Source organism: Scleropages formosus, chromosome 8 (genome assembly GCF_900964775.1).
Source record: "Scleropages formosus chromosome 8, fSclFor1.1, whole genome shotgun sequence".
In the NCBI taxonomy this organism is placed as follows: domain Eukaryota; kingdom Metazoa; phylum Chordata; class Actinopteri; order Osteoglossiformes; family Osteoglossidae; genus Scleropages; species Scleropages formosus.
Genome location: NC_041813.1, coordinates 15,368,011 through 15,651,119, shown reverse-complemented (window position 1 = coordinate 15,651,119; position 283,109 = coordinate 15,368,011). Strand labels below are relative to the sequence as shown.

Below are 283,109 nucleotides of genomic sequence, written 5' to 3'. Positions count from 1 at the left end.
ATGTTTTTATGCATAGAAAGGTAGACAATATACTAAGACAAACATCTGACAAACTGACATTAGACTAGATACCCACCATGCCTAACTATTACGACTTACGTCAAAATCTGAGTTAAAGACAGACTGAGGGCACGGAACTCATTCGTAATTCGGGGACTGCCTGTACCTTGTTCCAGGGTGCTGGAGCAGGAGATGAGATTCTAACCTGCGACTTTGGATCTAAAGGCAGTAGTTAACCACACCGTTCTTTTGTGTACGTTAATCAGGGCCGTGCAGATGGTTGTAGAGAATTATGACAACTGATCCACCACTCATGTCCGTGAACTGCACGATCTAGTTCATCGGTCACCGAAACGTCCACGTGGGGCAGAAACACTACGAAATTTAAAACACTGGGATACTAAGTAATGACGAGCAGAAAGAGTGAGGGTAATTTCAAAATAGCGCTTTCAATATGCTAGAGATAAGCTTTAAAATTGAACACGAAAATGAAACTAAATACTTTATGAATGGAATGAAACATGCGCCGTACCACAGATCGTATGCGCAGCAGGGCGGGATCGAAGCGTCGCTCACGTTCAGACGTAAACCAAAGGGGCGTGGCTCACCAGGACAGCCGTCCGGGGGTGGAACGTGATTCATGGACTTCTGCCGAAGGGGCGTGGCTGAATTCCTCACAGCAGTGCGCAGGGCGAGTGCGTACGGGAAGGAAATGGAAAGAAGTGTCCATTTAATGTAGATCTCTGGTAGATTTTGTAAGGCGTCGAGAGGGATCATATTAGAACACTGCCTACGCTGCACGGTAACATTCCGTTTTTACTTTTTAATAAGGTATGCGTGAATATGAGCTCTGGTTTCGGACCGTTTAGTCAGTCAGACCCCTACTACTAGTCAAGGCTATCTACTTCCTCGGACGCAGAAATATATCTGTGCACGCTTTTTTATATGTTTAAGAAATGTGAGATAAAAGAAACTGTGAGCTTCTACTGGAAGTGTCTGTTGCGGCTGTGTCGATATCATTGCATTGGTGGAGAGTCACGGCGGAGCTCCGGAGCCCGGAAGGCCTGCCTGGACTTTTACCGTACCGTTTACGCTCTGATTATTAAGCACTCTGTCACTATAAAAGTATCATATGGTTTTAAAGATTTTACTGTCAACTTGGTGTGTTACCACACCGTTGGTTTTACCTGTTTACAGTATGAGGAAATGAGTATTTAAAAAAAAAAAACACTTACAGTGCCAAGTGCTAAACGTGTGCTGCCCCGAACTGAACGGTAGGGGAAACGTTCGAAAATGAACGCTGTCGGTCCCATACAGGAGAAAAATGTCAACTAAAAACACCCTTAGAGAGGTGAAACGTTACTTTAACGACGTGTTTACAAAAGTTAATGAAGCGTCACGTGACGCGGCACCCGTTTCCTCGAGCGCGAACACGTCGCTGTTACAGTAAACGGTGACGTCACCCTGAGGTAGTCGTGCAGGGAGCCCCTTTCCCCCCGTGGCTCTGTTTTGCTGTCATTTCTACGTGCCTCACTCGTTATATTAATGCAGGAACGTGACACGCATTACGAGGTTGATGAGCATTGGTGGATGAGCCTCTTAACTTAACCTTGTGACCAGATTGATTGTTACCGACGACGACGATGGTGGCGGCAATGAATGAAATCGCTGTACATTTACATTTATTTTATTTAGCAGACGCTTTTCTCCAAAGCAACTTCCAATCAATGGCTACTATTGTAGTGTCATCAGCCTACACACCTTATTCACCAAGGTGATTTACACTGCTAGATACACTACTTACAATGGGTCACTCATCCATACATCAGTGGAACACACTCTGTCTCTCTGTCACTCATGCACTATGGGTGAACCTGAACAGCATGTCTTTGGACTGTGTTGGAGGAAACCGGAGCACCCATGGAGAGAACATGCAAACTCCACACAGACTGAGCGGGGATCAAACCCACATCCTCTCGCACCACCCAGGCACTGTGAGACAGCAGCGCTACTTGCTGTTCCACCATAAACAAAGTAGTTATTTTCAAGGATTGAAATTCTCAGCAGGATCTCAGCATATGTTGACATTGTGCACACATGTGGCAGGAGTAGGTGTCTGTGGATTCACCGATCTGACATGATTCTATCATTTTTATTGCTAATGCCCATCCCAGTGCAAACAACCTCAGGAATTTATTTTTGGCCTCATCAGTTAACGCTGTCATGTAGTTGGACACATACTAAAAATGAGTAGCCACACAGAAGGAAAAGAATTTGTGACATAGCTAAATGCAAGCATAGAAATGGGAAAATTAAGTGGCCGCAGATGAGATCACGCTCTGGGGTTGTGATTTTTGTCAGTTGACAGGAGATTTTGTTTTAACTCACTCATACGGGTTGGTGAGAGCACTTAAATGGGTGTGTTTCTCTTTTCTTGGTACCACAGGTGTGACGGTGTGGCTGTAGAGATGTTCAAATCCAGGAAGACCCGCAAGGGTTTGGTGCAGATGGGCACATGTGACCCACCCCAAGGCCCAGGGGTGCACATCTTCCTTCTCTGGAGCAAAGAAGGCGAGCACTATCTGTCCCACACTGAGGAGGGACAAGTGACAGCTGAGGAGCTGTTAATCGAAATAGCCCAGCATATCGGTGAGTAGCTGTGTATGTGCATGCGTGTGTTGTCATGTCACCGTGTTTGTCTAATCTGCCTTCCCCTCCCCCAGGTGTCACTCCTTTGTGCCACAGTCTGTTTGCCCTGTATGACCCTTCTTCGAAGTGCTGGTACAGTCCAAACCACACCTTCACCACAGAGAAGCAGATTGGCCTGGTTCTCCATTACCGCATGAGGTGTGTGTTTGCATGTGTGGGATTTACGAAAGAGCTTGATTTGGGTGCGTTTTTGTCACTGGTGCTATTTTTCTGCTTTTGCAGGTTCTACTTTCGCAACTGGCACGGAATCAGCGAACAGGAAGGCCCCGTGTTCCGCTGTTCTCTACGCACGGCCGAAAACAAGGCGCTACATCAGAGGGAGAAGATCACGGGCACACCTCTTTTGGAGCAGCCCTGCCTTGAATACCTGTTTGCTCAGGTGAGTGCTACACACAGGTACCCCTATGTGATGCTTTTATGATCATATTTTACAAAGCATTTGTGTCCTTCTAGGCAGAAAATGTGCTTACATGTATCTAGTGCATTTAAAGACCACTCTCCATATATTCGTGCTTGCGTGCTTCAGGCCAAATTTGACTTTGTCAATGATGTGGCGTCGCTGGACGAAGTCCAGGAGGAGCAGGAGCTTAGTCGCTTCAAGAGTGAATGTTTGGGCATGGCGGTGCTGCACCTGTGCCAGCAGGCCTTACAGTCAGGCTGCACACTGCAGGATATGGCCAAGAAGACCAGGCAAGATGACTCTGTCCACCTGCATTTCAGCATTTTTTGTAGCCTTGCTAAAAATGCTGCTAAGAGCTAACTTGGATCTTGTGTCTGTGTGTGTGTGTGTGTGTGTGTGTGTGTGCTCGCTCCTTCCAGATACTTGCAGTGCATCCCACGCTCCTTCGCTATGCAGATTCAGCGTGACAACTTCCTGACCAAGGTGCGCATCCGCCGTGTCTTCTCGCAGTTTGTGCGCAGCTTCCAGCTACACACGGTTGGCACGGGCCGCCTCACCCAGCAGGACATCATGTACAAGTATGTGGCTACCCTGGAGCACCTGGCACCCCACTTTGGTACCGAGTCTTTCACCATCAGCCGCCTCACCATCTCACCTGATGGAAGTAGCAGCAGTGGCTCCGTTGGCATGAGTCCTGAATGGAGCAAAGGTTCGGAGGTCACCCATGAGGTCATGGTGTCCGGAACAGAGGGAATCAAGTGGAGGAAGGTCCAGGTGAAAAAGGATATGGTTTGGTTTTTCCTTTTTTTGCATCTACTTTTTTGACTTGTATAGAAAAAATGAGATGGTTTGGTTTGTCGTGTGTGAGAATATACGGTTAAAACCACCGTGTTTACTCCACCTCTCTGTATATTGTAAAGGTGCAGGAGAGCAGTTTCTGTGGGAATGACTACCAAGGCAGAACAAAGAGAGAAAAATCTCTCATAACTCAGCAGGCTGACAAACCCCCCACTACCTGGAACATATTTTGCGACTTCCCAGAAATCTCCCACATTGTCATCACTGGATCCACTGTGTGTGTGAACCGACAGGACAACTCCTTCATGGTGAGACAGCTGACTTGTTGGCCACTTCCTCTATCGCCACCTTCCTTTTCTCTATTTGTGCTTCAAACTGTGTTGATCAGCTGTTTTTATTTTCAGTACTGGGTTTACATCGAACTGCAGCCCCATTTTACTGCTGTAGTCCAAAAGTAAAACAGTCTGTTTGCATGTCCAGGATGTTTGTCTCGGCTCGTCTCTGGAAGCGCAATCCTTTGTCTCCCTCCTGGATGGGTACTTTCGTCTCACCGCAGATGCCCACCACTACCTGTGTCACGAGGTGGCCCCGCCCCGGGTGGTGCTGAGCTCAGCAAATGGCCTGCATGGCCCTATGCAGTATGTATTGTGCAGAGATCATAGTGCATTCATTCACCACACTCATACTAAACAGTAAATCCTAAACCCCTGCATATGTTTTAAACACACACACACACACACACACACACACACACACAAACAAACCATACACGCTGGCAGTTATTTTGTTGTCGTCATCTATGTTACACAGTAAAAGTGTATATATTGCTGCACTTGAGTCTCGAAGCTTGAATTCTTTTCCAGTTCCCTTTGACAGAAATAAACTCTCAAGCAAGTTCCTGTTACTGTAATATAAGTATTTGGCTGCCTTTTTGTTTTGTGGTTGCAAATGCATTTGAGTGTATTTCAAAAGCTCTTCTTAAGTTTCTTTTATCTGAGCATAAGTACTTGTATTATAGACATCTACAGATTATCAGATGAAAGTACTTAATTGCTGTGCTCACTTAGTCTGGATATACAAACACATTTTCATGACACTATGTCACCTTTAGGGAGGAGTTTGCTTTGCAGAAGCTGCGGAAGGAGGCGGGGGAGGAGGGTTTGTTTCTGGTGCGCTGGAGTGTTCTGGACTTCCACCGCATTATACTGACTGTTCTCAGCAAGGCACAGGTACCTACGGGTGTGCACCTGAGGGGGGTTGTGGTCAGGGCCTGGGTTTTGAAGATATGGGGGTTGGAGCAGTTATTGCTTATGAGCCTTAATTACACAGCCAGGTGAAAGGGATTCACAGTCAAAATTCAGATTTATGTTTGTTTGTGTGCATGCATTGTCCCCCAGAATGGAACACCCCCAACCCACAGGCAGTTCCGAATCCACCAAAAGGGACCCACCTTTGTTCTGGAGGGCTGGGATCGGGAGTTTAACTCAGTCAGACAGCTGACTGACAGCCTGAAGACGTGCGTGCTCAGGTCGGGGAATTGCAACTTCGTAATCAGGAAATGCTGCCTGCCCCGGACAGGAGGTGAGCATGTTCACCTATCTGTCCTTTGTAGCTATGCTTTTCTCTCTATAACCAAATGTCTATGGGCAAGACTGTATTTACATGCTATAGCTTGTGGCCAAGGCTATATTCAACACTTCTATAGTCTCTGTGTGTGTGTGTGTGTGTGTGACTGAGGACTGTTTGTTTGCATGTGTGTATTTCTGTCTGTATTTGTGGGGGCTGTTTGTACCTATATCTGTGTGTTCCTTTGGTATCCCCAGACCTGTCAAATCTCATTGTGATAAGGCAGCGGGGAGAATCCCAAGCACCGACCTACTCCCTGAACCTCAGCCAGCTGCGCTTCCACCAGATAAGAGACAAAGAGATCACGCAGGCAGGTCCTACCTGATTTAACCTGGCTCCTCCCCTCTCACCTGCTCCACACACCCCCTTCCTCTTTGTGGGTGTTAAACTGGGTACTACACACACTGTTAGTCTTGTATTCCTTGTGGCTGTAGTAATGTTTTGCCCTTGGCCTTCAGGAACAGCACCTGGGCCGGGGCACTAGAACCAACATTTACTCAGGGTGGCTGCGAGTACGGGGTAACTCTGAGGACGAAGAGGATGATAGCTACGGTGGCTGGAATGGCAACGAGGGCCGCTCCCATGACAAAGGGATCCGCGTGGTGCTGAAGATCCTGGACCAGAGCCACAGGGACATTGCTCTGGTGCGTGGGCCAAGAGACACGTGGGATCCACACCAGGATACATTTTCAGCATCTGATGGATCGCTTCCCCTTTTTCTTAGGCTTTTTTTGAAACAGCAAGCCTCATGAGTCAGGTATCCCACAGCCACCTGGTCTTCGTCCATGGCGTGTCTGTCAAAGGGTCAGAAAGTAAGTGCCCTATTCTTTGGAGCTCTGTCAAATCTCGTGTGTTTAGAACTTGGTACTGAGCACATGGTGTTTGGACGTGTTTGTGCAGTTGTGTGACAGGGAGGATCGGCGCTCCAGAACAGACACCATCCAAAACCAGTTGCAATCAACTTTTTTTTATTGGCTTAGGGACGCATAGGATGTGCATGTCTGCCAGTTGTTAAGCTGACTAGGATGCAACATTTTATTTTTTGCTAGACATTATGGTGGAAGAGTTTGTGGAGTTTGGACCACTGGACGTTTTCCTGCGACGGGAGAGGGGGGTGGTCACACCACAGTGGAAGTTCACTGTCGCCAAACAGCTAGCCAGCGCCCTAAGCTACCTGGTAAGTGTTTTCCAGGTCTGAAGATGCTATCAGCATTTATAGTAATTGCTAAAGCACACTGCAACAGACATTTGAAAATAAAGAACACAAAAAGCTAAGATGTGGCTAAGGGGTTTATATCCCAGGAAAGGAATTGCTGGATATTTCATATTCTTCATTTTTACTGGTATAATTGGTCATTTGATGGCTAACTGAAGTCTTGTCTGATGCAACATTTCGTTTCATTGCAATGGAAGCACTAATATTCTGAGAAAGTCATTATTCCAGCCAACACAAATACTGCTTAAATTATTTACTGCTGTTCTTATGAATGTAAATGTAGGGGGGGAGTGCCAAACTGCAGTCAGCTACTCGCTGTCTTTTCTGCTGTTCGCCTGTTGAAACCCACTTTTGTGATGCACTGAAAAGCATCTTCTGTGTTCCTTGCAGGAGAGCAAGCATTTGGTGCATGGGAACGTGTGCTGCAAGAACATCCTTGTGGCACGGAAGGGTCTAGAAGAGGGCACCTTTCCCTTTGTTAAACTGAGTGACCCAGGCATCGCCTTCAGTGCACTGTCCAGGGAAGGTCAGTAGTCATCTGCTAAGCAAGGCATTAATCCAAATGTACAATTTACCTTGATGTGTTAAACAACTTCCAGATTTACTGGAAGCTTAATGTGGCCATGTGATTTAACACATGAGCATCTGGTTCACCTTGCCGCAGAGCGAGTGGAGCGAATCCCCTGGATTGCCCCGGAGTGTGTGCCGAATGGGGCCCGTCCAGGCAGCACGGCTGATCAGTGGGGCTTTGGGATCACGCTGCTGGAGATCTGCAACGACGGTGATCTGCCCATGAGTGAGATCACGCTGGCTGAGGTTTGCATGCCGGGAACACCACCGTGTCCCACTCCTGTGGCATCATCCCTGACCTTTTTCAGAATTTCTTTTTTTTTTTTCTTTTTTCCTCATCAACAGAAGGAAAGATTTTATGAGACACAGAGCCACCTGCCAGAACCATCCTCCCAGGAGCTGGCCAGTTTCATCAGGATGTGTCTGAACTACGACCCTACAGAAAGGCCGTCGTTCCGCACGATCCTGCGAGAGCTGACAGAGCTGCAGTTCAAAAGTGAGTCAGCAGTGAAAAACATGGTAGTGTGGTTGTACCGTGATTCTGCTCTGAAAAAACTTGCTATAACATTATACCCTGTCCCTGTTCAGACCCAGACATCTCTTCCAAGTGCGACACCCATCCAGGGACTGATCCCACCGTCTTCCTGAAGCGCTACCTGAGGAAGATACGGGACCTGGGAGAGGTGGGTCTCTCCTCTTTTACAAAGAGGTTTTGTACTCTGCTCACTCTGCCTGAATCTTGCATTCAGTCTCTCTGACTAAACCTGTATTTTGCACCTCATATCCCAGGGTCATTTTGGGAAGGTGATGCTGTACGTGTATGATCCAGCAAATGATGGCACGGGCGAGTATGTGGCAGTAAAGGCACTGAAGCAGGAAGGTGGTGGCCAGAGACATGATGGCTGGAGGAAGGAGATTGACATCTTGAAGTCACTATACCACAGCAACATTGTCAAATACAAGGGCTGTTGCTCAGAGCTCGGTGAGATGAGGCTCTGGTATTTCAGTGTTGGTCACCCAATCAGTCTGTCAGTCATCTATGGAGAAATACAAGAATGTGAATCTCAGTCCAGGATCTGCAGGGGTTTTGTCCATGATGAGATTATGCCTTTGTGGTGTTTGTTGTTTTTACAGGTGGGCAGGTGGTGCAACTGATCATGGAGTACCTACCGCTGGGCAGCCTGCGGGATTATCTACCAAAACACAGATTTGGTGTGGCACAGAGCCTTCTGTTCGCGCAGCAAATTTGCCAGGTGAGTTTCAGTGAAGTGTGGGGGCCACTAGTGTGCTCAGGAGTAATGTGGGGTGGTAGGAACACCTGAGGGACACTTTGGGGTTGTAGGTAAGCTCTTGTGGGTCCAGCTGATCTCTAAATGATTTCTCCCTATGTGTTGCAGGGGATGGAGTACTTACACTCCAAGCGGTACATTCACCGGGACTTGGCAGCACGTAATGTCCTTGTGGAGAATGAGAACGTGGTGAAGATTGGAGACTTTGGGCTCAGCAAGTACCTCCCAGAGGGAGAAATTTACTATCGTGTCCGTGAGGACGGGGATAGCCCAGTGTTCTGGTGAGTTCCAGTGGTGATAGAATAGACCTTCCCATTGTTTACATGGTAAGCGTTGATGGGAAGTGAACACACCCCTGTGTTGCAGGTATGCCATTGAGTGCCTGAAGGAGAGCAAGTTCTCCTTTTCCTCAGACATTTGGTCCTTCGGTGTGACACTGTATGAGCTGCTGACTCACTGTGATCACCGCCAAAGCCCTCCCACGGTGCGTATTTACCCTTCATGCCATCCTGCTGCTGAGGCTGTAACCTCATCCAATTTCTCTCTTGAAGTACATAACTACATTTCCTGTGCTTATGAACCAGTGTAGAATGGCCAATACCATAGTATTTTGGAAATCATCCATCATTAGTAGGTCATTTTTGTTTTTGATAACTTAACTCATATTTTAAAATGTGATCTGTTACAGGTACAGAAGTTACTATAGAACCTGACGCAAGAGAGCAAATGTGGCTTATTGCTTGGGAAGGCTACAAAGACCAATTCACTGCCATTTGTCTTTCTTCTGCAGAAGTTCTTTGAGATGATGGGTGCTGTTCATGGTCAGATGACGGTTATGAAGCTGATTGAGCTGCTGGAGAGGCGCCGGCGGTTGCCCTGCCCACGCGACTGTCCTCCAGAGGTACCAGCCTTCAGCTCACGCACTTTCACTTTGTGTAGCATATGGATTTGTACAAACCCTGAACAACATTCTCCACTGTTTTCACTCACAGGTGTACAAAGAGATGGGGCAGTGCTGGGACGTGGACCCCACCAAAAGACCGACCTTCCAGTCCCTCATCAGCACTCTGGGTGAGATCCGCAAGACTTACCAGCAGCAGCCTATGATCCGGCTGGCCCAAATCAACCAGTGCTGATTGAGCATCCAGCTTCACTGCTAGCATGGTTGCCTTTCCAACCTACTTTACCCTGTGGCAGCAGCAGCTTGGCTCTGATCAACTACTGTAACCAAAGTCCTGTGTCTGCTGGCTCAAACCATGATGCCTTTAGCCTGTGCAACACCATGGTATGTGTTTTGCCTTGACCTTGAGGACTGCTCCTGCACCCATTCATGTTGATGGGTTCCAAGAAACTTTGACAAATGTCTGTGCAGCGTGTCATAAGGCAGTCTGGAACTGTGTTGTCCTGTAATCCACATTCTTTGAAGAGGAACTCAAAATACAGCATTTCCTACATTTAATGTGAATGAGGTAAAAAGACTTGCACATAGTGCTCATAATCAGTCACTTTTATTGTGGCTGAATAGCTGAAAAGCTAAGGACTGAACTCCAGGAGCTCATGTTGGATATCTGGGAAATGGAGTACTTGTACAGTAATCAAGTTTCTGAATTGCCTAATATGCCTCCCTCTTACCTTTATGAGCCAATGCAGTGACTCTTTTGTGCTCTCTGAGTGCTATGTCCTATTGAGATTTGAGCTATTGTTGCTTTGCATTATTACAGTAATATCAAATTGTGATGCTAAAGGTAATTTCTTGGTTTCAATAACTGTACACAAATATATTATAAATTTCAAATTCTAATATAAACTTACACTAAGTGCTGCATTATCCATGTATTATAGCCTACATAAAGATATCTAATAAAATTATTGGACAAAATGAAAAGAAATTTCATCCTGTCTTTGCCAAAGCAACAGATACGTTTGTTGTGTTAAGTTAAAGTGGTTTCTTAAATCCTTGCTTAAACCAGTATCCAAAATGTTGCATTAAATTGAAAAATGTCAGGAAGTGCGCATACAATATCGGCTGTCTTCTTGTGAATTACGAAATTGATTATCCTTATGAAAAAGCAGATCATGTGAGGGAACCAGGTGATCTTATTCACTAGAAATGAAGGTATGTTAGTATATGGTACTTTTAATGTACTGCACAGTATATTTCAGTAACATACTTGACCAGGTTAAAATAGTCCCAGTGGACCTGTTTAGGATAAAGCAAAAAAAAAATCACTCAAGTATAATTACTGCTTTTGATAAGGATTTAATGGAACTATGTTACAGAGAGCATGACAGTCATATATTAAGGTCACATGTGCAATTGAAATTGAGGCCACAGGTATTAATTGCATATTAGTGTTTTACCTTCTGGAAATTTTGTGTAGGGCCATTATTACAATCAATTACAGGTTCACTTTTCATGGTTGTATTATTAAAAATGCAAAACTCTTATGCTCATGAGTCATTCAGTTCACCAGATAGGACTGTAATAGCACCCAATGTGTCAGGGTCCCAGTGGTGGCTCGTATTACACAACCGGCCGGTGTCCACATCCTTTGCTGCTGCAGCCAAGTTCAACCCTAATAGATAATTCTAACAAAAGGCTGCATTTCAGGCGGTAAATTCATACACAGCAAGGCGCTCGCGCAGCAGTTCGAGCACGTAGTTTACGCTCGTCTCGTTTCAAATGTGTCACGTGGTACATGGACCCCGCCTTCGTTCGAAAACGCTCGTCTGCCCGCTCGTCCAATGAGGAACCGAGTTGGTCCCACGTGCGTATTGTTTAAACTGCCTTAAGCCTGTGGGTTTAGTGGTCGGGTCGAGATCTTCCCAACGCAACGATGGCGGCAGCTGTGTCCGTTAGTGCAGCAGCTGGAGGAGACAGGCACTGCGCCGCCCGGCCACTATACGATGCTGGACAAGAGGACTGGGGCCAGGCTGAAGTTCAAGAGCCAGAGAAAGACGTGGGTTTGGAAGAGCCATCGATCTCCGTTGATCAGCGGCGGGTGGATGAGGAGCTGCCAGCGCTGAGCGCGGAGGAGATCGCGTGTCGTCTGGAGCGCACGCGTCGTGAGTTTTACAACCGCAGGAAGATCCTCATTAAGAACCTGCCCGCAGACGTGAGCAACCAGGTGCGGTCCAGTCTGCTTGCTCACTGTGAAGCACTTCACTCAGTTTTGGAACTGGAAGTTCGTGGGCTGGTTGTAGCGGTTAGTTGGTCATGAATGCTAAATTGTGGGTTGTGAAGTAAGTTCCAAGTCGGTCATCTACCTGCCGGTGGCCGTTGCTGAGTAGCACGCAGTTTGAGTTTACAGCGCTCTTTCTGGTCTTATTTTTATGACACCAAACTCCAGACCAGTTCATCTGTAATTGAAGCTGCTTTGATTATAAACCAGTTCCGCCAGTCCTCGTCCATTACCCGTCCCGTGTGTCGCCGCTAACAGCGCTGCGGTCCTCTTTTCTTTGCAATGCTGGAAAGAGCCGGTTCGGTCTAACACACACACGCTCGCTGTCCAGAACTTTCACTAATGTTTACACAGGGAATGGGTAAGATATTTTTTTTTTTAAATCACTGCTACCGAGTTATTCGGCCGGCCCTTTCTAACAAATCCCATTGACGGCCTAGAATTTTGACCGTTAGCCGATGTGCGTGGGGTCCGGCTGCTGCGCGCGTGAGGCTCGACGGGGGGTGATGTTCCACCAGGCGCGTGCGTGGCGCGGCAACAATGGCGGAGGGCTGCAGATAGGCCTGCTGGGACTTCCACAAGGGAGGGGTGCTTTACAGCTGGAAGTGGCAGAAAGTACCTTTTTGGTTTGTCAAAGTGTTGGACAGGACCTGTGTGTGTCCATTAGCCGTTGTGGCTGCTCCCTGAATGGGGTACTAATCTATCTGGAAAAATAAATATTCTGTAATGGATAACAAATATCCTTACTGTCACTTTAGTCGTTGTGATCAGGAGGGTGTGGGTGTGAATGACTGAATTTACCAAGTAAAAGTGAAATGTAGATGTCTATCAAAATTATGAAGTAGCTCTGCAGGTTACAAGTTGTAGCCTATTCATTTGTGAATGTCAGAATTATGGTTTAATCTGTTTTAAAGGTAACAGATTTTTGAGGTGAAAACTTGTTTGGCAGAATTGCTTTTGTGATGGTGAACAGTAGTGTTTTTTTTTCTGGAAAACTAAAAACAGTCAGCAGTTCTACAGGTGGGATGCAGTGGAGCTTTTCTGGGCTTCTGGTTGTGGTGTTTAATTGAATGGCAACACTAGGGTCACCTGACTCCCTCTCCCAGTCATTACAATGACTTTCACAATCTCTGTTGGCAGGAGGTACATGAGCTGTTGAGTGACTATGACCTCAAGTATTGCTTTGTGGACAAGTATAAAGGAACAGGTAAGTGAGGTGTTGGGGGGGTAGTCTATAATTCATCCATTATCAATAAATTGTCCAGTTCATGGTTGCTATGGACCAGAGTCTATCCTGGAAGCACAGTGTATGTAGGATAATATGCCCTGGATGGGATGCTAAGTCTTTGGTAGGGTAGACCCATGCATGCATCAATCAGAGATAGTTTAATCACCTATTTACCTGAAACATAAGTCTTTGGACTATGGGAAGGAACCAGAGCATCCTGTAGAAACCCCCATGAAAATGAGGAGAACATAACTTGAGTGAACTGGATTCAATCCCATATCTGAGCTTGCAGGCCAAGAACTGAGTCACTCTTAGCCTGGAGTACTTGTATGGAATATCCCCCCTTTTGTTTAGTTCTCCCCACTCGTACTTCCGAAAGGTGATGACATGTACACCTAGTTTTTCACAATGGGGTCTTTCACCATCCATGCATCTGTGTGTGCATAAAAAGTTTGAGTGGTATGAGTGCTGTTTCTGATACATATTTGTGGTATCCCTCACAAGCCTTTGTGACGCTGCTGAATGGTGAGCAGGCACAGTCTGCCATCAAGAAGTTCCACCGGCATGTTCTGCGTGAGCGGGAGATCTCGGTGCAGCTGCAGCCCACCGATGCCCTGTTGTGCATCGCCAACCTGCCGCAGGCCTTCTCACAGCAGCAGTTTGAAGAGCTTGTGCGTCCCTTTGGCAACCTGGAGCGCTGCTTCCTTGTGCACAGTGAACGCACAGGCCACTCGAAGGGCTATGGCTTCGCAGAATACATGAAGAAGGACTCGGCGGCACGTGCCAAGTCGGAACTGCTAGGCAAGCAGCTGGGTTCACGCATGCTCTACGTCCACTGGACTGAGGCAGGCTCGCTGACATACCCAATGCTGCACTCGCGCTGCCTCTGCATTGATCGGCTGCCCCGGGGGCTGTTGAATGTCCAGGACTTGCAGCAGATCCTTTCTGACACCTATGCACCCATTTTTTGCCAGGTAGGCCCTGCCCCCATCTCCAGTGTCCCATATTTACACTAAAGTGATTGTTACATGTCAGTGAATGTATTAAAGTCTAGTGCTGTGTGTGTTAGGACTACTAATGTCTGTCAGTTATCAGTTCCTCTAGCATCCCAGAAGTCTATCCCAAGAACATAGGGCACGAGGCTGGTACCTCCTAAATGGGGATGATACTCTGTTGCAGGTCTCTCTCTCTCTCTCTCTCTCTCTCTCTCTCTCTCTCTCTCTCTCTCTCTCTCTCTCTCTCTCTCTCGGCAGTTTCAAATCACCATTTCTCTTGAAACCCACATCTTTGGACTGTGGGAGGAAACCCAACCGAACACAGGGACAACAAACTCCATGCAGACTGAGCTGGATTTAAATCCATAGTCCAGGCACATTGAGACACTGATGGTAGTTGCTGTGCCAGTCTTGCCTGAAGAATGTGACAGTCCAGTGATAAGTAGTCAATGTGAGACGGCCAGTATTATGCTGCTAGATATGAGATGTTTGGTTATTCTGCAGCCATTCTCATAAAATGCAAACCTATGAGCTTCTGCATTTAGGTCTTGAACCTCTATGCTATTTACTGCCTTTTTATCATATAGAGTAAATGTTCCCTGATGGCACCACAGCAGAGCATTGGGGAGTGCTGGGTGCAAGTGGTTGCTCTTTTTCAACCACAAATAAATTTTCAGAATTCCAGAAGCATTGCATCACCTGACTGAACCTGGGATTGGTTGAGTGACCCATAACTTGATGCATTGCATAGCCCATCCCCAGAATGCAACTTTTTCTAGCTTGCTGTATTAAGGCAATGTTTTGTGGCGGATCTCTTAGTGTTTCTTTAGCCTGATTTTGTTTTGCTGTGAATGACTGCTGAATTTTATTGGTGAAATTACAAGATGGGCTAAATTAAATGATCAGTCACATGACATCAGGTGGTGTAAATTGACATGTTGAAATTTGGCAATGTGAGGTTTTTTTTTGGGGCTGACTTGGGCCTGATGTTTGTAGTAGGATTGCAGGCATATGCCAGTCTCCACACTGCTGTATACACCTGCCCTTTTGAATGTAATGGCCAACAGAAGTTGCAACTTGTTTCTGTGGAAAATCCGGGTCATTCCGAAAGGCCCTTTGAGGGTCAGCAGTGCCGCTGCAGCTCATTCACATCCATTGTCCTTTGCAAGCATTGTAGGCACCTGCATGGCTGTGAAAGGGTTCTGGCCCCAGCAGCTAGCCCTCCCCTTTGCCCTGTTTTCCTGTACCAGCACTGTTTCTATAGCAATAAGCGCCCAGCTTCCCCCCCCCCAGCCCCCACTGTTCCATCCCCTCCAGTCAGCAGGCCACAGACCCTGAGGGCCTTTCTGGAACAGGAGAGTTGACTCCTTTTTGTCACATTCAACATTTCACACGTTCACTCAGGCTCATTTAATGCACTGTTGCACAAGCGAGCACACATGCACATGGTGTAGTGTCCTATGTGTCAAAGCCAATTGATATGTCCTCATGGTCACCTGATGGGGAAAACTTATTGAAACTAGGTGTCATAGACATTTCTGCAGCATGGTTTCTATAATGCTGTTTAATACAAGTATTGTCTTCAGCATTATATCCTAGTGTTGGTGTATTTAATGTAGCTTAAGTGGAGCAGCTTCAGCTCATCCAACACATTACTTAACCTTGTCTGTGGACCGTTTGTAGAGTCCAAAATCTGGGCTTGCTATGAAAATGTATTTTAACACTAAATATTGCAGTCTTGCCAAACCATATGAAGGTAAGGCCTTCCTGAAAAACTTCGTAAGGTGAATTATCATAACTTGGAAGTACCGTTTGTATCAATGGCAACTTTTGTGTGTTCCTGGGTCTCAAAGATGGCACCCATTTATAATATTAAAATGGACCCAATTACTTCAGTAAATATTAGTGATGATTCTTTCCCTTCATTACTCATGACTATCTGCACTCATTCAGCTCTTTAATAGCAGTTTCATAACATAGTTATCAAAGCATGGCTTTTCTCCACATGCTCCTGTTTGTCTCCCACAGTCAAGGCATGGGTTTCAGGTGAATTAGTGATTCTGAATTGCCTGTAGTGTGCATGTTTTTGGACATTGCTACACCGTATACACTGAATGATTGAACATTTACTGTAATCTAGCTAGTATCTAGTATCACCACCTTGGATAAAGGTGTTACCACTTGTGTTTAGGTATGTTGCTTTGGAGAAAAATCTGCTAAATAAACAAATGTAAATGTCTTCTGCTCAACTGTTGGGAGGCATGGAAAATTTTATGTTGTCCTCAGACATGAAATGCCTCAAGACAAAGGGGTATTAAAGGGGAATTTTAAACTAATTTGTATATCTTACAGTATAATTATACTGTTGCTATATATAGTTGTCGGTGGTCTAGAACTTCTGCTCTGTCCTGACATCTGAAGCAGGGCTTCAGAATATAATGCATAAAGAAGCATCCATGTTTGATTATACATTCTGTTTGGGGCATGTGTAAAGTACTTTCCAAAGTCTTTAATATGATGGTAATTACGAGATCAGGTATTTAAAATCTGTGTGTGCAAAAAAAAGAGGTGTACCTTGGAAATGTACAAAATGAGGAACTTTGAACTGCACTAAAGTCAAAATGTGAGCTGAGGTGACAGGATCTCTCCAGCTGGCCCAGGGGCAGGATGGAAGCTTCCGGCGCTTTGCCGTGCTGGAGTTTGCCACACCAGAGATGGCTGAAGATGTGCAGAGAATAGCGGATGGCCGGGCTCTGGGCGGAACACACATCCGGGTGTCGTTCTGTGCACCAGGTCCACCTGGCAGGAGCATGCTGGCAGCCCTCATTGCTGCCCAGACCATGGTACAGTCACTGTATCCCCAAAACAAGTTTTGTGGTATTGCAGAGGAAATTGTCCTCTTTAAAATCCCCTTAATCTTTTTTTTATTTTATTTCATTCCCTGCTCTTGATCTAGGCCTTGAACCGAGGTAAAGGCCTTTTACCAGATCCTACAGCCCTGCAGATCCTGTCGGGCCTCAACAACCCAGCTGCCCTGAAGATGCTGTTGGCTCCACTGACACAGGGCAGGCAGTGTTATGATTGGTTTAATGTGTGCCATGCCATAGCTGCCAGTGTATGCTTTAAGCATAACACTCCCTCACAAGTGCCCCCTGCACACTGGTCACCTGGTTATGTCTGCTTTTTTGCTCTTGCTCAGATGAGTTTTCACAGCTTGTGACCCAGTTCTGTCTCTACAGGACTCCTTGGTCCCACACCTGCAGTGCCGCTGCTGGCCAATCCTGCGCTGTCTGCTGCCTTGCTTCAGGTGTTGCTTCAGAGTCAGGCCCATATCCAGCAGGTACCACCGGTAGGTCCTCACCTTCAAGCTTTTTTCCTGGTTCTTTCTGCTCTTCTACCACCTCATGCCTCCCCTCTCCTCTGTCAGCATGCTCTGTTGTGGAACCCACTCCTGTGGGCCCAGGGCCTCCACAGTAGAGAGAATCAGCAGTCCACCGTTGTGAGTGGATTCTGTGTGGACAGTTTGGTGTGGTGTGATTTATGGTGTGTTTGGGGGCGGGGGGGGGATTTGCTTAAATGTCGTCATGTGCTGTAAGGTAAGTGATTGGCCCTCCAGACTGCTCCAGTGTCACTTGAGAGCAGAACTTGTTGTGGCAACAGTCCTCACCAAAGGTTAAAGCACTCAAGGTTGCCATGTTGTTTTACTAGCCACCATTGTCCCCGAAGGGTTCCCATCCTAAAATGTAACTAAGCACTCGCATTGTGTTTAGCAGATAAGGGAGAAATGGCTGGCTGACCTTCACAACAGTTGGCATGGTCTCATTGTGTAGTTACAGCCTCAAATGATACTTTGCTCTCTGACTACACAAGCTGCTCAACACTATAGTCATGAATAAAAATTAAGATTTTGCAGGCAATTGGTTACAGTGGTGTCTTTAAATACTATTTTAAACAGGATGCACAAAGCAGGCTGCCGGTGTTTTCATGCCGCTGCTGTGCTATTGTGGATGGTGTGACTTTTTTGCTCTAGCTACCAGCTAATCCTCAAAAGAAGCTTAGGGGCAGCATAGCTCAGTAGGGTCCTTCCTGGTGGAGGGACAATGGTGGTAATGGGGTGATTGCCTGTTGTGGGTACAAGTGATTAAATGTGCCAACCATAATTATGTTGCAGCAACAAGCTCAATCTGATGCCTGTTTGCTTGAGTGTGTGTGTGTTGGAGCTCTTGCAAGCTCTTTAGGCAAAGCTTCTATCCTTAGACATAAGGTGCTCTTTAGGCTGTAGTGTTTCTGCAGTTTGTTGTATACTGGAGCAGATGGTATTGGAACACTTGCTGCTTATTGTGGTCTGATAATGGGCTGATTTTAACTTCTGTGCTTTGTCAAACATTATTCTTTTGGGATGTTTGACTTACTGTCCAGGATGCAATGCTGGCTGAACTAAATTCTTTGCTAATTTTCTTGTGATCCTTTCACCTGAGTGAATGTCCTTCAGCTTTTATGTAACTTTTACAGCCGTTCCAGTGTTTTGTGCCCCAGTCTCCCTTTGCCTAATTTCTCCCACAGCCAGGAATGCTGGGGGAGAACCCATTAGCAGGGACACAGTCCCTTCAACCAGGATTAAATCTGCTGGGTGACCTAACTCCAGGTGAGTGCTTGCCCATCTTGTTTGTCTTGCAGTATGTGTTGTATGGTATTGGCATGACTCTCCTCTGCTTCCAGGGGGAACTGTGCTGTCATCTCACTGCCTCCCATCAGAACCTCCAGGGCCCATTAAGCCTCCTGTTCCCAGTCGCTCCCTCATGAGGGATCTAGAGTCTCCTGTGGCACCCTGCAGCCTCCCTCCCATACCTTCTCCTGCTCTGCAGGGCATCCCCACACCCCTCCTGGGCAGTGTGTTTTCTGGGGAGGGAGCTGCTGCACCTCGGGTCAGTCACGTCTTCCTTTTGGTCATATTTACAGATGCATTCAGTTCTCTTATTCATCTGCTCTTGCCTCCTGCCCTTCAGGGGTCTCTCCTAGGTGAGCCTCCCAAGGAGCTGACTATTCCTCACAACCCATTCTTGAACATGCAGAATCTGTTCCCATCATCAGGTGAGTACCAGAGTTTTCCCTCACATCCTGCCCATGCCAGTCTGAGCTCTGGTCATGACTGTCTTCTATCCTGCAGGCACAAGCTGCAGGCCACATCCTTACAGGAAGAAAATGCCGTCCGGGAGCTTGTCACAGATGCGTGGCAGTGGGACTGTGAGCTCTAGCTATAGCCTTCGTTACCAGGATTCCTACCCAGAAGTAGATTATTCAGGTGTCCACCAGGTGGGTTCCAATCCATCCTTTTCTTAAACTGCTGGATCCCTCCATGTGTACCTCACTAGCCTTTTCATCCTAGGACCCCTTGGGGCCCTTGTATGAGCCCCTACAGTGTGTAGACCCAGTAGCCCTACCAGGGTTTGGACAGCAGGTAGGCCCACCTGTTGACCATTGAGCCCCAGCATGAATGACCCTTCCACCCGTTTGCTGATTTACCATGGTGTTGCTGCAGCTCCTGCCACATCCTGGCCACAGAGCCTGCCCACTGTACTCCTACCCACCCAGCCCACCTCATGCCAACTACTACAGCCCCACCTCCGTTTCACCTCCTGCCACACAGCTGAACAAGGTGTGTCTGTGTGACTGGTTGTCTTCTACACACAATGAAGTGTTGTGGTTTATAGTAGTCTGAAACTCTTCCCTACCAGGCTGTGGGCATGCCCCCCACTGCTCAGACCAGCAGCAGCACTCTGTTCTCAACATCTCCTCAGAGTGTGGTGAAGGTAACAACTTTTCCTGTAACTTGCATGTGGTTTCTGGCAGGTCTTCCTCCTTGCCTTATTTCCTGTTTTTATGCCCAGCAGACCCCCATTGGGAGCCAGAAACGTCTCTTCTCCCGCCTCATCCCATCACCTGAACCCAGCCCTGAGGGGAGTTATGTGGGCCAGCACTCACAGGGCCTGGGGGGACACTATGCTGACTCATACCTGAAGCGCAAGCGCATCTTCTAACAAGGGTGTTGGTCCTGTGTCCAGGCAGTCAGTAACCAGTGCTGACTGCCATACCTCCATGTGCTTCTGCCACAAGCATCAGTTTGAGCCCAGTAACCTTTATGGGTACCCTGGACCTCATCTCATCGGCATCCAGCCTGCTGCTCTTCCCCTGGGCTGACATGCACCAGTCAGTGGAAGGATTTTGTTTCACCTATGGATGTACTTTTTGTGGGTTTTTCTTTTTATTTTTTTAAGTTAGTTTTAGTAAAATTGTCTTAAAAGCAGGGATTACTTTGTGTTGAAAGTGAAAACCATAGTTAATACAATTCTTTGGTTTTTTTGCCAGTTTTTTCCATGGTGAGCCAAACCCTGTGTTTTAGTTTGACTGTAAATAGGTATTTTTAATTTTTGCAGGCTGTCTTGTAAGTGGTTAAGTTTTTAGTTGGATGTGTCAGCTTGTTTTGTCTGAACCATCAGGGGTTAGACACTGGTTGCAGTTTCCTGGTGGTGTAAGACTGCATTATTACCTTTTTTATGCATCAGTATTGGTTGCCAACCTGCACTTCATCACATTTGTTTGAAATACTACCATCTGCCACTCTACCCCACCCCACCCCCCACTAAATCTTAATTTCCCACCCTAATCCATACTTCTGTTGCACTTACAGGGTCAGTATCACTTAAGTTGAAATCAGTCCTGCTTTCTCACAATGTCTGAGTCTATTTGGTTCTCCTTATGCAGGACTGCAGACAGTTGGCTGTTCCGTGCCATTTTGACCTCGGTAATAACACAGCTGCTTTCCTGAGTTCATGAGTCAGTGTGGAGGATGCTTGGGCTTTAGGGGGCTGCTGTACATTTTTGCGTTGCTTTTTTTGATGGCTGAATGTTGTCCTGTGTGCTTTGCTGCCCACTACACATTGCCTTCCCCCTGGAGGCCCCTTGAGTTTGCACTGCTTTGGTCCCCACTTGGCTCATGAAGTTTCTGTTGCCAGCCAGTAGAGGGAGCAATTTCTCTGATCTAGAGGGGTTCTGGGTGGAATTGTGCAGAAGGTAGGGTGGGTCAAATCACCCTGGCCAGACAAGCCCACTACCCAGCTGTGTTCCTTTTTACCTGGTTAAAATCACTGCGTTCATAATTTGTCACCTGCATCATTGTCAGGCAATTCCAGTTCTCAGGTCATGGGATTTTATGCTTTTTCTCTGCTTCTAATTGCTCTGAGGTTATCTCCCACCCTGCTGGGTGTGTCAAGTTTACATGATTTTATGGGTAATGCAGCAGCCCTTGGACTAGAATGGGCCAACCTTTTCCCAGTGTGCAGCAGGTTCCTGTGTTGAGGTGGAGGACCAGTCCCAGGTTTGTGCGTACCTGTTCTGCTGATGTACGTTTCTGGTTGTAAAAAAAACCCATTACCTCGGACTTTTACTGCTGGCAGTGACTATGGGACCTCCGAGTTTTAAATCTGTAAACAAGTGTTTCTATTACTTCTGCCCTGACTGTTGGACTCTATTTCATCTAATCTTACTTTGTTTGCTGAGTACCTACGAAGCTTATTCAGTTTCTTCCCAGAGCCTGAAACCTTTGTTTTTCCTTGTAATGAGTTCTGGTTCTGCTCTGCTGTAATGACATTTAAAGGCGTGTATGTGGACTTCATAGCTTTGTGTGAATGATTTCAACTGTAAAGTGACAATCCCTCTTAGTGTCATGTCCTGGATGGGAGCAGCGGTCGGTCAGTTTAACTTGGCTGCAAAACTGTCTGAAGCAATTTGCTAAAATGGCCATTTTGTGGAATTTTTTTTTTCCCCACCCCCTCCCAAAAATCAGTAAATGTCCTTTAAATTCACATGAGTTGAGTGAGCTTCCTTTTCTGCATAGAAGTATTTGGGTGTATCTCAGTGGACATGCACATACTTGTACTGATTTCACCAGTTTTGTCTGCCCAGCACTGAAAGCAAGGTTGTGCTGGACCCTGGATTACCTCACAAAGTACTGTACTCTGTTCTTGACAAATGCTCAAAAGTGGCATACTTTTCATTAAATTACTCAATCTGGTATCCAAAATTGAGTGAGTAAAGCAGATGTACCTACACTGGATACATTGAGTATTGAATTTCTTGTTAGTCTTTGTTTGGAAAGACTGCATGAGCCATTAAACACACCAAGGATAGTCTTTGAAGCCTGTTTGTGCTTAGAGACTATTTAAAGTGCTATGGGGGAAGCAGTGTGATGTGCTTAAGTCACTGTGACAGCACAGGGTGCTGTTTCGCAGGCGGCTGTGTTCCCAGCTCATAGGGCCCCCAGACTGACTCGTCCAACTGCTGTGCAGGTCTACTGAAGTCAGACTCTTGGAACCAGCTAGTGGTGAGCTGCACCTGGAAAAGCAATCTTTGTTTCCTAAACATCATTTGGCTCAACCCATTTAAAAACTTGTTCACATAACATCTTAACTGTGAAGGGAAGTCTAATTATCAAACCTCTGGTCAATGTTCAGTGTCAAAAACACTATTTTCCCCTTTGGATGCCTTTAATGTACATGACTTTTTTTGCTGTGAAAAGATCAAGCACCTGATGATAGGGTCTAAACTCTAAGGGTACACTCATGGTCATAATCCTCTACTTCTAGTGTAATGGACCAGTGCTTGGATCAAGTGTGCAAATGGCATTTCACATATGGAATTACATTGTCATTTTACAGATGCTTTTCTCTAAGAGCAATTTAGTGTTGGGTTTAAAAATGAAGTTATTTACAATAATAAACCCATTTACACAGCTAAATGACTTTCATTGTATCAGTTCAGCACAGCAGCAGGTAGGATTTGAAACTTTTGATCTCATTGGGTTGGATGGCACTAACACTACGTACCAATTGCTGCCCTCGGTATGTCACTGTTAAAGGCAGATGCTGATTTAAAGGACATCTGCAACTCAAAGCATTTTTATAATCCTGCCCAAATTACTTTAAGGGTATGAATAAATTGCATCCAACACATCATTCCATAAATAACGTACAACTCCACCTCCCTCCAGGTAAAGTGCATTACGGAACCAAAGGGGCTCCTATATTTGACACATTTTTAAATGAGTTTTCAGTGCCTGAAAAATCCCTGGAATGTGATTTAAGGTGAGGCAGGGCAGCAGAAGGGTTGATTCAATGAAGTCCTTGAACAATCGATACTACAGTCCACTCAAATCCCCCGATAAAGAAACGCTTTTTCTGCTTGTCAAGTTATGGATTGCTTGTGTGATGTATGGCAGATGTTGTGCTTGGCTGTATTCTTCACTGGGACCTCTGCAGCTTTATTGTGTACCAGCAACTGCTGTGTGTCTGTGCTGAATGGTATCTTCATGCCAGCAACGATGCGTACCCTTGTAAAGTGAGGATCGTACACTGTCCGTGCGAGGGAGGGGTTGCGGAGAAAACGGATGGACAGGACTCCGCTCCTCTCTTTCCTTTCTGCTGTAGCTCTGAGAGGATCCTTACTCCCCTTGCAATCTAGTTAAAAATCCATTAAAGGTTTCATTTTTTTCCCCCTTGTTCCTGAGACAGTCTTACTCAGAATTCCATCTTGGGCTTGCATTTCATTAGGGTAGCAGATCTGAACCTTTTAGCAGTAGGGATACACTTACACTTTGTACAACCGCTTGTCCAGAGCGGGGTCAAGGTGAATTGGAGCCTAAGCTGGCAACACAGAGCGTAAGGCTGGAGTGGGAGGGGGCTAGGATACGAGTCTGCCGCAAGGCACCCCAATCAGGACTCGAACCCCAGGCCCTGGTGCAACCTGCTGTAGCAGCAGGGGAGGAGTTAAGTATTCTTTAAAAATAAAGGTTAGCAAAGCTGGGTCAGTACTGTCAAACGCTGTATGCAAACACTGTTCACACTTCTGTATATTTGACTAGTTTCTTAAAAGTAGCTGCTTCCCCACAACCTGTTCACTTAAATAGTGCCCTAGAGGAGGCAGTAGGTGGCATGCTGCTTACAGTTGTTGCCTTCCTGGGTTTCATCAGTGTTTGCCATAATTAGCTGCAGTAATAAGTACCCAGCTCTATAAATTTGTAGTAATTGTAAAGTAGCTGAGTGTAAAATCATAACTGTAAGTGGCCACCAAGCTACCTTGAACAAAGGAGATGGGTAACTAATGTACCCTCACTGCTTGAGCTCTTTCCCACATATTGTCAAGCAGTATACCTCGAGCTGCTTGTACAACTTGGACTGTAAAATGCTGTGTTTGCACATGTTGCCATAGTGAGTACATCACACCTCAAACTGAACCTGCCAGTAACTCTCTACATCCCCCAAAGCATTTAACATCATTGCGCAGAGAATCGGTCAGAGACCGTGTCTAGAGTGAGAACAGGAAAGCAGTGGGCACAGCCCCCAGCCTGGCACTGATGTAAACCTTTTCCTGCACATCTACTTTAGGTAGACCTTAAAATAAGATGAGCTTTCTGGCCAGGAAGTACACTTAATACATTATACCCCCCTATGTGAAAATTCTTTTCTTCCAGCAGAGGTGCTTGCTGACATTTCATTCTTCTTCCCAAGGGGATGGGAGGGTGGGATTGGGTTCCATTTGGGAATTGGTTCAGCAGCAGGTTTCAGCCTGCTTCAGTGTGTATTTCAAACCACAATGTCACTGCAGTTCCAGTGGAGACCGGTGTCTGACACCACCACACACCCACACAGGCTGCGTAGAAGATGGAAAAAGGTGATCCTTTTTTTTCGACTGTCAGGGTCTCTTGTGAAACAAAGGAACGTGTTGATTGTTCCTTATGGTTGAGGAGTATGGGGAATTCTGCAGTAATCCTGTTTCTTGTCAATCTCTCATGTGTGATAACTGGGGGATGTGAGGCTTGTTGCCCCGACTCCCTTGCTGTCCTTATCTTGGACCTGTCAACACACTCCTACCTGCACCCCAAGCATGGCTGTCACACTTTTGTGGATGGTTTCAGACTGAGCCCACCAGTTCCCCAGGTAACAGCTAGGAATTCCTTTCTTTTATAGAGAGGAAAGAAAAAAAAAAAAAAAACCTAGTATGACTTGAACCAGCCTGGCTTGTCCAAAGAGGGGTTGTGCCAAATGCAGGGAGTGCAATCTGGCACTGCAATGGTCACTTGCATTGAAGAAATCTAATAAGTTTTTACAAAGCAGTTCTATGTCAGTTAACGCTACCCTTCCCTCAGAATGAGGTGCTTGTCTTATTTTCAGTTTGGAAGGGGAGTGCTAGCCTCATGCCTGCCTTTACCATTTTCCAGGGGCTATTCTATGAGTGACCATTTACAGGGGGTCCTCTTGCTTCACCATGGCCAGTACACAGCCACCATGTACACCTTACTGCAAGGAGACAGACAAGCATGTGTACAGTATACACAGAATATATATTAATACTTCTGTTTAAAAAAAAAGGTGAGAAAAGCTATGCTGATAGTATAGTATCCTCTAGAGGGTAGCCCAAAATAAACCAAACGAATCTGACAGTGGAAAAATACTGTAATGACTCGCCTTACTGGTAGTTAGGTGGGGAGATGTTTTGTGTAAATAGTTGCATTATGGGTAACTTGTAAATGGCGTGTGTAACCACTGGGGGCACTTAGGGGAAAAATTATGGGTGACTGTGCCGACGAATATGTTAGAGAGAGTTTTGGGGGGCGCTAAACAGGCTGCGAAGGCTGGCTTTACGTGCAGGTCCTAGAGAAAAGGGGGTCCTTGAACCGAGAGTATTATTTCCCCGGTGCCGGTGTTCAAATAAATTGTTTGTAATAAGCGCTATCTCTGCGTCTTTTTTCACCCCATCCAAACCCAGGGCGGTGCGCGCCGCAATATTAAATGTATTTATTATTAATCCCGAAAAAAAAGAGATTGAAACTTGAATCCTAACTTTCGGAACAAAATTATTTTTAAAAACACAGCCAACTTCGAAAGGTAAGTCGAGGTGCGTGCCACCAATAAGCTGTCGCATGACATTTAAAAAGGTGTGCTAGGAATGTCAGAGCGGCAAGACCGGGCGATGGTAGGGTCCGAAAAAAAACTCGAGAACAAAAAAAAAAACAAACGGGGTGGATGGGACGGTCGGGGGCGAAGTGCGGTGAAGTACCGCACCAGCGACGCGGTTTATCTACTAGTAGCAGGGACTGTTGAAATTGCTGAGGGAAGATGTGAGAACTGGGCTCGCGTGGAAACAAGGAGACAGAGCAGTGAACAGCCCGGGAATAGACTGTAGGGATGGAAACGTTACAGTCTGGTCGCCGCGTTCATTCTCACTCTGGTTTACTGTGCTCGCAACGCGCGATACTCGTCTGACCACTCGTCACGTTTCGCTCCGGTAAAAACGGACGGTCAGTCCGTTAAACCGGCCCTTTTAGCAGGTTCTCTAACATTAACTGTTGTTTTTCAGCCGCCCTCACCTGCCACGGAGTGATGATAAATATAAAATAAAGATAATAAACTGAACCCTCATTTCAGAAATACAGACATATGAAGCAGAAAAGGCAATGAAAAAATATGAAATTATGTGGGCTTCAATCCATAGTGGAGGAGGAGGCTGTGCGTGCGTGCGAGCAGTGTGTGTGTGAGAGAGAGAGTGTGTGTGTGTGTGTGTGTGTGTGTGTGTGTGTGTGTGTGTGTGTGTGTGTGTATATGTGTGTGTACGCGCTCGGGAGGCAGGCAGAGAGAGAGCGCGCGCGCGATAGTGCGGGGCGCGAGCGCCGGGAGATGAGGGGGGCGCGATGGTGATGTGCGAAGAGCACAGAGGAGCTTCCCACGAGCCGCAGACACGGGGACGGAGTGGAGCGCGAGCGGGAGAGCGCCCGACACCCCGCGAGAACCGCGCGCTGCTGTCAGTGCGCCGCAGGACGGAGTAACGGCGGAAGCGGAGAGGGCGGGCGTGGGATTTTTCCAGTTTTCACACACACAGCCATAACGGAGCCCCGGAGCCGGGAGTCATCGCAGCGCCGATATATTCCAACACATAACTTCATAAATCCATCAGCGTCGCCTTCCGCGGGCCTCGCATTCCGCTCTTTCTTGCTTCTTATAGATTATCCAGTTCACCCCCGATCGCGATCGGATACTTTTTTTTACTTCATGGATGCGGTCGAGAGAGGAGCGACGGCGCGCGCGCTCTGACGGACACAGGTGCAGGCGCGAGCGGCACTGACGCCTCGCGGCGTCGTGCGGGCGCCCCACCGTTCTGCAATAAGCGACATATTTAACTAAATAAACTACTACCACTATTATTATTTATTTATTTATTTATTACAGAAATAATACAGGAAAAAAGCAATAACGTACGCCGCAAGCGAGCGATCCCGCTGCGCCATGGGCGATGAGGCCACCGAGTTCTGGAGAGGAGGCACGCGCGCTCGTGTCCGGTTGCCAGCCTCGCGGACGCAGTGAGGGTTCCACAGCCCGTCGGGTGCGCACGCGCCTGCGACCGCTCTCGCCGGTTCCAAATAAAGAGAAAACTTTTGACGGGATTTTGAGCGGATAGCAATACAGGAGCCACACTCCCGCGCGCCTGATAGCACTGTGATTCTCCTTTTTTACCCCCAACGATGGAAAGAGAAATGTATTTTTCTGAAGCACAACGACTACCGTCCAAATGAGGTACTTTTGAGAAGTGCGCGTTCACACGAGTCAGGTACCCGGCGACCCCGTACCCGTTTGCACTATGATGGAGACGCCCCCGTGCTCGCGGAAGAGCCTGTCGCTGTCGCTGCCGGTCCCGCGCGAGGGACAAGCCACTTTGAAGCCCCCGCAGCACCTATGGCGGCAACCGCGCACCCCCATCAAGATCCAGCACCGCGGCTACTCGGACACGGACCGCCACCACCACCCGCACATGGAGCGCGCCAACGCCGTGGACACGAGCGATCGGCCGGGCCTCAAGAAGACCCGCATGTCATGGCCCTCCTCTTTCCAGGGCACGAGCAGCGCGTCCGTCGGCAACTGCGTGGGCAACAAACGGTAAGGTGTCACGATGACACCCGGACCGACGTGACGATGATGATGATGATGATGATGAGCACATGTCAAGTGTTTTGTTTCTGGAACGGGCAGTGGATTGGTGGGTGGGTGCTCCTTTCGGTACTATTGAACATCTATAAAAGTCACCTCCACCCACACACACCTGCTGCTGTTCAGGGAGATGAACGGGAAAAGTCGCTTTCTCTACTGTGTTGCGCAGCGCTCGCAGCATCCCGCACCTGATGAGGTGGGTACCACGCCAGAGCACGTGGGGGGGAGGAGCTGCAGTTTCCCAGGGAAGGTGTGGTACAGCTGTATCAGGACGAGCCAGCAGTGATCAAGTAGGTCGGCACGGAGTGGGCACCTGCCTTCGGACCTGCAAGTTGCTGGGTCCAGTTCCACCTACTGTTACAGTACTCTGGAGCTATGTACTTACCCTAAAATTGCTTAATTAAAAACAAAAACTACCCAGCTGTATAAATGGGCATGCTGTAGTTGTTGGCCTAGCACTGTTAGTTGCTTTGGGAAAAAGTTTGAGCTAAATGAATGAATAAATTCCTTTTTCTGGGAGGTGTAATTGCAGGATGTGCTATTTAAGTTCTACGAAAACACTCCAGGATAAACTCGAAGAGAAGTAGCTTTGAGGCGGAACTTACTTTAACAGTGAAGATCAGTCAAAAGGCCTGCAAAAAATCCAATTGTTTAAGTAACAACAATAATAATAATAGCTGAATATCTGCCCTCTATGGTGGGTGCAGTGGCGCAGTGGGTTTGACCAGGTCCTGCTCTCTGCTGGATCTGGGGTTCAAGTCCTGCTTGGGGTGCCTTGTGACAGACTGGTGTCCCCACCTGGGTGTGTCCCCTTACACCCTGTGTTTCCAGATTAGGCTCTGGCTCCCCGTGACTCCGCAGAGGACAAGCGGTTTCAGAAAATGTGTGTGTGTGTGTGTATCTGCCACAGTGATTTGGCTTCCACTTTTACACCACACTATGCCTTGTCAGCTGCTGGTAGTTCAGCTAAGTGCTGCATTTTAGGGTACAACAGCATCTCCTGAAACAAGGTCAACTGGAGTAATTTAAAGAGATCCACACTTCAATTGCCTGAGAATGACATCCACATGACCAGTGCCACTGAATCCCCCGTTCAGCACCGAGCTCCCTAAGGGCTTCCAGCGGGGTATTCCCATGGTGTGAATTTGATATGGACACCATTTCTATGCAGTAAAGGAACACGGTAAAGTCAGGAACATCAGTTCTCACACCCAGCATCATTTTTAAAGTTTTAATTATAAAAGTGGTGTAAAGTTTTCAATTGATGGCTTGTGTGCATTAGGGTTAGCAAGTGGTAAAATGTTTAGAGACTTCACCTTGCAACAGGAGGATCTAGGTTTGAATCCCTGTTCCTACTGTAATACCCTAAATTGTTACAGTAAAAATTCACAAGATATAGACACTCCTCTATTTACATAAATTGGACTTACATAAATCCGAGTTACACACACACACACACACACACTAGGAATAGTCGATATTTGGAGTTTTATACAGCCACTGGAGTGATGTACATCGATTCATATGGCGGGACACGTCTGCACCAAATGCACACACTGTATTTTTTATGAGATGTACATCACTTCGGAGAAAAGCGTCTGCTGAATGAATACATGTAAACGTAAGGAAACCAAGAACCATCTCGCAAGGGTACAGCAATCGATTTGGAGATGAAATTGAAAATAATAAGGAAGTATGCAGATGGACAAAGATGATCCTCTTTAGCACGGGAACCAGGTTTAGCCATATCGACTAATACTATAGGTAAGGATGCTGCACGTATAAGGAGCACGTGAAAGGAACAGCCAACATGAAAACAACAATAATAATGAAGAAACGTCAAGATGCAATAACCGATGTGGAAAAATTATTAATGTTGTTATGTTGAATGGTGTTGTAGGGTATAAATGTTCATGATCGTGCTCGGATTAATCCTTTACAGAGCCACTCCTGCAATGTAACGTAAATGTTTATATGTATCTCAAAAAAACTACTAGGAAGGTGGTTAGAAATCGGCGATATTCTCTGGTAAAGTTTTATGCAGCTACTTGTGTGATGAATGTTGGTGCATATGGTGAAGGAAGCTAACTTTACTTAATCACACATCTGCAACTATGTCACTCTTTCTCCTAATGTAATGCAGAAATTGTATTCTCTATGAGATATACGTCGTTTTGGAGAAAAGCATCTGCTAAATTAATAAATGTAAATGTAAATGAGGAGGGAGAATCTGACATACGTCAATTTTGACTTACGTAAGAGGTTGAAGAACGGTCTATTTGCGCAAGTCGAGGGGTGTCTGTATGCACGTCATTGTGCATCACTGTACCTCAGAATACAAACCTAACATTGTAAGATGCCTGAAAGAAATTGTAAGTTATACGAATAAATAATAATGCATTTACTGCAGAGCTGTTGTACGGATGCATTGCTAAGTATGTGTATTTATACTTTTTTTTTTAATTAAAAAATGTATTGGCAGTTTTCTGTAAAAGGGGGGCGTGGTGGCACAGTGGCGCAGTGGGTTGGCCCTTGTCCTGCTCTCTGGTGGGTCTGGGGATTGAGTCCCACTTGGGGTGCCTTTTGATGGACTGGCATCCTGTCCTGGGTGTGTCCCCTCCCCCTCCAGCCTTACACCCTGTGTTGCTGGGTTAGGCTCTGGCTCCCTGTGACCCTGTATGGGACGAGCGGTTCGGATGGTGTGTGTGTGTGTGTGTGTGTGTGAGAGAGTTTCTTGTAAACTATAATTGACTGGCTAGAAAGAGCATAAAGTGACTTGTTAGTTCATTTGAATGTGAAAAACAGCACGGTGACCAAGTGGCTACTCAGATAAGATGTGGGAAGCACTGCCCTGGCCTCCTGGTGCTCCAAGCAGCCAGAAACAATGCCATTTACCCCCCATGCAGGTATTCCCTTCCATGCTCCTCTCTTGCCTGCTAAGATATAATAAAGAAGCACCGGGACCACTGCTGCCACTACGGCAGACAGGCCCTGAACGCGGAACGCCCGCCAGATCCGCCCAGGCTGCCGCTCATAGGCACGGCTCCTGCTGCGCTCGCAAGGCCGACCTCCCAGCAGGCAACGGCTGCATAGCTTTCCAAGTCTGTTTTGTTTTTCCTTCTTTGTGCTTTACTGTAGACCCAAGCTGCCTTGGCATGTTTCTGTCATGGCACCACCATGGAAAGCATGTGGAACGCGGAGGAAGGTGGATGGCAGCTGAGAGGACGCCATTATAGCAGGCACCGCACACTGTGTCCGTGGAGCTAAAATTAAATGGTGTTTGGTGCGCTCTGTACACCATTCTTGTGATTTTTCCCATGTCTTCTGGATACCCAGTTTAGCCAGTGGAAGTAATTGGATGGGGCCAAGAACACCACTCTGCCACGTATGCACAGAGATGGGCGTATGTCAAGGAGTACAATAGGATGGAAAGCTGAAGTGTGACATTGTTTCCCTTGAAGACAGACCAGGGCCCGTTGTGTGCAACATGTGATAGAAGTCATGTTCTTGGAGCAAGATGGACGGTTTGCTGGGGGGGTCACATAGACGAAAGGTGGGACTAGGAGTGGGGGTTCAGCGTGACAGAGTGGAGCTGCATTTGTGTGACCTGGTACCCGGAACCCTGAATCAGCATGAGCTGGCAAGCTGGAAGTGGAGTGAGTGGTGGTGTTTCTCCATGCCATCCATTAGCTCTCATTGTCATGCCCCGCATGTTGGAACCACTGCTTCATCACTGTATCTCACGGGAAACTGCTACTTCAAGCACGGTCTTGGCTTGTGACATGGAACACATGTTACACATACCATGATGGACTCTCGGAGAAGACAGGAAAACTGCATGGTTTGGATGTCATCACGGGGGACACCTCTTCTGTGTTTATTTACGTGACGCACTGACACACCAAGCTGTTCTTCTGGTATGACCGTGTGTGCACACATGTGCTTGGTGTGACACGTGCTCACGCACCAAGCTGTTCCTTTCCTCTATGTGTTTGAGGCTTGCTCTCGTGCCTCTGTGCCCCAGCATGTGTTTCGGTTTCACATGCACTGATACACGTTGCTTAGTTCAGATATTCGTGGATTCCGTGTGTCTATTTTTTAATGTGTTTTAAATATGTGTCATTTTATCTGAGGTATGTCGGTGTTCTGCGTTTTTTCTTTTTGTTCCTTTGTGAGAAGTGCTGAGAAACTATTATCATATTTCAGTTTGCGCATAGTGTGTGCATGGCACACACACTGTGTGTGAGCGAGAGTGCTTTTTGCATGTGTGCGTGACGTGTGCAGCACATGCGTGTGCATGCTCTCGGGATGTCCTCCACAGAGGCAAATTAATCTCTGCTATTAGGGCGCAGCTTTGAGGAGAGGTGGATAGCGATTAGGATGGCTCTGCATGGCATCTCACTTCCTGTGGGGCAGGGTCTGCCGCCCAGACGGTCCATGCTCTGCTCTCCTGGGCTGAGGGCCAACCCCGGGGCTTTGTGTCCTCAGGTGTCCCCGGGAATCGCTTGTACCCAGTCCAGGGCTTAGTGCTGGTGGCCTCCAGGCTCCAGCCTGCTGTGCCCCTGTGCCATGGACCCTGCTGCCACGGCAGACGCAAAGACAAATCCCGAGAGTCACAGTAGTAGAAGGCCCCAGGGACTGTCCCCATGGAAATGTCCTCCTGACCCCCTCTGCCATGAAGACATCTGACATCCAGTTAACATGTCATCACTGAACAGATGTATTTCATCCAAACTGATACACTTCTGCACAGTGATGTGAGACTGCAGATGGCCAGCTGCCTTCCCACAAGGGTCTTGAACCGGGAACCTTCTTATGTAAAGTGCATATATTTACCTGCATGCTCCTCCAGGGGTGCAGAGCTTCTGGATGTCCTCACTGAGTTTTTGTGTATCAGTTGCATGTGCATGACCTCTCATGTATGTGCGTGACTGTTTGCACTGATGACAGATGTGTATATGTGTTTGTAAGTGAATCTACAATCAGTCATGGCATTTGCACGTTATCCAGTGTTTATACATTTTATAAACCTGTCCATGCCATCAGACGCAAAGCATATGCATGCGATCCACAGGGCGGGTGTGAGAGCAATGCTAAATGGAGCACCGGATGATAATAAGGATTGTTTCAGAACGTGGGGGGGTGTGGTCTTCTGCTTCAGCACAAGTGTTTATTTAGTCTGCTCCCATTGATCAGCGTTCCAGCCCGCGCAAGCTCTGACAGCAGAATAATGGGAGCTGTAACCCTAGTTTCTCCACCCCCCCTGGGGGGTTTCATCCTGCTTCATTAATAGCAGTGTGAATCAAGTAGTTCTTCTGGAATTCACACTGGCATACGAAACCACAGAGGATCCCTGCTGTCCCTGGCATGGTTGTCACCGTGAGCTTGCCTGATTTCCCTGGCAGAGAAAGGCTTTCACTCCTGTGACCTTTCAGTTCTCCCCCTCCTGAAGTCTGGAACCATGACGGTTTGCTCCCTTTGTCTTAATTGATAATAACCACCTTTCTGGTCACTCTGTCTGTTTCATTCACTGAAATACAACATGGTGGGGAACATCGGGTATTCACCAACAAGGAGAATCTGGGAAGAGGAGCTGTGTACACCTATTGGATGACACCCATCACATCCAGCAAAGCCAGGCTAAGCAGAGAGGCCCACGTGTCTAACTGACCGTGTGACCGTGTTTAACTCTCCCCTGTGTCACTGGGCCAGTCAGCCAGTCTGCTGTGTGCCCCACTGATTTCATGGGAATACGCCACTGCAAACTAAAAAAGCACTCTTGAACTCAATGGGCAGCCTGAGGGTTATCTGTTGCTATAGTTACTGGTTTTGTGGGTGTGTAAATTCAATACGTATTTCCCAATAAAGGCAAACGATATACACATTTAGACTAATACACTGAAAAAATGCAATAATGGGTTTTGGTGAGAATTGCTGGTTTTTCATTTATTTTGCCAGTAACACTTCCTCGCCGAGATCATTCCTACGACTGTTAGCTCTTTTGAGCAATTTTTCTTCTTTTTGCTTGCTCACTGTGTTATGCGTTTAATACTCATTGCTACAAGGACAGGGTTTGCTTGCTTCTGCCACGACATGATGACAGTGGCGTGAGGCCCAGCCCCAGAGCTGCACAGAGTCAAACTGTAACGAGTATGGTGACTGAGATGAAAAGTTTGAGCTCGCGTCCAGCTGGGCTCAAATTAGATATGACGACAGAATAATCCGAACAGCTGAGCCAGCAAGTCTCTCGGGTTTGTGACCTTGTGGTTTGGCTCGAGGAACAGTTGTCGATTCAGTCAATTGATTCACTAAGTTCAGGTAGCAACAACATAAAACTGATTTTGAAGGAAATTCTTAATCATCAGCATTAAATAAACAGTAATGAAGGAGAGACCAATGCTAAAAAGGCACATTTTGTGAAGAGAAAAAGTTGAAATACAGTAGGAAGTCTGAGTGATGAGATTGAGGACATGCCCAGTGCCCCCGAGGGGGATGATGAATGTGGCATGATCCTGCCCATCCCCAAGTGAACTCAACCCATTCTCCAGCCATGCCCTCACCTCTTTCAAACACTAAGCTGCTCCCTCTGTGTCACTGTGCTCCCATTGAGATCCTTCTATCCATGTCAAGGCTGTATGAATCTGGCTTGTTGAGGCTAAAAACCTGCTGGTTGTAGAGCCTCTTCTTTTGGGAAAGCTGCAGGCAAATTGTCATTTTTCAGCCACCTTTTAATTGGAACTTTAAGTCAGGCATATTTGGTTTTCTAGCACAAAACGCCATTCCCTTTCAGTTCATCTACTGCCAAATTACAGGATCCTCACTGATCTTATTTTTAGCCCAGAGTGTGCACAGCACACTATGTGCCAGTCTTTACCCCTGCTAAGGACAGACACATTTTGGATGGATCTCTCAGTGCTCTTCCTCATTGGTCGCCAATTTTGCCTGACCCTTGACCTCTCTCCTTGCTGCTTGTGCCGCCCGCTTTTCGGGCTGAGGAAGGTCCAATCTGCCTTGCCGCTGCCAGCTGGATTCCTGCCAGACTCATTAAATGCATGATTAAATACACCTGGGACCAATTAGCTTGGCGGTTACTCGCAAACTATAGAAACATGCACAACGCATACCCCTTAGCCACACGGCTTTTGTCGTGCTAAACGAACAGTAAATTAAGACACGCTATTAGTTTAGTAGGTGCTGAGGACATGTGTGCGCACACACACATATTCTAGCCCTGTTAATGCCAGGTGGGTACAAGAGATGTGCATTTTCTTTTGACAGGCAAAAGGATGAAATCAATAAAAGTGATTCGCTACTCTGCTCCTGTCTGTCTGCCTTTGCAGTGCTCTGTTTTCCGGCCAACGCCGAGTTATGCCTTGCCAGTGTCGCCTCCACTTATCTCAGGTGCCGCTCAAATGGCTCTGTTCTTGGCGTCGGCTGTCTTTACCACTACCCTGCTCTCGCTCGATGCTGCGTTAACCAGTATCCTCGCCTTTTATCTTCCATTACTCATATCTTCAGACCCATATTTCAGTCACCATGATTAGCAGCACATCTCTAACATCTCTCTGTTCTTTCCCCTCTCTGTTGGAGTCGTGCTGTGCCCAGAAGTGGGATTAACCTTTGGACAACCACTAACATTGTCGATGCTAATCTTGTAGACGAGGCAGGTAGCTGTTGATTGTTGAGTGCAGAAAAATAGACCCTCTCGCAGTTGGATTCCATTAAAAATCTGATTGATGGTATCTGGGATAATAGCTAAGTGAAGCAAAACAAAATGATTTCCTCAGACTTCCTGACTCTGGCATCTGGAAGCTGGCTGTGGGAGCACCAAGGGCTAGAGGCCGAGGGGATGAGGCAGGGCTGGAAACTCAAATGTAAAGCTGTGCAGAGAGCAGCGCTTGGTGATGGATTCCAGACTGTGCCCTCTCTGCCTGGAATTGGTCCATTCTGCCCGTTGGTGTGCCAAGGGATTGCCTTCATGGAAGAATGACATACCCAACCAGAAGTAATAGTGCCCTAAAGAAATTTCTGTATTTTCCTTCTTTTTTTTTTTTTTGCAGGCTATGAATCAAGCCGACCCCATTGAGCTTGGCCCATTATCTGTTGATCGAACACTCGATCTAGACACTATGTCAACAGATTTGAACAGCTAATAGATTTGGTGACGTGGTACAGGGGTTCATGCTTACCCATGACCAGCCATTGTTTTTATTAGCACACATCTAAGGACCAGAGAGAGACTTTGACCCCACTGTGATTGTTTGCCGTCTGATCTCCTGGTTTCCTTTGATGAGAAGTGATCTGATAGGAACAGATTAGCACTCATCTGCTATCGTGAGGAATGTTTGTTTTCCAGGGTCGCAGATGAAGCTTCTGATTTGACGTTGCCCATTTCCACTTTCGAGTTATTCACATTTTTTGGGTTCTTGTTGCCTAGGTTTTTTGTTAATTTTATTGGCTTAAAGGTTTGGCCGCCATGTTGGTTCTAGGTTCAAGTGGACTATCTCCAGACAAAAGCGGTTCACTTGAAATGTCACCGTTGTACTGTCGGTTGGTTCTCTCTTCCTGTAGCAAATAGTGTGCCAGTAATAAACCTGTGGAAGAAGGACGTGTGTGTCTGAGAACAGAAGCTGGAGTGTATGTGGCTGGAAGGGGAGCAGAGTACAGCAGGACTGGATGTAGCTGAATTATGACCACGAAGAAAGCCTAATAAGTGTAAATGTCTGCAACTGCTTTAATTTTATAATCGTTATTATTACAGGCATAATGCCTCACCAGAACTGACTTCTGGAAAACCTAATCCCTCCCAGGAGCAAGAGTTGTCAAACACTTTTTTTGCCTGATAGAAACGATAATATTTTGACCATTTAGCTTTACGGCTCATGTCTCAAATGAATCTTCAGGCTGAAAAAACAAACATTTTAATGTTCCAAATTCCAAGAGAGTTGAATTCACTCCCAAGAATCTGAGTGTTTATTTGTCTGAGGGAGTTCCTTGAATTTTCTGGGAGAGACGGATATGTTGAAGACAGCTCTGCACTTTAGGCCTGCTGCATGTGTTATGCCTTTGGAGGTTGCTCGCCGAATGGCGATGGACTCCAGGATTGCAGTGGGGCAATGCAAACTGTCCTCACTTTCCGCTTAATTGCAACTGCAGTATTTCTCATAAAGACCCACGGAAAGCGATCTCTTGCATCTCCCCATCTCTCCGCACATTCACATTCAAATTCGAGTTCACAAAAGGATGTATTTCAGTGCAGTGAATTGCTTCTCTATGCATCCCGCTGATGTTCACAGATGATTGCCTGCTGGAGACAGAATAAAATAAAAATAAAAATAAATAGGGACAATTGGCACAGAACAAAGCCAGTGTAAAATGCCGGTTGTCAGCTCAACTGCAGAACGCCAGTGCAGGTAGACTGTGTAACAACACACAAACAACTCTCTTGCAGTGTTACCTCCAACAAAAGTCTGAGCACTTATCAGACCTGCTCCATCGCTAAATGATTAGTGCCTAATTATTAGCAATCCTCATCTGTACGCAATCTGAGACACTCCCACAAGTGTTAATCCATCCTTTTACCACTCACTGGCCTGCTCCCGATAACCCTCTCTTCGTTTTCCAGTGTCCCCAAAGGGCACTGAGTGAATCATATCGAGAAGACAGCCAGGCCCTGACAGAACAGTGGAGGACTGTCACTTCTTTTGATTGGACAATGGCAGGCTGCTGCTTCCCTCGACGTGATAATTACCGGCTGTCGCAGCTCCTGATTGGACGGAGACAGATTGATGGGGACCGGTGAAGGACCCTGTCTGCTTGCACCTTTTGTGTTTGTTAAGGGGCTCAGCCCGGTCTAGTTTGGTCTCGGTCAGAGAACTTGTGTGAATTAGGCTGGAAACCGCAGGCTCTGAGTCATGACAATTATGTAAGCAGCAGACGAATAGCTTTTATTTAGGGGGGAAATATGGAATCAGAAATGTTACTGGGAATTGGCAAGCACAGTGCATGCTATGTCTGACAGAGATTTAGATGTGCCATAAAAAAGAAGGAATATAGTGTCAGAGAGAGAAATGCTGTTTGCATTGCATCTTTTTGTGGTTTGTGTCGTGTCTCAGTTGGTTGGTATTTCTCACACTGAAGCAGGGCTTCCAAGCATCGAACATCCAGCAATTACACTGCTTGTTTCTTCATCCCAAGAGTATTGTTAAGGAGTGTACAAAATCGTTTTTTTATTACAGAACTAATTATCTATTATATATTTCACAACTTGGGACCAGTGAAGCAGCACTGTCCTGAGGTGTGTGTAAAGTGTGTAGATCACAGAGTATTCGTCTATGTGATTTTGACTAATCAGGTACACTGTGCTGTGACATCTGTTATTCTTATTCTTATTCTTATTCTTATTATTATTATTATTGAAAGAGGCTGAAAAACTCTGCATGTATAAGGAGGTGGAAATGGAGCTCGGTATAATATGAATGACAAGACCAGGGCGATACCAGTAGTGGTGAGAGCATTAGGAACTCTCAAGAAGGGCTTCTATAACAACTTTGAGAAGCTCCCAGGCCAACCAAATGCAACCACAGTCCAGCAGATTGCACTAATGGGAACCGCATATGTCCTGAGCTAAGTGCTTGGTCTCTTGAATTTCTTTGGTCTCTTGTGGAGATCTGAATTCATCAAGAACCAGCTGAAATATTTTACTGAGAGAAATAATAAGATAAGATACTTTATTGTCATTGTATGCAATACCGTCATGCTGGAATAATGGAAGGTGAGTAGGACCAAATCTTGGGTTTCGTTTATTAACAAACAAAGCCAAGGAGCAAAATGAAGAGTAGTAGTCGGGGACAGGCGTGGGTCGGGCAATGAGCGTTGAGGGTTTCTTGGGGCAGACAAGGGACGTAAATGACGAGATGAAGTGAAGGTCGGTAGCCAAGAGATCAGGAACTTTGAAAGGACAGGAATTGTTGGACACACAGGAGTAGCGGTGGCTCGATTAAGGTTCTGCAAGCAGGCGTGGCATCCCGGTCCTTTTATCCTGTCCCGCCTTCATGAGAGGCAGGTGTGGGCAAGGTGTGCGTGACCGTTACAATGAAATTTTGTGTGGCAACCCTCAGAAGAACAACAGCAAAAAGAACACTTGAGACAAACAAACAAACAAATAAATAAATAAATATTAGATTGAACTTTGGAGTCATCAGTCCCTACCATCTATTGGCGGTGGACGTGGGGGAGTAATGGAGGTGGCATTGGTCAAGGAGGGTGTGATGGAGGCCAAAGCTCATTGAAGAAAGCTGTTCCTCAGTCTGTTGGTGTGAGATTTTATTGTCCCGAACCGTTTGTCAGACAGCAGTGGTTCAAACAGGGAGTGACCGGGGTGTGTGGTGTCCTTGATGATCTTGCCAGCCTTCTTCCTCAGTGGGCTATTATAGATTGTGTGCAAGTTGGGGAGCGTCATCCTGACAATGCAATGGGGTGCCTTCACCACACAATTCAGATCCTTTCTCTCGGCAGCTGTACAGCTGGCATATCACACAACTGCGCAGTTAGTCAGGATGCTATCAATGGCGGTCCTGTAAAAGTTTAATAGAAGTTTCTCTGGGAGCTGGGCCTGTTTCAGTTTTCTGAGGAATAAGTCTTTGTTGGGCCTTTTTGACTAGGTGTGAGGTGTTGCAGATCCATGTCAGCTGTTTTGATGCATAAACTCCAAGGAACTTTAGGCTTTCCACGCTTTTAACTGCTTCTCCATGTATGTGGAGGAGGGAAGTGGTCTATCTCCTTTGTTCTCCTAAAGTCCAGAACCTTCAGATGTTCCACCTGAAGCCTGTAGGCCGTCTACTCATTGTCTGAAATAAGCCTAACTATCGTGGTGTCGTCCGCAAATTTAATTATGGAGTTGTAGGTGTGGAAGGGGTTGCAGTCATGGGTGAAGAGTGTGAAGAGCATGGGGCTCAGCACACAGCCCTGTGGGGTTCCTGTGTTTAGGATGAGGGTGAAGGAGGTGTGGCTACCAATTCTGACTTGTGGTCGGTTTGTGACCCATGAATACAGAGAAGAACCTAGGCCCAAGTTGTCCAGTTTGCTTACCAGTTTGTGAGAGATGACAGTGTTAAATGAAGAGCTCAAGTCTATAAATAGCATCCTCACATAACTATTTGGTTCCTCTAAGTATGTCAGAGCTGTGTGGAGAGCTGTTGTGATGACATCCTCTGTGGAGCAGTTTGCCCAGTAGGCAACTGGTGCTTATCCAGATCAGGTGGGATGGTGGTTCTGATGTGGAAAGTTTATATATCCTAGAACTGTTTTAGCATATTCCTCAAGGTCTGTTCCCTCTGCAAACAAATCCCAGTTTGTGTTTTCAAAGCAGTCTTGCAGCACTGAGTAGAGTACAGTAGCTTCCTCAGACCACACTTGTACTGTCCTGATAACTGGTTTTGTTCTGCAGATCTGTGGTCTGTAAGCTGGGGTCAGAGTTAGGGAAACATAATCTGATTGTCCTAAATGTGGAGATGGGGTTGCTTTAAATGCACCGGGTCCAGGGCGTTATTCTTCCTTGTTGGGAAATTCACATTTTTGTGAGATTTGGGCATGAATAATTTGAGATCTGTGTGACTGAAGTCAGGGGAGTGCGGTGGCGCAGTAGGTTGGACCACAGTCCTGCTCTCCGGTGGGTCTGGGGTTCGAGTCCCGCTTGGGGTGCCTTGCGACGGACTGGCGTCCCGTCCTGGGTGTGTCCCCTCCCCTTCTGGCCTTACGCCCTGTGTTACCGGGTAGGCTCCGGTTCCCCGTGACCCCATATGGGACAAGCGGTTCTGAAAATGTGTGTGTGTGACTGAAGTCCCCTGCTACAATGATCACACTGTCCTGGTGTGCTGTCAGCTGTTTGTAGCTTTTCCAATGCTAATTTAGCCTTAGCTTGTGGGGGGAGTGTATACTGCCATAGTTATTATTGTCGTGAATTCCCTCGGGAGAAAGAGCAATCTGCACCTGATCGTTAGGAGCTCCAAGTCTGGGCAACAGTGGTTATCCACCATGACCGCGGCTGTGCACCAACTGTTGTTCACATAGTTGTGCAGTCCTCCTCTGCTCTTCTTGGAGTCCCTCGTACGATCTGCTCTGTAAATGGAGCAGCCGTGCTGGCTTGATAGCAGCGTCTGGGATGTTTTGATCCAGACAGGTCTCTGTGATGATCGACGCACAGAGGGATCTAGTTCTCACTCTGATCTTGTCCATCTTATAGACCTGGAGTTGGTGAGGAACAGGCTTAGGAGTGCTGGTCTTTACAGGTTAGCCTTCAGCCGAGCATGTAGCCTGGCTTGTGTCCCCCGCTTCTGTTTCCTCTCCCTCCACCGCCTGCACTGCTTCTCTGGTGGGATGGGAATTCTGGGGTGCGTAGGATCTCTGAGGGGATGAAAGTTGTGTCATATCTGAAAGCTGTGTGGTGGTCTCTGATGAAGAGTAACTGAGATCGATTATAGGCGTTAAAAGCTACTGCTTTACTGAGAGGGAGCCAAGCTGCTGTGCCTGCACGTGCCGCCATCATGATAATGATGATAATAATAATAATAATAAGAAGAAGAAGAAGAAGAAGAAGAAGAAGAAGAAGAATACCTCTCCCCCTTCAGCCTTGCTCCCTGTGCAACCTGCTTAGGACAAGTGGTTGTTGACGTTGGTTGGTTGGTTGGCTGGATGATGATGATGATAATAATAATAATAATTTTATACACGATTTAGCTAACTCTGTTCTCCAAGGTAACTTACAATCTTAGGTTTGTACCCTACTTAACTTATTTACCCATTTATACAGCTTTTTACTGTATCAATTCAGGGCAAGAAAGTATATGGCTCAAGGAGATTACAACAAGAGCAGGGATTCAGCCCCTGGCCCTTTGAGTGCAAGATGATGGCTGTAACCACTTCACTACCTGGTGCCTCAATAGTTATTCTGGCCAGTTCTCGGGAAAGGGTCTTTACCAGTTCAGCCAAACAGGTCATTTTGCGCCTTTCTGAACAATCTTGCGAGTTAATTGGCGTATCAATACTGTGGGTTTCTCAACTATTCTGCCTTTGTTCAGTGAAGTGCCTATGTTTTTACTGTGTTCTCTATGGATGCCAGCAAAATGCACCCAAGAATCTGTTTTCAAATGCTGAAGGCATAAGCTGAGCTATTATGGCCTACCACATTATTGTTTGCCAGCCTGCGGTCTCGTTAGCACGTAATCGACTTTTCCTGACAGTGGTTTTGCGTAGTTGCTTGGAGAGAAATGTAATTTACATAGAATAAAGGGAGTGGAAGCCACTTAATTTAGGAGGAAAAGGTTTATAACCTCAGTGGGGGTTACCATCCGGTCCATCAAGATTTTTCCTTCAGGAAATCTCAAGAGCTGACCATCTTCAAAACCATGTGACAGACTTCACATTTGCCAAGAACAATGGTGCCATGAGCTGCTACAATACGATACAGAGTTCTGAAAGTGTTATGGTAATTTTTATCCCCTAAACTGTTAAAACATGCAAGCATCTCAGTGGACAAAATGAAACAATGGATTTTTAATTATATTATTTATCATGCCAAAATAATGAAACAAGTGCAGAGTTCGCAGTCGTACAATTACAGCTAATTATGAAACTCCTCAATTAAACTAATAAATGCTGCAGTGCCACATTGAGTGGCCTGCTCATAATTGTCCGATTTTGCTACCGTCATTAGTTATTTTTAACATCCACCTTTTATTGGTATAACTTGGTAGGTACCCTTCAGACTGTTTATTGGACACATTTCTACTGAAAATGCCACAGACATATATATGGGTTCTGACCAGCTGCGAAAAAATCAAAATTTTTCATTAATTTACATTTACATTTATTCATTTAGCAGACGCTTTTGTCCAAAGCGATGTACACCTCAGCAAAAGTACAGTTTATGCATTCGATGAAATAATTTTAACCAGAAAAAGTATATGTTTATACCGGATTTGTGTAACTTTCTATACATTGTCAGTTTAAGCATTTTCATTATTTAACACATGTTGAGAAATGTATTTTTTGACCATCCCTAGTTAATCTCAATGGCAGGCTGTCAATCAGTTTATAAAGACTGCTGTCACAGGGCTCTCACAATAATTTACTTTGTGACATGTTTCTGTCACCTTCATGTCCAAAAGCTCTCTGTTCCAGAGACTAGAAACAGTACAAAAGTACAGCACAGAAATACCAACATGATGATAAGTGCCGGTCTTGTGCCCCTTTGACTGGTGGCCTCTGGTCTCACTGTACCGGCCCTTTACAAATCTGAGTTGTTAATATTTAGTTGATTTAGTCAGAATTTTGCTTGTATTTTCAAAGAAACCCATCGCACTATGATAAACAGATGTCTCTGCTATATATTTGGTAGTCAGGGTGGCGTGGAACTTAAATATGTTTACTTAAAGTTCTGGTTTTAGTTCCTCTCCTCTGGTCTCAAGAGCGATGTAAGCCGTGGTGCTGGATAACACTGTAATAACCAGAATAATCCTTCTACGTCCACATATGACGGCGGGCTATTGGGGGTCTGATGGCTGCAGCAGTGGCTGATTCATCAATTTTCACATTGACCGGCATGCTCTCCCTTTTTCCTGCCTCTTCCCGCTCTGGCTTTGTGGCAGAGATGTTGATGCTCAGTGACAGGTGAAGGCACTTGTCATCATCTGTGGTTAAACCATGTCCGCCCTAATCAGGCTCGACAGGAGAGCCTGGCCTTTTGCGGAAGGAGACAGGTGCGCTGGGGACGAGAGGAAGGAACTGATAGGTCAGAGGAAGCACAGAGACAGGAATCTGAGAAGCAGGAGGGATCACAAAGAAGCACAGATAGGAAAGAGATGTGAAGAGGCATTGTTTCCTGAAAAACATTAAGGAAATCTCATATGGCAGGGATCTAATCAGGAGCAGTAAGTGACCGGGGGTTTTGATTGGTCTGCCGTCCTGTCATTCACTGGTCAAAGTGTTTGGGACCACTCAGGCATGCGCTCGTACCAGCTCTCTCCTCTTTGAGGGTGCTATAAATAAGCGGAGAAGATGCCTGAGGCGGGAAATGTAATGAGATTAAACCCAACGAGTCTCATCTCCTAGTCTGTACGGAGCAACAGCTCAGTCCCCCATGTGTGTCTGTGTAATAAAGAGATTGCGCTTATGCGCATTTAACACGTAATATTATTATTCAGCTGTTGAGATTATTGGTTTAGCAGACACCGTTGTACAAAGTGATTTCCAAAGCTTGCAACTTTACACCTTTATATGAGTAGGTATTTACTAAATTGCTCATTCTAGGGAATCACTGTGGCTCTCTTCTTTGGGATTTGAACCAAAGAGCTTTTAGTCCCTGGACACCTTCCTCAATTATTGTGCACGTTGCTGAGGATCTATGAGTTTGTAATTTTCAGCGTGTGTGATGAGGTATACCGGTTGGGGTGAGACAAGCCCACAGGCAGGTGTAAATACCGACAGGCGCATGGGGACTTATGTGTGGAGAGGAAAAATCACACCCTATATTCACCCTTTAATGTGTTACAACAGTCTAGCAATGCAGTTGTTCTTGTAGGGATAAAAAAAAAATGATTTCATCTATTAACCTTTTGTTTAATTTGGAGCAACACAGTGGCACAGGAAGTAGCACTGCTGTCTCACAGCACCTGGGTGGTGCAGGAGGACATGGATTTGATCCTTGCTCAATCTGTGTGGAGTTTGCATGTTCTCTCCATGTCTGCATGGGTTTCCTCCCGCAGTCCAAAGCCATGCTGTTCAGGTTCACCCATAGTGTGTGAGTGACACAGAGAGAGTGTGATCCACTGATGTTTGGATGAGTGACCCAGTATAAGTTTACATTTATTCATTTAGCTGATGCTTTTCTCCAAAGCATCTTACAGGGTTGAGGTTACAATTATTTACCCATTTATATAGCTGGAGCAATTTTAGGGTAAGTATCTTACTCAAGGGTACTACAGCTGGAGGTAAGGCTTAAACCTGCAATCTTTGGGTCCAAAGGCAGTAGCTCTAACCACTACACTGCCAGCTGTCCCAAGTAGCGTATCTAGCAGTGTAAGTCACCTTGGTGAATAAGTTGTGTGCGCTGATAACACTACATAGAATTCATTGGAAGTCGCTTTGGACAGAAGTGTCTGCTAAATAAATAAATGTAAATGTTTAACTCCAGCAACACCAACTGGTCATTGCTTCTTTTCTTGAAAAACAACTGTAATTTGCTTTTCTATGCTTTTTATATATACTATAGAACTTCAACATGCATTTATTTATTACACTGCTATGAAGATGTATATGAATGGCATCATTGTGTGTGAATGCTCATGGCATGTGAGCGTACAACCCTGAGGGCCATGCACAGCTGTACACCCCTATAACATCTTCAACCTGTAGCAGCAGAGAAATGAAAAGACGGCACAAAGCAGTGAGTGTAATGACATGGAGAAGAGAGAAATGTGGAGCAAGAAAGAGCAGCAATATGGGTGCGGAAGTCTGCGGAAAGGAGCCCAGCCAAGCGAGTGAGAGGACAGCAGGAAATGGCATCCCTCCCTCCTCTGGTTGGCACGGCAACTCCTACAGGGCACCGGCCATTATGTGCGTTGGATAATTTGACTAATTAGTGAGTGAATGGTACGAAGGCAGAATACATGTCTATGTATGTGTGTTTTTTCTAAAAAGTTATGCTGGTCATTTTCCTCTCAGTGCTTATTTTCAGTTTATTGGTATTTTTGGACTTAAAGCAGTGGGTCTCATTCATCTTGTTGGGCATCCTCTGAAGACCCCTTGATTCCCTTTATTCCACCATCAGCACTCTTAATCCAGATAAACAGGTGGTCATGTCCCGCCCTTAATCAGGGTGATGAGTTGTACTTGAGGTGGAGCACAGCCAATGCAGGGGATAGATGAGGGTCCCTAAGGAGAGGTTTGGGAATGGCTGACTTAAGGAGTTCTTTGATCTGTGTGATGCTTGACTGCGCCTGGCGCCTGAGATGTCACCTCCACGGTGTGCTGGAAGTCTGCCGATCACAAGCATGGTGACAATATCCGGTCTGAGTTCCAGATGAGCCTCTGGAGACTGCTTTGTGCAAGAAGGTGCGAGAAACTAAAATCATGCAAAAAAAAAAAAAAAAAAAAAGCTGAAGACAAGTGGCATTTTCATCGCAGGCACTGCCGAGAAGGCCAGTGCTGATTTTCATTAAAATTACAAAAGAAAAAATAATAACAAAATGAAAATTGCCCATGGAGCCAGTGGACAGATGAAACCAAAATTCCTAATTTAATTAAATTTAAAACCTAAAAGCCTGTGCATATTAATGTGCAACAATCATAATGGTGGTTTTCAAGGCAGCTTGGCAAAAGTCATTATTGTAAGGAATCAGTTGGAGGACAGAACAGATGCAGCAAGATATCGGAAGCACTCACAAAGTCATTTATTTTATTAATTGACTTTTAACTCTAGGCTGCCAAGCTGAGAAATGAGAGAACACTTCTGCAAAATGCCATTTTTTTCTCTGCTTCTGAGATAGAAGGGAGAAAGCAGGAGCTCCAAGATGGAGCCTAAATGTGCCTGGATGATGCGCACATCCAAAATTACGCCCGTCATCTCCCTTTGGACTGTAGCACACAAAAGACTTTTTTGTGTGGATATTTCAATTAGTTAATTGTAGCTTGCTGAAGTAGTGCACCTCATTTTCCTAGATTTAGCCAATGCCGCCTGTGCCAAAGTGACTCTGAATAACAATTTTCCGCAAAACTCTGATCTTCTTTAGCTGTGCTTTTTGTATTAAATGTTTCTGTTACTATCTTTCTTGGGGGTATTATTAAAATGACAGTAACCAAGCAAATCGTTTCATTTACAGCAGTGATTTTTAAAATATATTTCAGTAATGTTAAAGCATTTTTATTTATGATATTTCTGATTTTAGTATTCGTAAGCTGTAGGTGGGCTCTTTGTACCTCACTTCTGGGAGTTGCTTTGTCATGAAGACTGAGATTTTATTCATGCCAACAAAGTAATTCATTTGCTATTTATTTGTGGTCGGAAGACAAAACTAATGGAGAAAAATGCAAATGAAGAGAAAGAAGAACACGGAGACTGTGGTATTTGTCATTTGTTGTCCCGGAGATGTGTTTCGGTTTTACCATACAGCAGCACACTTGTATTTGCTCTGCTCGTTGGTACAATGTGAAATTGTATATTATGTAAGTCACCCAGGATTATGGCACCTGCTAAGCAAACAGCGTAATGTAAGAAATGCAGAGAAAGAGAACGAAAGATGAGAAGACAGGGAGATTGAGGAATGGGGTGTTGGCAGAGAATAAAGACACACCAGTGTGTAGAGGGAGATAGACGGGTGGCGGGGGGGGGCATATCGATGGAGAGATGGATGGCAAAGAGAAGTGTAGAGCGAAGGTAGCTCTTGATGACTCACTCCTGCTCAGCTGTGTGGATTAAAATAACCTAGCCCCAGCTACCCAGTCTGCGGAGATGGAGTCAGGTTCTCAACTCGGAGACAGGCTCATACTCTAAAAATACCCTCGCTGTGTGGGCTGCAGGGGAGAGTAGCAACCCCCACCACTCCCAGCCCTTCAGGGTACAGTCAGTGACAGGGTAGCACAGTGGGGTGGGGTACTGTGTTACAGAGGTACAGGATGAGGCAACGTTAGGCTGTGTGAGGATGTCAGGAAAGGTGGGAGCCAGTGTGGTGGCAGAAGGAACAATTACAGTGTGACAAAGTAACAGGGAAAGAGGCAGTTGCTGTATGGCAGTGTAACAGGGAGGGAAATGGACCGTTACTGTGTGACAGTATAACAGACAAGGGGACAGTTACTATGCAACAGTGTAAAAGGCAGGGAAAGGGACCGTAAGAATGTAACAGGGAAGGGACAGAGACACTTTGACAATGTAGCAGGGAAAGGGACAGTTACAGTGTCACAGTGTAACATGGAGGGGAAAGGACAAGTAACAGTGTTATAGTGTACCAGGGAGGGAAAGGGACAGTTATGGTATCACAGTGCAAGAGTGAGAGAAAAGGAAAGTTGAAGTGTCACAGGGAGGGGAAATGACAGTTACAGTGTCACAGTGTGACATAGAGTAAAAGTAACTGTTACAGTGTGACGGTGTAACAGAAACAGTTAGAAGGTGACAGTAAGGGGGCCGCGGTGGCGTGGCAGGTTCAGCTGGTGCCCGCTGTGTAGCGGATCTGGGGTTCGAGCCCTGCTTGGGGTGCCTAGGGACGGACTGGTGTCCCATCCTGGGTGTGTCCCCTTCGGGCTTGCGCCCTCTGTTGTTGGGTAAGGCTCCGGCTTGCTACGACCCCACTCAGGGCAAGTGGTTGTTGATGATGGATGGATGGATGTGACAGTATAACAGGGAGGAAAAGGAACAGTTACAGTGTGACTGTAACAGGGAAGGAGACATTTAAAGTGTTAGGGTGGCAGGGTCAGTTACAAGGAAAGAGACAGATAGACATTTATGGGGTGACAGTAGAGTCATGGTGCCAGAATGCTGAGACAGAATAGCAACTTGGTACCTACATACCTGGGTAGGACACTGTCTCCGTGACTTGGTAAGGAGGCAGGATGCAGCTGAAGTGTCAAAGTTAGCTGGCTAATGGTGTATAAATCATGGTTACATTATAAAAGTAACTGAGAGCTACAGTTACAATGTGACCTTGGTCAAGCCACAAACCTTACAGACTTTCCTGAATATGAAATTCACACATTGGTATTCCATAAATTAAGCTATATTCAAATAATTCACACTTCGTTAAAATTGAAGTTTTAATATTTAAACGGGCTAACGGATTATCAATATTCTCCCCCCCGGCTCGGCCTCCTAAGGTCTCATGTCCAGAGGCGCTGCTAACCTCCGACATAATACAGCTATGAAAGGGAGCTCTGCCTGGATTCGTTTTGCCGTGATTTGACAGTTTAAATGGTGGTTTCGGGCAGTGCTCCCTCTCCACTGGATAATCTGATGTAATAATGATAATCTGAGACTGTTATCTGAAGTGAACAGACTGTGAGAGCAAACCAGCCACGGAGGATAATGTCTCAGAGAGACGCGTTCTGGACTTTGCATCTATAGTTGCACTCTTTTGCTCATTTCCATATTTTATTATATTATTTATATTTACAGGAAGATTGGGCACACCCTGGGCCGTATTGGCTGTGTGTACAGATTGTCCTGAACTGGCATGCGTAGAAACAGAGTACGTCTAGAACCCTCCTCTGCACAAGCGCCGTTTTGTGCAGCATATGTCTCCACGAGGGGTGTCTTCATGAAACCCGTGCGCAGTCTGTCCACCGTCTATCCACATTGCCTCCGTGAGGGTGGTATTTACATGGGGTACATCTGACACGCGCCGCCGTCCACCCCGTGCCTGCATCCATGCGTGCAGATGCTGTCTTCATGTGGCCTGTCTGCGAGAGGCATCCACTGTGCCCGATGCGCCCTGTGCAGTTGCCAATAATCTGCGAGTCACTGGATTGATGCAAGACGTCCTGTTCGCATACAGCTCATTTGTGAGTGACAGATTCAACAGACCCTATGGCATCAGTAAATAGACTCTTAAATTTGCATTTGCATCAGAGATGGGGGGGTGGGTGGTGTCAACATAACAGTCTGCCAGGTGCTAAACGCCTGCGTGAGACGCAACCAGGGAGGAGGACAGGGAGGAAAGAGGCACTGCCGTAACTGTGGGTTTGAAAGGGTTTGAACGCTCTGAATGCTCCTTTAAATCGGAGCATACGAATGTATAGATCACGGGGCGAAAGGCACTGGCGACTCGACAGCTGTGCCTGAAGTGGCTCAGCCGTATTTATGGTCCAGGGGTAAATGCACCACGAGGTCAGCTGGAGATCGCTGTCGGTAGTTTAAATGCAAAGCCAACACATCCTCGTGGCATCCGTCGGTGTGACCTTCGGCCGCTGAGTGCTACGTGCCGGTTTGCACTTTCACAGAGTTCATATGGGTCTAAAACTAAACAAACCATGCTGCCAAAACTGCAGTGGGAGAACAAAATAGACGATGTGTCTGATCTCAGCAATGTTTCCCGCGGGCTTGGTGGACACACTGCTCAGCCGTCACGGTATGCACGGGTGCAGCTCTACAGACATGTACATGCCACAGGAGAGCTCTAACTGTGTGTGAGCAGCCTACAGAGAGATCAACAGTGTGTGTGGAGCCTACATAAAGATGTGTATGGGGCTTAAAGAGAGATAAGCAGTGTGTGTGGGCTCTACAGAGAAGTCAGCAGTGTGTGTGGAGCCTGCAAAACGATGACCAGTGAGCGGGGCTTACAGAGAGATCAGCAGTGTGTGTGGGCCCTATAGAGAGATCAGCAGTGTGTGTGGGCCCTACAGAGAGATCAGCAGTGCGTGTGGAGCCTGCAAAACGTTGACCAGTGTGTGGGGCTTACAGAGAGATCAGCAGTGTGTGTGGGCCCTACAGAGAGATCAGCAGTGTGTGTAGAGCCTACAGAGAGATCAGCAGTGCGTGGAAGTTTTAACAGTGCCTGCAGGCACCAGTGGCGTCTCATTAATGTTTTATCCCCTGATCTTGGTCCCTCTGAAGGAGCAGACTTCTCGAGGGGGTGTACTGCTCCAGGCACATCGCTCTGGCATTTTAACTGTGATGCCTTGGGGGGGGGGGGGGGGGGGGGGGGGAGGGGGGGGGGGGTGAGGAGGCGGGGGTGGGGAAAAAAAATGCGCTTCAGGGGGTTGTACAGATTGCTCTGGTGCTTGACCAGTCACGCACCAAACCCCCCCCCGCAGAACCTCTGGAAGTGTTCATTCCTCCAGTTTGAGAGCGAAAGCAGCTCTGTTTTCCACAGATAGTTTTTTATTTGTATTTTTTTTCTTCTTGTCTCCCTCCTGCGCCTGTGTATTTTTTGTCTCTAACAGAGAATGCCGCCCTGCATCAGCTTTGTGTGCATGCAGTCATAGCGTGTGGGTGGTCGGTGGTGGTGGTGGTGGTGGTGGTGGCGGTGGTGTGGGGGGGGCACTGGTCTACTAGTGTTGGCTGTGCTCAGTCATCAGGCCACTCCCTCCACACCTGCACATGCATCTTTGAATTGGTCAGAAAGACATTCCCTTGAGCCGAGATGAACCGCGCAGCCATGTTTGTACCCAGGGGTGATCTGCTCGACTGTCTCTTGGAAGGGGTCCATCACAGAGACGTTTGTGCTGGGGGACGCTGTGCCAGGACGCCTGGCATCGGGTGGGTGGTCTTTGAGGCACTCGGTCTCAGGACTGTTCTTTCCACTGTACTCCAGGGCCCACTATGATTCCGGGGGGGGGTCACCAGTTTTCACGTAGATGTTAATTAGTAATGGGTGTTAGATTAATTCCCCTAATTCTGGCACCATTTCACAGCTCCTTGTTCCCTTCACTCTCTCTTCCCGTTCTCTTTCACTCCCTCTGTTTGTCTTTCTCCCCCTGTGTGTGGACAAGGACGCTTCTTATTCATCTGCTTGTACTCATCTGAAAACAGGCGGTTGTGAAGTGTTTTTACTGTTTCTGTACCTGTAGCTGTGTGTGTGTGTGTGTGTGTGTGTGTGTGTGTGTGTTTCACATAAAGGAGCCCATCACTAAGAGGCAGTCATGTCCACCCTGTCAGTTAGGGAGGGATTTTTAACAGATCTCTGATTCTGAATTACTTAGTATAAATTATTTAATAAGTCATAAATAATAATAACCTCCAATCCTGTTACTGGGGGATTTAAACAGACGCTTCAGAGACTGCTTATCTCAACTGTGACTGTTGGAGCCAAAAGCTATTTAATAAATGTTTTAAAAACACATTGCAGGGGGTGTTAATGATAATTAAACCTGTTCATGTGTGCTTACGGTTAAAAGGGTGAATTTTCTTTTCATAAAAATTTAAAAAATAAGAAAAGCCCGTGTGATCATGAGGACTGGAGGAAGTGTGAGGACTATGGATTTTTGAGGCTCTAGCAGCTGTGAAACTATAGATTCGAGTGTCTGTAGAAGCTGTGGAGCGAAAGGAACTGTGAGGACTATAGATTTGTGAGGTTGTAGAAGGTGTGGAAATTGATTTGTAATTTGTGAGGCTGTAGAATCTGTTAGGGCTATGGATTTGAAGCTGTAGGGGCTGCGGGACCATACATAGATTTGTGAGGATACAGGAGCTGCGAAGCTGTAGTGACAGTTATGAGAACGACAGTGAGTTGTAATGACAGTAGTGTCCTAATGACCATACTGGCATTCACGATGGAGCTGGAAAACGTTTCTTATGTGCTGACTGTAAACCATTGACTAGAATTAATCATTGCAGAGATAGATAATGCTTACAGATTTCTACTGCTGTTAGAGTTGTAATGATTGCAGAGTTTCCAGATGATACAGTCACAGTTGGGTACATCAGAGATGGACAGGGGTGAAGACAGAGGCTTGGTGGAAAACTGAATCAGCTGCAGCTCACTGTTAGAAACATGGTGGGATAGCGATGGACGTCAGGACTCCGGTGACAGATGATGGAACGGAAATGGAGGTTGTGGGGAGGTATAAGTTTTCGTGTGTGCATCTGGGCGGTAGGTTTGAGTGCTCCAGCAACACTGGGGCTCTGTATAAGAAGGACCAGAGTTGCCTTTACTCTGTTGTGAAGCTCAGCTCTTTTGGAGTACACAGGTCACTGTGGCAGATGTTGTAGCTGGTGCAGTCTTGTCTCTTGCACTGACCGGTATGTTGGGGCAAAAGCATTACTACAGGTGATGCCAGCAGACTGAAAAATCTAGAGAGGAAGGTTGAAGGCTGCTTTGGTCCTGGGAGTTTGGGTTAGGGTTAGGATTCTCTGAAGGAAATGGCACAGAGAATGACCGTAATGAAACCTTTCTATCCCAGACAGAGACTCTCACTCTCTGCATGCCTTTCTAGGTAAAGAAATGAGCAAACTGAGTAACAAATTGCAGAGCTGTAATCACAGTACATCTATAATGATAGTATGTTTGTAAGGACTATAGAGGTGTAAAGGCCTTTGGGTCATTTTTAACACGTTGTTTTGGAAAGTTGTTTTTAAAGCTGATGATGAGTGTACATAATCCAAATCACATACATTGATAAATTCTCAGCAGGGCACGTGATGAAAAGCTCTTAGAAATTCTGTAACATGAGCACATACCTCCTGCTTGGAAATGTGTAGCTGCAGATGAGATGGAGGCTTTTCGAAATGACAACGTTGTCAACGTTTTGTCATCATGCTGTAATGGACATCTTCCCCTTGTGTTGCATCAACCGACTCAGGAAATCGCGGTCACGTCCATCGGCTCCAGGGAGACCACAGATCTGAAGTGACTGGAGGGAGGAGGGGTTATAATGAAAGTATTACTCAAAATAAGAATTTAAGCCCTGTGATAAATACATTAGAATAATTACAATATGCGGCAATTTCCAAGGATGCCTATTGTCTTCCTAAATTAATGTGACCAATTTAATAACTTGGGGAGTAAAATAACGTCTTCTCTGCGTCTTTGTTCACCTATAGTCAGGAAAATGACAGCTATTAATTACTGCAGGAATATATTGTCAATGGAGTCAGTCTTGGGAGGGGTTATTTAATCTGCAGGAAGACAGATGTTGCACTAATAGGAAGCAATCGTATTATTTAGGGGTTTTGCACCTCGGCAGAGCCTGACGAAAGCTGGATTTTGTGGATCTTGTTTTTTTAAAAATCAAATGTCAGGGCAATGTTTTCCCGAACAGAAGAATGGTCTCACACAGGGCTTGTTCTTTCATCAGAGCGTCACCCGCCGCTTCCCCTGCAGTGGGTGCTACTTTAGAGCCGGAAGCCACGCTGAGTGCATGCACCCCCCCCAAGCCCCGGGTAATCAATCAATCAGTCAGCCGACAAACCACTCTAATCAGGAAGTCGATCAGTGTCACGAATCAATAAATCATTGAATGAGCCAGGTAGTCAATAAATCAGTCAGCTGATAAATCAATCAGTGAGTCAATCCAAGGGAATGGGAGCCAGACAGTAGGTTGCTGCAGCTCCCATGAGGTGCACAGATCACGCAGAGGTGACCCATGAACCAGGAGGTGTCAGAATGCTATAAAACAGCAAAAGTGCCGGTTCAAGGTGCAAGTGATGCGCGCCTCTCCAACGGATCATCGGCAACACAATGCCAGGCTGTAGGCGGCCACCTCTTCGGCAAAAAGCTGGAGCACGGGCAGAGCAGCAGGGAGAGAAGGAGAGAGGGAGGGAGGTGAAGCCGTGTGGGCCCACGGTCCGCCATTGGGCTCTTGAGCGCCCGCAGTCTCTCCATCACTCCCTCTCCAGTCTGCGGTGACTCACAGACAGAGAAATAAATTACTGTGGTTGTGGCAGAAAAGGAGGAAAAGATGCAGAGAGACCACAGAGGAAGAGAGTGGGAGGAGAGGGATGGAAGGAGATGGTGACGGGGGGGGCCGAGTGTGTGTGTGGGGGGGGATGACAGGGATCTCTCTTCCCATTGGTTGCTGCAACACTGTTACAGCAGAAGCTGTGCTTTGTGCTCCATACGATTGCATATGGCGCAGCGTAAAAAAAAAAATGAGAAATGATCAGAATAAATAGGAAAGGGGCTGATGTTCTACATGTGCACGCATACACATGCAGCATGCCCCTTAATGTTAATGCTGGGCGTGTGGCGGTTGGAGTGCAATGGAACACATCGCCACCCCCCCCCAGTTTTAAAATCCCGTTATGTTGCAGTGCTGGTGGGTACTTGGCCGAGGGCATGGGGGCATTACACCCATTTCCTCCGTCAGGCGTTCTCTAGGTTAGACTAGGTTTTTCCTTTCCAGCTGGGAATATGTCATCCTGAAGTCATTGCAAATGAAGGATCATTAATATTTAGAACAATCAAAATGGAAAGACCCTTCTCTGCTAACAGGGAGTTGTTTCACGCACAAATAAGACGTACTTTGCTTTCGTGAATTTCCTCGCTGTAATTCTGAGTTTCGCGGCCCCATGCTGGAGATCCACGGTGGCGGGCCTGCTCTTGGAGGTGTGGGTCAGACCCACAGCCGGCCCGGCTCGCCCGCACATGGCACAGGGACATGAAACGATGCCCGCCTTTCCGGACCTGCAGCCTATTCCTCCGCACTCACACCTGCGGCCAGCCTTTTGACCTCAACCCACAGCCACCCGCATAGCCCACCTGCAAAACCTCTTGCACCCCAGCACACTTGCCTACGTGCCTGTGAGGCATCCACGCCTGTGACTGATCCAGCCCATACGCACACCCACTCGGAGGGGCGCCTGTGCGGCGCAAGTGCGCGAATGAGTTGATATACAGGATGCTGCCTGTCATCGCTCTTTGTGTGTGTGTTTCTCTCTGTGTGTGTGTGTGTGTGTGTGTGTGCACTCGCTCACTGATCTCATTAAAGGAATCAAATTCCTATTGTGTAAAACACAGAGAGGTTTTTAATGAAGTGCAGCCGGTTGCGAGGCAGCATGCTGTCTTGTCTCTTCAGCATTGCATGTTCAGGAGTGGAGGTGAAGATGTCCATGGGGGACGACATCCCCCCCCGCCAGCACCCCACCACCCCAACCCAGCTTTCTCCCTTTTCCCCTTTCAAACTCGCACCTTACACCAGATTTCAGCTAAATGTCACCGTTTTCCCGGCAACTTGCTGCCGTCACTTTGATGTAAATGGAGTCTAAAATCAATGGCAATTTTGTTTACAGCGCCCTTTTAGCACAGGCCCTGCAGTTGTCCTTGTTGGGATTCACTCACACGGCACAGCACACACTGCTCTTCATCTGATACTTCTCCACCTGTTCCTGTCGTTTATCTGCAGACAGCATCTTTGGAGGGATCCTGCTGTTGCGCTGCAGAGAGAGCTACTTTAGCTTCTGTGGCTTTAGTGAAGTACCCAGGTAAAACCTTGATTATAAGATGCATAAGGTACAGTGAATGGAAGTGTTTCAGAATGCACAAATGCTATCATGCTGGGGCAGCAGGTGGCGTAGTGGTTACAGCCATTAAAGCTGGGAGTCAAAGCTGCTGGGTTCAGATCCCACCTCCTGATGTAATGCCCTTGATCAAGGTACTTACCCTGAACTGATACAGTAAAAATTTGCCAGCTGTATGTAAATATGCATATCACTACAAAATCTGTAAAATCCCAAGCATTGTATTGTAATTCGCTTTGGGGAAAAGCATCAGCTAAAATCATTAATAATGATATTTACTAAACTTTGAAATTATAGGTTCTGTTTGAGGATCACTCTGTTCCCCTGCCTTACTCTCTCGTCCTGTGTCCTTTTGCTCTGCCTCGGGTTGATGGGGTCGTTACGGAGGTGTCTATGGCCATATTGGCTGAATGTGGGTCACTGGGTGTCAGCAGGTGTTCAATTGCATTAGTGGGGGTTTCCTGGAGGTCACTGATGGTGAGCATGAGTCACTGGTGGGTGTCCTTTTAGGGGACCAGCTGGGGCAGCTTCGTTCGAATCTGGGGGTTCAGATGCAGGAGCTGCCGAAGGCACATCCATGACTCTTACTGTCTGTTTGCTGTAGTCTTACCATAGAAGCAGCTTTCTGAGGGTGGGCTGGGAGTTCTGACCCTCCAGTGGCATTGCAAGGTAATAGGTGCAGGACTGGGATGGATTCACTGTCACATCGGAACAGAGAAACTGGATGCTCTTAACCGCACTAATAACTTAAGAGTGTCATTAAGAGTGTATTTGGTGCACCATTAAAGCCACGAGTGCCCGACTGGGGATGTATGACTATGACTTCCGCAGGAGGAAGACATGCTAATTAATTATTTCAGCCTCCGATGTCCCACTAAACTTGCTGATTCCCTGACAGGCATGGAAGACAACAGAATCTCTCCCTCGCGTGGTGGTTGCATGTGTTGGAGCAAAATGTTTGACTTATCTGTGCGCTCCCCTCCCAACCGTGACGTGCATCACTGTGTCTTGTTTAGTTTTATTTAATCTCCGATACAGAAAAGACCTGCTTGTCCTGCCGCCTAAACTGTACGGAGCAATCCAGAAAGCGATGACCGAACTCCGGCTCAGTCAGATGGTGGGGGTACGCTCATCTTGGCAAGGCCATGATGTCAGCAGAACATTATGGTTTTGTTCTTTCCAAACTGGCCCCTGGCCCTACCCAGCAGTACAGAAAGCTGTGGTCCTTTTACTCATGTTCTCACATTAAAGGACCGGAGAGCAGCTTTGCTCTGAATTTCTTGGTGTTTATTGGAGCGAGAGAGTAGGAGACGAGAGAAAATAAACGTGTTAATACCCCCCACCTTCATGAGCATTTCCTCCACATCCCTTTTGGTTTCGTGCGGAAGCCGGGCTCCTGCAGCCATCTGGAGTAAGGGGTGACAAATGTGTTAGAGGCAGACATCTGGATACCACTGCGAGTCTGCACTACTTCCAGCTGTGGCCGGTAGCAGGAGGATCTGCTCCACTCTCCACAAATGGGCCTCGCGAGCCATTGCACCGTTTATAGATGGACCCCCAACAGTTACAGAGCCCCACCCCCACTTTCTGTGCTGTAGCTGGTTCATGTAGCGCCGATCTGAACCACTGTTAAGATGTCTTCTCATGGGCAGAAATGACACACACACACACACACACATTTTCAGAACCGCTTGTCCCCTACGGGGTCACGGGGAACCGGAGCCTACCCAGCAACACAGGGCGTAAGGCCAGAGGGGGAAGGGGACACACCCAGGACGGGACGCCAGTCCGCCGCAAGGCACCCCAAGCGGGACTTGAACCCCAGACCCACCGGAGAGCAGGACTGCGGTCCAACCCACTGCGCCACCGCACCCCCCGCAGAAATGACAATCAAATTCAAATACAGTATATGATGAAATCCCATCAAATTATTATCTATTCATTCATCTGATGCTTTTCTTGCAATGTGAGGTTTGTACACTAAGTTACTTACACTGATTTACAGATTTATGCAGCTGGGTAATTTTACTATATCATTTCAGGGTACCTTGAAGAAGTACTTTGAATAAGTACATTACAATAGGAGCGGGATTTGAACCCAGGTCCGTCTATCCCAAGGCACTGCCCTGCTGTTCTGAACTGAACTTCAAGCCGTCTCTTCAGCAAAGAAGCCGTGTACCGTAAACAGTCCATCAGTCTCAGTTGTTTCTGCAGCCTCATCCAGACTTTGCACTATGAATCCATATTTGGTGAGGTTCGGGCTTTGTATGTCTGACTTGGAGATGTTTCTCCAACTCCAGTTCAGCTCAGCATCACAAGGCACTCCATTCAGGATTTTTGTGTTTAGTGTTTGTAATCATTTACTGCAGTTTGACAGACTCCAAATGTTGATTACTGTAACTGGCGGTGTGTTCCAGATGCTGGTTCTGCTCGGCAGTAAAGAGAAATGTTATTCATTAATGTTACTCATGGTACTCTTGGTCTTGCTCAGTCGTTGGATGGTGTCATTTTTTTCTCTGTTTGTGGGGAAGTCATGATACAGAGATATCTCTAGTCACTCCTGAAACCCTTGGATAATGAGAGGTCCTTGGAACAATGTGATTTGCTCTTCCACATGTGGACTCCCAGTGGACTCGGCATTTGCTGGGTTCTCTGTTCCCATTCCGTATAACCTGTGTCACTTGTATCACATCATTACTGGCACACGAGTACAGTTTTGTCCAGCAGACATCCATCCATCCATTAATAATCAATAACTATTTGTCTGGTGCAGGGTTGCAGTGGTCCAGAATTTATCCAGGAAGCCCAGGATGTGTGGAGTGACACACTCTGGGTGGGAAGCCACTCCATTACAGATCATATAACACACTTTTTTCTAAGTTACAGTTTAATCAATTTATTAGGAGTACTCTGCTATTCAGGTTTAGTTCCTAACTCTGCACTCAAAGGACCCAGGTTCAAAATCCCAATCCAGCAGTAATATCCTTGAACAAAGTACTTAAACTAAAATGATACAGTGAAAAATTCTCAGATGTATAAATGGGAGGGCAGTATGGTGATGCAACACGTAGCACTTCTACCTCTCAGTGCCTGGGCTGCTCAGGCATAGGTTTGAATCAGGCTCAGTCTATGTGGGGCCGATATGTCCTCCGTGTGTGGGTTTCTTCCTGGTGCTCTGGTTACTTCTCACAGTCCAAAGACATGCAGCTCAGGGGAACTGGTCACAATAAATTACCTTTAGTGTGTGAATGGGAGTGTGACTGTGTGTGTGTGGCTACCCTGTGACTGACTGGCATCCCGTCCAGGGTATAACCTCTTCAGCCTTGCACCCAGTGCAAGAATAAGCTCTGGAACACCACGACCCTGATCAAGGGATTCCCATGCCATGCAGGATCTCACCTCCATCTCTGAAAACCGGACCTGACATTCGGGTTCTAGGACCGTGGGTTCACCGTTGAACTGTTCAGCAGTGAATGGTTGTCAAGCTGATTTGGATTATCTTCTTTTTTTTTTATTTTTATTTAACCAATTTTAGATTTTTTACTTTCACTCTTGCCGTTTTTCCTAAATGTTTCTATAACATGCTGTCATTTAGTCACAGATTTAGGTTGTTTTCACATGGTCTTTTCTTTTTCATTTGGGTCATGGGTCTTGGTTACGTACAGAATTATGTTTCCACTTGTTTTATGTATTTTTGGGCTGCTTGTGAATGGCTTTGGCTGTGCAAGGTTGATGAACGACTTCTCGTTTCAATAAAAACATTTTTGTACCAAAACAGTCCAAACTGTCCAGAAAACCTACTGTTGAGAGCTCTTTGGTTGGTACATATTCACAATGTGTGACCCCGCCACGAGCACCACCTCTAGCCCTTCCCTACCATACAGGCACATTTTCAGTCTTTCCTCCTGCTCATGACACAGGAGGGACTCTCCAGAAGAGGCCAATGATGAAGCATAATATGTAAAACAAATGTGAATGTTAATCTTTTAGTGTCTTAAATGTTCTGTCATGCTGTCTGTATATTAGTTGGTTTTACTGAGGTTATTGTTGTATTTTTGAATTCATAATTGGCATGACAGTTTTCAGGATATCAACTGGCGGGAGAGATGAATGGAGAAATTTTTACCTGTCAAGTTGGACAGTGTATGGAACCAGAAATCTTTGCTGAGCTAGTAATCCATTTTGATCCATGCAGAAAAAAAAAAAGTAAAACAAATGTGAAATTAACCGAAAGCTGTTCACTGAGCTTCCGCCTAGTGGCGATGACGGAGCAGATAATGAACGATAATCTAGATGGTGACGATGACAGCCCTGCCAAACAGCTCCATCACTCCCAGGCTCCTCTGCAGCATTCCAGAGGTTGCTTGCTGCCATACTGTAAAATAAATAAATAAAAATTACTTGTCCAGCCAGGGTCAGAACTCCAAAATAATAGAATTGTAAATTTGTGGAGCGGTCCATGTGCTCTTGTTCCTCAGGCCGGTTCTCTCTCACAAATAATAAAAATGATTTCTAGGCCTTGCTGGCACTTGGAGGTGATAAATAATAAATGTCTCACCAGCCTTGTAGTGTAAGAAAAAATAATAAAATAAATAAAACAGCACATTTCTGGCCTGCAAATGATAAAAAGCACAACCAATCGCTAATCTCCCCACTCCATGAACTGTCACAGTGTCAATTTCTGTCTTATGATCCTGAGCAGGGGTGGGGGCGGTGGCAAAGGGGGGAAAAAATGATTTGGGCATTGGCTGGGGGGATCCACAGTGATTTGAAACTGTGGTCTGCAGGTAGTCTAACTCCCTTGATCTCTCTCTCTCCCTGCTGGTCGCAGGTTCGACGTGGAGAATGGCCCCTCCTCAGGCCGCAGCCCCCTGGATTCGCAGGCGAGTCCAGGCCTGGTGCTGCATCCCTCTTTCCCCCAGAGTCAGCGCCGCGAGTCCTTCCTCTACCGCTCGGACTCCGACTACGACATGTCCCCCAAAACCATGTCCCGAAACTCCTCCGTTACCAGCGAGGGGTGAGTGGGTCCCCAGTGAACCCCATTCTTCATCACGGTAACAGCCCATGAACAGCATCCCCAGTCTATCCTCCTCACTCCCTTTTTCTGTCATACTGCCATGTCGCAGTCCAGCTGAGAGGCTCTCCACACCTGAGACATTTTGTTAGCAGTCAAAAAACTTTTTTAAATTAACATATTCAGAACTTGTCCTCAGTTAACTCCCCGCCACCACTCTGCCATAGATTAAATATGCTCCGTCTCTCCGCTCTCTCCTATTCTCTGCAGACACACGGAGGACCTCATCGTCACCCCGTTCGCACAGGTGAGCATGTTCTCCACAAGGTTAGTGTTTGGTTTCTGACATGCATCTTCTGTTCCTGCACTTCACGTTCCCTTGCGGCCTCCTAGGTGCTGGCCAGCCTGCGAACGGTGCGGAGCAACTTCACCATCCTGGCCAACGTCACCACGCCCACCAACAAGTCAGTATCTCAGCCCCCCCCTCACCCAGTCCCTCTGGGTGTGTGTCGCCCGCTACTCTGTTCCTCCTGTGTTAGTGTTTAATGTGTCCCCTTTGTCGTCAGTGCACGTGTGTTGCTTTCGTATGTTACCCCACTGTGTGGTGTGTGCGTGTGTATGCGCAGCATTGCGTCACGACTTAAGGGATTTTGACAATGTAAAAAGCACAAGCACAATCATGAATAGTTTCAGCCTCGAAAGTGGGGCTTTCCAAATCCAGAAACGGAGCGAGAAATAAAACAATTGGATGCTGGACTGACCTATACGAATGGTAAATTATTGTTAATAGCTCAATGTACAAACCTTTGAGATAAATGTCAGATAAATGATAGTAATAATAATAATAATGATCAATCATCAAATCAATACATAAAAAACATTCACAATATGCTACACGGGGAACCGGATGATCATAAAAACACACGCACACCGAAACCGCTTGTCCCAAGCGGGGTCACGGTAAGCCGGAGCCTAACCCAGCAACACAGGGCACAGGGCTGGAGGGGGCGGAGACACACCCAGGACAGGATGCCAGTCCATCGCAGGGCACCCCAAGTGGGACTCGAACCCTAGACCCACCAGAGAGCAGGCACGAGTCAAATCCACTGCGCCACCGCGCCCCTCACCTGTATCATAAAAACATGATGCATAAATTTGTATATCAGTGTCTTCCCTACCATCCACTGAGAACCTCAATATTGAAGCATTTCATCGTTGTGATTGCCAATTAATGATGAGATAACTACCCTGAGACTACAGAGAGCAGTAAACTACCCTGAGACTACAGAGAGCAGTAAAGCGGACACTGATCCAACTAATGGCTGGTTGGTGGAATTGACTCCTGGCCTGTCCTGGTGACTGTTTTCCGAGAGCCTTGCTGCACCTGCAGCTTTTGCCACCGGGGGGCGCATAGTGGCTACAGAGAAAAACATGGGGCAAGTTCACACACAGTTCAGTAAAACTGTATTACTGCCCCCTCCTGGTGGAGACACAACTGTATCTGGACAGTGAAGGGGCGGCAGGGGGCGTAGTGGTTAGAACCAGCACCTTTGACTCAGTGGATCCAGGATCAGATTGCACCTCCTGCTCTAGTCTCCTTGATCGAGGTACTTATCCTGAACTGTTACAGTAAAAATGACCAACCTCTCTAAATAAGTAAATCAGTGTAAGTAACTTTGCAGGAAAGTGTCAGATCTGAAAATTTAAGTCACTAACAATAAAACATGGAAATCTGACAGGCCCCGTGGTGAATTAGAACATACAACACTGGTTTCCTCTCAATGAGCGACACTCTGTGGTCCAGGCCCCAGGTGGGGGCCCTTTGCCCTCTGATACTGCCATTTTTTCCAGAGTGCTGGCAGATTGTGGGATGAAGCAAAAACACGATTGGTGACCTTACGATTTTTAAAACAATTTAGAGCTGAATGGAAAAAAATGGTCTTCTCACTAAAAGAGTTTCATTTGAATGGTTTGAGAGAACAATGTTAGTATGATGGAAGGACAATGAAAGATGGCTGTACCTGGCTGCCATGAAAGAATTTATGTTTGTGGATCAGGGCTTTTAATAATCGAGTCATGGTGTTAAAACGTAGTGGATTTGCCCCAAGTAGTAAAAACAGAAAGCTTTGCTGGACTTGTCTCAAGGAACATAGAAACAACAAACAAGCAAAAGTAACAGAAGTCCATCCATCCATTTTCTTGGACGCTTAGTCCTTCTAGGGTCACAGTGACAATAGGGAGAGCAGAGAGGCCCAGACGTCCCTGTCCCTCGCAGCTTTCTCAAGCTCAACCTGGGGAGGATCCCCAGCCACTCCTAGCCCAACTGGGAGATATAATCTCTCCAGCAGGTCCTAGCCTGACCTCAGGGTCAGTCTCAGTTGGCCATGCCTGGTATACCTCCAAAGGGAGGCACCCAGGGAGCATCCTTACTAGATGCCCAAACCACCTCAACTGGCTCCTCTCAGTGTGGAGGAATAGTGGCTCTACTCTGAGTTCCTCCCTGATGGCCGAACTCCTCACCCTGTCACTGAGAGTGAGTCCCACCACGGTAAATAGGGAGCTTTGCCTTATGGCTAAACTTCCCCTTCACCAATATAATCCAGTACAGCATCTACATTACTGCTCCTAGTCTGCAGCCAATCTCATGCTCCCTTCTCCCCTCATTTGTGAACAAGACCCCAAGATACTTAAACTCCTCTATCTGGGACAAATTCTCTCACCTTACCTGGAGGGGGCATGCCATCCTTTTCTGTTAGAGAACCATGGACTCAGACTTGGAGGTGCTGATCCTTATACCAAGTGCTTCACACTCGGTTGCAAACCATTCCAGTGCATGCTGGAGGCATCCGTGTGACGGTGCCAAAAGGACAACATCATCCGCGAAAATCAGAGACATCATCTTCCGACTCCCACATAGAATGCCCTCCTGACCTCGGCTGCGCCTTGATGTCCTGTCCATGAAAACCACAAACAGGAGTGAGGACAAGGCACAACCTTGGCGGAGTCCAACACCCGCATTGAACGGTCTTGACTTAATGTAGAGTATGTGGACACAACTCTAACTTCATGTGTACAGAGACCGAATGGCCCACAGTAGTGGCCCCGGTACCCCACACTCCCTAAGCACCTCCCACAGAATTTCCCGGGGAACACAGTCGTAGGCCTTTTCCAAGTCCACAAAGCACATGCAGACTGGATTAGCAAACTCCCATGCCCCCTCAATTATCTGTGAGAGGGTAAAAAGCTGGTCCGTTGTTCCAAAGCCTGGACAGAATCCACATTGTTTCTCTCCAATCTGAGGTTCAGCTATTGGCCGGAGCCTCCATTCCAGCACCCTGGCATAGACTTTCCCAGGGAGGCTGAGAAGTGTGATACCCCAGTAGTTGGCACACACTCTCCGGTCCCCTTTCTTAAAGATAGGGACCACCACCCCAGTTTGCCGATCCAAAGGCACTGTCTCTGAGATCCATGCAATATTGCAGAGGTGTGTCATCCATAACAGCCCCACAATGTCCAGGGACTTAAGCCAGGTAAATCTCATCCACCCCTGATGCTTTGCCACTGTGGAGCTTTCCAACTACCTCAGTGAGTTCCACCAGGCAAATGGACTCTGATACCCCAGAAACCTCTGGCCCTGACTCCTGTAAGGGAGGCGTATCTCTTGGGTTTAAGAGTTCCTCAATGTGCTCCTTCCGCCTCCCGACAATGTCCTCATTTGATTTCAGAGTTTCTCCATTTTTGCTGAGTACAGCTTGAGTGAAACTCCTCCGACTCCTCCAGAACCTTTTAAGGCCGACCGAAAGTCATTTTCCATGGCCCCTCCTAACTCCTCCCATGCTCTGGATTTTGCTTCTGCAACCGCAGCTGCTGCCGCCTTTTTTGCCTGCCGGTACCTGTCTGCTGAGTCAGGAGTCCCTAGAGCCAACCAGGGCCTAAAGGCCTCCTTCTTCAGCTTAATGGCTTCCCTCACCACCAGCGGGTTCCTGGGTTGCCACCATGACCGGCACCGACAAGCTTTTGGCCATAACTTCGCCTGGCTGCTTCCACAGTAGAGATTTTGAACAGGGTCCATTCAGACTCCATGTCCCCTATCTCCTCCGGGACATGGGAGAAGCTCTCCTGGAGGTGTGAGTTAAAATCATTCCGGACAGGGTCCTCTGACAGTCGTTCCCAGCACACCCTCACTACACGCTTGGGTCTACCGGGTCTGTCCGTCAGTTTTCCCCACCATCTGATCCAACGTACCACCAGATGGTGATCGGTTAACAGCTCAGCACCTATCTTCACCAGAGTGTCCAGAACATGTGGCCTCAAGTCAGATGAAACGACTACTCTTGCGGCAGAAACTAACAGAAGTGTCTTTAAATAATGCATTGATTGATTTATTAACAAGATCCTTTCCTGTAAGTGCATTCTTTACACTTACACTCCTTACTTAGGATTTATGCTCTTTTATACAGCTGCCAGATTGCTCGACCCTTTTGAGTATTGGGGGTAAAAAAAATCCCCCCAGGACTATTTCTACGGGGTTCAGTAAGAGCATGTGAACCCCTGTCATTAGGGATGCCTTCCAAGACATCAGCTGGGACCATACCCTCTGAGCCAAAGATTGCAGTTTGGCAAGTTTGAATCCTACCTTCAGCTGTAGTACCCTTCAGCAAGGTACTTACCCAAAAATTGCTCTGCTAAAATTTCCCTGCTGTATATACAGGTAAATAAGTGTAAGTATCTTGACAAGGTAAGTTGATATTTGTGTGGCTGGTAGTGGGGTGGTTAGTGGTACTGTCTTTAGATATGAAGGTTGTTAGTTCAAATCTCAGCTATGGATGTAGCAGCTTTGAGCAATGTACTTACCCTAAATTGCCATAGTAAAAATTACCCACCTGTATAGGTAGGTAAATAATTGTAAGTTCCCTTGGAGAAAAGTGTCATCTAAATGTAAGTCTAGTTCTAACAACCTGTTTTAAACACCAGGGAACTGGTAACAATTGTAATTGAAGGTGCTGGGTTGCTGTGTGAAGGACATGTGGTGTTAATCTATACTGCTCCGCAGTAATACCGATGACAGGTACGAGAAGCCACAGAGAAGAGGGACACTGAACATTGATTGCGCACTGGGCCAAGTGTGGCTTCTCTGCGCTCACATGTTCTGCACCTGCGTGCAGCCACCAGCAGAGGGAGACAAACAAATGGAAACAGATACACATTTCAACATATACTCTCTGGGTTTCTGGGTTTTAAACACACAAAATCAAACACTCATGGCAGAAGACCATATGGTGGCATGGCTCAACGACTGGCCCCCAAATCCCTCTGTTTGAAGAGCTTGTGACCAGAGCAGAACAACTGCAGGCAAAAGCCTGCTTTTGTGTGTGATGGTAGCCCACTCCTAAACACTGTGTGACACTGGCAAGCCCTGGTGCAACATACATACATACATACATACACACACAGTCTGAACTGCTCGTCCCATACAGGGTTGCAGGGAGCCAGAGCCTGACCCGGCAACACAGGGCATAAGGCTGGAGGGGGAGGGGACACACCCAGGACGGGACACTAGTCTGTCGAAGGCACCCCAAGCAGGACTCGAACCCTAGACCCACCGGAAAGCAGGACGAGGGCCAACCCACTGCGCCACCACACCCCCTTCCTGGAGCAATAGACACTGGTTTATAACGGTGTTTTTCTGCACATCACAAAAAGCCACAATTAAGTGTAAAACCAATATAGAAGTCAAAAAAGAGAAAACTGCAGTGTAGCTTTGTCTGATTTCCAGTTGTTGTTTATTTTGGATCAGCAGAGAGCCACTGGGGCTGTAGGTTTCATAGTTCCTGGTTTTTATGGAAAACTAAGAAGGCTGACATGCAGATGGAGGCGGGTGGCGGACTGCGAGTGGCGAACACATGTTCCCGCTGCCCTGCTGGGGGTGCTCTGCTCCAGCTCCTCAGGTGTAATTCTGCCTTTGTCCACAGGAGGTCACCGCTGGGAAGCACACCTACGGTTCCCAAGGCAACGCTTTCAGGTAGGCTCACTATCTTTACTGGGCACTCAGCTGAAGTGCCTGCTGGATCACACGTGGCACATTCTCTCACATGCTCTGTGGTCACCCCCCTCCCAATGACCAGTGCACTGCTTGTGACAATGACTGGTCTGCCCGTTGAGAAGGTGATCCAGCAGACCAAGTGGTCCTGACCTTCCCTTCCTCTTTCCTGTCGAGAGGCATCAGCTTGTCCCAAGTCTGTGTGTATATGTGTGCGAGAGGGTGAATATTTCTGAGAGTGTGTGCAAGTGATTCCCTCATCCCACTTCTACTCCACAAACACCAGCTGGCCATTGTGTGTATCTGTGCGTGTCCGGGGCTGTGTGTGACAGTGTGTGAGAGTGACCTCCTCCCATTCTTTTCCTCCCTCCCTAGAGGAGACCTACCAGCAGCTTGCGAGGGAGACACTGGAGGAGCTGGACTGGTGCCTAGACCAGCTGGAGACTATCCAGACACACCGCTCCGTCAGCGACATGGCCTCTACCAAGGTACTAGCTCCTGGACAGTTAACACACACACACACACCCTTCTCTCCTCACTTGACCACAGCACTGGACCCTTGAATCTACATGGTTCTGCAAAGTAACAACCTTCCCACAAACATCGATGTAAAAACACTCTTCAGCCACCATTCTATAAACCTGGACCATCCTCTGTAACCTTGATTATGTGTGTGTTAGAGAGTACTGCAGTGAGAGGGGGCGCTATGGATCTGGAATCCTAGTCCGGGCAGGAGGCTGGAGAGACAGACGGAGAGAGGAGGGAGACAGAGAAGGATGCCGCAGGGAGGGGGGAGGGGGAACGGGTCCTGATGCTGATGCCTTTCTCTGTAACCTTGGTTGCTATGGAACAGCAGCAAGCTCTGCCCTTCCCCGCAAGCCATTGGCTGTCTGCTGCCACCACAAGGCATGAGGTCCACACGATGACCAATGGCAGCAGAGCAGCCGTTCTTCAATGGCTTGCTCTCTTAAAGAGACAGTATCACTTTTATTTTGTTTTCCTCATAAAGGGGTCAGGGTGCGAGAGCAAGGGAGTGTGAGTGAGGTGTTCCTCAGGAGATGTGGCTGTACTTCACATACGAGATGATTTTTATGTGTGTGTTTTCTGTCGGTTTTGGGGAGTTGGGTTGTTGCCCCATTGTGAGACAGCAACGGGCAAAACAGGTGTACGCGCTGTCGCAGGAGCATGCGCACTCAGCATGTACACACACAGCCACAACCGTACACGAATAGACACACACACACACACACACACTCCCTCTCCGGCGCGCGCGCACACACGAGCGCATTGCCACACTGGCTGACTAGCTCTTCACCACGGATCTGGGAAACGGAAGAGGAACAGGAGACCCGTCTATAAGAGGGACAAACATTGCGGCTTGCAGGAGAAGGAAGGTGCTGGGACTGCAGCAGAAACGCGGTGGGAACACGGCGGTGACATGCTGCTGGGCACGATGGAGCGAAGGTGAAGGCCCAGCCCCTGGCTCTGTGCTGTGGGGGAGGGGGGAGACGGAGAGCGACTGTTTTTCTGAACTTAAGGTGTGCTGCTGTGCCACGGCCTGGCACTCGCCCCTCTCTCCTCGCACAGTGCCCTTCGGATCTTCTCACGCTGTTGGTCCTCCGCTCCTGCCTCCAGGGGGCGTTGTACCTGGGGGCAATCGCATCTTCCTTTTCGTCAGGATGCTCTGTGATGCCGCAGGCCATTGGCTCCGGTGGCGGTCCTGCTTCCCAGGATACGACGGGGGGCCCTGAATCGCGGCTCTTGGGCGCCGCACGGCACTCAAGGCCGTGATCGAGGCGCACAGAGCCTGTAGGGGGAGACTCTGAGGGCTGTTTTTTTGTCACCGGTTCTGCTGCCTCTTCACCCTCCCCCTCGGGGGAGCCGTCGTTCTGGAGTGCCCCGCCCCAGACCGCTGCGGCCTCCCGCCACAGACTCTGACCACACCCACATGTCGCTGGGGCCCCAGGACCACCCCACGACCCCTCCAGTACTGCTCCGCCTGCCTGTGCCAGTGCGCCGCCCCTCTGGGCACACGGAACATGGGTGTGGCCGAGGACCCTGCCCCCTCACCCTGCCCCTCCCCCATGCCAGAGGTGTTTTCGACCAGCTACAGCCCCCTGCGGTCGAGAGGCGGCTCTGATTTGGAGCTGGGCGCAGCGGCCGAAGGGGTCGGCAGTCCCCAGGACCGAATGTTGGACGGGAGAGGTTCGGCCTCCGAGGTGCGCAGGATGCCCCTCGTCGACTTGTTTTGTGAGACCTGCTCCAAGCCGTGGCTCATTGGCTGGTGGGATCAGGTAGGGCTGGGGGTGTGGCCAGGGGCGGGGCTTGGTGATGTGGTGTGGGGCTAAAGGTCCGTTTATGTGTTAGTGTGCGCTCTTTTTTGTCCGTTCTGTTGGCTACAGCTAGCCTGATTGCATCCAACAGAAACACCACATGGCAACGATGCATTAAACGTGTTTTCTCCTTGCTCTCACTTTTTTTTGGCTGCCCCTGCCAGGATATGTGTCCTTATTCACCCCCTCAGGCCCTAGACCAGGTGTATGAAGGCCTCAGGTATGTCCCTACACCCCCGGTAGCTGACAGGGACCTAGCCTTAGTGAGCAAGGTGTGATCCTGGTCGAGATGTCAGCTTGTTCGCACACTTATGTAAGATTTTCTGGCCGTGTGCTGCTGCCCTGGTTGCCCTGGTGCTGCTTTGTGTGTGAAGACACACACACTGTTGTCCTCGGTCTCCGTGTGTCCTCATGGGCAACGTCTTCCCAGACCTGGAACCTGCTAACATGCTTTCCAACCGTTTGCTCCTGGTCCACTTTGATGTTGACCGAAGCACATTTACTTGGACCGGAGGCTCCAGGGGTCACCCTTCTTCATCAGAACCGTCGAAACGCATCGACCAGCGGTCATGAGAGCCGCCTTGACCCACTTTGTGTCCGTCTGTCACGACTGCTTCCTGCAACATGTCAGCGAGCCTCTGGAACTTGTTGGAAATGTCCCAGACCTTTGGCATTCCGGTGCACCTTGAGCTTTGATGTGAAAGTCATGGAGATGTGAAAATGCAGTGAATATTCCGAGTGCGGTTAATTGTCCGTGCCTCATGACATTGTCTGAGAAACATTGGAGAATGAAATATGTCCTTTGCTGCTGTGTTACGGACACCTGCCCTCTCACTGGAGTGTCGGGAGGTGTTGGGTTCTAGAAATGCAAGGCCATCAGGACCGACGCGAAGCGGCCGAGGCATCCTGGCATGTGGACTGGTGGCCAGATGAAAACAAGGTCACACAACTTCCACCAGGGGCAGCGAATGGCTTTTCTCCCTCTCCTTTTTGTTCTTCTGTCTGTACACACCTGAGTTCACACCCCTTTTTGGTAGCCTCCTTATTTTATATGTATGAATTGTCCAAGTATGTTACAGCGTTTTTCTGCATTTTGGTTAGTAAAACTCGCTCGCTCACTCACTCGTCCTACTGCAGGGTCACGGTGGTCCGGAGTCTTTCCAGGAAGCACAGGCACTAGGGTGGCAGGATACATGGCAAATGTTACTCCAGCCAATCACAGGATTTAAATTAGAGCCTATGTAAATCAGGCAGGGTTATCATGAGCATGAGTAGCGTGTTAAGTGCTTAAAAGCTAACGTGGAGCACTGCTGTTGTGCCTTTGAGGAAGGGTCTCAACCTGAGAGGTTCCTGCAGCTTCAGAAGCATGAACTGTGAAAATTGTGGAGACGCTCGGTGCAGGAAGAGTCGGCTTTGCGGCGAACTCGCTTCGATGACACTGAGGCTGTGCCATGCTTCAGCCGCTTGCTCTGAACACTGCAGTTTCTGGTGCCCTTTGCCTGTGTCACGTTGCGTGTTTGTGATCTTGTGTTGCCAGACTGTGCTGACCAGGGGACCACAGTTGGCGGACTGGGCTTTCGCTGCAGCACTCCAGACACCATGACTCAGCACTTTTTCAGAAAAGATTGTCAGCACAGGCTCGTTGCGGTCAGACTTGAGTCGGCAGATTGTGTGCTGTGCACAGCAGTGATGGCCTAGTTCCCTGAAAACTGGCTGTGCTCATTAGTCTGTATGCAGTCACTGTGTTTGTACGTACTCACTGATCATTGTGTCTATACTGTCTGACTGTACCAGTGAGTCTGTACAGCCTGGCTGTGTTGTTGGGTCTGTGCACCTTGACTGTGTCACTGGATCCGTGCAATGACTGTGACGCTGGGATAGTACAGTCTGGCTGTGTTATTGAGTCTGTGCAGTCCGACTGTGTTGCTGTGTCCATGCTGTTTGACTGCGTGTATAAGCACAGTGCTGACATGATTCCCTCCGGTTCGACCCCTAATCTGGGCTAATGCAGTCAGTACAAATGCTGCGTAGTCACTCATTGCTAGAACATTCATGAGCAGCGCTCATTCATTCATCTCGCCATCTCCCCTTCGCCCGTGTCTTCATCTCCACATTTCTCCTCTTCCGCTCAATATTTCCTTGCAGCCTCTACACCTCCCGAGGTTGCCATGGAAACTGTCCCTGTAATCCAGTGCATGTTAATTGCAAGCAGGCCCAAAGCATACAGGCATGCAAACACATGTCTCAGCACTGCATCATGTGCACTGTGACTGTGTGCAATAAGTGTGAATAATAGCAGTGCAACAGCCCTGCTGCACACATAAATCTGGATACAATGTCCAGAATGTTACTACTAATACTATTCTTAATATTATTTATAATAATAATAATAATAATAATAATAATAATAAACACCTTTGTCCAAAGTGACTGAAAATGTTAGATGAAAACTAACATTTCACTGATGAATGGATGAGTGACCCATTGTAAGCAGTGTATCTATCTAGCAGTGTAAGTCACCTTGGAGAATTAGGTGTGTGGGCTGATAACACTCCGTAGAGTTCATAGGAAGTTGCTTTGAAGAAAAGCGTCTGCTAGATAAATAAATGTAAATGTAACTGTAAAATGGTACAGCTTTACAAAAGGGCCTGTATTTGCATCTCATTCTTCCTACTGAACCCTTTATCAAGGTCCTTGAATTCATACACTAATAAATACCCTGCTGTATAAACTGGTAAATGATCTTAATGTTCAAACCTTACATAATAGGTCACCTTGAAGAAAAGTCTGAGATTTATTATTATTATTATTATTCTTGTACACAGGAAGATGTATCTGTAGTTTTTAAACTAAGGTATGCTGTTTTAGCATGTGCTGCAGAGGGAGGGGGGCTGGCAGGCAGCGGAGCAGCTGGTCCTCATGAGGCCAGAGGGGAATCACTGACAGTCTCTCAAGTGAGTAGTCTAGGTCACCTCTGGTAGTTACAGCTCACTTCCTACTTACAGGGAAGCTTAAGCTGCTTAATGAGAACCATAGCTGCACTGATGTGTCGCTCTGAACATGGTCTGGTTCTGTATGGTTCTTTTGGTTATGGGGGTCACTGCTCTGGCACAGAGGGTACCAGTGGTGCCTCACAGCTCCTGGGCTGTGGGTTCAGACATGGATTTGATTTCAGCTCAGTCTGTGTGGAGTTTGCATGTTCTCACCATGGTCGAATGGGTTCTTTCCCACAGTCCACACATGTGTTTCAGGGTAAATTGCTGACTATACCCATGTATGTGTGTGATTGCCCTACAATAGGCTGTCACCCCATCCAGGGCGTACCCTTGGTTACCCGTATGTCTTGTACTGCTGGGATAGAATAGGACAACCACAACTGTGAATTGGACAAGAAATCAATGATAATAAGTAAATGTCATTATTATTAACTGCTACTAATCTAACAAATTTTGACCAAGGTGACTTACAGTGTTAGGTAAATAACTTTACATTTATTTAGCAGACACTTTTCTCCAAAGCGACTTCCAACAAATTCTACGTAGTGATATCAGCCCACACACCTTATTCACCATGGTGACTTACACTGCTAGATACACTACTTACAATGAGTCACTCATCCATACATCAGTGGAACACACTCTTTCTGTCACTCACACACTACAGGTGAACCTGAACAGCATGTCTTTGGATTGTGGGAGGAAACCAGAGCACCCAGAGGAAGCCCATGCAGACACAGGGAGAACATGCAAACTCTACAAATGTACATTTATAGAGTGAGGTATTCTTACTGTATTAATTCAGGGTACTTGATCAAGGGTACTACAGCAGGAGGGGGATTTGAACCCACACCTTTCACATTGCAAGTGGATTACTGATTATTTTATTCTGTTGTGTTATTATTATTCATTTATTTATCATACACTTTTCTGCCAGGTGACTTACTATATTAGACTTGCACATTACAATACTTACATGATTTAATCATTTATACAGCAGGGTAATTTTTACTGTATCAGTCCAGGATAAGTATTCATTAATATACCACAGCAGGAGGTGGGATTCAAACACAGATCCTTCAGATTGGAAGGTAATAGCTGTAACCGCTTGTCTACCTGCTGCTGCTCTTGCTACCTGAGTTATGCATACCCCACAACAGTTTACCAAGGAATATGGTAAACAAGAGGAACATAGTAGAGTACAGGTCTCCCTGTGTCCATTTTCATATGCAATTTCATAATCATGGAGGTCCTTTTCAGAGGTTCTTGTTCATAGTGGAAAGAAGGTAATGCAATTTTTAGTGATATTCAGAAGTATTTCACACACATGGAGCTTTTTCCCTTAACTGAGTGGATGGATTGTGAAACAGTCTTTACCGTGATTTGCTGTGATGTTCCTTTTTTGGTGCTGTGGCTCTGTCCAGCAATCTACCGGAACAGTGACAAAAATTATAGCAATAAAGGTCACCGAAAGGTCGCCCAGCACACAGCTGGGTCCTTTCTTTGAGCGGGATGGCATGTCATGTGGTGACAGAATGTGTGGACCTGCCACCTGTGGGCTGGAAGAAGAACTGCTACACCATGGAATGTAGACAGCTGTAGAGAAGCAGCAGCAGAACAAGGCCCAGTTTGAATGTAACCATTGTGCTTAAGTGATCAGAAATCAGAGTGTTTTAACAAATATGAATTATGAATGATCCATCATACGGTCCTCATGGCTCTTTTGTTCTCCCTGATGGACACTGATCCTGAGCCGGCAGCCTGCGGGTCATGCAATGTAGCCTCCGCTAAGGACAGAAAAACAGCATGTGCACCGAGCATTGGGATAACTCCCAGAATCCCCCGGGGGACTGCGATTGCACCCGGCGGCCTGCAGAGAGAATCAGCCGAAAAGCGATCAGCTGAGGCAGGGGTGCGAAAAAACAAGGACATGACGGGAACACACTCGCACACAGCAACACACTCCTAATTTGAAGCCAGCTTCACATTTTATCTATTATTATTATTATTGTTATTATTATTGTGAGAACTAAATGGCTCTCGTGTCTCTTCTCTACGTTGATGTCTCTGTCCTCCCTGTCCTTTTGGTGTGTGTCGGACCTGTCATTAATAATAATAATAATAATAATAATAATAATAATAATAATAATTCCTTTATGTGACATTTTTCCTCCAAGATGTCTTACGCTAAACTACTTGTACTCAAACTTAAGACTTTCAGTCTCATTAATAATAGCTAAGATGGCTACAACACCAAAGGATTTGTATTTGTATTCATATTACATTGAATATGCAGCAGTTTTAGTGATCCTTATCACAGACACTGCATATATATTCTCTATATTTAGTTTTGTATATATTTTAATTGCCCTTGTTATTCTCCATTTAAGTGCGTTTTTGTTGTTCTTCCTGGCTTTGGATACGGCGCGCTTGAGTGCAGGCTTGACCTTGAGAAAGGTCACAGATGCTCGGCTCCGTGCAGGTTCCTCTCGCAGACTGTCGTGCACCCAGCTGCCTCTCTCCCAGCATGCCTCAAGACTGACTTTGAGGATTCCGTTGCTAGGGAAACCTGTCTGTTACCATGGAGATTATTCTGTGCAGATGGATCGGTCAGTAGAACAGAGAACCCGAGGTCTTGTCTAAACTGTCTGGTGCAGCGTTTTTTTCAGTGTGTGTGTGTGTGTGTGTCTCTGTCTGTGTGTTTCCACTTATGACTTAAGTTCCAACTTTGTCCCCTCAGCACCGACAAACGGACGCTGCTAATGACACGTGGGAATGCACCGCGCAGAATGCAGACACATTAAACCCATACGGCGGAACAATTTCCATAATTAAATACAACAGGCAACACAATTACTGAAACACGGTAACACTCCGATTATCGCCCGTTCACACACCGTGCACCTGGCACAGGTACGCGCAGCTGGTCGCACAAACATGATGCTCGTGTTTCTTGTACACAAGATGCACACATTCGAGCGTTATTTAAATGCATTTATTGGACACACAGACAAACAAAAAGCCTACACATGTGCACGGGCTCTCCGATACGCAGAGCGCTACTTTTTTTACACACACACACACACACACACACACACACACACACAGAGTCTCAACAAACACTGATTTTTTTTGAAGCAAGTAACCCCCTTATTTGACGCTTTTTCTCTGCTCATATTTACTTTGCTCCACCCTAACCCAACCACTCCCGCTCTCCAACTCCTCCCCGCTAATACCCGAACCCTCTCCGCTCGTCAATTTCATCCATTTGTCGTCCTCCATCTCCCCACTCCTAAATCTCGCCCGCTCTCCAATCCGTCCCGACTCACACCTCAACCCCGCCCATCTCCTCTCTTCCCGGCCTTCAGTTTAAGAGGATGTTGAACCGAGAGCTCTCCCACCTGTCAGAGATGAGTCGCTCTGGGAACCAGGTGTCCGAGTATATCTCCAACACCTTCCTGGGTGAGTCTCACTGCGCCAATATTCCTCCACGGTGTCTCTCTGCTGCCAACTAGTGTCTACCTGGTCACTTCTAGTAAAAGAGCTCTCACATCTGCCCATTTCACACCTGTGTGACCTGCACTGGTGTCCATCTACCTCCACTGTTTTCCTCATGCAAACATGTGAAACGCATCTCTGCGTCCTTGCTCCTGTGCTCATTTGCACGCCCGCCCCGACGGCTGACGTTCCACTTCCTGTCCTCAGACAAGCAGAACGAGGTGGAGATCCCGTCACCCACGCAGAAGCAGCAGGACAAGCCCATGTGCCACATCAGTGGCGTGAGGAAACTTCAGCGCAGCTCTAGCGTGTCCAACTCGACGGCGCCCCGTTTTGGGGTACAGACGCAGCAGGAGGAGGCGCTGGCACAAGTACGGGGTGATCTGCTGTGCTCGTACCACACACACACACACACACACACACACAAATGTGAGACTCATTCGACAGCGGCACGCATGTTCCTCGGTTGGACCGCTGATTGTGTGGTGGTCGTCAGGAGAATGGAGTCGCGTGTGAGAAACATCACTCAGTTTGCACGCTGGTGTGTGCGCGTGTGTGTGTGAGTCCTGCAGGAGCTGGATGACTTGAATAAGTGGGGTCTGAACATCTTCCGCGTGGCCGAGTACTCCAACAACAGACCTCTCAGCTGCATAATGTACGCCATATTCCAGGTACGTCTGTGCGTGTACGCAGTAACAAATGTTTGTGTACCCGGCGAGTGTGTCTTTGACCTGGTGTCTGTGCACGTGCAGGAAAGGGACCTGCTGAAGACCTTTCGCATCCCGGTGGACACCTTCATGACCTACGTGATGACTCTGGAGGACCACTACCACGCCAACGTGGCATACCACAACAGCCTGCACGCCGCTGATGTCACGCAGTCCACGCATGTGCTGCTCTCCACACCGGCGCTCAACGTGAGCGTGTGTGCGAGAGACCGTACTGCTCGTGATACACATGCAGCGCTCATATCAGTTTGACTTCCCGCTGATTTTCAGCGTATAAAGGGCTGGTTGAAAGTATGCGAACCCCTTCTGTCCCGGTTTTACCACAAAATAGTTAGTTAATGACAAGCGGACTTCCTCATCAGATGCAATCGGTCTGAAATGACCAATTCCATACGTTGGTTTGTGGGGGCGCAGTGGGTTGGTCCAGGTCCTGCTCTTCAGTGGGTCTGGGGTTCGAGTCCCACTTGGGGTGCCTTGCGACGGGCTGGCGTCCCGTCCTGGGTGTGTCCCCTCCCCCTCCGGACTCACGCCCTGTGTGCCGGGTTAGGCCCCGGGTCCCCCGTGCCCCGTCTGGGGCGAGCAGGTTCGGGTGGACCTTGCTCAGGGTTGCTCCATCCATTCATCCATACGTTGGTTTAGAGGAAATCATGCATGTAGTAGAAAAATGGATGTAGTGCTGATGAAAAATAACTGAACCCCAAATTGCATTGTTTAAACCAACTAGCTACACACACACTGGCTGAAGCCACTTGTCCCAAGCAGGAGTCTAGGCCAGCAACACAGGGCAAAAGGCTGGAGGGGGTCAGGGACACACCCAGGACAGGATGCCTGGCACCCCAAGTGGGACTTGAACCCCAGACCCACCAGAGCAGGACCCAGCCAAACCTGCTGTGCCACTGCAACCCCCCCGAAGTAGCTATGCAGAATCAAATCTGTAAATCATAATCATTTATTCATTTTGTAAGTTTATTTTCAGATTTAGATTTGATAAGTTTATTTTAATATTTCCTACAAGAATAATGGCCATCCCTATTATTATTATTATTATTATTATTATTATTATTTTATTTTTTATATCCCTATAAGGTCCACATACTTTCAAGCAGCACTGTGCTGTCAGGAAGCAAGGCTCTGTGTACAGGAAGCACTGCTCTTTCTGATCATGTAATATTGTGTTGCAAGATGTGAGCCTCTATTCTATAGGAAGTTAGGGTTTTTTGTACAGGAAGTGAGTGTCTAATTTAAAGGAAGTGATGCTTTACTACAGGAAATTATGTTCTATTTTACAGTAAGTCAGACTTCTACAGGAAGTCAAGGCCTCACATGCGGGAAATGTTGCTCAGTTGTACAGGAGGGAAGGCTCTATTCTACAGGAAGTGAGGCTCTAACACAGAGGAAGTGAGACTTTATTGTACAGGAAGTGAATGTTTTATGTATAAGGTAATATAGCCACACTCTAGAGAGTGAAGCTTTGTACTCCATCCATCTGTCTCTCTCAGGAGGTCTTCACTGATCTGGAGATTCTTGCTGCTTTGTTTGCTGCTGCCATACATGATGTGGACCACCCTGGAGTCTCCAATCAGTTCCTCATCAACACCAGTGAGTCCCCACAGCAAGCTTGCTAACTTGACAAAGTTCTATGTAGTGTAATACTGACTTGAAACCTGATTCTGCTTGCTGACATGGTTCTCTGGTGCACGTGGTGACTGTTTCGTATATTGTTATTGCCTTGCATTTCACGTTTGCCACCGAACCACAACCAATTCCAGTATGCTATATATTGGCAATAAAGGGTTTTGAGTTCTGAATACTTTAGTATACTTTTATTTCATTTATTTTCCAGCTAAATAGTCATGACAACAGGCAATGATGTCTGGGTAACAGCACTGACACTGGAACTTTACCCTCCTACCACTGCATGTCACACAGGGCAGAGAGGAGAAATAGCAGCATTGTAATTATCCCCCCCCCCCCCACTGTCATCATCCCCGTCAGCGCTGTCGCCACTCGCTGACGAACACGGGAGGTGTTGTGTGTGCTGCTGGTCTGGTTCTCCTCCTCCACTCTTGTACTCCCTCTCAGACTCTGAGCTGGCGCTGATGTACAACGATGAGTCAGTCCTAGAGAACCACCACCTTGCTGTGGGCTTCAAGCTGCTTCACGAGGAGAACTGCGACATCTTCCAGAACCTCTCCAAGAGGCAACGACAGACCTTGCGCAAGATGGTCATCGACATGGTGAGGGCTCTGTTCATCATGTGGACCTTCCAATGGGAAGTGAGACGTCCATCAGGGGTTGCGGGGGCTGCCACTGAAACAGGGCATGAGGAATATGTACCAAGATAATCTGTTTACTTTTACAATAATGAACTTCTGTAGTATTTAACTAAGGTCAGTTGAATATAAAAAAAAACTTTGTTGTATGTTGGACGTTATCTCATGGATGGTTTTATTTGCAGTTCATCATTGAAAATGGTTGGGTGAATGAAGGGATAGACGGATTATGCCATGGAATGATGTTCTCCTGTATCTTTTCATGCATGTCTCACCATACTGTCTGTGTCTTGCTGTGCATTCCATCTATAGGTGTTGGCCACAGACATGTCCAAACACATGAGTCTGTTGGCTGATCTGAAGACCATGGTGGAGACGAAGAAGGTGACAAGTTCAGGAGTGCTGATGCTGGACCACTACACAGACCGCATACAGGTGAGGGTCTATACTGACTATTAAGCAGACCGTATGCATGTGATCGTGGTCATTTACACTGATCATATTTGGATGGTAATTACAGAAAAGAAACTGACCGTGGTGTGTGTGTGTGTGTGCCCCATAGGTGCTGAGGAACATGGTGCACTGTGCGGATCTTAGCAACCCCACCAAGCCACTGGACGTGTACCGTCAGTGGACTGAGCGCATCATGGAGGAGTTCTTTAGACAAGGGGACAAGGAGCGCGAGCGGGGAATGGAGATCAGTCCCATGTGCGACAAACACACTGCTTCTGTGGAGAAGAGCCAGGTACTTATATACATACAAACACACACGCTGTAATGCACAAACACTTTTATCTTCACACTTACATATTCACAGTTCCAGGTCATTCACACACCTACAGATACTTGCATATTTACACATGTTCACACTTCCACACACTCATTGCTGTTGTAGCTGTTCCTTACATTTATTCCCCTCTTGCTGCTGCAGGTGGGTTTCATTGACTACATCGTCCATCCCCTGTGGGAGACATGGGGAGATCTGGTGCACCCTGATGCCCAGGAAATTCTGGACACGCTGGAGGACAATCGGGACTGGTACCAGAGCACCATCCCCCAGAGTCCGTCACCTCCACCAGACATTAGCGACCAGCAGCTGGAATCCTGTCTGGACAAATTCCAGTTCCAGCTAACCCTAGATGAGCCGGGCCACAACCACCTGGGGGAGGACTGCTGTCCGGAGGAGGAAGTCATGGAAGAGGTCATGGAAGAGGAGGGAGAGGACGAGGCCAGCCGACCGCCCCAGTCTGAGCCCACAGGGACAGTGGTGGAGAACACGCATTCTGACGGCAGTCCTGAGGAAGAGGAGGTGTCTTCCTCGCCTGCCGATGACTCTTGAGGACTACGCCCCCACCCCCCACCCACAAATCCTGAATCCTGCTTCCGAGGACCAGGGGAACCAGGCAGTACCCCTAATTTTGGTCTGTGACCCCGCTCATTTAGAGAATGGAAAAAAAACAATAACAAAGACAGAAGAGAAAAAAAACACTATTTTTTTCAAAAAGGGAAAAACAATAATATTGTTAATATAATATAATAATATAGAAATGTTATTTACACAGAAACTGTAGGAATAATATTAATAACAGAAATGTTATTTACACAGAAACTGTAGAAATAATATTGCTAAGAGAAATTTTTTTACACTGAAACTGTAGACTTGGAAGGGGTCTTGAGCGCCTCCTGCAGGCATTATAAGGAAGAGCCGAAAATGAAGGTGTCGGAGGACCTTGTTCTTAAGGGTTACTGAAGACATTCTAGTGCACTGGAAATAATGGATACACATGCAGTACACACACACCCATCAAGCAATACTGATCTCACACGCACGCGTGCGCACACACACACACACACACACACGTGTTCCCTCACAAATAGAAATGTGTGTTTGTGTATGCGTACTGTGTGTGTTATCAGTATTGTATAATTGTGTAATTATGTGGTTGTGTGTGTGTGTGTGTGTGTGTGTGTGTGTGTGTGTGTGTGTGTGCGCTTGTGTGTGTTATTGAGATTGGAATAGAAATTGGATCCATGCATTGGGATAAAGCCATCTGTATACAGTATATTAATTAGCACTATTGAGTATTGATTAATATTCATTTGCATATTTTTCCCTGAAGCCAATCAGCAGTTCACTATTCAGTGGTATATTTTCCATATATTTTCTATGGGAAGGAAAGAGAGACTCTAGGGCAGTACTGAGCTAAGGAAGAGGAGGAGAGGAAGATTGGAGGGCCACCAGATGGCCATGTGCCTTTCTGACCCCACCCGCTTTCACCTCTGACCCCGCTGGGGGAACACGCTCAGGGGGCCAAGGTGTTGCTTACATCTTCGTGTCATGTTCTGAACAAGCCACCTTCACCGATCCTACGTCTCCCATCATGTCTGCTTTCTGTGCAACACTTTATTTTTTCACTCTTTCACTGAAAGCCACGTCAAAGGAAACTGTGTTTTTAATCAGCCGACTGCAATCGTGTTAGCATCGAAACAGCAAGAAACATTCAGAAAGCAGTGCCAGTTCCTCCTGTACCAACCCACGACCCAGTGTACCTGCTGCACACCCACATCTGTGTCCACCCAAAGCCCCACTCACCTCCAGCTGTTCCATGCAGACACACACGCACGCACACACACACACACAAAGTGTGTAATAACTGTTGTACGAATGCATCATTCTACAATGACATTATAGCAATGTATTCTTTGCCTTCTCTGCTTATAGTACATGTGGCACCCTCCTGTCCTGAGTGTGACACATGTGCCCAGCTGCTGGTGGTGTGTTGCACTGCTTTTGTAGGAAGGGGGGCGTAGCAGGACCACAGTATCTGTGTGATAACGTGCAGCCTGTGATGACACTGGAACATAGGTTTCCTCCACAGCCCAGGAAGAGCAAGGCCCATTTGTTCTGAATATGATCCTTAGGAAATATTCAGCTTGATCTCTACACAGCTTATTCCACCCCAATTTATTGTAGGTCATGAGCTTGTGTGTGTTCGGTTTGTGTTAGTTTGGATGAACAGAAAATATCACCATCAGGCATCTATTTTCAGCTGGCCAGCGGTCCGGCTTACCTGAGTGGGCGTGTGACAGGTGGCACAGGGTGCGAGGCTCACTGCTAGTGATGTCCCACTGTTTGTGCGCGTGCGTGTGCGTGTGTGTGTGTGTGCACCCACCCGCTTTCCTTCGGGAATGTTGCTCAGTGTTTTTGTGACTCCTGTTCATGTTGTGAGCTATAAAAACAAATATAAAAATTGCCATTTTAACACGATACTGTAGCAATTTTTTCTAACAAATTAATAAATAATTAATTAATTGGTTAATTAATCAGTTAATTAATCAATTAATTAATTGCTGGTGTTCTTTTTAAATAATGAAAAGAGAATACGTTAAATGCCACAGTTCTTTTCTTTGAACAGTTTGTGTACATTTTTATTTTTGTATTGGATTCTGTTCAATGGTATGGAAGTTACTCAATTATTATGGTTGATATATTAAAAATATCCTTATTACTGCTTGTTTGTATATATTGTAAGAGATTGTAAATGATTACTCTATAACTTAAGTCAAGCTCTATAACTATAAACTTTGGTCTTTTACCTTCAGTCTGGTGATGAGATGGAGATTAATTATTGACATCTGGAGCCTCTTTCTCTCTTTCTCGTCCCCTCTTTGGTCTCAGTCTTTAAAAGAGTATTTTTAATTTCTAAGAAAACAAAAACTATAAAAAAAGGAATATAATCGTGAACCACTTTCTTGTATCAGCACTTTATCCTCTGTAGGCACGGGGTGGAGGGTGGGATTAATGTGGTGAGGGGTGTATGTGGAGCTGAAGGTGAACTCTGTGTGCTGTTGGGGGTGGAGTCTGTTTTGGGCAGAGGAGGAGGGCAGGGAAAGGCAGGTGTGCGGGTGGAGTTTATACAAATGAGCGGAGTGGCACGGGATGGAGAAGGAAGGTGTGCGAGTGAGTGTGGGAGAGGACAGACAGGATACCCTCCAGGGATTCTGTATCTCTCTTGCGTTTGGGCACAGCTATGGGTGCTTGGGAAACATTTGAGGGTAAAAGTGGGCTAGTAAAGGTAAGACCCCTGACCACAGGTGCGAGAGGGCAGGTGTGTCCAACAGGCCCCCAGCCTCTTGCCCTTGCTCTCAGGGGACCGTGTGTCAGCTGTCTTTGTTTTCCCCTTTCATGAAGGAAGTTTATTTGCCTTCCTCCATGAACTCTGGGCTACTTGTTAAATTTGGGCTTTAGCTCATGCGTTACTTGTTCACAGGTTCAAAAAAATTACAAAAAGCCTAAGGATGATTGTAATATCTGTAAATTTTATTGCTTTAATGTGTAAAATGTGTTCCTGTTATTTTTATTATACTATTTTTATGACAATAATTTTGTTTTTCTTTGAGAGAACAGGGGTGTCATTTTGTGAATACAATGCATCTAATAAGCTAACACCTATATAAAATAATGATATATCTGTATATTTTTTTCTTTGATTTCATTGTACGGTACTGTAAAGTGTGTTCAAATTACAAATAAAGTATGATTTTTGTAATAAAAATAGCAAAATAAAAGGCATGAAGGCATTTATGCAACACATTTTGTCCACTGAGTGTGTCTGATTGATGGCCTTGTGGTTTCACCAGACGTGCATTCACAATGCACTGTGTACTGCTCTCCCTTGTGCCTGAATGTGGAGCTCATTCATTCATTCATTCATTCATTCATTCATTTAATGTAGGGTAAGGCTGGGAAAAGAACCAGAAACTCAGAAAAGAAGAGTTAGTAGTATGTGTACAACGGTGGTGTCAAACTCAAGCTTTGAACAACAAGTATTTACCATTCACTGCATTAGTAAAAATATAGATTTATTTGCCATTTATCACCATATTATTACAATACCAGAAACAATAATGGGATACAGATACTTGACAGACTAATATGAACAGGAGGAGTGGCTGGGGTAAAAACCTAAATTCCCTCTTGTGGACTGAGGCTCCAGGTGTAGATGCATGTCAAATTGATTATATGGTATTTTAAGAAACACATATGTACAAAGGAAACAAAATAGTTAGACCAGCAGACTTCTTGTACAGAAGATGATGGAGAAAAACCAGCCAATTTCAATAACTGCTTCTCCTGAGCCAAAGCCTATCGCAGAGATGTTGGGCACATGGCTGAAGGAACAACCCGGACAGGACACCAGGCCATTACAGGGCCACAACTAGTTAACAAGTCACACAGCTGCGTGAAGGTACTGTAGCAGGTGCAGAGGGGGGCCTTGCTCAAGGGCACTGCAGCTGGAGGTAGGGATCGAACCGGCAACCTTCGGAGCCAAAGGCAGCTGACTTCAGTCTGAAAGACTACAAGACTCTTTAGTCTGAAAGACTACATTTCATAAAGACTACAAATTCCAGTATGACATTCCGCTTTCTTCCGCTTCCTTCTTTTTTCAGCAGTTCAACCAATCAGACGAGAACACACTCGACGGCTACAGCGGGCGGGTTTCCTGTGAAGAAGCAAAGGTAAGTCTGTCATCCTCGCCTTTTGTCGTTGAAAATAACGATAAATTTTCAAGATTTTTGCGTTGTACGATTCGCAGTTTGTTGAGATGTTTAATTTTGCACGATATATTTGAACACACACAGCGTTAAAATACCTGTAGTCCAGTCTGACGTGAATGCTGACTCAACGGCTATGCCGCGGGCACGTCCCGGTCTTCGTCATCGTTATCGACAGTCCACATTCAGAATGATGTTTAGAGGTGGTACTAATAGTACTAACACAGTAACACGTGTGACTTTTACATCTTCGAGAAGAAGGTTCGTGGTCTCTCCCTCCCTGTCTGGTGCTCCTTGCGGGTAGATCATTGATTGATTGCTTTAAAACCATGATGAGAGAACCCCAAGTAAGTTTGTTCCTGACTTGCACGTATTTACGTAAATTAGAAAATCAAAAAGACTCTTAGTGTATTTTAGCTAAAAAAAAAAAAAAAAAGCGTTCAGTATTATATCAGTTCAGTTAATCAACACCGTTCTGGTTTGGAACCCTTAGGCTTATCATAACTTATCCATGATTCAATCATAGTATGAATGGACAGGATCAACATGTCATAGCGTTATTATTTTGTTGTATTAAATTCACCTATTGATGGGTTTTCTTACTGTATTGATTCAGGGTGAACGCCTGGATGAGGGGTACTGCATCAATAGATAAAATACCTGCAATGGCCAGTTACTTTTGGGTTTTGCACATACAAGGAATTTGGCCTGGTTGACTTGGTTCTGCCACATCCAACGTATAAAACATTAAACGTAGTGGGGTAGCCGAAACAGAAGAAAGTTCTGAGGAAGGTGAACAAAATAAGCAAAACAATACAAGCTGTTTATTGTAATGTCCTATTTGGTTCGTTATGCAAAATACTAAGTTTACAGGAAGATGCCAGTAGTGGCCTGTTAATGTGGTACCATCATGAGTGGGAATGAAACAACAACCTCTAGTTTACAAGTGCTTGTGGCTGTTTGCTGTCACTGAGTCAATGTTGACAATAGGGTCCCTCCATAATGTTCTGTTTACCACTTGTGTCCTTAGTGTAGAAAAGGATGCGTCTTTTGTCACTTTGGTTGAGTCCTTCAATCTGGTCGTTGGTTGTCTTCTTTTTCCTCAAACTTTTCCGAGCATCACCCCCCTCCAAAAGAATCCAACATGTCCAAAATTTGATGATCTATTTCATCATTTGTGCTTTTCTTCAATTCTGCTTGGTCTGACCTGACATCCATTTGTTTTTTCCTGGCTGTCCATGGTGTTCTTGAAAGTCTTCTCAAGCACCACGGTTCAGAGGAGTCTGACTGGATGTATCTCTTGCAAACTGGAATGCAGCACAACGTGAACTGGTTGCAGGCTCTGCTTGTCCTAAGCCTAAGTGTGACCCTAGGGTGGACCGTGGAGGTTCAGCGACCTCGTGGGGTCCCACTGACAAGTAAGTGGTCTTACTTTATCAGGGTCATAATGTTTATTATTCAGTTTATCTGCCATCCCCAGTAAACCCAGTGAAGTTCCGTTTTTTAAATTTTTTTTTTTTTTTTTTTTTTTTTACATACGCACGAGTGAATGAGGTTATAGGTTGTCAGCGTGTTGCTCCTTTTTCTTTCTGTACTGGCAAAGAGCGGCAGTTCTATGACGAGGCAAAGCCGTTCACCTGCCTGGATGGGTCACGCACCATTCCGTTTGACCGCGTCAATGACGACTACTGTGACTGCAAGGACGGCTCTGATGAACCAGGTTTTGAATACATTTGACCTCAGTATGTTACAGTGCAGTGTACATTGCAAAAGTGGAAATAGAACACCAGTATCAGTACAGTTCTGCAGAATGCAAAGTACACTATATCAAGAGATAAACGATAGATCTGTATTAATGTTGACTTTCAGGCTCCACTCAGATCGCTGTGATTGACTGGTTCTTGACTATTTACATAGCATGCTTTACAGAGAATAAACTCTAATATTTTTACCTGTTGACAGTGTAAAAGTCTTCCTCCGGGCCAGTACTTCCACCTCTGCAATTCTTCATTTTGAGAATTGTCTTTGGTTCAGGCTGCATTCCTTCAAAGGGTCTTGCCTTTTAAATTGATCACTGTGGTTTTAGGGACTGCGGCATGCCCTAATGGCAGCTTCCACTGCACCAATGCTGGCTACCGGCCCACCTTCATCCCCTCCTCTCGCATCAATGACGGGATCTGCGGTTAGTGTGGGCAGGGCCTACCGCGGGGTTGGGCATGTCTTCTGTAGACCGTCTGACCATTCTGTGGTCAGTTTCGAGACAGTGTGGGTAATGCACAGTCTTTCTCTTGCCAGACTGCTGTGATGGCACCGATGAGTACAACAGCGGTGCTTCCTGCCAGAATACCTGCAAGTGAGTCCTGTTGTGCCGGACCTGGCCAGAATGGGCCCTGGGGCAGGCTGATGCAGAACTCAAGGACGTTTGAGAAGCTGAAGGCTGTGTTTGTTGTGCAGGGAGCTGGGTCGCAAGGAAAGGGAGGCTCTTCAGAAGTTAGCCGAGATCACCAAAGAAGGCTTCCTGTTGAAGCAGCAGCTGATCGAGGAGGCCAAGAAAGGGCAGCAGGAGAAGCAGGTAGGACAGGGAGGCCAGGTGACCTTTGGAGCCTGCTGCCCTTCACTACATCTGGTGGTTTGACTCTAACATTATGATCCTGTGGCTCCTGCAGAGCAGACTGTCTGAGCTCCAGGACAGTCGGAAGGGACATGAAGACAAGGTGGAGGCACTCCGCACCGTGAAGGAAACAGCAGAACAGCCGGAGAAGGAAGCCAAAGAACGCCACCTCAAGGCTTGGGAGGGTAAGCCGAGTCTGGGAAATAGCAGCACTGGTTCTCTTTCTAGCTGCACTCTTATCTATCTATGCAGTGATTGACTATTTATGTTCGTTTTGTTTTTCTTGGATCATTGTGGTGGTCTTGAAGAGCACAAGGCAGCACTCCGTCTGGAGAAAGAGAAGGCCAAGATGGCTGAGGTGTTTCTTGAGTTGGATGACAATGCAGATGGCTTGTGAGTTGTGTGTTTGTATGTTTTTCCCACTGTTTCACACCCTGTTTCTGAGCATTGTTGTCTGTGGTTGTGAGTGTTTGATTTGCTGTCTTTCTCAGCGTGGATGTGTCTGAGCTGCAGACCCATCAGGAGCTGGACCCAGATGGAGATGGCACTCTAACTGACACTGAGGCTCAGGTGCGTGTTCTTTCTCTTACTGTATAAAATGCCTGTTGCTGTTGTGACATAACTGCTGTAGTCTTTTTGTTTCATTTTCTGGCGTTCTTTTGAAACGGGCTACATGCAGTTACATTACAGTGTGCTGTATTGTGTACAATTAGTGTGGCTTATGTTTCTGAGTGCAGTTATTACTGGACGTTTTTTCGGGTTCTGTTTTGTAATAGGGGTTGCTGGGAGGAGCGCATAAAGTGGACTCTACTGAATTCATGAATATGTGGAGCAACATGAAGGAAAAATACGTGTCAGAGGTCTGTGCCATTTCTTGTTAAACGTACATGTGTTTTGAGAGGGTATGTGCTTATATTCACTGTGTGTATCAATGCCCTCAGTCCCAGCCACCCACCCCCTCGTCGTATGACAGCTCCCATGATGAGCAGAAGGATTCTACTTCAGACAAAGACCAGGAGAGAGATTTGGACAAAGACCCAGACAGTGTGTACCCTGAAGATGACCTTGACGAAGATGCTGCTGGCGAAGATGATGAGGATGATGATGACGATGATGATCGTGATGACGATGACGACAAGGTGATTTCCCCTCTGCAGCCTAAACATGGCTGACCTGTAAGACCTTGCTCAAGGGTACTGGAGAAGCTGTAAGCAGTGGGATATAATCAGCCATCCAGATGTGAGTCTGTGCTTGCCCATGACACTCCCTGCTGCTGTGTGTTTCTGGTGTAGTTACTGCATGACCATTTTGGGTAGAGCAACTTGTGGAGATGTCTTTCTTTGACATGTGGCTCTGCACTGAACAAGATGCAAACAGGATCTGTTGTGTTCGTTTCGCAGGTGCCACCTGCACCACAGCCCTCAGACCACAGTGACAGTCCTGAGGAGGTCATGGCACCATATGATGCTGAGACGCAGGCCTTGATTGATGGTGAGGCGCTCTGCCAGGGTTGTCTGTGTCTCTAAGTACGTGTGACTTGATATTAACCCTTTTTGCGTGTGTGTTCCTTCAGCTGCACAAAAAGCTCGAGATGAGTTTGAGGCAGCAGAGAGGTCTCTTCGGGAAGTGGATGATCAGATCAAGTGAGTCTTTTATTTTGTATAGCTACACCTTTTATACAACCTCACCACATTTTTCTCTCACAGCAGTATATATGTGTGTGTGTATATCAGCGTCAGTATAAGATTTTTATGTACACTCTATCCACAGTGAGCTCTGTGTGTGAAAGAGAGAGGTGGTGTCTGTTGTGTAATGCCGCTTTGCTTCCCTTTTCCTTCAGGGCTCTCGAGAAGGAAATCTCTTTTGACTTTGGCCCCAGTTCTGAGTTTGCCTACCTCTACAGCCAGTGCTATGAGCTCACCACCAATGAGTATGTACCCATTGTGTTTGTGTTTACATCTGAAGTGTAGATGTGGGTACGCCATGTTTGACACTGAGAGAGGTTTTCAAGGCTCTTTCACATCTCCCGTCTTCAGGTACATCTACAGATTGTGTCCATTCAACCGTGTGTCCCAGAAACCCAAATATGGGGGATCAGAAACCAGTTTAGGGTGAGGGTCCCTAATCTATGCCCAGTTGTTTCTACAGTGCTGATGTTGAAGATTTTTTTGTAATCTGGCATTGCTCATTGTCCTTTCCTCCCTTCTCTTGCAGGTCATGGGGCTCCTGGTCAGGACCAGAGGACAATAAATACTCAGTGATGAAATATGAACATGGCATGGGATGCTGGCAGGGTCCAAATAGGTCTACCACGGTGAGTCCTAAAGCAGTATTCATCACCACTCCTTACCCGGAGGCTTTAAAGTTGAGGAATAGGCGAAACGAGAAAAAGAGGTCGTCTGAGAAACACCTAGTGGCGGGACCTCCTGGCAGGCATGAAGAAGATGAGCCTTACCTGGAACCAGCTTACAAGCAAAGGCACAGGATAGAGGACTCTGGAGATCTCTTGTTGACGACTTATACCCCAGGAAGGGTGATGGGGTCTAACCTAACCATAAGTGAAACATCAAGTTGTACACTACATTTTGCCTGTAGACTTTGAGGTCACAGAGAAGAAAGTAACTCAATTCAGAGTAGCTCATCAAACCTCACGTAGTGCAGCACTAACCTGAAACATGTTATGTGAGCATGTTTGAGCATCTGCAGTTCTGTCACCACATTGGCAGGACAACATTTTGTTGTTTTTGCATACAAAATTTTGACATGCTTTAGAACGTGAGAACTTTAGTGAAAGTGTAGAACAGGTGTAAAATCTTCACCATTGAATGCTGTAGGAGGGCAGTGTCTCAGAGTTCGAGCAGAGTGACGATGAGTGTTACCATGTCCCACACCTCAGGTGAAGCTCACCTGTGGGAAGGAGACTGCAGTGGTCTCTACTTCAGAACCAAGCCGTTGTGAGTACTTGATGGAATTCACCACACCGGCAGTGTGTTTGGAGCCACCAAACATCGATACTCAAGTGCATGATGAGTTCTAGAGCTGCTGCTGAGGTGAGAGTACAGCGCACACACTCAATTTGTTCTGCTCATGACGTGTACTCTCAACAGCTCATTCTGAAATACCAACTGGCTGTATTTCATTTTTTTCTAATAAAGCACTAAACCCAGTCTTGATTATTCCCAGAGAACTGTACTATAATGGGACCAGACCCCCTCCTCCATCTTACCACCTTCCAGTACTGCAGATCTTCTCAAATCCAGGAAAAGAGACTGCACTTGTGGTGAATAGCATCCCTTCTACTTCTCTGATGTCTGCTGTTGTGTTGTGTAAACCTGTGCTTTTCCAAATAAAGTGTTTCTCCTGTCCCATGTTGGAGAGATGTGGCCCTTTTATTGCATTACTTTCTGCTGCCTTATGGGGGGTGTTATGATCTGGTGTTTGGTTACTGATCATGTGTTCCTGCCATTGGTCCATTTAGCTGTAGTGCTCTTTCACGGTTAGCGGTTTGCAGTTGACTGATTGCAATGTATTGAACTATTTACAGTGTTGTACCATTTATACAGCTGGGTAATTTTACTGTATCAGTTCAGGGTCAATACTTATATAAGAGGTACTCCAGTATGAGAGAGAATTTCAGCCTGGGACTTTTCTCTGTGCAACATCTCTGTCTACTATGCCACTTCCTGATTTCTACTGATGTTGACCATGCTGTAAGGTTTGTTTGTGAATGCTGTGATCACATTGGAAGAACACTCACCAGCACAGAAAAACCAAAGTCTAATGGACCAGTAAGATTTGTAACTTTTATTTGATTTTTTTTTTTTCCGCATGAAAAGTACAAATAATCAAACAATTCCATGAAAAAGTCTTCAAGCGTCTTCAGCTGATATCCAGTAATAGATAACCCTAAGCTAAACCAAAAGGTCTTCCCAAATTTACATTTTCACTCTTTTGATCGTTTTTCGAAGTTTCATTTTTAAAATTAAAATTCTTTGTTCTTCTGACATTTACTCCATCTGGATTGGTAGTTTTTTTAATGTTTTGTTTTACTATCCCCAAAAAACTATTCATAAATAAATAAGAGGAAATTGCCAAAGAACTCTCTCTTTCCCCAAATAAATAGAAAGCAAATGGCTGTGAGAAAGACCAACCACTGACCCCTTCTGGGGATCCACAATGCATTTTGTCCCAACCATTTTTTTTTTTTTTTTCTTTATCGGTTCTGTCTCAGTACTACTTATCTCCTTGGGCGTTTACTTGTCTTAGTGTGTCTCCCCAGTAGCAGGAGGGGGGACACTTCAGCCCCACACTTTTAGCAGCGAGGCAGCAGGAGCACTGTGACCATGCCCAGCTCTCTGGCACCGCCCACACATCCCCTGTGTTGGGGTTCCGAAAGTGGTTGCAAAAAGACTCGACAGAATCAATATTTGATACAACATGAAAGATGAGGAAATGAAAGTTTTTTTTTTTAACAAGACAAACATAACACAGGCAGTAAACTTAACATCAAGCACGCCGATATTTTTTTTTGTTGTCTACACATCAATTTATTTTTCGTCAGTGCACCCTGCCTATGGAGAACTTTTTGCAGTTATAATTCAGAATGTTTTATTTTTTCCATTCCATTTTATAAAAAAAAAAGGTATAGCCACATTTCAGCAAAATTGAAAACTCATTTAAACTAGCAAATATAATGAAATAAAGCATAAATATACACAAAACATACTTTTATACGAGGCAATAATAGTAATAAATAGTTTTAAGTTAACAATAAGTTAAATCTACAAGTTTAAAGTCGCCGAAATAATACAAGTTTGTTGGCGCTATCTTGTATTTTCACGTTTAATTCTTTTTTTTTGTTGCAACAAAAGCTACCACAGACTTTTACAAACACAATTGAACACATTTTGATTGAAATAAAAAGTCTAAACTCTAAAATCTGCAAACACTAAGAACTGCAACTAATTATATTAAATAAAGAGACAAAAATCATTGATAATCCATACCCAATAAGAAGCGAGTTGAGTATTCAACCCATGTGTGTCCTCTATGTTATTTCAATGACACAAAACGCTTAATCAACGTGTGAATCCAAATATGTAAAAAAAAACAAAAAAAAAACAAAAAAAAAAAGAAAAAAAATCAAAGGAAAAAGAGTTATAGTCTGATCATTGATTTGGGTGAAAATTTAATTTTTGGAAATAGAATTCTCTTGGATTTTGTTGTTCTTTTGTAATTCCTTGTATCATTTTTTGTCTTAGTTATTGAAAGTTGGAGTGTAGTCCTTGGGGCAAATGAAGGCATCATGTACATTTCCAGAGATCAGAGCTTTCAGTGCTTGTTTGAATTTTTTTTTTTTTGAGCTGACATTAACAAGTTTGTTTTTTTTATTTTACATTTGATCCTTTCACTTTTTTTGCAAACGATTTCAGTGTGACGTTTAATTTCTTTTTTAAAAAATATATATATTATGTTCTCAGTCAATATAAAAACAAAGCACATTGCACTTGCTGTTCCATAAGAAAGTTTTTTGTATTTTTTTTCCTTTTGAAATGATTATAACTGGAGCTCAAGCGGTGCAGTATGTGTGAGTGTGTGTTTGTGTTTGTGGATGGGAATACCATCCATAGCATCTGTGTGTGCGCGCCATCCTTTGTGTAAGTGAACATGAGAAAACTTGAGGAAAAATGCACCAGCCAGCTGCATGCTGACCTTTGTGTGCATGAGCATGTGTGTCTGTGTGTGTATTGGCCTGCTTGTGTGTTTGATGCATAATTGCCACAGTTTTTTTTAGAAATCCCATCTACACTTTGCTGATGTAACACCTGCGTTGTGTTTCTGAGTCCTGCTCTGTGTCCATAAGCCCGTTACTCTGGAGAATCCTCTGGGAAAGCACATTAAACATGACAGCGAATAAAATCAAGAATCAAACGTATGGATGTTTGGTTGTCTTCAAATACTCATGGAGCAGTATGCATAAAGATCTCAGTCATTTTGGAAAAGCACTTGTCTGAAAAAAGAAAATAATAGTTTAAAGACATGTATTTCAGAAAGGTACTTGAGAATGTTTTATGGCTTTAAAGGAGCGCTTAGATATTCCTCGGAAGCGGTTTGGAGTTTGCTATGCTTTCGACATCACCATGTCTATGGAATCACAAGCTTTTTTTTTAAAATTTGGGAACTAATAGTATGAAGAAACAACAGCTTTCATACAAATGTTTTCCTAAACAGTTTGGACCTTCACATTCCAGTTCTGGAGAAATATTACACAATCTTTATGCACACGGACCATGATCTGCATGTTAAAATTGTGTGATGAACAATCGAGGATTTGCGCAAGAAACAACGTTACATTCGCCCCCTTTTCCACCCCCCTCCCCACCCTCCCCAACAGATTCCCCTTAAATGAAAAATATGAAAATTAAACTATATTGTCTGTCAAAATATTTTCAGTTCAAGAATCAGTACAAATTCTGAACAAGGTCTTTTTTTCGCTTTTTTATGTATAAAAATAGATTTGTATCCTTCTGAATCCTCTCACCTCAAAGAGACTGACTGTCCTCTTTGGCTAAGTAAGCATTATTTAGAAAAGTCATTTTAACACAGTTAACCTTTTGTTTTGCAATTTTTCCCTTTGTATTCTTTTCTGCCAAAGTCCTTCCCACCCTAAATGTGGAAGATATAATTTCTGAAGAAATTTTTATTTTTTTTAGAATGAGATCAGATTTTGGCAGACAGTGTCAGTGGCATATGAAATTTAACTATAATCTCATACCTTGCCATATCCTATCATATGTAAGGATTCTTTCATTCAGCATTTATCATGCTTAGAATGTTTAGGAAGGAAAAGGTTTAGACAGGGAATAAACTGGGCTATGACATCGAATGGGTTGGGTGAGATTAAGAGCAGTAGAGGATGTAACTGTGATTTAAACTGGGGTAAAGGTTGTATTTGGTGACGGCCTGGTCTTTGGAGAAACATCTTCATCCAGCTAACAGTACTAAGTCGTGACATTGTTGCAGTCCCAGACATTGTTGTAATGTGAATTCTGAGAGGTCTTTGCTGTCATGTAAATTACACTTAGGATTTTCACACGGTTGAATCATATAGCAGTTTCTCAGCTGAACCACGTCTTTACAGTGACGCGAAACGTTAAGATGACGTTTCATGAGTTGTCCTGCTGCCAGTGGAAATGTGCCTGAGGCCATGCAGAAATATTTAAGCAGAGGAGATGTAAGCATGGAGAATGGATGAAGTTATGCCGGTGGAGGGGCCGGGGTTGTGGTGATAGGCAGGGCTTTGGGGAATAGGAAGAGTGGTTTGTGAATTGCTGATGACCTCCTTGGTCTCCCATGATGACATCATATTGCTACTCAGGGTCAAGATCGGTGTGAATGTACAAAACGTTGCACAAAGCCTCATTTTCTCTTTTGCTGTAGCTACAGTGTGTTATTGTGAACTGGACATGCACTACACTACACACCTCCTGCCAGAGATATTGATGCAAACACTCCATGGAACCATGGAATTGTCCACAACCATGGAAACACTGTCACCATGTTGGAAGTCAGCCAAAAGCTGCTTCAAGTAGAACCTATTCTAACCACTAGTTATAAAAAACAAGATGTAAAATACAGAGAGGTTCTCTTGTGCATCAATTTATATCTTTTTGTTTGCATCCTCAATAGAGGACATTGTGTGTATGCGTGTATGTGTGTTTCTTATACTGGACTTCCAGAACATGGCCTGCCTTGTGAGGAATCTCTCTTGGGTGTTTATTCCTGTGCGTGAGCATGTTTGTGTGAATGTGTCAGCAAAGGGCCTTTTTGGTCATCACCTTGTGGTGTGTGTCCGTGTGAAGGAGAGGGAGTGATCTCTTCAGCTTTTCCCATGGTCCATTCGCTATGGTGCTCAGTGGCACGGATGGGTGCTGCGGTACAGTCATGTCGTGCATGCGCGCATGTGTGTATTTGTCTGCCAGGATACGTATGTTTGTGTGTGGGTGCGTGCATGTGTGTGTGTCTGTGTGTGAAACACTAAGTTATGTGGAGAGGGCTTGGAGTATAGTCAGGTTTGCACCTAGATGAAAGAGCTCAGAAATCGTAGACAAAGTTCTCTCTAAAAAACTGCTTACATACTTGGCTATTATAACGACCTTAAATATTGAATAAATATTTATATATTTATAATATATATAAGCAAACACTGTTTTTTTTTTTTACTTTTTTTTAGTCTAAAAAATCATTGATTGAAATGCCCACACGTAAAAAAGTGATCCTTATGTTTTCTCTTTTCGTCATTCCCCAGCAGAGCACTGGAGGGTTGGTGGGGAGGGCTTGGGTTTGAGCTGGGGGTAAACTGCACTTACTTAATAGTTCATGCTTGATTTTTGTCTGTTCATTCGTTCTGTGGTTCCTGCTCCTTTGCCTGTGTTGAATCGGTGCCACTGGGATCAATCGTCAAGTAGCAGGGACATACCCTCATAATTCAATACAGGCAACAATGGAGAAGGACTGGCATGTCTGAGTGAAAAGAAAAACATAAAATATTACCAGTATATGTGTGCATGTCTGTTTGATGTCTAAATGTGTGTTTTTGTATATGTGTATGTACATTGCGTGTGTGTGTGTGTGTGTGTGTGTGTGTGTGTGTGTGTGTGTGTGAGGGAGAGAGAGAGAGAGAGAGAGAGAGAGAGAGAGAGAGAGAGAGAGAGAGAGAGAGATAAAGAGAGAGAGAAAGAAACTCACTCCCGGCCCATGGTTTAAGTGAACGTTCCGTAAGCTCAATGGCTCCCTCTGCAGGTTGGAGCAGTGGTGACAGCAAGGCGAGACATGGGTGAGATATGCCCTTTCTCTCTCAGGCCTTGTGTTGCTTGCTTGTCTTGAAGGAGACCTGCAGCACGCGGTCACCCAGCCGGTAGCCGTTGAGGCTGGCGATGGCCATGGCTGCCTCATCGTAGTTGGTCATGGTGACGAAACCGAAGCCCTTGCACTTGTTGGTGGTGAAGTCACGGATGACCTTGACGTTGGTGACAGCACCAAAGGGGCCAAACAGCTGCCAGAGAACGCTCTCGTCGGCCTCAGGGGACAGGTTGTACACGAAGATGCACCAGCCAGCCCCAGTAGGGCCTGTGAGGTTGACCCCGGCCAGGCTTGTCATGCTGTCGATGGTGATGGGAGAGAATCTAGGAAGGAGAGAGAGGGAGCTACCATGGGTGTCACTTTGAAGTCCTCAAGGGCATTGAGAGCAAGGACTATAGCGTATCTGTACATTTGTGTGTATGTGTGGATGCAGCACAGCTTCTGTGAATGTAGGTGTATGTAGTGGTGTAGGACTGCATCTATGAATGTGCGATGATCAGTTTAAGTGCAGGCGTGTGCAAGTGAACATCTGTGGTATGTTCATCTTCCTGAATTCATTATCATTTATTATTCCTCCTTCATTTTTTCTGTTTCATGAGCACCAGTGACACAGTTAAGAGACAACACAGTCTCAACTACTTGCACACAGAAAAAACACACTACTCTTCACAGGAGACAGACATTTTTTTTTAGAAATATTCCACTGTGGTCCAAAGCTTCTGCTGATAACACAGAAATCCAAAAAAAACACAGAAACCTAGAGAGGAAACCCAAAGGAAAAAACGAGGTAGAAATTAATGCAAAACTGTAGCAGATAGAGCAGACGCAAAACTCAATCTGGTATGTCCATGCTGGTGGAAAAAAGGGAAACCAAAACAACGGAAATAAAACATTAGTCCAACGTTGTTTCAAATAAAAGTTAGTGCAAGTAAGGAACCAAAGGAACAGAAAGTCCAACAAAGCCATGCCAGAATTTCCTGCTGTGACCAGCAGCTTGTTTGTGTTGGTGGCGCCATGTGACTTCAAAGCTACAGTGCTATTACCCTATACCCTGAGAGCAATGGTCAAGGATGTGCCCTCTCATAAGTTGCTTTAATGATGCTTTTATTCTAATGAATCTGCAGCTTCATCCATGTGCTGGGTTTTTCTTTACCACAGCCATTCAGGACCTGTACCCCACACTAGCAAGTTCTACAGCATAGCTCCTTCTAGGTCTTGAACCAACAACTTTCTGGCTGTGAGTTCACGTCCTTCACCGCTATGCTTCCTGCTGCCCTCAATGTGTCCAGTCATGTGAATTTTGTAACCTCACATGACGCCAGCAGGTGGAATTCCAGCCGCTTTGTTTGTGGTTTGGCATGGATGCTTTTGGATGTACACCTTTCAGACTTTACCTCTTCACTCCGTAGCTGGCGTTAAGTAAATTGTCGAGTCTGCAACGTAAGAGGGAGAGGCGAGGGGAGGGGTGCACACGTTAGTGAAGAGATCGGGAAGGTTGGAAACACGGGTCTCACTTCACATGCAGCTCTTCCATCTGTCAACCTCCAGGAGGTGCTACTTTTTGTGCGGGAAGGAAGAGGACACACAGTGTGTCTGTGTTTGCTTGTGTGGGTGTATCAGTACCGATGGATCCATTTGCTTCCTGGACTGTTTGATCAGTTTACGTCTTCCTAATGAAAATGAGAGCAAAGTAGGGAGACCAAGAAATTTGCAGAAGGAGTAGGGAATTTGGGTATCTGTTAGACTGAAGCAAGCAATTGGATGGCTAAAGTAGGGTACCAGGAGTTTAAAGCTGGTAATTAGGAGACTCAAGCAGGGTATTGGGAGACTTAAAATGGTTGTTGGGAAACTAAAGCGGGTTGTTGAGATATTAAAGTGGATGGTTGAGAGGTTAAAGTAGAGTACTGGAAGACTTAGATGAGATTTGGGATGTCTAAGGTAGACTGGTGGAGGACAGAAGCAGGCATCTAGGAGTGTAACGTCGGGTGTTGGAGGATTAAAATGGGCAGTTGGCAGACTAAAGGTGGGGCTTTTGGAAGACTGAAGTGGATGTTTGGCAGTCTAAGTGGGATGCTGGGCCAAGGTGGGCAACTAGAGAAGGGTTTAGAAGTACTAAAACTTGCTGTTCGAAGACCTATATAGAGGACTAAAGCAGAAGTTTGAGACACAAAGAGAGGAGTGTTAGAGGACTATAGTAGGTGTTTGGGAACCTATGGCGGAGATTTGGAGGACTAAAAAAAAGCAGTTGTGACTCTAAAATGAGGTATTAGAATACTAAAGCAGTCTGGTCAAGGATGAAGGCCTATAGCTGGGAATCTAAAGTGGGGGGTTGAAACACAGACGTGGACAGTTAGTACTTGTAAAAGTGGGGTGTTAGAGGACTAACGTGAAAGGGATAGTGATCTAAGGTAGCATGTTGGAGGACCAGGGTGGGTGGATGACAATGTTCTGGAGGACTAAAAGTTGCAATTGGAAGATTAAGGTGGGCCTTTGGATGACTAAAGCAGACTAAAGCAGACCTTTGTGAATCAAAGAAGGGTTGATGGATGGCTGCTCTGGGTGGATGGAAACCTAAGGAGGGTATTTGGAGGACTGAGGAGGGCAGTTGGGAGATTAAAGCACATGACTGAGAGATTGAAGCAGGGTTTTCTGGAAACTAAAGTAAGTGGTTGGGAGACTAACGAGGGTAGTTGAGAGAGTGGAGCAAGATGCAGAGAGTGAAGTAAGCAGTACCTGAAGCGTTGGGTCTGATGGTGCAGCGGGCCAGTGTAGCGACGAGCAGCTGTCTGGTATAGCTGGGTGAGCAGTGCCTGGCCTGTCTTCTGGCTTGGGTTGTTTGCGAACTTGACGGTGATAGGCTCAGCTGCACCCAAAGGCTTTTGTCCATTCAGACCCTTGATGGCTTCTTCGGCTTCATTTCTCTTGTCGAACCGGATGAACCCCACTCCTCGTGAAACACCTGTTCCAGGACATAGTGCAGATTAGTGTTAGCATTTTGAAGTGGCTTGGTGGGGTCCAGGTTGAGGTTTTCAAAACCCAAGATCCTGACAGTGGACAGAGGGTGAGATGTTTATGCAGTGGTTCAAGTGAGCACTGAGTCGAACTTAGCCTGCGGTCATTTCCAGTCCCTGGGTCCAATGACGTTACACATTGCCAAATTTTTATGGGAACACCGGATTAATGGAATTAAATTATATTCAGTTGAACAGTTAAGAATATTTAAGTTTTTAAGCACCTCCTGAGTTCCATCCCATGATCTTGGGGTAAGAATTCAGCAGTTATGGCTTTGATGGAAGTTTTAGAGATAGAGGGATCTGAGTTAGGTTGTTGTGAAATTGACACACATAGGGTTTGCTAGATCTTGGAGACCAGATGTTAAGAGTGAATCAACCCTTTACCTGTGACCTGGTCCACCAGGATACGGGAAGTGATGATGCGGCCATACTGAGAGAAAAGCTGCTCCATGTCCTTCTGGCTCATGGTCTTCGGCAGGCCACTGACGTATAGGTTGGCATCGCGAATGGAGGCAGAGCTTGGGCGAGCATAGGACACCTGCACCATGGCAACATTTGTTAGCGTCGGGGCTTGCACATTGAAGTTACACTCAAAAATACATTATATGCAATAAGTTGTTTCTTTCCAGTTTAACCTGGAACACAAGGTATGTTTTTCACCTTGCATTTCATTCTTGAGGGAAATCTCAATGTTGTGTAAACACACACACATTTTCAGAACCACTTGTCCCATACGGGGTCACGGAGCCAACCCGGTAACACAGGGCGCAAGGCCAGAGGGGGAGGGGGACACACCCAGGACGGGACACCAGTCCGTCACAAGGCACCCCAAGCGGGACTCGAACCCCAGACCCACCGGAGAGGAGGACTGTGGTCCAACCTACTGCACCACCGCACCACCGCACCCCCTCTTGTTGTGTAAACAACCGTGTGTTTCTAATGTCTCTGAGCAGACAGCTTCCTCATTGACTGTAATGTGCATAAGCACAGACACACACATACATACACACTCTTACATGCACACAAAGAATCTGGCAATGTAAATGTGTTGACCATGGAGATATACTGTTTGTCTCAGTCATCAGAGTATTCATTTATCACTAGCCAGGGGAGTATTCATTTTTCTGCTGCAGAAGGAGGGGAGGTGTGTCCAGGGTGTGAGTTTTGACAGAACTAGTGCGTTTGGGGTGGGGGAGGGGCTTGGGTGAGACTCGGCTGGGGCACTGTATGGGGGAGGCACCCTGTTATTAACCCTCTCTCTATACCGCACTGCAGATGGTGCCTGAGGCACATATGGCCTGTAATCCTGTAATGGGCATTCTGCTCTCTGAATGCTGCCCCCCTCCCAGACGTCCCACCACCCCCGCACCCCTACCCCCAAGTCGTCCTTTGCAATCATTAAGACATAGCCCTTTCTCTTCCTAGCCCCAGCTGTGCCAGACGGAGTTCTGCTACAGGTCTTTTGGTCACAGCGGTGTATTATCCCTCTGTGTATTTGCCTCTTTGGAGCTATGAACTCTAGGGTCATGTGATGGGTTATTCTTTTGATCGGATACACTAGAGCAGCCCATCTCAGGCTTTCATAGAGGCTATGCACATTGCCAGTCTGAGGGGAATGCTAACAAAATGCTATGATGGCGTTGAGTTAGCTAGATGATACAGCCATCTTGAGTTAGCCATACACAGTGGTCCTTTTGAGTAACTCCATCGTTATCTTCAATTAGCCTTTTGCTATGGTCCTCTGTTTGAGTTAGTCCTTTCCTCTGGTCCTTTTGAGCTAGCTGGATGCTACTCTCATTTTGAGATAGCTCTATGTTATGGTCCTTTTGAGGTAGTTGGATGTTACTTTTACGTCATTAGCTGCATGCTGTTGTATTTTTGAATTAGTTGAATGCTGTAGTCATCTTTAGTTAGCCTTTTGGTATGATCCACCCGAAAAAGCACTTTGTGGGGATTATGCTGAGTTTTGCCAAACCCTATGAGCATGGTAAATCTGTATTGCTCTACCAGAGCCCCACTATGGTGCTTTCAGGTTATCTGGATGCTATCGTAATCTTCAGTTAGCCCTTTGATATGGTCTTTTTGAGCTAGCTACATATTGTATTCATCCTGAGTTGTCACTATGCTGTTCTGTTTTTGTGTTTGCTAGATGCTGTGTTATTTTTGAATTGACTGAATGCAATGGTAATTTTGAGGTGATGAGATACTATGGTCGTTTTGAGTTACTCTAATGCTACAGCCATCTTGAATTAGCTTTGTGCTATGATCCTTTTCAGTCAGGCTGATGATATGGTCATCTTGCATTAGCCAGTTTATGCTTTGCTTTTTGAGTTAGCTGGACGCTACAGCCATTTTGAGTTAACCAAATGCAACCGTCATATTAAGTTAACTGGACACTAGAGCCAGCCATGACCCATGCGTCACAGGAATTCTTTAGCAGTGTGTTTGATCTACTTTGATCAAGGGGGGGAGGGGTTAGCTGGTTAATCTTCCTCATCTGATTTCTGCCTCCCCTCCAAACCCCTGGGGGGAAAGTGTTGACCTCCGATCCTGGACTGGGACAAAGGAGTCTCCTAATTACCCCAGATTGTAGGCAGATGGGGGTTCAGCCTGGGCTGATTTGCCTGCCCCCCCAGCGACTTTCCTTAATTACATTTCCATCACAATCGTGTCTCTCTACCGCCAGCCTCCTGCCCTCTGACTTCTTTCTCTCTCTCCCTCTGTTCTTCACACTTCCTTTCATTCTGTAGTCACACGTCCACCCCAACCCTTGCCCTCATCCCATCCCCCCTCAGCCCTGTCCCCCAAAATCTCTTACTCTTTCTGTCTCCCCATTGCACACGAGTCCCACCAGCCATACCATTGTTCAAGCCCATAAGAGGAAGCAGAGGCACCATGGCCGTTCTCACCTTTATTGTTTTTGTTTGCAGTTTGAGTCCGTTGAGGGTGTTGATAGCTTTGTCCGCGTCATTTGGGTCCACGTAGTTCACAAAGCCATAACCTAAGCTTTGACCTGCAACAACCCAAGCCCCAATTTAGACAGGTCCATTTGAGATTATCCTTTCAACAGTCACTCATTCTCCAAGATGAAAACTGAGGTATGACCTTAGTGTGTCCCATCTTTTTTAACTCAAAGTTCAAACACTATGATTTATTTTTTGTGGTTTGTGACCAGTTAAAGTGATAATGTGTTGTTTTGTGTATGCTGTGTGTTTGAGATGGGTATTTAGCACAACCTGTAATCTTGTCCCGGACCAGCTTGCAGGACTCAATTTCCCCGATACTGCCAAACAGACTTTTGAACTCCTCTTGGGTCATGTTCTGTGGAAGGTAGTTCACTATCAGGTTGGTTTTGCTGTCGTCTGTGGAGCCATTGGTACTGATCACTGGGCCGTTGGGAAGGCTGTTTCCAGTTGGACCGTTGGACACCTGAGTTTCCATGGTGCTGATTATCTGCTGAGGAGAGGAAGACAACTCAGATCAGACTCACTGTACATGCACACATGTATACTGTACAACTGTATAAATTCCACATTGTTCATGGAGGCTAATAAAATTAATACAGGTTTTCTATTTTAGATTCCATGTTTCTAATGTAGCCCTGTTAATAGAGACTATCCACAATATTTTATCATTTCTGGATGTCCTTCACATTCTGAAGTATTATTTTAGCTCTTTCACAAGCAGTGGCTTTTACCATTATGTCAATGTCCTCCCATTCGTCCAGCTATTGAGAAGAACTGATAATGCCAAAAGGGCAAGTATTTCATCGGCAAATGCAAAAACTTTGTTATGAAGGCAGCCTAAATATGTGATCACAAGTCACATGGTCCAGAGGTTTGTGTCAATGTGAGCAGACAACGGACTGCAACCCCCTCAGCAGCTCCACAGAGCAGCCGTTACTTCTGAATTCAGCCTTCTGTGATGGCCACTGGCACTATTGCCACAGGCAATATTTTTTCCACTTTTTCTATGTGTGGCATTTCAGGTATTTCCTGACAGATTATTGCACCCTCCTATCCTTTTAATAATTTAGTTCCTACCATACTCTATCTGACACATGGTACCAAGTATAAAGAATCAGAAATGTTTGCTAAGTTGCTCAGCTGTTACACTTTACGGCTCCCTTTGCTCACTGGGGCTGATTTATGAAGTAGTTAAGGTACCAGTGGTTCAAGGGTAGCTACTGAGCCACAGGAAAAGCAGTTATGTCCTTGAGGAGGGTACTTGAAGGTATCTGAGTTACTTCATTGTTGGCTAAAGAGCATAACTGGAAGCAAGAAACAATGGTCTCAATCCAGACATTTGTGTACAAAAAATACTCCATTAATGGCAAAATTCAATGCTGAGCATCTGTATTGATTCACAAGGGGCAGCAGGTAAACAAATGTGAAACAGATAATAGTATTAGAAGATATTTCACATGGAGGGTAGGTTTATGTAAGTTTGTTTGTATTTTTGCTATGGAGTGGAGTATGGAGTAATTTATCCAACTTTTATCTCAGATCATCCACTGATGCTACAGGTCACCTCGAGCATTGTCCCACAACTAAGGTCTTACCATTTAGATGCAATGAATATTTACCTAATATTTACACTTGGCTTTCAGCGGTCAGGATCCTGACTGTTTACATTTCAACAAAGATCAGCATAAGCTTTCAAGTAATATCCATTATGTTTCTTTTGCAAGGTTTTCCTTTAATTAAGAATATTAAGAAAATGCCAGCTGTCCATTTATCCATCACTCAGCAGTCAGAATCTCAGATGCATCTATTGTTGGCCATTCTGTTCATGTCTAATCATATAGTGAAGCCAACACAAGAGATTTAGAAGAAATACTCAAAAGGAGGTTAAAAAGTGATGGATTGTCAGATTATGCAAATGAAAAAGATATCTCACTGATGATTCTTGAATCGACTGATATGTTTATGAACACCAAGATCCCTACATCTGATGAACCAGTATGAATCTTTTGCAAGCAGAGTTCCTTGGTGGGGGTCTCTCTTCACTGTTCATGTGACTGAGAATGCAGTGCAGACTGGTTTTGGGACAGGTGAAGGGTGAGATCAGGTCATGTGTTCTAATTTTAGGTCTTTCTGTAAACCCAAAAGCAGTTATTGAAGATTTCAGTGGTCCTTGACTCTTTGCTATGTTTGGAGGCACTGATTTAAAAGCTTCTCCTGAGTGCACAATTATTTGTACTTTTTCCTTTTAAAAAGCCCTAAATTTTAGTTTTTATTATGCTCAAACCATTGGAATACTTCAGAATTAAGCAGATATTAAATTGGTGTTACTATCCTGCAGTCATTAAAATATTCCAGGAGTGGGTGGTTCCTTGTAAAGTCACAAATAGCAGCTTTTGACAATGTATTACTGCTCATCAAGAGCACCCTGCACCTCATGTCTTCACAGTGCAATGGGAAGGAACACATGAACACATGTGAAGAGTTTGGATCAGTATTTATTTCTTACTTTTTTAAATGTACTGTTTTTTAGTTTATATTCTCTAAATTATGTACCTGGTTAGACTACTGTAAATACAGTTCTGGTCTTATTAATTTTTCTTTTACTCCGCCTTCCTCATCCTACTGCCGTCTCTTCCATAACTCCTTTCTTCCCCTGAGTCTTACCTCCAGTCAGGTTGTCAAGGCAACAGTGGCCTGACGACAGTTGCCATAGCGGCTGGCTTTCTGACTTTCAGTTTAACAGTGTATGTGTGTGCATGTGTTCATGAAAGACAGAAAGCCCCCTAACTGTCAGGTGTGGGGACAAAGGATTATCATTTGCGTTGTAAAGGAGGTGTGTGTGTGTGTGTGTGTGTGTGTGTGTGTGTGTGTGTGTGTGCGAGGAACAAAGCTCAGACGACACAGGGTAGACCCCATTTCCTTCTGCAGACGTTGTTCGCCGCAAGATTAATACGCTCCTGTGCCGCCAATGCATTGCTTTGTTGAGCCATTTTGAAAGGGACTGGTCCAAGACAGCAGGGACAGAGATGAAACAATGGAGCTTTAAACATCATGTGAGCAACTCAGAACGGCGACGGAAATCAGCGACAGTGAATGCAAGGGCCAAAAAACACACAGAAAAATGCAAATAAAAGTGTACAATTTCAAGAAGATTAGCCTGAGGGAAACTTAACTGTAAAAAAAAACTGGTTTTAAATTTGATCCTGATTTTTCAGAAGACTATAGTACCATAGTGGGAAATATTTTTGCAGAAAAAGGTTGAAATGTTTAAGGCAAATACAAAATGACTCTGCATGCAGACATTTATGTGATATTTGCAAATATAAAGTGGCAAATAATGCATACAGATGTAAACCCCAGTCTTACATGAAGATTTGGGCCTTGTACCTGCCTCATCCTCCATCCTTTAACTATACGTAGGCCCGAGACATCAGAACACAAACACAGACAATAACTGCCAACCTAATTATAACACAGTTCAAGTGAAATTACACCCAGCTGAGGCATGGATATGCAAGTTAAACCTGAGTGGAAATGAGGTGCCACTTTTGTACATGTTGCACAATTCATATATAATAAATAAGCTTTTGATCAGAGGATAGAAAAACAACTTTAAAATTTACATTGATCTGAGATTTTTTCCAAAACAACTTACAGTGTTGAGCTGCATACAATTTTTTACCCATTTATACAGTTGGGTAGTCTTACGGGAGCAGTTTTAGGGTAAGTACCTTGCTCAAAGTAAAAATCAAACCTGCGACTTTTCAGGTCAAAAGGCAGCAGCTCTAACCACTATGCTACCAGGTTCCCCGGCTTACTGAAGAATGAGTCGTTATGCTTATCCGTGAGTGGGTGTTGGTGGGATTTTCCTGTTTTAAGGAGCAATATATAATATACTCCCGTATGGGACAAGCGGTTCAGAAAATGTGTGTGTGTGTGTATATAATATACTGAAGGCCATCAAATTTACACTATGGTAATTTCATTTCCCTTTTTGCAATAGCAGACTTTAGCTCATTAATTAATAGGTATGTGTTTCCTCTCTTGTTTGAAATAATAATTTTTCCCATTTCTGAAACTATATAATTATTGCAGCCTCAGGTCCATCCTCCTCAAAGTTCCAACAGCAGTCCACCTGCAGGATCTAATCTGGTAGTCTTATGATCTGTTCCCTGCCCCCTGTGCCACCAGCTCAGGAGGAGCTGACATTCTGAGCAAGCAGTGCTCAGACAGCAATCGTTGGGTTCAGACCAACCAAACAGAATTGGTGGCATCGCTGTGGCAATACACAAAATATTTCCTTGTTCCCCACATTAGCTACATTAGCAATTAATAAAGTTAAAACACAGCGGTATATACAAAGGTTGGAGTTTCCATTAGGACTGAATTTTTCAAATCATAATTTATGATTTATCTGAAATCCAATCAACAAAATAATCTAAATAAGCTTTTTAAATGTATACTTTCACTCAAGATGGGGAAAATTTGTTATTTTAATGATTGGCATTTTACACTGCTACAAATGAACTGAACAGTTAGCAAACAAAATATGTTAAAAAAAAAAAAAGCAAGATTTTTACCAAACAAAACCTTGTATTCTCTGCTCTGTTAAACTGTCCTGTAGCCAGATAGGCTGAAGCTGCATTATGCATGCAGGCGGAATACGAGGAGTCTTAATTAACATCCAAAAAGGGTGACTCAGTCATGGCGTAGCATTAGTGCAGCAAACCACTACACGCAGTGAATGGCCTCAAATGCCAGGAGCTGAGCCCAGAATAGTGTTCCCATAACCTGCCGGTCCTGGGGCTGTGGGTGCTAACCCACTTCTAGGCTGAGGTGCCCCAGGACAGAGCGGAGTAAACACAAATCAGAGTAAAGCCCAATTATACCCCAACATAAGACAAGTTATATAATTTCTGCAGGGATGCTGCACGACCTCACGGAAGAGCTCGAAAACATTTGCGGCTGCCGCGGTGGGCCGCAGTTCACAAAATGACAGCAAGCGCTGCCAGCTAATGGCTGACGCGGGCGGCCCTGGCAGTGCACACTGGGCAGGATGTGTTCATGCCGAGATCTACAAGAGGGTGACTCAGAGATGCACAGGAGCACACAAAAGTTGAAACTTGTGTTCCCCCCCACTCGGCCACTTCATGGTTTTGGACAAACAGGCATCATATAAACAAATGCAAAGGCCCTGTGGTTGAGGGACATTAAGAGTTTGGGTAAGATGCGAACCGCTACAATGTTAGTACATATCTTATTACAGCAGCTTGTTAATATCTTTCATTAAAAAAAATATTAGTAGATTGGATGATATAATCACAAGCTTCACTGGCATCTCAGGCATTAAAAATAATGTTCTTTTGTCTGCATTATTTCTTTTTATTGTAAATGCTTTTGCGGTGCCGGTGTGCTTGTGTAACATCAGGAAAGCAGGTCTGAAGGAGAATTTAACTGATGAATGAGGTTTGACAGCACTGGAGGAGTGTTATGTTTGTAGACAATGCCTTAGGAAAATAGTGCCATGAGAAAAATACATCTTTCTGTGTTTTGTTATTTGTGATATTTTTAAAAAATTAACCCCCAGCACACAGTATGTCATTTATCACTGTGGTTATTCCAATCAGTAATTTATATATGGAGATAAAATACAGTATGACCTACTAATTCAGGCACAGGGCTTTCCCAAGATTCCAACTGTTTTAGTTTTGCTTCTGGTTTCCTTCTGTCTGTAATTTGTGGTCAAGAGCTGATGTGGTTTTGAAGGTATGAAACCAGTGGTTTGTCCAGATCCTTACTGCTGTATGTTATTCTTAATCTTAATTAAGTTTGTACAGGTACCATTTTGGCGAATTTCAATAATATGCTGTCTGACAGATATTATGTACTCTATTACTTTTTCTTACTTTTACCTTGCACAAGGCATTAGTGAACTGTTCAGTAAAACAATGGCTCCCAAAATTTGCAGTTACTCAGCACTGGGTTCGGTCTTGGCCTCAGATAGCTAAATTGCAGACGCACTGAGGCTCAGAGATGTACAATGGCCTTCCGTGCCTTTGTTGAGTCTTTTATAAACCATCAGTTACAGGCAGTGTTGAGCATCCCATAAATTATCCCTGAACAAACGAGCCCACCAGCAAAGTCTGAACCACAGAGATTAGATGATAAGGCCAAAAACAGAAAGGGTTTGGGTTCAGCTGTTCTGCCCTTTCAGCTCAGAAATCAGCTCAGGAGCAGCAGGCTTGAAGTCAGACTCCGATCAGGAATCAGAGTTTGACCAGGAGTCATACTCTTTGAATCAGAGCTCAGCACACCCGTCTTGCTCTCTGAATTCAGGTTTTGCAAACCCCCATTTTAAAACTGAGATTGAGGTATGGTATTCATTACACGTGTCAAACTAAGCAGTGTGCTGGAGGATAAGTTGCAGGTGACAGGCAAACCAAATGTGAAAAACAAGATGAGTGTGGAGGATGGGTCACATGAGCAGGACAAACTGAACATGGAGGACAAGCCGAACGGGAAAAACAAACTGAATGTGCAGGACAAACCGAATGCGGAGGACAGGCAAAGTGTGGAGGATAAACAATGCGAAAAAGACAGCAAATGTGGAGGAACCGCTCACTGCACAGTCGGGTGCTCTCCAAAGTGCTGAATGTTATGGTGCCCTCCACTGAATGGGAATCCTCTTGCTTCTAGAATTTTCTGAAATTATAATGAATGTTTTTGGCCTTTTCAGTTGAGTTTTTCTGCGGGTTTTGTCAGACACTGATCGTCCAGTTGTCCTGTAGTCCCCGTTTCCTAATATCATCTTCATCATGTACAGGCAGTGTGGTGAGGATGCTCGATGAGCCAAGTAAAGCTTTTTTTTTTTTTGCTGAATAAAGGTATTCAGCTGTCTGAACAAAGGAGACACCCGTTCCTGTGTTTGCGGCCCGCAGACTGTGGCTGCATTATGAATATTAATGCCAACAGTAGCGCTTTGTGTCCAAGAGGGACCTTCGGAGAACAATGAACGCCACAATCCCCAGAGCCCTGTGCTCCTGACAAGGCAGGCGGCAAGAGCAGTCATCACCATCATCATCAGCTTCCTTGTCATCCTCCTCCTCCGCCATCATCATCATCATCAACCACCATCATTACTATCTTCCGCCTCCACCATGATTATCATCACCGAAAACAGATGCAAGTGAAATAAGACACGGTGAGCAGGGAGAAGCTCTATTTCTGAAGCACATTAATCTTTTCTTCTTCTCCTCGCCTCCTTCTCTTTTCTCTCCTCACCCCACGGCTGTGGAACCCCATCAGGAAAAGTCTCTTTTGTACTATTGCAATTACCTTTTGGCCTTTGTCTCTATCACACAAATGCACATTTTTTTTTCCTTTCACGATTCCTACCGCACAGCCGTCAATTATTTTAAAGCGTTTAAAAGATCCAGTTTTTTCCCCTCATACATCCTATTGCAGACCGTGTGTTGTCCTCCACTCGAGGCGGGCGGGGGGGGTTGTCTGAGGGTGGCTCTGCAGCAGGCCCGCGCGCTGAAACCGCGCAAATGGCGTGCGCGAGCGTGCGCGCGAGTCAGCCCGCTGTCATCAGGCGCGAGGCGCCTCTTGTCGCGCGGCGCGAGCTCGCTCTGGACTGCGGAATCGCACGCGGCGCTCGACCGTCAGTCAAATTCCTGTGTGTGTATTTTTCACGTTTTGCGTCGTTGAGTATTTCATGCAGGAAAATATGGGGAAACGACGTGTTTCTTCAAAAATGGATTCATATCGTTACTATGAAACGAAGCAAACGAGTGATTGGAAACTTTTAAATCGTTATTTCACAAATTGTTTTCTTGCGTGTAAATGTTGAGATTTAGTAAAACGAGACGTTTTAAAACTTTTAATTTTTGAGGTAATAAATAAATCACAGTTTGTTAAAGGTAGATTCCATGTCCTTGAAAATAACGAGACCGTTTCTCTAAAAGAAATGAAATCACATCATAAGACGGTTATACATAACTCCGGTATATAAAAATACATATATAAAAATGATAAAATCATTAATAAAATTATCAAGAGACCTACCACAAATAATAACATACCTTTCAGAATAATAGCTATTAAGTGGTACACTTGTCACAAATGAAATGTGCAGATTTATCTATTCTAATTAGTGTTTTACTGTATTGTGTTGTGACATACAGTGCATCACATACTAAGACTGTGTCACATTTCATTGATTATTTTTTCTGTTTTGAAGGTGTGACGTCTCGCATCGTAAAATTTTGACAAAACGACAAAGAAAACCCAGTTTGTGCAGCTCTTTGGAATAAACCTGTGAATGTGATGTGGGACTCAGGGTTCGACGCAGCACTGTGATGTGCATCTCTCTGGGGAATGATGGCCCCATGTTCCTGCATGCTGTCCCCTGGACCGCGCCCTGCATTGTTACATGGAGGGGTGTATTGCAGACACACCCACCAGCCTCCGCAGGAGCACGCACAATGAGCCTGGCGGCCCAAGGTAACGCCGACTGCCCTCCCTCCAGGAGCAGCTCATTGACATGCGCGTCTCGTATCTTCTGTGGGGGCCAGAGGATGCACTCAGCGAAAACGATGCACCCGTAAACATGGCTCTTCTCGTGGCCTCTGAAATTTCCAGCCTATTTACCCGGTTGCATCGCAACGAGAACCCGGAGGAATTTTGAGTTGCCTGATTCAATCCAAACCAATAGATGCGTAATCTCTCTCTCTCTCTCCCTCTCCCCCTCCCCCTACTGCCTCCCTTTTTCTTTCTCCTCTCCATCTCTCCATATCTCTCTCTCTGTCTCTCTCTCCCCCAGCTTCCTTCCGAGTGACTCGACCCTTTTCTCTGGCGTGGTCTCAGTGGGCTCTCCTCCCTCTCCTCAGAGCAATCCATCGTGTTTTGTCTCAGAAATCTGTCTGAAGCATCCTTCAGCGGCGTGAGGCACTGAAAGGCAAAGTACCCCTCCCTCTGCTACACCCCTGGGGTTTCTCGACAGCACGCGGCCGACCTCGGCCCGCTACCCCCATCCCCCCATCCCCCCCTTTCACATTTCAACACTGACACCTTTTATTCCAGTCTGCCTTCTACCTTCATTGTGCTACACGGAAATATACTCAGAGATTTGGCCCAGGAAAGAAGAAGAAAAGCATTGCCGGTGTTGCGGAGGAAAGAAAAACCCAAATGATGTGCATGTAAACAGATGTGTTCTAGGTCAGCATGAGATGCCAAGGAAGGGCGAGGAAAGGAGCTCAGGTCCTCCATGGAGATCGGTGAAGGAGCACACGATGCTGTGGCGCAGCCAGACCAGCTGCATCGCTACGTCTCACATTACTAATACCCAGTGCTGCTTCGTAATCTCATCAGTGTCAATAAGCCAGATTTCCATGCACTGCCAGCGTGTCCACACACATATTGATTTATGTGCTTCTTCATTATATATACATACATCACTGCAAAAAATGCATTGCATATATGCATGAAGATGAGCTGCATAAATTAGTGGCAATAACAAAACAATGAATATTAACAGAGATTAGAGATTGTACGTCTTAATCACAGTGTGAAATATCTATGAGTGTACATTTTTTGTATTTTACAGCTTGACATTTTCTAGAGAAAGGAAAGAAAAGATATACGCACAGTAACCATTCTTGATGCACAGCGATGGTCGGGATCTAGGTCCTTTGACTGGTAGGTCTTGATGCCCCGGGTTGGATTTGTTTCAGGTGTTGTTCTTGTTTATTTTTTCAAATTAATTTCTTTTGTTTCTTAATTGCAAGGTGAGCAGCGAACAGGAGGGCGGTAACAGAATTTCCAAATTAAATGGTAAAAAAGAGGAAAAAAGCCCCAATTGCTCTCACGGGGAGTCAGCCCTCCGTGGGGCCAAAGGTGTGGGGAAGATGCTCAAGGATGGTAATGAAGGAGAGATTTCTCTTGGAGCAGCGTGGGCGACAGTTCATGGAAAAAAAAAAAAGGAGAGAGGACGTGTTTCCCCAGCAGGGTGTGTCCAGAGCCGTGTGGCGAGCTTTCTCGTGCTCCGTGTGTAATTCCCAGCTTCTCTTGCGCTCTCCTCGGTGCCTGTGCTGCAATGCTCTTCTTTTATGTGTCCTTCTGCCTGGCAGAGCGAGCTGCGATTGGCTAATTGCGCAAAGGGAGGGGAGCAGCGACGGGGGCAGCCATTGCGACGCACTGCCCCCCCTCCCCCGCCCGACCAACCCCCCCGCTTTCTCCTTCAGGACATGCAGCGCCGTGAGCCTCCCCGCATCCCTGCTGCCCCCACCACCACCACCCCCTCCGCCTCACAAAGGATAGTCTTTGCTTATTTGGCACCAAGAAAAAAAAAAGGAAAAAGAAGCAGAATCCAGAAGGTGTGCGAACACCCTAAAGAGAGGATTTTCGGATGCGGCCAATGGTAGAGCGTGTCGCTGCTAGTTCGAGCTGTGAGAGGAATATGTAAAGGATTCTCTCGGCTGGCTGTCGCTGGAGAAGGAGAGAGGGGCGGGGTGCACCATTGTTCTGATTTAGATCAGTGCGCAGATCCTCACATACGGTACACGCACATCCGCTAGGCTTGGCACGATCCATTTGGCCGAACGGGCGTGCCACATGCGGAGAGACACTTACACACATGTACACACCTCCATTTGATGTTCTGGCAAAACATTCTGAAAGTGGTGCATCTTTCCAACTTACTATGGTCCTAGCCTCTTCCCTCGCCCACTGGCTCCTTGCGGTCATTAATATATCCGTTGCCCCAGGATGCCAAGTGTGATGAATGACCTATTTCTGCAGAGACCCTCAGTAGTAGTGCTAACCTTGAAGGACAGACTCTGGTTTGGGAGAATGTGTTTGGCACTCTAGCTTTTGGGCACTTGAGAGTGAAGCTGGGATTTGGAGGCATTAGACAGAGGGTGTGGTGGATATATTTTCATCAGGGGGTTTCTTCTGCCTCTTCCCATCAGCCATGACAGACTTCCATTAGGTGTCCCGTGGGCTGTCCTGGAAAAAAACACAGCAGGAGTGGTGTGGTTGCAAGTGCCACCTCCCAGATATTCAGGAAGAGGGCAGAGCTTCTGTAGGGTGGGCCAGTGGGTGCTCAGTTTGTTCCACGGTCCGAGGCCCTCAGGATACCGTGACCTGGAGTTCACCTGTTTTGTGCCACCACCCCCACCCACATCAGCTGATCCAGCAGATGAGTACTGCTACAGTCCAATTGCTCAAGACAGCATGCCAGGGTGGGTGTGGTGATCGTTTAGGTTTTGTATATGGGAAACAACCAAACTGAGCAGCCTGTGAATTTAATCTGTAGTATTGTTCGTAGTGAGAAGATGGCTGGGAAAGGGAGAGGCACGCATATTCCACATCACCTCCTGCTCTCAAATGCAAGGCTCCCGAGCTGAGCACAAGGAGAGGATACCTGGACTCAATGATAATTTGGATCTCAAATACAGGGAGGTGCCCTATTCTGCAATAAATTGATCTTGGATCAAGGCTTGCAGTGTCATTACATTCGCTGGGCTAGTTTTCCATACTTTTCGCTTTTTTCTCTAAAGTCCATATTCTGTTTGTTTATGGTTGCACGGCACCGTGCTGGTTCAAAGCCCGCAGCACTCCTGTAGTCGGCCTCTGAATATGGACCCTGTCTGATACTTTACATAATTGCCTTACATAAGTACCCAGCTCAGTGTGGCACTCGGTGGGCTTGCTGGAGATGAATATTGCATGAGGGAAGCACTCGTTAAGCGTTAATAAGAGAATGGAGGATGGGGATGGCACCCCGCAGTGCAGCCTGGAAGGCCCGTTCCTGACATCCCCATCTCTGAGATGAGGCCCTCCTCCTTGTCTCTAACCCCTCCTGTCTGCAGGATGACCTCGCCCCAACCTTGTGCTCATTCTGGACTACACCTATGTGTGTGTGTGCGTGTGTGTGTGTGTGTGTGTGTGTGTGTGCGCGCGTGCGCGCACGCAGGCCGGGTGTTTGTGGGGCCAGTTAATTGCACTAATAGCGGGCGTTAGATGGCGGTGTTATTCCCCCTTTGTTTCGTGAATAAACACAGCTCTCGTGAGCACAAAAGCAGAGCGGGTCTGTGGGTTGGCGACGGCCACGCACTCCAGCCGCTTGCTAACCGTGTCAACAGACGGCCTTTGTAGCACACCTCGTTAGCGGCACTCACCGGACCCTTGATAGGGATTTTTTTACTGCTCTGTCTACCCCAGCCTGGGAGGCCAGCTGAATTAGTGACAGCGAGTGCATTATTAATATTCATTATTGACACTTTTAGCAATTACTATGAACTGTTACTGTTTCTTAGTAAGGGATTGGCCGCTCACGCACTGCGACCGCTTTACTGGTTGGGCATGATTTTTACTATGAGAGAAATTGTGAGTGACAGTTTTGGCTTGACATTTGAAAGGTGGAGAAAAAGAACTTACGGTGCTAAGTTATGATAATTCTCTCATTTGTATTGCAAGGTCATTTTTACTGTATCAGTTCAAGGTAAATACCTTGATGAAGGGTACTACAGCAGTAGGTAGGATTTCATCCTTAGTCCAAAGTAGTAATTTTAACCTCTACGCCACTTTGTGCCCTAGTGGCTTAATTCTTTACAGCAGAAGACTACAGCATGACCTTTGTGTGTCACTTGCCTCCTCTCCACAGCAACCCACTTTCATCACGGTAGTCATTCAGTTGCATTGTGTTCCTTTGGTATTTAATTCTTTGGATTTCCATGAGACGAAACTGTGGTAATTATGAAGGTCTTTTTTGTGATTGTTTGTAGTCGTTTTAGTGACTCGTGTCCAGGAGGTGAGAAACAGTGAGAGACAGAAAGATAATAAAACAAAACAAGCCGGGTGTGTTTAAAGTTCTGAGCACCAGCTTCTGAGCACTGGCTTCTGAGACTGTTCTCTGCTTCCCCATCAGCAGCACACGTGTTCGTGTGCGATGAGCTGCTGTCACTCATCTGAATCATAGAGCCGATTGGTTACGTCACTGTCAGAGGGCCTTGCTGCCATGTGAATAAAAACAGAAGCTGGCAAAGCTCTTCCCGGAGGTTGGTCGACTTGACGCCTAGCTCTCCTCCCCCAGCGCAGGAGCCCACAGCCCTCGGAGAAGCAGCGCTCAAAGGGGTAGCCATTTCCCTCAGCATTGTGCCGCAGGCTTATTGGCTACTCTCACGTCGGGGTGTGTTTGTATGGCGCGTGTGTATCCGTTTGTTTACGTGTATGAGGTTCTGTTTACAAGTTGTATATGTATGTGTCGTCATGTTTATTATTTACTTATTATACCTTATATTTTAACCTTTATTTTACCAGTAATAATCACACAAAGATTTAAAATGTACATTTTTACGTTTATGTGCACAATGTCTACAAGGTTTTTATACTGTCACTATGTTTCCATCTGTGGAATTGTGTGTGTGTGTGTGTGTGTGTGTGTGTGTGTCTGTGTGTGTGTGTGTGTGTGTGTGTGTGTGTGTGTTGGGTGGAAGTAAACTGGTGAAGACAACAGCCAGTGGCAGCATCAATTTAGCCTCTTTCTGCCCCTCCCCCACTCTGTCTTCTTCTGCCTCTCTCGTTTCTTCTCTTACCTCTCCTATTTCTTTACTTTTTTGCGACCCCACTCACTTCTCTGTGGATCTCCCCCACAATGATCATAGAACGGAAATCAATATCACATTAGTCTGGCTGGTTGCTGGAACAGAATTAAAAATGAATGGCTGAGATCGAAGCCTAAACTGCGAACACATAAAGGGCTGCAACAAAAGGACTGGTGGTGGAAATTTGTACACCACAACGTGTAGACTGTTGCATTGTGGGAAGTGTATGAGTCTGGGCACATTTTTACAAACTATGAGCAGGGTGTTCAACCTGCAGTGCGTGTTAAGGGATAACCTGTTGTTTCTTTTCTTCCTAAGTTTTGGCACATATCTGTCCAGGTAGCCCAGGGAATTAGCGTGCCTCCGCGTCACTCTCCCACCCGGACGCCTACAGAGACGCTTTTGTTTTTAACACCGGGCTCGCGCGTCGCTACTGGGAGAGAACAGTGTGAAACAGCTCTCCTCCAGAACCCCAGCGAGGACCGATTCCCCACTGGTAGCACAGTAGCGGGCCGCAGAAGGCGTGCATGGTCTCGTACTGAGGCTCGGCCCTTCAGGGACTGTACCCTGTAGGACAGATGGCACAATAGTATGCTCTTTGCAGCAGATAACTTGAGAGCCCTTCCATGAACCAATCCCCCACTCTCACACCCTCCCAAATGACAGATGTGGGGGCTGGCCAGAGAGCTGAACCTGGGGACAGCTCCTTTTTCTTTTCTATTGATCTGATCTCTAGCTCCCCTTGCTTCAAGGAACCAAGCGTTCACTGACTACTGGAAAAGAGGGGGCGGAGCTTGTAGAAAGTGTCGTCCACATTTACAGAGGGACACCATGCCAGTTCCTGTGACCCCCCCCCCCCCCCACACTCACATAAGCACAAATGTGAATGCATGCTCACTCAGGGCTCCCTCAAAACCCCATGAACCATGATGTAGTCTTGCATGCATCCCAGCCCCTCCATCAGAGGAACGGAGGAAGGAGGAGAGCTGTAAAAGGGGCGGGTCACTGAAGATCAGCATACTTTAATTCCACCCTCTACCCAGCATGTCGGCAACACACTGAGTTCCACTTACAGATCAACAGCTGTCCCAGCTCTGCCTAAAACTCTGGTACTCTCTTGGTGAGGAGGACCTCACCATCCCTGAAGGTAAAAGGGGCACCACGAAGCAGAAGAGCAGCAGAGCACAAAGAAGAGGTCTTCTTAAAATGCAAGATGTAACCTTTTCCATAAAATAATCTGAGCAAGGGCTTGTTCTATCGTGAATAATCTTCTGTCACAAATTCTTTCTCTACTTCGGTCATAAGTCCTTTGAGAATGTCATAGAGGATCTTTGCTGGTCACCAGCAGCTTTTAAAACAGCCCCAAAAGCACCATACTATATGTTTTATTTAACCTATAATGAACATCTGATTATAGTACTATGTACAGTTACCATAGCTATAATTTATGGCCTTGCCAAATCATTACAGATGTAATATCTGATAAATCTAAGCTAATTATTTGTCCCATGTTTGTTAAAAAGCATGCAGCACACAGTTCTGGAGAGCCCTTTGAGAGAACAGACCCATTGTGGCCACATCCATTGTGAGTAGCTAATGTGCTTAATGGGACTCCTTGATTGGGGGGGGAGGGCGTTTCTTTTTTGGCAGGGGCACGTGCCGGGTGAGCAGGTGGGCGACGGGCAGCTGAGCAGCTTGTGGAGCAGAGGGGGTTGGGGCTGGGTAGCTGAAGGCTCCGCCATTGAACCGCACCCAAAACCCGAGAAATAAAACACTCCCATCTGGAAGTAGGAAGGGAGGGGGTTGAGATAGCAAAGAGGTGCAGCGGGTAGTGTCTGACACCCTCTTGTCTGTTCTCTGGTAATCCAGCAAGGAAGGAGGTAGTGGTGGGGATGAAGGGGGAGCAAGCCCTTTTCTTTCTCTCTGTGCCCCATGATGGTAAAGCATTTTTTTTTATTTTACAGCACAAAACCTTTCATGGTCCCTCAGAAAAAAAAAAAAAAAAAAAACAGAATCCTGTGATTTTACAACAAAACATAAACATCAAAGTCTATAAAAGAAGTAGATTTTTGTCTGAATCTTCTAATTCCATGTCTTACATTATCTTTTCAGTCCTAGGAGGACAAACAATGTTAAAAAGAACACATAAACATTTTTTTTTTTTATTGTTTTTCATGTTTCAAATTCAGTTCTCAACAGCAAATCTCATTAATGAATGTAAAGGAGTCCTTCCTCAATTTATCATCTCAGTATTTCACAGCTCACTTTATGGTTCAGCTGCTCTTCAGTTGTCATCCTTAGGCTATATTTGGCCTTCTGTACCGTCTTCCTCAGTCCCGTTTCCAAGATAAAGTGTTACCGGCACTATGGTATCGACAAACCCAGTCATCTTGACCTTCTTGGTGATGGACGCCACGAAGGAAGCATGGGAAATTTTTAATAGCTAGTTATCACAGAGGTTAATGTCGTTGTGCGTGCTGTTTTCTGGACAGCTCTGACAAACCACAGTAAGGAAATGTCAAATGATTGCATTGGTTCTTACCATTCTTCAGCCCCCAGTTTTATAACAGGTGACCTTTAGATGGTGCTGTAAAAATAAAAAAAGTCTGTTTTTTGAGTGATCATAAACTAGATGCTCCATTAGAATACCAAATGCTATTGATCTGGTGCACCGTAGCGTACCACATTAGTATTCTATACCGCTAAGCCCTATGAAAACACTAGTACTGCTGGTGTGTTAGAGATGTAACTGGAAATTAGATGTCAGATTAGAGCACTTTTTGGACTTTCTGTTCTCCCTTTAACCGTAACTCTGTAGAGCCCAGCTGGTTTATATGCTATAGTTTGGCTTCCCATATATGCTAACTGGCATTGCTGTCAGTAGTATGTAGCATGCAGTGGTGGGTATTCACAACCTGAGACGAATTCAGAGTCTCACTTACCATTGACACACGCTCATTAGCATGCATTAAAGTAAGTGTGTGAATTACTCATTGTGTTTTTTATTTCAAGTGTCTTTTTTTTTGCTAGGCCGCAGTAAGGCCTCTCCATCCCAGGTCAATTCCCTCCACCTCAAACTGCACACTCCTCATTCACCCAATTTAATTGATCCATTTAGAGTCCCCTTATTCTGTCACCACTAAATTCATTTGAATTAAGGAGTGTGTGAGTTCAAATGCGCTCTTCATAGCGCAGCTAATAGGCCTACCTGCGGCAGCCGCTTGCGCCACTCAATGAGGGCTACCTGCGGCAGTGCTCTGCAGCAGAAAATAGGGTTGCAGCTGCTCTCCATAATGTGAGCACTTCACGGGGAGAGCCAGAGGGGAGGAGGGTCACAACTCTCAGGCTTTACTGTAAAACTGACAGGCGCTTCCTGCTTGCCAGACCTTTGGGTCGATAAAGACTAAGGGAGGGAGGGAGAGGGAGGTGGTGCAGCAGCATCGAGGGCCCAGAGGGGAACCAGCGGCTACCTCTGTCTTTGCCCTTTCTGAATAATTTAGCAGAGGAAGAGAAGGGGCTTGTCTGCTATGGCAAGGTCAGTGTGTCTTATGAGCAAAGTGGCCATTTTCTCTTTGTGTCCTTGTGTAAAATTAGCGCCTGTCTGAAAGGGTTTAAAGCGCTTCCCTCTCAGCTGGACACGAAGGCAGTCACAGTTGGAGGGTTGAGCTCAGACAAAGCGTCACCGTTCTTTTTCTTTGAGACCAAGCAGCTGAAGGCTAGAACAGAAAGTGGAAGATTCTGCAGCATGAAAAGGCGCAGTTCTATTAGCGGGAGCAGTGGCGCAGGCCTCCCCCCGATGGTGATAAGAGGAACTGCAGCACCTCTGCTGAGTGCCTTGCTCAGCATTTCAGGGTCGCTTAGGCAGCTCCCCCAGAATGCAGCACGCCCTAAATTACCTGGCATGCACCAGGAAAGGACACGCCGTATGTGCAGCGTTATCTTTTCAGAAACTACACATTTTGTGTGAGTGCAAGTACGTTTTTTGGTCATTGTAATGGAACTGGGGATGTGAAAAAATATTAAAACATTTGGCACAACAGATTAGCAGCGTGCAGAGAGTGCCAGTGGGAATATGGCAGTTGTCCAATGTCAGCTTGTTTCATGCTTGTTTATGTCCATGGCCTCTACAGGCAATATTGGGCTTCCCCCCCGGTATTTTGTTGGCTATTGATTTTTTCCGCTTCGTATAAAACATGATCTGAACTAATTTGTTTAATGTTTGTGTTCTGATACAATTATCTCCCCTTTACAGTAAAGACTATGCGTCAGATTTTATTACAGTACAGCGATCGAGCCCTCAGTCTTTAGGTCACTTGGTATTTATTCCACAGAAGCATCGCTAGAAAGGTGAGAGGAGCTCACTGACTGTCAGAGCTGTGGAGAGAAAAGCGTGCACTCTGTGGCCTCTGAAACCAGTGCGCACATGGCCTAACGTGTATTGTTCACTTAGCTTTATTACTGGCTGCCATTTCATAATAATTTCTCATCCGTAACTGTACACATCTAAATGGTATATGAGAAAGAAAAAAATGTCTGTAGTGTGTATTACAAAATATATCCAATTTGTCATAACATTAAGTCTACAGTACAGGAATGCAGGCTATTATTATTATTATTATTATTATTATTATTATTATTATTATTATCTTCAATGAACTGGCAACCCATCCAGGGTGTGCCCTGACTAGCCTAGGGGGTCTATGTTTCTTGGACAGGCTCTGCACCACAACAACCCCACTTTATAAGTGGTTTTGGACAGTGAGAGAATATTATTCTTATGAAAATCTGGAAACCATATCTGACATAAAACAACTTCATCCTCAGAGGAAGCAGGGAAAAGGGTATTAAGTGTGCTTGTTAAATAAGACCATCCAAGTCTCTCAAGCCCAATCTCAGTTCTGTTTATTTCTTATCAATTGCTATGGTAAATCATAAGCTGAACAATTTACACACACACATTGACTGAAACCACTTGTCCCAAGCAGGGTCATGGCAAGCCAGAGCCTAACCTGGCAACACAAGGCATAAGGCTGAAGGGGAGGGGACACACCCAGGACGGGATGCCAGTCCGCCGCAAGGCACCCCAAGCAGGACTCGAACCCCAGACCCACCATAGAGCAGGCACAGGCCAAGCCTGTTGCGCCACCGCTGAACAATTTATCTTTTAGTTTATTTTCTGTATTTAATTCAGTTGGTGCAAGAAACACGATAAAGAGCAAATAATTACCAGATGTTACTAATTAAACAATTCAACTTTTTATCCTGTTGTTAAATTTCTTCTTTCTGTTGGCACTAAGCAAAAAATCAGAGGACACATCACTTCCAGTGGGCACTAGCTGGGATTTAGGGCTTTATTTTCTGTCACCTTTCATATAGAAGCAACACTTCATTATGACATTGTTTAACCTGTATAGCACTAATGACTGGCAGACCAGGCAGCTCTTTCACTAAACAGTGCATAATTCATAAAAATAATCACAGACAATCTCATATCATTCTTCTGCTTTTCTTAATGATGGGTTACATGATTAATACCTTTAAAAAATGTGCTTTTTAAAAAAAAAAACTTTAGAGTTTATCCATATTAACTTTTATTAGTTTCACTCAAGGGGGTGCGGTGGCGCAGTGGCGCAGTGGGTTGGACCACAGTCCTGTTCTCCGGTGGGTCTGGGGTTTGAGTCCTGCTTGGGGTGCCTTGCGATGGACTGGTGTCCCGTCCTGGGTGTGTCCCCTCCACCTCCAGCCTTACGCCCTGTGTTACCGGGTAGGCTCCGGTTCCCCGTGACCCCGTATGGGACAAGCAGTTCAGAAAAAATGTGTGTGTGTGAGTTTCACTCAAGACAGGAAGAAACTTGGTCTAATTTGTAATAGTTGACTCTTTACTACACAAAAGTGTTTATATTTACAAGTTGTGCCATTTTATCCTAGAACCTGACTGGATTTCAAAGGGTCTGTTTCTGACCATAAATGATATTGTGCATCTAATAAAAGACCTTTGATTTTCTTAAAATGGACAATTTGCTGTATCTTTCTTTCTGTGAGATATAACATCTGGTTCAAGAAAAATGCGGCTCTTCTTAAATAGTGTTTCGGATTTATTTCATTCATTAAAAACTAAAATTATGATTAATTATGTAGGAAGCTGTAAAACGCCGCCGCCAAAGACACAACAGAGCCCATGTTAAGCAGAAATTTCAACTATTTTAATACTGCAGAGGACCTTATCATAATGGAAATCCCTTCCCCTCGGCCATTTGCGATTGGCTGAGACCCAAGAGTGTCTAGTGGTGATTGGCTGACCCAATATCCACCTGGGTTTCTCTTACCTGTTAAGCATGACTGACAAAAGATCAGGTGTTTTCCAGCTTCCGGGCATAATCACGTGGTGTGGTTAAGGCGTCGACAAAATATGTAGTTTTAAATTCCAAAACAGGAACCGTTAGATTGTGTCCTTGGGTATACATAGCCTGGATAGCTTCTGGAAAAGTAATACGGCGTTAAAAAATTGTACAGAGAAATGTGTAATAGTAAAACATCTTTATGGAAATAATGCAGTATATAACCAGATTATTATTTCAATTTTTGTCCGAACATCTCCAGAAATAGATTTTTGGACAACAATATATGAATATCAGCTCTTGTCAAATTAAAACACCACTGAAAGATGGGATTTTTGTATATGAAATTATCGACGCATTGGTCATCGCTGGTCTTTTGTCATTAACGTTTATTTTCTAATATGTTAATGGTTTTAAATTACACTTCACCGTGTTATTCCACCAGGGCGTGTGAGTGTGTGTGTGCGCGTGCGCGCACATTACAATCCTCGACATTACACACAACACTGCCGACGACGAGCTCACCGAATAGGTTCCCCGGCGGAACGTCGACGCGCTGCAGTGCGGCTCCCCGCCGCCAGGTGGCAGCACTGTGCGGACGGATCGCCTCCAGGAAACGCGCTTTCCCAGCAGGACAATAACAGCGCGGGGGGTGGAGGATACTGAAAGGATCCTAAAAGAGAGAGAGGGAAGGACGGGCGCGGGTTCGGGGTGAGGGACGCGGGATGGCGGCGGCCGGCGAACGCAGGGCGTTTGCGCACAAAATTAACAGGTACGAGCCCGTTCTCTTCCCGCCGCTTTTTCTTTACTGTAATCTTCACGTGCTGGAGGGTGCTATCGGATCTGTACCAACCAAGGCACAGGTGACGGTGATCGCAGGACTGCGCGTGCGTGCGGTCGGGGCTGCGGCCCTTTGTTCTGGCCTCAGGGGCGGCGATGGCCCCTCTGACAGCTCCCACCGCAGTTGGCGGCGCGGTTGCGTGCGCCAGGTCGCCGCAAGACCCGCCTGTTTCTGACAGATCCCGAATTTTTTCGCGTTCGGGAGCGCGCCTGGGCACCGGTGTGAGCGCGCCGGCAGCGGCGCGTGCTGTTTTAGTGTTTTCCTGAATTGAAATTCGAATAAATCAAAGTTTCTGTAGATACTCTGCCTTCCTCGTCCGCGCACACACACACACACACCACACGATCTGTATTTCTTCATGGGTAGTGTGACTAGTGAAGTTGTTATTTCGGGTTATGCTAGTATTTGTATAGAAAGTGAAAAGAGGAGCAGGAGGAGGGAAGTGGAAGTGCGTCCTGTGAAATGACCTACAGTCTCTCGCGTTCTGACTGCTGTGCACCCCTCCCCCCATAATCAATTGGACTGGAGGTTCTAAGCCCTACCCCTGCAAGTTCTTGGGGGGTTGAGGTGGTCCTGAGGTGGGCAGCTCGGTGGCACAGCGAGCAGCACTGCTGCTGCTGTCTCACGGCGCCTGGGTGGTGTGAGAGGACATGGGTTCGATCCCCGCTCAGTCTGTGTGGGGTTTGCATGTTCTCCCCGTGTTTGTGTGGGTTTACTCTGGGTGCTCTGGTTTCCTCCCACACTCCAAAGACATGCTGTTCAGGTTCACCCATAGTGTGTGACAGAGTGTGTTTCACTGACGTATGGATGAGTGACCCAGTGTAAGTAGTGTATCTAGCAGTGTAAGTCACCATGGTGAATAAGGTGTGTGGGCTGATAACACTACAGAGAGTTCATTGGAAGTCGCTTTGGACAAAAGCATCTGCTCAAAAAAATAAATGTAATGTCTTCAGGAGGCAGGCAGGCAGGTCAGGGGTGCTGGACCTTTGTGGACTGTAGGGGTGCAGTGTCAAACCCAGACCCAACACCCTGGGGAAGGGGGAGATCTGAGGTGCCCGTTCCTCTGCAGGTTTCATGCAGGTACCGTAGAGGAGATTCTGCAGCAGGACGGAAAAACGATGAAGATCTCGTAATGCAGAAGCGGAGATAAAAAGTAACCATCATGTTGGCAGTGTGTTATGCGATCTGTCTCTCTCTCACACACACACACACACACGTCCCCCCACCCACCCTCATGCAGTTTGCGTCTATTGTCTACGTACAGGATACAGGAAGGGGTGGGGTGGGTGGGTGCTTGGGGAATAGCTTGTCCACGTCCATTTTCCTGTTTGGCAGGGTGGGAGGATGGACACACACACGCGTGCAAACACACAGAATCTGAGATTTTGGTGTTCGTGGCACACATTCATGCCGTGGTTATGCAAAGGAGTGCTGGCATTCGTGTCCCAGCTGGGCTGAGGATTGATAGGGGTGTTTGTTGTCAGGGTCTGCAAGGGTACAAGATGCAGTCCCAGCAGCTGCGTGTGTGTGTGTGTGTGTGCATTTCAGGGAGCAGCTGCAGCTAGAAGAATGTTGGTATGGAGACTTGGTTTGGTGTAGCATTCACGGTTTGACCACATCTGGCCATTTTGCTATGGGAAGCTAGGGGCGGGGCCAAACTAGATCATGTGACATGACCCAGTCCTCTTCAGCACCAGTTGTCCTCATTCCAGAACCCACCCGAAACACAAACATGTAGCTGTCACATATATAACATATCATTTTGTGTTGTACTTAAGCCTTATGATTGTACACTTTGTTTCAGCAGCCAGTGAAGTTGTGTGAAGGTCCTGTTCTTCCAGAAAGTTTGACCGAAAGGGTCATTTTAGATATACAAAGATACAGTTTGGTTTTGGCATCAATGCTCTCGTGCAGACCTGACGCTCTTCGGTCACATGACACAAACAGGTGTGGATCTGTGTGTGTAAGGCGGTAGGGTGTGACATGTGTGACATCTCCTCCTCCCACCCTCAGGACCGTGGCTGCTGAAGTCAGAAAGCAGGTGTCCCGGGAGTATGGCTCCCCTCAGCTTTCCAAGAAACGTGCCGGGACCCTTCAGCAGGTGTGTGTGTGTGTGTGTGTGTGTGTGTGTGTGTGTGTGTGTGTGGGAGAGAGAAAAAGAGTAAGGGAAAGGGTGTGTGTTTGAGTCTGTGTGTCGCTCACAGCAGCAGTAACTCAGCTCGTGTGAAAGTCTCTACATAACATTATTTTTTCCTTGATTTTAAAAAACAAAGCATTTAAAACCCATCAAAATACAATAAACACAAAAAAAAAAAAAAAAAAAAAAAAAAAACACACTTTCTGTACTTCACAATGAAACTTAAATTCATACACGTTTCAGTAACCATATAACAAACAACATTAAACTCCGTTCTGTCGTACTTGAAATGTAAATCTAAAAATCTCACTTGTATTTCACGGATGTGAAATGTTAAGAATAATTACAATATATCACAATCCTGTATATGAAACTATGTACACTAGGCTAGTTCAGTCTCTCACAGTATTAATTTTAGTCCAGAAAGCATCCATCAGCCTTGTTATGATAGACTTCGCTCTCTCTCTCTCTCTCTCTCTCTCTCTCTGTGTGTCAGGTGCCCCTGACAGAGGTGGTGGAACCCGTGGACTTTGAGGAGTATGTGAGTAGCCACGCCCCCACCACTGAGCCTGGCCCCCTGCGGCAGCTGATGGAGTTTCCTGCTGATGACCTGGAGCTCCTGCTACAGGAGAGAGAGTGTATTACACTGGAACCAGCACTGCCCGAGGAGGAGTGAGCGGCCGCACTTACCGTTCCGCTGGCACGTGCGCACACGTGTGTGTGTCACGCTGGGGTATCTCACGGCTGTCTCCTATGTGTGTGTGCAGCACCCTGGACCCTAGAGTGAGGGATGCCCTTGGTGTCTACACGGATGACTGGCTCATCATTCGCAGAAAGTGAGCAACTGCCCTGCCCTGCCCCCTGCAGCGCTTACTCTCTTTCCCCTAGTCTACCCCATAACAAGTGAGTGGCTGTGATGATTAATGATGATGGTGATGACTAATGATGATGATGATGGCAGGTACCAGAACTTCAGTATGTCCCACACTGCCCACACCCCTGAGCGGCTGAGGGAGAGGCAGCGCGGTCTTGTGAAGCAGACCTTCGAGCTGGACACCGTAGCAGTCGATCGCCATGACGACCAGGTAACGGTCTGCTTCTCAGCTGGGCTGCCTTATCCTGGGGTTGGTGATAATGGTTTGTTCACTCAGTTTGAACTTGAGCATTTTTAATATCACACTGGAACAGGACCCTGGCAGAAAAGGGTCATTTAGCATGATGGGTCTTGGGCCATCAGGGCCTGTAGCAGCTGTTCATGGCATGTGTTTGTGCACCACGTAAGAGTCAACAATTAGAATTAAATAAAAAAAATCTGTAATACGGAGGGGCACAGCGGGTAGCACCGGTGCCCATCAGGTGCTGTGCTGTGGTTTTGAATCTGGATCATTTTGTGCACAGTTTGCACTTTGTCCCCATGGTGTTGTGGGTTCCTTTCACAGTGCAAAAACATGTTTCAGATGAACTGGTGACTAAATTGCTTTTTGTGAGTGTGTGTATGTATGTGAGTGAATGTGATTACCCTCTGATGGACTGGCCCCCCATTCAGGGTGTACCCTGCCTCACGCTCTGTGTCCCTGGGATAGTCTCTGAACCACCACAGCCATGACTTGGACAAGGGGTTATTAATGATGGAAAAATCAGTAAAGATTTAAAACATTTTGTATTTAAAAAAAAAAAAAAAAAAAAAAAACAGTTTTACAGTGTACAGATCCTGTGGCTTTTTGTAAGAACTTAGCCACTTTCGATTAAATTTAACTAAATGGAATGGAATTTTGTTTTTTTTTTTTTAAAACAGCTCCCTTTGGGTTCCAATGTAACTGTTCATTTCAAAGTTTTTTTTTTTTTTAAAATTCTTATTTAATTTGTATTATCAGCTGCTTTTTACAGTGTTTCATTCATTTGTTTCTGTTTCCAAGTTATTTTCCTGTCCATCATTGTGCATTGATTTGTGAGCCCCTTACTGTGCCTTTATGGGTATCAGGGTTCTCAGGAAGATCTGGGCACTATTGATGTTTTATGATAAGTCATTTATATTGAGTATTGGGGGGGGGGGTGTGTGTGTGTGTGTGTGTGTGTGTGTGTGTGTGTGTATATATTATATATATAAAATAATATTCCCTCCACACACTTAGAAATAGTAATCAAATGTTAGGATGGCAAGATATTAAACAATCAAAAAGGAAATTAACAAAGGCTGAACAAGGGCAGAAATTTAATTTTTTTACTGACTTACTGTACACTAAGTACAAAAACATACAGAAGACACATACAGTATGTTTACATTTATTGATTTAACAGACACTTTTCTCAAGCTACGTACATCTCAGAGAACAATGTAAGAAGTGCATTGCACCAACAAAAAAGGAGAGACCTGGATTGGATATAGACACATGGTTCTTAAGTACAGCCAATTTCTCACATACCACAGCATAAACCAGTATACATTGCACAAGTACCTGAATATAGGCTTTTCAGTTATTAAATAAATTATTAAAAATCCACAACTTAAACGCATACACGTTTATCAAGCACTTACGCGATCAGGAGAGAAGTGAGTCAGACAGGTGAGTTTTAAGACCCCTGCTAAATGTAAAGAGGTATGCGAACGAAAATATTTTTTAAAAAAGACGACGTTTCTCAGAAAAAATTAACTTGAAAACAGTGTAAAATTAAGATTAGCTTATCATACATTGTTGAAAAGTCTATGCCTTATTAGCTCTTGGATTCTGGATAATTGGGGAAAAATCTTCCTGAAAACCCAGGAAAAAGTACCGGTTGGTCCGTATACCAAACATGGGTAGAACTTTTCTAGGAGTACCGAGAGGCTGTATACGTGTGTGTGCGTGTTCGTGGCCGCGCTATTAAAAATGTATAAAGAAACGTGGAAATATGAGTTAATAAAAACGTCTTGCACGAAACTGTTGCTTGTTGTTGGGGTGCTGCAAGTTTTTTTTTTTTTTTTGTTCGTTAATGCAGTGTTTGTCACTTCTCCTGTTTCCTGGTCGCGTGTTATCATGCGTTCCCTATCCTCAGCGATGAGTGTCGTGTTTCATGGCATGTGGTGTCTGTGCTCTCCTCTGCCAACTTTCCCGTCCGACTGGTTTTTGCGCTGTTTTTGTCTTGGCGTGATTCAGACTTTTGCTGCTCTCTGTCAGTTTTGTTTTCTACTTCTGAAACTCTCAGTTGCTGTGTTCTTTGTGTCAGTGACTGTTTCCCAGTTCCCAAAATGCTTGAACTGAATTTATACTATGAACACAGGAGGAACTGGAAGTCTGGACTTATGAACCAATCCAGTTACAAACAATCCAGTTACAAACAATCAATAACAGCTCAATGATACAGGTGCCCTCAATGTGTTCATGGGTTAGGATATGTTTTAAAAAAAAAAAAAAAAAATCAGATAAAGCTGTAATGAATTAAATAAATCCTTAGATAATTTTTCTTACAATTTCATCTTCTAGTGAAAGTATCATCTTCTATGGTATCCAGAGCCTTGCACAGGGTACCCAATGGATGACTTACTATCTTAAACTTCAACGCTGAAATCAAGTCAGATAATTCTAATAAATATAAAATGCTTTAACTTTTAAAAAATTTTACTAACGTAAACTAAATTAATATTGAAACTAACTGAAAATACAAAACATTGTCTCCACACACTATTTAATGCAGAGTGTGGGTTTTATCCTGTAGACACGTCGATTGTGCTCGTTCCATTATTGATCACTGACACTCTAGAACACCAGACGTGAGCTTTGGCAAGGAATTGAATTGCTCTTTTCTGGCAACTGTTGGTTGCGTGCAGCAATGCAAGTGACATAGGCTCAGCTACAAATTTTTAAAAATGGGGAAAAAAGAAAATAAAATTCACAATAAACAAACTGAAAAATGTTTGCTAATCTGTAACTGAAGTCTTCATAACGGAAGCATCCAGTACATTTTTTTTTTAATATAATATGTATGTAGCGTATACTGCGCATCACTACGTCATAATCTTAAAGTAGTTAACGTGACTTCTTGTATTGCTACATGCAGATTTGAAACGACGTAAGGCTGAGCTAATGGGCCAACACAGTTACTAGAGTTACTAGCAGTGTGAAAATGAAAAGTGTGAATATTCTGATCTTCTGTCCTTGCACCCCTCCCCTGCTCACTGGAGTCAGGATGACTCAAAGCGGCGTTCTGTCTCCATGGATGACACCCCTCGGGGCAGCTGGGCTTCCAGTATCTTTGACTTGAAGAACTCCTCCCCAGACTCCCTGCTGCCAATGGTGCTGGAGCGCACAATGGCTGAGGACATGGATCGCTGCAATGCTGAGGCTCGCCAGCAGGGGCGCCACCCTGATCTCCTGGGACTGTTCCCAGCTCCTGATGAGGTCTGTTAGTTTCTGTTTGCCTGTGTGTGTCTCCTTTGTCTGTGTGGATGTGCTTAAATTGATATGATGCCCTCTTGACCTTTTTCCAGGATGAAGCTGTAGAGCGAAGCACCATCCCAGAGGTTCCCAGGGAGCATTCTGGCCAGAGGATCATGGTCAAGTGCCTTTCCCTGAAGTAAGTCATGGCATGATGATGGTGTAGATATTGTCTGTGTGAGCGAGATCATTGTAACAATACACTAGATGTACAACTTCCAAAAACACCTAGGACCTGTTTGTAAGTTGATTTGTTCATAAATCCAATCACTGTTACAGCCAGTACAAGCTTACTTATACGGACATCCCTCAGGAAAGGTACTGTAAAAACCTCAGATAGCCTTATAACAAATTCTTAATTCATTATGATAGCATTTATGTATTTATTCCATTTTCATTGACTGCTCGTCCTCTGCAGAGTAACTGTGGTTCGTTCTTAATCCTGGAAAGATAAGGTGTGAGGCAGCAAATACCATGGACTGGATGTCAGTGTGTCACAGGACTTTTATTAACTTGAAACAACACATTCAACATCAGCTTGTGGACACTTTGTTAAACTTATGTATATGATAAATTATGGCATAATAATAAACAGATTCTGTAAAAGTCTCTGAATTAACATAGGAATGGTTGTAAATGTGAAGCATTTAATTAAAATATTTAATATAAATGAAAATTTTAGGGTGTACAGAACCTGTGACTTTATATGATAAATTAAAACATAGTAATAGAGAGGTTCTGTATGTCTCTACTGTAGCTATAATAAATTTAAATGATATGTAAGACCATATATACACACACACACAAACACATTATCTGAACCCCTTGTCCCATACGGGGTTGCGGGGAGCCGGAGCCCAACCCGGTAACACAGGGCGTAAGGCTGGAGGGGGAGGAGACACACCCAGGATGGGACGCCAGTCCATCGCAAGGCACCCCAAGTGGGACTCGAACCCCAGACCCACCGGAGAGCAGGACCCGGTCCAACCCACTGCACCACCGCACCCCCAGACTATATATAAGACTTTCTATTAACTTTCAGCTATATTCAAATGAAAGCTAATTTAAACTTACTAAACATAAAAATGTTTTGTTTCCACAAATGGCTTTTCAACGTTCAGCAGTGACTTTTCCCATAAACATGTGAATGTAGGCGGTCCCACACTCCTATTGTTTGGATGCGTTCTGCTGCCAACTATTGGCTGGACGGACACAGAAACACACAGGTGGTGTTTGCTCTGCAACAAACAAATATTTGGAAATAGAACGTAAATAGATAATATTTTGAAATAAATAAAGTTCTTCTTTGACAATCCGCAACTTGAATGTCAACACAATGGGCCTTGCGTAACATGTCAAAGAACCCTTCCCCCCAAAACACTGCATTTCTGTCATAATTGTTCATCTCATAGGCTCTCCTTCTGTTTGTCATTCTCACAGGTTTGAGATAGAAATTGAACCCATTTTTGGAATTCTGGCTCTGTACGATGCCAAGGAAAAGAAAAAGGTATCACTCCTCCTTGTAAAGCTATATTTTCATATACGAGGGCTTTTCATTCAAGTGTTGCATTGATGTGTGTATGCGTCGGCGAGGGAGATCCGTGGACTTGAAGTACGTTGCTGATTTGTAAACGCACTGCTCCTCCAGGAATAATGAATAGAAATCTTTTCTTTGCTCAGATCTCAGAGAATTTCCATTTTGACCTCAACTCGGAACAGATGAAAGGGCTTCTGCGACCACACACCCCCCACATGGCTATCTCCACCCTTGCGCGCTCTGCCATCTTCTCCATCACTTTCCCGTCCCCGGACATCTTCCTGGTCATTAAGGTGCGATCCGGTAGGTGGAACCCACAGAGGGGTAACATTGAACGGCGGTTGATCACACCTCTATCATCTGTATGTGCGTTTCAGCTGGAAAAGGTGCTGCAGCAGGGCGATATTGGGGAATGCTGCGAGCCCTACATGGTCATGAAGGAGTCCGACTCTACCAAGGTAATTGCCCTTCCTCTATTGGCGAGCAGAGGGACTGCAGGGGTGAAATTCTTTGTCTTCCTCCAAAGAGGTTGGGCAGAATGGTGTTGGATGCCAGGGCTGAAAGCTTTTGTTTGCCCATTTTGTGTAGTACATTTACATTTATTCATTTAGCTGATGCTTTTCTCCAAAGTGACTTACAATGTTAAGGTTACAATTATTTACCCATTTATACAGCTGGGTAATTTTACTGGAGCAATTCAGAGTAAGTACTTTGCTCAAGGGTACCACAGCTGGAGGTGAGGCTCGAACCTGCAACCTTTGGGTCCAAAGGCAGTCGCTCTAACTACTACACTACTAGTGTTTTTTTCTGGACCTGGTGACCTTCATGAGCTGACAAGCATTACTGCAGACATGGGTCCATATTTTTATGAATTTGGTCATTGAGAGTTGCACAGGTTGTCATTCTGAGCATCTTCCTGACAATCCCTGAAATTGGTCACGGTCCGTGCTCTTTGCATGCTGTCTGAATAGAGCGTGATGTGTGAGCAAACACCAGGCATGACATTTTATCCAGTTAAGACATGAGTTTTACCACGGCTTATCGCTCTCCATGTGCTGTGTGTTCTGCCTGGACACATTCTAGTGCTCAGAGGAGACAGGCACTTATGTGTTCTGTCAAGGCTTGACTCAGTTTTTGTTGTGCATGTACCTTTATGTCACTTTGGCATTTTCTGCACGCCTGCTTTGGCCTGATTTGGTCATGATAATTGCTTGCTGATGGGGGTCTGATGTTGCATCATGTCCCACATATTGTTTTTGAAACCCATGTGTGACCCTTAGAATTCTCCAAGACCCCCAAGGGTCAGTGGATGATCACCTTGGGTACCCGGAGGCCATAAGATGAAGTGAGGACCAGATTTTATAGTTCATCCATGCTCGACTAGACCTCAGATGACTGCATTTTATAACAAGAGGATAGTCCTATGCATCATAGTATTTTTTTAAAGCTATTTTCTCGAATTTTCAAAAAAAAGAAAAATGAGAAAACATCAACAAAGTAGAACAGATACTGTTAAAATCACCATTTCATTATTTGAAGTGATTTATTTGCATAAAACTTCTAATTATTAAAATTTTTTATCATAAATGCAGATATGGCAAGGATGTGTTATAAACACTGTATCATGATGGCACTGTGGTCATTAGTAATTTTTCTCCCGAGTGGTTAGGTAGGGAGGAGTGCGCGGTGGCACAGTGGCGCAGCTGGTTTGGCTGGGGCCTGCTCTGCGGTGGGTCTGGGGTGCGAGTCCTGCTTGGGGCGCCTTGCGGCGGACTGGCATCCTGTCCGGGGTGTGTCCCCTCCCTCTTCAGCCTTGCGCCCCCTGTTGCCGGGTTAGGCTCCGACTGGCCGCAACCCCGCTCAGGACAAGTGGTTGTGTGTGTGGTTAGTTAGGTTAAGCAGATTAAAAAAATCACTGACATTTACTGTTATCTTCAATTGTTAAAAGGGGGGAAAAAAAATAAATGCATATGATATGCTGGAAAGACCAGCTTCCCCCCCATATTAGTCCAGTCATACAAGGATGAACTGCACTTGCTTTCATTAAACCACTGGCTACCTCTCCCTGGCCTCCATGACCTTCAGAACAAGGAGAAGCTGGAGAAGCTGCGGTCTACAGCGGAGCAGTCGTGTGTTCGACTCGGCCGCTACCGCATGCCCTTTGCCTGGACTGCTATCCATCTCCTCAACATTGTCAGCAGTGTCGGCGGATTGGACCGTGCTGACTCCGACTCGGACTCCGGTAGAAACACCGCCCCTCGGGGACGGGTATATTCTGTTTAGAGTAATAAGCTTTGGTGATGGTGATGCTGTGTGTCAATTCCTCACGGTCATCTTCCTGTCTAGAGAGGAAGGGTACGTGGAACGAAAGGAAGAAGAAGACGTTCGAGCGCATGAGTGTTGGCGAGGAGATGTGCAACTTCACCAACTTCCGCCCCGCCACCTTGACTGTCACCAACTTCTTCAAACAGGTCTGTCTGTCTGTCTGTCTGTCTGTCTGTCTGTCTGTCTGTCTGTCTGTCTGTCTGTCTGTCTTTGTATGTTGGGACAGCAGGGGGAGCAGTGGTTAGAGCCTTCTGCTCAAGCCCTGGATCAAGGTACTTAGCTCGAATTCTTACAGTAAAAATTACCCAGCTCTATGAATGGCTAAATCATTTTCAGTAGCTTAAAAATTTTACTTCAGAGAAAATTGTCATATAAATGAATAAATAAAAATAATAAAAGTCAATCCCCCCACCAGTTTCAGCAACCACTTGCTCTGAGCAGGGCCGCGGTGATCCAGATCCTATCCAAGAATTAAGCCTGAAGGGGGTACACCCTGGACAGGATGCCATTCCATTGCAGGGTTACTTATAGAAGTAGATGAATAATAAGTGACAAAAACAGTAAATGAATAAAATAAAAAGCAATACTTATTACGATTACAGTGTATTAAACTGCCTACAGATGCCAACCTACAGATCTACTTTTAATGCATCAACATTTCAGTAAAATAGTTCGTTAGCAGGTGGCATAGTGCTTAGGGTTATCACCTTGCAGTGTTGAGGTCCTGGGTTCACATCTCACCCCTGACTGCAGTACCCCGGATGAAGGTATTTACACTGAAATGATGCAGTAAAATTGTAGTAAAATCTTTCTATATAAATGGGAAAATCAGTGTTAGAAGCTTAAAACTATAAATCGTTTTGGAGAATAGTGTCAGATGAATGAATGTATGAATAATAATAATAACATTAATAATGCTTGGTATGTGCACTGGTTTGAATGTGTGTGTGCGCCCTCACTCCAGGAAGGGGACCGCCTAAGCGATGAAGACCTGTACAAGTTCCTCGCCGACATGCGCAGACCTTCGTCGCTCCTACGCAGACTGAGACCCGTCACAGGTGCATGCACGCATGTGCGCAGCTGCCTGCATGCGTACATACACACTCGCTCGCTCGCTCACTCACTCACTCACTCTTTCTCATGCTTCTTTCTCTTCGTCTTCCACAGCCCAGCTGAAGATCGACATCTCCCCGGCTCCGGAGAGCCCTCACTACTGCCTGTCACCGGAGCTGCTCCATGTTAAGCCGTACCCGGATCTGCGTGTGCGCCCCACCAAGGAGGTGCTCGAGTTTCCCACCCGCTACGTGTACACGCCCCACACCACCTACAGGTTAGCGCTGCCCGCTGAACGTAAATCCAGAACTGCACACAACACACACCTGCTTCAGTGAATCTCACAAACGCTGTGGACACAGTAGGTGCACTCGGTGTTGGCGCTTTTATTGCTATGTCCAGAAGCCAGAACAGGAGGTCTTTACAAACACAGCACATCTTGGAATTTAGAGTATGGAGGTTACAGAGAATGTAATTTAGTGAGTCGTAGGGCTGACTGCACCCGGTGCGAGTGAGTGAGTGAGTAAACGTGCTGTCCATGACTTCACATGAGAGGTCTCATTTGTTCTGGGGCTGTGGACTGGACTCTGTTCTGGGGGTGCTCTTGTGCATCATTCCCTGTAGTTTAGTCAGATGTTGGTTCTGCTCCTCCAGAGTTTGGTTCTGGTCCCGGATCCATTTCATCAGAATGTTCAAAGCACCGGAGTTCTGCAGAGCTTGCTCCTACACACAGATTATACATGCGTTATTACATCTGTGTGTGTGCGTGCGCGTGCATTCGTGTGTATGCTCGCACATCTGTTCTTGCTGTACCTTCAAGGCTCTGATCTTTCCAGGAGCTGTTCTCTGGAGGTGTGTCTCCAGAGTGGTCACCTGATCCTGTAGCTCTGCCTCCTCCTGTTCCGCTTTGCTCAGGGCTCCGCTCAGCTGTATGGCCTGCGACTGCAGTCCGGCCATCTGAGTCTGAACAGGGGAGTCGCTCAGCTGCTGTACGTTGTCAGAAGCACCATCCTGTAGCGCTGGATCAATGCGTCTAACCCCTGAAGAACCCGGCCCCCTGTTCTAACACCTTCCCACTATGCTGGTGGTGATTCGGCACGCTGCTGGATGTGTTTGGTCACGAGTCGATTATTTCGTCGGTACCGAGACCTGTTCCCGGCCCTCACCTGCAGCTCGTCCAAGGAGTCTCTGATGAGCTCCTCTGTGTGTGAGGCTTCCTTGGCTTCCTTCTGGAGTTGTGCCAGCTCCCCCTCCTGGTGATGCAGGGCGGTAGCAATACGGTCAACTTTACCTCCCGTGTTTTCGTAGGTGTTGTGGAGGACCTCGCTGAACTGCAGCACGCCATACATAAGCACGTTGACGTCATCCACAGAGGCGAGCTTCTCTTGCGCCTCCGGCCCAAAATCTGTGGATGCGCTGGCCACCCTGCTCACCCACACGGCCATGCACACCAAATGTAGGACTCCCTTCATCCTCGGGGTCAGAGGTCACACTGTCCAACCACAGTCTTCCTTTCTCTTCTTGTAACTGAAGATCCAAAAAAAAGATCAGTCCACGTGTGATACTTTTAACTTTAATTCTTCCTCTAAGAATTTAGCTGTCTCTCTCACGGGTCCGATTCCTTTTTGTGTGTGTGTGTCTCTTGCGCTGGGAGTGTGCACACGTCCAAAGGCTCATTGGATGATCTGTGGGACAGGAGGCCAATCACAGTCATTTCTGTCCTCCATATCAGTTTGACCCTAACTTTTATCTTGTCAAGCAAACAGTGTTACTCTGATTGCTTAAATAGGTTCCAGTTTACTGAACACCCTGTTGTGTGTATTTTTAGCAGTCTGGACGCAACGTGTTGATTGCTGTTCTCTTGTCTACGTGACAGTGGCCGTCTGTCTCGAGTGTGCATGTGTGTGTGTTGGTCTGAACGTGGACACCGATTTGCTTTGTGGAAGTGCTTGGACCTTCACGTGTCATCAAGTTACGTTCCAGCATGTGTAGAGGGTGTGGTATGTGCTGTCAAACAGGTGAATCTTCCCCTTATACGGACATCTTAGCTGGGTTGCATAGGCAGAACTACAGGACATTGCATAAAATTTCTGAGTTGTTTATACAACTTTCAACAATAAGCATGAAATAGGAGTTTCTGACGATAATTTAGCATCAGTTATAACGCAGTTTGAAGTTGATTAAGCTCACAAAGTATTTTTTTATTCCAACTTACTGTGTAATGTTACGCAACCCCACCTTTCAATACATTGAGCATCGTCTCTATAATTAAGCCTTCACTGATTGTGATTCAGCGGTAAAAGTGCCTTTCAGTTTATGAACAAGTCAAATGTTGAGAAGACTTCCAGTTACGGTCGTGTTTTTAAGTTGCCGAGTCACCGTGTTCTGGCGTTCGCTGTGGCTGCAGCTGTTCTCTGGTCTGTTGCGGTGGTCATTGTGCCTGCTTGCTCTCCCCTAGGAACCTGCTGTACGTCTACCCACAGTGTCTGAATTTCAGCAGCCGCCAGGGCTCTGTGAGGAACATTGCAGTTAAGGTGCAGTTTATGGCAGGGGAAGACCCTAGCCAGGCGATGCCGGTGAGTCAATGAGCTGTTGGCGTAGCTCCCTCTGCAGGGGTTAGGGGGGGTCCTTATCTAATCTGCACTTTCTGTCTTGCAGGTTATCTTTGGGAAGTCTAGCTGTGCAGAGTTCTTCAAGGAGGCATACACGCCGGTGGTCTACCACAACAAGTACGCACAGCCCCGCGGGTTGATCTCCACGTGCCGAGGCTCTGACCCCTTTCCCCCCGTCTCTTAATTTTCCACTTTAATTTCATCCTTCATCCAGGTCCCCGGAGTTTTACGAGGAGGTGAAGATGAAAATTCCTGCCAACCTGACGGACAATCACCATCTGCTCTTCACCTTCTACCACATCAGCTGTCAGCCTAAGCAGAACACGCCTCTGGAGACACCTGTAGGGTACACGGTGAGTGTGTTTATATACTGTATGTATGTGTGTGTGTGTCTGTGTATGTGTATATATTATAGACAGTATATATGTGTGTGTATATACATATATGTACTATATATATACACACACACACACACACACACACACACACACACACACACGGTTGGTCCTCAGTATTCGTGAGGGGCTGGAGCACAGCCCCCTTGCGAATCAGAAAGTTTGCAAATAATACTCTGACCCTTAGGGCAGTGGTTCTCAACCTTTTGGAACTAAAGCCCCCAACCCCCCCAACCTCTCCTGTTATGTGACACGACCCCCCTTCTCCCATGACTAGATAGACACACACACACACATTTTTGGAACCGCTTGTCCCATACAGGGTCGCGGGGAGCCGGAGCCTAACCTGGCAACCTGGGGTATAAGGCTGGGGGGGGGGGAACACACCCAGGACGGGACGCGAGTCCGTCGCAAGGCACCCCAAGCGGGAGTCGAACCCCAGACCCACTAGGGAGCAGGACCTGGTCTAACCCACTGCACCACCGCGCCCGATAGATAGATAGATAATTAAGGTTTTTTTTGTACTTTTTTATGTTTTTTTTTTTTCTTTTAAAACTATATGAAGGACAATAGTGGAACACGCCCTTAATGTATCAAAAATGTTTTTGAACAATATAGAAGTAATTTGTAACATTTGTAGTGTAATATGTAAACTGGGACGTAGGGTGCGTTTCGCTAGCCATGCCATTATAAATTAGTGGGAAACGTGCACTTGCTTCTTTTTTTACAAAGAAGCACAATGAATGCGCGGTTCAGTGTTGGACAGCGCAAGCCTGAGGCTGAGGTCATCCTCCACCTGCAGGCGATTTCGGTATTTTGTTCTCAACGCAGTCAATTTTGAAAACCCGGCCTCGCACAGATAAGTTGAGGCGAATGGAAGCAGCAATTTTAACTACGGCGTCAGACAACTGAGGACATTCAGTCATCACAGTGAACCAAAACGAAGGCAGAGAACAAGAGCTATAGACTTTTTAGCTGGAGGTGCTGACAACGGACCGTCGCCACAACTCCCTTTAGCGCGTGGGATGAACTTATAATTCGACTGGTATCTCTGACGTTCTGACTCGCGTCTACACCGCCAGCCATACATAAAAGGCGGGCTTAAGCTCCGCCTCTCCAACTCGGAAAGAAAATGCGGAGGGAGACGGAACGCGTTTTTAAAATATTTTTAATTATAATTATTTTTTAATTATATTTTTTTAAATAATAAAGAGATTTTTACATAGATTATTCTAGGTTTTTCATTTTTATGCACATTATAATTGAAAAGCAATAAAATACACTGAGTACCAAATGATGACCTGTCTGTGCTTTTCTTGGAAACGATTTGCGACCCCCACCCCCTCGTTGAGAACCAGTGCCCTAGGGTCTTCGCTTTATTCTGCCTCTTGGCATCGCTTCCTCAAGTTTTAGGAGCACTACGCTTTGGTCCCGTGACTACAGTTCGAAGTTTCTTGCGCAAATTTCACTGCAAATTGCTGATAGAAACGCGGGATGAAATGGCCATTTCGATTACTGCGAAACAAACAGATGACTGATGCTGGCCGCTGAGGCAAAGATATGCAGCGTCCATCGACACATCGCGTAGATCCCACAGTTCTTTACCGTACTTGAGCTTTTAAAAATATCTTTTGTATGTACAATAAATTTGTGTATAATCAATAAAATAACGTACTACTGTATAACACCCTGCTTTTATGCCATGGGCCATGGGTTTTACGTTTAAAGTTTACATTTTTGCCATGTGTGTGTGTCTGCAGTTTTTCGCATTAGGCGCAAGGCTCAAAAAATCTTTTTCTAAGTTTTGTACTGTATACATGTCGTTGTTGTATACATAAAAATCGAATATGATGCGCATATTATGAGCTCTTTTGAATTACTGAACGTTTCTTTACATTTTCTAGCCTGCGAGCATCTTTCTGTGAGGTCCCAAAAGTTTAAAAAAAAAAAAAAAAAAAAAAATCTCATTTAATTATTGAAGACCAACTCGCGAATAATCAAATTCGCAAATATGTATGGAAACCTGCGAATTTGGAGGGGCAAGTGTGTGTGTGTGTGTGTGTGTGTGTGTGTGTGTGTGTATATCTCTCTCATGCAAGTACACACACGCAAACTTAAATCAGCCTCTTACACCATGTTCAGTGTACCCGTATCGTCCTGGAGCGATCAGTGATACAAGGATATACAATACCAGTGGAAAGATGCATGTGGAAGTGGAACTGGTGCATATTACTGAATCATTCTGTGTCTGTGAATGTGGCACATCTCTCAACAGTGGATACCCTTAATGCAACATGGACGGCTGCGCACAGGTTCCTTCAGTCTTCCTGTTTCAGTGGAGAAACCCCCACCGAGCTACTCTGTCCTGACTCCTGACGTGAGTGTCACGACCCTTCTAGTGTCACAGTACACTTACAATTATTCATTTAGCAGATGCTTTTCTCCAAAGCAACGTACATCTCAGAGAAATACAACGTGTGCATTGCATTAGCAGAAAGAGAGGCATAGATTCAGACACGTGATTCTAAAATACAGTTTGGTTCATATGGTGGAAAGAAACTATGTAATCACATGAGTAGCTGCATAAAACTTCATCCGAATATCGACGATTCCTAATCACCTTCCCAGTAATAATTTTTTTTAATATATATAAACATATACGTTACATTACAGGAGTAGCTGCATAAAGGTTTATCCGTTGTTTAACAGGCATAATCTCACAGTTATAGTGCATGAACACATTACGTGAACTTAAGAGATCGTGGGCGAAGTGAGTCCGGAAGAGGTGAGTTTTAAGACCCTTTTAAAATGTGGACAGAGATTCAGCAGTTCTGAGTGACAGGGGGAGGTCATTCCACCACAACGGAGCCTGAGCCGAGAACCTTTGTGCTTTACCTTTTGTGCGTGGGACCACCAAGTGGGCAGATGTGGAAGAGCGTAGCAGTCTGGTTAGGGTGTAGCGGATGATCAAGTCTTGTACAGAGTAATTTTGTGTTTGTGTCTTTATGTCTCCTTATGTCCCTATTCCAGGTGCAGCTCCCAGGAATGAAGTGGGTGGACAACCACAAAGGGGTGTTCAACGTCGAGGTGACAGCTGCATCCTCAGTTCACACCCAGGTCTGACAGCCTACCGCTGGCCATCGCTCCTTCAGTTTCTAGAGACTTCTGTCTTATTGACCTTCTTTCTGTGTCACTTGCCCTCCTCCAGGACCCGCACCTTGACAAGTTCTTCACTTTGGTCTACGTGCTGGAGGAGTACTCCTTCCCCTTCCGCCTCAAGGACGTCATCATTACCGAGGCCAATGTGGAGGCCGAGCTAAAGGCCAGCATGGCCCACTTACGGGGAGCGCTGTTAGATACCTGCGTGCGCTTCCTACACCAGCTGCTCAGCAAACTCATCCTGCTGATTGTGCATCCACCAGTTATTGCTGGTCAGATTGGTGAGTCTTCCATAACCTGCTGCTATAACCTTTCACCTACTGCTGTCATACCCTTGAGCAAGATACTTACCCTAAGTTGTTCCAGTAAAAATTACCCAGCTGACCACATGAGCATGTCTGATGTTTGAATGCATTTTATTTAATTTTTTGCTGAATGGCACAACAGTAGTTCCTGGTTGTCATGGTGTTGAACATATTTGGGTTTTTTGGTGGTTTTTTTGAGTGACTGACGTGTCTTTGTCCATCTTGCCAGTAAACCTGGGTCGGGCCGCCTTCGAGGCCATGGCTCTTCTAGTGAACCAGATTCACAAGAACCTGGAGGGGAACCAGGACCAGCATGGACGCAACAACCTTCTCTCCTCCTACATTCACTACTGCTTCCACCTGCCCACCAGCGAGCCAGCTCCTCCTCCCAACAGTGAGATCTTTGGCCACACATAGACACTGTGCAGATATAGTGTACTGTATCCTTTGCTTTGGCAAACATCTCCACCGAGTTGATACTGACCTCCTCAATCGCTTAAACTAGATAACTGTGCTGAATTTGACTGGGAGTTTTGTACTTCTGGATTAAACCGCGTCGTGTGGGACATTGGTTCCAACGTTTCGCTTCTCCTGTTGGAAGCATCGTCTGGGAGCTGCGACATCTTGTAAAGGTTAGATGTCGCAGCTCCCAGACGATGCTTCCAAAAAGAGAACCGAAACGTTGGAACCAATGTCCCACACAACATGGTTTAATCCAGAAGTACAAAACTCCCAGTCATTTGACACCAACCGCGGAAGCCTACGGGTTTTGATATGTGCTGAATTTGTCTAGTTTTGCATGTCTGAATTTGTCATTTACTCTGTGTGTGGACTGTGGCCTTCATAGTGACCATCTGTCCATTTCCACCTTAACAGGAGGTGGGTTATATGAGTTCAATACTTTTTTTTTTTTTTTTCTTTCCTCCCTTCCTGTTGCTTCTAGTGGGCACACCCTCCTATGAGCTGCCCATCCAGTACGCCACGTTGTCGCGGGCAACTGGGCGGCCAAGCAGCTTGAACCTGTCCCGCTCCAAAAGCATAAGCAACTCTAATCCAGATCTAGCAACCACACCTGCCTCCCCTGATGAGGAGGTGCAGAGGATCATTGGGAACAAGGTGAGCATGCAGCAGCCTTTCATGATAGGGTCCTCAAACACACACACTGCCTCTTCCTGTCTTTATCCTAATTAATGCACTTTTTTAATTTCAATAGCAAAACAAACATTCATAATAATGAACAGAACTGTAAACAAGCATGTATACAACTCAACATGTTTCTGTCAGGGTTTATATGTATATTCCACACAAGTTATACAATTCGAACAACTCACCAGTGCATCTTCCTTTCTTATTCATTGTACATTGTAAAGTCTTCACATATTATTCAAATTCAGTTTTCAAAAGAGTAATGTTACGTTTAGTATTTGACAATTTTTATTTGTGAATATTTGCTGAAAATTATATATAGATTTATTGAAAAAAAATTTTGATGTCATTTCACTTAAGCACAAGGAAAACATCTTTATCTCTGAAATTCACATTTACTTTCAGGTCTCTTGATAGTAAATTTTCTCTTTTTCACCAGAACATTTTATTGTAAATAGTCAAAATGCGTTTCTTGTGTCTCAAATCGTCTATGTCCTTTTGAAATCGTTAATATTTTTTTTTCTTATATATCAGATGGATAATTTTTAAGGAAACTGCTTTTATTTTATTATTGAGACAGTATTTCCAATGAAAGAGCCCATAGTTCTTTCAGGTGTATGTGAACACCATTGTGATTTACACCATGGAATGGTATTTTCTCAACAAAATGATCTCAAGAATGCATTATTAAATTTCTTGTCAGAAGTATTAACACAATTATGATGGCTTTTTTGAATATGGGTAGTTATTTATACTACCTTGGCTTTCTAATGTTAGGAGGGAGAGCCCTTTGGGAATAGCATCCAACACAGTTGCAAATTCTTTAGCTGTGGTAAAAATTCCATACTTCTGAAGAAATTCAGATTAACGAAATAATTGGCCCTTGTTATCAAAAACCCTATCACAAACATAATATTGTTGTCATACCATGTTCTAGGCTTCCAAGATATCAAGACCTGTTTATGGAACCTAACTAATTCACCTCCTTTTCAGGTTTTTGGTTAATTGCCCATCTTTTCCTGTCTCTTTTTGCACTGCATGTACTTGAAGGCAGCATCACTTCCTGTGTTTTTCCTAAGTAGGCACACTTAAGGCGCGACTTTCTGCCTGTGTTCTTCGAAGATTGCATGTATTTGAAGGCTCCACTTCTTCCCATTTTCCTAATGACCCTTAAGATAGCGCCTCTTCCTCTCTTCTTCCTCGGTTAAGGTACCTTTTTCCTGTCTTCTTCCAATTAGGCATATCTTGGCACCACCTATTAATGCATTCTTCCTAATAAGATTAAGACATGTTCTTTTCCTGTGTTCTTACCAATTAAACACTTTAAGAAACTACCTCTTCCTGGCTTCTTTGTGACTTCATATATTTGAAAGCTTCAACTCTTCCTGGCTTCCTAATAAATGAGGCTCCTCCTATTCCTTTCTTGTTCCTTTCTCTGTGAAGTGAAGGCTCAAGCTCTTCCTGTTGTGTTTCTTTTTCGACAAATCTGAGTATTGACTGTCTTAATTGGACAAAGATGCTTCTCCAGACACAGACATCCCTTGGTACCTGAAGGTGGGCGTGTCCTGAGCTCAGTTTCTGCGAAGCACTAAGTCTGCAGGCACAGCGGATCATTTGAACGCTGCTCTAGCTGGCCTCCTCTTTGCTGACAGTATGGCTGTTGGCCAGTTCCTGCAGGTTCCCTCTCACACTCACAGACACACATTTTATTAGCTACAGACTGCACCACATATACTGACTTGTCCTGCTTCCCTTGAGAGAATCTCCTGGGACAGTTTGTCTGTACTCTGGCCATGCCTCCTCGCAATGTGTGTGTGAGACAAATGATCTCCGTGCCTGTTCTTTACCCCAAATTCACAGCCTTATGCTCTGCCTCTCTCCCCTTGTGTGTGGTGCTGGGATCAGGGAATCGATCGCTCTCACTCCTGGGTGAACTCTGCTTATGCCCCCGGGGGCTCCAGGGCGGTGCTCCGCCGGAATCCCACCTCCAGCTGTGAGCTGAAGCAGGTGCACTCCCAAGACCCCCTCTACCCTGACTTTGGCAGCTGCTGTAGCTTCAAGGGGATGTGTGTGTGTGTGTGTGTGTGTGTGTGCGTGCGTGCACAGCTGGGTGCGTAGAGGATCTATGATTATGTTCAGTGCTCTGTCTTTGGTGCTCTATTCTGCCAATCACCTCCTCCTTGGTCTGCAATGCTCCACCAATCACATCCCTCTATCTGCCATGCTCCACCAGTCATCTGCTTTTTTCCTCCTCCTACTTCAGTGTCATCTCTTGCATCTACTGTCTGGGTAACCCTTTTTGTCCTTCCGTGGTAGTTACCATGAACATATACAAAGACGCACAGACACACACACTGCATATATCAGGCTTCCTGGTGGTAAACAGGACAACAAGAAGGTTGAGGGTAAGAAAGTTCACTTGATCGCAGCATTTGTTGGTGACCAGATGCAAATGAGGTGTAAGGAGCTGTCAGCCCTGCATTATTACTGTCATCGTCATCATCATCCTCATACCTCACCATCCTTCTTCTTTCCAGGTATCATCCCATCATCTTGTTGTATTTGGCTCTTAAACTCAACTCTGGTAAAGAAGCCCATAGTGCAGTAAATAAACTCCTCACGTTTTCAGGCTGGGAAGGCAATCCCGGAATGTCCCCGGAATTTAGTGAGCAGCAGTTTTAAAGAGATGGTTTGGGTTGAGTTTAAGAGTCTGTCACAAATCTTGGCTCCGTCCTTTTACCTCTTCTTTGCCTCCATCTCTGTCTCACCACCCATCCGTCGTAGGCGTGTGAGCGCAGCACCAATCGCATGTCTGCCTTCTTCGAGAGCACCGCCTACTGCACTGGCCCTGCCCGGCAGGTCACTAGGAAGGTAACGTAGACACAAACACATGCACACTTTGCTACACACACACACACACACATACACACGCCTAGACTCAATACCACGTGCATTTTTTGGGCGCAGTTTTATTCAATTCCGTTCAAGCTAGATACTCTGCTTAGTCAAAATGATGATAAATTTATTGGCTCACGTGAGTTTACTAACTCTAATTGTAATTATAATTTGAATTTGTTTCTTGTATATGCAATTCAGACTGAGACCTAAGAATCTCTAGAGCTTTTTTTTTTTCTTCTTCTCTCAAAGAAATGTTATGCATAATTTTAACAGCAGAAGGGTCCCAGAAGTTGAATGTGTGGTTTTTAGTTGATCTTCTGCAGATTATTGCAGTGATGCTTGTTGGGACAACCACAGTGTTCAGTGTCACACACGTATGGTCAGTTTTTCTTATTCCACTCACCTTTTCCACTGACTAACACTACTGCATGTGTGTGTTTAGTGTGCATGATGTACATGTTGTTTGAAATGTATGTGTGTGTGTGTGTGCGTGTGAGAAAGAATCCCCTCATTTGTATGTGTGTTGGTGTGTATAGTTATAACTTGCTGTGTTAAATTTATCTGTTTCTGCAGTTCACAATGTGTTTAAATTTATAGCGTATGTATAGACGTATATCTGTGTGTGTGTTCTGTATTTTGGACACAGTATATTTGTGCAGTGCAGGCTCTCGCTGTATCGCTATCTTCTGTGTGAGAGGATGCTGGTGGTTCTGACTCCAACCATTTGCCTGTGTCCTGCGCAGCTGCTCCATGAAGAGCTGGCCCTGCAGTGGGTGGTGAGCACCAGCGCCGTGAGGGAAGCAGCCTTGCAGCAGGCCTGGTGGTTCTTCCAGCTTATTGTAAGTGGCGCCACACACGTGCACGCGCGCACACACACACACACACACACACACACACACACAGGATGTCTCCCACCACTTATCGAGTGCCTGGACTCTCCAGGTGAAGAGCATGGCGCATCACCTGTTCCTGACCTCCCGCCTGGATGTGCCCCGCCGCCAGCGCTTCCCAGACCGCTTTGTGGACGACATTGCCGCCCTGGTGTGCGCCGTGAGCGCTGACATCGCCAGCCGATACCACAAGGTGAGAAACAGACTCCGCACATGTTGCTCATGACCTGATGGTCACACAGGTGTTTTTAGCGGAGGCTGTTGCTGAGGAGGCTTGACTTGGAACCCCTGGGCATTTCTTCAGTGCCTCTTTCTGGTGTTGTTATAGCATGCAGACAACGTACACTTCATTTCATGCTGTAAACATGAATCGGGGCTCCATCAACTGAACTGAGGAGAGCAGATCAGAGTATAGACACCGGGTGGCATAGTGGGTAGGGATTTGACCTTTTTCTCCGAGGACCTGGGTTTGAATCCTACTTCCTGCTGTAGTACCATTGGTCAAGGTACTTACTCTGAATTGGTAGAGTAAAAATTACCCTGCTGTATAAATGGGTGGATCAGTGCAAGTAGCTCAGTGTACAGACGTCATAGGTTGGTTTGGTTGAAAGTGTTCTTATTTAGTTCTATACCTTTGCTGGTTTTTAGAGGAAATTTTGTAACTATTTACTTGTAACAGTTTGTCTCTGTTACTGGAGTTTAATAAGTTTAATAAAATGTAGTTTAATAGTCCCGATTAAAACATGCTAGTGGAAAAACAGAGGTGGGAGAGTAACCCCAGTAACCATGGAACCTCCTCAGCTGTGTGTGATGAGTAAACACAGAAGTGTTTCACCTGCTGTTCTGTGTGGGAACAACTTCTCTCATGTCTGTCACCCCCTCCTGGCCAGGATGTGGAACTTGTGGAAAGGCTCAACTGCAGCCTGGCCTTCTTCCTCAATGACTTGCTCACACTCATGGACCGCGGATTCGTATTCAACCTCATTCGCTCCTACTACAAGCAGGTACATACACACACATGCGCGCACACACACACAGAGCCAGGTGTTCCTTGTGAGTAGAAGCCCACCGTTCTCCTCCCATCTTGGGAAGATCTCCAACAAGTTGCAGACCACCCCGAACCCGAGCGCCCTGACCGCCCTGCGCATGGACTTCACCCGCATCATCTGCAGCCATGAACACTACGTCACCCTGAACCTGCCTTGCTCCTCCGTGACCCCCCCAGCCTCCCCTTCACCATCCACCTCCTCCACCACTTCCCAGGTGCCCCCCGCCGCTCCCACTAGCTCTCTGGTTGTGTACCATCCCAGTCCAGCCACACCGTCACTCTTCCCTCTGTGTCCCCCCAGAGCTCGGCTTTTTCGTGCCAGGCACCAGACCAGAGTGTGGCCAGCATGTTTGAGCTCTCGGTGCCATTCCGGCAGCAGCACTTCCTGTCTGGCCTTCTGCTCACTGAGCTCGCGCTCATCCTGGAGCCTGACAGTGATGGGTGAGTCTGTATCCACATTGCACTGCCACCTTTTGTCTCTGGTGGGGGGACACAGTCTGTTTTCCAGGCTTTCCTGTTAAAGCCCACATTTCCAGACTCGCGCAGACACACACACACACACACACACACACACACACACACACACACACACACAGAGCGTGTGCACGATGGACCTTTTTCTTCCCTCTGATCATTCCCTTTTCCCCTCACAGGGCCTTCTTCCTGCACAAGAAAGCGATCAGCGCCGTGCATGCCCTGCTCTGCAGCCATGATGCTGACTCGCGCTATGCTGACTCTCACGTGCTCTCCCATGTCGCCCAGCTCTACTTGCCTCTCATACCCATCGTCATGGAGACACTGCCCCAGCTGCATGACTTCACTGGTGAGCTAGGGGTCCTATGGCCCTAGGGGTGTGGCTGAGTTTTGGAATGGTGCTATGGGTGTGAACTGTGTGTGTTTGCGTGTTGGCAGACACCTCGCTCTCCCGAGCGCGCCATGCCTCCGCGCACATTGTGGACGATGGCGATGCTGATGCTGGAAGTACCATCAGCCAATCTGTCGCCATGGCGATTGCGGGATCGCCGTTGCTTCACTCCAAGGCAAACCCTTTTGCTTTACCTGCCGTGGTGAGTGGTGCCCCCTTGAGAGTACATTACAATTGCTGCTTCAGTATGCTCTGACGTGTGTGTGTGTGTGTGTGTGTGTGTGTGTGTGTGTGTGTGCGCGCGTGCGTGCACGTGCGCGACAGGCGGGACGCTCCTGCGGCTCCCTCTCAGCTGAGAGCAGTCGCACCCTGCTGGTCTGTTTCCTGTGGGTGCTGAAGAATGCCGACGCTGTCCTGCTGGAGCGTTGGGTCTCAGACCTCTCTGTGGTGCAGATCAACCGCCTGCTGGACCTCCTGCACCTCTGCATTTCCTGCTTTGAATACAAGGTAGGCCCAGACACCGCCTGTGCTCAGCCTTGTGGCTGTGTGTTACTTGTATGGCTGCCTCTCTCCAATTCACTGTTGAGCGGGTGGTGTGTGTGTCTGATGTCACCAGGGGAGGAAGGCCCTGGAGAGGATCAACAGCCTAACATTCAAGAAGTCCCAGGACATGAAGGCACGCTTGGAGGAGGCCATACTGGGCACAATTGGGGCGAGGCAGGAGATGGTGCGGCGTAGTAGAGGTACAGAGCCATACACGTGTCTGTGTGTGCGTGTGTGCATGCGAGTGTCCGCCTCACTGCTTTGTGTGTGCGCGCCTCTTATTCACAGAGAGAAGCCCCTATGGAAGCCAGGAGAATGTCCGATGGAGAAAGAACGTGACGCACTGGAGACAGACGACGGACCGTGTGGACAAGTAGGTCTCCACCGTGTATCTTTAACGTCAAGCTGGATGAACAGCAAGGGGACACAAACAACTGGGACCAGAAGTCTGTTTGCAACTTGTTTCGTTTATAAGGCATTTCAGCTACTAAGTCATAATCAGTGAAGAAAATAAAAGTAACGTGAAAAAAGATCTCAGAAAATATTTGTCGAAGAGCTGCTTTGGTTGTTTCAGGTTGACCAAGGACCTTTGGCTAATTTTTCATGCGTGACATGCAGGTCGAAGGCGGAGATGGAGCAGGAGTCCATAGTCGATGGGAACCTGGCTACAGAGACCTCCCTCATCGTCCTGGATACCCTAGAGATCATCGTGAAGGTGGAGGACATTCTTGCACGCATGCAGGCACGCATGCATACATACAGGGGCCAGCTGATGTGCCCACTTTCTTGCCCTTGCAGACTGTCGTGGTGTCAGAGGTGAGGGAGAGTGTTCTAGGTGGAGTGCTCAGGGTTCTGCTGCACAGCATGGGGGGAAACCAGAGCGCCTTCTTCCTACAGCACTGCTTCACCACGCAGAGAGCACTTGTCTTCAAGGTCAGTGCACGATGCTGTGTGTTGCTGGTAGTTCGGTTCCTTCATTTGTTTCTTCATGTACGTGTGCATGCGCGTTCCTGTGCCCTCAGCAGTCATCTTGTTTCTGCGCTCAGTTCCCGGAGATGCTGTTTGAAGAAGACACAGAGCTGTGTGCTGACCTGTGTCTGCGTCTGTTGCGCCACTGCAGCAGCAGCGTGGGCTCCGTCCGCAGCCACGCCAGCGCATCACTCTACTTGCTCATGCGGCAGAACTTCGAGATCGGCAATGTGAGTCAGCCTCGCACACACCGTGTGTGTGTGTGTGTGTGTGCGCGCGCGCTCGTGCACGTGCAGGCATCACTGTTTTTCTCCTCTTCGTTCCAGAACTTTGCTCGCGTGAAGATGCAGGTGACCATGTCGCTGTCCTCTCTGGTCGGGACGTCGCAGAGCTTCAATGAGGAACACCTGAGGCGCTCGCTGAAGACCATCCTCACATATGCTGAGGAGGATGTTGAACTGCGAGACTCACCCTTCCCTGAACAGGTAACTCCCATGAGCCCTGACAGAGAAGATCTGTCTGTCTGTCTGTGCACGCTGTGCTTTTTGTTACCCCTCAGGGTTGATTGATTTTTTTCAAGCTCCTGATTGGTGTTTAGTGGTGGGACAGCAGTTGACATAGTAGTTAGAACTGCTGCTTTGCAACGCAGGGCCTCGGTTCAAATTCCCCTTACTGCTGTAGTACTTAAGGTATTTAAGCTGAACTGATACAGTAAAAATTACTCTGCTGTATAGCTTAACACTCTAAGTCACTTCAGAGAAAACTGTCAGATGAACAAATAAATAATGCTAACAGTTATAACGTTTGTCTTTCTGCTGTGCACTGATTACATTGTTGTGTGTCTCTCAGGTACAGGATCTCGTGTTCAATTTGCACATGATCCTCACAGACACTGTGAAGATGAAAGAACACCAGCAGGACCCGGAGATGCTGCTCGATCTCATGTACAGGTAGGTGAGGGTGTTCACTTTGTTGTTCCGCAGCACTGGGCTTGTTCTTGCTGGTGGAGGTCCTCACTCTGCCCTCTTCTTCCAGGATCGCCAAGGGATACCAGAACTCACCTGACCTACGTCTCACATGGCTCCAGAACATGGCTGGAAAGCACTCAGAGCGGGGAAACCACGCAGAGGCAGCCCACTGCCTTGTGCACAGCGCTGCCCTGGTGGCAGAGTACCTCAACATGCTGGAGGACACTCGCTACCTGCCAATCGGCTGCGTTTCTTTCCAGGTGAGGGGTCAGGTTCTGCATCCCCCCAAGTTGTATCTGGGTTTGTGTGTGTGAGTTGAGGCGCCGATGACGATTCAGCGTTCTGATCACAGAGCATCTCGTCCAATGTGCTGGAGGAGTCGGCCGTCTCGGATGACGTCCTGTCCCCCGAGGAGGAGGGCATCTGTGCAGGGAAGTACTTCACAGAGTCTGGCCTGGTGGGGCTTCTGGAGCAAGCGGCATCCTCTTTCAACATGGTGAGAAGGTTTGGGCTCCTGCAGTGTCATGGCAATGGAGTGGCGACAGAAAGCAGCCCTCACTGTGTGTGTTGTTTTTTTTTTTTTTTTTTTTTTTTTTTTCTTTTTCTTCTTCCCTCCCTCCAAAACTCTCCCAGGCAGGGATGTATGAAGCTATCAACGAAGTCTACAAAATCCTCATCCCCATCCACGAAGCCAACAGGGACTTCAAGAAACTGGCCGTCGTTCATGGCAAACTTCAGGAAGCCTTCAACAAGGTCTATAACCAGGTGTGCGTGAGAGAGAGAACGCTACACAAGACATCCGCTCTTCTCAATCCTGGTGCTGTTAAGATGCAGCCAAGTTTCACTGTCAGAGGATTAGTAAACATAAAACAGTTGATATGGCCGTTGCAGCACAGCGGCTGCTCACTGCTCGTCGAACATTTGAGTTCAGAGATACAAATGCAGTATTTGCCAATTTTTTTTAATTGCATTTTGTTCCAATTCAGGAAGTTTCTGTCTTGCAGAGTGAAAGCCACCTGTGTTTTCATTTCAGAAAAATGCATTCACACCCAATAGCGGTGTGAGACTGCCTTAACTGAGCTAACTGTCCCCCTGTTTACAACTCATGTCTTATGTTCCTCGGTGTCGGCATTCGGTAACAAGGAAGATCGTGAATGCTTATGGGAGAAATCAGTAAACAACTATCATTCAGTTTTTAGGCCTTCTAAATGTCACAAGTCTTGGAGTTAAACATGACTTCGGAATTATAATCAAATTGAGTTAAAATACAGATTTCTGCTTGCAGTTGTGTTTGTAAGTTGAGGAACCGTTGTATTACGTTATTCACAATATTAAAAGTGTATTCATAATACAAAATATATTGAGCTTGAGATATAAAGAGGAGTAGGGAATGATTTGCATGAATTAAGTAGTTGCTGAAGCAAAGATAAATTTGCTGGGGGGGGGTGCCTCAGTGTGGACCTCCTCCCCAGGAAAAGGATGAGTGTAAGTCAGCCATTAGAGAATAATCCCAACATCAAACACATCATGATATCTGCCCTTCAACCCCCCAGGCACATTGTCTCAGGGCGGAGTCACTCTACAGGAAGGGTGGGGACCTGAGGGTCCTGTGGTCCACTGTGTGTTTATTGTGTGAACATCCTTGTTCTGATTTTCTGTTCCCTTTCTTTGTTTGTGATGTCTGTCTGCTGGGGTTCCCAGAGCTCTGGATGGGAGGTAAGTGTTTCTCGAACCCACCCTACATGTCTATCATACCTGCGTTGACCTTAGCATGTTGGGTTGTGCTGCAGTTTGCACAGCCTTTGCAATTTTCTGGAGATATTTGCTAATTCAGAAGATGTTCCTAGGACCATAACACTGATTATTTCTTTCTCTCTCTCTGTCTTTGACCACTCACTCCGATCCTGTTCCTCATCACTTGCTCTTGGCTATTCCCTTCCGACGGGTGAGTGTGGTGGCATTATTCACTCCCTTAGTGTCACATCCTGCTCTGCTGATCTCCTGACCTGGTCCTGCTGACCGTTAGCTGAAGGCCGTAGTTGTTGGAATTGATTCTTTACAGACAATTTGAGGTCCTTTGGTGTCTCAATGAGGCACCATAAAGCTTCAAAACTGTTTATTGCAGTTGTGCAGAATGTCACCAGATGTTACCCATCAGAAACGTCTGCACCTTCTTGTCTGTCTTCATGTTTTCTCCCACCTTAAACTCCCCAAATTCTCATCTACTTCTACCCATAAGAGTGACCTAGCAGCAGGCTCCTTCCTATTCAGTGGAATTTACCCGTAACACAGTTGCTTTCTTTCTAGAAATTTCCACAGCAGTCAAGTAAAATAGAATGGGTAATTGTACTACGAACACTCCCACATATTCAAGAGGGCCATCTGGCCATAGTGTCTCATGCTATGAGTCACAAGCTGTTTTTATGTTCATTAGTGTGGTGTGATTTAATTGCGGTGCCCTTGCCCTCATATAGGGAGCAGAGAATGTTTGGCACCTACTTCCGCGTGGGCTTTTACGGCTGTCGTTTCGGCGACCTGGATGAGCAGGAGTTTGTGTACAAAGAGCCGTCCATCACCAAGTTGGCTGAGATCTCTCATCGTCTCGAGGTACGTCCTCCACGGAAAAGGCCCAATGAAGTAGAAACCTGTCTGACTTCCTCTTGAGTTCAAACCTTGCGTTCACGTAGTGCACATGTGGAGCTATTCCCTCTGTGGGTCCCACATTGAAAACATTCCGATGTGCTGGCGGAACGATCTCTTTGTGCAGGAATTCTACTCTGAACGCTTTGGAGATGATGTGGTGGAAATCATCAAGGACTCCAATCCTGTGGACAGAACCAAGCTGGACCCAAACAAGGTGAGATATTTTTTCAAGTGGTGAAGACTTGAAGGTGTTGGCCTCCATTGTGCGGTCGTCCCTCCAGGGTGACCGAGTCATTGTTCTATGTTTGCGGTCTCCAGGCTTACCTCCAGATCACCTATGTGGAACCCTACTTCGACACTTATGAGCTGAAGGAACGCATAACTTACTTTGACAAGAACTACAACCTGCGCACGTTCATGTACTGTACGCCGTTTACACTGGACGGGCGGGCCCATGGTGACCTACACGAGCAGTACAAGCGCAAGACCATTCTAACAACCTCGCATGCTTTCCCCTACATCAAGACCCGCATCAATGTCAACCACAAGGAAGAGGTAGGTCCTGAACCTGTGTTGCTCAGCATGAGGTCGTCTCCACCTTCACAAGGTCTAGTCAGCAACTGTGTCTTGACGCCCTGTGTAGATCATCCTGGTGCCCATAGAGGTGGCCATCGAGGACATGCAGAAGAAGACCCAGGAGCTGGCCTTCGCCACACACCAGGACCCCGCGGATGCCAAAATGCTGCAGATGGTGCTCCAGGGCTGCGTGGGGACCACTGTGAACCAGGTGCCCCCTCAGCACTGTGTAAACAATCAGGCTTGGGGGTTTGTTTGTGTATTTCTCTAATTTCGTTATCCGGGTTTTTGGTAACCCTATCAGTTTTAACCCAACTGTAGTTTTGGTTTAACACAAATATTTGTGAGTCCAGCATGATGACTAATGGTAACTAAGGCGACCTGTCATAACTTTTCGTAAGACAGCTAATCGCCTCACTCTGTCGCAAGCCCTTGGTGAATGTACAGGGTCTGCTGAAGACCTCTGTGCATGAGTGTGTGAGTGTGTATCCAAGTAACATATCTCCCGCCGTCCCAGGGTCCCCTGGAGGTGGCGCAGGTCTTCCTTTCTGACATCCCAGATGACCCAAAGCTCTTCCGACACCACAACAAGCTCCGCCTGTGCTTCAAAGATTTCACCAAGAGGTGAGGAACAAGGGCACTGCCCACAGGCTTTCCCTTTGTGCCGTTGCTTCTCCTGAACCTGCCCTCGCTCACCATGTGCCCGCCTCCCCGCATCCCTCTCTGCACAGGTGTGAGGACGCCCTGCGCAAGAACAAAGCCCTCATTGGGCCCGACCAGAAGGAGTATCACCGCGAGCTGGAGAGGAACTACACCAAGCTGAAGGAGGCCTTGTGTCCTCTCATCAACCGCAAGATCCCGCAGCTATACCGGACCCTGCCGCCCAGCGCATCCCATGCACAGCGGTAACTATGGTGACCATGATTGTTCCTGTGCAGGGGGAGCACTTGTCTCTTTGCTCCTGCTGAGCTTGATGTCAGTGAAGATCTTGGTGATCTTTGGCCTTAGTTTATAACCCACATGGATGCTTCCTAACAAGTCCATCCAAAGCCTAAAGCTATTTTGGTTTTGTTTTGCTTTGTTTACATCTAATTTTTAAGGTGTGACAGCTGAAACAAATGTTCCATCCATCCATCCATCCATCCATCTATCCCTTTTCTAGCCCGCTTGTCCTACAAGGGTCACGGTGGCAATAGGGAGAGCAGAGAGGCCAGGCGTCCCTGTCCCTCGCAACTTCCTTCAGTTCAACCCCGGGGATTCCCAGGGGATCCCCAGCCGCTCCCAGGCCAACTGGGAGATATCATCTCTCCAGCAGGTCCTAGCCTGACCTCGGGGTCTTGTCCCAGTTGGCCATGCCTGGTATACCTCCAAAGGGAGGCGCCCAGGGGCCATCCTTACCAGATGCCCGAACCACCTCAACTGGTTCTTCTCAATGTGGAGGAGTTAGTGGCTCTATTCTGAGTTCCTCCCGGATGTCCGAACTCCTCACCCTATCACGGAGAGTGAGTCCCAACACCCTGCGGAGGAAACTCATTTCAGCCGCTTGTATCCGCAATTTTATTCTTTAGGTCATTACCCAGAGTTCATGACCATAGGTGAGGGTAGAGGTGTAGAGTGACCCTTAAATAGAGAGCTTTGCCTTATGGCTCAGCTCCCCCTTCGCCACTACAGTCCGGTACAACAACCACATTACTCCTGCTGCTGCTCCCAGTCTGCAACCGATGGCACGCTCCCTTCTTCCCTCACTCGTGAACAAGACCCCAAGATACTTAAACTCCTCCACCTAGGACAAATGTTTATATGATGATTTTTATATAGACCAGGACAATAGCCAGCAGATTGTGACCAGTTTCACATTGTACCCCTGTCTCTGTCCTGCTCACACACACACTAAGCTGGTTAGGATGTGCTGCCGGCCTGTGGTTTCTGTATGCATGAACGCCTCACTGGTCGCTGTTTGCTCTGACTTGAACAAGGTGCACATTTGCATGTAACACCTGCTGAAACGGGGCTGCGTGTGTGTGTGTGTGTGTGTGTGTGTGTGTGTGTGTGTGTGTGTGTCGGATCCTGCAGTTTGTCTCCATACTGCACCACAATGATCACATCGCTGTCACTCCACGTTGGCTTTGTGTTATCGTCTGTCTCTCACATGGGCAGGAACTCCCTGGGCAGATCTAGCCTCCGCAGAGTGGACTGCTGAAGCAGGGAAGGTTCTGGCAAACCGAGAGAGGAGACGCACCCCTCAACCACATTGAGTCCCAATTGCTCCTACTCTCAGTCCCCAAGTGATTAAGCTTATGTCTTGTTCTATTTTGCACCGTAACCTGGTTGTGGTTTCGGTTTCCTGTTCACTGAAATGAACTCTGCCACAAGACTACTCTGGGGATGATTATTGTATCCTGTGGTCACGCTGACATGGTTCTGAGCACCAGCTGAAATATCAATGTAGTTTCCATTACTTTATCATTTTAGTTGATCTACCATAAGACTGTTTTGGCAGAATATAGCTGTTTTCATGAACTGCTTGTATTTTTTAAAATGGAGAAGGAACACTCCTGCCCTGACTGCTGCACACCTCTTTGTGTGTACGTACATTGTCAAAAGCTGGTGCTCCAGTTGTAAACTGGCATCTTCTCTTTGGACCAAATTGCTTATCAGGTCTAGTTACTCTGTGTGTTTTGTATGGGCCTTAGTTCCTGTGGTAAATTCTATACTTATGTTGTACCTGCAGTTTCCTGTGACCCTTGTTGTTTATGCAGCACAAGTGGGGCTCAGGTGTCCTCTGCTGGGTTAGTAGCACGGACAAGGCAACACAGCGTTGGCATCTCCCTGCTGTATCTCTACTGCTGTGACATGACCAGGTCACTCCTGTAACTGAATGTCTGACTACTGTATTACTGCACATTTTTTTAAAGAAATTAAGTTATGCTGGATTTTTTTTTTTTTTTTTTTACTGCTTTACATTAAATATTTTTTTCTTATTGCCTTCAGAAACGGACCTTTTGAGAACACACTGTACAAATGTTAGAGAATAGGCAACTGTGTGGTGGCAATAGTAATTTTTTATATGTACTGAAATAAATATACAATGCTATTCAGGCAGAAAGACTCGCTCATACACCAGTGTTTCTCTGTTGATTAACTGAAAAGTGTACATATGTAAATTAGATGCCTGTATTCTTTAGACACTACCTTCTCCTTCGACCCAGCCATTCATTTTTGTGTACTCTAGAAGGCATGGTTTTTAAGTGTCTCTACCAAACTCAACATGTGACAATGCTAAGTCCTAATGCAACTTACAGAGCACATTGTGTTTTTAAATGATACCGTTTAATGTTTAGGGGTGGGGCTTGGCCAACAACCTTAAAGTCTTAGAAATGTATCCAAAGCCCTTTTTTATGCTCTGTCACGGTCCTGATTTGTCAAGCTCTGTTGTTGTCCTGCTGTTCTGTAGAGGACAGACTGCAACAAGGGCAAGGATGCTAGGTGTAAATGAGGGGGTAGGCCAGAAGGGGGTGCTGTGTGTGTGTGTGTGTGTGTGTGTGTGTGTGTGTGTGTGTGTGTGTGTGTGTGTGTGTGTGTGTGTGAGAGAGAAAGAGAGAGACTGAGGAAAGTAGAGGAGGAGTATTATGAGCATATACATGAGCTATGTACAGAGAGGGTGTGGTGCAGAGTTCCAAAAACAAGCAACAGACACGCAGAAGAAAAAGGCTAAAAACAGTGGTTCTTTTCAACTTGGAGAATGAGAGGAATCGGGACAGTGGGGTGAGGCAAATTCTTAATGCACGTGGCTGAGCAAAAGGGCAGCTGCTGGGGAGGGGTGAAGGACTGGGTTGAAGCCTGGTGAGCATCTCCGTGCAGAAGAGAGACCCCAGCTGTTGTCCTGCATCGCCCCATATATCACTGAGTAATATACTCTAAAAGTTGTAGGTTGGGTTTTTACCTGCTATGGGAGGAGCTCAGATTCTAGGAGACCATCAAAGAAGGCTACCAGATCGTGTGACTTGTATTATCATAAGATAATAACCTAGAAAATATGAAGTCGTGCCAGTGAGTATGACCTAACCACCACCAATTACATGTGCTCATTTAGCTGAAGTGACTTAATCTGATTTAGCCATTTCAAGTTTGTCATACGTACAAGTACCGTGTACAAGTATCATGAAATTCTTCTTGAATGCTTCTCTCCAGACTATGAATGAAAACAATAGAAATACTGCACAAAACAATAACAATGACAATAACAGTTTATATTGGGTAAGTTTTACTGGAGCAAATCAAGGTAAATTCCTTACTACAGCAGCAGATGTGATTTAAACCTGTTACCTCTGAATCCAAGGTCATTAGCTCTAACCACTACAGTACTTGCTGTCCACTATATTAATATTACCTACCTGGCACATTAAAGTCCAACATTGCTTTAGAGTTTAATTTACAGCCAGTTAAAAATGTGAATTTGTATTGTAACTGCAATTAAAAAAAACATTCTGTAACTGCTGTGACCTAATGACAGAACATGCTGATATGTGCTGGGTAAATAACAGTGAGCCTGATGAAAAGGAGGTAAATTTGAATAAATGGATGAATAAAGTGCTCTTGATGGCACTGAGCATTGCAAACAGGCCTGAAGACAGGAAGAGGCCAAAGGACCCCAGATGGCTGGAGGGACTGTGGTGGTGGTGGGCACTACAGGGTACTGGTCACAGTCCCCAGGTGTGCGTTGGTGTGTTTTTTTTGGCCGTGTTTGTCCACATTGCGTTGCTCATCCCATTTTAATAATCTGACTGCATTTACAAATGCACTCTTAAGGACTGTTAATAACATGGTGTAATAAACTGCATTTAAATTAATGAACACAGAAACATCACCTTCCTACACAATTGCTGAATTTTAATGTTAAAGAGCCACTTTCCCACATTGGAATATTGCGCAAATGATGGGGCAATAAATTTAAATTCTGAGGGTGTTGTGTCACATTCGTTTCGTGATGTGACTTAATTTTTAACTAAACTAAGTGAATTGCTCGACGACACAGTATATTCATTAGAGGTAGAGCAATAACGGAGGATGCTTGAATGGATGGTTTTGAGAAAATGGAAGTGCAGGACTGCATTTATATTTGTCGTTTGAGATTGTTTTCCTGCAAAAAAAAAAAAAAAATCCATTAAGACTTTATAATCACGAAGACAATGAATACTTTCAAAGGGAATTACTGAAACCGCCAGCAACTCTGCTTGAAGAATCACGCATTAAGTTTCTTTTTTAAATTTCTCAGCGTTTTCGGGCGCTAATCGAAGCGGCGCATCCGAAGCCTCGGCGACTGCATCGAGCGGTCTCGGGTCCCAAACCAGGTGGAGCGGCCCCATGGCGCTTTAAGACAGCGCGTCTGTGCGCGCGCGCGCGCGCGCGCGCCCGGTGGGTGGGGGCGCCCGGTGGGTGGGTTCTCTCTCTTGCGGTGTTTTTGTGTCGCTCGCTGTCAGTTCGCTTTTTTTTGCGGCTGCTCTCGGACACTGGAAGAGGGACCGCACGGCGAGAGGTAAGACCGAGGAGACCCCCCGTGGGCACGATTTTATTCTTCTCTTTTCGCGCGTGCTAGTTTTGCAGAGAATAACCGTGAAAATAATATTATAAATGAATTTATTTAACGCACAAAAACCACCTCCTCGGAAAGCCTCTCCTGATGATGGCTTCTGGTGATGCCTAGGACCCTGCTGCGCTCCATCTCCTTCCTCAACGCCGACAAATACTGCCTTAAAATGTCTTTTTTACCATAATTAATATAATTACGCTATACTAATCAGTATAATTATGCCCTTTCCTCGCGCTCCCATTTGCGAAACTTCGTTGTTCTTTTGTGCGACGGTCGTGCGGGTTTGGAGAATCCCCCCCAGGCGCTCCGAAAACAGTAAATATAATCATAATGCAGTCTGAGAAACAGCCACGGCAGTGCAAAATACTGCGTGATTATTATTATAACGGTTCTTCGGCTGCCCCACGGTGCCACGCGCGCGTTTGCGTGATGCGAGAAAGAAAGTCTGGACGCCTCGGACCGAGCTGTCAGTCACACAAGTTATCGATTGTCGGCACATTTATTGTACTGTACGTATCATATGCATAATGCATGTGACTTCATCATGTACATATATCATATATGCTTGTGTGTATGTGTACCGTGTGACTGGATTCCAAAAAGGTTTACTGCCAAAGATATGATGACATTCAGATGTGGGATTTCTCATTTCTTTTTTTTTTTTGTTTGGTGATGTTTGAGGATTTGGATTTTTTGTTGAAAATGGTGTTTGTTTCCACTCCGAGGAGTGGAGGCGGAGGCGTGGTACTGAGGGTGGGAGCCCTCGGAAGAGTGTGTTTTTCTCGGTTTCTTGTTGGGAAACAGGGCTGCTCTCCTGGAGCCCTGGGAGAGAGAGGGCGGGTCGCGCGCTCTCCCACTTCATCGCTTCCAGATGTGCGCCATTCGCGCGCTGCGCTTCTGAGAAACTCGCTGCTCCTACAGATAAACGCTTCGCAGCCCGGCCTTCCCCTCTACGGGCCCCCGCACCCGGTGGATCCCTGTATTTTTTTTTTATTTAAGTTCGAATAAATTTCATGCAGTCTGTGCACGGAAAGGAGCCACATACTTTATAGATACTAACTTTTACTCGCTGACCCTCCCGAACTGGTCTTTTTTGTTTATCGTTGGAGGTGATTTTCGTTAACATTACAGTTTTCTTTACAAAGCTTTTATTCCGAATGAGCAAAACATACATCATAATACTACTAATATATAGTAACATGTACAAACAGTGTCATTCCTTTTAACTGGTGTCATTAGTCTACTGATATTGTTGGCCTTCACGAGACTGATCGTATTCAGTGACATTATGTTTATGTTGTGTGGCGTTAATGTCGCAGGTCGGGTTTCACGTGAACACGTGACTGGAAGGAATTAGAAGGTTGTTGGGTCAATCCCGCTCCAGCGGAACAGGGTGGGGGAGGAATGACTCTATATCAATGACTCGCACTCCCGACTTTATCAGCGGGAATGTGTTCCGAACACGACGTTCTAAGTCATCAGCACTGTGTGCGTGGTTTAAAACACGGTTCACCGGGACCCTCCGGAAGACTGCGCTTTAATAGTGGGATAATAATAATATAAAGTCCTAGGGATGCCATGCTGTCCTCGCGGGTCCCTGCGCGCGCGCACATTGCTGTGTTAATGTTATCGCGCGGTGCGCGGACCTTCTTCATCTCAGTGCGAGGTTCGGTTTGAAACGGGATTGCATGATGACGTCAGCCTGCAACACACCCTGCAGGAGAATGGTCTGTGGTGAGAAAAGGGGGCTGACGTCATCTTTCACTGCGCGCACGGAAAGGTGTCACTCGTGCTTTTGTTCTGGCGGCGAAGTCCTGCGACGACAGAGAAAAAGTGGCGGTGCGAGGCCGGTGCCTGGTGCGACAGCTTAATTGTTGATGTTTTTGCTGTGGTTAATATTGTTAGCGTATTGTTTAGTGCTGCTGCCCTGCAGTAAACGACCCAGATTGGAATCCCACCGCCTCCTTACTGTAGTACCTTGAGTTGAGAAAGGTACTCACCCTAAATTAACACATTATATTATTAAAAAGTACTCAGCTCAACTTGGGTACACCACTGTAAGCAACCTAAAATTGTAACTAAGTGATTTTGGAGAAATTATTAGCTAAGTAAATGAAAATGTACTAATGATAATGATTATTATTCATTTATTTTAATTATTTTTTTTTTTTTTATCATGGAGAAAGTGTCAAATCAGAGTTCCAGTGCAGTTTGCATTGTCGTGCTTTTATTTCTGTCTGTTTGTTGGACGTGTGGTAAGAGCGAGAGTGGGACTTGGAATGGGACTGCTGGCACAAGTGTCACTTTAAGTGAGTCTGAGACTGAGTGCTCCCTTTCCTCCCTTTGTCTGAGACTCACCAGTGAAGCCTCGGTGTCATTTCTTCTGCAGACGGCCAGGCAGCTACACTGCCAGGCACCGGGGCCACACACTGAGCTCTATTTCCAAATAAACACTGTTGTAAAGTCTACAAAGTGTTTGATTTCCACTCATTGTGAGTTGCTTTCATAGTCCAGCTGACAATAGGCAGGTTTGGTCTTTTATGGTAAAAGTCACATAGCATCCATAAGAGTCACATTTATTTAATTAGCAGATGCTTTTCTCCAAAGCAGCTTACAATGTTAAGGCTACAGTTATAACAAGCTTACAATTATTTACCCATTTATACTTCAGGGTAATTTTACTGCAGCAATTTTTTATTTTTTTTAGGGTAAGTGTAGCCAGAGGTGGGAGTCAAACCTGCAACTTTTGGATCCAGAGATCCAAACCACTACAAACCACTACACTACCAGCTGTGCCTGGACAGATTAGTGCACAGTGCATGTCCTGTGTTATGCATATGTGAAATATTAAGTAATATGATGCTTATGTGAGGGGAGTGTGGTGGCGCAGCAGGCTTGGCTCGGTCCTGCTCTCTGGTGGGTCTGGGGTTCGAGTCCCCCGTGGGGTGCCTTGTGATGACTGGTGCCCCATCCAGGGTGTGGCCCTTGTGCCCTGTGTTGCTGGGTTAGGCTCCAGTTTGTTGCAACCCTGCTTGGGACAAGTGGTTTCAGACAGTGTGTGTACTTACCTGAGGGAGGTTTTGTGTTTAATAGTTTTGGATTATTGACCTTTCTGAAGAATCAAAGACTTTTTGTTCTGAAATCTTTGGACACGCAGCCCTGGGGGAGATGGGTCATCCTTGTGGTCACCGTCATGTTACACAGGTAGCACTTTGCTTTTTTGAAAAACAAAAATGCTTTTGGCCAAAAAGTGAGAGCCTTATTTTCGTGAAGACTGCAGCAATTCCAGTGACAACTGTTGACAGCTGCTTCAGACTAATCACTGCTCAACATGTTTGCGTTTATCAGTGATCACCCTTTACGCCATTACTTGCGTAAATGGTACTAGTCATTTTGTTTTGTCTTTAGTTATCATGACGACCGGACTCTTTTGTTTTGCATCGCTGAACTTCTCTCCAAATTTCCCTTGCTCTTGCTGATGCCGTTTTCTCTGGTATCCTGCACCAGTGTCCTTCCATTTGAACAGTTTGTCCATCCTTGCTGTAAGTCATTTTTCCAACACGTGCGTTTCCATGGTGATCCCAGTCCCTCAAGCCATTCCATTTCCCAATTCCCTTCAGGCTTGTGCTGGGGTGTTAGCTAGCTAGGAAACGATACAACACTGTTTGTTTAGCTTCTTCTCCAGCAACTGCGAGGGGCTGCTGTCTCCTCCCTGAACTGCCTTCTGGCGTAAACTCGGCCAAAGCAGTCAAAAGTCCTCAGCTCCGGAAAACTTCACCACAGTGTCGTTCTCTCCACATTGAGCCCTAATGGGAAACACAGCCCCACGCTCGTGGGGCATCTGCAAGGGAACTCTACTTGTGACTTTTCAATGTGGCGCCAATATTCTCCACTGTCTTGTGTGCACAATTTTGGAATCGACCAGAAGCAGACAAATATGTCAGTATGTTAGATGGTCACCTAATTATATTTGCCAAAACTAGTGCCAATGCAGACAAGTCAGAGCTATTATATGTCATCTAAAGACCACACTAGAATATCTGACATTAGTGTCTTATAATAGTGCAGGAGTGATGATGTTCATATGGTGCAGCAAGCTGGAGTATCTTAAGGGCCTGTAGTCAAGTCCTCAGTGGGTCCTGCTCTCATACCTCTTGTGCCCATGAAAATGGGAAGACCATGCAAGTCATTTTCTATGAAAGAAACTGCTGTCAAGTGAAAAATCCAGTGCAGGAACATCGGTCAGTTTTGATCAGTACGTTTGGAAGTCTGTAAAAGTTTTGTGAAGGTCCAGGCTCATCCTTTCTCCAATGATTTCATGGTAAGTGATGTGAATTGCGGACATTAAGTACTTTGTCATGAACTCTTTGAAGAGGGTGTGGTTTCACAGCTTAAGCAGCCTGACCTTTGTGAAGAACAAAGCTAGTGTAAAACACCCTCAATTAGCTGTATCATTGTGGGGAGGAAAGGTGCTTAATAGCTTAGTGTGGAGGATAGCCTCAAACAAGAGTCGCAGTTTCACATCTGGGGATATCAGGGAATAGCTACTGAGCTAAAATGAGGTTAAAATCTTTTGAATTTATCATTCAGCAGAGACTTTTCTCCAAAGCAATTTCCAAAAACTTTTTGTAGTGTTATCAGCCCATACCTTATAGACCAAGGTTACATTGCTAGTACTATTGGATGGATGGAGGAACCCTGTGTAAGGCCCACCTGAACCTGCTCGCCCCAGACGGGGCACGGGGAACCGGAGCCTAACCCGGCACACAGGGCGTAAGGCCGGAGGGGAAGGGGACACACCCAGGACGGGACGCCAGCCCACCGCAAGGCACCCCAAGCGGGACTCAAACCCCAGACCCACCGAAGAGCAAGACCTGAACCAACCCACCGCACCACCGCACCCCCTCTGCTAGTACTGTACACTACTTAAAATGGGTCACTCATCCATACATCAGTGGAACACACTCTCTCTATCACTTATACACACTACAGGTGAACCTGAGCAGCATATCTTTGGACTGTGGGAGGAAACCAGAGCAAGCCCATGCATACACAGGGAGAACATGTAAACTCCACACAAACTGAGCAGGGATTCCACCAATATTCTGTTGCACCACCCAGGTGCTGTAAGAGAGCAGTGCTGCTTGCTGTGCCACCCCAACTCTGTATTAATGCTACATGAATTTTACCATAAAAGGCCAAGCCTGCCCATCAAAATCAGATAATGCCCTTCTTTGGTGTCGTGAAGTGGTGCTAGATAGCAACAAGTTTATCATTTAGAAAATGGAAAAATTATGTGTATAATTTTAAATCTTAACTGTAGCTCATCTAAGGATCAGTAATGGGTTGTTTCTCTTAAGCACCCTAAACGTGTGTCTGGAATAGTGTATGTGCACCACAGTGAAGCTTTGTTTTCAACTCACCATCAGAAGCACTTGAAATATTCAAACACTGACAGAGAATGCCAAGCCTGTGCTGGTGCTCACATTTAGCTCTGTGCCTTATCCACGTGTTGCTTGGCACCTTCATACAGGCGATCCCCCACAAACCCTTGGCCGTGTTTTTCCAAGAGAACTCCCGTTAAGCTGAGGTCGTTCTTAATTAGCTCTTCTGTACGTTATATATGTTACGTATTTGTTTACACATACAATGAAGTGACTGCCACCCTTTTCTGAGAGGACGAAGTGACCACAAATAGCAACGCTTAGCAGGAAGTGGCCATACAAAAAGAACTGGCCGCATTCCCGTGGCAGCAATGGAAAGTGAAAACTGCCAAAAAAAGCGTGTACAAAAAATATGTGAAATGCACTGAGGAAAAAAACAAGATCGATGGAGAAGAGGTACATGTCTGAGGTGGGGAAAAAAAAAACAGAATCTTTCATGTAAACTGCCTATCCTAAAATAAATAGGTTTGTATAAACTTCCGTTGCAGACATGACATTACTTCCATGCTTTCTCTGTAACCTGCTATTGCTGGAATTACCGTTGCATATGGGTCGTTAGTGTAATTAGCAATGTTAACACTCATCTGCCGTTTATGCGTGATTTTCACTGCTTGATATTGTGGTGTAGTTATAGCACTTATAATGTCCCAGTCTGCTGATGTCAGAGGTGTGGTACAAAGTTTCCATGCAAACGGGGCTCTAGGGAGGTAACTCCACCTCTACGGTCAAGCTGTGGTGCGTTTGTACCTGTTTTTTGGAGTGTGAGAAGGAATCGGACAAGTCCTGTCCGAACAAGGACTTCTGGAGTGCCAAAATGAGACATCAGGTTTGTGGTTTTACTGCAGACCGCTTTTTCTTCCAGGAGTTTCTAGTCTTTGTGCCTCACTGCCCCCCAGGCCCCCTCCTTTCCCTCCCTCCCGCCCTCCCTGTCCCACTCTCCCTCTCTCATTTTATCCCTCTCCTTCTCAGGGAGGAAGTGGCTGGGTTGTTTCTGCGTCCACTGGGAACTGAGAGACGGAGCTCCCTTTCCTGTAACCCCTTCTCACCCAGAATGTCACCCGTCGCCAATCTTACCAGGGTAACACTGAGTTTTGTTTCCCAGATGCCGAATGAGGCAGGAACCATTAGAACAACAGTGACGTTATGATGAGAATACCACTTGTCGGGATACTCCAAGCAGCTCTCGAACCTGGACATCAGGCTGTGTCTTCATTTTATTAGCCCAGATCGTTAACATGCAGTTTATCCTAATACAGTTGCGACTGATGCTTGTCCACATCCCTTCTCATCTTTTTTGGCCAAAACAAATTGGTGACCACACCCTTCTAAAGTATCTCAGTTTCTCATTCCCGTGGCCCCACGCACCCCTCCATATCCCATTTTTCCAGCCAAGAAATTTTGACTCAACCTTTCTCTCATGATGTTCTGATGACTTCACAGGCAGTGATGTTATAAACTGTGGACATTCAAAACTCTTGGTCATACTTCTGTTAGGTCTTTGGCGTTAAATAACCGGTAAGTGAAAATGATCTTGTGATTTTTGAGATTCGAGAGCATCTTACGTGGTGGTCATGTGTTTCCCACAGGGGGTGCGTTTTGACTTTATCTCGGTCAGAAAGAATTGTAATGGTGAACGAAGCAGGATTGGTGTAGGCTCACATCCTTAGATGAGCACTGCAGGTGTACACCTGAGGAGAGTAAAGCTGAGTAGCTCCAGCAAACACCTCAACAAAACTCACCCCCGCGAGCTGGCGAATGACTGCAGCCGATAAAAGACAGCAGGAGCGAGGAGACCGAAACCCACAGGCTGTAACACCTCGTGAACACTTGTTAACAAACGTTTATTTACAGCCAGTGTTCCTCAGTTAGGCCCAACATGGTCAGCAAGCCTTACTTTTGGTTGCTGCAAATCCTCCTTATCATCTGAAGCGGTCCAGCCGTCTCAGACGTGAGACCTGGTGGCGCTGTTGTGGGAGTTGCACGTCAGCTCCTTCTCGTTGCAGCCTTTGAAGAATTTCCTGTACGCCAGCCAAAAGGCCACCATTTATATCTCTGTCAGTGAAAGATTCTGTCTGACCTTATTTTTTCCGAGCAAATGAGCATGTTGAGCACTTCCCTGAGCTAACCTACTTCTGCCTGGAATAAATCACTCTGTATGTTGTGGTAAAACGCATTATTTTGAAATGATCGCAGGAAAGTGTCAGTACAAGGCCAGCAGGAGTGTGTTCTCGTATCAGCATTTGCAGTCATGCATTAAACCAGCTGTTTGCATTGTGTCTGTCTGCACCACACCTGTACGACAAGTGTATGTCACGAAACACCACGGCTCTGAAACGGAAACACAGGGAACACGCTAAGCCCTCTTTGTGGGAAATCTGCATTTGCACTATAATAGGTCCTCATCAACGCTGTTATTACACTAGTACTCAGATAAATGTGTCTAATGGGAAATATTTCCAACACACACACACACCCTACAGTCTCCAACGTAAACACTGACATTCTTTGCCAGTTCTCATGGGGCACCGCCACATAACAGCAGGGTACAGCTGGAGTAAGTTTTGTTGGGGGTTTTACCATGGTACATTCGCAGACCTAAAGATACACAGAGAGCTGCAGCTCATCCCGTCAGTGTTAAATATTTACCCTAGGAAAGTTGTTTTTCCATTGATTTGTAACTTTCCAAAGGGCAGGGGTTCTTTGGTGCTGTGGGGGCCATACTGGAATGCAAGCGGAGGTGGAGGGTCATAGTGAGGCTGGGCCAGTGCATTCCTGCAGCCTCAGGGACGAGACCAGCTGGGATGGCAGGAGGGGAAGAGCCAGGATGGATGAGCCCCCCACCCCAGCAACCCACTTGATGACACAGGAGGTCTCTGTTCACTGTCAGCCCCGCATTACACAGTCTGGAGGGGTCACTAGGGGAGGGAAAGGGAGACTGGAGGAGGCAGCAGGGTAGGGAAGTGAGCTTGAATAAAGAAGAGTGTGTTCACTCGAGCAGGGCGGAGGAGTGAGATGGAGTGATGGGGAGAGAGAGTGGCGGGGGGGGTGTGAGGGGCAGCTGATGGCAGTTTGACAGCCACGGGCCTGATGTTTGCCACACTCCTCCAGCGAATGGCACACTAATTACATCTCATCGACTGTCTCTCTGTCTCTAGGCACCATCCTGGACACACATGTACACTCTCCGGTTCATGATGGGTGGTATGCACAAGGGATTTTCACTTACTCGCTTTGCTCCAAGTGTATCTGTGCTCACGTTCCTTGGACGTGGCTTCGCAAGATTATTTTGGGGATGTGGATGTGCAAATGTGTACACTGATCGTTTTGTGTAATGGAGAATGCATTTTCTTTGGTGTGTGTGACTGCGACTTTTCTGCTTATGGGATAATGTGTGTGTGTGTGTGTGAGAAAGAGGAGATTGTTTAACTGACTCTTCTGGTAGGGGCTCAGAAAATACCAAGGGAATTTAGTCAGTGTTTCCGAGTGCCCTACTTTCCTGCACATACACAACAGCAGGAACAGGCAAACCTCAGTCCTGCCAGGGTCGTGGAACAGGGACGAAGCCAGCGGAGTGGGACCCGCATATAAATACACTGCAGAGGATCTGCCTTGAGATCTCCAGGATTGTCCTTCTGCCTGATGTTCTGTGTGGTGTATTCGGTGAGCAGAACCAGTGTGGCCCCTGAGCCACTGCACCCCTTTTAATAATCAATTATAACTAATAACAAATGCAACAATGACAGCACGTGAGAAGTGAAGTGATGTGGTTTGACAAAAGTGTTTATCATTGCCATGATGTAGATGCAGTTTTGAGGAATCTGCAGAGTTCTGTGGTTGCAAAATGGCACATATGAGCAATTAGGAGACAAAAACGTGAAAAAAGTGTGAATTTGGGGTGCCACCCTATCAGACAACCGGAATCAGAGAACCGGACTGAATGTCAAACTGCAGGAACGCGGCCTCTTCTCCAAGAGAAGTGGATGTTGAAAGACACGGCGAAAGAGAGCAGCAGGGGGTCATCAGGAAACCAGAGAGTTTCCGATCCAGATACTCTCTCCTCCGTGCTTGGTGCAGAGTGTGGAGAACATGAAATATGTAAAAGACATAAAACAATTTCTCCAACCCTTCCACAACCAAACGGTATAGGGTTGTGTGAATGAACTGCAGTGGGATGTGAGAGTTTAAAGACAATTTGAGCGTATAATCCAGTGAGTGGCACACATCTGGTGCACGGCAATTCCCTGTGTAAAATTCCAGAAGGCATAGGTTTGTTCCTATTTTTGCCTGGCCATGATCTGGGGAAAGCAGGACACATGGTGCAGCTGGCTAGCACCTCCCCCAACTAGAGCAGGAAGGCCCTAGGGGGCTGAGATTCTGCACTTGCAACGACAACATGCCCTTCAAATTGGGAGCTGATTGTGATTGGCCAGTCTGGTTAATGTTCAAATCGAATAGGTTTGTAGACCGGTCATTATAAATACATTGTATTAGGACACGAGTTGGCAGTGCAGTCTCAAAAACACCTTGGACTCTGTCTGTGGTGAGGACAATGGATGGATTGTGTCCAAGTGTTCAACGATAGACTTTTTGAAGCAGCTGGCCTGTTGGAAGAACTGTAAACCCGAAATAAAACTCATAATCAGTATCAGTCTTACAAAGGAGAAGGAAACAACTAAACAGGTTCAGGGAAAACAGCTTTCCCACAAAGGAAGCCTGTAGCAAAGGGTTCATTTCGCTCCTGCCAATAATGGCTTAGGTAGTCCGTAAGAGGAAAAAACATAATAGGCCAGACAGGAAAAAAAAAGAAAAAGAATGTCAGATGTGATTTTTTTTTTCCCCAAAATAAAAGTACCAAGCCAAGGGGCTTAAATTTCCTTTGCAACTAGACTGATTAAACCTGTAAAGAGGAGAGTCATTTGCACAAGCTATCTTGCTAATGAACGTGACAGGAAGTGAAACAAATTGCAGCCAATCAGAAGAGCCTGATTTGCATGTGGATTTTAATTGGTGGAACGCCAATCGTGTGTTCTGTGTGTGCTTTTGTCTGCTCAGAGCATGTGACTCCTCTCACTTAGTCCAATTACCCTGTAATGACCTGTAATCGTTTATCAGATCCACACTCCAGTAAACATTTGTGTCCTCTAAGGCACCCTTCCTACATCTGGTGGTAAGAGTGAGCATGTCGTGTGGTTTTTCTCTGATTTGCACTGGTGCAGTGTCAACTGCCGTGTGAAAAATGGTGCTGCGTTCATACAATAAACAGGCAGTACCAAGGACACCACCACTGCCGCTGCTGCCTCTGCTGCTCCGCAGCCTGTTTGCTCCCAGTAGTAGTGGTGTGGTACTGGGAAACCCAGCTCTAATATGAGCCAAGATGTGCTGATGCATGTGGTGTTCATCACAGATGATCATTACACTGTGCAGTGTTGATCCTGGACAGCAGACATATCATAAATACATGCTGTCTGACTGGAGGAAGTGAAGGAAAATAAGCCAAACTGAGGCTGCAAAAATGATAGAGCCCACCATAAGAACGCCATATGAACCTGAACAAGTCAGCCTGGGTTTACATTGTTTGTTTTCTCAGTATGTATGTGATGTGTGTGTTAATGTTCATGCATGTCCACTTTTCTGTTATCTGTGGGTGACTGCGTTTCTATTCTTGTTTGCATGTGTTTACGTTGCGCGTGCATGTGTACGCGAAGGGGGACTGTGATCAGATGAAACCTCCTGATCATCAGCTGACAAGAAAAAGGGAGCTGTGAATCAGGGGGGAGGAGAGCGAGTGAGTGAGAGAGCAAGTCTATGCTGTAGTGTACAAGATCCTCCGCTGATGATTCCAAATAAGGATGTGACTCAGAGGCCTGAGTGATTTGGTGACCCCCTGGGAAGCATCGCCCTGCTGCCATGGAAAGCCCACACACAGCAGTGTGCTGGAACACAACCTGGGCCAAAGCACAGTCACTAGGGAAACACTGCCGCAAACACAGCATGCAGAAACACAGGGAAACGCACAGCCGCGTGGACACACTGGAGCACACAGTGAGCGCCGGAGACCATAGAATGCATTAAAAGTAACATGCAAAAGCGGTAAATGCACTTACCTGCAATGAAACACTATGCAACACAGCAGTATGCATTAACACATGGCTACCCAGTCACGCGCTGTAAAACAGAGTAATTACACTCAAATGCACACATAACACACAGCAGAACGCTGTAATGCACAATAACACACAGTCATAGCAATAATGCAGTCAGCAGCAGAATGCAGTGATATACAGTTACTTTCAGTAGATCACGCTAACAGTTACCGTAGAACATAGTCATGCACAGTAAGACAAAGTTATACACAGTAGAATGCATTAATACAGTTACACTGACTGAGTATAACATAGTAACGCACAGTTACACCCAACAGAATGCAGCAATACACAGTTATACTTGGTTGAATTGAGTTATACCACAGCCACACCCAAATTACTAACAGTGACACAACCTTGTGTGGCTCCCTCATTCTGAGGCTCAGACTCTGAATTACGCAGCCAGTTTCCCAGCCCCCTCCTCACCATGGCCTTTCCCCTTGCTTCTAGATCAGCTATACATCTGCAACTCCTGGGGCTGCGTCTGTGTGCATACTGCCCCCTAGAGCTGGTTGTCTGTCTGTATGCAAGGCGCCACTCTTCAGCTCAGCCTATCAGCAATACAGACTAATGATTCCAGTCTTTGTGTAGGTGTGTCTCACACATGTGTGCCTAACACAGTAGTGTGAGGACACGTGTCTGCAGTGAACACACACCTGACTGAGCTATCGTTTCTCCTCCAGGTACAATCTGACAGGTGAAGGGCGTGTCCAAGGACTCCACCCATTACCATGGCGCAGGTGCTGCACATGGACAGCAGCTTCCCAGGTAATCCCCCATCCTATCCACAGTAGTTTAACTTCTGTATTACATTTACATTTATTAATTTAGCAGATGCTTTTCTCCAAAGATACATACATCTCATGGAAAATACAATGTGTGCATTACATCAGCAGAAAGAGAGACTTAGATGCAGATGCATAATTCTTACGTATAGTTAGTTACTTTCCACCATATGAACCAATGAACATAACATGAGTAGCTGCATAAATCTTTATCCAAATATTGACAATTCCTAATCACCTTCCTAATAATAATTTTTTTATATCCATACAAACATTTATGTTATATTACAGGAATGGATGCGTGAAGGTTTAGCTGTTGTTTAACAAGTATGATCTCAAAGTTGTAGTGCATGAACATTTACACATTACATGAACTTAAGAGATCGTTTGGTGAAGTGAGTCCGAAAGAGTTGAGTTTTAAGACCCTTTCTAAATGTGGACAGAGATTCAGTAGTTCTGAGCGAGAGGGGAAGGTCGTTCCACCACATCGGCGCCAGAACCAAGAACATTCGTGCTTTTTCTTTTGGCCCTTTAGTGCGTGGGACCACCAAGTGGGCAGAGGTGGAGGAGTCCAGCAGTCTGGTTTCGGTGTAGTGGATGATCAGGTCTTGCAGATATCTGGGAGCAGTTCCATTTATGCTTTTGTAGGCGATAACCGGAGTCTTGAATTTGATCCAGGCGGCTATAGGAAGCCACTGCAGAGAGATGAGGAGGGGAGATACATGGGAATGCTTTGGGAAATCAAACATAACTGGTGCAGCAGCATTCTGTATCAGCTATAGAGGTTTGATGGCAGTAGCTGGAAGGCCAGACAGGAGAGAGAAGTACTAGTCCAGATGGGATGTCACCATGGCCTGGACAAGTACTTGCGCAGAGTCTGATGTTAGATAAGGACGGATCCTGTGGATGTTATGCAGGATGCATCTGCAGGTCTAGTTTGTTGCTTCAGTGCGCTGAGAGAAAGACACACTTGAGTCAATCATCACTCCTAGACTCTTAGCCGAGGAGGTAGGCAACATCAGCGAGTTGTCCAGTTTGATTCCAGTTCACGACAGGAATACAGGCCAGCTGGGAGGTGAAGGATCTCTGTTTTGGAGACGTTGAGTTGTAGGTGGTGATCAGACATCCATGCAGTGATGTCCGACAGGCAGGCAGCAATGCGCGCAGAAATGTCTGATGCTCCAGGTGGAAATGAGAGGAAGAACTGGGTATCATCGGCGTAGCAATGGTAGTTGAATCCATGGGAGACGATGACCAGGCCAAGGGAGGAGGTGCAGATTGAGAAGAGTAGAGGGCCCAGTAATGAGCCCTGAGGGACACCAGTTGAGAGAGGCTGAGAAGAATGGGAGCCCCCCTGACCACTTGGTAGGATCTGTCTGATAAGTAGGACTCAAACCATTTTAGTGCTGTTCCTTAGATGCTAAGCTGACCAAGAGGGGAGAGTAATTAATTTAAGTATTAATTATCAGGTAGAGGAACTATTAATATTAATACTACTAATTCAGTTGTGACATTATATTCACCTTAATTAATGGTTGTAATTCACTGACATTGTCAGAATTTCGAAGCAAATGAAGAATCTCTTTTAATAAAGCTATTTCATGGAAAAAGGGGTACATATTTTCATAAGGTGCTGTATAGTGTCTAGTTCTGCAGAATCCTGTTATAAGAGGGCTGAGTTATTAGCCCTGTATATATGCTTTGTGTGTTTATATAAAAATACAATAGATAAGATACTTTATTGTCACTGTATATGATACAGTGAAATTTCAATAGTATACACATATTTACATTTACATTTATTTATGTAACAGATGCTTTCTCCAAAGCGACTTCCAATGAACTCTACGTAGTTATCATAAAAGGGATATGCATATATACATTACGTATACATATATTACATATATTCATATATAATTGTAAATGTATTTAAGTAAATGTAATATATAATTTCACATTTTATTTGTTAATATCAATTTAGGGTCAGACACCGTAGTCTGGATTGAAGTTTAATAAAAGCATGTTCATACTGCACTCCCCCCCAGGGAAGAGTGCCCCCCAGCCTCCCCCATCTTTTGGCAAGGAGCAGGAATCCTACTCCGTCGAGACCCCCTACGGATACCGGCTGGACCTCGACTTCCTCAAATATGTCGATGACATCGAGAAGGGCCACACGCTGAAGCGGCTGCCAGTGCAGAGGCGCCCACGCTACGGGTCCCTGCCACGCGGCTATGGTTATGCAGGCTCTTGGTGGACCTCCACTGAGTCACTGTGCTCCAATGCCAGTGTTGACAGCCGCCACTCCTCCTATTCATACTGCGCTCCAGGCTATCCCGCCCCCCACAGGGTGTCTGGTGCTGGTGGGGCTTTCAGCTTGAGCGCAGCCCGTGTGGAGAAGACATTGCTGGATGCACGGCGGCGGCTGGAGGAAGAGAAGGAAGGCCAGAAGTTCTCAAACCTAGGCAGCATGCACAGCAGCGTGGCTGGCTCCACCAGCTCCCTGGCCAGCTCACGTAGCTTCAGTCGGGTGCCTGCTGGAGGCCACTATACTCCAATGAGCTCAGGCCTGTCGACACCTATCTCGCCGAGCCCTGCCCACCTGCAGCATGTGCGTGAGCAGATGGCCGTGGCTCTGCGCAAGATCCGCGAGCTTGAAGAGCAGGTGAAGACTATTCCGGTGCTGCAGGTTAAGATCTCTGTGCTACAGGAGGAGAAGAGGCAGCTCAGTGTGCAGCTCAAGAGCCAAAAATTCCTTGGCCACACGCTGGGCTTTGGCAAAGCCCGCTCCCGTGGAGAGCTCTACATTGACATCCCTGAGGAGGAGGTAGGCACTGCACCAGCAGGGGGCGCTGGCACTCTCTCCCCTGCCACACCCGATGGCTCCCGGCAGGACTCCGGCTGCGAGATTGAGGATACCGTGTTTGTGGGGGGTGTGCGGCAGAGTGTCCACCAGGAGGTACGTTCCATCGGAGTGGGTCCTGATGAGGAGTGGGGCAGCTGCCAGGTGGGTGTTGGGGTCTGCGAGCAGGACTTGGGGCTTCTTCCGGAGGCTGAGGTGCTGCGGGGGCAGGTGGAGAAGCTTGAGGGCCAGTTGCGGAGGGCACTCTTGGAGCTGCAGGCTGCTCAGAGTCAGAAGGAGAGCCTGGCACCGCCTCTGCAGGCGGAGCACCCCGTCAGGGCCACCAGCCTGAGCTGGCAGGACCACGATGGCCCAGGGCTGCAGACGGTGGTCAGCTTTACCCAGCAGCCCCTCGACAGGAAGCAGAGAACTGTGGGAATCCAGGTTTACACTGTGGAGAAGCCCACCGTGGTGGGGGTGGGGACTTTACTGCGGGCCGAGGAGTGTGGCTCTCCTGTCTCCTTGCTGGCTGGACCCACAACAACCTCACCAGAGGCACAGCAGAGACACATGGTAGCCCATGGGGCTGATGGTGAGGAGTCTGGGTGGTTACAAAAGTTTTTATTATTTAGGTTTTCTATGTTTCTTGAGACCTCACCACTTCTCTCTCTTCCTAGAAGAGACCCCTCGTGAGCTTCCCATTGCGGTCTGCTCCAGGCAGGTGCGAGAGGTCCTTCAGAGGAGTGAGTTGTCCACCTCAGTACCTGTGTCCACCCCTGCTGTTGCCATGGAGACCATGTCCAGCCAGTTAGCTCCTCTGTCGCAGAGGCTGAGGGAAGGTGTGGGAGCATCTCTGCACCAGCAAAAAGGCTCTGAGGCTGTCCATTTGCAAGAAAACACATCAGCGCCAGGTGACCGGCTGTGAAGTGGAGCAAGACGTGCTCTACTTGAGTGCCTAAGTGATGTCTCTCACTAACTGTTGGACATCAAATCAGGAAAACTGTTGATGACTAACAAAGCAATAGTGGGGCATGTAACAGGAAATTACAAACATATTACAAACATTATTTTGGTAATATACAGTGCTGCTTGAAGGTATGTGAACTTTATAAGGATGGTCATTATTCTTAAGTAAAATATTAAAATAAATGTATAAAATAATTAAATAATTATGATTTACATACCTGCTTCTACTTAGCAACTTGGTTTACCAACGCAACTTGAGGTTCACTTATTTTTGCACCTGTACTACTTCTGTTTTTGTACTACATGCATGAGTTCCTGTTCAGCAACATATGGAATTTGTAATTAGGCACCTATTATGTCAGATTAGAAAGTCTAGTTTTCATTAAATAACTATTTTGTGGTAATACTAAGAGACACATACTTTCAACCAGCACTGTATTTACATATCTGCTTTGGCTCCTCAATGAACAAACACAACTGGGACTAGCAGTGTGTTCGTAAGGTCGTTTATTCACAAATCCAGTAATTTTTACGACTAATAAGCCTTAATCAGTAAAATGTTAGACATGCACACATCCCTTGTTTGACATTGAAAGTGTCACATTTAATTATAATTAATTCAAAACACATACACACACACACACACACACACACACACTGGCTGAAGCCGCTTGTCCCGAGCAGGGTCGCGGTGAGCCGGAGCCTAACCCGGCAACACAGGGAGTAAGGCCGGAGGAGGAGGGGACACACCCAGGACAGGGCGCCAGTCCATCGCAAGGCACCCCAAGCGGGACTCGAACCCCAGGCCCGCCAGAGAGCGGGACCCGGCCAAACCCCGTGCGGCACTACACCCACCTAATTCAAAACAATACGTTGTTAAAAAAAAAAACTAATTCTAAATTATCTAAACAAATTTCTGTTAAGTTCCAGTTGTTGACTGATTCACACAATGAACATATCCAGCATTCATCATCTTGCTATTGATCACTGTCACTCAGGAACATCAGACGCAAACTGTAAATTCTGTGGAAGTGAGTTGGATTAAGGCAGTCCTACCTTACATTGCTGCTTCTTTACTGGTGTTTGTTGGTTGGACATGTAAATACAGGTTGAATTTGGTCTGCAACACAAAAAAACTTTAGAAAATAGATAAGCAAAGACAATGCAGCCAAAAATAAATAAAATGAATTGGAAAATGTTTGTATCTTTGTAACTTGACCATATGTAACATGAGGAGCCAGGGTATTCATATGTGAATTGTGTTGCAGCCTCTCCCCAGTCCTCCATGAGGTCCATCATGAAACGAAAGGCAGAAGGTGAACCCAGCTCTCCTACCACCAAGAAGAACCTTCAGTTTATTGGGGTCAATGGGGGGTGAGTCTGAAAAGTCTGGGTCTGGGCTCTTTCCTGGTGAAGTTTCCAGAAAACATTCTTCCTTTATGAAAAATGGTAGTAATGCAGTGCAGCAGGTGCACCCAAATGGTACGTTAACAAGTTGCGAACATCATCTCGCAGGTACGAGTCTACCTCATCTGAGGAGAGCAGCAGTGAGAGCTCAGAGGACGAGAGTGATGCTAGTGAATATCACGAGGCCATCGAGAGGCTCCCTGAAGTGAAAGCTGTGCCCCCGAAGGAAGAGGTTAATGCCACCAGCCAATCGCCAGACAAGACAGAAAGCACCACCCAATCAACAGCCTTGAACCTATCTGAGTCTGCCCCCATCGACCAATCACCAGCCATAGTTTCCAGTGCCCAACAGAATGCCACTCACCCACCAGCCACACAGCCCGCATTCCAGTGGGAGACTGACCAATCACTGGCCGTGGCTCCTACTCAGCAGAGTGTCACCCAGTCACCTTCTGTGCCATCAGCACCGCACCAGGTTACCAGCCAATCACCAGCCAGTGCCTCTGGCCCTCAGCAGACTGTAAGCCAATCGTCATCAGCACCTATGTCACATGACCCTCAGCAGAGCACTCAGGAACCAGAGAATAGCTCCACCCCAACCGTTGCCCCGGAAACAAGGTATCAATCACACACACATGAAAACATAATTATGTACATAATTATGCACTTCTCTTTAGTTTTTCATTGGAATAGCATGTGGCAGTTTCTTGTTTTTTCCTTGGAAGTATATTGCACTTGGTGTGTTTTAAATACTTAAAAATTAGTGTGGCGAATGACAACATGACTGGCACATCTGGTTCTCTTCTGCTGGACTAGGCTGGAGCTCAGTGATGAACTCATGGCAGCTCTTCTAGCCGTGCAGAATGCCCTGGGCGAACAGAATGGCTTCAGCCAGCAGGAGGCGGTACGCTCCCCAATGTCTGTTACGCGGGTGCTTCCTGCCATACTGGGACCTGACTGCAAATGCCATTTTCTCCTCATTCTCATTAGAGACCTTCACTGTAACTGATCTTAAAGGATGCAGTGGGGTTGGCGTTTGACTGACCCTCCGTCCTGCCTTTCACAGAGGAGCGCCTACACCACAGTGCTGCAGGAGTGGCTACGCGTTTCATGTCACAAGACAGCCGACCCGAGTGTGGTTAAGTCCTACATGGACAACTTCGCATCCATTTCCCCGCAGCTGCTGGAGTTCGTGGTCAACATGGCTGACGGCAACGGCAACACAGCACTGCACTATACGGTGTCGCACTCCAACTTCCCCGTGGTCAAACTGCTGCTGGACACAGGTGCGTGTGCATCTGTGTGTGTGTGTGTAATAAAGAGAAGCAGCGGTGCTGTAATTCGTGTGTTTGTGGGTGCGTCCATCCTTGCTCTGCAGCCGCCTCACTTGTCTGTCCGCGCAGGCTTATGCAACGCGGACAAGCAGAACAAAGCCGGGTACACGGCCATCATGCTGACCGCGCTGGCAGCGTTCCACTCTGAGAGCGACCTTCAAACCGTTCTGCAGCTGCTGCGGACAGGAGATGTCAATGCCAAGGCCAGCCAGGTGCGCCACCCTCTGGATAGTACTGGTGCTCCATGTGTTGCTCATCACATTTGCCTTAATTACAGAGAGAGACAGATAAATAGATAGATCGGTAGCCAGATGGATAGCTAGATAGATACAGTGCTTTGGGAAAGTATTTCATTTCCAATTTTCACAGCTTTTCCAAAAAAAACGGTTTTCCAGAGCCTACTTCGTACAGTTCAGTGCTGTGCTGTAACTTGTGTTCCTCTGGGGAAGGTTTCTTGGAGCTCTGCTCTGCTTGCAGGCAGGGCAGACGGCCCTGATGCTCGCTGTCAGCCACGGCAGGGGGGACATGGTGAGGGCGCTGCTGTCCTGTGGGGCACAGGTCAACATCCGTGACGACGATGGCTCCACCGCACTGATGTGTGCCTGCGAACATGGACACGTGGACATTGTCCGACAGCTGCTGGCCGTGCCGGGATGCGATGCCACCCTGGCTGACAATGTGAGCACATGCGCGCTTCCTGCACTGTTCCTTCTCTGTCTCTCCGCTGTATTGCCACTTTGTGCCCCCCGGTTCTTACTTCCTGTAATTGTCTCCAGGATGGCAGCACTGCCCTGTCCATTGCCCTGGAGGCTAGCCAGAATGACATTGCTGTGCTTCTCTATGCTCATCTCAACTTTGCAAAGCCACCTTCCCCTGTAAGTGTAATTATATCCAATATATAACATCCCTTTGAGTGTCGTTGTGTCCATCTCCTCCTGTGTGACTAAGACTGTCTATACCGCCCATTCCCAGGTAGCACCCCCTTGTCTGGGTAACAATCTATAATATCTCCCCCCCTCTCAGAGTGACTATATACCACCTCTCCTGTGTGAGTGCAATTATGTGCAGCGCTCACTTAAAATTACTGCACGTAACATGTTCTTCCCTTCAGGTATAAATATAATTCCAGGAATGTGGAAAGGTGCTGTACCCTGTATGCTGCAAGCGTACAGTGGTTAAACATGTCGTCTGCACCGGTGTGGGGGGGTTCTTTGACAGCTTCCACCTCTTCTGCGTTCCAGGTGTCACCAAAAGCCTCCCACATTGCGTCGGTCAGCGACCCCAAGTAAACGCACTGCAAGATGGAATCCGGCTCCTCCGTCGTGTCTCACCACTGCAGAGTGTTTGTGCGAATGAGTGTGTGTGCGTGTATCTGTGTGCCCGCGTGTGTGCGCCAAGGATCGGGCAGACAGCGGCACAGGTCAGGGCCCAGGGTGGTGTGTTATCAGAGCAGCAGGTGTGTTTGTACTGTGCTCTCACTTGGCGCCACTTGCATGCCTGTTTCCTGTCTCTCTCTAACACGAGCTGTGTTCCGATTTTAATTTCTGTTGGACCGTGGTGGAGTTTATTTTTACTCTGCTCTGGGTTGAGCTGTCAGGTCCAGAAGAGAGGGTGGTAGGGTGACCGTGTGTGTCCTGTAACATGAATGATAGACATGAATGTCATGGCAATTAGCTGTAACTAGTAATCCGAATGATAATTCTATGTAAAAACTGCAATATATTCAGTCATATAAGCGGTGTGTGGACACAGGGCAGACGTCAAGGCTCTGAGGGCCCTTGGTCCTGTTAAAGACGTCCACCTTCAGCCCTAGTTTTTTCACATGACCTTGTAAGCGTTTTCACGTGCCTGAAAGTTACTCTGAGGTTAAGGTCAACGCGGCTCATTGCTGAACTGTTCCTGTTACCCACCCTGAAATTCCGAGCCCTTGGCCTTCTGTGTACGAGGGTTGACGTCACTCTTCCATGCAGATAATCACGGGGCACAGAGTGTTTTGTCACAGACGCTTCCTGAGCATTTTTCCTCCGTGTGCCATGGCACGGAGGGGTAACAGCATGATCGGCGTGCTCGTGCAGTCACAGCCTGTTGATTTAGCGTAGCGTGTTAGAAAACAGAATTCATAGAGCACTTTCAGATGTGTGTGTTTTTTACTGTAGCTGTTTAAATGAAGTAGTGATTCCCTGATACGCCTTGCTATTTCAGCAAAATATCTTTCTGATCTCATAATAGACTCTTGAGGATGAAACGGAGAAAGTAATGTAAGATGCCAAAAAAAAAAGTTATTTACGTGTACTCTGAGAGACTGACTGGTGGCGCACTGTTGGGATATGTGGCCGCACTGAGACCCACCCTGATGGATACTGTCATCTCAGGAAGTGGCCTGATAACAGGTCAGGTCACTTAAGGTAGCTAAATGGTGATCAAGTTTTTAAAAGAAATGGGAATTAGCCTGTGCTTGAACACACATACAGAGAGAGAGAGAGAGAGAGAGAGAGAGGGAGGTCTTGAGTGGAGGTCACAGTGATGCTTTTCAGAAGCGTTGCAAGAACTGATGATGGAATGTATGTGTTTCACTAAATATGTGTCTGGAAAAGAAACGAACGAGCTTCAAGATCTGCTCTGTTGGTTTTCATTTATCTGGGCTGTTTTGGTTCAGCTTTTCATATTTTTTTAAAGAAGGATTTAAGTACAGTGGTCTGGTTGGTTGCTGGAATGTCAGAAGCAGAGCCTCATGATGGTATCTACAGGGTAGTACACACACACACACACACACACATTTTCAGAACCACTTGTCCCATACGGGGTCACGGGGAACCGGAGCCTACCCGGGAACACAGGGGCATAAGGCCAGAGGGGGAGGGAACACACCCAGGACGGGACGCCAGTCCGTCGCAAGGCACCCCAAGCGGGACTTGAACCCCAGACCCACCGGACAGCAGGACTGTGGTCCAACCCACTGCGCCACCGCACTCTACAAGGTAGTATCTCCAGAGAACTGTCCTGACATTACCCATGATGTGCACAGGGTGTGTGTTTTTTGGGGGGGCCTCGTTTAAGTCCTCTTCGTGGCAATGAAGGTTGACCTTCAACAGAATCAGGCAATGTTTCCTGTTTCCTGAGGCTGAGTGATGTTAAGATGGGACACGGAAACTTCTGCTAGGCAAGAATCACTGCTCATCATGGTGCACTGCACTTCACTGTATTTATGCTAGTGATTGTAGCGAGCATTACCTGGGGTTCTATACACACAAGATGTAAACCGATCAGCCACACCATTAAAACCACTGACAGGTGAAGTGAATAACATTGATTATCTTGTTACAATGGCACCTGTCAAGGGGTGGGATATATTAGGCAGCAAGTGAACAGTCAGTTCTTGAATTTGATGTGTTGGAAACAGGAAAAATGGGCAAATGTAAGGATCTGAGCGACTTTGACAAGGGTCAAATTGTGATGGCTAGACGACTGGGTCGGAGCATCTCCAAAACGGCAGGTCTTGTGGGGTGTTCCTGGTATGCAGTGATTAGTACCTACAAAAGTGGTCTGAGGAAGGACAACCGGTGAACGGGCGACAGGGTTATGGGTGCCCTAGGCTCCCTGATGTGCATGGGGAGCGAAGGCTAGCCCGTCTGGTCTGATCCCACAGAAGATCTCCTGTACCTTAAATTGTTGAAAACCTTAATGCTGGCCATGATAGAAAGGTGTCAGAACACACAATGCATCGCAGCTTGCTGCGTATGGGGCTGCATAGCTGCAGACCGATCAGAGTGTCCAAGTTGACCTTTGCCCACTGCCAAAAGCACCTACAATGGGCATGTGAGCGTCAGAACTGGACCATGGAGCAATGGAAGAAGGTGGCCTAGCCTGATGAATCACATTTTCTTTTAGATCATCTGGATGGTTGGGTGGGTGTGGATCATTTACCTGGGAAAGAGATGGCAGCAGGGTGCACTATGGGAAGAGGGCAAGCCAGCAGAGGCAGTGTGATGCTCTGGCCAATGTTCTACTGGGAAACCTTGGGTCCTGGTATTCATGTGGATGTTACTTTGACATGTACCATATACCTAAGCATTGTTGCAGACCACATACACCTCGTCATGGCAACAGTATTCCCTGATGGCAGTGGCCTCTTTCAGCAGCTTAATGTGCCCTGCCATACTGCAAAAAAATTGTTCAGGAATGGTTTGAGGAACATGACAAAGACTTTAAGGTGTTGGCTTGGCCTCTAAATTCTCCAAATCTCAATCTGACTGAGCATCTGTGGGATGTGCTGGAAAAACATGTCCAATTTATGGAGGCTCCACCTCGCAACTTACAGGACTTAAAGGATCTGCTGCTAACATCTTGGTGCCAGATACCACAGGACACCTTCAGAGGTCTTGTGGAGTCCATGCCTCGACAGGTCAGAGCTGTTTTGGTGGCACGAGGGAGACCTACACAATATTAGGCAGGTGGTTTTAATGTTTTTGCTGATCTGTGTATATTTATTTCAGAACCAATTTTAATCACTAAACTTCACCATTTTTGTAAATTTAGTACCTAGAAGGTTTTGCTGCCAGTTCTGCTCTCTACTCAGTTTTGGGGTCCAAAGATTTATGCAAGAAATATGCTAAACTACTACAGATGCTCCTCGGCTAACGATGGGGTTACATTACGATAAACCCATCATAAATGGAAAAATCGTAAGTCGAAAAAGAATGCAGTACCGCAACTACTGAACATCCTACCCTAGCCTACCTTAAACGTGCTCAGAACACTTACCATAGCCTACAGCTTGGGCAAATTTAAGCAGGAGGCACACATGGGTGTTTAGTAGACATGATGGGATGTGAAAACACAAAATAAAAAAAACGCTTTCAACACAGTATCGGATGTTTACACTCGTAGTTGTTTACACTTGTTTGCATGATCGCTACAGAGCCTGCTGGCGTGGTTGCCTGGATGCTGCAGCTCGCTGCCGTCGCCCAGTGGAGAGTATCGTACCGCGTATTGCAAGCGCGGAAACAGATCAAAATTCGAAATATGGATTGTACAGAACGCGTATCGCTCTCATGCCATCGTAACTTTGAAAAATCATGAGTCGAACCATCGTAAGCAGAGGAACATCTGTAGAATACAATCACAATATTCACAGTATAACACTCAGACATACAAGATGTTCAGACAGGAGCTTCGATGCTACCATTAATGTTGTTGTGACATAAACAGTATAGAGGGGTTTGATGTAAACTGTTTGTAGTCATTGCTCGTAGGCTGTAGTCATGATGGGGGGGCCTCTCTTAAATCTAATTGTGGGAATTTGTTCTAACATCTACAAATTAACAGATGCTTTACACATAAGGTTACTAACACAACATTTTGAACAACAGTGAGCTCCGTGCCCACGCAGATCCACAGTTACTAGTCTCGGGAGTCTTAATGTGGTCCTTGTCATGCATATTAGAAAAAATCAATTAAAAAAAAAATACTGAAAAAAAATTAAATTATAATTTAACAGTGCTAAACACAGTGGTAAAACACATGGAGATTTTCTGGACAGATATTAAGCCAAGTTGTGTTACGAAGAGTGATGCGGTCCAACATTGGACGTCATCTGTGTCCAGAAAAGTAGCCCTGTTGTTTACTGTGTTTTATTCTGTGGCCTTCGTAGTTTACTTGTTCTAAAACGCGAAAGGTTACTTCTAAAAGAAGGTTGGCATGAAGGGTGTTTGTGTCTCTCTGTGATCGATCTCACTTTTCTTCGTCGTGGGTATGAAGACAGCATCCCTGACAGGTGGCTTCAGCGTGTGGCCTCTTGGCTTTCATTGCGCTTGCTGCGGTACTAAAGTAAAGAAGCGCAATCAAAAAAAGATACCAAAAGAAGCACATTTTATGAGCGTATTACAGAAATATATTGTGTTATTTTCCTGAAGTTAATGATTTAAATATAATGATTTAAAGATGAATAACACAAATGTTCAAGTGAAGCGTACAAAGCAATATAGATTTTTTTTTTTTTTCAGTTTTTAAACAAACAGATGCAATTAGTGGGGGAAACGTCTTTTGTGTTTCCCACAACCATTTCCTATCAAGAAACCCAGAGATTATTTGTGTTTTATAACCTTTTTATATTTGTTTTATTTAACTTTATATATCTTTATATTTGTAACATCTGTACACGATCATATATATCTAGCATTGTGTAAAATGCACATTTTATAAATTGTATTTGTGTTTCCTGGTGAGTTTTCAACAGAAATAAACCTTGCCTTTACTTCCATGGTGTACATTTTACTTAAAGTGAAATTCAGTTTGCACCAGCAAACAGCATTGCGCAGGTATGTAAAAAGGTTCATATGTCCTTTGAAAATATTCTTTTCTCTTAACATGTGTTTTCCCGCCATCTTGTGGCCAAAGTGAGTACTACAGTTATTGAAAAAATAAATTTATTGAAGCCGTCGAACGGCGAAGTGGAGATAAAACGTGTTGTTATTGTGGCAAATGCCTAATAATGTTTAATATGAATTACTTCCACGATTTATTTACTTGCCGTTGCTTTTGATTAAGAAACAAATCAGTTTGTCAAATACTACTCCAATGTCATTTCTGGTAATTATGTTTCACCGCTAGATGGGAGTGTTAAACTAGGTGAAGGTCAAGGTCTCTTCAATTTCTTATCCAAAGTTGATTAAAAAATTACAGATGTCCCGGTCAGACGAAGCACTATGAGGCTTTTTCTTCTTCATGTATTTTTATCTGAAACATTTCATTCGACAAATATTTTTTCTTTTACTCAATAAGTTTTACTAATAAATACCCTGAAATATTCGGTTATGCTAGGGGACGTCTATGGGATATCGTAAAAATATTTTACACAAATTGTGTGCTTTAAATTGTAAGGGGTTTTGATTTAAATCTCTGTATATGTACACTGTGAAGACTTAGTCTGTTTTCACCCCACCTGGCAACAACATGCTGGACCACTGTCCTCGTCTCCATGGCAACAGTGGCACCCATTCCTGCATCCCCCTCACCTTGCTTCATTGATCACCGCACACATGCACTTGTGTGTGAACTCACCCTAGGTGCCCTCCCCCCACTCCCACACACCCTCCCTACCCGAAGGACCCGTGGAAGGTCGCCCCCCCATCATCATCACTATGATTCATGGCGCTCTTGTGCACCGACCGCTGAACCCATAAAGTCAGGAGGCACCTGCACCCCCTCCCCCCAGGCTCACAAAAGCATCCAGGGAAATTTGTGGACCCCTTTTTTTAGCTCCTCTCCAGCTGTTTATCCAAAGTAGCCACCTTCAGCTCCATCTTGCTCTCTTTATTATGCACAGAGGAGAAGGTGGCATTTATTCACGGGAGGTGGAAAGTTGCAGATTGCTGCATGGCTTGAGCAGAGGCTTTCTTCGCGCACACTGAATCTATGAGCATTAAACCTACTCCCGGACCTTTGCGATCACCTTCATGCAGGAATCCTTCACTGGGTTCAACGTCTAACCTAAAGCTGCTCTGAACGTCACCGGGGAGGACTGGACACAGTTGCATCATCTGAGGTCTAGGTAAAACCAATGCGCTCGTGTTCATACGTGATGATACATGATAATGGTCCCTTGTCTATTTTTAATTTAGATGTATTTTTGACTAATGGTTTTCCGAGACAAAACACAAGCGTTAGGGTATGTGATAAGGTAGGATGAGGACAGGATACTTTGACCTATCAGGACCAGACCAATGAAATTATTTTTAACGATTGGGAGTACTGTGATGTATGCCAATTTATTAGTCACCAGTCAGCTGTCGTCAGAACAGGGAAAATTACTTCAAGTTTTACAGTACGATGCAGCTTTAAATATTGTACAAACCAGGGGCCTCATGTGATATTTGGTTGGGGACATAAGATACAGCCAGTATTACAGCAAGTTTTTTCATATTCTGATTTTAGAAGTTTTATGGCCAGTGTGTGTAGTGTGGCCAGCTGTGCACCCCCCCCCCCCCCCCCCCATTTACAATTTCTGTGCCTTTGAATGCCTGCTTCAGCATCATGCACGAGGGCCATAAATCAGACCACTGTCCGCCTGTCTCCATGGTAACAACCAGACTACCCCCCCCACCCACCAGCTCCCAGCCCACTCCTTCCACACACATGCATGCACACACACCTTTCTTCTTCATGGATCACTAAACAAATGTGTTCCTCTTTCTCTCTCCTCCTTTATCCTGTTCTATCCTCCTTTCCCTCTCTCTACCCCTCTGTCTCACCCCCTCTCTCTCCTTCCATCCTCTCTTTCTCTATTAATGTGTTCATCCCTCCCCCCCTTTTACTATATGATCTCACCAACATCCCATCAGAACTTGTCCCACTGATATTTAAAGTTATCACTCATAGGCGATAATAGCAGTGATATATTAGTGAGAAAAAACGATTAATAATTTAAAGGGTCTAATTCTACTATTGACTGAAACTGAGCCGGAACGTTGAGCGTACAAAACAATGATGGGTTGTTGCATGGAGTTACTTCTGTCAGAATCAGACACTATCGGGAGTATCGGGATTTATTTCCAACTTTCCGAATGCAAGTTGGTCCTCCACTGTCCGCGAAGAACTGTCATATGTTATGGGCTGGACAAAAGCACGGCGCAGTGGCTTGTGGGGTTTAGTGCCTCTGTACTGCTGTGAAACCCAGATGTCAACGTAATTCTCAATGAACAAAACTGAAAACAAAATTTAAATGCATATAATTTCATGCGTTTTAAATTCTGTAGTTCAAAACCACAAAATGAATTCTATAAATTTATAACCACAGCAATAAGGGGGCAGCCAATCACACTGTAACCCAAACCCTAACCCTATTCCAATCTGTCCTAGCCTATTACAACCAAACCCTAACCCCAACCCAAAAATTAGTTAAGCTCTGTTTCAACCCAGCCCAGCCCAACCCTAACGCTATCAAAACCCAACCCAAGTATAATTCAACCCTAAAAAACACAGCTCAGCCTAACCCTAAATCAACCCTACTTCAACCGAAATCCAACCCAGCCTAATCCACACCCAGCATGACATAAGACAGCCCTAACTCAACCCTAACAAAATATAACGCAGCCTAAATTTAACTGAAATCCCAGTCAGCGCTAACCTGGTTAACCCAACCTGACAAAACCCAACAAAACGTTAATTTGGACACTAACTCAACCCCAATCCAATGGAGCCCTGCCCAGCCCACTCCAATGTGAGCATGGCCTTGTAATAATCCCGAGTTCACGACTCTACTCCCAGCAGCCGTAAATTCTATTCAAATCTGCACCGGCAGCACTGCGCCCTGATAAAAGGCCGAGATTGCTGTGATCCCGGGAGCCCGGTGCCCTAATGAGGGGTGCGTTCGTCTTCGTCTGAAAATCAAAGGCGTGTGGGAGTCGTTGCGCACCCAGACAGCTGTCCTCCACCGCTCACGTACTGTGCAACATTGATGTGTCTCCTCAAACCTATCCTCGAGAAATGTACAAACGCATGCATATAAATAAGTCTATGAAAGGACACTTATGTGTATGTTTTTCAGTAGTCATTCCATGCTGCACGCATTCGGAACGCCACTCAGCGTTACCAAGGTTACCGGTTTTGATTGTCATGGGCTGTGACATGTGGCAAGGTGGGGGCGTGTGCACAAGCATGGACCCTGTTTAGGTCAGCCTTTTTTCTGTCCTGTGTCGTCGCGGTGAAGTGTTCGTTTGGTGGCACAGTATGGCTGGGGGGGCAGGAGCTGTGATAGATGGGGAGTCGGCTGTTATTCAACGCAGGCTGCGAAGCTGTTGCCCCCAGGGTGGCGCGGAGAGATGGGCCCGGCTGTCCCTCATCCCAACGTGCGCTGGCTGGAGGACGTGAGGAAAGAAGAGGAGATGTGACGCGATAGGAGTGGAGGGCAGAGGGACCGGAGGGGGAGGGGAAGGGCTTTGGATGCATCCCCCCACAGCCGACTTTCAGCGCTGGGCTTGAAAAAAGGAAACAAGGAAGGAGGGACTGGAAAGGTGGGCTCAGTGAGAAACACATTGAGATGGGGAGGGGGCCGGCACCCGCCTTCCGCTGCTTATTTTCATTCATGGCACAATCTTGCGCACGCACACACACACACACACACACACACACACACACACACACACACACGCAGGGACTGTCACGTGTACCACTTTTCCCTCGATCATACGAAAACAAAGCTGTGTCTCTCATTCCTGTTTTCATCTTAGACTTTCTCCCCCAGCACACAGCACACGCACACACACACACACACACACACACACACACACAGAGCTGCCACCCCACTCACTCGCAGGAAGAGGGACTAACCTGAGAGCAAAGCACAGAAGTTGCTGTCATCCCTCTTTTTGTGTGTGTGCGTTCTGCTTGAAAGTGCTGGAGCAGGTGGTCTCCCAGCTCGACGGCTCCCCTCTGCGAAGCCCCTGTCCTCCGCCCCCTAAGCATCCACAATCATACTCGCTCGCTGTCTTTCTCTCTCTCTCTCTCTCTCTCTTTCTCTCTCTCTCTGACACACGCATGCACACACACGCACGCAGTCAGCCGCTCGCTCACACACTAGCTGCTAGACTAGCCAGCAGAAGCAGCCCTCTCAGCTAATTCCATTATACATTCTGTGTGGATGCTACAGGGCTGCCTCCTAATAGCTTTCTTATCCCCTTGAGCCAGACCCCCCCCTTCCATTCCCACCCCCTTCCCGCCCACCACCCTCGGTGAACATGGCAGCGAAGGGAAGGTGGAAGGCCAGCTAGACAGAGCCGGGCTGCTGCTGTCAGGGAATATTCCACGTCGCGGGACGTTGCAGTCCCCCTCGCCCGTGCCGGAGGGATCCAGGGCAGACGTGGACCAGCGCTGCAGGTACCGTTGCTGTGTTCTCTCGCCCTGCTCTTTTTTGTTGTTGCTGTTTTCCTCTGCATTTCAGGAGCGGGTCGCTGGGTGCATACGGAGCAGCTGCGTGCAACTGCAGTGAGGGCAGTTGGTAGATAGAAATGTGGTAATCCTAGTACCTCTGTACACTGGCATGGGTCCTTGGGGTGATCTCACAGTTTGCCTTGAGCCATAGCGGTCAAGGGGAAATTATTGACTTTGCACTGAAACCAGATTCTGTTCAGCACCAATAATGTACGAGGCACTAGGCTTCGAGATTTGGCGTGTCGGAAAAAAACCTCATTTCTCCAGCCAGCGTCGGATGCTGACACACCAAACTTTGAGATGAGACACGTAATGCCTTTAGGAGGAGTGTGTATTTGTGTCTGAACATCCAACATTTTTAGCAGCTTAACTCGTCTCACCACTTATTCCCAGTCAGGGATACCAGAACAGTAGTGGGGGGTCTTCATGAAGGGGGTCTGCCTGATTTTGCGGTAACGGATAAAGGGCAGGAAATGTTCGGGAGGCTGGCGCTTGGTCTGCGATGTCATAGTTTGACTGAAATTGATGCTCCAGAGAGGAGCGCTGCCTGTGCCAGCTTGCTCGGAGGCAGTGAGAGGGAGGGACGGAGGACTCATACTGTATGTCCCTGTTGAAACTAGCAGGAAGGAAACATTAACAGCAGAGTCCTGTGATTTGAAATGCTTTTATTTGCTGATTTTAAAAGGTTTTAATGCAGAATATTTCTTTTTTTCATACCTGAAGGAGAAATGATGGGCTGTGTTTGTATAAGAGTCTAGCGGAGTTTGCAGAATCTTCGGACTGGTATAAATTGGACTCCGAATATGATTTTTAATCAGGAATGAATCCCAGCTCCGCGTTGAGCCAAACATCCACAGAATTTTTGGGAATGATTCCATCAAATGAGTAACTTGGCATTTGTAGGGGTAAGGCTGTTGAGAGGAGGAAATGGGTTTTGTCCAGTCACTCCCGACTGCGGTTCACTGGACTGTGAGTCCTCGAGATGACCGTTGGGAAAGGAAAGGAGGTGTACATGCCTTATGCAAGAAGAGGAGATTCATAGATGTTTGTGTTGCCCCCGCTTCCTCCTGATATACACCTGTTAACCTGACACTCGCTCCTCCAGAGTTCCACTCGTCCCCAACTTGATGCAATAAGCCCTACAGCTGCGATGTGTCCTTCAGAACCATGGCACATGCAGCATCTGCCTCCAGTGCCACTGGGCCAAGGGTACCTCTTCAGCCAGGAGCCCTAGGAAAGGTCACCAAAAAAACGGGTCATTTTGTAGAACGAGCATTAAATGGTACAGTTTCTGACCTTTTCTAGGCTGCTCAGGGTCCTGAAACAGCAGAGACTCTGAGCAAAATCAGGAGAAATCCGTGTGCTGTGAGAAGCATCAGGAAACCTGATCGCACGGTGCCCCTAACTTGTTGTTTGCACCATTACCTTGAGTCACATTTTGAAAGGTAAAAAAATGCTTTGGCAAAATATACCAATTATAACGGCAGTTAGAAATGTATGGTGAGTGCATTTTGGAGTCTGTGTGTATTGCAAATTTTTGTTGATCCCCAGAATAGCAAACACTGTGAGTCATTTCTTGTTTACTCCAATTTGGCGTTGACTGTTCCTCGTTGGGTTTGGCCCTGGTGTGAGAATCATGGCAATTTGACTCAATCTCCCAATACGGCTTCCACATGGAGAAGTTTCAGCACTGCGTGTAAAACATCAAGCGAGGAGCGGGCGGTGGAGGAACTTGGAAAAAGGGCTGATGAATTGTGCCAGAGCTGAGCACTCTGGGTGATTTGTGTTGCGGTCAGGGCAATGCCGGGGTGACCGGGGGTTGGTTGTGGAAAAGATGGGGTCTGCTGGGTAACTGGCATTGTGGGGGGTAGGGCTGCAGTGAGGTGCTGGTGCAAGGGGGGCATCATTTCACTTGTTCATTAGGATCACCTGGCATGCATCCAGCAACAGGGAGATTATTGGCTGCTTCTCTAAATGGATTTGCAGTTAATTTCTGATCTTCCTCTTGTGATATTTACCGACCCGCTGGACCGTGACGGACGGACAACAAGCCGCCCGCCCGCCCGCCCGCCGCTGAGGTCCTCCGCATCACGGCCTCCGTATCACGATCGCGTCGTTTCCGCCCTTTTTGAAATCCGTCACCTCCTCAGCCGCTTTTGTAGTACCTGCTTATATCATGTTGGTATAAAAATCCAAAGAGCAAAATCTCCTGAAGTATGCAAAATAAGTGCCGCTCCTAACAATCATATTTCAAGTGCTCAAGAGAATGAGTGGCTTGCTGTTCTTCAATGGATATTTTTATATCGGTTTAGGTTAACAGATGTTGCTGCTAATTTCAGCTGTTTAGAAGTCAAATGAAGAACCGCAGTAGAATGCTTTCAAGGTTTTAGTACTTGAAATGTTTTAACGTAAGATTACGAACCACTGCTAACCTAAACTAAGCAATTCTTAAGTAGAGTTTTATATTCCTGTATTTTCAGGTCTTCCTCTGATAAAGCTGCAGGTGTTTTCTTGCAAAATGAACAGTCAACCCACTTTTTTGCATTGATTGAGTCAGTTTTCAAATATATGACAGTGCTGTAGATGGTCTATAGTTTGATGTGAACAACACTCCTGTCATGATCACTTAGGGATTCTATTGTTTGAAATTTTTCTATAAACTTCAAACATGTAGAAGATATATAATTAGATACTAAATCAGAATAATAACATTTATGGCTCTGGGGACAATGAAAAAGCAATGCAGATCTTTGTCCTTTCAGCAATATATGACAGCAATAAACTCCCTCTTCCAAACACAGCTGCAAAGAAAATTTCATCAAATGGATCTTTGAATATTAACAGTGTATTAACCCTGAATAGCGGCACTAGAAAATCAAATCGTGAGCAATGGCCGGACCTTGAAAGAAAATTTCTGCAATTCAAAACCAATTAAGCAAATAAAGAAGGAATACAAAAAAAGAAATCAAAATCAAGAGCGGCACCTTGTGAAACGCGTGCCTGGTGACAATGACGTTTGCTTCGGGAAGCTGTATGCACCCACGCCTGTTTGTATTTGTGTTACGCGCGCGAGGTGACATCTGTGTGCAAGCGCTACTGCCTCTGCGTGTGTGTGTGTGTGTGCGCCTGCATGTATTTGTGTGTGTTTCTGCATGCCGTGCCTCATCTCTGTCCCACTGCACCACGCACGCAACATGGCTGCGTGGATCACGGAACCCGCTGCACCACAAAGGCCTTCATCTCATCCCCCCCGTGGGGGACAGGCTATCTCCCCCGAGCGTGACTTCTCTTTCCTGTGCCCCATCGCTGTCCCTCATCATGGGGGCGGGGGGACCTGCCTTGCAGTGTGACAGCCTCCCTGCAGGCTGACAACCTTTAGTGCGATGCTGGCCATGAAAAGAATGTCCTGTGCAGCATTTTCACACGGCATCTAAAATATGGCCAATTAAGAACAAATTAAATCGCAACGCCAGAGCAGTTGAGGTAACCTTACTGTGAACTGGCTGTGTTTCGTCCATGCCACCCCCCTCATACTACGCAGCGTTGTTGTTATACTGCAGGTTTGCCATATTATAGGTGCAGCAGGTGGCGCAACAGTTAAAGACCAGGGTTTGTATCGCTGCTTCTGCTACAGATGATGTTACCCTGATGAAGGTAACTACCCTGAACTGATGCAGTAAATATTACTGTAAAAGAGCTGTATCAATGGCTAAATCATCGTAAAGAAGCTTAGCACACAAACCTCACTCAAGTTGTTTTGGAGAAAAGAGTCCGCTAAATGAATAAATGCTCAGGAAATGGTCGGCATGGGCTGTATTCTCAGACTATGGGGGAGGCGCAGGACAGTAGGAACAGGGTGGCATTGTGTACGTGCTTGAAAACCCCGTTTTGTGCTTAGTCGTGCATTCGTGTCGGTGCGACCGTGCACCTGCGTGACCCCACCGCTAAGCTAAAGCTCTGACAGCAAACCATTTGCCATGGCAACCCAAGCTGCAGATGCTGCACCGCGCAGCAGCCGTTCCCTGTGACTGGACTTCAGAGGGAGTGATAAATGCGGAAGGAAAAGGGAAGATGTTCCAACGGCACACGGTGATCGCGGAGGCATTGTGGCGGCGCTGACAATGGCGGACGTTCTCCAACGGGAGCAGACAATGGATGGAGGATGGGTCTTTGAAAGGAGGATGCCTTTCCAGCTCTGTTGTGTCTCTTCCCTGTGGCCGCAAACAGGCCGCAGTGCAGCGGGGCCCCAGGGACTCGCTGGCTGTTGTGAGGGACGTGCAACAAGCTGCGCCACCACTGCAGCTAATCCATCAGCTTTGACATCTGTGGACATGCGGAGTCCAGGAAAGAATCACGCCAGCCTTCTCTCCCCACAGTGGGTACACGGACGTGGCACCGGAAAACCCAGATCTGGAAGTGAAGCTCAGCCTCGACCCCTGGCCCCTGCAGCCATTTCTCATCAGCTGCCGTTTTCACACTTCCAGAGCTCGCCTCCTGCTTTTTTCCCCCCCGACTTGTCCTTTTCGCACTTCTGGTCCTTGACAACTTTCTGCCGCTCTAGTTTGATCTTCTCGGCAAGTGCATTCAAAGTCAATGGAGTCAAATGCAAACTGTGCCGCTTTAAACGAGAGAACAAGAGACAAAAGCACCTCTGTGTACAGTTTGGGTCATATAGCAAATAATCCACTAGGGCTGTTGCTGCTGGGATACAAGGACTCAAGGTGCTTTGAATGCCTTTACACGCATTTTCTGAACCGCTTGTCCCATACGGGGTCACGGGGAACCAGAGCTTACCCGGCAACACAGGGCGGAAGGCCAGAGGGGGAGGGGACACACCCAGGACAGGATGCCAGTCCATCGCAAGGCACCCAAAGCAGGACTCGAACCCCAGACCCACTGGAGAGCAGGACCTGGTCCAACCCACTGTGCCACCACACCCCCTGTTGAATGCCTTTACATTTACATTTATTCATTTAGCAGATGCTTCTCCCCAAAGTGACATACATCTCTAAGAACAACGCAATAAGTGCATCACATGAAGAGAAAGAGAGAACAGAATGTCGCCTCCGGTAGAACTTGTTCGCAGACCGTCTCCCTCAGCGGAAACTCAACTACACTTCCTCATTATGCCCGATTTTCCTTAAACATGGTGCATTTGTGCTAGTGAACCCATCTAAGTGAGGAGTATTTGTGAAAGTGCAGTGCATTACTCCAGTTTCCTAGATGATAATTAGCCATTCCATCAGCAGGTTTATTGTGAAAATGCATTTTGCCAGCTGTGGACATTAACAGCATAATAATGGCCGAAGATCACAGTACTGGCAGCGTAACGTTTTTCACTCTGATTTCAGATTAATTTCCGAACGCAACCAGTGAGCGACGGCGGAACGTCGCATGCAACAATCTGACCGTGATTAATAGCGTGCTATCTACACGGTGTAATTTATAAATAATTACAGAGATTGCATCTCAAAGCTCGTTCCTGCGATTCTGTGCCTTTCACAATTGTGTGCGGAGACTGGGGCTTCCGTAACGCTTCTGTAAGCCTTACGCTGTCCTCCCGTTACACGGTTGACGAATGCTGCGCCTGAGCCCTTTATCACCAGTAAGCATGTGTGCATGTGCACGTGTGCGCTCACACACACACACACGCTCACACACACACACACACACACACAGAGACAATGTTTTGGAAGAGACTAATATATTTTGGGAGATGGGACAAGGGGCAGACCTTATTGTGAAGACTGGAAGGAGTCTGCTGTTCCTGTGACATCATCAGATTGATTGATTGATAAGAGAGTGTTGGGAGCAGAGATAAATTAATTCCTACCGAAGAAGAGATCTAGATAGGGTCAGATTGATTTTGATAACCTCCAATACTCTTTGTCCGTGACAAATACAAGGAGTTCATGGCTTGGTTACATGTTAATCGGGTCAAAGCTGTGTCTCCTCGTACCATTCCACAAAACCCATTTATGGAAAGCGGAACCCAAAGACTGCTTGTTTTAAAAAATGTTTTTAGACCTCTTCACAATCATAGAAAGGGTTTGTAGAGTTTTCCATCCTTTGAGGGTTTCCATTCTCACTTTTTTCAGCTGAGTTATTCACACACCTGGAAAGTGCAGTGTGGAGTAACTGGAAAGGACTAACCCTAACTCTAACCCACTTACCTGAGAACAGGGAGTAACCTGAGCTTTGGCACGAAAAAGTGCAGAAGAGATGGTTGGTGGTGTCTGTGGTGTCACTTCCTCAGCGTGATGGGGAAGAGAGACAGGTGGCGCCGAGTGCATCTGTTCGCTGTGGAAGCGATCGCTCGGTTTGGCAGACACACACACACCATCACACACACACACCCTGCTCTCTGGTAATCCTCTTGAGGTTGCACAGCTCCTCTGATCTCGACGGCTCATCGCACCATCTTGCTCTCCTGCTCCGGTGTCTCTCTGTGAGACTCTCACTTTCCATCCCTCCCTTCACTCCACCTTTATTTCAGACTCTCCCTCTATCGAACCCTCACTGCAACCGTTCCTTCCCTCTGCACACCTGCGCCATCCCTATCGCGTTCATTCTTCTTTCTTCACCTGGCTTACACCAGCTGTATCCGCACACCACCCAAGGTGAACCGCTTATTTCAAGTGGGGAGAGGAGCTGAAAATGTAGACAAAGAAAAATCTATGCTTTTTGTTGTTTACTCCCAATTTATCTTTTGCAACATGGAAGTAAGCTGCCCAACGTAGGTATGCTTGGGGTTATCATGTGCTTCCTTTCAGAGATTTCTGCTGTTCCTTGCCATGTTTTTCGGTGACCCACACTACGCCGAGATTCATCACGCAAATCCACGTGAGGAAAATGGCTGACCACAAACACTGCAGTCCTGATAAATACTGTCATTCCAGATACATTTTTCACCTCGTGCTCATTAGCAAAATGGAATTTCATGCTTTATTAGCCTGCGAGCATAATTACGGCATTTTGCAAATCAATGCCGAACAACCCTTGCACAACTGCTCAGAGTTCACTCGGGTACGAGATGAGCAGATGAGGACAGTGCAACGGTATGGATAGTTAAAGCTGTTCCCCTCTGTCCTTCACTCTCTGCAGCCAGCTGTGTCTCATGGCCATTACCGTCCTGTCCTCCCCCCATTTTCCTCGCCACTGATTCTCACAAGCCTGACAGCACACCACCGCTCACTGCCACTGGCCCAGGGGGGTGCCGCTGCCTCACTGCCTCTAATCCAGCCACTACCGACAAAGCAGGACCACCAGTTCCCCTGCGGTCTGTCACGCCGCAGAACAGGTTGGGTCTTTGCTGGACTGACCGCGCCGCAGCAATCACGTCCCGTCACGCCACATTTGTTCCTATCCCATCCCCCCTGCGGTGTGCATCAGGAGAAGATGTCTTTTCAATAGGCTCAACTAGCGTAGGGGAATCACACCTCACCTTGAGGCTCAGAATCTACAAGAATAAGCTCACAAAGTTCTTCCAGACTGCTGTATCAGTAGTGGAGCCGGGGGAACTGCCCCTGGTGTGGCTGCCCTCCAATGGACCCCTCAACATTCTGAGGTTGACCCCACTTGGAGGAAGATTTTCAGCTTAAATTGCTTCACAGAATATGAATCTCTGCAAGTCACATAATGATCAGCTCTGTAGGTTGGTTTCAACAGAAGAACTCTCTCTTAGGCAACCTAAATTTTTGGGCCCCATAATTAACTTGGAAACATTTGACACCCAGAGTTTGATATGTCAGTGTATCACGGTCAAAATTGAGCTGGTAGGTTCATCCCTCAACCTTTCTAGAAGGTTTTAACTAACATTTACATTTATTCACTTAACAGACGCTTTTCTCCAAAGCAACTTCTAACAAACTCTACCTACTGTTGTCAGCCCACTCCCACACCTCATTCGCCCAAGGTGACTTACAATGGTAAAAACACTACTTACAATGAATTACTCATCCATATATCAGTGAAGCACTTTTTTTTTCTTTTTGTCCCTTACACACACACACACACACACACACACACTACAGGTGACTTTCAAATCATCAGTCCACCTGTCTTTGGACTGTGGGAGAAAACCAATGCAGACAATAGGAGAACATACAAACTCCACACAGACTGAGCAGAGATCAAACTCTCATCTTCTCATACCACTCAGGCACTGTGAAACAGCAATACTACTCACTGTGCTATCGTGCCTACAATAGAGTAATCTTTTTTCCTTAAGCAGACCAAAACAAATTAACACCTTTCTCATTACTCATTAATTTCTCCTACTGGTTAAAAAGCTGCAAATGATTTTACTGATCCAGGCGCAAGTCTGAATCAAGGGTTTGAAATGTAGAATTATCCTCCTTTCTGTTCATCAAGTACAACCTTAGTATCACTTCCCTCTGTGTGGCAATATGGTTTGCTGGCTGAAACTTAAACAGACTGCAGGTACTTTACTCAAGCCCTGTAAAGAGGAATACATTTTCTTAATGGACCAAGAACACTGACAGACTATCACAGTTTGACATCCACACTGCAGTGTGACTGATTTATTGAACGTGCGCTGTAGATGATCTGAAACTTACTTCTAAGTTCACCAAGCATGAGGGAAATAACCATCTTTGTTCAAAAACATCTTTCCAGTTAAAAAAAAACTATCATTCTGTCATTAAATGTTTATTCTTCTCCAGTTTTCTGCCATCCCCTTTTGAGTAACACTCTGGTAAAAAAAATGGTACTCATATTCTGAGACTTTTGTGATTAATGTCAGAGGAGTTTTTTTAATGAATGTGAATGTAACTCTTAGCACCTGATCTTCACAGAGTTCTGGAGAGTAATTGTTATGGTAGGGTCAAGTCTCAACCCCTAGGAAGCAGCTTTAGTTTATTGAAAATACAGATGTTCTTTTTTTTTGCTCTTCGAAATAACTTGAGAGATTTAACTTTGTGACTTTATGAGATTCAACCCTCTGTTGCTTCATGACTTAGCGCACTGTACTGTTTTAAACTCCATTTAACAACTGGCAGTGCTTTAGGTTCTCTCCCCATGAAGAAAAGACTTTCTGTCTCTTAAGTAACTCTTTTTTTTGTTCCAGTAGATACATCTGAGTTGTTTACTCGTTCCAGTAGGGTAAAGGTTCAGTTCTGCCAAGGAGGTGTGTTTTATACTGCCCACAAAATCTGTACAACTTGAATATCTGACACTTTCACGTCCATAAGACAGAGTAGATCCTCTTATGGGAGAAATAGCTGTGTATAACAACCACTATTTCCTAAAACAGTAGCCAGGGAACTTGGTGTCTTTAGGGCGATATAGTTACAAGACGTTTGTGACAACGTGAATCCTAGTAAAGCCAAGTGTTCAGTACTGGAGTAACTGCTGCGATTCCAGAATAAGTGGGCCACCAAAAGAATCTGGAGTGTTTTTACTGGAATGACTCGGGCAGTAGCTATACAGTCTGGGAAGCAGATGGTTGTAAGTTCAGTCCTTGGAATACATGACCTTCTAACCATGTTCCTGATATGTTGAATGTCCCAAAATCAGTCTGAACTGAAGATGCTTTTTATGTTTTTGCTTATGCTATCATAATAAATGGAACTATAATGTTTCACACTCCACCCTTTTTGGTACAGTAACTCAATTCATACCACTGTATGCTAATGTGTTGAAAGTTTTAAGTTGAAAACCAGTGTAGTGCCACTTTTTCTCTGTGTCTTTTTTGTCATATCATAGTAAAAATAAAATAAGACCTTTGCTTTTGGAATCACTTGCCATTTCTTAATAAGTAGAGCTAGAAGAGTTGAAGTGATATGTTTTGTCTGGCAGTATAGCTCAATAAGCAGGGCTCTGTCTCAACCATGCTGATGCATCTGTGCATATATAAAAGGTCTAATGAAAGAACATCACTGGTTAGGTCCCATGTTTTGTTTCAGAACACCTATAAGAATTCATACCTGTTGTTGTGTGTAGGTCACTCACTAAAGTCACTTCCTGGCATATTATACATATAAGTTGCAGGGGCTAATGTAAGGGTTGGAGCTGCTGCTTTTGGAGCCAAAGGTCACAGGTTCAAATCCCACCTCTTAATGTGGTATACCTGAGCAAGGTACTTGCCCTAAACTGCTCCAGTAATTTACTCAGCTGTATAAATGGATTAATCATTGTAAGCCGCTTTGGAGGAAAGTGTTAGCTAAAAGAATCAAATTAAATAAGTTCAATGTGGTTCCAACCTTTCTTTCAGAATCTTTGTGACTGTGCTCTATCTTCTAAGTCAAGACCTTTGTTATCACAATCACTGTCATCATTTTTTTATGAGTATAACCAGAGCACCAGAAACTGCTAGCTCTCTGTAGCTTGTGCTCTAAGACCAGGTGCTGATCTGATGAAAGCTTTCAGTTCAATCCCTGTATGATATGGTCTTCTTATTTATTGTTTCTTTATAAATAGAACTAGAACAGCTGAAACTGGCAGGTCTGTGTAGAACTTGCTGTAAAACCATGTGCTATAATACAGGAGGTTGTAAGTTTAGTTCCAGTATATTATAACCTTATTTTGTCTTTGGTCTCATTGGTATGTCCAAATCAAGACTTTTGTTTTCACAATCACTGTTGTCATTTCTTTATAAGTACAACCAGATGGACAAAACCTACCAGGTCTATCTAGCTTGGGCTATAAGCCCTGGTGCAGCTAGAAGTTTCAAGTTCAGTCCCAGGACAACACAACCTTCTTATTTAGTCTTCTGTCTCATTCCTATCAATTCCAAAGCAAAATTTTTCTTTTAGAATTAATGTAGTCATTCCCATGTACCACAATAATATTTGACAGACCTAAAGTTTTCCAGCACTATAGCTCAGTCTGTAAACCTGAGTGCCAATAAGTTGTAAGTTTGAAGTTCAGTCCTTGAAAAGTCTGACATTTCCTTTCAGCATCTCTTGTCTTTTTAAAAGTACAATTTGAATTTTTATAAAATTAAATCGTGTGCCAATATAGTTCAAGCAGTAAGGTTAATTGTGACTTTGCTGCAAGTTCCTCATTCAGTCCCAGCCATTTACAGACTTTTCCTTTTGAATTTTTACATAACGTTGCAAAACATTAAATCAGAATGCTTTCAGGCAGTTCTTCAATAGTTCACTGGTGTTAGCTGGTGGACTTTTTACTCAAGGGTAGCAGTATTCAATCCCACCATAAGAGAACCTTAAATTCTCCTTCCTAACAGAAGCTTGCTTACCCTGCGTAAACCATAACTTGAAAACAAGAACACAAGGTTGCTGAACAAAAGTGTAGCACAGTGTATAAGGTGGTTAGGTGGCTAACCTCAGTTCAAGCCATGTAAGAAGCCCAATATACAATGCAAATGTTGGCCTGTAAGAAGAAGTTATGTGGCTAACCTCAGAAAGAGAAAGACAAGTGTGACAAAGAGCACCGTATGCAATGTCAAAAAAAGTTGAACTCTTTGGAAGGTGGGATTCAAACTGTATCCCTTTAATCTGAATTCAGAAATGATTTAAAACGATTAAAATTTAAAATGATGAAAATCTAACTTTGATTTCCACACATCTGTTCTGATAGATTTTTTGGAGAAACATAAACTGGGAGCTTTCTACTATCAGAACAAACCCAGTACCTCCTCCTTCCTTCTAGGTCTACAACTTTAGGCAGTAGATTTAGGGTTTTGACCACAACCATGAGTTGAAAAGCATTACAATAATTTCCATACATCTGTTGATAGGATAAATCAGTTACTTGGGACAGCATATTTTACCATGGTACAAGTTAAAACAGCAAGACAAATGTGTGATCACCTGCCCTGTACCAGCATTCACATCAATCCCAAGAACTCGTTAACCTTTACAGTAATTAAACACTCATCTCAAGCGTAGAGGAGAATGGGGTAAGATGAGCCAATTTTTACTTATCTTGTCCTCTAGGCAAGGAAAAATGAGAAAGAAGTAAAATAAAAACATCTACTTATATTTCAGGATGTTTGGTATCAACCAAAATTATAAGAATGTATCTATGGCAAACACACACACACACACATTTTCAGAACCACTTGTCCTATACGGGGTCGCGGGGAACCAGAGCCTACCCGGCAACACAGGGCGTAAGGCCGGAGGGGGAGGGGACACACCCAGGACGGGACACCAGTGCATCGCATTGCACCCCAAGTGGGACTCGAACCCCAGACCCACTAGAGAGCAGGACCTGGTCCAACCCCCCGCGCCACCGCACCCCCCCTCTATGGCAAACAACCTTGGAAATATGACTTCTCAAAAAAAGTGGTCATGTGGCTCAGTTTGCCCCAGGTTAGGGGTAAGCTGATCCAAGTCATTGGATAAGTTGAGCCATCAGGGGGTAAATTGACCATCAGACTTTTTAAGTTTAAACTTGAACATAATTTAATTAACAAGCAGTTTCACAATTTTGAACTTGTGAAAACAAAACCACCAGAACTTAACAAACAAATAGACGTGCCACAGTTAGAGCTTCGAGAGCACTGCACAACAAAAACAACTATTCAACGTTCCATTTATGAAGGTTACAAGGAAATATGAATTGTTGCCCCCTCCTTGCAGTTCCTCCAGCCTTTTGAGGCTGAGGTTGCTTCATCAGCTCATCACTCAGTGGGAAAGATGCCTGATCATTTTCTTTGAATGCAAAGGTGGGTTTCTCACTGCCAGTGCTACCCCAGGTTCCTCTCAAAAATCTTGCACTCACTTCGTTGAACTCAAGGCTCTCAGCTAAGCCAACGTAAAAGTAGCTCCTGCATTTGGTCGCAATATTGACTACTAAGTCACCAGGTGATGTCAGGTTCACCTCTGTCATCCTCAGAGCTCTCATATTCAGAAGTGTCATCAAGTGGGAGAGGAACACCACTGTCCTCAGAGTTGCTGTACACTGTGAATTTTTTCTTCTTCGGTTTCCTCTTAAGCTTTCCTTTTTTTTTGATACTTTATTTTTCCCCTACTGTTTATTTTTCCTCTCTTGTTGAGCCCTTTCAATTGTCTGTTTTTCGCATGTATCAGTCAGTATCCTTGTTTTTATGTGCTTTTGTTTTGTTTGTGCCCTGGGATGCTGACTTTTGGGTAAGGGTAGAATTTTAGTAGGAGACACATATCCAGTGTGTTTGGGTTGCGAATCTGGCTTGCTTGGTGAAACACTTGGATGTGTAGGGCATGGTGAAGGCAGCTTAGCAGAGATGGAGGTTGAAACCATGGGTGAATCATGTGGAGTAGCAGGCTGCAGCTCAGGGTTCGGCCTGTCTGACACCATGGATGGCTCAAGCTCTGCATCACAGAAAATGTCTCTGTTGTAAGGGAAACCCCCTATAGACTTGAATCCAGAAGAGACAGTCTGTGGTGTCATTGCTGACATGAAAGCCTCATTCACACATCCTGGGATTTGGTACGTACTGGCTGTTTTGCCTGGGTTTGCGCATCCAACCATCAAGAGCTGTATTGTAACAGGTCTTAAATGGACCACAAACACAGTTGTCCAGAGGCTGCAAGCCATGTGAAGTGTTGGGTGGAATTGTAAGCAATACCTTTTGATCCCAAGGTCACAGGTTCAGTCCCTACCTCTGGTTGTAGTATCCTTGAGGAAGGTACCCTAAAATTGCTCCAGTAATATCACCCAGCTGTATAAATGGGTAAATAACTGTAAGCATGTAACAACTGTAACCTTTGCATTATATGTTGCTTTGGAGAAAAGTGTCAGCTAAATGAATAAATGTAAATCTGGGAGTAGGTATTGCAAAGAAAAACTGAAATGTGAAGTTCTTCTAGAAAGTTCAAAGCAGCATCACAATCCCAGGGCAACATTTACATTTACTCATTTACCAGATTCTTTTCTTCAAAGCAACATACATCTCAGAGAACAATACAAAAAGTTCATTACATCAACAAGAGAGATTTGGATACAGACACGTAATTCTTGAGTACAGTAAATTTGTCACATACCATCATATAAAGCAGTACACCTTACACAAGTAGCTGCACATAGGCTTTTCAAATATTAAACAAATTATTAAAAAGTACTAAAGAAACATGTACACGTTTACCCATGCCCTTACAAGTTTACACTGTATGAATGGCTAAATTATTGTAGGTAGACTAACACTGTAAGTCGCTTTCGAGAAAAGCATCAGTTAAATTAATAAATGTAAATGAGTTCAGAGGGGAAGTGAGTCTGAAAGAGGTGAGTTTTGAGATCCTTCTTAATGTAGACAGAGACTTAGCAGTTCTGAGTGAGCGGGAGAAGCCATTCTACAACATCAGAGTCAGAACCAAAAACCTTCATGGTTTTGATTTTGGGCCCCTTGCACATAGGATCACCAAGCAGCCAGAAGCGCAGGAAAACAGTAGTCTGGTTGGGGTGTAGCAAGCAATCAGGTCTTGTAGATATCGGGGTTAGGATCCGTTCATGGTTTTGTAGGCCGTAACCAGAGTTTTTAATTTGATCCAGACAGCTATAGGAAACCAGTGCAGAGAGACAAGGAAGGGTGATACATGGGAATGTTTCGGCAGGTAAAACACAATTCATGTTGCAGTGTTCTGTATCAGCTGGAGAGGTGTGATGGTATAGGCTGAAATGCCAGACAGGAGAGAGCTGCAGTATTCCAGGTGGTATATCACCATGACTGGACTTGGAGTAGCATAGACCAGGAGTTGTGAGGTAAAGGCGGATGCTGCAGATGTTATGGAGGATGTATCTGCAGGACTGGGTTGTGGCTTTGATATGTTGAGATAAAGACAGACTTCAGTCAATCATTATTCCCAGGATCTTAGCAAATGAGGCAGGTGAAATGAGCCAGTTTGACAGAGAGTTCTGAAGAGGAGTACAAACCAGCTGGAAGGTGATGGATCACAGAGGTTAAACTGTAGGTGGTGATGGCAGTGATGTCCAAGATGCTGGTGGCAATGAGTGAGGAAACAGCTGTAGCTCTAGGGGGAAAGAGAGGAAGACCTGGATATCATTGCTGTAGCAGTGATAGGAGAATCTGTGGGAGGTGATGACAGGGCTGAGAGAAGAGGTGTAGACAGAGAAGAGTAGGAGGCCCAGCTTAGACCCCTGTGGAACACCAGTTGAAGGAGACTGTGGAGAATACAAAGAGCGATGACAGACCACTTGTAAACTGTGCTGTTCTGAGAAAGGAGAGTAGAATCCAGTGCTTGACAGGGTCAGATGCTGCAGAGAATCAAAGGAGGATGAGGACCAAGGAGAGGGAGACCATTTTAGCCAAATGAAGAGCATCTGGTACTATGAGGAAAGCAATTTCAGTGGAATGTCCAACTTTGAATCTAGATTCATAACTGTCAAGGAGATCATTGTGGGTGAAGAATCCAGATGGCTGATTGGTTTCCCTTTGCAAATTTTGACAGAAGAGGGTGAAGGGAAACTGGCCTGTAGTTCTGGACTGAGTCTGTGTCCTGATGGCGCACAGGTGAACCTCAGTCCCCACATGCTGTGATACCCACATGACTCTCCCACATGCCACGATCATCGTTGCCGGAGTTGCTGTGGGGCCATGAGTTGCTTGTTCTTCACGCATCGCAGCCGAAGTGCAACAAAAATGTTTGTTGGACATTAACAGTTTGCTCTGTTGACCTTGATTAATCACCATCTCCATGACAACAGTGATCACTTAACATATGCAATAAAGCAAAATGCCTCTCGCACTGCAGGTACAATTAATACACTCTGCACATTACATCATCTATTTTATATTCTATGATGTAATAGACCTGCACCCCCAGAGTGCCCCACCCCCTCCCCGCTACTCACTTGATTAGGTCATGTGCCTTTCAAAAAACTGAGAGAAATGGGTGCACTTGGCTGTGGAGGTGCGGGAAAGGGATTCATACACTGCACTTCCCCCCTTTCGCATGGAAGGAACAACGTGCAAAGCTAATGTGTGTGTGTGTGTGTGTGTGTGTGTGTTTTATTCAAGCACATGTGCGCGCGCGTGCGTTTCTGCGCTGCTTTTGAATAATTTTCCTCAACGCGGACACTCGGGGTGAAACAGCTAAAAGCGCTCTCCTCTCACCTCCCACACACACAGACATACACACATCTCACGCTTATGTTACAAAGGCTCAACACAGCACCTCCGGCGCGTGCTGTCACGCGGGCATTCTTGGTTTCATTTTAGAAAACAAGATATCGCAGTTTTTGCACGCTCGCTTTCCTGTTTTCCGCTTTGGATTTATTTCAGCAGTGCAATGTGACACTCATCTTTATTAATATCGGTCATAACTCTCTTGATGCGCATGTTCTTTTTTCCTAGTGGAGGAGGCGTCATCGAGATGTCACGCACACTGTCAGTTGCACGTGCTACCCATGAACCCTGACTGCAGCCAGTGGGCACAGCTGATCGCTGATTCAAAGGGCAGGGATGAGGGCTCTTCGGAGTCTGCCTTGCTCGTCTATGTTCCCATAAACCAAGCAAAGAAACAAACAGGGGCCTTGTTGAACAGGTGCTCTGTGCTGCCTCAGTGACACCATAGTCCATGTGATTTATCAAACCTACATCTGCTTTTGTTTGTTTGTGTGTGTGTGTGTGTGTGTGTGTGTGTGTGTGTGTGTGTGTGTGTGTGTGTGTGTGTGTCTGTGTGTGTGTGAGGGGGAGAGAGATGGGGAAGAAAAGGGTTGCACATGGTTTCCAGTTGCCCCCCACCTTTCCACTTCATGCAGCTGCCTGGAAAACAGCGGATCCTGACAGGCAAATTAAAGATTCACTACCTGTCACCTTATCCACTTCAGAGCGGGTGGGCAGGCGAGAGAGAGCTTCATCAGAGTGATATGGCTGCGCTGCGCCGCCAAACAGATGCTTTGATAAGGAAACCGCAGCCTCAGTAGGACTCCAAACCCACGTTCTCTCACCCTCCCTCGCCTTGTTTTATTTTTAGAAGGCCAGCGGTATCGAGGTGCTCTGGCGTCTGTCCTGCTTCCGCGTTTGTCTGTGTCAGGATGTGGCGGTGCACGGAGGAAACCCTGGTCGGCTAGCTAACAGAGCACGGAGTCCATCCGCAGTGTGTGATCACACTTCAAATCCAGAATCACACCGCTGCACACCAGTGGAGTGCATTTTCAGCAGTTGTGCAAATTCTGTGCGGGCCAGCAGATGGCACAGCAGTTAGAACTGCTGTCTTTTGACTCAAGGGACCCAAGTTAAAATCCCACCTCCTGCTGTAGTATCCTTGATCAAGGCACTTACTCTAAACTAATAGAGCAGAAATGACCTTGGTGTATAACTGGGTAAATCAGTGCAAGTAGCTTAGTGTTGTCTGTTGTTTTGGGGAAGACGGCAGCTGAATGAATTAACGAAAATGTAATTTGTATGTCTTTCTGTTGTTATAAATTGTCTCCAAATGCTGTAACTGCTCTTTCCCAGTGGTGTGACTGCCCATCTGTCAGCCTGTGCACCTGGCCACGTCTACATGTTGTCACATCCTCATCAGAAAAGGATGTCCCCACACACACAACCACTCATTTCTGGGGGAAAAAAATTGACGTTGGCCTTGAAACTTGTTATTGTACAGCCTCTAGGACAGGAGGCTTAGAACGAGCTCAGCTGTTGCTATGGTTACCTCCCCAGAGATGCAAGCCCACTTGTTTATCTGTGGCCAGCAAGCACACTCCAGCCTGACAGCCGGCACCCTCATTGCCCCCATCTCAGAGTACATGCGGGAGAGCTCAGCCTTATGGAGCAGCCGAGAACCTGGGTCCCGCTAAGCCCTGTCTGCTCCGGGGCACGGAACACCGTGGGCAAAGCCACCCAGAACTTGCTGGCTCAAACCTGCGACCGCCCCAAGAATGAGTTTCTGCACACACCACAGCACATACCCAGGGCGTAAAATCGCCTAAAGCGGCGAGCTGCAAGCTCTTTGGTCTGTTAGATCTCTGCAACAACACTGAGCACGTTTGCCAAGCATAACAAAGACAGGAGGTGGCGCTGCAATCGAGGGCGTCTGTCTGCACCGGTCGCGTGTCACACATCAGAGAGGCTCAGCAGACACACACCCTGGGGCTGTCTGCCAGCATGCTCTGAAAGCAGGCCTGGGGGCACGCAAGCAGCACTGCCGTTTTCAGGACGGAACTGTCTTTGTGATTAAGGTACTGGGCAGTAGAGTGTTGCCCTCATGACCCTGGGGGGTTCATCTTCCATGCAGCACAGCACTATTGTCTCCAGTGGCACTACAGCTTTAAGATTTAAAACCTTTTAGAGGTGGTGAGGTCGTTTTGGGATGAGATATGCCTGAGAGGTTAGCCACAGAGATGCTCTCCTAAAAATAAGCCCCACGTTTCCTGCCCAGCCCTCCCTTAGGAGCCCCCATCACACCCCCTTCCAGGTGCCCCACTTTGCAAAACCAACCCACCCACACGCTGCCCTACTCTCCCTTGTGACACATGACCCAGCTGCTGGCTCTAAACCTTTATACCCATGTTCTTCAGGAATTAACACACAGAATGTCCGCAACCGCTTGACCCGAGCACGGGTTGTGGCGAACCGGAGTCTAACCTGGCAACACAGGGCGTAAGGCTGGAGGGGGAGGGATGCACCCTGGACGGGATGCCAGTCTGCCGCAAGGCACCCCAAGCAGGTCTCGAACCCCAGACCCACCACGCAGCAGGTCCCGGCCGAACCCGCTGCGCCCCCCACCCCCCGAAAATGAATAAATGATAGTAAATCATGAGACGTAAAATACACCCTATATCAGTGTAAACTGAGGCCTACAATAGACTCCTCCTCCTCCACCTTCAATCACAATTTTTTGAGAATAGTCTTCATCTGCCAGATCTGAGCACCCATTTCGACATTAGGCGACACTTATCCCAAAATCACAAACGAAGCAGATAGCTGGACAAATCTGTTGTGATATTATTTGATTCCATACTCTCGAATTCTTTCCATCAAAGGGAAAGAAGTGATGATAATAATAATCAATATTAATAATCAAACACTCACACACCTCTGCCCCTCTTGACTTGTGCTGTCTCTGGCACTGCCGACTGCCTCTCGGCATTGCGGTCGTATGTAACTCAGCAGGGTGCCACGAAGGACCGTGTCTGTATGGTTGCAGCAATTATAACAGTAAACAAGCGACCTCCTTCTTCACCTGCCCTACGATGCAGAGGAGGGAAGTAGACGAATCAGTTGAGGTGTGGCCCCTCCCATCTCTACCACACCTTGGCAGCACCTCTATCAGACAGGCTCAGGCCCCTGACCCCCCCTTCCCCTCCGTTGTGCATCAGTATGCCGCTCTCCCCGTTACACCCCCATGGACACCGAGCGGCTAATTGCACAAGCTGTGCCTGCATCAATGAGGAATGATCTGCCTCTGATGCGGCGGCTAACAAACAGCGGCAGGAGGTGAGAAGCGATCGATGGGCTCAGGGGGGCAACCCCCGCCCCCTGATGGAAGTCTGTCTCCCTGTGGTCTAACCCCCACCTCAGGGGTTTGGGGAAGGGGCAGGGGTTATTACTCCCACTGCGATGCAGGCATTTGCTTGTGCTGTATAATCAGAGAACTGGAAGGGAGCGTAGCCACGGTGCATTAGCACCTACTGAGGGCAGAGGATCGCCAGAGCAGGTACGAAGCAAAACACTGAGGACCGAGAGCCGTAAATGGTGGGGTGGTGGGAGGAGCGTTAGTTTCACGGCAACTCGGTGCACTAGAGCTGAGGGATTGCAGCAGAGCGCGGCCACTGCAGCAGGGACAGCTGTGGAGGATGCTGCATGTTTACCTGCACTATAGCCCATAGCCAGCCTGCAGCTCAAGGGTAGGGGAGGGGAAATGAGGAGAGAGGGGCTCTGGGAAATAAGCCCACCCTTGTTAGGAGCTGGGGAGGAAAAGACAGAGAGGAACAATGGCCTCAAATGACTCATTGCTGAAAAGGCCTCAAACTGCCATCAATAGACACCTCCATATCTCCTTAAAACATGTCCTTGTTTCACTCATATATATGCAAATGAGGTCGCTGATGTAAATGGTCCACGAAAGAGGGGAAGCCAATGACTCCCCCAGGTGGCAGATATTCACAAGGCAGCTCGGCACATGCCTGATTTGTTGTCACCTGCGTACGTGTGTGCGTGCGCGTGGCTGTGTGTGCGTGAATCCTGACAGTTCCAGGAGAACGAGTAGCAGGGCATCGAGGCTTCTAACTTCACGGGGAAAGAGAATAAGGCAGGGAAGGCACGGAAAAGAAAGCGCCTGGCACTTCCTTGCGCGGCTGTTTGCTCCTTCTGCTCGGGGGACCTGCTGGAGCAGAGGCGTCATTTGTTTTGCTGCCACAGCGACAGGGCCTCCTCTGCAGCGCGTCCGGATGCAGCTCGGCTTCTTCCGAGAGGCGAGGCATCTCCAGAGGAGGCAGCGAAATCAAGTCTCTGACCCGCTGGGGAGCTGCGCCAGCGCCTACGGGTGCGATCCTTGGCGACTGATGAGATGCTCTTGTGGTTAAAAAAAGCCATCAGCGAGGAAAGGAGCGGCGGGTAACGAAACCACTGAGAGACGGGGTGTGTTTCCACAGGAAACGGCATAGGTCTCTCACTGAGCCATGCCATTAAGGTGTGATGCAGGATGCTGAGCCGGTGCTCCCTATCGATTCCAAACGATGACGTCACTGCGCTCGTGACAGACCTTGCCTTAACAGCGGATGCGCCAAATAGCATCTCGCTTATAGTTTCTAGCCATCACGCAGGGTGCGCATGCGCACACACATACACACACACGCACATAGAGTCACGGAGCACTGGGGAGCGCATTAGTGGTGTATAGCTAGCAGGATTTACTGGCTATCCAGTGACAGCTTGGCTGCCGCCATTGATTAGCCAGGGTAGACAAACACTGGTGGGACAGAAGCCTGAAGGGCAGACACACACATTGCGACAACGCCCCTCCCCCAGCACATACCGCGCGGTGAACGTAGCAAGCACAAGCTCCGCCCCGACCATCACGGAGGAGTGTAACTTTGGAGACCCTGCTGGGTCCCAGTGGCATGGTCTGGTCACCGTGGTGACAGTCGCCTTCCCTGCAGTGCAGCGCAACCTTCAACCCACCTCAGTGCGGCGGCCCCGGGCGCGAGGCACCTCCACTAGTGAAAAGGTCAATTATGCTGCAGGTAATTTGCATGGAATTGGGGACTGAAGTTTAATTAGGCAAACTGTAGTAATTAAGGCCTTGGTTTAATGTAATAATGGTGCACACTTTTGCCTACCATGCGCCTGCTGTAAAAGTAAGTGGGAGCGCGACTGATTTGCAATGGAGAGCACCACCGTCCTGCTTCTCCACCCTTGGTCGTGCTCTGCAAACATAGTCGCCTCCCCCTGCCCCATCTACGTTCCCTCCCCAGCCAAGACACACACACACACACACACAGAGGTGCTGGTGCTTCCTTTGTCTAAAATTGCTCCACAACTTCACACAGGCAGTTTTTCAGACAGGGGGCGAATGTTCTTCAGCTTGTATCCGATGTGTTTTCTGGTGCCCTTCCACCCCCCAGCTCCGCTAAGCTGCCTCCTTGCTGCCCGTTGGGTGCGGCGCAGTGCGGGCATCTCGTCGCACGCAATACCCAATTGCGCTTGTCAGGAGTTCAAGCGGAGTCGAATGGCGCCACTGCAAGTCCCCTCATCAATCATGTCGGGGGCTCGCCTTCGGCGTCATTATTATTTCAGTAAGTAGACCAGCTAAAAATAAATAATATAAAAAAAAGACCAATGCCTGCAGTTCCAGTTTCCCATTGCCCCTCCTGAACAAAGCCTTATTTCGACTGCTTTGCATACAGCCATTAACGTGTCAGAGAAGAACTTTCAGCATTGCCTGGACTGATAACTCTCCGCAGGCCGCTTTTCCGGATAATTCTCCCGCTCTTAATGGGCGCGCTTTTCAGGAGGCAAGAAACGCAGCGGCTGCAGAGCTAATGTCTGCGTACAGGATGTTGAGGGCACCTTTGAAGGAGCGCCCAGGGTGCTGCTGAACTGGAGATGCCCTGGCACATGAAGGAGAAGCTTGACAGACACACACCAAGCACCGTGTTCTAATTTCCAGTTCGTTTCAATTTCTCCAGCAGGCTGTTTCTTTTCCTTCTCCATATCTGATTATTTTAACCTCTTCTAATGTTGCTCTACATCACCGCTGGTGGTTAATTTATCTGGATTTAAACAGTTAATCTGCATTGCAAAGACACACACACACACACACACACACACATCATCTGAAACCGCTTACCTCATACGGGGTCTCAGGGAGCCGGAGCCTAACCCGGCAACACAGGACGAAAGGCTGGAGGGGGAGGGGATGCACCCAGGATGGGACGTCAGTCCGTCGCAAGGCACCCCAAGCAGGATTCAAACCCCAGACCAACTGTAGAGCAGGACCCAGTCCAACCCACTGCACCACCGTGCGCCCCTGCATTGCAAAGACTTTCCTCACATCCCCGAGTAAACACGCAGAAGAAAGACCACATGAAAGAGCAAAGTGTGAGAGTATCAGTAACAGAACCCATAGCTGTTATGGAACAAAACATGCCAATTTGCCATACAGAAAAACGTGTTTTGGATGAAGCCGCCAAAAGTGTTTCCAACCTGGAAAGATACGTGTCAGATGTGATTAGCGCTCGTTTTTCTCCAGCCAGCTGGACGAGGTCACTGCCATACAATGGTGAAGGCAGTAAGGAAATCTGCTTGCATCCACCGCTCCCTCCACACATGGCTCATACGCTCCGACCGGCCTGATGCGCACCTCCTTCAAGGTCACCTTGTCGCAGGGGGTGAGGGCAAAGGTGAAAGGTCACCGTGAGCCCAACACAAAAAAGAAAGAAGGAAAGGCACGGGAGAGGAAGACGGATGGAGGGGCAGAGAGAGAGGGAGAGAGACAGCGTGAGTGACATTGTGACCGCTCTGCATCATCAATTAGACAAGCTGAAGTGGCATGGAGGAGGAACGGGCGCAAACCAGTATGCCTCACAGGGAGAAATAAATGACTGTGCCCTTATTGAGCGCAGCAAGGCATATAGCATTTCAGGCTGGCGAAGTCGCTCTGCCTTTGTCCCGCCGTTATTGATGAAGTCTGTTTCAAAGAAAATAATCCCCTCGGTTTGCCGGCGTTTGAGATTTCTCCCTCGCTTTAGAAGATCAATAGAGGAAAAATACAGGGGGTTGGGGGGTAGGAGGATGGAGAAATGAAATGCAGACAGCGGCAAAGTAACATTTCATATCAGAAACACAGCGGGGCCACCCTCGCAGAGACACCCCAATCAAAGGACACCCAACTTGCCCTTTGCTGATGTGCCCCACCTCCTGGGACTGATTCTGACCGCAATGTGGACTCCTGAGAACACCCTCCCATCAGTTCCACAGTCCCGTTCACTGGCCTACAACTACGAAGTTCATAAGCAAAAAACAAGGTGGTTAAATACATATAAACATTTACCACATATAATTACTTTTTTCCCCCATAAAACTGGGAAATTCACCTGCTAGTTTTTCTCATTTTAACTATATTTACTTAGACACTTTTTGCCAAAGCATTCATTTATACAGCATGAATTCAGGGTTAGATACTTCACCTAAAGGTGAGAGAGGAGCAGGGGATTTGAACCTGTGTCCTGCACGCATAAGGAGGCAGCTTTACCTGCTGCACTACAGACTGATCCTTCCATTGGAGGGGAAACTGGTCCTGTTTCACATATAATGTTGATACTCATTAGATTTTTTTTTTTTCGTTTAATTTTGCATAACATGGGCAATAATCCAAAATCCCTGCACCGCATTACCCTTTGCATCTGATTGTGAGAAACCTCCACAACAGTTCTGGAGAAAAGAGGGCCCCTCGGTGGAAAGATGCAGAGGGAGCGACTGTTTCCTCTCCCAGGATTCTGCAGCCAGGAGCAAGCCCTGCGTCCCAACTCATGCTCATGCATGCAGCACACAGCCTTTACTCTCAGCACATTCAAACAGGAGTGCTTGCAGTTGGAAGACTGGGATATGTGCTATGGACATGCATAAACGCCGGAGTGAGTGTATGTATGTGCATCTGTGTGAGATTGCCAGCAGCTGTAACATCAACACCTACACAGAGCAAGGCAAGGCCTGGTACGCTGCTCTGCAATGGCCCACAGCACTTGGCCTTGTGTCCCGTCACTGGGCAGAGCTACCCCCTTTCTCCAAAGCACCTTGGAGTGCTACTTACACCGATTTACCCATTTACACAGCTGAGTAATTGTTACACTATCAGTTTAGAGTAAGTACCTTGATCAAAGGTACAAGAGCAGCAGAGGGATTCGACCCTGCATCCTTCAAGTGATCAAAGTAACTCTAACCACTACAGCACGTAGATGCATAATGATAGACTGACTGGGGAAGATTAAAAATGAGGCTACTGATTTTTCACTTTGACGTTTATCGACACTCTGACATAGAAAGGGAGGGACACCGTCAGAAAGGGAGGGTCATCAGCAAAAAAAAAAAAAAAAAAAAAAAACATTTGAAAAATGCATTTTGAAATGTCAAGGTCGTTAGCAGGAAGAACAAAAGCAAGTCGTAGTTTCCTCGACGGCGGTGCGCCAGGCTTCAGAAAGCCTCCTCCAGGATGGCCTCACCCGCCTGGCCAGCTCCTCCAGCATGCATAATGAAGGTGGGGGTGGAGTAAACATGGAAGAAGACTCACATTCTGACCCCAGGCCTCTTCAGGGGTCAGGGGGTGGGATGGAAGCCTGGTTTTCAGCTGCCAGGGAAACGATGACATCGGAGGGTGGCGTAGGGGGTGCATGCACCACATGCGGGATTATCTACCATTCAGTGGAACAATCGCATCCACCCCCACCCTCGGCACCCTTTCCCGGCGCATGCGGATACTTTATTATTCAGCCTCACACCCTTGAAGAGGATCAGCAGGGTCTCTTTGTACATGCCTATTTACGGTACATCAGAGCCCCGGCTTGAAAACCTCGCAGACGCCGATTTGCGCACGCCGCAGCGCCGCAAGACTGCCCAAATGGGGTGGGGGGTAAGGGGGGGGGCCCTGTCATTGAAAGGTTAGAGTGACGTCTGAGCTGAGGCGGACTGGCGCTCCATAAAAAGGCGAGCTGCTCGCCATTTCGCTCAGGGCCCCATCGGTCCACTGCGTGTGGCTCACTCTGAGTGATGGTTTCTTATTTCCGGGGATGTGCTGAAACTGCCTCATCACTGCCTGCCCGTTTGGCCAGGCACAGGGCTTTGTGTTCAGCCGTGATCGTTCAATGACACAATGCACTGCAGAATTAACAGCAATGAACGAAGAGGGCGTACCAGGAGAAGTGTGATGGTGATCCTATCCTTAACCTGGCAGTGAACCAGGCTGTGTCCTTGAGTGTCCAGTGGACATCTTTGCAGCTGGTGATCACGTTTTCTGTTGACAGAATTAAGTGGGAGGGCACTAGGGCCTGGCGACTGCACACAACGCTGCAATGAGACAAATTTAACCTGTATCCCGCGGGACCTAGCGACTGCCCCAGATGTGAGTTTGGTACCGGAGTGCGATCACAGGGTGTGTGTGTGACAGGGTGTTAGAAACGCGCTTTAGAGAATTTAGGTGGCGATACGGTAAGGAACCAGCCACTCTCTTTGCAAAACTTCACCTTGGAAATGGAGAGACAGAACGGGAGTGGCGCTGAGAATCGATGGTGGGTTTCATTCACCGTGGGTTCAATTCCAGAAGCCATGAATTCAGAAGGTGGTACTGAAATATATTCAATTCCGGAGGGTGGGTGTGCAGCGGGTTTGGCCGGGTCCCGGTCTCTGGTGGGTGTGGGGTTAGAGTCCTGCTCCTTGCGATGGACTGGCGTCCCGTCCTGGGTGTGTGTGTCCCCTGCGCCCTGTGGGGCTGGGTTAGGCTCCAGTTTGCTGCGACCCCACTCGGGACAAGCGGTTTCAGAAAATGTGTGTGTGTGTGTGTGTGTGTGTGTGTGTTTGTGTGTGTACTGAAACATTCTGTGATCTGTCTACAAACCACAGGCCCTGGTGGCAACATTCACGTGACATCCATTAGCATAACTTACAAAAATTCACATATATATACTCCAGAACTGTAAAATAAGTACAATCATAAAGCCTGTACAGGAAATAACAATGGAAAATAACAGGTGATAGATTCCAGCTCACAAAACTATAGTTAGATTTTTGATGTAAATGACTTCCACGGCACAACAAACAATGAACACAGGAGCAATGTGTGCCTTGGTTCCGTGTGTCACATTTAAACACACACATTTCACTAAAACTGCAGAAAAAAGACAGTCGCAGGATTTTAACAGGAAACAGACAGTTATCTAGTTTGTGTTGAGATTCATTTGCCCTGGTGGAAAGAACAATCTCAACAAGAGGTGTGAAGACAATCTGGATTTGTCACACATATCGTAAAGTGCTGCCTGGACCCGGACTAACGTGAGCTTTCATCTCATTACCCTAAATACAAAGGCAACTTTATGTAGTGATTTTGTCCTTGATGCATCTTTAGCATAGAGAAAACTGGCAGTAAACAGGAGAATGTGAAGACACATGCCACTTTAGCAACATAAAAACATCTTGAAATGTCAGTCTGTTGAGCATCTATAAATAGATGATCATTACATTATTTGTTTATACAATGCAGAAGCAGTCACGGTGCTATTAAGTGCACAGCACAGCTTGGCTGTACATGACAATGAGTACCTAAGTGGACCTGAGGTTCATGAGGGTTGCATTTGGACCAACATTTCCGAAACCAGCCACAAAAACAGATTTACCCACATCCAGATGAAGTGGCAGAAAAGAAAAGGTAAATGCGAGCACGGTACTAAGCGCACACTCTTGTTTTGTTTCCCTGTTTTTTTCCTAGGGCCCTCTTGCTGAAGTCATGCAGTCCTTCAGAGAACGGAGTGGTTTCCAAGGCAACCAGCCCTGCTACCAGCAGGAACCCCATGAATTATCACGCCTTGAGAATTACAGAAATCATCACAGCCAGGCCAGACAAGGCTACGAGGTGCACTCCCTTGAAACAGCGGCAACGGCAGCCGTGGGAGTCGGATCTAAGGACTGTTATGGCCAACCTGCCTACCCCAGGTACACTGGCGGTGGTGGCTCTGCGCCAGCTAAGAAGCAGTACAAAGGGGCTAAGATTTCAGGCCAGCCCCTACCTGGCGGTTTCGGTAACCGCCTGGGCACTGCCTATTCGGCACAGTATATGAGTGAAGGCCACATTCAGCAGAAGTGGGAGGATCCTGCTCACCTGACGCAATACAAGCAAGACATGGTGGGTCGTCTGGAGGTGGCCAGCAGGCCGGGAAGAAATGGCCCCCAGTATCTCGAGCACAGTGTCCAGCCCATTTCCCAAAGCCAGTGCTCCCACACCCCTCAACCCTCTGCTCCAGTTTACACCAGCCACCATCAACAGATCCTCCCGCAAAATGCATCCCCATCTCCTCTGGCCTACAACCAGGGCCATCTGCACTACCCCCAGCATTCTCAGTCTCTGTCATCCTCCACATCGTCCTATATGGAAAAGTGCAGCTCTGTTTCCCACTGTTACAAAGGCTACACTATGGGTCCCAACTCCCAATACAGCCGGCCAGTGGGGAGCAGCAATAGCTTAAAGCAGAGTACATACAGATCCCCAAACAACTACACATACCAGCAGCCTTCTTCAAGATCTACCTATGAACAGCAGTCTTCCCTACAGGGGATGACCAATGCCCAGGACAGCCTTTCAAAATACCAACATTTTAGCCAGCAGCAACAGAGTTATTGTCTATCAGATATGTCTGTGAGGTCACCAGAGCATTACTACCAGAACTGTAGCCCCAGTTCTGGTCACTCTCCAGCCCGATCAGTTGGAAGATCTCCTTCATACAGCTCCACCCCTTCTCCCTTAATGGTCAACTCAGAGACGTTCCAGTACAACCAGCCTCCCCTCCCCATAGGATCCTCATCCTCTGCAGGCCTCCAGGAACAGGGGCTGCTGATGCCCCCACATTCCCACACATCCCCTAGCATCAACCACCCAAAAACAAATTACACCGGCTCAATGAAGGACAGATTCTCTGAAAAGCTGCTCTCCAACCCCAGCCTATGGAGTCTCAATGCCCTAACCTCTCAAGTAGAGAGCATATCCAATAATGTTCAGCAACTGCTGCTCTCTGAGGCTCTCGTAGCCAACAAAAAAAGTAGTAAGCGTAGCACTACCAAGAAGGGCGAAGATTTTAAGGGCCAAATGCGATCACTTGAGGACTCCACTTGCTCAGATGTCCAGCAGGCTTCCCTTGTGACAGAGCCCTTCAACACTCCCCAGACACAAGAAGGATACTCCAGCAGCTGCGAGGACCAGCAGGATAGGAGCTATTACTGCTGTGGCCAAAACAGAAGTCCATCGCAGGCTAACGCCAATTCACAGCTTGTCCAGGAAATGGTGTCCTCCTGTTCTCTGACATCACCCGATGAAATGTTGAACATGGCAGAGGACTGTGTTCCCAGCTTGCAGATTGCACAGGCTGGTAACAACCTGAATTCTGTCTCATGGCTGCAGAGTGGAGAGGCTGTAGTGGATGTCAGTGTCAATGCCTCATTGAAGAACATGGGAAAGAAATCTCCCCAAAGCATAGCCATTCCAACCCCACAGCAGCCAGAGTTCCTTGCTGACAGTCAAAGTCCAGGAGACTCTTTTAAGGAGAACTCTGAAGATTCAGGTTGGCAGGAAAAGCAAGTACAGGAAAACAAGGTGATGAAGAAAACTTCAGTTTCTCACTGCAGTGACAATGTAGAAGTCTTTAATGTGAGTGAGCAGATAGAGGAGAAGGAACAACATCAGCAACAAGAGAAAGGATGGTCAGAGAATGAGAAAGGCCCGGCTTTGCTTCATGTGATAAGTAAAGCACTGACTGAAAAAAAACACTGCGGCAACACAGGGGACAAACTGTACCAGGGGATGCAAAACCAATGTGATCCAGGTGAAGAAGACTGCGTTGAAAAGTGTGGCAGCCTCTGCAACCTGAGCTGCAGAGGAGACGTGGACACTGATGAGAAACTGATGAAAACAGAAATGTACGCATCAGAGTTGCCCATTGATCCTGACATACCTGAGAAAACAATGTCTTTCTTTTGGAGAGACGACTTTGTGCAAGATCAATATTTAAGCATAAAGGAGGACAACTCGGAGCTCCCCCAATTTAACTCCAGGAGTGAGCTTTTGGAAGAGAGGCTTTCAACTGTCGAAAAAGAAACAGAAGAAGCTCTTGAAGAGCAGCACTCTGTCCCCTCCTATCAGCCTGGTGAACTAAGAAAAGAGAAGGAGACTCTGTTGCCCTCGGAGGAGGTCATTAATAATACAATATGGTCACGAGAAGCTGGAAAATTCTGCCGCCTGGACGAGGAACAAAGGGACAAGGTTCCAGCAATCACAGAAGCCACGGCCCAAGAGAACACACTAGTGAGAGTTGAAAGGAGGTCAGTAGCTTGTGACATTGCACCTCCTACTCACTCAGCAAGCACTGCTTTCTCAGCCCTCCCTGAAAAAGCAACACCTCCACCCCAGGCAAGGGAACACATTGATCGCAGGGACGCTGAGGTGCTGGAGCCCGACTCCCCTCAGTTGCCAGGCAAGTCCATTTTGCCCTCAGCACCTTCCTGGGCCAACACTCCACCCTCACCCAAGAAAGGGGATGAAGACATAGAGCCTGGGATAAGCTGCCCAAGCGCAGTGACACCATCCATTAAACCAGAGCCAGCAGCCCCTACCGCTAATATTCGTCTATTCAACAGAAAGCATGGGCGGGGAAGAAAGGGTCAAACAGGGAAACAGATGCAAGCAGGTGTTCGAATAAGGAGACATCTAATAATGGAAGCAGATGCTCCCATGGCGCGTCAGGAAGTCACGTTGCCTTCTAGCGAAAGCGAAATATTTCCTGATCATACATGTGCTGCTCAAAAGGACATTTCCAGGCAATTGCCTAAGTGTTTTGCTGAGAACTTCCCTTCCAGGATGTGTACCCGCTCTGTCAGTGCCCTAACCAATCCCAAAGCCTTCCTCCAGCTGAAACGACAGCTGGGTCCAAAGGTTTCAGAAGATGGTGCCACCAAGGACTGCATGGGTCACCCAAAGGACTTAATCACAAAGATTAAGTGGATGAGGCAAAAAAGCCCTGAACAAACAGCTGTGGACCAAGTGACCTGCACTGAAAGCTTGACTGGGAGTGACCAGCAGCATGAGAGCCAGGAAACAGCTTTGATTTTGCCTCCACTAACTAAAGACTTAAAGGCCATGGTCCTTAGGTCTCGAAAACCAACACAGTACAACCTGCTTAAGGAAACTGCGAAAGACAAAAGGGCAATGACTGTATTTCCTAAGAAGATAAAGGAAACTAAAAAGCAAAAGGATGCTTTGCAGAACGACAAGGCTTGCTTGTACCCAAAGCAACCCCAAGCTGGTGCCCATCAGCGAGTTTACAAAAGTTTGACTAGCAAAACAGGTGAGAAGATTGTATCTCCCAACAAAAGAAAGTCGAACATCTATTCTATGGTCCCACTAAAAAAACATAAAGGAACACAACCAGAGACACATCAAAGAAAGGATCCTCAGCTACCAGCTGCACTGGCAGGAGTGAAAGGACCTAAGAACAAGCTAAGGCGGGGAGAACATTTTAAAGTGTCTCTGAGCAGTTACCATACCAAAGAAAACCCTCTTGCTAGTAATACAAGTGAGATCCACAGTTCTCCTCCTCAATGTCCTACGAAAACAAAGTATCTCCCTCCAAGAAAAGGCCGAGGCCTGAAGTATGAAGCAATGGTTCAAAAAATTACATCACCAGGGTCAAAAAAGCATGTTTCAAATCCTCAAGTGGAGAACGTACCCATAGATCTGATGTCAAAAACTAAACAGCAGGATTTTGAACCAAAGGAAATGGTGAAGGCCTTGGAGGAGAAGCCAGGGCAGAATGGGAGTATGTGGAGCATAGAAGCAATGACGGATGGTGCCTGCACCAAAACTGCCATTCGGAAGAGGAAAGGGTTGGTCACTGAAGGTGAGGAAGAGCCTGGGCCTCCAAAAGAGACCAGCGGTGCTGTTGTCAACATGCCCAGGCTGGCGAAGCAACGGGCCATTAAGAACAACCACGAGATGCACTTGAAGCAGAGGAGGAAGAGAAGGAAAGGTCCTACTCCTGCTGAGAGTACCACCAGTGCAGAGGAGCCTGAGCTGCCCACCGCCGCTTCAGCAGCAGCCTTCACAGGGAAGCTGGCAAGCAGCACACAGATGATCATAGATGGTGGTGTGTGCAGGAGGGGGAAGTGCAAAGCGCTGCGCACAAAGAAGAGCCAGGCAAACGCATTGGCTAAGGATGGCAGCAGAAAGCAAAACATTCTCAAAAAAACAGGGCCCAAAAAGAGAATCAGAAAGAGCACCAAAGCTAGGAAGACTACAGAAATGGGGCCGAGCACTAAGGCGAAGCAGAGGGAGCAAATCTCTCCAGTGGCGCAGCAAAACCAGGCACCAACGCCTTTAAAACACGCCTTGTGTAAGACTACAAAAAAAGAAAGCCGGCCCCTTTTCTGCCCGTACGTGCACATCGACAGTTCGAGAAGCTTTGGCTTGCATTGCACCGTTGTCAACAGGCCTGAGGAGGAGCTGCTTCTTCTTCAAACCAAGAAGAAGAGCCCTTCCAAAATCAAGAACTCTGTTTCTGTTGCCAAGGCAATTGCAAACTCCTCAGTCATGCTGCAGGGGCCCTTGGTTAATAAAAGCCTAATTGACAGGTGTCTGACTTGTTGCCTGTGTGGAAAGCCAGCAAATTTCAGAGAGCTCGGGGACCTGTGTGGACCGTATTACCCCGAGGACAGCATCCCAAGGAAGGCACTGTCATTCAGATACAAACTGGAGTTGCAGAAGGACAGGGAGAAAGTGAGCTGCAGTACAGTTTCAGCCAGCCCTCTGAAAAGGGAAGGAGCGCTGAGCTGCAGTGGGCTTGCCAGCCTCGGCGGAGCGACTGAAAGGCCCACAAGGGCAGAGAGGCCATCAGGGGAGAGCATTATGACCCGGCCTACTTTCCGGGAAAGATACAGGAAGCTGCAGCAGCTCCAGGGTTGCAATAGAAAAGCCACAGATGGAGGCGCCTTGACCTTGTTCCAGAGGCTGCAGCTGGAGGCAGAGGCTAAGGAGCACTGGGCCCACGAGGCCTGTGCCATTTGGACCGGTGGGGTGATCCTGGTCACTGGAAAGCTGTATGGCCTGAAGGAGGCAGCACACACTGCTGCTGAAACGGTAAGTCTGCTCTCTTCCAAATCAGACTACCATATCTATCTATCTATCTATCTATCTATCTATCTATCTATCTATCTATCTAATTCCCATTACAAACAAAATAAACCCCATACTGCACCATTAGATTTAAGTGTAGCGCTCTCTAAGGGTCTCTGACTGCTGCAACGTAGTGTGTTCAACTTTCTTTGTTTCTTTTTTCTTTCCTTTTGTTTCTCATGGGTGGGATGCGTTGCATGGTCCACTTCTCCTTGCGCAGCCGTGCTCCAGGTGTCAGAATGTGGGCGCATCAGTCAGCTGCTGCTGGAAGGGCTGCACACAGACGTTCCACTACGTCTGTGCCAAGGAGATGGGTGAGGACGTATATTTGGCCTGGATGTGTGCGTTGTGTTTACACGCTTCAAGTAAACCATAAAGTGTGACCATAATAAGCGTGATTTCAATACTTCTTGTAAGCATTGATGACACACTCTTGCTGTGCAACACTGATACTTTGCAGAAGATATAGCCTTGGGATTGCTTAAATCCAGGATTATTTCACAAACTCCCTATTTATTGGCAAGTGTCAATTTCTTCATGTACCTCTTCTGTTTTGCTCTTACAGGTTGCTTGCTAGAAGAAGACAACTTTTCAATGAAATGTATAAAACACAAGGTAAACATGATTTGTCTTATACTGTTGAAAGCACGGACATGCCTTGGAAACCATTAACTGATGACCTCATGCCCTTCTGTAGGCTGTACAGCAGTTACTGGCACAACAGAAGTACATGTTTGTAGATTGGAATTCTGAGTAAGGCTGTTGTTCAGCATCCAGTCACATGTCAGATATGGCCACGGAGTCCTGGGTGTTTCTCTGACATTCATACTAACACGGTTCGCTAATTGGATGCTGGCTGTCCTCAAGCGCTGTGATGCTACGAGGAAGTCCATTAGTGGTAAAAGGGACATGTCTGACACCGCGGGGGGCGGCGACATGTCACTCAGACATAGCCACAGGACTGTTTGTGTGTGGGGTGGTAGAACAGAACCACTTCTGGAAAACACAGTCTCTGCGGTGTGAAGGTTTCATGCTCCCAACATGAAAATGTAATATTTACCGCCTCCAAAAAAAAAATCGCAGTATTGTGAAAATGGTGATTGATTTTCACGTTTATGTCAGACACAGTCAGACCATGGCTGTTATTATCAGCTTGTTTATTAAAGACGTAAATATGCGAAATACTGGTAACATCCTTCAGCCGCGGATGACAATGTCATCCCAGCCCATGCATCCAGCTTGATAGGTTAAAGCTGCCTGAAGCGTCCTCTGCTGGTCTTTCTGTGGAAATTCAAGAAAGGAAAGCAAAGCAAAACCTAGAAAGCCAGGTTGGGTGAGGGTTTATGGATGGGCTGGTACCCCGGTTTTCTCTCACACACACACGCACACACACACACACACACACACACACACACACACACACACACACAGAGGGAGGGCCGCAAAGAGTATGGTATGAGTATGGAGTCTCTGGTAGTAGTAAATATAATAATAATAGTAACAATAATAATAATATGGGAGAAGAATGCTATTAGGGGGCACTCCTGCTGCGTTTCCCTGTTCAGCTGCAGTGCTTCGCCGGCAACTGCGCCAATTGAAACTAAAACGCTTAAGCAGAAAGTGCCCCCTGCAGACCCACAGCAGGAGTCGGTCGGCCTGTGCGTGTCTGCATGTGAGCTCGCGCTCTTGTTTCTGCCAAGCCGAGCTTGCCGGAGCCTGTCAGATCTGACTCCTCATGAAATGTTCCTGTGCGTTGTGTGTTGCAGGCCATGATGTGAAAGCAGGCCGTGCGGATGGGGGTGTGGAGCGCGGCGGTGCGGAGCGTGGACAGAGGGAGCAAGGCCTGCGGTAAAGCAAATGCCTCCGCCATCCCCTCCCCAGGAGGCTGTCGCTGGAAAACTGGATCGCACGCTTTCATCGTTCATGTGTGCACATTTCCCCGTGTGTCCATGCGCGACACACAGCTTGCGTGTTTATCGGTCAGAAACGACGCGCTTTCGAGGGGGACATTGTGGTCACGCACACAGCGCGCCCCTGAACGTGCATTCACGGACTCTGGTGGCCTACCTGTTGCCCTGGGCTGCCACGAAACTACTTGAAGGAGAGCGCCCTGGCTTGTGGAATGGCGTCCATTCACCCTCCTCCCCTCCCGCTATTCTGTGCTCCGGTGGCTGCTCAGTTTAGGGTTGCATTGTAACAACCATCAATAGAGGACTCTTTAATATAATAACCCATTTAATAAATCATCTAATTGTGTACAGAAGTACTGGAAATGTTTAAATGTAATATGTGATGTACTTAAATAATTGTGTATAGTATTTCTTAGAGATGTTTATTTTATATAAATACATATGTTAATTGCCTATAAAACCGATATTAAAATAATGGATTAAACGGGTTTTTTTTGCAACTTGTCCACAGTGACCTGGCCAGGAAGTGATCTCACTAAATATTTTATCTGCACATAGACGATGAATGTACACATTTTTCCACTAACACCAAGCTGAAATACTATCATGTGGCAATGTATGGATCTGAACAGGGATTGTTTTTGTATATTTTTCTAGTTCACCAACTATAGGTGACCACTCAGTAATACTTAATGTTTCAATTTATTATAGCACTTGTGCAAAAATGTAATGTTAATACACTACAGAAACCTGAACAGATTAAGACTTAGTGGTGTTGTACTTCATACATCTTTTATCAAAAATGGTTGTTTATTTCCACCTGATCATTAGATAAAATTGTCACTTTGATAGAACATTAAAAACAATCCAGATGTTACAAAATTTTCATTTTTATTTACATTCTGAAAATAAATCAAGGAAAAAGGTCTGAGAGCACACTGAGTTAAAAAAAAAAAAAACTTGATAAATTGACACTAGACTGATTAACCAATCTGAGTCAAGTGCGTCCAGTCTAAAAATTTTATGTAAAAACTTGTTTTTCAAACAATGCAAAGGAAATTAAAAAATGAAACCCCACAGGTGGACACTGTCTACATAAACACGTGAATGTTGGACCCTTGGGCTGGTGCACTTTGACCTTTAATCCTGACAAAGATGTATACAGATCAGAAATAGTGCCACATGCTCTAACCCAAACACACAACATCTCCATAACATGGGGTATATTGCTGTGTTGCAGAAGGAGCAGAGGAAATGTTGCTTTGGATGAGTGTACCACCTCTCGGGGCGATGATGATAAAAACAGTGCTAATTTATCTTCTTACTCTTGCTTCTTATTGCAACGATGACAGCCAATACACTAATACAGCTTGGGTCCCCTCTTCTGAACGTCATCCAGGATCACACAAGGTGACCAGAGCTTAAACCCCTTCCTACATATGACAAAGCAGCTATGGGGGATTATTCACCACAAATCAAACACTGATCTCTGAAGCATTACACAAATTATAAATATATACTTTAAAATATTTACAACAGAACCTTGTCAAACTGTTGGAAAAACTGAGTAAAGCCCACCTTGCAGTTTCACTAGAGCAGGAAAGATGAGATCTGTACAGAGTGGGGAAGAAAATACAGGACCGTACAGCAGGAGGGACGTGGCAAGATGGAAACCCCAAACTCTGTCTAAAAGCGATGGAGGAAAAAAAATGTGGATTATGTTACTGCAGTGTATATGTGATGAAGAGTAAATTAACCAAAGCCACAGGAATATAAATAGAATAAATAATCACAGCGTTAACAATAGCAAGTAAACTCAAGCAGAGGGGAAACTGAAGTTACTCTGCACCTCGAGACATCCCATCATGCTCCTGTGCCCACACCCCTTCACAACTCCTGACCAGTCAAGGTCTCATTACTGTACATCAACTATCAAAAAAAAAAATTAAACAGAAACAGGGCCTTCCTTGTTGGATGATATTTTAAAGGAATCTGCAGTATGGTCTCATTTTTTCTGATTTTCATACATTAATACAAGAAACTAACTGCAGCAGCTCCGATGTTCTGTGTTGTCCAGACAGCACTAAAAGTTGAGCACATTCTCTTACAAATGTCACATAACGTGGAACTAACGTCCATTGATGAACTGACAACATACACCAAGGTCTTACGATGAAGTTCTTTGTGGAGATTAAATCTGCAGTTATTAATATCATGTCACCGCATCTGAGATGTCTTTTACTAGTTAGGTCTCAAGAATCAGGCTGAGAGATGTCTATGAACAAATGTATTATTGAGAGATGATTATAGTATAAGCAAAATGTGAAAATACAACAGAAAACATCCATTTTATTTAAAAAAAATACAACAGTAAGTATAACAAATGGTTTGGTATGTTGTCAAGCTGTAGCAAGATGGCTGAGGACTGATTGCGTATGAAACGATTGTTCTGATGTAAATTGTTTTTACATAATTCCCATGGTTATTTATTCATCCATCTCAGCTGGTAGCTAAATAGGTGTCCATTCTAGATGAAGACCTGCAGAAAAATCATTTACGTTCTGATTTCTTCTGCACCAAAACTGGCATAAATACAATGATACATGTGAACCTTAACTGTTTATCTCTACAGTTACATGCAGACATGATATGAAATGAGTGAAGTGCTGTGTTTCCACAGGTCTGTACTATGTTCTGCACCCTACTTGTATTCTCTGAGTTGAGGAGGTCTCCTTCAATGTGGCATAGCGCCCAACCTGCTGCTCTGCAAGCCCTCAGAGCACACCAGAATCATAAGCTGATCTGCAGGAGGAACTGGCTGTCCAACTCAGTTAACACAGGATGACGCAAACAGACCTTGCAGTCCGACACTGAAAGACCACATCCCTTCAGATTTCGGACAAGGGATCTTTTAGAAGCAGGAGGACGTGGTTCATTAGATCACTGTTCCATAGCTTACAGGCTGAACCGGCCAGGAACCACAATAAAAGCTAAACACAAAGCCGTCTTTGAAAACAAACACAGCATCTCAATAAGAACAGGCACTGTCGCAGTCACCATGTACCTTTGGACTGGACTGAAGTCAGAGGATGAGGAGGGTTGCAAGATCTGCAAGGTTTCACTGGTTTCAGCACTCAAACTGACTCATTGTTTGGATGAAAAAATAGCATCACCTTCACCTTCATCAGCTGTGAACAGATTGCTGACCAAGGCACCATCCCAGCACCTGAAGATATTTATTAGCAAAATCAGATGATCTCTATTTTTACAGTGATGATACCTTTAAGTTTTCAAATAAAATCTGGATGAAGAAAGAGCAGTCTGAGAACCCTGGAAGACAACGGTCAGGGGCTGCAGACTCATGGAAAACATGGCAGCTGGGATCAGAAGGTTTCAGGCCAACAGGAGACCAGAGGACAATTGACCAGTTTGCTGCAGTTGGTTCACATTTGAGTCTTGTGTTGACAGCTCAGGGACAGGGCTAGGTGGCTGTGTAACCTGGCACTCTTTCAGCACAGGTAGGCAAATGTGTGTGTGTGTGCGCGCGTGCGCACGTGTGCATGTGTATATGAGGGGTTTACTAGGTGGAGGTGACTGTCGTTCCGCTGCCCAGCTTGATGATCATCTGCTGACAGTCTTGGAGAGTGCGCTTGTCCCCCAGCTTCTCAAGAGTGCGGGCAGCGTCTGCTAGCATGCCCACCCGCTGGCCTGGCGCTGACAGGAAGGATGGGGGCAGGTAGCGGCACGCAAGCATTACAGCCTCTGCCTGCTCCCGCTGCCCTGGTCGTGTCTCACACTCCTCTGCTGACACACATAAACACACAGACACACAAATTATTATGCACTTTTATACAAGTTTTTAGCACATCAGCAATCAAGGACAGTATACAGACAAATGGCCAGCACAGACAAGGGACACATACTCAGCCAGTCATCAGGACCCTGGCAGGCCACACTCACCAGTCTTGCTGCCAGGGGTGGCACGACGTCTCAAGCTGCGGTCCAGTAGCTGGTGTGTACGTGTGGGGCTGGCTCCCGCCATGAGGCGTGCTGTCGCTTCGTGCAGAAAAAGCTGCAGGAAGGACCAGGGTAGTGGGATGTCATACCTTCCCCTAACTTGTTTATTCTTCTTCCTTACTGCACCCTCCCCACCTAGTCCCCCCCACTCACCCTGCGCATGGCTGGCCGGAAGCTCTGTGCCAGCTTCCTGAGGGAGCTCAGGTCCTGTTGGAACCCTTGCAGCTCAGACGGTGAGGCCTGCTGGGCCCCCTGTGGTGGACCCCCAGTTGGCGTGCTCTGCTGCTGACGCCACACATTGGTGCGGGTTACCAGGAGCAGGTCGCACAGCAGCAGCTGCAGCACCTACGGGGTAGGAAGCCGAGTCATGGCAAGAAAGGTATTCAGGGCACCTGGCTCCCAGCAAAGAGAACCAGCACATTTACTAACATAAACAGGAGCAGAACCTCCGGTGTATATTTGCACACAGAGTGCTCCAAAGTAAAGTTACACTATTACAGATGAATGTATCAAGGAGGCCTGGTAACCAACTGCAGGTGTCAGTGTGTTCCTTTCCCTCCTGCGTGCCACAACTGGTGAAGGGTACCAATAAAGGTGAAAACTTCAGTCACTCATCCCTCCACTGGCAGAAAGAAGGTGTGTGCTGAGTCAGGACCTCGGCCTATGTCGAGAACATGGATTCCGCACCGTTAACTGTGCAGCAGCCTCGTGCTGTGTTGCACTGCAGGAACATTGCACACAGCACAAACACATGCAATGCAACTACAATGCACCGCAGCACCGGCCAGGCAGCAGTGACCATAGGAATCCGTAGGAACCGCGGAGGAGCCCCAGAGCTGCATTGTAACGTTTTGGTCGATCTCTGAAAAGGGCGGGCCGGCTGAAGGGGTGGAAGAGGTACCTTGTCGATGCTACTGCAGTGGGACGGTGGCCCCAGGTGCAGGCTGTCTCTTAGCAGGATGCTTGCCTTCTCGATGTGGCTTAGGCTTAGCTGCCAGTTCTCTGGCTTGGCTAGCAGGGTGCGGACTCCCCGGAACACGCTCAGAGCAGCACGCGGCAGAGGGCTCCTGGTTATAGCATCAACGTTAAACACACATTAATACATACATGCACAGCCTCAACATATACTGTGTTTGGTATGCATCGGATCATTTCCAGCGCTCACTCTGCAGCCTGCAGGCTCTTGGGTAGCTGCTCTACTGTGGGGTAGAGTCTCTCAGCAGCGGTGTCATCTCCTTGCAGCCAGTTGATCATAACTACCACCACATGGGACCACCATTTGGAATGAAGGTCGCAGCCTCAAGGTCACAGAAAGTTCAAAGGTTATTTGCAGTCTTTGATAACTCATACGGATAAATTGCATGGTTGGTGCGTAGGTGTGCTGACACGTTTATGCACACTCACCTGTGATGATGGCCATATTGGATCCGACAGCAAAGGACTGCGTTGTGGCCCCTGCCGCATCCGAGGAGCTGGCAAGGAGCTGGAGGTACTCCAGGGCATCTGAGTACTCCCTGAAGGAAAGCAACACAGGAAGGTCAGAGAGAGAATATCAAACTGGTGGTTAGAAGGAGAGAGAGGAGATTTTGACACAACAGGTGTCAAGCAGGAACACTCACCCCTCACCCGGTATCCCATCGCCCTGCGGCTGCGCCACACAGTACAAGGCTTTTTCCAGCAAGTGCTCCCGGAATGCCTGCGTCACCTGGGCCAGGGGGTCCACTGGAGGCAACAGAGCCAAAAATTAACACCAATAGCTAGTTCACACCCTCAATTCCACACTTCATCCTCCTTCTGCTCTCAAGTCTCAGGGATTCGAAGCCGATCTCATTTACTCCACTGTGAAGCTATCAGAACCAAAGGAAAGGCTGCACTGACCTGTGTTCCCGACCTGGCTGTAGATACTCTCCTTCGGGGTGCTGCGGACAGCCCAGTCCCCATCTACGAAGAAGCGGTGCCCCAGTGGATGGCAGAGCCACTGCATTGAGGCTGGAATGCTACCACTGGGAGACAGGCAGGCCTGCCGTGCGCTGCTCAGGAACAAACGCTAGGACGGAAGAGGTTGATACTCTATTGTTAGCCATTAGCTGAAAGCCATTAAACATGACGACCAAGGACTCAAACATGTAGCCATATACTCACAGAGGTGAAGTGCAGAGCTCGTGGGAGACTGGCTTTCACCCTGAGGGCAGCGGACACGTAGATCTCAGCCAGCATGGCCACGGGTAGGCAGTCACCTGCACACTCTGCAAGGTTCACGGCACTTAGTGCCATGTGAATGGCTGACAGGTGGCTACCGCCCAGCTTGCCTGGACACAACCGATCAGAAAACACATCTAATCAGCGGAGACAGTGCTGAGGTTATCTAAAAGTACAGCTTTTAGTATCCCACATATAGTCTTTTCCAAAAGATGCATTATCTTGAGTGTTGTTTCTCACCAGTCATGTGCAGCTGGTGCAGACGGTGGTAAACAAGGGCACCATCACGGCTACTCTTGCGGGCATCCTCCTGCAGTGGGTGATCTGTGCGGAGACCCCCAGCCCTAGCCGCCAGCCAGCGGCCCACCCAGAGACGCTGCAGGCAGAGGCGTAATGCTGCCCAGAGGACTGCACATGTTAAGTCCAGCTGGGAGGTGGGCAGCGGGCGACTTAGGGCCTTCAAACAGGTCCACAGGTTCTGAGAGGCTTGGGCAAAGTCTCCCTAGTGGGAAGAGAGAGGGACAAGTGGAGGAAAGACAGTAAGAAGGAAAAAGGAATTACAAAGAGAAAAAGTTAAAAGGAAAACATTTCTATTTACATTGACATTGAAGAAAAACAAGCTTGTACTGACACAGATGCACCAAAGGACGATGTGAGTAATGCTAATCTTATCAGAAGTTTTATAACATCAAAGGCCTTTTTATTTTAAAAACTTCCACGTAGGTCTGGGTGACCAAGGTCAGGCTAGAACTACACACACACAAAAATACACATGCACTGCAAACACTGTACACACTGAGCACACTATTGCTCACCCTGGCCAGATCAAGGTCAGCCTGCTTGCGATGCCTCCAGAACAGGACTGAGGAGCCTGAGTGGGGCCTGGTCACTGGTTCCCCATATACCAGCAAGCGGATGAGGACTAATGCCACAAGCAGGATGTTCAGGAACCATACAAAAAGACTCGGAACCATCCAGCTAAGCCAGCCGGTTGGCTGCGCTGAAGGGGCACACACAAGGACAGCAATCAATCACTTGCTCACACTTCTCACAACTTTTTTCCAAACTGTATTTTCTTATTTACTTTTTAATAGCCATAAAGCACAGTACAAACCATAACACTGAACAGAAGGGAAAGTGATGGCATTCGCCGTACCTCCAGCCTGTACACCTAGCATGTTGCGGCCTGGCTTTAAAGGCTCAACGACACCCATGTCTGGAGTGCTGCCAGTGCCCCCACAAAACAGAGAGGCCAACGGATTGAAGGAAAGGAAAAGGAAGGTGAAAACACACAGGGCCATGCGAGAGCGGTCCAACATGCCCCCGATGCCTGGGGAGGATTTCTCCTGTTTCATAGATGGCTGCGGGTATAAATCAGAAGATGCTTATATTAGATGCTTTAATCAAAAGCAATTCCAAGGTGTTATTTTTGGGTTAAAGAGTGCACCTTAACATAGCCAAAGGACATCACAGACATTTCTAACAGAAAGCTGAGGGCCTGCACCACTTTGACCAAGTTATGACAAAGGAGCGCAACACAGGGTGTGTGAGTGGGTTCACGTACCTTGCTGTCATCCCCCATGGGGCTGTCTGACTCCGAGTCACTGGTACAATGGGAGAAGGGGCTGTTGTCCAGGGGTGAGCCTACATCTGAGGGGGGAGGTGTGGGCAGTTCAGTCTTCACGCTGCAGGCTGAGCTATCCACCTCCATGGCCACCAGGTCCTTCAGAGACTCTACAGAGGATTGGAGAGTAAGAAGGGGTTGGTGACCCTATGCTGGCTCCTCCAAGGACTTGTTGATCATGCAGTGCAACTACAATGCACCACTGCACCTGCCAGGCAGTGACCACAGAAAAGAGCTCTAACATAATGTTTCTGGTCGATCTCTGAAATGGGCAGGCTGGCCATGATCACAAAGACAATTTGTAGACTTGTTGATCCCATTGCAGGGCAGAGGACACTTACTGTTCTTCTGGGAAGCCATCTTCAGAGCCATGTTCTCCTGCTTCAGCTTCTGGTTGGACTGCTGCAGGAAGCGGATATAGTCGATGGCTTTCCTCAGCACAGCAGACTTGTTGAGCTAGAAAAGCATATAAATCAATTGTAAAAGAAAATACCATCAAGAAAGACCATACAAGTATGTTTTCCCATTGATTTATTTTCTACCAACAGTAATTCAGTGCAGATACAGAAGGACTCCCTTCAGAGGAGTGCAGACATTAATAAGGACAGACACACCTTCGCCTCTGTCCCAGCCACCAGGTCCTTGAGCTCAATGATCTTATCATTGATAGAAGAGCGGTAGCGCTTCTCGATGGCGTTGTGGGCTGTCCGCTTCTCGCCCTTGTGTGGCGGCCCTGGGATCTTGCCTCCAATGGCAATGCGATTGATGGGCAACTTCTCGGCATCCACTACAACGGGCACCGTGGTCAGGATGGTTCCACCACTCATCAAGGCCTGACAGGACAGAGACTGGTCAGCCGTGTTCTAAAGTAAAAAGAAGGGAAGGACACCGATGGATTTGAAAAGGATACCTGTATGGAGGCACTCTGGACAGGAGTGGTGGATGACGCAACTGTGGTAACCATGCTTCCAGCCTCGGGCTTCAGGGCCGTGAGCAGGAGGGAATCTGCTTTAATGAACTGAGGCTGCAGCAGCACCTGCAAAGGGAGGGGTAGAGAAGCCAGAGGGCATCAGAGCCAGGCACCTTGGTCATTCCTCTGCACTTAAATAGAACACATGTAGTTCTTAACTTCCAATCAGAATTTGGAAACATGCTTAAGTGAGGCATATGGCTTGAATGTAATACCTCTTCATAAAAGTGGAAGCTAACTTGCTACGTTTAATGGACCAATCCTACAGAATTTAAACATTAAACCCACAGACTGAGGTCATCCCACCCAACCATGCTACACTCTGATCTTGTGTAATTACAAAATAAAAGAAAAAACACAGTGTCAGCAGCTTTGGATGAAACTTTTGTTTGCTGTTGTTGTTGTTGTGCTGACACAAACAAAGCCACAGACACTCACTGGAACTTGCTGAACATGCGGCGAAATTGCCTGAGTGGATGGGCTTGAAGGTGTGGCCAGGAGAGGCTGAGCGGTCAGGCTCTGGACTTGTGCCTGAATAGTCACTGGCTGGATGTCCTGTGGGGAGGCAGGCAAACTGGGAGAGGACTGGGCAGGGCCTCCTTGACTGACAGCTGTGGGAAAATTTTAGGACACCACAAGTAAAAATCAGACAATTAAGTGTGTATCTTTGTATGTGTTCAGTGCAGTTGTAATTTGTATAATTATTATGAAGACTAATGCTATGTCATAATTGTTATTAGTCTGATAGTATTCATATTACACTGGATCTTTTGGTTACATATTGTCGCAACATAAAAAAAATTTCCAGTTGGTTTATTTTAAATTACATTTTTGTCACTTCACTGTTTTCTAAAATTATTGTTTGTAGTGCTGTAAATGCAACTTGTGTTTAACAGACTGTAGACAGAAGGGGCAACAGAGAACCTAAACAGAATAACAGTGTGGGATCACTTTCATTCAACTCACTACTGCAGTGTTTATGATGAGTAACAATGAATAACATTACATGGCGCAGTGAGTAGCAGTGCTGGCTCACAGCAGCAGGGTAGTGCAAGAGGATGTGGGTTTGATCCCTGCTCAGTCTGTGTGGAGTTTGCTTGTTGTCTGCGTGTGTTTCCTCCCACAGTCCAAAGATGTGCTGTTTAGGTTCATCCATAGTGTGTGAGTGACAGAGAGAGAGAGAGTGTGTGTGTTCCACTGATGTATGGATGAGTGACCCATTGTAAGTAGTATATCTAGCAGTATAAGTCACCTTGATAAATAATGTGTGTGGGCTGAAAACAGTACACAGAGTTCATCTGAAGTTGCGTTGGAAAATAAATCTCAACAATTAGTTTTTAGAGAAAATCTATTTTTGTTGTCAATTTTAATGTGGCAGAGCAGCACAAGGGGACCATTGTGGCCTCACAGTACCTGGGCTGTTCAGACGTAAGTTTAAATCTGGGTCAGTCTGTGTAGAGTTTACATGTTTCCCCATATTTATGTGGGTTCATTCAAGGTGCTCCGGTTTCCTCTCACTGTCTAAAAACATGCAATTCAGGTGAACTGGCGATGCTAAATTGCCTTTAGTGTGTGACTGCATGAGTGTGTACGTGTGTGGCTACCCTGCAATGGACTAGCATTCTGTCTAGGGTGTACCCCTCTTGCCTTGCACCCTTAGATAGGCTGCAAATTTCAGCAACCTTGACCAGGACAAGCAGCTGGCAAGAGTGAGTGTGTGACTGAGTAAGTAATTTTAAATTAGTTTTCACTTTACATTACTTTTACATTTATTAATTTAGCTGACGCTTTTCTACAAAACAACTTACAATGTTAAGGCTCTTACAACTATTTACCCATTTATACAGCTGGACAACTTTAATGGAGCAATTTGGGTTAAGTACCATGGCCAAGAGTACTACAGCTGGAGATGAGACTCAAATCTGTAACCTTGGGTCCAAAGGCAGCAAGGCTAACCACTACACTACCACTTGCCCCACAGCTTTTTTTACATTTTATATTTATTGATTTAACAGATGCTTTTCTCCAGCTCAGTGTAGATCTCTGACGATTACATTAATTTTAACATCACTCCAAGTTATAAAAACATTAAAATATGAAGTATTGTAAGTAAGTATTTCTTATTCATTATACTTTTTTTAGAGAAAATTTTTAGAGAACCTAACATGTAAATAAAATCAATGTCTACATTAACAGTAACATTTTCACTGATGGGGTAAAAATGAATTTGGAGTTAAGAACAAAATCAGCTCCAGTCCAAAATGTGTTTTAAAGATGAGAAGTTGGCATACTTCAGAATATCAGAAGAAACACTGAAGCCTTTGGATAACAAAGACTCAATCCATCACAGATAAGAAATCACTACCCATACGTTCAGGGGATGCATTGGCTTACATTTACATTTATTCATTTAGCAGATGCTTTTCTCCAAAGCGATATACATCTCATAGAGGATTCATATGAAACCTCACTGGAGGACACATATCTACTATCAGTTACTATCAGACAGAACAAGTTTCTTCACAGCAAAGTCTGAATGACAATTCCAGATGGCAAGAAAGCTGAACATGGAAGGTCAAGGCTATAAAGGCCGCCAATGGTGATGTGCCCTTTGAACCTGACCACCACATCATCCAGCGATAACACAACAAACAACAAAAGAATTGCCCAACACAGGCTGTCCGGAGTCTCCTCCATTTACATTCTACCAGCTTCGATGTATGCTTTTAGGTCTCTGCTATCTTTGCTTTGCAGGCTTGGCAGTGGGTCATACTTACCTGTGTACACGTTCTGACTTGGGTAGTTGACCTGGGCCTGAGGCTGGACAGGCTGCTGTGACTGAGGGCCTGCAGGTGAGCTGAACAGGGCCTGTGGAGCACTGCTGAACCCTGGGACCATCCCCGCAGGAGGGTGGGGCTGGGTCGCCTGACTCACTGGGCGGACACCGGCTGGGCTCTGCTGCAGTTTGGGCTGCCTGGGCTCCATGACTGCCTTGGGTGGTGGAGGCTGCGGCCGCTGTGCTGTGGCCTGAGGTGGGGTTGGCTGCTGGAAGGTGGCAGGGGGCTGGTACACTTTGGTGGGAGTGGAGGACCTGGGGGTGGTTGGTGGGCCCAATAGGGCATCCAGATGGGGGGTACTCCCAGGGCCACGAGGAGTTGAGGTTGAGGAGGAAGATGAGGATGATGATGTTGAAGAAGAGGAGGAGGAGGGAGGAGGGGCTGGGGTGGTATACGGTAGGCCTGGGAGGTCTTGAGGAGGAGGAAGAGTTACACTGAACTGGGGATGGTCAAATAGCCCGGTGAACTCCATATCCTGGTTAATAAACTGCAGCATGTCTGAGGACAGAGAGCAGGGGAGCCATATGATGGATGGAGCACTAGGGGTATCAGTCATTTTATACAAAATTACATGTACAGCATTATATCCACCTCCAGTCCAACTTCACCCTGGAGATATAACTGTAAGCAACTAATATCAACAGTACGACAAAGCTGGAAACATGGTATCAAATGCATTTATATATTCCACAATGACACAGCTTTCTCTTGGAAAGCTCACGATACAGTTTTCATATAGTGAATATAGCAAATTCCTAATTAGAAATATTAATGTTATTGTTTTGAGGTTGCCTAGTCAATACATATTATAATGTTATTCAGCAGTAGTGAAGAGACCACCAGAAGTTGTAATTTAGTATAAGGTGCTTCTTCAAAGATGCAGCAGTACAACACCTTGTAGGGCTTAAACCAACAACAGGTTACAGGTTCTTATATAGGTTTTAAGACATACTTGGTGTACAGTTGAATCTTTAAGTCATACTACTTTCCTGATCTGTTCAACCTTTTTGGTTGATTGGCCAGTTGTCTGCATTTTAATAAAGAGCACATCAGGCCATATGTCTCTGATTAAGAAAGAAAGCAGCAGGGGCCATCCACGCACTTCACATTCCAGCTGTATTTTTGTTCAGATGATATTAACCTCATTACTCACACAGTAATCAGTATTTGATGGAAAAACCCAAACACTATAATACAGAAAGGTTGAAAACTAAATCTCTGAGCAGAAATGTGATTTTAATATTTACAGTGGCAACAGAAAACATAATGGCTAAGGGGTGTACATCTGTAACCTAATTTGTTTTTTTACTGTAGTAGTCCTTTACATTAATTTTTCCCCCCAAAGCAACATACAATGTTAAATTACTCAAATTTAAGTACTCCTTTACACAGCTGGGTAATAGCTACTATACCAATTCAGGGTAAGTACTTACATTTACATTTATTCATTTAGCTGACACTTTTCTCCAAAAGGAAGCAACTTACAATGTTAAGGTCCCAATTATTACATGCTTACAATCATTTACCCATTTATACAGTTGGGTAATTTTACTGGAGCAATTTAGGGTAAGTACCTTGTTCAAGGGCACTACAGCAGGAGGTGGGGATCAAACCTGCAACCTTTGGGTCCAAAGGCAGCAGCACTAACCACTATGCTACCAGCTGCTCCAAGTACTTAACCCAAGGGTACCACAACAGGAGGTGGGACTCAGACCCTGGTCAAAGCAGTAGCTCTAAACGCTACACTACCTGCTGACCTACACCCTTGACTACTAATAAGTACTTGGTACTTATTTTAAATTAATAAGGTAATGGGTCAAACACAAGTAACTTTGGACAAAAGCATCAGCTAAGTAGCACATTACTAAAAATAATTGCATATCAATCAATTTGTAGTGGACACAAGTGTAATTTGACACTGCACTTAAATACTGTAAAGTACATACACAGCTAAAATATTGAGTCAATAATTGACTTATAACAAGACAGGAATTTGCAAAGATGCAGGATTAGAAAAATTGATGATCATAACAAAGAGATCAACCTATGAAAATAATTTGGTCCACAAAACAGGCCAGTGATTAAATTCACCTACACTGCCATAGGGGTTTTAAGAGGGGAAAGTACCATGACTGTACACAGTCATCATTATCGGCTAAAAAATAAAACACAGCGGACGGCGCAGATTGGCCAGCCAGCATTTCGTATGAGGTGATCATTCGCAGCCAATGGAACGCATTCATCGAAAAACATGGACCCGCCCCCCCAAGACGGAAAGAAAGCGCGCCTGTGAGCTCGAGTCTGTGCGAGCCGCAGGGGTTACTGCCGGACATTGCCGCGCGCGACTTCTGCTCGGGGTAACTCTCGGTCAGCCCTGCTAAATACCACCTTTGCTAACAACTTCATCGTACATTTTAAAATAATTTTGTTACTTTTTTTTTATAATGCGTAACATTAAAGCCGTCATGATATAGTTTTTGTTACTAACTAGCCCATTATTAATTTATTTTGACAACTTGGTGTCATAAAACCAACAATAATCATCGCCTCATTCATCATGGTGATAGAACAGGAATAGATGTAATATTTTTATCTAAATTGCAGGTCCCGAAATAATTTAAAAAATTTAACTTAATATAGTACACGTTTTAATACATAGCCCTAATATTTAAAAAAAAAAAAAAAAAAAAAAAAAAAAAAAAAAAAAAAGAAGCTAAATAGGTGGGTGTCCGTGTTTTCACCGCCGGTGAACTTTGGAAACGTCCGAAAGTAACCCCGCTGTGACGTCACCAGCACGCGTTCCGAGGGGGCGGGGCGCGGCATCGCGGCATCGCGCACCAACTTCACACAGCTCTAGCAACACGAGAGAAATCCCGACGCAAATTTGTAAGACTGCACAACATACGGTATCGCCGCTGATCAACCCTTAACAAAAAGGCAAAGAAATACACTTGACACTTATTGGTTACTGCTAAAAACAAGCTCCCCGCACACAGGCAACTTTCTCTCAGGACACTGACTATCCACGCACATGCTGCACATCCACATGCGGCTGTGACTTTCATCGTGGACATATTAACTTCTTCATCTACAGCATTGGGGAGAATCCAGCGCCGGTCCGTCATTGACAGTTACCGTACATCTTGGCTGCTTGTCCTGTTTGAGTCTAGCCCGACTACGTGCAGTGTAACATTTTGCACCAGAACAGGAGTTTCAGCACCAGCTGTACTGAGCGATGCTGAAACTCGTGCTGTCTGGAGTAGAAGACAAGAGATCGGCCTCTTACCATCAATGTCGCTCAGCAGCGCCGTGTCGATGTCGTTCGGGTCACTGAGCGAGATGCTTGGATCCAAGTTATCCAATGACGGGTCGTCAAAGGATAAGTTATTCATTTTGTAACTCGTTTCAGCAATGGACACCAGTTGAGATCAGTTCCAAGGGGTAAAAAGAGCCATTCACATGAGATAGCGCGCTTTTATGACAAACAAAAGCGAAGCGTTGACCGCATTGGCAGGCTTAGAGATGCACGAGTGTCTGCGGGTCCGTCCGTCTACGTTCGGCTCTCTTCCGCCTCCATTCTGATACCCAAAGCAAACTTGTCCAAACACTCGGCGAGGCGTGCATACGAACATGCTCGCTGAGAACACAGGAAAGCCCCCGGGTGCCCTACATAATGGACACACCCTCCAGCCAATCGTCTACAGCCAAGGCCCACGTTCCAGCCAAACAGCTGCACGCATCTGAGTCGCCTCCGAAAACGCTGTTCACAATGGAAGGTCCTTAGAGACATCCATCTGGGGACAGACAGTATAATTTTTTTCATTTCGGCATTTCTGTTATTTTTACGTATGTGTGAGGACCAACAAAATATAAAGTCCTTTTTAGTCCTGCGACACTAAAGATATTATTTTCTACACCTATAACACATTCAATTAATCGTCTGTAAATTAGATGATACGCTTTTGTCGTTTTGAAAATTTAATGAAATGGATTGTACTTGACCATAAATTTAACAATTATTAATAACTACTCTCCATCAAATATTTCAACTGGTTATTAATGAATTCAGATCTCAGCACGGGAGAAAAGATATTCACCCAAGAACTTAGCGCAGGATTTGCGCGGTTCCCATCAGTGCGATCTTTATTATTATTGGGCTAATTATTATAATATGTTCGTCTATTCCTGTTCCTATAATTATATCTAACACATTTTACAGGTACGTGTTCCTAGACCCGAACGCGTACTTTGAAAATATTTCTAAATATTCTCGCATGTGTATCTTTATAATATTCAGTCAATTTATTTACGATCTTTTTGAAAAGTTTCACTTGCGTGTAAATTATTACTATAGCCATTGTGCTTGAATTTGTCATTTTATAGAAATATAATGGACATATTTCGCCTTAAAGCGGGTGCCTATTAAAGAACATAGACAAACACTACATAATATCGGGGGCGGCGTTTGCATCAGCTTGAAGTTTCCAGGTGCATCTTCTAGTAGAAAGTTTCTTAAAGCACCCCTCTGTCATAGCTGGCATCTGCTTGTATTATAGGCTCACTGACAGTAGCCAGTCATAGAGCTTGGGGGCGGGGCTAAGTGCAGCTCAAGTTAGTTCGGCTTGCACGAATGACTCCGCCTGTAGAACCAGAGAGAGTGGCCAATCAAGGAACTGGGAAAGTAGTGGGGTGATGTGACGTCGTAGATCTGGCTCTGTGGTTACATCATTTATTCCTTCTAAAATAAAGGGAGCTTAAGTTTTAGGTTCACAGACGAAATCGCGCGAGAATTAAGATGTAATTCTGTGCAAATAGTATTGTGAAAACGTACAGTTTTACAGGTCAAAGACGGATGTGGTACGGGTGGTAAATCCAATCACATCTCGTTTGCTCATGTGTTCAACACATGCAGTATTTAGAAACAGGTTTAAATGTTGATCATATAAAAACATTTCTCAATAGGTAAAAAGTTCAAAATAGCTCCAAACTTCCCAGTTGAACTGTGGGGGAATGGCCAACGGAAGTGGGTTCATAACCGAGAATAGCACAGCAGATTCGGAGGGGGGTGTAGACATTGAGTTCACAAACAGAACATCTGACCCTCGCTGCTTTGTTGCTAAATGGAGTCTGTATGGCCTACATTGGTGTTTATCTGAAATGTGGACAACTGCGCAATCAGTCAACAAGGTTAAACCAGCCTGGAAGGAGGCACACTTTTCACACAGCCCATATGGTACTTCTATCTTTCAAATGAATCCTGAAACAGAGCATAATTGCATTTAAATACTTCCAGACAGTGTTTCCTCTTTCCATTATCTGTAAGGTGGTGGTATCAAAACAAAATGATTGTTTTAAAAAAAAAAAAAAAAACCTACTGCGGTAGAGAAATGTCAATCTGGAAGAATCTGGCTTACCAGTTTCTCAGACTCCTTACCAAGGCATTCTCTTCTCACTACACACTGGAAGGGGGAGGAAGGGAAAAAAAAAAAAAAAAACACGCCAAAACAATGCAGCAGAGGTCACACACTGCTAGTGTTTTATTGGAGTTTAACATGCAAGAGTTAAACAGCACTGAGCTCAACTTGGATAACAGCAGCCGTTAGGACAGGCGTACACAAACACACACAGATGTTATAGTCACCACGTTCCCACCACAGTTCCATGGTAAAATCCATACAGTATCCCACAGTGCAAATGAGACCGAGCTCCAAAGCACCTTATTATCCCCTTGCTTAACCTCCACGTTCAGAAGTCTTCCATGTTGGACTTAAGAAGCTGGACCACTGCAGCCTCTGCAAAATTAGATACATAACCCATCTACACAATCTCAAAATGCAAAATTGACAATACAACAAATTAATCAAAGTTGATTCTGTTTTCCTTATATTTCCTCCAGATGTTCATACATCTTTACAGAGCGCTCCAGCGTGCAGTTGATGAGGCTACGTACCAGATCACATGGAAAGACTCTAAGAAGGGAGAAAACATGTTGTAAAATGTCTACTTGCTGCTACGAAATTATACACCGTTGAGACATTGAAGAGATCTCCACTTCAGAAAAAAGAGGACACAGAAATAATATTAAATCCCTTTCAAAGTGACATTTCTGAATACGCCATTGAAATATCCTAAAACATTTAAAAGGAAATGTTAGACATTAGAAATTGGATCCTTGTCAAGAACTTTTGCAGTTTAACATGATCAGATATAAACAAGACGAAGCTGTAAGCAGAGTATTTAGTTCATTTTCATAGATTACAAAATGTATCTGTTCATGAATATATTTCTTTTTAATTTCAGCAAATAATTTACCAGACACCATACACATAATTAATGAGTTTCATCTTGTGGGTAAAATTGTACAATAACTTAGTTCAACACTGGTATTAACAAAATTTTGGATGCTGTTGCATCAGGGGAAAGGGATCAATAACGCAGTCGTGTTCCCTCAGCATAACCCCACTCTTCAGAAAACCACATAATACTGTTATGTGGAAAGACCAAGTGAATTACATCATGGTCAATCTGAGTCAGCAACAAAGGTCTCAGGATGTTTTTATCTGTCCTGTTTTCTTATGTAAAGCTGTCCCATCTCAAAATGAGTAAACCCCCTCTTAAACAAGCTAAAAAATAAAGCAGAATATAATCACACAGCAGAGGAAATACACCATTTGTAAATGGAGGCGTGGTGTGGAGTCCTGTGTGCACAAACAACAGGCCTAACAGCTGAAGTTACAAAAAGTCTGGGGTGGTTTACAGTTTCACCAATTATTATATTTTTAAAAAAAAAAAAAAAAAAAAAAAAAAAACTTACTGAATAACGACATTTTAGAAATTAATGTATAGCAGGGGACTTCTTAATTTTTCCATTAAATATGTGAAGAAATTGTTAAATTATAAAAATGGAATGATGAAGGGAACAGCTGGCAGTTCAGTGAAACAGTTCATGAACAACTTCCACTTTAATTCTGCTATAACTGTACACTTGTTCAATAAGCTTCCTTATGTATATACAGAACTATGTATACAGGCAAAAAAAACTGTCAGTAAAATAAAGCTTTCAAATGACACTATACACAATAGTTGATTAAATTTCAGTGCATTTTTTCCTTTCCTACATTCTTTGCCTTATTTATTGTCATGATTTGGGTCAGTTTCTTATTTATGGCAATATTCATTATCAGGGTATTTGTTTTAAGTAAGCTTTATCAAAAAAAATGGACTGAAGTACAGACAACTTGTCCATGTAAGAGAAACCAATTCCCACTTTACCACACACAGCACATTATGAACACAAGAGACATATTGCTAATACTGAAAATGATTCTAATAAAGCAGCTAAACGAAACACTTAAAAGGGGGATTTTACTCTAACAAATGACTAAAATACTTTAAATAACATAACAAATCCACCTCAGTTATTCTGTTGTTAAAACACAGTCTGTCAAAAAAGTAATTAAATGGTTTCATCATTTCACATCTGGCATGTGGATGACCCAAGAGACATAGAGGGATAGATTTGCAGCCAGACATAAAGCACGTCCAAACTGCCCCATGTTTCTCACAAGGGACACAAAAACACCTCTGAATGCGTGAAACGGCAGCAAAGGCATCTTCAAGATTATTTACACCTGTACAATACCAAATGCTGCGACAGGGACGGACAGGGGTGAGTGCTGGTACATGGTGACAGAAACAGAAAGGAAAGCAAAGCCTGTGCTCAAGTTTTTAACTGTCCTTTTGCGAACACAATCTGATGTGAGCGTGTGCGGTCAGGTGTAGGTCTAACTCCCGTTCCTCATCACTCTCGGTCATCGCAGACATACACACACAAAGATGCACACAGGCACAGAAAATGGTCAGCTGAACACTTTCCTGGTTGTAGCCACTGAAGAAACATCAGTCTCTTTGCAAACGCAGTGGTGAAGAGCAGTTAGCAGGAACACAGAAAAATGACTAAATTAGAAAAAGTGAACAGAATAAAAGTACAACCGTGCATTAAATGATTTCCTAATAGGAGCATGTCGTTTACAGGTGTTAACTGATAAGCTGCTTTTGCTGAATAGTTCTACTGATATTTGACTTGGGAGACTAAAACAGGGTAGATTCCCCCACCCTTTCCACAGTGTTAACATGAAATTAAAATCATATGTTTTAAAAAAGAAAGTGAGATCAGATGAGATCAGAATGCTGACTGGTGCATGGCAACTTGTACCTGTGCTCCCCCTTGCGAGGCATGATTAAGCTGGGCCTGTACAGCAGTTGTACATATATGGGGCTACATGGCAGGATTGGGGGATGTTCTGTGTGCTTGGGGGGTCAGAGGCTGGGCTCAGATGCGAGGGCATCCAAGTTTGCTCAGGTAATCCTACAAGGCAAACAGGGCATCTTCGGATCGCTCGGCTTTCTTGCGGCTGCCGGTGGGAGCACTCGTGGGCGCAGTCGGCTCTCCACTAGGTGGCGACGGTAAACTTGTTTCTGCAGCTTTGGCCCTCTCTTCTAGGAACTTGTCAAACTCTGCACAGGAAATGCCAACCAACTGAGTAACAGGGCTAAAAACAGGGCACTTCTACAGAATGGGTTTCAGGGTTACGTTCATCTAAAAAATATCAATGTCAAACGACTGCATATAAGTATTAAAACCATGATTGAGACACACTGCCTACAAAATCACAATATTGAAAATTAAAAACTTCAAACATTCTGCAAAACATATTCTTACCCATACCTTCACTTGTCACGCCTTCGTCAGCCATGTCACCTCTCTTCTCACCGAGAAGAAGAAACATAGAAAGTCAGAGATAATATCTGACATTAAACCAAACCTCTTTTAACCCTGCAGACAAACTCACCAAAACTTCTAACTGGAGAATGAAGATGAGATCTTAACAACCGTTTTCTATGCCTTTCACATCTGGGTTACTTACCTTGGTGCAGCAAAACCCATAGGCATAGACACACACGCTGCAAAAAATCTGGAACAAACTGTCCACCACAAAATGTTACCTGGAGTTCCACACACTGAGGACAGTAACGCGCGCGCACACACACACGTTCAGACACCAGTAGAAGTGAGACAAATAGAGGTTCAGCTGTGTGGTGGTTTACCATATCTTAACATTTCTTCTGTCTGCTTACTGTATCAGTTTGAAGCATATTATATGAAAATGCATTTAAGGATTAAGGGAACTGCTCGAAGTGCACAGTTCCTCTCCCTCACACATCAAATATAAAGGACACAAACCAGGAAACACAAACACACCAGTACTGCATTAATCGAATGTTTAGTAAGTATTTCTCCGGGTGAGCACTGTTTCCTTTTTACCAGCACATGTGAACACAGAGGTATAAGTGTGTAACTGGGCTGTTAGTGTTGACATCCATCGCCACCCCACCCACCACATGCTTCTGACTGTCAGTTGCAGAAAAAGGATCAGTTAAAGGGCTCAAGAGCAAAGAAACGGAAAAAAGGAAAAGTGTAAAGGTGATCTAAAGTAAAGGATTTAGAAGTTTAAAAAAATATATTACATTAAAAAAAGGACAATGATGACAAGGTGTCAAATCAAAGTAAAGGAATCTCACCACGTCGGTACAGAGCCACTCCTCTATGTCATCCATGACAGAGGACTGCTCGACAGGGACCTAGAGAGGCAAAGCACCGGCCCACCAGTGTCCAGCAAAGCCACATGGCCCACCCGAAAACAAAAACAACAACTTCAACGAGAGAAAAATGGAAACAATGAACAACAATGAGAAAAAACAATCCACGGGGGGGAAAAAAAAAAGTGGAAAACCCACCAAACCACACCCGCACATGCCCACACAAACACACCCATTTGGCAGGAAAAGCAGGAATGCTGTATGGCATGCAATAAGAGTGGCAAATGGAGAAGGTACACTTAGGAAAGATGCTGTAGAAGGCGTCAGATACAGAACATCAGGAGATACAGGGGTTTGGATTCAGCATTCTGGAAAGTAAAGGAGGAACATGGTCCAAAAGCACTCCAGAGCCTTTCCGTTAATTGTCCCATCCATCCCTTCTCCTGAGGACAGCTGGGAGGTGCAAAGACACACAGTGTGACTTTATATCATACCAATTCTCTTCTGTTCACGTTAATCTGGTTCTGATGCAAAGCACTCCAGGTGCACATCACAGATGGATACCACAGATCCAGTAGTCAACCATAATCCAAAGTCATCATTTAATGCCCCTAGTAAGGATAAATAAGTGATCAGTTGTCAATACTCGATTAAACCTTACTGTGCACGTTTCACTCGAAAAATGGCTTGTTCTCTGTAAGGAATACTAAAACTCTCCTTGTAAAATATAACAGATAAGTACTGCCTTCAGATTCAGTCCCATCAGATACATTACTTCATCTGAGACTTTCCTCTAAGGTGACTTTCAATGTGAGACTTGTACACCAAGCTCCTTATATGTTTTACCTATTTATACAACTGGGTACTTTTTACTGTATCTATTTAGGGTAAGCACTTTGATCAAGGAAACCACACCAGGAGGTTGGATTCAAACCAGAACTTCTGATTGCAAGACGACAGCTCTTACAACTACTCCATCTGCTGTCCTATGGAGTGCTATTATACAGCTTTTCCAGCCATAATGATGAACGCTACCATATGGCCACACTTGGACACGGCCAGAGCATGTCGTCTTTGTTGCAGTCAAGGTCTGAAGAAGAGCACATCTGAGGGAAAGAGGTTCTCTCAATGTGTGCATCGGTTACTTGGGAGAATCAGTTCAGAGATCCCAGCACCTTGAAAACTGACATACAATCTACATTCCATTTTGAAAGCTGCTCTCACCTAGTAGCGTGAGCCACAAATGGTGCATTCAGGTTTAACTACTAAGCATTTTTATTGCTGTCCTTAAAAATTTCAACATTCATCTGTAAAGGGTCTTACAATTTGTAAATCATGTCTTTATATTTTAGCAATTAGTATCTCAGCAGATTAAAATTCTTTCCATCAGAAACAGGTGAAACTGGCAAGTTTTGTAAGATAAAACCATCATTTAAAAAAAAAAAAAAAAAAAAAAACTCATCTAGTACACATCATTATAGCAGGACAGTATCAGACAATACGGTTAATTTGTCAGTTAATAAAGTTAGTAAAACAGTAGTAAAAAATTTGCTTCTTGTTAGTTGTTTATACTTTAAAGAACATGATGAATTCCGCTTTGACTCCTGCTACACAGCTGTTGACATGAATTTCAATAATTCTCAGTTTTGTAAATGTGAACTGCCTGAAGAATGCATTCTGGGTTACAGTACACCCGTCCTTCACCTAACAGGGTTTATTTCATTTTATGAAAACACACCGTGTGTTTTGGTTTCTTTTTTTTGTATAGCAGCCTTTCAGACTTACTTTTCAACCTTTTTTAGGACACTGTAGCAGGCAGGAGCCCTGTCTCCACCCTCTCCCTGCTAGGATTAACAGCCACACCTGGGATGGGTTTATTGGGAGGAAACAAGCACCAGGTTTGCCTAATCCTGGGACAACTTTAAAAGCAGAGACTGGAGCTTCAAGTCAGAGTTTGCTGTTTGCTGTATTTTTCCTTGTCTGTTAGAATGGGGCTAGAGAGAACAGTGGCGAGTGAAACAACATCTGGTGATTGTGTTTAAGTGAAGGAATTTAACTGAATCAGAGTTTTATATTAAAGCTCTTCCCTCCTGACTTCTTATTCTTTCCCCTTATCACCCACTCCCTATGACTGCCCTAACCACCATGTCTGAAAGTCCTACTTCTTATACTGTCCAATACAACTGCCCTGACCCTACTGTTCTTGCTGACCCTGTTCATGACTTCCCTGATGCTGTTTAGCAATGTCCTTTCCTTGCTGATTACACAAAGTCCTTTTCATCCTTATTCCTGATTCCTATAATCCAGATTGCCTGTATCCTGCTGTTCTAACTGACCCCACTGATGCCCCCCCACAAGCATGGACCCTAAGCCCCCAGATTCCATTCCTGACTTTCCAGACTGGCCAGATGCAAAGACTAGCCCTGCATATTCCAATCATGCAATGTTGGAGGGGCTGAAGCTTCCAACTTGGCTGCAGCTCCTATCCAGTGTTCTTGATGGGGGTGCACAATCCCCCACCCAACCCTATGCCTGCCATTCCAGAAAGGGTTCATTCTTTGTTTGAACCATCAATGGCCTCTGGGGGAAAGAGGGGGTGGTGGTGTAGCCTGGGCAAGATTGTATAAAAAATGGGATATATACAGTTGGTTCTGTAATGAAGGGTGACCATGGTAATAAACCAGAGGAAAATAGTCAGATTGATATTGTTAAAATACAAGGAGTTTCAATGTGTAGGATATAAGGGATGGGTGTAATGTAACCAAAGTGATTAAGTGTGATTTCAGGTGCTGCAGGTGCAGTGATCTGTGTTGACAGGAGTCTCAGGTCTTCTGGGGTAAAGTTAGGCAGATCTTGTGTGCTCAGAGGGAACACTGACCAGTTCCTCTGGAACAGGAAAGCATCCTCACAGTGACTGTGAGTGAGGCCTGATGAAGAGGGGTGGATGTGTGTCAACAGTAAAAGGGATGTTCAGATGAGGCCCGGGCAGCAGTCGTCATGACGGTACATGTGGATGGTTAGCTAGCATCCGTGTGGAGCCTCAAATGAACTTGGTAAAGTTTTGCTTTGCTGTATTCATGCTCCAAGCACCGACCTTATTTGAAAATGCTGGCTATCATGAAGAAAAGACATACATTTGCATGAATTCATTTAGCAAGTGCTTTTCTCCAAAGCAATATAGATTACAATTATGAAACTCCACTTGACACTTTAACATTTCAGAGGTTAACTTAAGGAGGGGTCTGGAATAGGGTTGCCAACCCCTGCAGGTGAAAATAAGGGACACTTTTGGGTTCTTTATAGGAAAATAAGGGACAGTAAGGGACACTTGGAATTTCTTTGTAGCTGATGTAATGTATATGTGTAAAAAAGAAGTTTCTGCTCGATTGAATTAAATGGTAAAATGAATCTGAGATACATTATTTTGCTTTTAGCTCATTGAAATACATGTCAGTTGTAAAAAATTAATTTTAATGTCATGCAAGTCTCATACACCATTACACACATATCACTTTAGCTTCTGCCTAGGCGATTTATAACACTTTCTAACAAAAAAACTGGAAATTGCTCCTTGGGGATTCCATCGATGATTTTCCGTGGACGCATCTTGTTTTACGTTGCATACTCCACCGTAGCTGACAGAAAAATCTCTTACAAACTTTACAGTTTGCCACAAACTTGTTCTTCCATCAGTTCTCCATCTCTCATTCTTTTTTATACTTCTCTAATCGTTTTTGTTTACGAGGTGGACTATTAGTAGTCATGATGACATCTAGTCATCTAGTTAGTAGCTACCTGCATTGTACCTCTCACGGGGTTCCCTTTGACCTGCCCCCCACTGTCAAATGTAGCATCCAGGTAACGTAGCAAAGCCCAATGAGTCGGACTCACGCGCAACACAGCTTTGTGTCACATACATTTTGCGATTTGTTTTCCTAATCTTTTAACACTTTCATGTGAACTGCGAAGTTTATGTATGCAATAAATAAATGTAATAAATACTTTTAAATGTCTCTGGGTGTGAAAGGTTAAAATACGGGACAAACCGCATTCCGTATGGTTTTACTACATCCCTTCAATACAGAACGATTCCGTATTATACGGGACGGTTGGCAACCCTAGTCTAGAACCACATCTTGCAGTTCTTCTCAGATTAGATTGGGAATTGTGATACATGGCACTAAAACAAAAGATACCAAATTACACTAGTTTTATTCTAAATGTAAAACATATTCACTTTCCTTAACTCCTGGATACTCCAGAATAATCTTAATGTTCTGCTGTAGTCATATTTAGCATTTTCTTTAATCTGAAGTGACTTCAAAGTCTTACATGTAGACAGCTGGGTGTTTTCCTGAAGCTGTTTAGGCAAGTTCCTTTTTAAGGTTACAACTGCATGTTCTTGAGTGCTATTCTAGAAGCTGCCTTAGAATTAAAGCAGAGATAATGTGTTTGTAACCTCCTCTGAAAATTGACTGGAGGCCCCTCACAATCAGGAGAAGCCAGAGGCTGCTGGAGATTTTCTGTTATTTGTTCTGGTTTGACTATATGATCTCCCGTTTACTGTTTTTGTGGGATAGTTTTAGTGGTGCAGGGCCACAGTCAGGGGTTTGGAGGGCTGGGGGACAGGACACTCAATGACAGCAGTGCTGGTGACATCCTCACCATTCCTTGGGTAATAAGCCAGCTGTCTATTGGCTCCAATTCTGCGTTAGCACCCTTTAACCGTCGCTGAATCAACAGAAATCAAAAATGGCTTGTGTGAGGCCAATAACGGAAATCATAAAGGTTAGATAATGAAGAAACAAACTGTTACAAAATATTTAAATGAAACTAAAAATGACGCTGGGCAAATAAGCAGAAATTCAGTCAGAATTCAATAACAGGATAGGATACAAGCTTACTGGAACAGAGTTCATTCAACACATATCTATAATCATTTACATTTATTAATTTAGCTGACACTTCTCTCCAAAGCAACTTACAATGTTAATATACTTACAACTATTTACCCATTTCTACAGCTGGGCAATTTTTTACTGGAGCAATTTTAGGGTAAGAACCTTAGTACAGCTGGAGCTAAGATACAAACCTGTGACCTTTGGGTCCAAAGGCAGCAGCTCTAACCACTACGATATCAGATGTCCCCATCTTAATCCCATTAAACCAAAACCCAAACTCCTTATAGTTTTCGAAAGTGTTGCAATTTAGGCTGATAATTCTTACACATGTGACAAGGAAATATACTTTACTGCTTATCACCAACCAGAAACTCCTGGTACACATATGGTAGACTACAGAGTTAAACTTTAACACAGGTCCCCTCAATCCCTTTATTCAGGTTTCATACTCTGCATATCCTTTTTATTTTATAAAGGATATATGTAGGAAGTAGAGTGACATGGTCAGTTTTACCACCAAACTAGTGAAACTGGGTTTATTTACATGCTATGTACATACTTCACTGTAACTCATATTACATGCATTAAATATAGCATTCTTTGTGCATTTTATTAAAATTTACATCTTGAACCTACCAACTTATTCCATAGTGCATTTCTTTTGTGGGTCACCACAACCCTCCATACCAAAAGCCTCAGACAACTGTCACTGTTGTAGCTGCCATATTTGCAAAAAAAAAGCACGCTGAAATGATAACTGTGTTGGGATGCCTTGGGAACTGGGCTTCCATAGATGCCATTGTGTTTTTTTCCATGTAGAGATGTAACATGAATCAATTTCAAGGTTTCCTGTGAAAGTGCCATTGACGCAGGCCTGATACAGCTACATGTGAAAGTAAACATGGTCACACTGGCAGTTGTCCATTCTGGGTCACCAGTGCAACTACACACCTTCCCAGGGTTACACAACTGAGCTTTTTACATTTACTTCTTTAGCAGATGCTTTTCTCCAAAGCAACTTCTAATGAATTCTATGTAGTGTAAAGCCCACACACCTTATTTACCAATTTTCTCACGAGCTTTACAGACATTTACAGCTAAAATGTAAAGTGGGAAAACAACCACTGGACTTTTGTTCTTTCATCTCAACTCTATTTAATGGCATATTCAGTTTTTGTGTGTACCTGTTGTGTGTACTTAAGTTATGGCAAAGGCACCAGCTATGCAAAACAGTTAAACTTTGGTTTAAGCCCCTCTGGTAAACACCAGACATCTGTGGATTTCTCACTGAACACCATGTTATCAAATTCAGGACAAAGGTGAAGTTCACAAACCTCATCCAGGTCTGGTGCTCCAGTGGACTAAAGTAACCTCAAATATGACCTTGTTTTTGTGCTTTCTGAATATCTGCAGGCTTTTCTCGCGAGCTTTACAGACATTTACAGCTAACATGTAAGGTGGAAAAACAACCACTGGACTTTTGCTCTTCCATCTCAACTCTATTTAATGGCGTATTCAGTTTTTGTGTGTACCTGTTGCCATATCTGAATGTACTGACTTAAGTAATGGCAAAGGCACCAGCTATGCAAAACAGTTAAACAAACTTTGGTTTAAGCCCCTTTGGCAAACACCAGACATCTGTGGATTTCTCACTGAACACCATGTTATCAAATTCAGGACAAAGGTGAAGTTCACAGACCTCATCCAGGTCTGGTGCTCCAGTGGACTAAAGTAACCTCAAATATGACCTTGTTTTTGTGCTTTCTGAATATCTGCAGGCTTCAGAGTTCGCAAGCTTTCTTAAAACATTGTTAGTGCTCAAGAGCTTCAAGTCAAGACAGAGGAATCAAAAACAGTAGTGCAGCACATCCCGTGCAAAGATTCAAGACCATAGCACAAACCAGCTCACTGACACACACTCTGCATCAACTCAGGAGTTGTAGAAAGTGTGTGTGGCACAGTGGTAAACTACAATTCTTAACATGTTTCATCCACTCACCCCTGCAGTGTTGTGTTGTCTGACATCCAGTGCCGAGGCCAGGCCACCAAGAGCTTGTGGGTCTTCATACTTCACGCTGAAAAGCAACAACTTAACTAAGTGACAAGTTTTTATTCCACTGATCCATTTATTTCTTACTGCAAACATCTGCTTATATGTTGTCATATTATTACCTGAAACAGATCTTACCAACTGCATTAATACTGTACTGTGTGAGAGAGCTGGCCCTTACTTCTTGCGCTGGTCAGCCAGAGAGCTGCCTCTGGTCTGGGCGAACATGTCAAAGTCATCCGGGGGGTTGCAGCTGGTCAAAGAGCTCAGGGTCCCACTCACGCTGTCGCCAGCCACATCTGGAAGGGAGCAATACTCATCATCTCACCATACATCAGTGACCCATCTGTGACCAGGAAGGGGGCATCACTCAAGAAAATCCCTCAAATAACAAGCACGATGAGTCTAGTGTTAACAATGATAAAGATCAAAGTAAATCCACTGAAGAATTTTTCTAATATAACAATTTGGCCTTGCATCCTTGTGCCGTGGACTTTTTGAAACACGCCCACAAAGCATGTTCCTTCCTGTACTGTGTGTGTTTTTGAACTCACCAAGTCCAGCAAGCTGCGTCGAGAGCGAGGTGGCTGTGGTGGAGGTAGCAGGGACAGCAGCAACCATGGGGCTCACTACGGCTGGAGAACCTGGCCCCAGATCAATCAGGTTGTCCTCTGTGGCCTCACTGAGCACCTGTCCGGGAATGGATGTACAAATTATATTTCTGCAATTAGAAGGCCCTGATGTCTAACATGTTAACATTAGGTAACAAATATCAGTTCAAGCATACTGGGCAGGAGATTTACCAGATGAGTAAATTTTCAGATATTAGGGTAACTATATGCTACAGAACGAAGAGGTTACGGAAGATCTTTCACACACAAGGGAAATGTATGAAGGTTTATTTCTAGAGGGTAAATGACAGCTACCATTCTCTATGCACTGTGTAAGTCTGGAGGCCTGAGGAGGACTTGAGTCTTCTTCATGAATGAATGAAAGGGCAGAGAGGTGCTCTTTATCCCAAAGCCTACTAGAGTCTACAAGAGATGGTTTTACAAGGTATGCTTTACAGGAAATGTACTAAAATACTGAATGATCTGCCTTTGTCATCTTTCCCACACAATAGTCATGTTTTAGCCAACATCTCTAGTTGGACTTTTTTCTTTGGTCAATGAGTATTTTACAATTGCTTTTTTTCCTTTAAGAAGCCTGCAATGACTAGATGTCAATTGCCTTTACCCTAAAGTGCTGCAGTAAAAAACTGTGCTCTACAATGAGCACAATTTGTGAAATTTAGCAAAATTAAAAGAAATTAATACAATCAACCAATATTCACAATACCTTCAAAAGGACATTTACAGATGATGAGATTTGCACCCGCTGAAATAGGTCTTACCTTCAGCGTACAGAACATACCAGCCCCATATGGGGCTCTTTTGACAGAAGTGTGGGCAGAGACAAGGAGACATGGGGATACGAGGTGCTAACACCTTCAGGACTGTATGCGTGTAAGGGCTGGCTTCTAAAACTGTTGCTTGGGGAAGCCGAAACGTTATGACATACACATACACAAGTATATATATATATATGCGTGTGTGTGCGTGCGCGTATACATATATATACACACACACACACACACACACACACACACGTGTGTGGCATGTGCCATGTTTTAACACCTGGAGGTTCGATGCTGACTGATACTTGCCTGCCTCAGCTAGCAATAACAAAGAGAGCACAAAAATAAAACATTTATTCTTAACACCTTTCCTTTTAACATCCATACAAGTTATTTAAAAAGCAGCATGCTGCCACAAAGTATAATGTTAATCTGAATACACATTTAGAAGGCAAAAAGGTTCACACTTTTTATGAGAAGAATTTAACCCTCATGTAGAGTCACGCAATAACTAACTTACCCCATTATTGGCGCTCTGAGCAGCTCTGCCTGACCGGTATCGCTCATACCTGAGGAGAAATCAGATTAAAATAAGTACTTAAAGACTAATCTGAAGCCGTACACTGCCTTTACATTCTTCATAACACTGTTTAATCAAATACCAGCAAAAAATGGAAAAACCAACAAACGCAATAACGATCTGAAATCAGTGCAAAGTCATCCGCCTAATGACTTTATCAGGCATTGTATACACTTTTTTCCATACAACAGGATCATGATTCACTATATCTTCACAAGCTGCTGTAGTGGCTTTTCATTGCATGGAAGCATGTTGTATTAAGGCTCAGTGTATGGATGACGCACAGTTTCAGACAGTTTGTTACCTTACCTCTCATACCGCAGGAATATGTTGTTGAGGTCGTCGTTGACATGCAGTAGTTCCTCAGTCACTTCCTCATTTGAAACACGTGAGATGAGCTCCACAATTCGCTGCTGCATAGCCCTGCACGTACGGTTCAGCTCCTGTTTTGGAGGGGGATGCCCATAGAGCTAAGTGGCCAAAGCAAGGCCAAGCAGAATCTACAAATCTCCCCATCATAGCTAACTGATGTTAGATCTAGAGTAAGTTAACGCTAACAGAAGGAAGAGATGTATATTATGCAGACAGGTAAGCGCATCCCAGGGTCAGGAGGTCTAGGCACATACCTGCAGGAGCTCAAGGTCTGATGGGTCCTCCTGTCCGGGCACCATTTCTGTGAGCATCTCAGACATTACTTTGGCGTTGCCACGCACAACATCCAGCTCGCTTCGCAGCCTGGCAATCTGGAGACACACAGACAAGCACCACAAACTAAGGAGATGTTTACTGTCTACACTAGATTTATCTGATGAAGAAAACATCAAATGTATGTCATCTCTGATACGCTGACATACACTACCCTGACATAGAGCATCCTAGTCTTTGAAGAGCACCACTGGCAGCTGTGGACTATCTGTCATAGAAAGCATTTATTTTAACCATGCATTTTCCCAAAGTTCAACACAGCGAAATATCCACTGGCCTTATTTAACTAGGCATGTAACTAAATATTTTTATGACATTTATAGCCCTCTGAGCACAGAGCGAAACCCCTCCAAACACACCAGACTGCAGATCTCACAGCCCTCTGCGCACCTGTTCAGCATTGACATTAATTGAGCCAGACATCTGCAGGTTTGGAATCTGCGGGTTGTTGTGCGTGGGCGGGACGGCAGAGGAGACCAGGGGAACGGTGCCTGTGTGGTGGGGGGCTGGGGCAGCCTTGTACTTGTGGGTGGCTGGGTCAACCTCAGGGACACCCTGTGGAAACACAAAATTTGAAAATGAGGAGCAAAAAAGGTCACTTAAACTTAAATACTAGAGATGAAGACTGTGAAATTGGTCTACAGAGCTTAGTTTGTGTGTGTGTGTGCTTGTGCATCTCACCCTCTGAGGTGTGTGGATGGGAGACAGCGCATCAAGGTCGGCCATCGGGAACTCAACTCCTTTCCTCTTCAGCTCCTCATAGATGTGGACCACGCCTGTCAGATCTGGACTACTCCTGAAAGCATCTGCCCAGGCCTGAAAACAGCAGTTATATTTAAGCTCTTAATTACAAATGTCAAAAATACTGCCAGCATGTGTGGTCCCCACAAGAGATGTCTAAGATACAAAAATGGGCATAGTCACATACCATTAAACAGGGACGCGCAGAGGTCAAAAAGCATAAATGTTATTGTGTTTCTCATAAGATTCTTTCTTCTATTTACTACATTCTGAACTGAGCAGACAGTGATCCTTCCAAAGCTACCACAGTCATCATGCATAAATACCCAATATTTCAGGCAGTCAACTGGTACTTTAAAAAAATATTCTAACAGAAGATACAGATGTACCCTGATTGCATGAGCTCCCTCCGTCCCTCAGGGCTACTGAATCCCTCCAAGTGTTCAAGAAGGGTCTCAAACCCATCTGGCAGCAACATAAATGGGTCCAACACCATCTGGTATGATTATCTATTTGCTGTTTGAAAGTCACTTTAATAGGGAGCTATTTGAGTGACGCAAACCAGAAACATGGTGGTATCAGACATAATCCTGTGTCTGGGCATAAAGCTTTTTGTCTGTTGTGAATGCACTTCTGCTTACTCTGACTCAAAAGATCAGTTTGGAGAAAAGTTGTCTGCCAAATGAAGAAATGTAAATGTTAATGAAAGTCTATATACACCAGTATACAGCAGAACCAAAAGAGACTGCATGACTATAACTTGAGCTGCTCCAGGTAACCAGGGAGAGTGCGAACCTCTCTAGGGGGCAGGCTGGGTCCCTTTTATAAGACAATCCACAAAGAGTAAGACCACAGGCTCTTCACTCCTTTTTGTAACTAACTACAATTTACAACTTAAAAAAAAAGTCTTGCTGATGTATTTTATCAGCACATTAGTCTTGATGAACTTTCTCTTCCTTACTTGGATTAAGGCCAAGACTTTGTCTTGCACTATAGCCGGCGGGTTGGTTTTAGGGGAGATGATCTTAACAAGAACACCATCGATGAAGTCCCGGTTGGCAACAAGGACATGAAAGCGGTGACCACAGTTTTTCACGCATGTCTCCAACACCTGAATAAACAAGTGAAAATTGTAAGGAAAATGAAAATGCTGATCAATCAGTGGTTTTGACAATTTGGTGTCAGTAACCAGGAAGTTAATTCTTGGTATGTCGATTCAAACACACAGAGACCACAATCTTTTACCAATGTTAGGCAGAACAAAAAGCTAGTCCTTAGGCAACTCATGTCAAGGAAGCTAAATAAAGTATTTGACTATGTTAATAAAAAAAAAAAAAAAAAAAAAAAAGGAAAACAATAACATCTAGTTGAAGGACTGACTCTTCAGAAGCCTAACCAAGCACCACCTTCCCCAGCCCCACATCCTGAAGAAACTCACTGTTAGTGCCAGCATCACCTCTCGGTAGTTTTTATTCCCATTCAGCCTCTTTTTCACAGCCCTGATGGCATCCTTGGGGCTATAAGAAAGGGAAAAGGGGCTTTAACAGATCTCTTCAGGAATGCCTCATCTGATAAGGGTGTTGTAATAGCAGATCTGACTCTTGCACCACTTTGTTCGTTTGCCTATTCACTCTTGATTCTTATTTATTCAGTATCTTTATTATTTATTAATATTGTATCAAACCTGCTGGAAGGCAGGTGAAGTATTCTTTCAATGTGTAAATAAGCTGGGATGTGTTTGAATATGAATGAATGGGAGACTATAACAATACAGTCATACTGAAAAGTAATTTATTCATGAAGCTTCTGATAGTGATGGGGTGCTCTGTAATCTGCTTTGTGTCTGAGAAACTCAAAGTTTGTTTCTGGCTGTTTTTGACAGGGAATAGACCTGTTGTCCGCATTTTATATTGGGCTGTAAAACAAGGAATGTCATTTTGAAACAAAGACTGCTGTAAAACCTGGGGTGGCAGGGTGGCACAGCAGCACAGCAAGTAGCGCTGCTGTCGTGTGAGAGGACATGGGTTTGATCCTGGCTCAGTCTGTGTGAAGTTTGCATGTTCTCCCCATGTACACGTGGGTTTCCTCCAGGTGCTCCGGTTTCCTCCCACAATCCCAAGACAGGCTGTTCAGGTTTCCCCATAGTGTGTGAGTGACACAGAAAGAGTGTGTTCCATTGATGTATGGATGAGTAACCCATTGTAAGTAGTGTATCCAGCAGTGTAAGTCACCTTGGCGATTAAGGTGTGTGGGCTGATAACAATACATATAAAGTAGTTCATTGGAAGTCACTTTGGAGAAAAGCATCCGAGTAGTTAAATGTAAAACCATAAAAGCAGAACATCCAACCTGTGTTAGGACTGGCTTAAATAAACTAACACAGGCCTAAACCAACCTACCATGCAATATCTAGTTAGTATATAACATTTTGGATGTGAGAAGAGAGCCACAGTAGTAAGTGATATTCAACTGTTCCAAAGCCCCCTCACAGAAATAAAGACAAAGATAACTGACTGAACACAATGGCGCTGCAAAGGCACAAGGAAGTGATGAGTGCTTTGGCCGTGGTGAAAAAGGACATGTTCCTAAAGCCTTTACTGGAAAAGGCCTGTTTCGAGGGCTGACAGTCCTGCCTAGAACTTTTATCAACTGTAAAAGAACTGACCACCTGAGATCTCCCTATCTAACCACTGAAAAAAAGAGATGAAAGCTTGAGGTTGACCATTAACTATATGGTCCTACATAAGGTTACATAGGAAGTGGAAGGTTACACAGGAAATCCCTCCTGGTGGCTTACCCAACTACTACTCTGACCAAAGTTGACAAACAATACCAGTACTACACTGTCATTGGTATTGTCAATGAGTTTCAGTCTATAACTCCCCAGAGTCAGTTTATGACAATTGACCCACATCTTACAAAAAGCAGGCAATTAAGAAGACATATACAGAGTACAGGGGAGCGCGGTGGCATGGAGGGCTTGGCCTCTGCCTGCTCTCTGGCAGGACTGGGGTTCGAGCCCCGCTTGGGGTGCCTTGTGTCAGACTGGCGTCCCATCCTGGGTGTGCCCCCTCCAGCCTTGAGCCCTGTGTTGCCAGGTTAGGCTCCGGTTCGCCGCGACCCCACTCAGGACAAGCGGTTTCAGACTGTGTGTGTGCGTACGGAGTACAGCAAGAATTTACTTCGCACAAAGAAATGGAATGCATCGTGTATTTGAGTCAAGTTAAAGCACTGATAATGGATTAAAAACATATAAGAGTTTGGCTGCAGGTGCACTATCTGTCTAAAGGTAAATGGAAGAAGTGGGCTAAAGGTCCAACTGGGACATAGTCCCAGGTCTTCAGACCCATGGGCCCATTTACTAATGATTTACCCTGGTTCTCCATCATGCCTTGGAGATAAACACATTCTTGAGTTCAGATCAATTTATATAAAGCGTGTTAAGAGCTGACAGACTTTATTGTAAAGACAGCTGAGGAAAGTTTTCCAAGATGACAAGTCCCTCAACAAATGAGTTCAGAAACCAGGAGCTCATTTTACCAGGAAGACAATGAAGGAATCACATATTAAAAGCTGGACAGATGAAGAGAAATATGAACACCAACACAAAGAACGACATGCAATGTTTATACCAATTTTGTGAGGAATTTAATGCAACCCAAATAAGTAAATTTGGTTCTCAGTCATCTGTTCCAGGTCCAAGACTGCCCAGTCTGGAGCTCTGAAAGCCCTGCTACAGAATCATAGCATAATCAAAGGCATAAACAGCAACAATTACACAAGTAATAAACTACTGAGCTACCTTTTGATGCCCCTGCTACTGGACTGCCCTGCAACGAAACTGTGAGCCAGGGAAAGATTAACAACAGATTCTCTATCTGAGACAAAGTAAGGAATCATGAGGATTAAAATGGATTAAGAGAGGTTCTGAGAGATCTGTCCAAGGTTAATCACCCTGTGGATGCTCTAAAGGGTGGTTGAAAAATATTAGTATATAAGGAAATATACACTTCTTCCTCACCACCACTGCTATGTTATTTCCAAGTACAGTCCCCAAAAATAGCATTTCAATAAAGGAGCTTTACCAGTTATAAACTGTATTAAAATTATTTTCTAAGATGACAGAATGGCACATTGGCACAGTCTGTGGCACTGGAGTCTCATAACTCCCAGGCTGTGGGTTTAGATGTGGGTTTGAATCCAGCTCAGTCTGCATATTCTCATGTTTGCACGAATTTCTTCCCACTGCTCTGGTTTCTTCTCAGAGTCTAAAGACGTGTGAGTTCGTGATGCAACATTGCACTTACGGTATCTGTGTGAGTGTGGGGATTTAAATTTCTGTATTTTTAAAATTTTAAAATACATTTTGAAATGAGGCAAAAAAAAGTATTTCTTGGCTTGACTAGCAGTGATGTACATGAAAATGTGTGGGACATTTGGATTGCTCTGAGTAACAATCACATATTGTTAGCTCATGCTTGCAACACAGCTGAAATGTCTTTCTGAAGGGTGTCATACAAACAAACACTGATCACAGAGCTGAGGAAACTGGAAAAGCTGAAATGTTCACAAGTTACACCCAGCAGGTGAAAATTTTCTGTGGACTTCAAACTTTGTGACGTTTTGCAACATAAGGTGCAGTCTTCACAGACTCAACAGATGTCAAAAGGGAGCAGTGTGTCTCCAAGGAGACAAGGTTTCAGTGGTATGGTGATCTGTGCCAATCCTGTGGGTAGGGTGTGTGTATCACAGAGAACAGCCAGCCAAAGTGAGAGGCCTAATGTGTGGGCCTTTGGAACGACGCTGGAACGCGGTCTATACACGTCTGGAAGACGACAGAGGATTTTGGACTTGTAAGGACTTGCTTTCGTACCCCAACACGGCACTCTGAGCTGAACTACAGACCTTGTTATAAAATGAACTAGTCCAAAATGTATAAATGCAAGCTAATGAACAGTATAACAGACACTGGAAACAGTCATTTCATACCATCATGTGGGTATGTCAATGACAGCTTGAAAAACCCCACGTCATTTGACACCATCCTTCCCAGTCCCTGTCCCCATTCTTTTACCTGTCCAGTGTCAGATTTCCTATTAGGCAGTGCAGGCATAGTGCCTAAGGCCTACAAAGGTGGGAAAAATTTATAAGGAAAAAAGACAGAGACAACGTAATACAACTAAAACTTCTAAATTACAATTCAGATACATAATTTGAGAACTTTTAGGCATTTCCTAAGAATCCTTCTTTCTTCAGCTTCTCCATATGGTTTAGCATTAGTTTTAAGTTTGTCATGTCAATCAGTGTTTAAACCTTTTTGCACATTTCTAAGAGAAAGTGCCTATAAAGGCATATGAAGATTAAAATCTTACCCTGTTCCCATCCCTACCCTCATCCCATCTCCCACTTCCACCCCCAATCTCAGACACTGGCACTGCTCACCCCTCCTCAGTCTCGTTGATGATGTCGCAAATCTCCATGTTGAGGGTCCAGTCTTCGCTCTGCAGCGAGCCATCTGTGGCCTTTTCTGAGGAAACCATGAAAATCCACCAGGGTGGGACCAAAGGGAGAGAGAGCTGTGAGTACTGGGACTTTTGTTTACCATCACATCCTGTTTTTCCTAAAATATCAAAACAATTACAGTAAAATACAAAGAGGTTTGGATAATAGCTTTGCATTTTCACTCTGTCTGTGGGTTAAACATCCTCAGGTAGAAAATGGTTAGATGGATATGCCTCACAAAGATGAAAACATGAATCAACCATGGTATCTTTCCATTTATCTAACTAGGGTATCTATCTTCACCTTCTAACATGTGCTCTGAACATGCTGAGGAGTTCGACCTTTGATTCTTAGGCTGCTGTTACCACACAGTCTACATCACTCATTAATTGTCTACTTGGTCTTTTCTTCACAATCACACCTACACTGAATGTGGTGTCAAGAAAGAGGTTGTAAAGCATCCACAAAAGAGTGCCAAATGCCCAATATGGCTTTGAAGGAGCACCACCAGTACCATGCCAGTGTCTGCCTACACAAAACATAACTGTTCTGCCATACCGTATACTCCTGAGACCCAGCAACAAAGGTTTCTGAATATATTTCTAAGATTTCTAGAAAGTTGCCCAAGCTCCTCCCCCAAACATGTGACTCTCTTAAAAACAAGTGGTCTGGGGTAGAGAAAAATGAATGGCTGGGTCTCAGGACAATATGAATTGTGGTAAACATTTTAAGATGCCAGAAAATTCTAGTAACTTCAATGAGAAAACATCCAATAACACAATGAATCTAGCAGGAACAAGAATCATAAGATTTCATTAAGCACCTCTGGAAGAGACTGCATGAAGCTAATGAAAAATACAGTAAAGTGCCAAATGAGAGAACATAAATGGCACAAATAATGAGGGAAAACTAATAACTAACAGAACACTTAAGCAACTGAATACTGTGAAACCTTTAGTCCACAGTTCTGTGGTACCAGCTGGCGATCCTTAGAAACACAATTCCACCGGCATCAATAAATCACCAAGCTCTCAGGTAACTTTCATGTCACCTTCACATAACAAAATCCATGAAAATGGGGGGCTAAAAAAGGGCTTCATGACATGCAAAATCAAAATGTAATAATCTGAAGTAGTTCAGAATGGGAGGACTCTGTGTTCATCATGGGCAACAGGTATGCTGTTCACCTGGACTTCCCCTCTGACAGGTGTAGATTGCTGATTGACGTGATGGCTATGAAGTTCGATGAATTATGCGATTCTGCCATTTTGTTATTCTATGTAATACATTAACTATTATTAGAATCACAGTTCTAGCTCTTCGGGCCAAATGTTGTGGTTTCCAAATCGGCACAGGGTGCAGGAAGTCAAAGACAGCTGGCATGCGCCTCTTCATTTCACACTCCTGCCGATTCATCGCTTTTTTCGGACTGTGCCGGACCAGCCAGTGCCACCAACTAAGCAAGGTGCAACCTCGAAGCTCTGCAGGGAAGTGTTGATTCAGTGGATGGTGGTGATACTACAGCTTCATTGCTTGCAGGCAACATGCCTTCAACCTGAAGCACACAGCCTGAGGTGCACAGCCTAAGCTCATACTTATGCAATTATCTAATTGAGACCAAGAACGAGACCAAGAACAGATTTTTAACGGTCACGAGACACTGGATCCAAACTGCAAAGCTCTGGGCCCACAGGGGGAGGGAATCAACATCCCTGCAGGGCAAAGTCCTTTTCAGCACCAGGCTGTACCACCCTTCAAGTGGCTGGGGTAAGCGTTCCCATCTCCGATGTTCTCACAATACCCAGAGCAGCCGTGCCAACAGCACAACAGGAAGCCCTAATGATGCACTGCCAGAAATACCCTGTTGATCCCTGGGTTGAGCTGCTGGGTCACAGCAATGCACGCTCTAAATAAATACCTAAAGAAATACTATGTCCTTACTGGCACCATAGTGCTGTCCACATTTTTAATTACTATTATTTATGACACATCACCAATCTGACTTTCATTGTAATTAATGTACACTTGGCAAAATAAAATGATTTATACATCTAAGCAATTTCTACTGTATCAGTTAAGGGTAAGTACCTTGATCATGGGTACTACAGCAGGAGGATAGTTTTCCCAATGCAAAGTAACAGCTCTAACCACTACACCACCTGCTGCCCCAAAAAAACTTGCACTTCCAAATTTAAATCCTCAAAATTTTCCTTTTAAAAGTTCATGATCAAAAAAGAATGAAATAATCATTAAAAAATAGCAATTGGCATCACTTTAAAGTGATCATGTGATATCTGATCAAGCCCAAAGTTACAAAGTGAACAAAACTCTGTTATTCTTCTGTCTGTTCATTTGTGATCCTGGTTTACTTACAGTGTCAAATCAACAAACACGATATGTCAAAGGCCCCATATGTGTCTCGTATGCTTGAACTAGAAACAAGGGTGAAAGAATAAGCATTGTTCGGGTCGAACAGGGCAGCCAGTGGATGCAAAACCATTCTCTCACCCAACTAAGGTCATTCTCCCTGCCATCTGTACCTCCCGGGTAATGGATACCCGGCCTCAGCCAACTGTGAAGGAAAACTCCATGCGCGGGGATGTGGTTCAATCCCATTTCCTCTCGATCACCTGATCTGCATCCTGACGGCAACTGTCACGTCCCAAGTAGCTTGCTGTGGTCCACTTGAAACTTCTCAAGCCTGTCTCTCATCATTCACAAACACATGGAGAGAGCAAATGACAGAAAATCCTTTTTTTTTTTTTTTTTTCTTTAAACAATGGTTTCAGAATCGGTGTTGTTCGTAAATGTAAAACACGGTTCTGAGAAACCACTGTGGTAGTTATGTCTATGGCTTGCACTCATCTGATAAGCAACACATGAGATTTGAGAACTTCTCACACTGGTTTAACAAAGCAGTGTTACAAAGCATTGCTAACAGGAGACAGCAAGTTTTCTTGCAAGCATCTGCCATAAGCATTGGCTGTAATTAAATGTCAGCCACGGTGCCCAACTCATCAGAATGTACAGAGGTGATGCAGAGGCCAGCACAGGGTGAACTCTGCGCTCTGTTGCCAGGGTGACTAACGCAGAGGCAGGCATCGATACACACTTCCCCTCAGGGTGGGGAGAATCAGCCCTCTACTGCCATTGACACAGAATGACGTGATGAGTACCTCTGAGAGATGTGTCTCCAGAGGATGGGTTAAAATGTGTAGCACCACAGTCAGTACTGTCCCTCCCAAAAAAAAAAAAAAAAAAAAAAAACTACTTCGCACAGGTATACCGATATCCGTTCCATTCATTTACAGTCCATTCATCTTCACAGCTGAAGTTTAATGAAAAAATTAAAAATATCAAGCATTTTCTACTTTATTTTTAATTTATCAATCTATTTTCCAAAATTTGTCTGGAACAGAGCCCATCCATCCATCCATCCCGCTTGTCCTAAAAGAGTCGCGGTGGCAGCAGGGAGAGCAGAGAGGCCTCAGTAAAACAGTCAAACAAAAAGTGTGCATGCCGATTAATTCAACTTCTATAATATTTAGCTACTGTATCGTGTTCCTGCGTATTAGCAATCAATAAGATAAGAACCGCTGAAGATGTTTATCGGATCAATCAGTTCACAATTATGTTAGAATAGGAGTTTATGGAGAGAATGTACCAGTTATCTTAAAGTTTAAATTTTACATAACATACGCCAGTTAAGTAACATTTGATTTAATGACCTTAAACTGGTGATAGGGATTTGTTAGGTGACTCTGAAATTACAAAGACTTCCGGTCTCAACTGTGTTAAGTTGAGGAGCCAGTATATTAAAAGAGAACCAACTGATCACTTTTGTTGGGGGAACACAGATTTAGTGTTTCACAGATTACAGTACAGAAATCATTGACTTTCTCATTCTTGGTGCTTATAAAATATTTAACCAGAACAACTTTGTTAATGTAGGGTTTGATCTACTGTGACCTACAGTAGGATGATGGTAAGACCTTGTGCAATGATCTTTTATGAAGACCATATCGCTTATTCCAACCAACCACATTTAAGAAAAAAAACAATCATTCCAAAGTTATCTTTAAAACACAAGCTAAGCACAAGTAATCAGGCTTGAGGCAGTCACAGCACACACACCATACACCGTTCTTATCACAAATTACGGCCAGCACACCAAAACCAACCAAAAAAACAGGCTTGGCAAAAAGCGTACAATAATTGACTGGAAGTGACAAGGACAAGTGTCAGTGTGTAGTGGCAAAAATGCCACAAAGACGACACAAAAATGAGTCACGCAGAATAAAGGCCGGTTGCAAAACAGACAAGAACACAGAGCCACAAATTTAGCAACACATAAAATAACCTTTTCCATGTACAGAATGTATAAATAACAGTCACTGAAAAACAGAGAATGGCAACTAAATTGTCCTCAGTTGGCAGAAAAAAAAAAAAAAAAAAAAAAAAAAAAACAAAGTATTACACTGGTTATCTTTTCCTAATTTTCTAGTTATTTTAAAAGGTGTTTTTTAGAAGAAGAAAAATTTGCTACAAAAACCTAAACGCAAATATATAAGGCATGAGCCCTGGTCACAAGCCATCTTGCACCGACTGCTGCAGGAGTGCAGAACAAGGCACCTCCAACTGGATGACAACATCTCTAACCATAATGCTAACTAGTGCTTCATTTTATTAATACATGATATTTTTCCTCTTCTTACAGCATCTAAGTTAACAGGGTTTTAAAACCTAACATCACAAGTCCCATTTAGCCAAAATGAGCGGTAAGGTGGAAAGGTGAACTAGTGGAACCACAACAAAAGAAAGGTCTTGATGAGGAAGACACACCTGTAACTGTCTATTCCTCAAATTACTGTGTGAAATCCCAGTGTGGGTGGGAGTCAGACGGGTGTGGTTAGTGTTTGAATCTGTGTTTACAAAGAGCAAAATATCTTCTCCTTTGCACTGTCCTTCAAGATTTCCAATTCAAGGATGCTAATAGAGTCTATGAGGATTTGAAATCTTAAGGAAAAATAACTCCACACTAGCAGAAGGTCACACACAGACTGAATCCCCATGTCTTCTATTTTTTATTTTTTTAAATGGACATGATTAACAACTTGACTTTAAACAGAAGCAGGAACCAAATCTGTCTAAATATTAGTCTAGAATTATATTCCACACCCTCCAGTCCTGTCAAACACACACAACAACAGCTTTACTGCAGCTACACACTTCAACCAGCACCAGTTGAAAAAGAATATATGAAACGGTCAGAACAGGCTGGTATAAAGGGTTGCTAGTAATATATTAATAAATAAGACAAGAAATTAAATGTTAGAATAAATTACAAAAACTGTAGAATTAACCAGCACTACCATGGGTACAGTGAGTATCTGGCCTGGGTTTATCTACAATGAAGTATGTCGTTATTACTGTGCTAGTAGTTATGCTGATCTCGAGTTATAAAAAAAGACAACTAATACTAATAATAATAATAAATTATTATTATTATTATTATTATGTGAGCTCAGACTGCCAGTCTGACTGACAGGTCTCCGAACCTCACCCCGACCCGAGCCACCAGGCTAGTTACATGCTCGAAAATAGATATGTCACTTTTACTTTATTCATGAGGATATTTTCTATGTGCCAGCTGACTAAATCGTGTTATTTGTGACATTCATTTCTGATATTTTATGATGGGAAAACAAGAGGAGAGTCGACGACGAGGTCGCGCTGGCTGTGTGTGTCAGCTAGGCTAACGCGACAAGCTAACCAGCTGCGTCAGACAGAGCCAATGGCCGCTTTCAAAACACAGTACGCGGCTCATACCTACCTAAAACCCATTTTTAAACAATTCAGACCGTAAATTGGTGAAACCACGCGTCGTAAGGGTAGGTACCTACCTATACACTGGCCGACCGGGGTGCTGTACGGGTTCCCCAATAAAAACTCCATCTTGGTGACAACAAACAATTCCAGCTGACTGGTAAGTCACAAGAACAGAGCGCATCGTACGTCCCGCCAGCCGAGCAATATCATTGGTTGAAAAAAGGGAATGATACATTCGATTTGACAGAGTCCACATCAGTTAGAACCTCAGTCACGAAAGCGATACGCCCAACAGATGGAAGCGGAAATTATTAAAAAAAAAAAAAAACTATACAAATGCCTCATGGGAGGTGTAGTCCAACAGAAAATAACGATGATTTTTGATTCAAATGCATACTTTGAACAACGTCAAATAACATAAACTGTATATAAGACAGTACTAATGATAATATGATACGCAAAAGAATTTGTAAAAATGTCAATACACTTTACAAAACCATACTTTATGTATGTACATATGTGCGTGAACACATTTACTAGTGAAAGTTTAAAAGTGAATTAAATCATGTAGTCTAAGATATGTTAATCACACAATAACCGTGGGAAAACAGGTTTTTACTCAGCATGCAGCTATCTCAAGGCCAAGCGGTGAAAACATGTCAGTCACTGGTAGGGAAAGTTGTTTTGCCATCTGGTGTTCAAAAGTGAATAATACTTAAGCTATCTAAAAAAATCGATGGATTTCATTTATTTCGTTTGACTGAAAAATCCACCTTTCTCCTTTGAGCATTACTGTTTTACAAGGACGGCAGTAGACTGTCATCTTGGCAATTTTATTTTTTTGGCTCTTGCTCACTGATGGTGTCGTTATACTGTCTTCCCTTTTTTTAAATATAATAAGAAAGTCTTGAGGCCCGAAGTTCTATCTAATTTGTTATCCCTTTCCCTAATGGTACTACAAGTATTTCTGTATATAAGTATGAGAGTATGTAGGCAGAAAGTAAAACCATATTATCATTATGCAGAGCAAAAATCTCTAAAATATAACAGTGAAGAAGAGAGCTGCGGTTGCTAGGAAACCACCAAACAAGCGCCGTCATGACATGGGCACTTCTTATTTATCCTTTCATCTGACGAGTTTCTCCAAAGCGACTTATAGACTTAGATTAAGGTGCTAAGATAGTTACAGTGATTTGCCAGTTTATATACCAGGGTAATTTTCACAGTATCGATTCAGGGTAAGTAACTGGATAAAGAGTACTTTCAGCAAGACAAGAGCGGTAATTCGAACCGAGGACCTTCCGATTCCAGTGGAAACGCTCGATAAGCATAAGGGTACGTCTACGGGGTTGCGTTTACTGTAAAAATGTTAATTCATCTGTAACATGGGCGCTCATTCTGAATTTACTGCAGCTGGAATGAAACACTGAACAACATCTGCACAGATAAAAACAGTTATCTATTTTTCTTCCTTTTACTGAGACACATCAACTCAAGTTACATGAATGCACTCTTTTCTACTAGTTAGTATCTTACGATATTATCTTACTAACTGATCACTGGTATTTTGGAATCTGCAAACACCGTACCAAAATTTTAATAATTAAGTTTGGGTTACGGCATTCGTGCAAGTTTTTTTGTAATATTTTCTAAATGTGCAAGGAGACATGCTGACTGATTTTTATAAAGAGTAAAAGTAATAAAAAAAATGTGAAATTTCCTGTTTTGTTGTAAAATATGAATTTTACTGGGAACATACACTGGATAGGTTGGTAGTGGTAATCATAATGGGAGCTAATGGGTAAAGGAATAGATATGCAGAAACTTCTGTGTGTGTGTGTGTGAAAGGGATCATATAAATCAGTATACACTAAACCATCACTGACAGGGAGCCAGGGAGCCAACTGAAGATGCCAAATATGTATAATATATAATCACAATAATACATATACATATGTACATGTATTATATATATGTAATATAAGTGCCAGTGCACCAGGATGAGCAGTGTGTACGACACGGTGGAGCCCAGTGTGGTGGACGAGGAGATGCTCCAGAAGGCCGTGGAGGAGCAGGGACCCCAGGGTCAAGCGGGACGCATTGCCCGGGACGAGGGGGTCCAGTACCATGAGGTGTGCCAGCTGTGCTTGGACTACAGGAGTAAGTGGGCAGGTCACTCTTTGCCATTGGACCACTGCTGTGTGTTTGTGGTGTCAGCCTGTTTGTGTGTCATTGTTTTATTTTGATGTAGACATTTTAAAAATTGACCACTTGTGGCAGTTCACTTCGCTGACCAAGTTGCAGCTGGACAACAACATCATTGAGAAGATCGAAGGACTGGAACGTCTCACCAACCTGGTGTGGCTGGGTACATACACACCTACAGCATGTTTTCTTATTAAATCAGGAATTAAATAAGATTTTCATAGTTTTGCTTCACTGAGCAACAACAGCCCTGGACTGGTCCAATGAAGTGGCTATGTAATAAGTCCTGGCTATGTATCTATATCCATCTGTCTGTTTGTTTGATCTCATCATACAATCAAATCTGATCAAATTCTAACCCGTGTGTCTTGTCCTTCCGCACTTTTGCACAGACCTGTCATTCAATAAGATTGAAGTCATTGAGGGACTGGACACTCTGGTCAAACTGGAGGACCTGAGTTTGTACCACAATCGGATTTCCATTATCGAGAACATGGATTCTCTTCAGAAGCTGCATGTGCTTTCGCTTGGAAACAACCTCTTACGTGATCTGGATAACGTGAGCAATTTGTAACTTTTTACACATCTACCGAGTCAGGCACTGAGAGACCAAAAGAAGTAATTTATTATGTGATTGCAAATCTGTATTCCCTGCATTTACTGTACAGGCAGTCCCTGGATTACGAACGAGTTCCATTCCTAAATCTGTCTTTAATTTGGATTTTTACATAAGTTGGAACAGTTAGGTACGGTTTGTGTCTAATGTCAATTAGTCAAATGTTTGCCTTCGTATATAGTGTATTGTGTGCTTTTCTATGTATAAAAAACATTAAAGAAACACTTCCAGATACACTAAAACATCTTTAACATAACACACACACTTTCAGAACCGCTTGTCCCATACGGGGTCGCGGGGAACCAGAGCCTACCCGGCAACACAGGGCGTAGGGCCGGAGGGGGAGGGGATACACCCAGGACGGGACGCCGGTCCGTCGCAAGGCACCCCAAGCGGGACTCGAACCCCAGACCCACCGGACAGGAGTGACTGTGGTCCAACCCACTGTGCCACCGCGCCACCGCGCCACCGCACCCCCTTTAACATAATAATAATAATAATGATAATAATAATAATAGTACAATGTAATGATAATAATAGGGGGGTGCGGTGGCGCAGTGGGTTGGACCGCAGTCCTGCTCTTCGGTGGGTCTGGGGTTCAAGTCCCGCTTGAGGTGCCTTGCGGCGGACTGGCGTCCTGTCCTGGGTGTGTCCCCTTCCCCCTCCGGCCTTACGCCCTGTGTTGCCGGGTAGGCTCCGGTTCCCCGTGACCCCGTAAGGGACAAGCGGTTCTGAAAATGTGTGTGTGTGTAATGATAATGGACATAGAAAGAGATAATAATAATAAATGTTACTACAGTATTTATGAGAGAGAGAGAGAGAGAGAGAGAAAGAATGTGTGTGTGTGTGTATTTGCTTTTCCAATGTTCGTTGGCATTTCACCTTTTTCCCATATCTTTATTATTTCCACTTTAGTTTAATTCATGAACGTTTTTCTTTTCTTTGATGCATCACCATCACTTGCTTCATATTCATGCTTTGGTGCCAAGAAGGTAAAAGCAAAAAAAAATTTAAAGCCAAATACAGTAACAAACATGAGACACTTAACAGCCACGTGGTCCATGTCATACTGGGCAGGTAAGAGACTGAGGTGTGTGTGTGTGTGTGTGTGGACCCAATCACGGGATCTTTATTGTCGGTACACAAGGGAAGAGGTGACATTTGTGGTTGGGGACAGGCATGGATCAGTTGATGCACAAACGTAGGTCTTGGAGAGAATCCGATGTCGTAGTCGAGGAGGTGATGCATATGTCTGTAGCCGTGGATGTCAGGAGCAGGAACGAGGGACTGAGGAGAACGAGGGACTTGGAAGGACGGGTAGGTTGTCGTGTGTTCACTCGAAAGTACTGGAGAGACGGGTTTTTCAAATGAGATTCTGCAACCAGGGTGTGCAGGTGCAGCTTCTTTATGCCCCACTGTTCTGATTTCGGGCAGGTGAGGACATTCAGGGTGAGGTCATAGGCGTGACAGTCCGACTGAAAAGAATGAAGTCTTAGTCCTACCTCAGCTCACGTGCCCATGAGTGGACGAACCACTGTAGACGTGCAATGTTTTGATGCGTCGCAAAGTAGGGCCCGGTTGTTAATACGAATCATTGTATGTAACTCGAATTTTTAATATAGTAGTCTTTACGGGGCCTTAGGGTGTCATGTTGAGACAACACGTGGACAGGAATCATCGGACCCAGAAGCAGGTGTTTATTCTGTATCCAAAAACCAAAGGGGCAGACAGAAGTGAGGTCGGGGATAAGCAGTGGTCATCCTAGGAACAAACATCATCACCGGGGCAAACCAGAATCCGAAATCCAAAACTGACAAAGGGAAGGTCAGAAAGCCAAAAGACATGATCCGAGGGTGGTGAGGGTGAAACAAGGGACCGGGAACAAAGGGGTTGGTGAAGGAAAAAGGAGATAGGAAGCAAAGCACGATGCAGGGGGAAGTAATCGCTCTAGCGAGGTTCCGCAAACTGGTGTGGCTAGACCTCCCTTTTATGTTTCTACTCGTTGATGTGCTGCAGGAGTGTTCGCCCCATCTGATGTTGGCAGTGTGACAGGGGGTGCGGTGGCATGGTGGATTTCACCTGTGCCCTCTGTGTGGCGGGTCTGGGGTGCCTTGCGGTGGACTGGTGTTCCATCCAAGGTGTGCGCCCTGTGTTGCTAGGTAGGCTCTGGCTTGCCGCAACCCCATTTGGAGCAAGCGGTTATAGACATTGGTTGATTGGTTAGCTTTACGGGGGGGGTCGTAAGCACGGGTTTTACATAAGTCTGACGTTCGTAACCTGGGGACTGCCTTTACATCTCTGCATCAATTGTCAGTAACTGCTTTCCCAGTATAGGGCTACTGTGGTCCAGACCATATAATGGAAACGTAGGGCATGAGGCAGGGTACACCCTGGACAGGATGTCAGTGTATCACAGGGAAATCACATACACACTTACACAAAGGGCAGTTTAAAGCCCCATTTCACCTGAAACATCTCTTTGGACTGCGGGAGGAAACCGCAGTACCTCGAGGTTACCCACGCAAACAGAGAGAGAACAAACAAACACTGTCTAAACTCATAACCCCGAAACTGACCCACCAGCGCTAGGCCCTCTGAGCCACCATGCTTGTTATTTACTTTTAAATCTTTAACCTCCAAGGTATGTTAAAAACACATTATTTGTTACTAAGTTACTTGCCACCGTCTGCTTGTGAATTTCAGGTTGTTTACCTACGAAAGTTCAAGAACCTGCGCACCCTTAACCTTGCAGGAAACCCTCTTTGCAAAGAGTCCAACTACAAGGTGTTCATTGCTGCTCATTTCCCAGAGCTGGTCTACTTAGACTTCAGGATTTTAGACAAGCAGACAGTAAGTAGCTGAAACTTACAGTGTATCTACAATAAATCTCGATAAATCTGATGACTGAAACCATTAATGAGAAAAGAAAGGTTTGTTTTAGTGTAATATAGTGGCATATTTCTTCCATGAGTAATGCCAAAGTAGTGTCGAGGGATACCTTTGTGGACGTTTTGACAACCCAACACAATAAAATATGCCAGGAATATATCAATACACAGGAATCTCTTCCAGTGTTACTGTATGCAAAAAGAGGAAATGGCATCCATGATTTAAGGCCCATGTAATGTCATAGAAAATATAATAAAATATACACACACACATACACGCACTGTCTGAAACCGCTTGCCCCAAGTGGGGTCGCGGCAAACTGGAGCTCAACCCGGCAACACAGGGCGCAAGGCTAGAGGAGGAGGGGACACACCCAGGATGGGACTCCAGTCTGTTGCAAGGCACCCCAAGCAGGACTCAAACCCAAGACCCACCACAGAGTGGGCACAGGCCAAACTCGCTGTGCCACCACACTCCCAAAAGGAGTAATTGATTTCTATAATTCTATGCATGCTAGTTCTTTTGTTGAATTAAATAACTTTATTCCGAAAAGTTTAAGGTGAAAATATATAATGGTAGTATTACAATTTTATGAATAAATATCTCTGATTTTCTTTGATTGTATGGCCTGCACAGCGTGAGGAAGCTCTGAGCAAATACCAAGTTGTCATTAATGACATGCGGAAGGAGGATCTTCTGGAGCTGAAAGCACTGGATGTGAAACGCCGAGACGAGGAGGAGCTGCAGCTCCACAAGGCAAACCCAAATCTTTTTTTTCTGCATAGTTCTGACTATTATTTGTCAAGGCTCACTGCAAACACAAAACCCTCTCCCATTTAAATGACAGTGAAATTTAATGTTCAGAATGAAAAGTGCATCATGTTTAGAGTCATATCTATACAGATGTGGCTGAGTTTTATGGTTGTAGAGATCACTTTGTTCACAACTCGTAAGAACCTCTTCCTGGTACAGGATGCCTTTGTGGAGTTCCTTAACGGGCCTTACCTCTTTGAGAGCATGTACGCAGATGATACAGAAGCTGTCAAGCTGGCCTACCTGCCAGGAGTACCCCAGCTGCTGGACTCATATCCTGAAGAACAAAGGATGAATGGACTAATGTTGTATTTCATAAATATTTGACACAGTGAGCAACACTGGTGCCATATTCAGATGTAGGTTTGAACCTAGCTCAGGTGGTGTGAAGTTGGCATTTTCTCCCTCTATGTGGGTTTCTTCCAGCTGCTCTGCTCTCTTCCCACTGTCTAAAGACATGTATTTCAGCTAAGTTGGTGACTCTAAATTACCCTTAGTGGGTATGTGTGTGTTAGTGATGGTGTCCCATCCAAGGTGTACCCTGCCTTACACTCTGAGCTTCCAGGATAGGCTCCAGAGCACCGTTATCTTGCATTGGACAAGTGGTTAATGATATTGAAAGGAAGTAAGGATTTTTATGAGCAAATAGTTTTCCTTGACATTACTGCTAACATTCCAGAGCCAGATGGTGGCGCTGTGCATGCAGGTTTTTGAGATGGGCCTGGAGCAACATCACAGGAGGAAGGCAGAGGTCAGCTGCTTTTTTGAGTGCTCCCTTGAGGCTGTGCGTGAAAACCAGCAAAAGGCCACGGAGTTGGTGGCAGCCTTCGAGAGTTGTAGGAGAGAGGTAAGCTCTCCATGGTGACTAGAATCTACACGCTACTGTCCACTGATTGGGATTGCAATTTAGTATTATTCATTTTGTTTTTCATCTCTGTGGAAAAGGATTAAAATGTTTAAGGCAACATCTTGCACCAAGACACGGAGCCAAATGATGATATAACTAGAATGATCAATGATTTGATTTTATTGTGAACATATAACCTGAAAAGCACTGTGTGCAGACATTGGTGAAGATGCAACAGACCACAGACCCCAAGCTGTTGGAAGCCCAGCAAAAGCAGCATCTTGATGAAACTTGTCAACTTCGTGACAAACTCATGATTCTGGAGCTTCAGCTGGTTGATCAACTTGAAGTGAGGCTTTGCAATGGGGGTTTGGGCCAGGGGCAACTACTCGGAATGACAGCTGTTTGTTACCTGAATGACAGTTTTTTCGTACCTAATGGTGGAGTTTTACTAAGAGCCCAATAAAGTTCTCAGGTCTCCAATACCAGGCTGCTGGGTATGATGTGTAATCCACAATACCTGCTTACAGTGGACACATAAAATGGTTACAGGATAAGAAATTATTGCATTTATCCATATATTCAGGTTATTATTTATTAACATACATTACATTATGCCCGTTTAACCCTTTGTGTTCCAGGAAATTATCAAAGACTTTGAGAGGAACATCACTGACATGGTTGGAGGATTCATTGAGAGTGTGCAAGGGATATATCCTTTTATAACAACTGCTTATGACTTTATTTTTTTTGGGCCATGTAGTTCAGAAGAACATACAAGATCGGGGCACAAAATTATGTTTTGTTTCATGTTTTACAATTTCTCCAGAGAGAAACAGTTTATAAACAAAAACCATAATCAGCAAGGTTAAAGGAAGCACACTTACAAAAGGATCCAACATAAAGAAATTGTGCAAAATAGCAACGTATTGAGGCCACCTCACTTTATTTTGGGCAAGTTTGGCCACTTTCTTGCAAGAAAATGATTTTGAAATGAAAATGCCAATTATGACATCATGGTGTCTTTATTATAATATCAATAGTCATTTTGCATCTGACACCTTAATATTTTATCGTAATTTATTGTCCATCCACCCAACCAGGAAAATTAAGCCAAATCACCTAATTACTGTTAATATCAATACCTGAGGGTGTACATTCACTGAACGCATCTTGAACTTAACAAGGCCTCACATTCGCCCAGTGTCGGGACCTGGAAAACAATCACAATGAGAGGCTCCAGGAGATCGCTGTGGCAGCTTTGGACAAGGCAGCCGCAAATGAGCTGGAGGAGGACATGCCTGAAGGCGAACAACTGGTTACTGTCCTGCTAGTGCCCTATACACTCAAAGCTTGAGTTAAACTTGTTTCTGCACTTCACCACTACCATTTATCTGTTTGACTGTAGCAATCAGTTTGTCTGACTCCACCACATTACACGAGTAGCCACACAGAGAATTGAAAGTGAGACAGGAAATATGAAAATGATTGAGAAAGATAGTATGATGCAAATTCATGTAGCTATTAGGAGAACAGGAGAGAAATTTGCCTGAAAGAAATGGGTTTTGAGAACCTTCTTGAATGCTGAAAGGGATTCAGCTGCTCTGAGGGACAGAGAGATTTTGTTTCACCCCATCTAAGCCAAAAAAAGAACCTATAGACTTTTGTTCTTGCACCCCTTGTGCGTGAGACCGCCAAAGGGCTAGAGGTGGAGGAACTTGGTACTCTTGTTGGGGTGTTTTGATTGATCAAGTGCATCGGCAACTCCTCTTCAAGCTGCAGTCTCACTCTGTTCCATGACTCTGTTCCAGCCGTTTTTCGACAAGGACACGGTAATGAATGCTGTCAGTGCCTCCCATGATATCCATCTGCTGAAGATCGACAAACGGGAGGACGAGCTTGTGACCCGCATCAATAGCTGGATGACGGTTCTTATGAAGTCGGTGAGGAGAATGAAACCCATGGAACATCTCAAATGAGCCCTATCACACGTATTTCTGAAGGTTTTTCATTTTGCAGATACAGGATGCTGAAGGGAAGCGGAATCGTAAGCGAATTTCTGAGATTCATCACTATATAGACTACGTAAAGACCCAGCTGGATGAAGTGACCCTTCATAGGACCCTGTGAAAACCAGAGGACAACTGCTTACAATATAAAACAGATCAAATAAAATGTTTTTAAATAAATACAATAAAAAATTTGTATACTTCAAATCTACTTCTTTTAGTGGGAAAATTACATAAAATTGTTAACATATGAGAAAAATAAACTCAGGACCGCGAAAGGGACATTTAATATTTAAAATTCAGGCTGAACATATTAGACGAGATGGCATTTTGTGAAGTTCATTACATTAGGATAATCTGTAACCACAAGTCCCAGTATTCATTTCGGCAGCTCAACCAATGGGTGATAAGTTTACTAGATGCGTGCGTCACCATAGTTTATTGCGGACCGTTTTGCTACTTCGCGATTTCTGGGGGGAAGGGGGGGGGAGCTGCTGCTGCTTTGCTTTTCTGGGAGTCTACGGATTTACTTGTAGGCTGGGGGAATCCCTGAACAAACTAGTTGCTCCATAGTGTTCACCCTTCCCCTTCCCCGCTTTGTTTCAACTCTGTGACGCCTGTCAGTCCCTAAAAGGAGTTTACGCGAGAACCTAGTGACATGCCGGTGCGCACCGAGCACTGCGGCAGCCCCGGCGCGGCCTACACATCCTCGGCCTCGCTTGTCCCACCACCGCCTATCAACGCGCAGCAGCCGGGCATCGCGACTTCGCTGCTGTACAGTGGCTCGCAGTTTCGGGGACACCAGAAGAGCAAAGGAAACTCCTACGACGTTGAAGTTGTTTTGCAGGTAAATTAAAACGGTGTAATTTAACAGCACTGGACGAAAACGAATATAACGTGGAAATCATGACATGTCAAAAAGTCCAGTGCTGCTGCTGGTCTCGGGTTAGCTCCTACTGCGTGGTGTACATTGGAAAAGTAACAAAAAAAAGAGGCGTAACAGCTGCACAACGCGGTAAAAGCAACGTCCTAAAACACAAGTTATGACATGACAGCCGTGCGGACTTTATTTCCTAAACAAATCAGTAGTCTGTGCATGAAACTGAAAGTGTATTTTTTTCTAATCCTTTCACTTATTCCTTTTTTAGATCTATATATTATATTACATTCAATCATTGAAAAGAAATCTTTGAAACAGATCAGATTGTGTCTTAGAAGATGGTATGTAATTAATTTAGTCTCTTATTTTTTGTAAGGGATGACACTGCAGTTACTAGTCTTAATTAACACAATACTTAAGACAACTGGTTACACTGTTAAACCAGTCTTGGAACAAAAAGAAACAAAGAGAATGGCCAGTTTTCTGTGCACATTGCTCCTCTCAGCTTTGTTTTGACCTATAACTAGATTCATGACACACATTCACATGTGGAAGAGCAGATATGCTGTATGCTAGAGCACAGCACCATATCTGAAGGGTAGCACTCTGAGATTCAGCACCCCTGGATGACATCGAACATTGGTGACCTTGAGTTGTGAGCCTGCTGCTGGTACCCATAAGTTCTGAAGACTTTAAACAATGTGCAAGTCACCATTTACTTGTCATTGCAGCATGTTACCATGGAGGATTCATATTTATGTGGTTACCTGAAGATCAAAGGTCTGACGGAGGTGAGTTCTGGTTTAAATAGGCTTTTTGGATAATTTCCACTTCACTTGCTTTAAAGAAAAAAAAAAAAATTAAACAGCTTTCAGGACTTTTCTGATGACAGTTGATGACTGCACAGATATTTATCAATGTTGGACATGAGGTAATAAACAGGTGGTGTAGCGGCTAAAGCCATTGCATTTCATTTGAAGGACCCAGGTTCAAATCCCTGTTCCTGCAGTTGTGCCTTTTGATCAAGGCAAGTACCCTGAATTGATAGGATAAATTACCCACCTGTACAATTGGATAAAGTTGACAGTGAAAGTCACCTTGGACAAAGGAATCAGGTTGACAGATGAATAAAATTGAAATGTCAGTTAGAATGTAATGTAAAGAATTTGAAATGTAGCCTGTTCCTTAGCTCTGTAATGGTTGTTCTCTCATGAAGCTTACAGAATATTATTGTAGTTTTTTCACTTTTTTATTTCCTCCTTTGCGCAGGAGTATCCGACACTTACAACATTTTTTGCTGGAGAAATAATCAGTAAAAAGCGTCCTTTCTTAACTAGGAAATGGGATGCTGATGAAGATGTGGACCGCAAGCACTGGGTATGAACTTTGAGTGCCAGAATTTACTCAACTTTTTTTTTTCTGTTAGTAAATGTGAAGGTGTTTTAGTTATTACATAATGAGTAGTAATTGACTTTTGCTTTGTTTTTTGTCAGGGAAAATTCCAGGCTTTTTATCAGTATGCAAAAACCTTTAACACAGACGATTTTGATTATGAGGAGCTGAAAAACGGCGACTATGTCTTCATGAGGTGGAAGGTCAGCTTTTAATCAGTATTGCAAATCCCTTGGATTTTAAATACCAGTATAAAAATAAGTTGTCATCCCTGAAAAGGTATTGCTCTTTGTTTATGAAAAGCACAGCAGATTTATTTAAGACTTGGCGCAAATTAATTTTATGCCTGGAATCTTTTTATTGGTACCGACTTAATGTTTGGTTTTTTGATAGATTTCTCCCTGTGGGTGGAAATGGAAAATCGTTCAAGCATCTTAACCTATGAAATAAATGTACAGTTGAAGGTAGTGGATATTTTGTTAATGAAGATAATTGTGGTGTCAGTGGTGATTTTTGACCCTCTCTGCTTCATGCAGGAGCAGTTCCTAGTCCCAGATCACACAATCAAAGATATCAGTGGAGCTTCCTTTGCTGGGTTCTACTACATCTGCTTCCAAAAGTCCACTGCAACCATAGAGGGCTATTACTATCACAGAAGTTCCGAATGGTAAGAAAATAAGGTTTTGCTTTTATCTCTTTCACATAGTTTGATTGAATCTCCATTTTCAGGTTAATAGTGAAAATGTATACCATACAAGCAGTTATTTAAGAACATTAATGAGAGAAAGTGGGTATTTCTTATTTTTAAAGCTGCTGGTGTGTGTTCATACAGGCGTGTAAAATAATGGCAATTCTCAAACATCATTCATTTTTCACTCTGATTAGTCATGCCATGTAGACTTTCACAACAAGGCATTTAGTTGTTCATAAAACAGACCATTCAGTCCTAAGGATATTTATTATCATCTAGTCATTTCTTTAGCTGATGCCTTACTTCAAGGCAACTTAGATTGTTGAACAATAATCTGTTTAGTGATTTTCTCATTTAAATGGCTGGGTAATTTTTATTGGTGCAATTTGGGGTGAGGGCCATGATCTATGGTTGATTGAACCAGTCAAATGCCTTTGAGCTCCCTAACCACGACACCACTTGCCGCTCCTGTTAGTAAAACAGGTACATGTTTGTTTAATGAAGAATTAAGTAAACTAAAGTATACATGGTGTACTTTTTTGAGAAGCTTGATAAAGCAATGGTCCCTGTGTATGCCCTTCCAGGTACCAGTCCCTGAACCTCACCCACGTCCCTGAACACAGCGCTCCCATATATGAGTTCCGGTGACACCGGTGGTTCCGTATGGCTGGCCAAGGGTGATCCAAGGCACAGTAAAGAGACACAAAGAAATGGGGACTGGGGGAGCAACTGTCAAACCCTGCCAGTGATGCAACAGTCTTCTCTGCCAGTGACTGAGAGCGATGCACTCGCAGGCAGATGGACCGATGGCAGCATTAGTTGTCGTCATGATGACAGAGTGTCCCAGCAGGCTGTGGTCTGGAATCTGCGTCCCATGGGCACATGTGATTCGCCACAACAGTGTTTTTTTTTTTTCTCCCCATCAGTTTAATTATCTGCTTTGTTTTTAGTTGCACTTTTTTTGTTTTTTTTTTTTATATATATATTTTACTTTTTCAGCTGGAGACTTTTCAGTGTTTCTATATATCTATATTATATATAAAATAGAATATGTGGAGAATATATATACTGTGTGTGTATGGGTATATATACATACATACACACACACACATGCAGTATACTGTATATATTCCCCAGACAAAACAAAGAGGCAAGTGATGATTTCCTACACCACAGGAAGTGTGCGTCAAGCTTAACATGCTTGAGACATAAGAACAGAAATTTTAATTTGATTTTAATTTGCTTTATAGTGCAACAGAATGACCTGAAATTTCATAATAGATGTTTTTTTGTGCTGAGGAGCAAATTGTCCATTTGGACTTTGGTTTTCCAAGTATACAGGTGATGATTGTATCCTGTGCCTGGTCTGGTGAATGACTGGCTTTGCCAGACGTCTGCACCATAGATGCATCACGACTTAGTGGTTTGATACCCATAAGCTCAGTTTTTTATTAAAGTGTGAGAAGCTGTAAATAGTCCATTAAACAACCAGTGGCTTGTCATTGCACAAAGTCTTGTTTTCAAGGCAGGAAGGAGCTCTGAAACTGAGAGCTAAATCCATTTCTGTCCTTTTTATCAACCACTTATTTTTACAGAACTTTTTTGTTCTTTGAAAACTTCATTTTGTGTTTGCCTGCTGCTCTACCCATCTATGCAACATAAATCAGCACATTCAAACAGTTAATTTTTTTAATGGGATTTTATTAGTATTGCAAGGACTAATTGTAGTTTAGTATTTATTTAAGATATGTATAACAGCATACATTTGCTTAACAGGAAATGGTTCTCTCTCCATTATTGGTTGGATCTTCAGGGTGTGAAGAGAGCGCTGGAAGGTGTCCTATGGAGACCTTTGGGTGACAGATGTGTAGCTTACTGTGATACAATATCCAGGTACAACAGTGCAAGCAGCAGCAGAGGCCATTCTTCTTGTAACTGTTTTGAGAAACATTATTTCTGTGTTGATGTATTGAACACAAGTATGGTTAAAACCTGTGACAGCCTGTTCACCTGGAGGACCATGCATCAGAAGAAAGCCGGCGGTTACAGAGTATCTGGGTTCAACGGAGACATGTTGAAGGTAGAAGGCTCTGATCTTCACTTGCCCATAACAATGACAGTGCATAAATGTCATGATTTTTGGCTCGAGTCTTAATACTCCAAGTGAACTGTGAAAATATTTTTTTAAATGTGTATTTTGACTAAAAATAAATGTTGAGTTGAAACCAAGATGGTCCTCAAAGTGTCAGCAAGTCATATGTTTGAGTTTTGAAAATGAGCTTCTATTTGGCAAGTGATAAAATGTAGTACACCAGTAAAAGAATATGTTGCACTTCTGTGGGAGGGTTCAAATGAAAATGATTGAGGAAGTGAATTCTGGTGGCCAAAAAAACTTGTCCCAGTAATTGCCATGTGTATTCCAGATCTTTCCTAGATTGTGTTGTCTTTGATATGATCTACTGTGGCTTTAATGTGTTTGAGAAAGCTGCATTTTTTTTTCCCCCTCTTTGGAAGTCTGACTCAATCTCAGGTATTAACTGGTGGTGGACTCATGCAAGAAAAGATTGAATTTGCCTTCTTTAAGGGTCACTTAGCAAAAGCACACCCCTTTGAGTCCAAAGTATGACAGGGTAGCAGGGCTGTTTGATTTATTCAATTTAACTTTTAACTTTTTTAAATGTCTTCATTGGAACAAAACAAATAAATTGTTTTCAGTTGGGGGACAATTTCTTAAAAGCACTGAAATCTTTATAAATAATTGAAGGGCTGTGGGTACAATTTTTAATTTAAATATTAAATTTTGCAAACATTTTTGATGACAGGACTTGAGGACTTTTCTTAAATTAAGCAAAAAATGAAGTGTCCTCCTGTCCAGGCACATATGCTGCCATCGTGAGGAACAGTATGTACAAGGAGATATGTTGACTGAATAAATACCCTGTAATATAAGGAAAAGTAATTTCTGTAAATAGTTACATTTGTCATATATGCCCTCAGAGTCGATTTTTTTTTTTATGAAAATATTGTGAAATATTTGCTATCTGAGGGGGAAATGACGCGATGTTGATAGATGAAAAGTTTTCACCTCGTGTGCCCATGATGAAAGAGGGTGGACCTTTATTTGGGAGTGAGGTTTCCTGTTGGTTTGTTGTGAATGTCAGTGAGGAGAATGAGCCAATAAGGTGCAATTCCAACACTGTTGCAATAAAAAGGATCACAAAGCTGCTCTACCTGGCTATTTTTGTCTCTCCAGAAAGTGTTTATTTTATTAACTTGGCAGCAGATGAGTATGAAACTGGTCTCATTGCATTTGCAATGCCAGATAAGAGGCTTCTGGCTGTTCTACCTTTTTTGTCCTTGTATACATGAGTTTTTGGAAAAGCAAATTTAATGCTTTTTGCAATTTAAAAATTCATCCATTTTTAACAACCGCTTGTCCGAAGCAGGGTCAGGGTGAGCCAGAGCCTTACCCGGCAACACAGGGTGCGAGGCCGAAGGGGAAGAGGACACCCAGGATGGCACCTCAAGCTGGGCTTGAAGCCCAGACCTGCCACACAGTTGGCATCGGCTGAACCTGCCAAACCACCATGCGGCTCTTGAAAAATTCACATCTGCAGCAATATTGTGTCATATGAAAGACCAGCTCTGCTTAACCAAAGCTAAGGCTTTTATATTTCACACATTTACATTTGACTCTTAGTTGTGTTTTGTGAGTGATAAAGTCCTGATGATAAATAGTGAGGATACAGTAATGATTTCATAAATGACTCACACATACACACACATTTTCTGAACCACTTGTCCCATACAGGGTCGTGGGGAACCGGAGCCTACCCGGCAACACGGAGTAAGGCCGGAGGGGGAGGGGACACACCCAGGACGGGACCCCAGTCCATCGCAAGGCACCCCAAGCGGGACTCGAACCCCAGATCCACCAGAGAGCAGGACTGCGGTCCAACCCACTGCCCCACCGCACCCCCCCCCCATAACTGACTCATTTGAAGGTTAATTAATGATGAAAGAGACATCAGGTCCCTTGAGCCTTGTGCTAAGAGGAATGCAAAGTGACCATTCCTCATGAAACACTTGTAATAAACCTGACAGACAAATTATTCAACAGGCAAAGATAAAACCTTCACCATTACCCTCTGGCAAATGGGATTAAGTCCTTGACTGCCATGCTGAGAAACATGAACTCAACATTGGGGAGAAAGTTGTATTTAGCTGTTGAAGTTGGCATTCCTGGACTACTAGTTGTTTATAGACTATTACATTGTGTCCTGAAGGAGATTTTGAAGGTTTCTTTATGCAAGAAATGAAGTTAACGTTAGCCTAAACATAAAGATTTTGAAGAGTGATCTGTAAAAACAGACTCAGTTTTGCCTCTTCGTGGCAGAATTCGTGGCCATTTAATCAGGCCTTTTCCCCGCTTGGGGGCAGTATAGTACAAAATGTTCATTAATTCATTAACTAACTAAATATGGACTCTGATAATTGATTTTTCCAGTTCAGCCACACAATAAATGAAGGAAAAAGATGTTCATCAGTTTTTATATATTTGCTGCTTCTTTGATCTCTTTACAGTGAAACCCTTTTGCCGCTGAAGAACAAGTACACAGTTGTTTTATGTTTAGTCTAAATTTCATCATTTATTTGACAGGGTAAGAGTATATGAACATGGGAATGTTGGTACAGGTATTTTCATGTTTATTTACTACATTCTTCCTGTACATTTAGTCTTGGACCTTTTAACACAGCAGTGGTGGTCCAGTAAGGATGAGAAATACAACAAAAAACATTTTGGATTTGTTGCACTATGTTTTATTCCAATGGGATATCTATACATATTTTCAAACAAATGTTTAACACAACTTACATGATTTCAGTAATATAAAAATATTTGCATTTATTTATATTCCATACAGGGGGAAAAAAAAAAAAAAACATTTCCTATTTATAAAGCTGGTAAGACACCTTATCTGAAAGCTTTTCGAAATTTTATGTTCAGCATACGTTGCTAATAAGAAGTGTGTTAAT

At 45.4% G+C, this 283,109-nt stretch overlaps 13 protein-coding genes across 34 annotated transcripts; 9 read left to right on the top strand and 4 right to left on the bottom strand.

Annotated features, from left to right (window-relative positions):
* Positions 1-643: 643 nt before the first annotated feature.
* tyk2 (tyrosine kinase 2) lies at positions 644-10,623 on the top strand. The gene is made up of 24 exons (XM_018754800.2): positions 644-802; positions 2,447-2,649; positions 2,724-2,847; positions 2,932-3,088; positions 3,236-3,399; positions 3,529-3,883; positions 4,030-4,215; positions 4,388-4,545; positions 5,019-5,136; positions 5,305-5,488; positions 5,731-5,843; positions 5,992-6,177; positions 6,258-6,345; positions 6,583-6,710; positions 7,140-7,275; positions 7,414-7,565; positions 7,665-7,815; positions 7,908-8,002; positions 8,109-8,301; positions 8,454-8,572; positions 8,717-8,889; positions 8,975-9,092; positions 9,399-9,509; positions 9,601-10,623. Exons 2-24 carry the CDS (start codon positions 2,469-2,471, stop codon positions 9,742-9,744), a joined length of 3,534 nt encoding a protein of 1,177 aa, XP_018610316.2. The 5' UTR covers positions 644-802; positions 2,447-2,468; the 3' UTR covers positions 9,745-10,623.
* Positions 10,624-11,391: 768 nt separating this feature from the next.
* raver1 (ribonucleoprotein, PTB-binding 1) lies at positions 11,392-21,842 on the top strand. 4 transcript variants are annotated; one of them, XM_018754542.2, is made up of 14 exons: positions 11,392-11,736; positions 12,931-12,997; positions 13,523-13,992; positions 16,665-16,856; positions 16,970-17,078; positions 17,253-17,362; positions 18,577-18,658; positions 18,733-18,938; positions 19,020-19,104; positions 19,181-19,326; positions 19,400-19,471; positions 19,553-19,669; positions 19,749-19,823; positions 19,905-21,842. In XM_018754542.2, the coding sequence occupies exons 1-14, from the start codon at positions 11,446-11,448 to the stop codon at positions 20,049-20,051; spliced, it is 2,169 nt and encodes a 722-aa protein (XP_018610058.1). In that variant the 5' UTR covers positions 11,392-11,445; the 3' UTR covers positions 20,052-21,842. The 4 variants fall into 4 exon arrangements, with proteins under 4 accessions (XP_018610058.1, XP_018610057.1, XP_018610059.1 ...); XM_018754541.2 differs by having other exon boundaries at positions 19,902-21,842; XM_018754543.2 differs by lacking the exon at positions 19,400-19,471 and having other exon boundaries at positions 19,902-21,842.
* Positions 21,843-27,369: 5,527 nt separating this feature from the next.
* Positions 27,370-80,729, top strand: pde4a (phosphodiesterase 4A, cAMP-specific). Of its 2 annotated transcripts, XM_018754804.2 has the most exons (15): positions 27,370-27,995; positions 60,818-61,003; positions 61,271-61,307; positions 61,394-61,464; positions 66,973-67,022; positions 67,416-67,528; positions 75,738-75,831; positions 76,075-76,238; positions 76,440-76,538; positions 76,620-76,784; positions 78,095-78,194; positions 78,678-78,832; positions 79,181-79,303; positions 79,431-79,613; positions 79,800-80,729. In XM_018754804.2, the coding sequence occupies exons 1-15, from the start codon at positions 27,700-27,702 to the stop codon at positions 80,205-80,207; spliced, it is 2,244 nt and encodes a 747-aa protein (XP_018610320.1). In that variant the 5' UTR covers positions 27,370-27,699; the 3' UTR covers positions 80,208-80,729. The 2 variants fall into 2 exon arrangements, with proteins under 2 accessions (XP_018610320.1, XP_018610319.1); XM_018754803.2 differs by lacking the exons at positions 27,370-27,995; positions 60,818-61,003; positions 61,271-61,307; ... (1 more) ...; positions 66,973-67,022; positions 67,416-67,528 and adding an exon at positions 68,280-69,334 and having other exon boundaries at positions 79,800-80,394.
* Positions 80,730-84,347: 3,618 nt separating this feature from the next.
* On the top strand, positions 84,348-90,416 carry prkcsh (PRKCSH beta subunit of glucosidase II). The gene is made up of 18 exons (XM_018754653.2): positions 84,348-84,388; positions 85,679-85,842; positions 86,028-86,144; positions 86,511-86,606; positions 86,720-86,777; positions 86,879-86,996; positions 87,091-87,220; positions 87,344-87,428; positions 87,527-87,605; positions 87,812-87,895; positions 87,977-88,174; positions 88,436-88,526; positions 88,609-88,678; positions 88,876-88,965; positions 89,072-89,146; positions 89,250-89,349; positions 89,932-90,085; positions 90,219-90,416. The coding sequence occupies exons 2-17, from the start codon at positions 85,716-85,718 to the stop codon at positions 90,070-90,072; spliced, it is 1,659 nt and encodes a 552-aa protein (XP_018610169.1). The 5' UTR covers positions 84,348-84,388; positions 85,679-85,715; the 3' UTR covers positions 90,073-90,085; positions 90,219-90,416.
* Positions 90,417-95,716: 5,300 nt separating this feature from the next.
* elavl3 (ELAV like neuron-specific RNA binding protein 3) lies at positions 95,717-112,041 on the bottom strand. Of its 8 annotated transcripts, none has more exons than XM_029254323.1 (7): positions 111,526-112,040; positions 102,148-102,367; positions 101,821-101,924; positions 99,296-99,449; positions 98,631-98,856; positions 97,292-97,330; positions 95,717-96,241 (listed from the first exon to the last, which is right to left on the bottom strand). In XM_029254323.1, the coding sequence occupies exons 1-7, from the start codon at positions 111,532-111,534 to the stop codon at positions 95,893-95,895; spliced, it is 1,101 nt and encodes a 366-aa protein (XP_029110156.1). In that variant the 5' UTR covers positions 111,535-112,040; the 3' UTR covers positions 95,717-95,892. The 8 variants fall into 8 exon arrangements, with proteins under 8 accessions (XP_029110156.1, XP_018610327.2, XP_029110157.1 ...); XM_018754811.2 differs by having other exon boundaries at positions 95,717-96,220; XM_029254324.1 differs by having other exon boundaries at positions 102,148-102,364.
* A 10,428-nt stretch (positions 112,042-122,469) lies between these two features.
* Positions 122,470-156,340, top strand: dock6 (dedicator of cytokinesis 6). Of its 5 annotated transcripts, XM_018754714.2 has the most exons (50): positions 122,470-122,594; positions 124,677-124,764; positions 125,297-125,472; positions 125,568-125,636; positions 125,762-125,885; positions 128,964-129,176; positions 129,266-129,351; positions 130,653-130,719; positions 130,893-131,042; positions 131,127-131,207; positions 132,835-132,991; positions 133,096-133,220; positions 134,039-134,132; positions 134,242-134,404; positions 136,586-136,703; positions 136,786-136,856; positions 136,954-137,092; positions 139,410-139,511; positions 140,165-140,251; positions 140,343-140,574; positions 140,828-140,992; positions 141,542-141,714; positions 143,650-143,751; positions 144,529-144,615; positions 145,386-145,481; positions 145,585-145,725; positions 146,423-146,536; positions 146,625-146,795; positions 146,882-147,021; positions 147,234-147,403; positions 147,493-147,647; positions 147,770-147,952; positions 148,062-148,188; positions 148,277-148,361; positions 148,607-148,703; positions 148,787-148,921; positions 149,035-149,187; positions 149,284-149,442; positions 149,807-149,907; positions 149,993-150,185; positions 150,278-150,421; positions 150,559-150,690; positions 151,627-151,641; positions 152,407-152,532; positions 152,693-152,782; positions 152,887-153,123; positions 153,212-153,355; positions 153,662-153,768; positions 153,876-154,049; positions 155,302-156,340. In XM_018754714.2, the coding sequence occupies exons 1-50, from the start codon at positions 122,548-122,550 to the stop codon at positions 155,342-155,344; spliced, it is 6,348 nt and encodes a 2,115-aa protein (XP_018610230.1). In that variant the 5' UTR covers positions 122,470-122,547; the 3' UTR covers positions 155,345-156,340. The 5 variants fall into 5 exon arrangements, with proteins under 5 accessions (XP_018610230.1, XP_018610226.1, XP_018610225.1 ...); XM_018754710.2 differs by lacking the exon at positions 144,529-144,615 and having other exon boundaries at positions 150,559-150,678; XM_018754709.2 differs by lacking the exon at positions 144,529-144,615.
* angptl8 (angiopoietin like 8) lies at positions 134,485-135,779 on the bottom strand. The gene is made up of 3 exons (XM_018754715.2): positions 135,294-135,779; positions 134,941-135,090; positions 134,485-134,850 (listed from the first exon to the last, which is right to left on the bottom strand). Exons 1-3 carry the CDS (start codon positions 135,597-135,599, stop codon positions 134,686-134,688), a joined length of 621 nt encoding a protein of 206 aa, XP_018610231.2. The 5' UTR covers positions 135,600-135,779; the 3' UTR covers positions 134,485-134,685.
* Positions 156,341-158,568: 2,228 nt separating the features above from the next.
* Positions 158,569-179,905, top strand: kank2 (KN motif and ankyrin repeat domains 2). 2 transcript variants are annotated; one of them, XM_018754798.2, is made up of 12 exons: positions 158,569-158,680; positions 171,005-171,089; positions 173,152-174,537; positions 174,626-174,856; positions 176,180-176,285; positions 176,427-176,936; positions 177,135-177,222; positions 177,385-177,604; positions 177,722-177,864; positions 178,130-178,330; positions 178,429-178,527; positions 178,894-179,905. In XM_018754798.2, the coding sequence occupies exons 2-12, from the start codon at positions 171,053-171,055 to the stop codon at positions 178,939-178,941; spliced, it is 3,069 nt and encodes a 1,022-aa protein (XP_018610314.2). In that variant the 5' UTR covers positions 158,569-158,680; positions 171,005-171,052; the 3' UTR covers positions 178,942-179,905. The 2 variants fall into 2 exon arrangements, with proteins under 2 accessions (XP_018610314.2, XP_018610312.2); XM_018754796.2 differs by having other exon boundaries at positions 174,623-174,856.
* An 8,092-nt stretch (positions 179,906-187,997) lies between these two features.
* Positions 187,998-223,096, top strand: rai1 (retinoic acid induced 1). The gene is made up of 5 exons (XM_018754531.2): positions 187,998-188,524; positions 215,425-220,833; positions 221,090-221,183; positions 221,435-221,484; positions 222,636-223,096. Exons 2-5 carry the CDS (start codon positions 215,443-215,445, stop codon positions 222,645-222,647), a joined length of 5,547 nt encoding a protein of 1,848 aa, XP_018610047.1. The 5' UTR covers positions 187,998-188,524; positions 215,425-215,442; the 3' UTR covers positions 222,648-223,096.
* A 1,403-nt stretch (positions 223,097-224,499) lies between these two features.
* srebf1 (sterol regulatory element binding transcription factor 1) lies at positions 224,500-238,043 on the bottom strand. The gene is made up of 19 exons (XM_018754794.2): positions 237,713-238,043; positions 234,367-234,924; positions 232,028-232,200; positions 231,530-231,655; positions 231,234-231,452; positions 230,961-231,075; positions 230,560-230,729; positions 230,152-230,356; positions 229,811-229,995; positions 229,236-229,497; positions 228,939-229,105; positions 228,675-228,843; positions 228,416-228,518; positions 228,201-228,310; positions 227,962-228,094; positions 227,698-227,863; positions 226,950-227,141; positions 226,740-226,851; positions 224,500-226,583 (listed from the first exon to the last, which is right to left on the bottom strand). Exons 1-19 carry the CDS (start codon positions 237,816-237,818, stop codon positions 226,360-226,362), a joined length of 3,495 nt encoding a protein of 1,164 aa, XP_018610310.2. The 5' UTR covers positions 237,819-238,043; the 3' UTR covers positions 224,500-226,359.
* A 3,179-nt stretch (positions 238,044-241,222) lies between these two features.
* Positions 241,223-265,904, bottom strand: tom1l2a (target of myb1 like 2 membrane trafficking protein a). 3 transcript variants are annotated; one of them, XM_018754716.2, is made up of 16 exons: positions 265,805-265,904; positions 259,842-259,926; positions 255,838-255,916; positions 255,361-255,510; positions 254,340-254,474; positions 254,049-254,213; positions 253,580-253,696; positions 253,263-253,396; positions 252,894-252,942; positions 251,532-251,667; positions 251,159-251,276; positions 250,927-251,002; positions 248,692-248,757; positions 244,009-244,068; positions 243,155-243,191; positions 241,223-242,943 (listed from the first exon to the last, which is right to left on the bottom strand). In XM_018754716.2, the coding sequence occupies exons 1-16, from the start codon at positions 265,854-265,856 to the stop codon at positions 242,795-242,797; spliced, it is 1,608 nt and encodes a 535-aa protein (XP_018610232.1). In that variant the 5' UTR covers positions 265,857-265,904; the 3' UTR covers positions 241,223-242,794. The 3 variants fall into 3 exon arrangements, with proteins under 3 accessions (XP_018610232.1, XP_018610233.1, XP_018610234.1); XM_018754717.2 differs by lacking the exon at positions 248,692-248,757; XM_018754718.2 differs by lacking the exons at positions 244,009-244,068; positions 248,692-248,757.
* On the top strand, positions 265,860-275,260 carry drc3 (dynein regulatory complex subunit 3). Of its 3 annotated transcripts, none has more exons than XM_018754721.1 (13): positions 265,860-265,887; positions 267,716-267,890; positions 267,982-268,098; positions 268,328-268,494; positions 271,255-271,401; positions 272,077-272,196; positions 272,413-272,525; positions 272,926-273,100; positions 273,318-273,449; positions 273,742-273,812; positions 274,295-274,418; positions 274,912-275,043; positions 275,120-275,260. In XM_018754721.1, exons 2-13 carry the CDS (start codon positions 267,731-267,733, stop codon positions 275,228-275,230), a joined length of 1,569 nt encoding a protein of 522 aa, XP_018610237.1. In that variant the 5' UTR covers positions 265,860-265,887; positions 267,716-267,730; the 3' UTR covers positions 275,231-275,260. The 3 variants fall into 3 exon arrangements, with proteins under 3 accessions (XP_018610237.1, XP_018610236.1, XP_018610235.1); XM_018754720.1 differs by lacking the exon at positions 265,860-265,887 and adding an exon at positions 266,834-267,065; XM_018754719.1 differs by lacking the exon at positions 265,860-265,887 and having other exon boundaries at positions 266,834-267,890.
* Positions 275,261-275,576: 316 nt separating this feature from the next.
* Positions 275,577-279,095, top strand: LOC108935790 (glucose-induced degradation protein 4 homolog). 2 transcript variants are annotated; one of them, XM_018754654.2, is made up of 6 exons: positions 275,577-275,956; positions 276,721-276,780; positions 277,259-277,366; positions 277,483-277,584; positions 277,918-278,048; positions 278,657-279,094. In XM_018754654.2, exons 1-6 carry the CDS (start codon positions 275,768-275,770, stop codon positions 278,718-278,720), a joined length of 654 nt encoding a protein of 217 aa, XP_018610170.1. In that variant the 5' UTR covers positions 275,577-275,767; the 3' UTR covers positions 278,721-279,094. The 2 variants fall into 2 exon arrangements, with proteins under 2 accessions (XP_018610170.1, XP_018610171.1); XM_018754655.2 differs by lacking the exon at positions 277,483-277,584 and having other exon boundaries at positions 278,657-279,095.
* The last annotated feature ends 4,014 nt before the right edge of the window (positions 279,096-283,109 follow it).

Coding starts and splice junctions, on each gene's coding strand:
- tom1l2a (XM_018754716.2), bottom strand. CDS start 265,856: ATGGAGTTTTTATTGGGGAACCCGTACAGCACCCCGGTCGGCCAGTGT. Junction 255,917..259,841: donor ATCAACGAGACTGAGGAGGG/GTGAGCAGTGCC, acceptor CCTTTCTTATAG/CCCCAAGGATGCCATCAGGG. Junction 242,944..243,154: donor CGAAGGCGTGACAAGTGAAG/GTATGGGTAAGA, acceptor TTTCCTGTGCAG/AGTTTGACAAGTTCCTAGAA.
- dock6 (XM_018754714.2), top strand. CDS start 122,548: ATGGCGGCGGCCGGCGAACGCAGGGCGTTTGCGCACAAAATTAACAG. Junction 124,765..125,296: donor GTGCCGGGACCCTTCAGCAG/GTGTGTGTGTGT, acceptor TCTGTGTGTCAG/GTGCCCCTGACAGAGGTGGT. Junction 152,533..152,692: donor AGATCTCTCATCGTCTCGAG/GTACGTCCTCCA, acceptor CTCTTTGTGCAG/GAATTCTACTCTGAACGCTT.
- raver1 (XM_018754541.2), top strand. CDS start 11,446: ATGGCGGCAGCTGTGTCCGTTAGTGCAGCAGCTGGAGGAGACAGGCAC. Junction 17,363..18,576: donor ATATCCAGCAGGTACCACCG/GTAGGTCCTCAC, acceptor TTTCTCCCACAG/CCAGGAATGCTGGGGGAGAA. Junction 19,105..19,180: donor GAATCTGTTCCCATCATCAG/GTGAGTACCAGA, acceptor TCTATCCTGCAG/GCACAAGCTGCAGGCCACAT.
- LOC108935790 (XM_018754654.2), top strand. CDS start 275,768: ATGCCGGTGCGCACCGAGCACTGCGGCAGCCCCGGCGCGGCCTACACA. Junction 275,957..276,720: donor ACGTTGAAGTTGTTTTGCAG/GTAAATTAAAAC, acceptor TTGTCATTGCAG/CATGTTACCATGGAGGATTC. Junction 278,049..278,656: donor TATCACAGAAGTTCCGAATG/GTAAGAAAATAA, acceptor ATGCCCTTCCAG/GTACCAGTCCCTGAACCTCA.
- prkcsh (XM_018754653.2), top strand. CDS start 85,716: ATGTATCTCTTGCAAACTGGAATGCAGCACAACGTGAACTGGTTGCAG. Junction 85,843..86,027: donor TCGTGGGGTCCCACTGACAA/GTAAGTGGTCTT, acceptor GTACTGGCAAAG/AGCGGCAGTTCTATGACGAG. Junction 87,429..87,526: donor GATGACAATGCAGATGGCTT/GTGAGTTGTGTG, acceptor TGTCTTTCTCAG/CGTGGATGTGTCTGAGCTGC.
- rai1 (XM_018754531.2), top strand. CDS start 215,443: ATGCAGTCCTTCAGAGAACGGAGTGGTTTCCAAGGCAACCAGCCCTGC. Junction 220,834..221,089: donor CACACACTGCTGCTGAAACG/GTAAGTCTGCTC, acceptor CTCCTTGCGCAG/CCGTGCTCCAGGTGTCAGAA. Junction 221,184..221,434: donor CGTCTGTGCCAAGGAGATGG/GTGAGGACGTAT, acceptor TTGCTCTTACAG/GTTGCTTGCTAGAAGAAGAC.
- elavl3 (XM_029254323.1), bottom strand. Junction 101,925..102,147: donor GGTCCGGGACAAGATTACAG/GTTGTGCTAAAT, acceptor GGGTTGTTGCAG/GTCAAAGCTTAGGTTATGGC. Junction 97,331..98,630: donor CATCAGACCCAACGCTTCAG/GTACTGCTTACT, acceptor CTTACGTTGCAG/ACTCGACAATTTACTTAACG.
- drc3 (XM_018754721.1), top strand. CDS start 267,731: ATGAGCAGTGTGTACGACACGGTGGAGCCCAGTGTGGTGGACGAGGAG. Junction 268,099..268,327: donor CACCAACCTGGTGTGGCTGG/GTACATACACAC, acceptor ACTTTTGCACAG/ACCTGTCATTCAATAAGATT. Junction 274,419..274,911: donor TGCCTGAAGGCGAACAACTG/GTTACTGTCCTG, acceptor ACTCTGTTCCAG/CCGTTTTTCGACAAGGACAC.
- srebf1 (XM_018754794.2), bottom strand. CDS start 237,818: ATGAATAACTTATCCTTTGACGACCCGTCATTGGATAACTTGGATCCA. Junction 232,201..234,366: donor AAGTCAGAACGTGTACACAG/GTAAGTATGACC, acceptor ATTTTCCCACAG/CTGTCAGTCAAGGAGGCCCT. Junction 230,730..230,960: donor GATGGCTTCCCAGAAGAACA/GTAAGTGTCCTC, acceptor AATCCTCTGTAG/AGTCTCTGAAGGACCTGGTG.
- pde4a (XM_018754804.2), top strand. CDS start 27,700: ATGATGGAGACGCCCCCGTGCTCGCGGAAGAGCCTGTCGCTGTCGCTG. Junction 75,832..76,074: donor TATCTCCAACACCTTCCTGG/GTGAGTCTCACT, acceptor TCCTGTCCTCAG/ACAAGCAGAACGAGGTGGAG. Junction 78,833..79,180: donor GCAAGATGGTCATCGACATG/GTGAGGGCTCTG, acceptor TTCCATCTATAG/GTGTTGGCCACAGACATGTC.
- kank2 (XM_018754796.2), top strand. CDS start 171,053: ATGGCGCAGGTGCTGCACATGGACAGCAGCTTCCCAG. Junction 174,857..176,179: donor AGAAAACACATCAGCGCCAG/GTGACCGGCTGT, acceptor ATTGTGTTGCAG/CCTCTCCCCAGTCCTCCATG. Junction 178,331..178,428: donor ATGCCACCCTGGCTGACAAT/GTGAGCACATGC, acceptor AATTGTCTCCAG/GATGGCAGCACTGCCCTGTC.
- tyk2 (XM_018754800.2), top strand. CDS start 2,469: ATGTTCAAATCCAGGAAGACCCGCAAGGGTTTGGTGCAGATGGGCACA. Junction 3,884..4,029: donor TCAAGTGGAGGAAGGTCCAG/GTGAAAAAGGAT, acceptor TATATTGTAAAG/GTGCAGGAGAGCAGTTTCTG. Junction 7,566..7,664: donor GTGAGATCACGCTGGCTGAG/GTTTGCATGCCG, acceptor CCTCATCAACAG/AAGGAAAGATTTTATGAGAC.
- angptl8 (XM_018754715.2), bottom strand. CDS start 135,599: ATGAAGGGAGTCCTACATTTGGTGTGCATGGCCGTGTGGGTGAGCAGG. Junction 135,091..135,293: donor ACTCCTTGGACGAGCTGCAG/GTGAGGGCCGGG, acceptor TCCCCTGTTCAG/ACTCAGATGGCCGGACTGCA. Junction 134,851..134,940: donor GAAAGATCAGAGCCTTGAAG/GTACAGCAAGAA, acceptor ATCTGTGTGTAG/GAGCAAGCTCTGCAGAACTC.